Raw genomic sequence first — 286,268 nt, forward strand, 5'->3', positions numbered from 1 at the left:
TGAAGTGACTTGTCCAAGATCCCAAAGCTTGTCCATGTCTGAATCATGATAAACAACTCCGGGGATGTTCTCTCTATGATATTTAAAACAGTGCGTGTTGTCTTCTGCTTTTCCTTTGATTTGGAGCCTGCTGCTATAACACTGTCTTGTTGGACTGCCACGTGTCCACTGGGAATTGCTCCCAGAGCAGAACTGGACTCAGCAGGGCTGCAGCAGAGTGTGGAGGAAGGACGGCTGAACAGGGTGGGGAGCCGAGGTCTGAGGGCCAGTCTCCCTCTCCACTGCTGACTTTCCTTGGGTATTTCAGGTTTTCTAAGGTTTAAATTAGTTGAATAAAATAGTGTTTTCAGGCCTTTTGGTTGTTTGATGCTCTGGAATTGGAGCCCTTGGGACAAAAGAAATTTACATGTCACCTTAAAACCTGTATAAAAAAGTGCAAAGCTGCTCCGGTTGAAGTTAGAAAAGGAAGGCAAGAACCTCTTTCCCTGGGCACCCCTGAAGCACATTGAGGAACCCAGGGGCTCCTCGGAGCACAGTCTGGAAACTGCCAGACCTGAGGCCTCTAAGATGTTGTGGTTGAATGGTAAGTGTGAGATGCCTCCAGAGGTACTACCAAAGATCTTCACTTCTCCAAGGTCCTCCTAGGAATATACATTCTCAGACGCCAGCAAACTCCCTTGTCCTCCCTTCACTTCCTGCCCATGTGCCAAGGCGGTAGGTTTCAGAGTTAGTGGAAGGCTGGGACTTGACCCTGTCCCTCAAGGAGCTTATTTTTAAACTTTCACGGCAGATGCCCCACTAATGTTTGAAAAATAGATGAAAACAACTCTTTTGAGGGATACAGAAGCCAAAAAGTGTGCCTAGCACCCAGTCCTCAGTGAGAAGCACGTTTGACATGGCACCCAGAGCATAGATCCTTATCCAAATGAACGCCATAAAAAACCTAGAGAGAGTCCATTCTCTTTGTTTCATTAAAAAGATGCTGGTGGTGAGCCACTGATGTGCTTTTGTAATCCCTTAATGGGTTATGCTCTAGAGAACGCTGGCATGGGTGTGCTCACTGGTCACTCCCCTCAACCACACTGGGGTCACGTTTAGGTCTCTTTTGCTACATCTACGGTCAGCAAACTATGACCCATGGACAAACTGTGGGTGGTCTCCTGCTTCTGTATGGCTCAGGGACACCCTGCAAGTGCCGTGAGCTGCAGGACCCAAGCTGAGGTGGTTTCATTTGTCCCTGTCCCCTACTTGGCTTCCAGCACCTGCCTCCCCTGCCAGAGGACTCACCTTCCTGCCACACAGGGCCCATGCTGGTCACCCCTACAGCATGGTGGCTCTGCTCTTGCAATGTCGGGCACCAAGCTGCAGAATCTAAGCTTGAGAATTGGTGATGTGTTAGCTTCACTTCTGTTCAGCTGTCCAGAGGGAAGGGGCCCAGATCTCCAGGAGGAGCTGGTTCAGGTGTCCCTGGGGCAAAGAGAGAAAATGACCATGGTGGCCAAGTCCCCTTCAACTCCCCATGCCCACTGAGCCAGCTTGCCAGGCCCCTCCCTCCATCAGGCTGCCCTTCTTCCCAGGACCATCTCCAGCAGGTGCAGGGTACACTGTGCCCGCCCCCAGGAAGCCCACCCCAGGCAGACAGGGCCAGGCACGCAGAGGTTTCTCTCTCGTTATAGACGTATCTACATTATATAAATACACACACACCCACATATATTATATATATATATAACATATCAAATATGCTTCTTGGCCTACAGTGTCTAAAATATTTACTATTTTAGAAATGTTCGTCTCTCCCAGTGCTACCTGATTATGGCCGTGCATTACATGACCTCATAAAGATTTAACCGCTTTTAATAACAATAAACAATCATATTAGCTACCATTTATTGAGGTTCAGAAAGGTTGAGTAACTTGCCTAAGGTCACACAGTTAGGAACTGGCAGAGCGGGATCTTGCAGTGACAGTTTCGAGGGAGAGGAGAATCACTGATAGACTTGGTTCATGCCACGCGGATGCAGGCGTCCCCTGGGACTTCAGCTTCTCCAGGGCTGCCCTCACTACAGAACTGCTGGTCAGCTCTGTGACCCGTCTCTCCTCATGAACTTGCTCTGGGGTGGCTGCCAAAACTTCTTTTTAATTATTATAGTCCTGCGTGAGCACACTGGGCCAGAAGCTTCTATTTTTCCAGCGTTTTGTTTCCTGTGGGGCCTCCCAGTTTCAGCGATTCCTTTGTAACTTGGCTGACACCCCTCCGGTTTCCACTTCACCTTGTGGGTTCAGAGGGGAGACCACAGTGGCTAAGCCCTGCTGAGTGTCATTTCTGGTGTGTCAGAGTTGACAGTTCCCCTGCTTCTTGACTACTCCTGACTCATCTTTACGGAGCAGACACATCTCACTTCTTGAGCATCACCGAAGAATGTTCTGTAAATTAAAATTTCCAGGAATCAGAGCTTACTGCTTGGAACACTCAACTTTAGAAACTTTTGCACATTAATCTCTACAGAATCAATTTCACCATGGCTTGCCCTCTTAAGCAGAGCTCATGGCACACATTTAACCTTTTCTGAAAACTTAGCACACCCACACATTCTTAAGCAGAGCTCATTGTATACATTTAATCTTTTCCTGGTAACTTAACAAGTTCACTGAAAACATTAGTGATTGTGTATGCCGCAGCAGACAGACAGCATGAAATTTATGAGATCTTGAGGGCCGGGCGCGGTGGCTCACGCCTGTAATCCCAGCACTTTGGGAGGCTGAGGCGGGCGGATCACAAGGTCAGGAGATCGAGACCATCCTGGCTAACTCGGTGAAATCCCGTCTCTACTAAAAATACAAAAAATTAGCCAGGCGTGGTGGCGGGCGCCTGTAGTCCCAGCTACTCGGGAGGCTGAGGCAGGAGAATGGCGGGAACCCGGGAGGCGGAGCTTGCAGTGAGCCGAGATCGCACCACTGCACTCAAGTCTGGGCGACAGAGTGAGACTCCGTCTCAAAAAAAAAAAAAAACAAAATCTTGAGGTTTCCGATTCTTCATCTGTGAATGGGGATAAGAGTAGTCCTGAGCCTGTAGGATTCAGGGAGGGGGAAATGAAATGATTTACGGAAAGCCCTTGGCATGAGGCTTGGCACATAGTGCCCTAGGATCCCTTGGCAGGAGCGTCTTAAACGTGATGCTGGGGTCCCATCCAAGACCAGCCAGATCAGTATCTCCAGGGCTGCTGCTGCTCCAGCATTGACGTTTCTGTTTTGATTTGTTTTCAGCTGAGCTCAGATGGCAACCAGCTCAAGGTGGCAACCAGAGTTCTAGGTGTGTCCAGGTGTTTGCCCCAACTCTAAATGGCCCATCCTGCTGAAGTTGTTGAGAGTTTATATTTTCTTTTTGGAGTTCTTTTCTGCCTCCTCCGTTTCCTAATGCTCTTACAAGCAGCTGATACTTAACTGAGGGCCAGTCTCCTAGGCACTGCACTGAGCACTTTACCTGCTTTGATCAAGCACTTTTGTGACTCTTCCATCTTCACCCCAACCTGGTCCCAGGTGGCTACGGTGTTGTTCTGGGGGCCGTGCAGTTGCCCATAGCGTGCATGCCCCTTAAATTTGGGGCCTTAGGCACCTGCTTGCCTTCCCCTAGTTCCAGCCCCAGCCCACCAAACCCCTGCTCTATTTACCTCGCTTTGTTCTCCACCAGGGTCAGAATCCACGTGGTTTTGCTCACTGATGTGCCAGCCCCTAGAACTGTGCTTGCACACGGTGGGTACTCATGAGTGCATGAGCAAGCGAGTGGGCCCCACAGGGACCCTGTGCATTGGGTTCCATCATTATGCATCATTCCTCTTTTCAGATGAGGAAACTGAGGCACTGACAGGCTAAATAGTTTGCCCAAGGTCCTTAGTAAGTAGAGGCTCCACCCTGGCTCTGAGGTCTTGGCCCTGGCAGACTGCTTCCTGATTCTGTCACTTTGGCTGCACTGAGAAGCTCTGGCATGCAAAGGGCTCCTCAGTCCGGGAAACCCGTCAACATATTTCTAAAAGGAATTGTGTGATAAGTAAGACGCCCTGAGTCTTACTGACTGTTTTCTCCCTCCCTTTTCCTGACAAGATAAGCCCCGCTATTTTCCAACAGATAAAACTGTGAGCTCAGAAAATTTGAAATTTTCTTAATTCTCAGCCCAGTTCTTGACCCAGTTCCTGTCACCCACCACCCAGCAAAGGTGTTTGTCCCTGGGCTGCGGGTTGCCTCTGATGGCTCATTTAGCCTCAGGGAAGGGAGGAAGAAAATGAAAACATTCCAGAGGGAGAGTTAGGCTTCCCAAGAGCGAGTGGCTGCCCCCTCCAGCTCACAGGTATCTGGCCAGGGTGGGGGCACTGCTGTGTTGCAGACACGCTCCTTAAAGAGTGCTCTGTTCCTGCTTGGAGTAGGAGACCCTCCCTCGTAGGGCTGTGGCCTCTCTGCCAGCCAGGCGGGGCCTCAAGTCTGATGGAGGACGGCATCTGAGGACAGGGTCTGAGAGTACACGGTGTGCTGCCCTGCTCTGTGGCTAGGGTCCCTGGGTGACTGCAGGCTGAGGCTGCTTAGAAGTGAGGAATGCTGAGTCAAGGGGATGAACCGGCCTCTTCTTTCTGAGAAGCCAGGGTGATCGCTGAGTCATGCCACGCTTGGCTAACACATGTGCAACCTACTTTTTATCTTCTCTTTCCCAACCCCATCTCTTCTTCGGGAATCATTTACCAGATGTGTGGCTTGAGTGTCCATTCCCGCAACAAAAACGCTCTACAGTAAGACTCCGAGAAGGCTGTGTTTGTGTTGGACTGCTCTAGACCGTAACTTTGAACTCTGTCTTTCGGCTACTGCCTAGCTGCCTCCTTGCTCTCAGGGAAAGAGCTTCATTTTATTGCAGACGTATGATTAAAGTCACACATGGTCAATATTCCGAACTTTCTGTCAATTCTTAGCAACCCCACGAGGAAGCCTGGCTAATAATGGTGTAGACACAGCGTTGGGGCTGTGTGGACTCTGAACTCGCTTCCAGGAATCTCTGAGCTGGGAGAGTCTGGTGATATGATTTCCATGTGCCGTGTTTTATTCATACCACCCTGAAGCAAGAGCCATGGAGCTGAACCCCCTACAGAGCGGCTTGTTTCTAATGGATAGGGCCCATTGCCCATCATGAGGGTGGACCTTTTTATTGGACTTATTTAGAGACATAGGCTATGTACATGCAGCCCAGAGTGCATAGAGAAATTTTGAGCCAGTCATGGACATGGAGAGTGGAGGGGAAGGGATAATGGGGCCATGAGAGGCTCTCCTGCGCTAGGGTACCTCTCTTCCCTGCTATCATGCCCTCATTTCATGGTTGAGGAGAGGAGGAAATAATGGGGGCAGGAAGAGGGTGCACTTGGGAAGAAGAGGGTATATTTCTGGGAAACCTCATGTAACATGAATGTGTGGTGTAGAGGGCCCGGAGGAAAGTCACAGTGACTTTGGTAAGGGGCAGGGAAGATCATGAACATGGGCACTGCTGATAGTGGGTTGATGTGATGCCACCCGCTCCCACCGCCCTCCCTGTTCTCCGGCTTGTTTGAGGGGTGGTCTGAGCCCTCACCGTGTCAATGCTTCACAGCTTCTCCCAACTTCTCAGTGCTGTTGCATCTGCTTTCTGAAGCATGTTAAATGTGCATTTTCCCTCCGTCTCCACTGCCTTAGCCTAGATCCCCTTCATCAAGCCCCGGGGATGGTTGTTCCAGCTACTAACTGGTCTCCCTGCCTCTACTTTCCGCTACTCCAACTCTCTCCCAGCTTTCTAGAGAGAGTATCTTTCTGAAGCACAGGTCCCTCCCAACAGAGTCTTCTGTGGGAGAAAAAATTAACAACCTGTTATCAAGCATAGTCCCTGAGCCTTTGTCCCCCTGCGGTGTGGGGCAGATCTCACTCAGAGGGCAGCACCCTTCCCGGAGTGCTCATGGCCCCTAATCCCTGCTTAAGGGGACTAGGGGACTGCATGGGCCGGGTAGGGGCACTGCAGGGAGCAGCTGGAGGAGTCCTAACCAGCAGCACCTCACTTGTGCCACACTGCCCAGCTGCTCTCAGTGAGTCAGCACACTGCGGTCGAGCAATGCGAGCCCAGAGGCAGAGTCCAGCGTGCTTTGCAGGACATAGAGGCATTTCCCAAACTCGCTGAGACCTACCTTTCTATTCTCTCTCCTTTTTTTTTTTTTTTTTTTTTTTTTTTTTTATAACAGTGGCCACCACCCTACCCTAACCTTGTGCCTTTCCTGGAGCCTCGTCTGCTTTTTTCCCTGCGTGTTTTGCACATGCTATTGGCCTCTGCCATGCGCTTTGTCCTCTTCTCTGTCCAGGGCAGCCCCTTCTGACTTTTCAGTCCCTGCCCAGCTGCGAAGGCTTCCTTTACCCCTCGGGTACTTTGTGCGCTTGTGTGTTGTAGTGCTTCTCAGGTCTTGTTTTATTTTCTCAATCTGATTTAAAAAAATCAACTTATTTTGTTCTAATTCACAAACAAGAAAATGCACCCATTTTAAGTGTGCAGTTTGATGTATTTTGAAAAATGTGTATACCTGTGTAATAACCACAACAGGCAAGATATAGGATATTTCCAACCCCTCAGAAGATTCCCTTGTGCCCCTTCCTGGTCAATCCCCCTTAGCCCAGTCCTATAAAATTATTGGTTTGATTTCTATCATTATAGATTTGATGGTCATTCCTGGAGCTTCATATACATGGAGCACAGAGTACGTGCTTGTGTGTGTCTAGCTGCTTGCACTCAGAATGATGTTCTGGGATCCATTCATGTTGTGTGCGTCAGTAGATCATCCCTTTTCTTGATGAGCACTATTCCACTATGTGACTATGCCACAGTTGGTTTACCAGTTCTCCTGCAGCTTGGGCACTTTCTAGTTTGGGCTATTATTCGTAAGCCTACTGTACAGTACAGCTGTTTCATGGGCAGATATTTTTATTTCTCTTGAGTAGACACCTAGGAATGGAACTACTGAGTCAAAGACAGGTGTGTATGTTTAGTTTTATATGAAAGTGCCAGCATTTTCCCCTGAGTAGCTGCAGCACTGAGCATTCTCCCCAGCAATGCAGAGAGCTCCAGTTGCTCCACATCTTTGCCAACATTTGTTCTTGCCCATCTTCTGAATTTTAGCCATTCTGGTAGGTGTGCAGTGCTCGCTTGTTGCATTAATTTACATTCCCCCTTATCACAGTGTATTTTAATTATCTGCTTAAGAGTCAGTCTCGCCCATCAGAATTCAGTACAGGGAAACTGCAATCACTTTTGCTGGTTGAATGAACAGTCTGAACATCACATGGTCCCTTTCCTCACTTCACTTAAAATCAAATAGGGATGGCCGGGTACGGCAGCTCATACCTGTAATCTCAGCACTTTGGGAGGCTGAAGTGGGTGGATCACCTGAGGTCAGGAGTTCAAGACCCGACTGGCCAATATGGGGAAACCCTGTCTCTACTAAAAATACAAGAAATGAGCCAGGCCTGGTTTTGGGCACCTGTAATCTCAGCTACTCGGGAGGCTGAGACAGGAGAATTCCTTGAACCCAGGAGGTGGAGGTTGTAGTGAGCCAAGATCAAGTCACTGCAGTCCAGCCTGGGCAACACAGCAGGACTCCATCTCAAAACAAAACAAAACAAAACAAAACAAAACCAAACAACCGCAGGACATCCTGGACAGATGATGCATTGGTGCCAGGTGAAGGTGGGGTGACTGACCATCCCAGTGTCCCCAGGCCTGTGGGATCTCTTGGGCTGCAGGGCATTCAATCCTAAAACCAGGACAGTCTTGGGCAAACTAGGGTGGTTGGTCATCCAGGAAGGTAAGGGGCCAGCGTGAAGATAGCAGTGTGACATTTAGTCATAATTACACTAAAATGGGACTTTCTTTCTCTATAATTGATCTTAACTTAGCTCATGAATCCCTACTTCTGCTTATGGTGGAAAAATTCAGTTTTTTCCAGCTGGTATGGTTTGGCTGTGTCCTCACCCAACTCTCACCTTGAGTTTTAATAATCTCCATGTGTCAAGGGTGAGGCCAGGTGGAGGTAACTGAATCATGGGGGCAGTCTCCCCGATACTGTTCTCAAGGTAGTGAATAAGCCTCACGAGATCTGATGGTTTTATAAAGGGCAATTCCCCTGCACACACTCTCTTGCCCACAGCCATGGCAGCCATGTAAGACATGACATTGCTCCTCATTTGCCTTCTGCCATGATTGTGAGGCCTCCCCAGTCATGTGGAACTGTGAGTCCATTAAACCTCTTTCCTTTATAAATTACCTAGTCTTGGGTATGTCTTTATTAGCAGCATGAGAACAGACTAATACACCATCTCAGGGTCACTAAGGTCCTCTCAGTCCTACAGATGGCTCCTTGAAGGAGCTCAAGATTCTCTGCCTTGCCCCTTCTCCTCTCTTCTCTCATTGCTGCCCACAATGGGAGCTGCTCAGTGATATGGACCTGGTCACTACACCTTGTGCTGTTGATTTCTATGTGTCCTGCCTTGTTCCCGGGCCCATGAGGCATGTGCTTTGTAGGAATAGCCCGGGAACTTTCCAAAACCCTTCTGTAGCTTGCTGGGGTGATTTGAACCGTGAGACTTCCCTCAGGTATCCCTCCCTCCCCCACCCGCCGCCAACCCCCTTGTTGCCCATCCACATGCTCCATTGTGTAGGTGGGTTTCAATCTTTCAATCCAAGGTTTGCAGTCTCCTTGGCTTGAGGCTGGAAATCAACACAGTTTCCTCCTTTCCTCATGCCCCCTGCTCCCTAACTTCCATTTCTGGCCCAACCCTAGTCATCTGCCCTCAGTATTCATTGTGTTATGTGCTGGTTCAAACATGTACCTCCCTTGAACAGGAACTCTCTGGTTTATGGCATAACCTTATGCTCCAGGCTCTTGATATATAAGGATATGTTCTAAAGTTCCAACAAGTAAAAGCAAAAATAAAACCAAAACTCTTCTCTCTCAAGTGGCAGACTTAAAAGTCAAGGTTTTTAGGATTTACATTTTGAAAAATCAGCTTGGTGGCTATGCTGGTTTCTAGACTCCAGCCTGCACCTGCCCTCCTGTCAGGGCAATGCCCGGGGAATGCAGCCTGCTGCCTTAGTGTGGGGGCAGCAGGCATAGGGGAGGATGGAGGAGGGAGGCGGCTCTGGAGTGAGGTTTGAAGGCTTCCTGGAGATGTGTGACCGGAGATTGACTTTAAAGGGCAAACTTTGGCTAAGGAGGTGCAGGGGCTGGAAACGCCTTCCACAGATGAAATCTGGCAGGAATCAAAGCACAATGTTGGCTGTGCCTGGTGTCAGCCCCCGATAAGCAGCCTGACTGCAGGGGAGGACGTGGCTACAGGGCAGATAAGATGGAAGGGCGGTTGGGGAGGTCCCTGGGCAGTTTATCTTATACCTCCCGTTGGCTTCTGCGAGCCCAGGTGGGTGCCAAGGTTGGCCACCTCCCCCAGATCTGCTCTCCTATTTGCAGCACACCTCTCCTGGACAAAGAGTTTTTCCTCAGCCTTCACCACCCATGGAAGAGGTGTGATAACCTCTATTCTCAGAAAGGAGACTGGGACCCAACCAAGGCAAGTCATTTGCTCGAGACCACAGAGCAAAGATTGACAATTCTGTCATTCCAGAAATATTTGTCGAGTGCCCCTGATGTGTCAGGTAGGTGCACCCTGAACATTTGTTTCGTTTGTACTTAATAACATTTTCAAGAGGACATTACCCGTTTAAGTGAAAAATCTGTAAGGAGTTTCCTATCTTTCCTAAGTCTCTGTGGCACACTGATCACAATCATAGTACTGTTTCTCAGGTTACCTAGACACACACAGATGTACGGCTTCCTGAAAGTTACTCAGGCACACACAGATATATGGCTTTCAGGAAGCCGTACATCTGTATAGCTTCGAGGCCCAGCCTTGTTCAACATTTCACTTGGAAGAATTGCTGGCCTGATGACCAACACTGATTGTCAACAACTTAAAACTTCATTGAAGGCTCCTAAAAAAAATCAGTGCCTCTGTGTGTGTGTGTGTGTGTGTGTGTGTATGTGTGTGTGTTGGTGTGTGTGCATAACATTCATTACTGCAAACTGGAATGGAGTGGGACTGGAAGGCAGCCCAGAAGCAAGGCTCAGAGCCTGGAGCGGCTGACCTCTTGGGGACACTGCAGCCCTGGCCTGGCCTACTTTTCTCTTCTCCCATATCTGGAAAATGAAAGTAGCCCGACGTATCCGGGGACCTGGCCCAAGACTCCACCCACTGGCAGCTCTTCGCTTATATCTTTTCTTATCGAAAATGGGAGGTGACACCCAGTTTAAGGAAAATTCCAAGGCATTTGTCTCGACTAATGTGAAAGATGATTACATTGGCCAGAGGACTGCCAAGGTTCCCTCTCAGCTGCTGGAGTCAAGGAGTGTAAGGTTTCAAAGGGCCCTCCCTGGCTTCCCTCGGGCCTGTAGTTTGTGACTGTGTCATTTCCAGAGTCAGAAGGCCCAGAGATGGCCCCAGGCAATTGTTTCTGCTTCTAGGGTGTTAGAAGAGACATAAAGCCAGGGTAAGGTTCACTGAACCTCCAAGCAAAAATAAATGTCCATAAGGGGCCGCTTTACTCTGAGGACATTGAATAACAACAAAAACTGCCACTGATGAGCCATTTGTGCCGGGCCCTGTGCTGGAGACTTTGAACACCTGTGTTCACCCCTCCCTTATGACACTCATGAAGATATACCATGGTTGTCTTTATTTTCTGGGTGGGAATCTCAGGCATGAGGGTTGGGGTGGCTTGGGGAAGGTGTATATCTAAGAGGTAGCTCTTATTTATTTTATTCTAGAGCTTAAGACACATTCTTTTTCAAGATAGACATGGAACTGGCAAAAAGGATTAAAAGTTAAATAGGGATAACATTATGTAAATTGATCTTATGTTAAAAAAAAGAAAAACCACAAAGATATTTGAAGACTAGGCATCAATATATATTATATCATTATTTTTAAAATCATGCTACCAAGAGTACTTCAGAGCTCCAAAGCTGAAATATATCTGTATACTTATATATCTAAATTAAGGAATACTTACTGCTAAAACCTCAAAAATCAGAAGTATGTAAAGGAAGAAATAAAAGCTCCCTCTTCCCCTCTGATTCTAATTTGTATCAAATTTATATCTCTATGTGTATCTCAATTTGCCTTTTTAACTAAATGCGGTTATATCAGACATATCATTCCCTAACATTTTCCTCTATTAATGACAACTGATGGACATCTATGCATGGCGCTGTATATAGAGCATACTTCCTTGAAAAATCCCTTGCATGGCATTTTATTCTTAAATAAATCACTTGCGTGGCATTTTATTGTAAGGTTGTGTCATAATTTATGTATTCAGTTCCCTGGTGATGGCTTTATCATGTGGCTTTTGGCTGAAAGTATCAGAAAGTGGCCCAAACTGGCTTAAACAAATTTACCATCTCATGTAACTGAAGTTCAAAGAAAGAGTGGCTTCTGAGTGGGTTCCATACTACTGGCATAGCATTTGGCATTTCCTTCTACGTCTCCTCCTCTGTGTGTTGGTTTTGTTTGAAGATTATTCCCGTTTATGGTGGCAAAATGGTTTTTGTAGTGGCACCAGGCTTTACAACCTCTTGCGAGGGAAGAGGGAGAAATGCCATGCCTTAATGTGCCAAGAAGGAGGCGTGAGATTCACCCTGGTTGAACCCCAGGGTGCCGGTGTCCTCTCCTAGATCAGTGGCTGCCAAGAGCCATTTTCCAAGGAAGCACCTGGACTATACATCCTCCACAATGGGCCCTTAGAATTGGTCCATATTTTTCAAAATTGCAAATAATGTTTAAAATCCTTGTACTTGGCCGGGTGTGGTGGCTCATGCTTGTAATCCCAGCACTTTGGGAGGCTGAGGTGAGTGGATCACCTGAGGCCAGGAGTTTGAGACCAGCCTGGCCAGCATGGCGAAACCCCATCTCTAATAAAAATACAAAAAAATTAGCCAGATATGGTGGCCTGTGCCTGTAATCCCAGCTACTAGGGAGGCTGAAGCAGGAGAACTGCTTGAACCCTGGAGATGGAGGTTGCAGTGAGCTGAGATTGCGCCATTGCACTGCAGCCTGGGTGACAGAGCAAGACTCTGTCTCAAAAAAAAAAAAAAAAAAAAAAAAAAAAGAAAGAAAAAATTCTTACACTTTACATATAGCACTGTTTACTTGGGCAATTATCTGTTTAGGATAAACTAGAAATAATATTGCTAGGCCAAATAGAATATGGGTTTTAAAAGTTTAACACTCTATCCGCCAAAACAGATTTTAATAGTTTACACTTATAATAGATGTGCCCGGTTTCTTATGCCTCACTTACTGGAATATTAGAAATCTTTTAGTCTCTCCCAAAACATGGCATTTTTCTATTATCTTAATTCACATTTCTTTGGTTATTACTGATCTTGAACATATTTTTCACATTTATTGGCTGTGCTTTTTTCTTTTTTCTTTTTTCTTCTGTGGACTGTTTATTCATGTCTTTTGCAGTATTTTCTCTTGGATTTGTGAGAATCGTTTATTTATTGTAAACATTAAACCTTGATCGGTAATATATGTTGCAAATATTTTTCCCTAAGTTTTCATTTATTTGCCAAACTTAGTTTTTTTTTTTTTCCAAGTTGTCTTTTCCATGCAGAAGTTTTCACTTTTATGTAGCTGAAACTATGAGAAATTTTCCTTTACCATCTCTGAGTTTAACGTCATGCTGAGAAGTCCTTCCTGTCTAGGGAAGATGTGTTCACAGCCTACTGACTGCAGGCACTTCCGACCAGTTCTGAGCTTGAGCTGAGTCAAATGTAAACAGTTCCTGGGGCTGTGGGTATAGAAACTCCCTTTCTCCTTGGGTCTGGAATGCTACGACGCCTTTTCCCTGTTCTCATTTTTCTTAAATGTTTTCATTTAATCCAGGCATTATGAGCCAGGGGATCAACTATTTGCAAAACTCAGTAAAAGGCAGATTCCCAAGGCTCTACTTCTGCTGCAGTAGGTCTGGGGCCAAAACTTGTGAGAAAGAAAGTGTCAGCATTTATTCATTCCACAGATATTTCATGAGGTTATTCATTCCACAGATATTTCATGAGGGTTCAAGGCATCATTCTAGGGAGCATGGATACAATACGGTGAACGTCATAGACAAGATTCTTATTCTCATGTAGCCTGCATTCTACTGGGGGAGATGGATGATAGGCAAACAAATAAACAAACAAACTCATCTGAGCACCAAAAAGTCCAGTAGGCAAAGTGCTGACTGTGGAAAAAAAGCTGGGGGTGGAAAGAGAGGCTATGGCCCCTACAAAATGGAATAGGAGCAAGGATTTAATCATTTGTCTCTGAAAAATCTCAGTGATGAGTTACTTCCCTCCCTTCCCTCAACCTCCAGTTTAGAGGAGACTGATGATTATTGACAGGGATGCACTGGTGGCTTCTCAGAAGCCCATGTACCTTCTCCACTGCCTTAGTCACCCCTTACTCTGCATTTTCACAGAACCTCAATGAAATTGCTTAAACCTCAGAATACACGAGAGCCACCCTCATGGCTCTTTCTTGGATGCCAAATAGATAAAATATTGCCTCTTATACCTATGTCTGAATTCTTCTTGCCTTTCCAAGGTAGGAGACAATACCATACTCATTTGACAGCCACCATTTATGGTCAACAAATCTCTAAGCTCAAAGAAGAGAAGAGGCAAAAAGCAACCCTACCTTATGCAGTTAAAAAAAACCCCAAAAAACTCCTTTTATAGAGTTTCATTCACCCTTTCTTAAAACCCCCTAAAATTGACGTCAACAATGCCCCTCTTTTATGATGAGAGGATGGAGGAGCAAACAGGTCAAGGGACTTATTCCAGTCGAACGTCTTGGTAGCTCAGTCCCAAGGAGCTCTGCCCCAGTAGTGCCACTTCGAATCCCATGTTCTTTTCATCTTGTCAGTGATGACCAGCACATGGTTTCTAGCTTTGCAATATAATTTAGGATTTACTCCTTGGGTTTAGTTTTGATACCTCTCGAAGAAGTTCAAATATTAAGAATTTTGCTAGCTGTCTTGGTGATTTGTTGCTGTGTAACAACCTCTTCCCCTACCCTCAATCCAGTAAAACAACAACTATCTTCTCTTTCCTCATGGTTCTGTGGGCAGTTCTGCTCCACATGATGTGGTCTGGGGCTGCAGTCCTGTGGATGCTTCTTTGGGCTGGTGAGTTTCCATATGGTGCCTTCACATGTCTGGTGCTTTGTTGAGACAGTTGGGAGGCTGGGCTCAGATGTCATGCTGCGATGACTGGGCCTCTCTGCCCATGTTGTCTCCAGGCCTCTCCATGTGGTCTTTCTGCATTCTCTCCAGTCGGGTGGCCTATTCCTTACACAGTAGTTTGGGGCTCCTAAAAACGTAGACATGGAAGCTGCTCAACCTTTGTGAGGTGCTGGCCCAGAGCTAGTCTAACATCCCTTCCTCTGCCCTCTGTGGGTAAAGCAGAAACACCAAATTCAAGCTGGGAGGAAAACAAAGTCCCTCTTTCAAAGGCGAAAGTGACAATGAATTTGCAGCCCCTTTAAATCCACCACAATATCCAATCAGGAGCACCCATTTTCTCATTGACCTTCTGCTAAGTGAAGAGGTAGAAGGAATTTTCACAATGGTTTTTAGAAAAGTAAAGCAATACAGGAAAGGATTTTGCTGTCATTTAAAACATGGCCTGCTCTAGATGGAGGACCTTTTGGTGATTTTTATTTTCTTCTTTACTAAACATTTCTGCATTTCATGAAGTTTTTCAGTGCATCATTTTATAATCAGAAAAACGATGCCATTTCATTAAATAGATATATATTTAACTCATTAAATATCTACCTATATATAACTCATTAAATATCTAGCTCATTGAATATGTATTTTCATTATATATGTATATGTATGTGTGTTTATATATAAATGTGTGTTGTGTGTATTCTTTATACACTTTTCTCTTTTTTTTGAGTTGGACCTTGGCAAAGTCAGTGGTGACACCTGGATTACCGTGTGTTAACTTTAATCAGTTATGTGACATCCATGGGATTGGCAAGTAAAACATGTTACTGGTGGTGGGAGTTTGACTAGATGGCTTCCAGATACCTTCCCAGACACCGTATCTTCAACTCTCTGACCTCATCCAATCCAGACCAACACTTCTTTACTAAGTTTCTCTGTTAAGCAGTTTGCACAGGAAAATGTTTTCATTCAACACATATGCATGATGAGCGTGTTGTGACACTGGCTCTGTGTAGACATAGAGGGCACTGAGGAAATCCGGGGATCCTACCATTAGGAGCTTGTGAGCTGGCAGGGAGCTATGATGATGCACAAAATTATAACAAATACTGAAAGAACACAGTTAAAAGAGAAATAAAAATTCAAATTTAAATAACTGGTGATTACCAGTTATTTGAAAAAAAAAATTCACCTCTTTCCAAGGAGATTAGATTTCCACTTTTAGAGTTCTTTATACAAATACACATATTCTGAGTTCTTGATCTCAGAACCCCATTGCATACATTGCATGCAACTGGTTTGCAAGTTTTTGGTGCACACCCATCCCACACGTTCCTGATTGTCTGCTATAGTTCCTAGAAATGTCCAGGAAGCCTAGATGACAGAAGTTAATTTCTTCCCAGGGAATGTAAAGCGTATCTTGGCAGATAGGAATGAAAATACAGGTTAAAGACCGAAGATTTCACTGGGAGTGGCTATGAGGAGCCATTTTAATTTCTAGCATCGAATGGGTGGCACACTTGGCTTTAAGATGATCAATCTATTGGCCATGTATCATAGAGCTTCCCAATTGATCTGTGCCAGGGAGGGATCAACAGTCACATCTGAAGCTTATTACAGACTAATTTCAAGTGATACTGTACTGCTTCATGTATGATATAAGAACTTTACAATGCTTTTATTTCTCCCTTCTTGGTCTTGTGTTATTATTGCTGCACATTTTTCTTCTACATATGTTATAAGACCCACAATACATTTTTAATTTTGCTGTTTTGAAATATTTTAAATAATAAAAATATCTTACATATGTACCCATGTAGTTACCATTTCTATTGTTTTGTATTTCTTTTTTTTTTTGAGACGGAGTCTCGCTCTATTGCCCAGGCTGGAATGCAGTGGCACTATCTCCACTCACTGCAAGCTCCGCCTCCTGGGTTCACGCCATTCTTCTGCCTCAGCCTCCCAAGTAGCTGGGACTTCAGGCGTCTGCCACCACGCCTGGCTAATTTTTTGTATTTTTAGTAGAGACGGGGTTTCACTGTGTTAGCCAGGATGGTCTCGATCTCCTGACCTTGCGATTCGCCCACCTCATGTTTCCATTTGGTATAATTTTCTTTTTATCTAGAGGGCTTCCTTCAACATTTCTTACAGGGCAGGTCTGCCGGTAACATTTCAGTTTATAGATGTCTGAAAATGACTTCATTTTATCTTCGTTTCTGAAAGATATTTTTGCTGCATCAATTTTTATAGGTCTAGAATTATTTATTTTAACACTTTAAAGATATTGATCTAGGGTCTTTTGGCTTGCATTGTTTCTAATGAGAAATCTACTGTCATTCTTTTTTCTTTTTTTTGCTGTTCTTTGGCAACTGTTAAGATTTTCTCTTTAGCATGTATTGTAAGTGTTTGATTGTTATGTACCTTAGTATAGTCTTCATAGTTTTTGCATTAGGGCTTGTTGCCCTTCTTGGATCTGTGGGCTTGCAGTTACTGTATTTGGGGGGTTTGTAGCCATTATTTATTCAAATTTTCTTTTTTCTATTAATTCCTCTCTCCCAATCCCCCCTTGGGGGACTTCCATTACACATATATTTGGATGTTTTACATTGTTCTACAATTCATTAACGTTCTGCTCATTTTTTCAATCTTCTTTTCTCACTGCTTAATTTTGGGTACTTTCTATTGCCATGTCTTGAAGTTTAATAATGCTCGCTCACTCCTTCCTTCCTTCCTTCCTTCCTTCCTTCCTTCCTTCCTTCCTTCCTTCCTTCGTTCTTTCCTTCTTTCCTTCCTTCCTTCCTTCATCTTGCTCTGTTGCCCAGGCTGGAGTACAGTGGTGCAATCTCAGCTCACTGCAACCTCCACCTCCTGGATTCCAGCAATTCTTGTGTCTCAGCCTCCCGAGTAGCTGGGATTACAGGTGCCTGCTGCCATGCTGGTCTAATTTTTGTATTTTTAGTAGAGATGGGGTTTTGCCATTTTGGCCAGGCTGGTCTTGAACTCCTGACCTCAGGTGATCCACCAAGCTTGGCCTCCCAAAGTGCTGGGATTATAGGTGTGAACCATGGTGCCTGGCTGAAGTTTACTAATCTTTTCTTTTGTAATGTGAATTTGCCATAATACAATCTAATGTGTTTTCTTAAATCCAAGATATAGATGATTTTATCTCAATTAGTTATTTTACCTTAAAAAATCTCTTTTATGTCTCTATTCCACATGCTTGATCTTTCCTCTAGCATCTTGACCTTATAGAATAGTCATAATAAATGTTTTCATGTCCTTGCTTGTTAATTCTTGTTCTGTGTTAGTTCTGGATCTGTTTTGATTGATTCATTTTTCTCCTCCTGTTGGTTATATTTTCCTGCTTCTTTGCATGCTTGGTGATTTTTTACTGGATTGTAGGAATTGTGAGTTTGACATGCGGGTTAGACCTAACATATACAGAACACTCCACACAAGAACAGTGAAATACACATTTTTATCAACTGCACATGGAATATTCTCCAGGGTTGACTCTATGTGAAGACATAAAACAATGCTTAATACACTAAAAAAGAGAGAAATCATACAAATATGTTCTCTGATCATAATGAAATGAAATTAGAAATCAATAAAAGAATAAAATTTAGGAAATGATGAATATGTGAAAATTAAGCAATATACTCTTAAATATCAAATGGGTCAAGGAAGAAATTAAATTAGAAATTAAAGTACTGTAAGATTAAAGAAAATGAAAGCACACTATATCAAGCTTATGGGGTGCAGCTAAAGCTATACATAGAGAAAAAATTAGAGAAATAAATGAGTGTATTACAGAAAAAGATCTTAAATGACTTATCATTCCACTCTAATAGACTAAAAAAGAAGAGAATACTAAATGCCAAATATCAGAAGGAAGTACATAATTAAGATCAGAGTAGAAATAGATAAAATGGGGAACAGAAAAAAATAGAGAAAATCAACAGACCAAATATAGGTTCTCTTCTCTGAAAAGATAAACAAAACTGGCAAAGCAGTCACTAGACTGATAAAAAATTGAAAGATGACTCAAATAACTAAAATCAGGAATTAAAGAGGGAATCTTACAGAAATAAGAAGGATTATAAGGGTACACTATGAAAAAATTGTATGCCAACTAATTAAATAGCCTAGCTGAAAGGGACAGATTCCTAGAAAGACAACCAAAACTGGATGAAGAAGAAATAGATAATCTGAATGGGACTGTAATAAAGAAAGACACTGAAATAGTAGTCGAAAAACTTCCCACACACACAAAAAAAGCCCATGCCCAGCTGGTTTTGCTGGTGAATTGCACCAAACATTTAAAAAAGATGAGCAGCAATCCTTCAAAAAACTATTTCAAAAGTAGCAAAGGAAGGGACGGACACTTGCCAATTCATCCTAAGAAGCCAGTATTATTACCCTGGTACCAACACCAGATGAAAACATCATATGTAAAGTAAAATAAAGACCAATATCCCTGATGAATATAGACATACAAATCCTCAGCAAAACACTGGACATGAAATAGAGCAGCTTTAAAATAATTATACACCATGACCAAGTGGGAATTATCCTAAGAATGCAACATTATATCAACATCCAAAAATCAATCAATGTAATGCAACATATTAATAGAGTAAAGGATCAAATTGCATCATCATCTCAATAGATGCAGACAAAATGTCTGATAAAATCTGACACCCTTTCAAGATTAAAAAAAAAAAAAACCAACAACAATCAACAGAGTAGGAATAGAAGAGGACTTTCTTAACCTGATAATGGGCATCCAAAAAACCCCACAGTTAACATTAATGATCAAAGACCAATAGCTTTCCCTCTATGATCAGGAAGAAGAGAAGAATGTTTACTCCCACCACTTCTATTCAACATTGTACTGGGAATGCAAGCTAGGGAAATTTGGCCAGAAGAAATAAAAGGGATTCACATTGGAAAAAACTAGCTCTTTTCTTAAATGACCTGGTCTTGTATATAGAAAATTCTAAGGAATCCACTTAAAACTTAGACTACTAAACAAGTTTAGTAAGTTTGCAAGATACAAGATCCATATATGAAAATTAATTGTATTTTTGTACATTAGCAATGAAAAATTTGAAAAGGAAATTAAGAAAACAATTCTACTTACAATAGCTTCAAAAAGAATAAAATAGTATAAACTTAAGAAAAGAAGCGCAAGACTTGTACACTAAAAGTATGAAATATTATTGAAAATAATTTTAAAATTGCTAAGTTAATTGAAAGACATCCCATATTCATGAATCAGAGGACTTAATATTTTTAAAGATGGCAGTACTCCCCAAATGTATCCCAGATCTATCACAATCCTGATGAATTTCCAAATTGTCTTTATTGCAGAAATTGAAAAGCTACTCATAATATCCACAAGGAAATGCCGAGGATGGAGAATATCTAAAACAATCTTGAAAAAGAACAAAGTTCAATGACTTACACTCCCACTTTAAAACTTACTACAAAGCAACAGTGTTCAAGACAGTAGGATGTTCTCAGAGTAGAAATATAAAAATCAATAAAAATAGAATTGTGAGTTCAGAAACATCCCCTTACATTTATGATCAATTGATTTCAGCAATTCAGTGGGGGAAAGAATAGTCTTCTTAATGAAAGGTGCTGGGACATCTGGATATCCACATGTGAAGAAAAAATTTGCATCTCTATCTTGTACTATACACAAAAAATAACTCAAAAAAGCGATCATAGAACTAAATGCATGATCTAGAACTGCAAAACTCTTAGAAGGAAATATAAACATAAATCTTTGTGACCTTGAATTGGACACTGATTCCTTAACTATACAGCGCCAGAGCACAAGCAACAACAAAATAGACAATTGCACTTCACCAAAATTTAATCCTTTCATGTTTTAAAGTACTCTCTTAAGAAAGTGAAAATATAGCTCATGGAATGGTATAAAATATTCGCAAATTATCTGATAATGAACTTCTATCCGTAATATACACACAGCTCTTATAAATTAACAATAAAAAGACAACACAATTAAAAAGTGGGCAAAAGATTTGAATGGACATTTCTCCAAAGAGGATAGGTAAGTGGCTGCTAAGCACATTAAAAGATGCTTCACATTACTGGTCATTAGGAAATGCAAAGCAAAACATACTAAGATACCTTCCACTAGAATGATGGAATGAAAGAGGCCAGAAATAATAAATGTTAGTGAGGACACAGAGAAATTGGTACACTCATTTATTACTGGAAGGAATGTAAGATGGTACAGCTACTTTTAAAATAGTTTGTGGTTCTTTGAAATGTTCATCATAGAGTTGCTGTATGACTCAGCAATTCCACTCCTAGGTATCTATGTGACATAATTAACACAAAAATTTGTACACCAATTTTCATAGCAACATTATTCAAAATAACCAAAACATAGAAACAACCCAAATGTCCATTAATGGATGAATGGACTAACAATATGTGGTATATCCACACAACGGAATATTATTCAGCCGTAGAAAGGAGTGAAGTACTACCTATGCATAGTACGACGCAGATGAACCTTGAAATCATTATGCTAAGTGAGACGAGCTAGTTACAGAAGCCCACACAGTGTATAATTCCATTTATATGGAATGTTTAGAATAAGCAAATTTATAGAACCAGAAAGTAGTATAGAGATTGCCAGGGGCTGGAAGAAAGGAGAAGGAAGAGTGATTGCTAATGGGTGTGAAGTTTCTTTTGGGGGTGATGAAAATGCTCTGAAATTGGATAGTGGTGATGGGTGCACAACTCTACGAATACACTGAAACCTTTTGAATTGTACACTTTTAAAAGGGTAATTTTATGGTGTGTGAATGACATCTCAGTAAAATTCTCATTAAAATAAGAATATATGAGAATATCTGTCTCTGAGTGTAGAGATTTTTGCAAATCCTGCAGAAATATGCTGAATTAGTTGAAACCAGCCAAGGGAGCCTGGGGTGGGAGAGTTTGAACCACACCCAATGGCCTGCATCTGGTGCTCTCCCAAGATCCGTGGAAATAATCTTCCAACCTGCAATGTACCAGGGCATCTACCGGCCTGGCTCCACAGTGGCTTCAGGCATTGCTCTACAAATTATCAAGTTTTCATTCTAGAGTACGAATGAGGATTGAGTTACACTAACTGTACAAGGGACAGGAAATAACAGCTCCTTCCCTGTCCTGGGGTCAGGGGTTTGAAAAGCACCTCATCTATCAGTGAATATCCAGCTTCCTGACAAAGGAAAGGGCTAGGGGATTTGCTCACCGCCACCCCTCCGCCGCCTCCGTTTAGAAGCCCAATGCAAATTAGGCCTGAATGGCAACTTGATTCTCATGTGAATATCAGAGAAACACATGTGTTGCAGCCTACACTGGAAGTCATAATGGCTTCAGTCTGATAGTGGATTTGGGCTTAATGGTTGAGCAGCTCCAGTGGCTTCCTCTCTTGATTACATTGGTGGCTGTGAGATGAACTAGTCAGTGTCATCAGTCATCATTATCAATGGCCCATTTGCCTGGCATGCTTTGGAAGAATGAAAAAGAGTAAAGGCAGTTCTACTTTAAAAAAAGTTAAAACATGGGTTACAGAGCATTTTCGTGTATTTATCAAATGTTATCCTGCCTCAGAATACCTGGAGGGCACAGATTCCTAGGTCCCATCTCTGGAGCTGCTAAGTCAGTCGATGTGGGCAAATAACCTGACACCTTGTCATTCACTTCCAGCTTTTCTTCATTTTGTCCTCTTCCCTTTCCTTCTTCAAATGTTCTCCTGTTTCTCCTTGGCTTTATAACTATCTTTGTCGCTGCTTCCCTTCCTATACATTGCCTTAACTACATTTTAAAATCGAATCCTTTTATTTAAACATGATTTCTGGAGACATGTTTGCCATGTGGTCCATTTCGTTAGAAAAACACAAGAGAAAAAAATTGCTGATAATCTTCTCAAAAGGGATTATCTTGTTTGTTCTAAAGCCAAGGATGTATAGTGCATCTTGGAATGTTTTGGATTGAGGTGGGACATTTGCTTTCTTTTTGTTTTCAAACGTCTTTCATTTACTTGGTATAATAACTTCAGAATCAGCATAAAGTAAACGTAGTTTCTTAGGAATAGTGTCATGATAATTCCATGCGCTCAACATGAGTTAGGGGATAACAAAAGTGGTGGTTTTCCTGATTTTTCTTATTCAGCCTCCATTACCCAAAACAAAACGAAACAGACACCCTGGAGACGGAGAGTCCTATTGTGCCCTAGTATTTCTCTCTCTCTCTTTTTTAAATACTTCAAGTGAGCATGCCATCAGCACGGCTGTCTTCACTGAGCTATTTGGTGCTGGGAGAGGTTGTAGACAGTTGTTTGGTCAGTGCGAATGAGAGCTGATAGCCTCACTGTAAGGCCATCTGGCTGGGTACTCTCAGAGATGGTTCAGAGTTTTAAAAAGTTTTCTAATCACTAACCATGTTAGGAAACCGGAGCTTTGTGTATGAAGAACAACTTCCTCTCAGGGACTGTACTCAAGGCTGAGGTTTGGACCTCAGCCAGTTCTATGAGCGAACAGGAGCAATGTCAAAAACATCAGGATTCCTGGTTATGAGGACCAGAGGGGGCCACTCCCAGGGATGGTAAGCGTCTGTAGGGCCGTCACGTGACTTTGCACCCCTGATGGTCTGCGGAAAGGGATTTTCTGTACCCAGCAAGTGCTGACTGATTTCCTGAGGACACCTAGTCCTTCTCTAAACTCTAAGAAGTTCTAGGGCCACATCAGGAAAGTGAGATTCATGCCCTGACTCATTTCCACACTTCAGAGGACACTTTCTTTGAGTGGGTGTTTGGGAAAAAAAATGCAAGGTAGATGTAATTCTGCTACCCATCAGCTGATGACTTCTACTGACAGTGTCTAGAATAGAACTTTTTTTTTCCTTTTGGGTTCTCCCCAGATGGATGCTGTGTTCCCCAAAGCGCGGAGGCATTTCTGGGTGAAATAATATTATTCCCTTGTGTGTAATCCTACTAACTCCCTTTCATAAAGTAGCTGGAAGGTCTGAGTGGTCAAGAGTAATCCTGAGCTGGTCTTGACACAAGCAGATACGGGCTCTTCCATCCTTGGGTCCCTCTGGTCTGACACCTGATGACACACTTAGGCGTTTTCCTCAAGTACCTAAAACTATAGTTAGTAGGTACTTAGAAGCAATTACAAGCTGTGCTAATGCTTTTTAAAAGTGGAAATATTGGCCAGGCGCGGTGACTCACACCTGTAATCCCAGCACTTTTGGAGGCCGAGGCAGGCAGATCAAGAGGTCAGGAGTTCAAGACCAGCCTGACCAACGTGGTGAAACCCTGTCTCTACTAAAAATGCAAGAAATTAGCCAGGCGTGGTGGCAGGTGCCTGTAGTCCCAGCTACTCAGGAGGCTGAGGCAGGAGAATGGCATGAACCTGGGAGGCGGAGCTTGCAGTGAGCCGAGATCACACCACTGCACTCCAGCCTGGGCGACAGAGCAAGACTCCATCTCAAAAAAGAAAAAAAAAAAAAATTAGCTGGGTGTGGTGGCTGCGCCTGTAATCCCAGCTACTCGGGAGGCTGAGGCAGGAGAATTGCTTGAACCTGGGAGGCAGAGGTTGCAGTGAGCCGAAGTCATGCCGCTGCACTCCAGGTTAAGTGACAGAGTGAGACTCCATCTCAAAACAAAAAATAAAAAAAAGGTGGAAATAGCAATATGTGCTTTAGCTAAATATTAATTTTGTTGTTTTTGCCCTACCATTTAGCTCTGTGATCTTGATCAAGGTCTCATCGCGAATCTGAATCTCTTACAACTCTGAATCTCAATTTTCTGGTTTGCAGAACTAAGACATAGCAGTTACAATGTGAGGAGGAAATGAGAAAGGTCATACAAAAACCCTAACTGAAAAATCAATTAATATGAAGCTCAGTTAAACTAAAGAGCCTGTTGACATCTTTCATGCATTTCCTCCTTGGTTCCCAGGAACTCTGGAAAAAGAGGCATTTGTTCTAAACATGGAAATACAGCAAAATGATGATTCTCTCGGTACCATGCTAGAGCATTTTCTAATAAGCTGGCCTGGTGGTCTGGTTTGACACAATCAATAACTTAAATAAATACACACAGTGTACAGCCCTGCAATATTAGAAGTTACTCAGAATCAACTGACAGTAGTAAAAATTCTGGTTGAGAAATTATCCCCAAAGATGATATGATTTTATCGCCCTGTACAAAGTTAACCAGTCTTACACATAATATGGATCCTTTACAAACTTTTAAATGAAGTATAATGTACATACAGAACAATGAACTCAGCATGGGCCACTAAATTAATTTTCACAAAGTCACATTTTGTGAATATGCTATGATTTATTAATACATTGTACTGCTGATGAACATTTGGGTAGTTTCTAGTTTTTGGCTAATAAATATAGGGCTGCTATGAGTATTATTGCATACATACTTTGGTTGACATTTCGACTATTTTCTGTTGGTCTTGTACCTGTGAGTGAAATTACTGAATCATAAGATATGTATTTGTTCCTCAGCAGTAGTTACTGCCACACAGCATGGTTCTACTCATATATACTTCCAGTGGGATTGTTTGACAGTTCCAGCTGATGGAAATCTTTACCAACATTGAATATTTTCTCTTTTTCATTTTCACCATTCTGGTAAGAGTGTCCTGAAATTTCATTCTGGCTTTAATTGAATTTCCTCAATGGCTAATGAAGTTGAACACTTTTTCAAAACTTTTTTGGCCATTTAAATATTTTCTTTCATTAAGGATTGGTTCAGTCTTTTGTTTACATTTCTATTGGATGACCTAGATTTTTCTTACTGATTTGCAGCGGTTTTTAATGCATTCTGGGTAAGAACACTTTGTCAGCAATATCTATTGCAAATACCTACTTCAACTCTGTGGACTGCATTTCATTTCCTTAATGGTATCTTTGGATGAACACACCTTGAGTTATCAATAGTCTTTCTCTGATTATTAGAATATTTTGTGTGTGTTTTACAACTATTTGCCTACTCCAAAGTCACAAAAATTTTCTCCTGTGCGTTTCTTTAAAGGCTTTATTGTTTTACTTTTCACATTCAGATCTGCAGACCAACAATTAAGATTTGGATATGGTATTAAGTAGTGGCTCAAGGTTCAATTTTCATTTCTCCATTTGACCATCCAGATGATTCAGTGCCATTTAGAGAAATGAATACTCTTTTCTCTCTTCACTTCAGTGTTGTGTTGGGTGTAAATCAGGTAACTATGTATGTGTGTGTGAGTCCTTTTCTGGACTATTTATTCTATTGTATTAGTCAGTTGGTATAAATTTTCACTGAAATGCTGTCCTAATTACTATAGCCCTAATATAACATGATATCTGGTAGGGTAAATCTTTACTATTCCTCAAGATTGCCATAGCAATTCTTTGCATTTAATATTTTCACATGAATTTTAAAATCACCTGTCAACTCCCACCAAATACCAACAGAGATTTTGATTGGGATTGCAGTTAATTTATAAATCAATTTGGGAAGAACTGACATCTTTACAACATCAAATCTTTCAATTATTGAACATGCTACAGTATATATCTACATTTATAAGATATTTTTAAACTTCTCTTGGCCATTTTTATAATTTTTCAGTGTAGAGAACTTACATGTTTTTCATATTTTCAGAAGAATCACTGTTTGTGGCAGCGATAGCTTTATTTTTAGGTGGTTACTATTTTTAGTGAGATTGTATACAATGTAATTTTTGAAACATTTCATTTATGACCTGTTTGTTGTTAGAAGTAAAGGTGATTTTCATATTGACCTTTTATCCACTGACACTGCTAAACTCGTTTACTGATTTTAATAATCTGTACATGCTTGTGAATATTCCAGAAAAACAATCATGCCATCTGCAAATAATGGCATTAATTTTTGAAGGGTGGTTTCACTGGGTAAGAGTTCTTAATTGACAGGTTAGTTTTCTTTAGGTGCTCAGAGTATGTCGTTCCAATGCCTTTTGGCCTCCATACTTTCTCATGAGAATTCGGTTGCTAATCACATCATTGTATTTCCTGTATGTGATGGGTCATTTTTCTCTAGCTGCTGTCAGGATATTTTCTTTATCATTGGCTTTTAACACTTTGATTATGATGTGCTTTCTTTGTGATTATTCTTTGTTAGGTTGTGTTGAGTTTGTTGAATATGCAAATTAATATTTTTCACTGTTTGAAAAGTTGTCAGTCATTATTCCTTTAAATATTTTCTACCCCCTTCTCCCCCCTCCTTTCTGGGATTTTAATTACATATATTTTGGTAGCTTAATATTATTTCACAAGTCTCCAGGGGCTCTGTTTATTTTTCTACAGTCTTTTTTTCTTTGTGATCTTTCAACTGTGTAAAAAACTCACTAGTTCTTTTTCTATCACTAATCTGCTCTGGGAACTACCTCGTAAATTTAAAAATTCCAGCTACTGTTCTTTCCAGCTGTTTTTAAACATCATAGAGTCTTCCTTTCTCTGTCAAAGATTTTATATTTGTTCACTCACCAATATCTTATTTAAAAATTGTTTGAACATGTTTCTCTTTACTTTTTGAGCATATTGATGTACAACATCTGGACCTACTCAGAGTCACGTACATTTTTGAAGCCCATATTTTTTAAGACGTAGAATTCTAGTTTTGCAATTATTTTCCACTCACACATTAAATATATTGTAGGTGTATCTCAGAGATATTGTGGATTTGCTTCCAAACCACAGAAAAGTGAATATTGCAATAAAGCAAGTCACAATTTTTTTTTTTTGGTTACCCATGGCATGTAAATTATTGTAGTCTATTAAATGTACAGTAGCTTTATGGCTAAAAAACAATGTACATATCTTAATTAAAAATACTTTTTCACTTAAAAATGCTAACAATTATCTGGGGTTCAGTAAGTTGTAATCTTTTTGCTAGTGGGAGATCTACACTTGATGCTGATGGCTGCTGACTGACCAGAGTGGTGATTGCAGAAGGTTGGGGTAGCTGTAGAAATTTCTTAAAATAAGACAGCAATTAATCATGCCACAGTGATAAACTCTTCTCTTCTTGAAAGATTTCTCTGTAGCATGTGATGCTGTTTGATAGCATTTTACCCAAATTAGAACTTCTTTCAAGATTGGAGTCAGTCCTCTCAAACACTGACATTGCTTTGTCAATTCAGTTGAGGTAATATTCAGAATCCTTTTGATATGGTTTGGCTCTGTGCCACCACCCAAATCTAATGTCAGATTGTAATTCTCATACATCAGGGGAGGGACCGGGTGGGTGGTGATCGGATCATGGGAGCTGTTCTTATGATAGTGAGTGTGAGTTCTCATGAGTTTTGATGGTGTAAAAGTGTGGCATGTTCCCCCTTGCTCTCTCACCTTCTCTCCTGCCACCATGTAAGATGTGCCTTGCTTCCTCTTCACCTTCTTCCATGATTGCAAGCTTCCTGAGGCCGCTCCAGCCATGTAGAACTGTGGGTCAATTAAACCTCTTTTCTTCATAAATTACTCAGTTATTTATAGCAGAGTGAAAATGAACTAATGTACCTGTGTTGTCATTTCAACAATGTTCACAGCATCTTCACCAGGAGTAGATTCCGTGTCAAGAAATCACTTTCTTTGCTCAATCATAAGAAACAACTCCTCATTCATCCAAATTTAGTCATGAGACTGCAGCAATTGATTCCACCTTCAAGCTCCACTTTAAATTCTAGTTCTCTTGCTATTTTCACCACATCTGCGGTGACTTCCTCTACTGAAGTCTTGAACCCCTTAAAGTCATCCATGAGGGTTGGAGTCAACTTCTCCCAAACTCCTGTTAATGTTGATATGTTGTCCTCCTCTCATTAACCATGAATGTTCTTGATGGCATGTAGAATAGTGAATCCTTTCCAGAAAGTTTTCCATTTACTTTGCCAGTTCCATCAGATAAATGACTATCTATGTCAGCTATAGCCTTACAAAATGTATTTCCTAAATAATAAGAATTGAAAGTCAAAATTACCTCTGGATCCAATGGAAATTGTGTTACCAGGCATGAAAAAACATTAATCTCTTTTTACATCTTCATCAGAGCCCTTGGATGACGAGTTCCATTGCCAATGAGCAGTAATATATTTACAGGAATTCTTTTTTTTTTTTTTCTCCTGAGCACTAGCTCTCAACAGTGGGCTTAAAATATTCAGTAAACCATGCTGTAAACAGATGTGCTGTCATTCAGGCTTTGTTGTTAAGTTTGTAGCACATAGGTAGAGTAGATTTAGCATAAGTTTTGAAATGAGAAATGGACGTTGGCTTCAACTTAAAGTCATCAGCTGTATTAGCTCCTAATAAGAAAGTCAGCTTGTCCTTTGAAGCTTTGAAACCAGACATTGACTTCTTTTCTCCACTATAAAAGTCCTAGATGACATATTCTTCCAACAGAAGGCTGTTTTGTCTACATTGCAGGTCTGTTGTTTAGTGTAGCCTCCTTCATCAATGATCTTACCTAGATCTGTGTAATTTGCTACAGCTTCTCCATTAACACTCACTGCTTCATCTTGCACTTTTATGTTATGGAGATGGCGTCTTTCCTTCATCCTCATGAACCAACTTCTGTTAGCTTCTAACATTTCTTTTGCAGCTTCCTCACCTCTCTCAGCCTTCCTAAAATTGAAGAGAGTTAGGGCCTTGCTCTGTGTTAGGCTTTGGTTTAAGAGAATGTTGGGTCTGTTTTGATCCATTATTGACACTACCAAAACTTTCTCCATATCAACAGTAAGGCTGTTTTGCTTTCTGGTCATTTGTGTGTTCACTGGAGTAGCACTTTTAATGTCCTTCAAGTATTTTTACTTTGCAGTGACAACTTTTCTAACCATTTGGTGCAAGAGGCCTAGCTTTCATCCCATGTTGGCTTTCAACATGCCTAACTAAGCTTCATCATTTCTTGTTTTTTATTTAAAGTGAGAGAACTGTGACTCTTCTTTGGACACTTAGAGGTCATTGTAGGGCTATTAATTGACTTAATTTCAATACTGTTGCATCTCAGAGAATAGGACGGAGGAGAGAGATGGGGGAGTAGCTGGTCCGTGGGACAGCCAGAACACATACAACATTTATTAAGTTTGTTGTCTTATGAGTGTGGTTTGTGTCACCTCAAAACAATTACGATAGTAACATCAGAGATTGCTGATTGCAGATCACCATAACATAGAATAATAATAAAGTTTGAAATAGTGTGGGAATTACCAAAATGTGACACAGAGATATGAAGTTAGCACATGCTGTTGGAAAAATGGAGCTGATAGACCTGCCAGGTGCAGGGTTGCCACAAACCTTCAATTTGTAAAACAAAACCAAACTCCCATAATATCTGTGAGGCACAATAAAGCAAAATGAAATAAAATGAGGTCTGTTTGTACCTCATTGTCTTCTAGTTTTTACTGTTTCTATCAAGGAGAGAGCTGTAAGTCTTCCCCTGAATGACATATGCCTTTGTTCCTCTGACTGTTCTTAAATTGTTGTTATATTGTCTTTGGTTTTCAAGAGTTTTATTAAGATGGGTCAAGGTATAGTTATCTTTGGTTTATCCTTTTTTTTTTTTTTTGAGACGGAGTCTCGCTCTGCCCCCCAGGCTGGAGTGCAGTGGCGCGATCTTGGCTCCCTGCAAGCTCTGCCTCCCGGGTTCATGCCATTCTCCTGCCTCAGCCTCCCGAGTAGCTGGGACTACAGGCACCCACCATCACGCCTGGCTAATTTTTTTTTTTTTATTTCTAGTAGAGACAGGGTTTCACCGTGTTAGCCAGGATGGTCTCGATCTCCTGACTTCGTGACCCGCCCGCCTTGGCCTGCCAAAGTGCTGGGATTACAGGCGTGAACCACTGTGTCCGGCCTACACTTTTTTTTTTTTTTAGTAATTTGGTCTTCTAGTCCTTTGTTCCCTCCGTCATCACCACCACCACCTACCATGGGGAGTTTTGGGCACAGGAACCTAAATCCCCACAAAGGTTCTGTGTTGGGGGTATGTAATAACAAATAAGTCCATCAGATCAAATATTATTTTCCAACCAACTTGGAATTTGCTAAGTTCCATGAAAATGTGGTTCACCAGTTTTGAAAAATGTTTGGCCACTATCTCTTCAACCGTTGCTTCTGATTTGCTCTTTCTGTCTTCTTCTAAGATTAATTATACATATATTAGACTTCTTGGGTATATCACACATATCTCTTATGCTCTTTTTATTATTTTTCTCTCTATGCATTGGTTTAGATATTGTCTGTTAATCTACTTCCACATTCACTACCCCTGTGGTCTGCTGTGTTTAATCAGCTGTTAACCCATCAGCTGAATTTTCACTTCAGCTATTATATTTTTCAGTTCTAGATTGTCTGTTAGATTCCTTTTTATAGATTTCAATTCGTTGCTGGTATTTTTTGTCCTTTTACCTATTTAGTTCCCCATCTTTTTGAGGGTATTGATCACAGTTATTTTACAGTCTTAATTTGCTAACTATAATTTCTTGATTATATGTGAGTTGTTTCCATATTCTGCTTTTTTCCCCTTAATTATTAGCCATATTCTCTTCTCTCTTTGGTAAGTTTTTAATTTTGCCAGACAATGTGTATGAGAGGACAATAGAGGCTTCAGCTAATGTTATTATTGATCAGGGAGTTTCTTCTTTTCTGTTCAGCAGATGGAATGAGGTATTGGTAAACTCAATCTGACCAGAATTTTCCATTTTACAAAAACAGATTAGATCTTGGTTTACTTGTGTTTCTCAGTCGAGGCTTTTCTGGGCTTTTCATAGAGAGCCTTGTGAATCTCTCTTGCCTTAGTTCCAAGAAATTTTGGGAGAACCAGATATGCCCTCCAGAGAGTCACAGTCCAGATCTCAAGTGATCGGTCTCATAGAGATGAAAAATCTGGCAAATGTTTTGATGGAAAACAGGTTATGTGCTTGAGGCAGAGCTGCTGCTTCTAGTAGATTTTTTTTTGTTTTTTAATTATCAATCTTTAACAGCATCTTGGATAGCCTATGAGTGTATGAACTTGACAAGCATTGCCTCTATGGTTCACAGTAATTTCTAAAATACATTCACTTTATTGGCCATTATCCTATGAAAACTGATTTTGTAATCTCAATAAAGTGGAAGTGGATTTTATAATCTTGATAAAGTGGAAATTAACAAGGCAGTTTCATGAATAATGTGTCCTTTTTTCTCTTTTTGAAAATTATACATACTATCTTGCATATTTATGGGGTACATGTGATACTTTGTTGCATTCATAGAATGTATAATAATCAAGTCAGAGTATGTGGAGTATCTATCACCCTGAGTATTTACCATTTTTATGTGTTTGGAATGTTTCAATTTCTCTCTTGTAACTACTTTGAAATAGACAATACACTGTTGCTAACTATAGTCACCCTATCTTACTATCGAATAGAATTTATGCTATCTAACTGTAGGTTTGTACCCATTGACCAAGCTCTCTTTCTCACCGCCTTTTACCCACACAGCCTTCCCAGCCTCTAGTATCTATTATTCTACTCTCTACCTTCATGGGATTAACTTTTTAAGCTCCTACATATGAAGAAGAACGTGCAAAATTTGTCTTTCTGTGTCTGCCTTATTCCACTAAATGTAATGACTTCCAGTTCCACTCATGTAGCTGCAAATGACATAAAACCATTACTTTTTAATGGCCGAATAGAAGGTTTTTGATTTGTAATAGCTTAAAGCTTCATGAGATTTTACTCTGCCGTTTCCAAAGCTTCCATGTCCTTCTCCAGCTACCTACACTACCCCAGAGCTCAGGAAATCCCTATTTCGCAAACTCATCATTTGTTTGAAATCCCTCGAGTTTTTGATTGTCAGAGTAGCCCCACATAACCATTAAAAGCTTTCCTGGTTTCTCTTTTTCCAGCAGAGGTCCTCTGTCTGGGTTAAGCCAAGTCTTCAGCTTGCAGCCCAAATTGGTAATGTTGGCAGGGGGGCGGGAGGCTGGCAATCATCAGTTCTTATCTTAATCAGTGTCATTGTCTCTTCTCTGAAAATTTTTTTCCCACTCCTAGTAGTTTCTTAGCTCTTTGATTCTTAAAAAAATATACCTTCTTCAATGTATCCATGTACTTATCAATGAAATCCTCCCAAGAAGCAGAAGCTCTTAAAAATCTTATTTTGATATTCATTTCCTGGCTATATAATCTATGTTTCTTAAGTGCTCTTTAAACTAACTCTTTTTGGGATTTTTCCCTATTCATTTCCTCATTAATGAGCTAAATAACACTTTGGCCTGTTCTAAACATAACATTGAAAATTCTATTTTGCACACCTCATATAAACTCCGAGAACAGGGCAAAGGGAATCACGTTTATGACACTAATTCTTCTAGCAGTGAACTCTTGCTGAATAGGTTTGGAATTTACTGGCAAAACAGTGGTGGTAGGAGGGCAGCGAGAGAAGAAAGGATGGGGCTGGAGCCGTGTCCAAAGGAAGATGCTTTTCCATTCTCTAGTTCCATGACTATGATTTTTTTTTTTTCAGCCAGAGGAAGTACATCTTGTCTATAGAGGTTTACTCAAGATTGAGTGAAATTTTACCACTCACACAGTGTCCTTTCTCATTGCCACATCATAAACCAGTCTTTCCCCTGAGTCACACACATACAACCCTTGCACAGCAAGTCATGATGGTGCCATGTGTGTATGTGATAGTGATGGGAAAAGCATAAAACAGAACACTCAACTTGTGTTATGGCAAAAAGAGATTGCAGCGATGATAAAGAATGCAGGAAAGGAAGCCAATTTATCTGTTAGGAAAAAACTTCCACTTGCTTATAAATTCTGTTTCCTCTGATGAAGTTTCACTATAAAATGTTTTCTTTTTCTTTAAAAACAAGAAGATGAGAGGACATTGATTAATTAAAAATCTTTACGTTAAAGGATACTGGAAACTTACGAAGAATAAATGTAATGTATAAGACCCGTATAAGGCCTTAGGTTGAAAACAACATGCACCCATGAGCTTGCTAAGTAATTTGAGAAATAGAACATAATCGGCATCTTTGCAGTTTTCTGTATACTTCTCATTCTACCTCCCTGCTTCCCCCCAGAGATAGCTACTCCCCTGAACGTTAGTGTTTTTATAGTGTTAGCATTTATGTTTGCATGCAAAACATATATTATTTTGCTTCATTTAAAAATTTTTATAAAAATAATGCGCTATTCTTCCTTTTTTCATTTTATGTTTTGTTTTTAAGCTACATTCATGCTGATATATGTAGCACAACTTAGTTTTCACACTGTGTCCTATTCAGTGGTGTAATATATACTGTAACTGGTGCATTCATTTTACAGTCAATGGATTTGGGCACTTTCACTGGATTTTTGCTTTTATGAAAAATGTTTCTCTGAGTGTTCTTGTACTGGCTTTATAGGGTGTGTACTCGTGGTATTCTTTAGACAAAGTATAAGCTGAATCTTGAGACAGGCACATGTTCATATTGTTTTCCAAAGTGGTTGCAACGGTTTCTATCACATCAAACAGAGTTTCTACTTGTTGCCAACATCTGGTTTGTTAGACTTGAAAGTTTTTTGCCTACCTAGGAAATGTAAAATAGTTTCTCATTTGTGTTTCTAATTTCCTTGGATTTTTAAGTTAAGTATCTTTTCATTTAGTTAATTGGCCTTTCAGGTTTTCTCTTCTGTGAAATGCCTGTTTTTATCTTTTTTGTCTATTTAATAGTTATTTTTTCTCTTCTTAACTGATTCTAGGCGTTCTACATTTTTGTGTTACTAATTCTCTGTGAGTTATTTGTGTTATAAATATTTTTCTCTTCTGGCTTGTCTTTTATTTTTTTAAACGATGTCTTTTGGTGAGTAGAAGTTTTTAATAAGAATGTAGGCAAATTTATTACTTTTTGTATATTTTTAAAACCTTTGAGTCTTTTAAAAGCTTTCAATTTTTACCATCCTGATATTCCCTTATTTTAGATAAGTATATTCTTTTGTATTTTATTTTTAAAGATGGGAAGTTTTGCCTTAGTATGTGATTCATATGAAGTGGATCTTTTTTTTTTTTTTTTTTTTTTTTTTTTTCTGCAAGGGATGAAATAAGGAACTAATTCTGTTTCCTCAGCATATGCTTTGCCAGTTGTCCCCAAAATTGTTATTGAACAATGTGCATTGCCACCTCTGTCATGTGCTAACTTTCCATACGTATTTGTCAGGATAGGAAACATTACAATGAAGTAGCAAAGCTTGAAATCTCAGTGACTTTGCGCAACACAAGTTTATTTCTCACGCTTGTTAAGTCTGAAGTTGGTCATTGGCTCTTTTTGGTGGTTCTCTTAGAATGGTGACTTTATCGGGGATCCGGGCTGTTTCCTTCCTGCAACCCTATAAGCTGGGAATTGTTTCCTTCCATAGCTTCACATATAAGAGAAAGATTGGGATGATGGAAAGTCACATGGGCTCTTAACTGCCCTGGGGCTTATGGCTGGCCCCAACCATAAGCAAGGGAGGCTGTCAAATTTGGGGAGCACGTATACATATTTAATGACCATTTATTGTCTCTGCCATATAAGTGTGGGCCTCTTTCTGGTTTCTTTATTCTGTTCCTGGTCTATTTGTATATCCTTGCAACAATTCCTTAATTGTTAAAGCTTTGTAATAAGTTTCGATATCTGCTTGTACAAGTCCCTCATCTAGAAATATTGGTGAAAGAAAAAAGACTATAAAATGTTAGGAATGAACAGGGATGTATAACTATGGACATGGCAATATTTAAAGATAAGAGAATACCAAGAGTGACTTTAAGCCAAAACATTTGAAATTTTAGATCAAAGAACAAATAAAACATAATGTATCAAAATTGACTAAAGAAAAAATAAAATATCTGAATAGTCTCATATAATATTAAATATTTGATTCATATTATAACTATCCTACAAAGAATAGTTTGTATAAAGAAAATAGAATAGATTCTACAAAGAAAGTATTTTACCGAAATGATATTTGAGTGAGTTCTACCAAATATTCAAGCAACAGGTAACATCAATCTTATACAAAATTTTTAGAGGATAAAAATTTAAAAGAAACACAGTCTAATATATTACATGAAGCTGGAATACCATTAACACCAAAACTAGAAAATCCCAGTATAAGAAAATAATATTGTATTTCAACCAAGAGGTACAAATCTTAAAATAAAATATAATTATCAGTGTATAACCCATGGTGATTTTAAAAAGATGAGGATCCATGACCATGTTATGATTATCCCAGAAATATAAGGATGGTTTAATCTCAGGCAATTTATTAATATTGTATATCATATATAGAGTAAGGGAAAAACTGATATTAATAGATGCAAAAATAGTTTTATCATAGTATCCAATATCTATTCTTGATACTCTCTTGGGAAACCAGGAAGAGAGGAGGTCATTCTTAACCCGATAAATGATGTCTACTGAAAACCTAGAAGTAAGTCTCGTACTCTTTAAAACACTGGTTCTCTTTAAATCAGGAGCAATACAAGAATTACTATTATCAATTATTTTATTTAATGTTTTACTGGAGTTGCTGGCCAATGCAGCAAGATAAGAAAATAACAAAAGTAAAAAACACTGTAATAAAATGAACAGAGCTATTATTATTTGAAGATAATATGACCTGTCTACATGGTAAACCCACCAAAAAATGCTTGTTTTTTACTGTTGAGAAGCTGGATCATATTTGACAGTCAAGAATTCTGGAATAAGTTTTCATCAAATCCCTATTGAACTGCATAGTATACACTGCACTGAAAAGTATGATTATGAGAGCCAGGTAATAGCATAAAAACTATTTGTTAAGTCAAAAGAGATTACAAAGATATATGTGCATAGAAAAAAAGAGTAGATGGGAATATTGCTTAGTGCTACAGGGGGTTAGGTGGCAAGATCATGAATTAATTTTCCATGTATTCTTTATGTCCCATATCTTCTGTGTTGTGGCTATATTTTTTATAACAAAAGTATTTTTAAAATTTGTACTAATGAGAACCTTTGGAATCTTCCTGCAGAGTTAGTGATGCTTGTTGACTTGTGTCAGAGAGTCGTTGTAGACAATACAGTTTCACCTAACCTTTAACGGCACAGTAAGTCAGACACATTTATTGGGTTATGACTCATATTTAGAACCTGACATATAATGAATACTGGTAAGACATCATCTTACCTTATGAAACACAATAACTTCCTTATTCACTAAAATAACTGAAAATGGCACTGCACCCAAACTTCACAGAAATGTACATTGAGGCATGGTGATAGAGTAAAACAGAAGAAAAAGGAGTTAAACAAAGTCTGTAGATCCAAATCCTAGTCTTGGCTTTCCCATACTAGGCTTGGTTTCCTATTTCAAAATGTGAATAGTGAGAAAGTGCCCTGTTTATAACATTGATTTGTCATGAGGGCAAAACAAAGAACCCCAAAACTGAACCCCAAATTAGAGGGCCTAGAAGAGATGGTAGAAGCAGTTTCCACTGGCTGTTCATACTCGTCCAAGTGGCCTTTGTTTGAGTTCTTCCAGGGATGGGGCAAACACTGTCTCTGCATTGCTGAGTGCTCAATGTATTGTTACAAAGACCTTTTTCACATTGGCCTCCTGGACATCTACCCCATTGCCTTCGTTCTGTCTCTGGATTAGGGTACCATGATTCCTGGCATGGCCTGGTGGCTTCCAGGTGTACGGATATCAATCTTCTTAGCCTAAGGGCCCATGGGAGAGCCTAGCTGGTCTTCTTTGGCCATGAACAGCCTTTGTTATTGTTTTCTCTGCATGCCATGACAGGAGCATGTCTGAGGGCTTTCTCCAGTGTGACCCTCCTTCGTATCAGAAGGTACACTCCCACTGGGGCAGCTAAGCACACAGCCTCCTACCACACATGATTCACTGTGGACGTCTTGGTCAGCAGACTCTGGCATTTGTTTGGTTTTGTTTTCCACCAGTGCTTTGCTTTTTCATATGCCTTGTCCTGTACTTAACAATATGAGGTTAGGGAAATAAGAATGGGATTTTAGATTTGTCTGTGATAAATCTCACGATGTTAGATTTAGCCTATGGTTCTATCTTAATGGCATCTTTTGGGATCCTGGTTTGCTCTCTCAGTGAATTCACAGTCCATTTTAACTCCAGGACTCCCAGAATGTGGTAAGCTTGCCTGCTCTGCCCTTCTGCTGTGGAAACCTGTTCTGTACCTCGTAGCTCCCTCCCCAGCCCCTGGCTTGGCCTCCAGGCATTCTCCTTTCCTGCATTCATGGCCTCCAGGAATATTACCACACACCATCTGCACATCATCTGGTTCTTTTGGCCAATGCTCACTTGATAATGTTTTTTTGGCTTCAGTTTCCAGTTCTGCTTTCTAAATTTGTATTTGCTTTCTTTGGAAAATGTATTCCTTCTTCCCTACCCTCCCTCCTTTCCTGCATTCCTCTGCTCTGTACTCTCCACAACTGAAGAGTGCCATGGCCATGTCCATGCCCAGCCTGGCTGCCTCTTTTCTGGGAGGAGAGGTCAGCTCCACACCTGAGAGCTAGGATGGAACCGAATACCTGGAACTGAGCCTGAGGCTTTCCAGTAGAGCACACTCTTCAGATGGACTCGTTTACCATTGAGTATGGGTGTTTATACATGTATCCAACTCTACTAACCATATTCTTCATTTTACTCACAAGACAGATGTTTGCAGATACTTACATGAAATTCTGATTCACTAAGTTTACAGCATTTAACTGTGGTAATCTCACCATCTAACAACCCCATCAAACAAAAGATTGCATGAGCTTCACCAGACCTGGCTTGTTTTCAGTCAGTTCATGCTTTCCCTTGGCGATGGTGGCTTCATTAAGTGCTGAAAGACTATCCCTGTAATCATTCATCTAGAATATTTCCCATTCCCTCATCTGTGCTTGCAAAATCCCTTAAACTCGGTAATGGATGTGGAAGCTGTCTGTCTGGAGGTATGAAGAATTAAGGAATGGCATTCTCCCCAGAGGTTTGATAGAAAGCTGAAGACACTGTGCGGCCTGGAAGAGTCATGGGGATGATATGAATTGTTCATGTATCATTGCCTGCAACAGGAGTATGATAAGCAGCCAGGCACTCAAGCCAGATCCTTAGGGCCTGACCACAAAGGTTGCCAGTGGCCATCGGGGATGGCATGGTTACTTTTCTAGTGTAAAGAGACAACGGTTAAACTAACAGAATGTGTCACACTGGAAAGCATTTTGAAGATCAGGTCAATTAGTGCTCCCCATGTTAATGTGCACACAGGTCACCCAGGAAGCTTAGTCAAATATAGATTTGAATTCAGTGGTTCTGGGGTGGGTCCTAATGGTCTGCATTTCCATTGTGCTCCTTGGTGATGCTTTTGGCTCATGGGCCACACTTTGGGTCCCAAGAGTTTAGACTATACTGTTTTATTTTGTTCTGTTTTATTTAGTTTTTTTGTCAGATGTAGAAACTGAGATCCAGTGAGGTGAAGTGATTTTCCCAAAGATAAATAGATGAAGTTAAAGCTAACTCTTTAACCCAGGTCTGCTGGCGTCCGGGTTGGTGTCTCTCTAATTACAGAATTGCTGGACTTAGGAAAGCAATCTCCTGCGCTCTCTTAATGACCTGTAGCATGTTGAGGGGGAGCCAAGGTTAGATTCTAAGGATGCACATACTTGCACACACATGCACACACATACACACATGCTCATGCACACGCGTGCACACATATACTGAACGTGCTTCTTCCTATTCTCCTTTTTCAATTGGGAGGTATAAGAAGCACATGGATTACAGCCACGTTAGAGACATTTATAAATACAAATCAATTCGGAATGTGTAAACTTTTCCATAAGAATATTATGGAAAAATACTGAGTTATTTCTGACCTTTTATGTATAAACACAGACATTCTAGAGTTTGGCAAAGACCACGTTACTGATAAAATTGTATTAGAATGACGCCTTCTGATACTTTAAATGTTAAAAGCTCTGGGCTTGGCTCAGGGAATTCTAGACTCTAGCATTCATAAAGGACCCTAGAGTTTGGGAGATTATCCATTAACTTCTGGTATTGAAATTTTGTTGCCAACTATGACTATTTGTTTTCCCTGAACTCTGTAGGGGAATAATACAGCTGAGAAAACCCAGGCAAAAGCGCGTGTGTGGGTGCATGTGTGTGGCGTGTGTGTTCACACATGTTAGCTAAACAGTGCAGATTCTTCCAATTTTTCTCCTTTTTGAGAATTGGGAAGGAGGAAGACAGAAGAAATTGTCTGGAGTGGAAAAGAGGGCCGGAAAAATCCTTGAACTAATAATTTGCCAATTAATCCAGCTGCTTGGTAATAGCCTGGAATTGGAAGGTCTTTGGGGTGCTCTCCGGAAAGGGTGCCAAGAAGTATGAGACAATGGCTGCTAGGAACTTGCACTGTTCCTGAGGAGATAAGACCTGTTGTCAAGTAAATTGTGGTGGATCCCTGGTAACACTTGAAGAGCAATGCAAGCCTGGGTTCCACCTGGGCTCTACCCCTGCCTGACTAAGGGAGCTTGGGGAAAGTACTTACATAATCTCAATCAGTTTCCTCACCTGTAAAATGGGCCTAAAGAATTTAAATTTCCATGCAAGTCAAAACCATAACGAGATACCATCTCACACCAGTCAAAATGGCTATCACTAAAAAGTCAAAAAATAAGAGATGCCAACAAGGTTGCAGAGAAAAGGGAATGCTTACATTCTGCTTGTGGGAGTGTAAATTAGTTCAGCCACTGTGAAAAGCAGTTTGGTGATTTCTCAAAGAACTTAAAACACAACTACCATTTGACTCAGCCATCCCATTATTGGGTATATTCCCACAGGAATATAAATCATTCTACCATAAGAACATGATGTTCATTACATCACTATTCTCAATAGCAGAGACATGGAATCAACCTAAATGTTCATCAGTGGTAGACTGGATAAAGAAAATGTGGTACATATACACTATAGAATATTATGCAGCCATGAAAAAGGACGAGATCATGTATTTTGCAGCAACATGGATACAACTGGAGGTCATTATTCTGAGAACTAACACAGAAACAGAAAATCAAATACTGAATGGTGTCACTTATAAGTGAGAGGTAAATACTGAGTTCATATGGACACACAGAAAGGAACAACAGACACCAGGACCTAATTGAGGGTGGAGTGTGGGAGGAGGGTGAGGATTGAAACTACCTATAGGGTACCATACTTATTACCTGGGTTACAAAACAATCTGTAGACCAAGCCCCCTGAATACACAATTTCCCTATATAACAAACCTGCACAAGTACCCCTGAACCTAAAATAAAATTAAAAATAAATAAGTAAATGAATACATAATTTAAATTTCCTTGAAGAATGCCTGGCACCTGTAAGTGCTCACTTTTGCTATCTCCGTTATCATCACAGAGAGAAGGCACAGGTTCAGAGTCGGGAAAATCACACCAGGATGCTTGAGTAGGGGTCTGCTTGAGCAAATGGTGGTGAAAACTGGAAAGAAGGAGAAGGAGCAAAGAGGAGGTGGGCTGTGTCGTGCTGGGTGGTGTCACATTGACTAGGGTAAGGAGCGGCAGTGGCAGAATTGAGGCTGCAGAGCATTGAAGCAGAGGTTTGAGCAGTGCCTCTCAGGGTCAGCAGGCGGCCCATCCAGGTGAGCACAAAGGGTTCTTGGAAAGGGTAATGGAACAATGACAGGAAAGCGTGTGAGACCAGATGTCTGCGGGCCTTGAATGCTAGAATTGGAGGCTTGACTCTTCCTCCCTACACTGCAGATTTTTGAGTAGCATTGTGATAGGCTGGACGCTGTATCATGTTGAGAATGTTCATCTGAGTGCAGGGCACAGGAAGGGGTATGAGAGAAATAAAAGAAGAGGCAGGCCAGGTGCAGTGGCTCATGCCTGTAACCCCAGCACTTTGGGAGGCCAAGGGAAGTGGATCATCTGAGGTCAGGAGTTTGAGACCAGCCTGACCAACATGGTGAAACCCAATCTCTACTAAAAATACAAAAATTAGCCAGACATGATGGCAGGCGTTTGTAGTCCCAGCTACTCGGGAGGCTGAGGCAGGAGAATCACTTGAACCTGGGAGGCAGAGGTTGCAGTGTGCCAAGGTTGTGACATTACACTCCATCCTGGGAGACAGAGCAAGACTCAGTCTCAGGAAAAAAAAAAAAAAGGAGGAAGCTTGGCAGCACCAGCTCTCCTAGGTGGATCTGGTTGCGTTTGTGGAAGCCGGAGGCTCCGGCTTTCATCTCCAATGAGCTGAGGGGTGATCAGTGGTCACCCTACCTCCAGGGTGTGGTGAAAGGAGACTTCCAGAGTTCTCAGTACACATGGCAGGGCTGGTGGGCACCATGAGAAGTGGCCGGGATCTAGGACATGAGCAGACCTGAATAAAGAGTCCTGCAGCATGGCCTGGGCTGCCTCTAGGGAGACTGCTCTCAGGATTGGGAGGTAGGCAGAAAGGAAAAGCTTATACCACCACAAGCCTGGGACTGACCGGTCAATACTCTGATGATGGGAACATGATAATGAGCTGGATTCAGCCAGCAGACCTTGTCCAGGTTCAACACAAAGTCATGAGAGGAAAGCACCAGCTTCGGGAAGCATTAGAGGTTACCGTGCAGTAGAGGGTGTTTGTGCAGTAGTGGGTGTTGGTGCAGTAGAGGGTGTTGGTGCAGTAGAGGGTGTTGGTGCAGTAGAGGGTATTGGTGCAGTAGAGGGTGTTTGTGCAGTAGTGGGTGTTGGTGCAGTAGAGGGTGTTTGTGCAGTAGTGGGTGTTGGTGCAGTAGTGGGTGTTGGTGTTTCTTAAGGATCTGGCACGTTTGCTGAGTGATTTTGGCTGTCTGCCTGGCTCTGAGCTTTCTGTTCATCATTCCCCAGATGTGTCATGGCCGAGGGATTAAAGGCCTCAGAGGCTGTGACACAGCCATCTCCAAAACCCCACTTTCTCCTTCCTTTGAGCCTCCGCACCAGCTGGGGCGTCTGGCAAGATGTGAGCTGTCAGTCTGCTGCGGCACAGACCTGAATGAACAACTCTAGCCAGGGCTGACTTCAAAACGCACTTTCGTTTTTAATAACCAACATCAGCTCAGCAGGCTTCATTTGGGAAAAGAGACCTTGTCCGATTACCCCGACATTCTCCACCTCCTGAGAGGCCAGCCATTCCCAAACGCCCCAAGGATGAACGGAGATGGTAAGATGATTAATTGCACTGCAGGTTTTTTGCTTCTGCATTTTTTTTCCCTCCTTTTTTGGGGTTTACTCACACGTTAATGAGGTATTTAGGAAAGACAAACGGAATCTGATAAAAGGTAATGTTATGTTGTGTTATGTTATATTGTTTGTTGAAATAACATTTTAAGGATTTCTTGAAGTTATATGTGTATGTTATACAGAGCGTATGTGTTATCTGTATGTGTTATACAGAGCGTAGATGTGTTTAAGATGTGTTAATGAGCCATATTAAGAGATCAACTGTGATTACCTATGGAAGACTTAACTATGAAATATATGGGAAATATGCTTTATAACTGTATATTACTTATAAACCACAAATAGTTACCTGACTTTTGGTATGTGGTAAGAGATGTGAAGTGAAAGGCATTGTAAATGAAGTCGTTTTATAAGACTGTTATTACTGTAAGAATTGAGACTTGTTTTATCACTTTCCATTAAGCTTCTACAATGTTAGAGAGGCGTAATCTCACCCAATGTTTGACTGAAGGTGCTATTTTTTATTTATTTATTTTTTATTTTTTTTTGAGATGGAGTCTTGCTCTGTCACCCAGGCTGGAGTACAATGGCATGATCTTGGCTCACTGCAACCTCCACCTCCCGGGTTCAGGCGATTCTCCTGCCTCAGCCTCCTGAGTAGGTGGGACTACAGGCACGTGCCACCATGCCCAGCTAACTTTTTGTATTTTTAGTAGAGACGGGGTTTCACCATGTTAGCCAGGATGGTCTCAATCTCCTGACCTTGTGATCCACCTGCCTCGGCCTCCCAAAGTGCTGGGATTACAGGCGTGAGCCACCGCGCCCGGCCTGAAGGTGTTATATTATTAACAGCAGGCTCTATTGGTTTCATTTAAAGGTATAATGCATTGTATTGGCAAAACTTGTATACACTTTCTTCAATAAGGACTTCAAAGGTAATCTTAAAAGCCTGATCATGTTTTTTTACCCCCACTCAGAAGCTTTGCCAGTGTTGCACCTACAGCTATAGAGAAGACCGTGCACTCTCAGAGGGGATTATAAACATTGTCTTGCATTTTTGTCCTTGATCTCCATAATTTATCCTTGATCTCCATTTATCCTTGATCCCCATAATTCCTACTGATAGTGTTGTTGTGCATCAGAATGAGAAAATGGGACTGAACCTGAAGGATTAAGGAAAGAAAATAACAAAACAAAAAGAACCAAATGAAGCTTATTCAATTCAATTTATAACTCCTTATTGCTTATGTAAAATGTGAATTTTTTGTTGTGTTGGTGAGGGTGTGAGGAGTGGATGGTGGGGAAGGATGCTTCAAAAAATACAGCTAAGGATCAACTGGTTTGGTGAGTCATGGCATTCACCTGTGAGACAGCTGGAGAACAGTGACGTGTGTGTGTGTGTGTGTCTGTGTGTGTATCTGTGTGTGTGTGCATTCAATGCAGGAGATTGGTGTTTACTGTAAATGTGTTGATCCGTTAGGAAAAGGAAGAAGACAAAGTTGTCCAGAAAGAACCAAGAAAACTGCTTGAGATGAATTTGATCTGCCTAGTGGCAGTGATGAATTTAAGAAGATTCTTATGACCTTTACTAATGCTACATGCTGTTGTTAATCATTGAACTGACAAACCCAACTGGGCACAAGACTGTTAGTTTACTTAGGAGGGGAACTTGACATGAGTGCTCAAAGAATAGTGAGGGTATACTTCTAAAATACGTCCTTGAAACATTTACACAAACAGCACAAGCTCATTGTCAAGAATAAAATTTAAAAAAATACATAGAGATAATAGTAAAAGACAAGAAGTAAAAACACACCACTGTGAGATAAACACTGTTAACGTTTTGGTAGGTACATTTGTCTCTGAGTCCATTTATGGTTTGAAGAAATATACTTGTACTCTACATGCTATGTGGTTATCTGCTTTTACCTCACAGCAATGTATTACGAGCATCTTGTCATGAGAATGAATTTTCTTTTACAAAAGCTTTTCCATTTCATTGCATAGATAGTTTATTAAATCCTGTTGGCAGGTGGTTGATTGTTTTTCTCTTATTAACAGTACTAAAACTAACACCCTTGCAGCTAAACCTTTGCATCTCCTCATGAGTTTTCCGTGAGATAAATCCCCAGAGGTAGAATTGTAGGGGTCAAAGAGCATGGGCATTTTAGAAACTCTAGATCCCTGCTGCTAAATTAATCCTAGGAAAGTTTTATTAATTTACATGCCCACCAGCACTGTGTGAACATTTTCTAACACTCTCATCGGCATCGGGTTTTATAATTTTTTAAAAAGTGTACTACTCTAATAATAGGCAAAGGTATATTTTGTTGTCTTAATTTACCTTAAGGAAACCCTTTGCAAAATCTGCTGGCTTCCAGTTCTGCCCCTTTGGGTTCAGCCTCTCATCTTTTTTGGTTACTCATTGCCAAGGCAGTCACCTCTAACAGTAACTTCTGCCAACCTAATTTCTGAGGACTTTGACCTCATTTGATGTCTCTCAGAAAGTCTGCTGAGAGAGAGAGAGAACTGGATGCTTTTGCTCTGAATTTTTACTGATTGAGTAACCTGGGGCAAACCTCAGTCTTTGTGATTTTGTCTCCTTTTTAGCTATAAAATGTAGAGAGAAGGCCTGTGCTAGCCACCTCACAAGATTGTACTGGGATTATAAAGAGGCAAGATAGAGGCAAGCTTTTTGAATAGTAGAAAAGTAAAAATGCAAAATGGCATTATTATTATTGTTGTTACTGTAAAGTTTAGTGATAAGTCTTGCCTTCTAAAATATATAGTTTCTGGAGAGCTGCATGCCGAAATTTTGACGTCTTCTAATTCTAAAGTTGGGAAGTGTGTGTGTGTGTGTGTGTGTGTGTGTGTGTGTGTGTATGTGGTGTGTATAACATATTTCTATGTTTCTTGGTTCTTAGATTCAGTAGCAGTGTTTGGTGGGTTCCAGCAGTGCATGGATACATTTTAGATTAAAAAGGTTTCTATTTTGTTGCTTATCTATTTCATTCGCTTGGAGGAAAACCAGCCATCCCCCTCCTGTAGAATTCTCATCATCCATGGGCTTTGCTCAACTCCCCAGTGGTGAGAGCTCCTCAAAGACAGGGGCTGGTTTCATGTGTATACCTCTCTCCAGGGCCTGCTTTGGGGTCTGACACCCACAGGGGGGATCAATCAATGTTTCTCAAATGAGTCAATGTAAGGGAGGTAGAAACATATTTACCCAGTTCTGTGGAGAAAGGAATATTCCAAAAAGGAATCCCAGAAGATTAAAAAAAACAACCTAAATGGAGCTTTTCTAGGGGCAACTCGTTATTTATTTAGTTTAGTTTGGGTGAGTCTCAGTTTCTACTGAGTAAATCTTTAACGCTCTGAAAGGATATTAAACAAATGAATGCAAGCCAAGGATAGGACCAGGAAAATGGAGAACACTGTCTTTATAGGTACAAGTGTCATGGACTTGGCATGAATGTCAAAAACTTTAAGGAGGCATCGATTTTCACTCTGACTCCCAGCTCAGTGCTGGGCTGCAGAGATCAGGACCAAACTGACATTTAGTCATGGTTTGAACTTGGCACTGAATAATAATAATAAAAACTAATATGTAATACAGCACTTACTAGGTAGGAGACCTGGTTTTAAGTACTTCTCGTATGAAATAATCAGTACTATTATTTTATTTTACAGATTAAGAAACAGGCACAGAGAAGTGATTTGCTAGGGTTATACCAGTAGTTAGTGCAGAGCTGGAATTACAATGCAGACAGGCTCACTCTGGAGCCCGTGGGTCAGTGAAGGTAGGTCGGACCGAACTTTAGAGACAATGTCACATGGTTTTAGGCCACTGGTGATGTTTGTGCTGTTTATTTGCACATATGACTACCATTTATTGAGTCACCTACTAAAGGAACATGCACTCTTTTGGGTTCTTTAAGTATATTATCTTGAATCTTTCTCACAACCTTGAAACATTATTCCAACTCTAGGTCCAGACAAGCTGAGACCCTGAGAAGTTCAGTAAGTTTCCCAAAGCTGCGGGCTAGTGAGGAGAGATCCATCAGCCTGCGCCAAGTCTATGTGCCTTCTGAGCCCCTGAGCCACGCTGGCCTGGACAATTGAGTGCCGATTTACTCGGTTCTTCCATCCCAAGGTGCTGAGAGTCCAGTTCTACTGCATTTGGAGGTGTTGAACCTGAAAACTCAGCCCCAACAACCCCTCAACTTGGGGATCAGGCAGGGCTCAGCCTCAGCTTCTCTGAACCCACATGGGCCAATGTGAAATGGATTTGATTTTTCAGACCAGATCCTCCCTGGAAGGACCATCCAATTTATCACGCCAACCCAGACATGATGGGCGTTTAAAATATTGAGAGATATTTCTTTATATTTCCTGTCTATTGACCCTCCATATCTGCAGCAAGGAACTCCAGAGAATGTCTCCAAGGAGGCTGGGATGGAGTATGGTGAGTGCTAGCTTGGGATCCAAGGGCAGCTTCATTTCTCCTGGGCAACTTATCTCCCTTTCCTTTGCTTAGTGTTTCCAGTTATAAAACGGGGGAAAAGACTATAAAATGGAATTTTACTTTTTTTGGTTAAACTTTTCCATATGATTTTGAAACTCTTTAATTTTTTTGAGCAGATGACACGTGGTTTATTTGCTTTTGAAGGGGTAACACAATTTAAAAGGTTCCTCAGGGAAGTGTCCTTCTCCTCCCTTTCTGCAGACTCTTCTTTCCCTCTTCGTCACCAATAGGTGAGTCTGGTTAATAGTTTCTAGTTTTTTCTTCCACCTCTTTCATACTTATAGTGTGCACCTTCTGTACCTTGATCCATGGCTGTATCAAAGGAGGTGCATTTTCAGCCTCTCAGTGGACATTTAGGTTGTTTGTAATCTTTTGTTATTTCAGCCAATGTTGCAACCAGTAACAGCCTGCCCTTGTAATTTTGCGGAAGTGTTTACAAGTTGTTGGTTAAATTCCTGGAAGCAGAATTGCGGGGTCAGAGGCTGTGTACTCTTGTGATTTCGATATATATTTCAGAATTGCCCACCCCCACCCTACCAGGTCACACCAATTAACACCACCACCAGGAATGTTTGAAAGAATGCTTCTCCATGTGCTTGTCAACAGTGCCTGCTAACAAACTGGTTTTTATTAGACTTTGGCAGTCTCAAAGGAAAAAGCTGCAAACTTAGTAAGTTTTCTGAATTTTCCTATCTCATATCATGACCCACGCAGTGTCAGCCCCATTGTGATCTCTTGTGGCAAATACAACCACGTTTGACATGTACTTTGTTGACTCAGGTTGGGCATCTATTCAATTGGTTTAAAACCATTTGCAATCACAACTTTTTTCATTTGATGATTGTGTTTTGAGACCTTGCTGTGTGTCCAGTCATGGGATGGCACAAGGGTGAGTGGACCCCACCAGGGTTGCACGAAACAGCTAGGCAGCCGCAGGAGTTGGCACCCGTGGGCTGAGCACTGTGAAACACAGAGACAAAAGGCTGCAGAGACAGCGACTAGGGAGCCATGATCCACATTAGCCTGGTGATTGGGACTGTTCGAGGTGAAGCGATAAGGTCTGAGGCATGAGAAGGAACCAGCCAGACAGAGGGCAGAAGAAGCAGATCATAGAAGCCCAGCATGAGGAGCAGAAAGCAGCTCTATGTATGGCCAGTGAAGAGAGTGGAAGGGAGACCAAGGTGAGCCGGAGACACAGGCAGAGGCCAGAGGATGGGGGGCATTTAGGGCCATGGTAAGAGTTTGGCTTTTATTGTGAGTTTCAGGTTGACTTTAGTCATGGGCTGGGAAGATGGTGCCAAGGTCTGTAAACTCTTACCTTGTAGATGTAAATGCCCACCTGAATGACACCAGGGAGGTGTGGTTCTATACACAAGCATCTGTCAGACTGTGTTGTATTTGCCACAAGAGATCACGATGGGGCTGACATTGCATATAGGGCTGGCGACCAGAACACTGTTTCTCTTGGCCAGCCTTGTCCTCCGTGTGAGACAAGTGGAGACAGTTTACGAAAATACATTCTACGTCTCTCTGAAATAAAACTCAGTTTATAAAGGGCTTTCTCATTCATTATCTCATGCATTAATAAACTGACTGATAATTTTGACAGATTGTTATTCCATGTCCAACCTGTGCTAAGCCCTGTGCTAAGTGCTGGGGATGGTGAGAGGAAGAAGGAATGGAAGGGGAAATAGAAAGATGAAGAAAATTCAGAGCAGCTTATAGTCCATTTGCGAGATAGAATCAAATGTCAGCAATGAGAAGGAACGCAGGAAGGGGACGGTGAAGAGGACCTAGCCACCTCTAGGTTCTGGACCAGAGCACGGGTAAATCTGCCCCCAGGGCCTGCTTGGTGCCAGGGAGTCCTTCAGGGATGGGGTCTCAGGAGAGAGCCGCAAGTAGGGCTTCTCTGACATCCTTTTCTCCAGGTGTAGGTAGGGTTATCTTTCTAACTTTAGAGGTGACCAACTAAGAGCTTTCCTCAGGACCACTGAGTGGGCAAAGAGAACTGGAACTTTTCCTCCCACCCCTGAAATCTGAGGCCATGGCTCTCTGTGCTCAGAATAGAACAAAATTCCTGAAGCCCAACCACCTGGGGAAGGCATTGAGGAGAGTGTCTCTACTATGCATCGTCTTTCATGCTGGCCACCCCGGTTCCATGATGATGAGGCTGCTTTGCTTATGAGTCTGTAGTGTTGTCACGGCTCTGGGGAAGGGGTGTGTACTCTACCAGTCTTAGGGTCTTGGTGACTCTAAGCCCAGAGGTGCTTCCATTGTGTGAAGAAACATAGGAGACTGAGACAAAATATTGTTGATAAGACACTCAGGCCCATTTTGGAAGCAAAACTGTCATAAACCATCATTTGTGGCCAGCACAGGGTGGGGATTAATGTGTGTGTGTGTGTGTGTGTGTGTGTGTGCAAGTGTGAGTGTGTGTGTTGTGGGAGGTGTTTGGGGGAGGTCTCAGGAACTGCTGGCCCTGAGGAGGTACTGATGGATCAGGTTTCCACGGACACAGGAACATCTGGGCAGGAAGTGGGACGATTGCAAAGTCAGCTCACCCCCTTCAGTGAGCTTCACCTCCCAGTCCAGGGAAAGGAGGGCAGGGCTTGCTTCTGAGAAGGGACTTCTGGTGAATTCCAGGTACTCAACGCAGACAGAATTGCCCCAATCAGATGCAACATGGGATGGGGGTTGTCAAGTGCTAATGCCAGGTGAAAGAGGCAGCAAAAGGTGTGTTTACCATAGAAAAGTCTAGAAATGTAGTTATAAAAGTTGAAATGTGTCTGTGTTAATTGTAATGGAAATAAATACTTTAAGATTAATAGATTTTCTTTTTAGGCTTTGGGTTTTCCTTTATCTGTGTACAATAGATTGAATATCTGTGTGTCCCCCAAGCCACCACTAAATTCCTATGTCGAAACCCTAATCCCAGTGATGGAGTTAGGAGGTGGGATGCTTGGGAGATGATTAGGTCATGAGGGTGGAGCCCTCATAAATGGGATTAGTGCCCCTATAAGAAGAGGTCAGAGAACTAGCTAGCTCTATTTCTACCATGTGTGGATACAATGAGAAGTCAGCTGTCTGCAAACCAGAAAGTGGGCCCTCACCAGACACTGGATCTGTCAGAACCTTGATCTTACACTTCCAGTGTCCAGAACTGTAAGACACAAATATTTGTTGCTTAAGTTATCCAATCTGTGATCATTTGTTACAGCAGCCCAGGCTAAGACACTGTGTTCAAGCAGCCGGTGACAATGGTATGACTAAGGATTTTACTAAGTTTCAGGTCTGTTTCCTGAATCAATGAACAAGGGAATGAGCCATTGCTATAGAATAGGCTCAAAGCACATTTATGTCTTTTGTGGAAGTTTGCCTTCTTTTATCCTTTGGGGAGAAATTATTAGCAGTGAATGTGCTTATAAGTTACCCATCTTTTCTCCAAAAATGCTGAACGTCTTAACCATGAGTCTCTTCTTGTCTGAGGGAGGCGGTGTTGCTTTTGGTGACCAGAGCCATTTGGTCATGTACACCAATAACATATTCCAACATGGGCCACAAAACCAAAACATTCCAAAGCCACAATTATGCCCCCTGAATATTGATGTGGCTTCCCTCATTCTATTCCTGGAGTTAGTGAGAGGGTAGAACTTGACTGGAAATCCTGGAACAATTTTTCTAGACTTTTCATTGCCTGCGATTTTATTTGCTGTCTCCTTAGTCTCACTTGCCCTGCTCTAGGCTGATTAGTAGCCAATCTTGGAGGCTGCACCAATGACGCTCAGCCTCCTCGTCCTGGAGCCCGGGTACCCACCTCATCTGCTATTCTAGAACCAGCCAGGATCAGCAGCCATCCGTCTCCTCCCCACGATGACTGGGAGCTTTACACATTGTCTGTGTTCCTTACGCAGGCTTTATGATTTTGATTTGTCTCTAAGGAAACTGAGGCTTAAAAATAGCAGGTGAGTTTCTTCAGGTTGCGGCAGATCAAAAACAAGAGTCAGAATTTGAACATGGGTCTGTTGGACTCTCTCAGCTCTGTACACATCATTATGCTGAAATAGTAAGGAACATGAGGAAGGGAAACACCAGTTTATGGAAGAGCTCTTTCTCAGATGTCCTTCAAGCAGTCATATTTGTTCGGGCACTGGCTTTTGAGTCCATTCATATCGAGCATGCCATTCACGCTCTCTTCTGCCACTTCTATGAGTTATCCAAATTGGTGCACGGTACCCATAAACTAGTTTTTAAAAGAGATATGATTACTGAAATGATCAGTATATAAGATTGAAGCCCAAATTAATACAAATGAAATGCATATCACAATAAAGTACAACTTCAAATAAAGTAGGGACTTTGTAGGTGTTTCTCTGGAATGGTTAAACACACCGCGTGGAGTCCATGGGGAAACTTGGTTTCACAAATAGTGTCAGCTGTCTGCTAAAGAATCTGTAAAACCACACGCGAGGTTCACTTCACAGGGGTTCTTTCCTGGAGGGAAAATATGTGATGATTGTCAACAGTGAGGGAAATGTGTACTGGAACTTACTTGATTTAAAAAGTCTCATGTGAAGCTGCCATGACAACCTCTTTGAATAAGTTTCCCTCAAGGTTTAAGCATTTCTCAAGATTAACACAGTGGGTTTCTGGACTGACTCACAGGGAGAAGGGGGGGGGTTACATTTTTGCTATTTTGATAATGTGGGAAATTACACTCGGTATCACTCACTGTGCTTGAATCTTTATCATCAACCTCAAACTCTGGGATTTATGTAACTGCAAGATCAGAACTCTAAGCTTCTTTTTTTCTCCAGCTGAAATTTATTTTAAGTTGGTAAGGAAATGTGATATATATATTTATATATGTATAATATATATGTGTATATGTCTAATATATATATGTGTGTGTGTGTATATATATAAAATTTATGTGTGTGTGTGTGTGTGTGTATATATAGAACCTAGGCTCATAGGAAGGTAAAAAATGCTTTGGATTGGAGGTAGAGGCAGACATTGACTTTAGTCTGGAACTGATGTCCAGATTGTAAACTATTGTTCTAGGGAAACCTAGTGTGTGTGAACATAAGCCTCTAGAGTTGAACTCTCTTTCTTGGCTGGGCCCCAGTCCGCCACATCAGTGTTGAAAGTGGACATTGCTGTTGCCTCAGTGACATACAAATAGGGGAAATGTCTGCTGTGTGGAATTACTCTTTGTCATCTAGGCCAGTAGTTGTCAACCTCGGCTGCATATTGTAATCACCTGGGAGCCTTTTAAACACTGGTGCCTGGAGCGTTTTAAACACTGGTGCCTGGATCCTAACCCCAGAGGTTCTAATGTGATGGGACTGCATGCAGCCTGGCTTTTTAAACTCCTTAGGTAATCATACTGTGCAGTTAGTATAATGTGGATTGAGAACCACTGACCCGAGAAGTAGACAGTCACCGAGTCAGTACATTACCCAAGTAAACAAGAAGCTGGTTAGACCAAACCTGTCCATAGTGATTGCCAAATCTGACCTGGTGGGGGAATTTAGGACTATTTCCCCAGAAAACTTTGTACTGGAAGTTATCAAGGGCTCTCCACCTAGTAAGTGTGCTTTCAATTTTTTAAGGCACTGTAGATATAAGTTGTATAAACGTAGCCACTTTCATTTATTTGGCAAATATTTAAACATCTTCTCTGTTCAAGCTGTACTCAATCTCAGCCTACTTTTAAGCATATTAACCGTGCAGCAGGGGAGAGAACTCAAGCAATACAGAGTAGGGGCTGCAGAGTGCCATCGGAGACGGGGAGATGAAAAACCTCAAGGTTTCAGAGCAGGGAGAGATAGTTGCCTGTTTCTCTTCATTGGAGGGGTGGGAAAACCCTAAAGAAGTGGTGCAGTATTTAGGATAGGTGTTGGAGGGGAAGAAGGAGGAAGAAGAGGACTTGAGCTGGAGGAGAAAGAAGGATTGTATTCTGGGCAGAGGAAACTGCATGAGCAAGAAAAGAGGTAGAGATGAGGGAAACTTGCAAGGAAACTGGTACATAGTAAACATAGGCCCATCAAGGGCAAGGAGAGGGACATGTTCCAAAAGGTAGGATCAAGGGAGATTGAGGAGCATCTGGAATGCTAGACTGAGTGGTCTGGGCTTTGTTTGGGAGAGAGTGGAGTCCTGCATGGCAGGTTTTGACATCCAAGCTTACAGCAAACAGCAAGTAGGAGCTTGCTCAGGAGTATTTATATGGTGAATCTGGATTATTTAGAAGGAAATTGTGTTTTTGTCTCACTGTGTGGCCCATGTAGGTTGCATAGTTGCAGTATCCTCAACTTTGCATTGACGAGGTGGGTGAGTTGCCCTGGGTTGGGATGGTTCAGACGTCCCCCAATGCATTGCTGCCTTCGACATCTCTCCGTTTCTCTAGCTTCCAACACTTTCTTTGTCTCTCTTCAACCACCATGCTGAGAAAAAAGTTTAAGAGCTTTTCTTGTTCCCCCACATAATCTTGGCAAGTAATAACAGTGAACCCTGGAGATAGAAAGAAGTGTTGATGTTCGGAGACTGGATTGCTTAGCATGGCATTAAAAATTTTTGGCTGTGTTGACTCTCAAGTAAATATGGTAACTGCTTTTGCTTTTCCTTTTCAAAATACGAAGATAAAATTTAAGGGAAGCCAGATTTTGGCATAAATGGCTGACTCTTCTACAAATAGCATTTCTGGATTAATTTTATTACATCTAATTGCTCTTGCATGTATTCTGATAATTTTATTTGTAATAAAGTTCATAAGTGCTGTTAGTGATTAGCCAAAAAGAAGAGTAGAGGGAGGTCAACTTTCGCAAAGTTGAGATCACTTTTTCCAAGTCTGATTTTAAATTGGGTGGTTTTTACTGTGTTAGCAACATTAGAGGATACAAACAACCATAACAACAAAACAACAGCAGCAGCAGAAAGGTCACCCTCCCGTGCCGAAAACCTCCTTCCTCTTGGGTTCACTTTTCCTTCTAGCGGGGGAAATGGTGAAATTACATTAGCACTTTCTGCTCTTGTCCTACTGTCTTCTTTATGACCTGGTAACATTTTCCTAGATAAAATTTGCATGTCTCTAATTTCTCAGTTCCACTTCTTACTGTTCTCATGTTCATTCATAATTCCATTGTGACGTGTTTGGCTGAGTTTGAAAGACTCTCATGATAAGTGGGGAAGGAAAAAATGACTTTTATAATAAAAGGTAATGCTTAATGACATGAATCTGAGACACATGACTAAGTAAGAAAATAAAATATTGACGTCTTGGTTTTAAATATTGGGTAACACCATCTCAAGTTTATCCCTTTTCTCATCAAACCGCATGTCCAATTTTGGATTAGGAAGACATTCTTACTGTACTTAATGGTACGCCTGCAATCATGGTGCCTCTCTGTTTTTGGCTTGACCAAACAACACCACAAAGCCCTGAGTGCCAACAACCACAACAAGGACTCGGTCTGTATTCATCCATATGCTTGTGCTTCCCCCAAGGTGGACATTGTCATCCCCATGAACGGATGAGGGAAGAGAAGCTGATGAAACAGCTGGAAAGAGAGGGGCGGGGGGTCACCGTGGGCCTCTCCTGTCAGTGATTTGGTGCTGTTTGTGGCCTCTGCAGGCGTGGACATGTCCTGTTGACATTACAAAATAAAATGGATGCAAATATTATTGTTTAGTGTCTTCCAACTTCTTGGACCCTTAAATAGCTACCAACATTTCCCTTCAGTTATTTCTGTACACAAAGAGCTATTTCTGAATATCCATCCTAACTTTCTTCTGGCCTGTTCCCTGCATATTTATTTATTCTAGTGAATCTCACCCACTCCAAAGAGAACTGGAGCAAGGCTGTGGCTTGTTTAGATGTGGTCTGAGTCTGTGCGGTCCCCTCGGGGAGGTGTACTAAGGATTTCTCAGAAATGGTGTTTGCGTGTGAGGGAACCCTGCCGAGCAGAGAGCGTTTACATTGCCCAGTGTTCCGAGTGCTTGAGTTTCCATAGTTACCTTCGTTTATTAGGACCTTGGAAGAGTACCAAAACTGTGACTTCCTGGGAGTTTTCCGTCAAAATCAGTCCTCTGGCATGGTGAAGAATACGTTTGTAAAGGAATAAGAAAAAATATATATAATTTTTCTAAATATATATATATATAGGAAAAATATATAGGAAATATACATATATATATAATATATAGAGAGACATAATCAAAATATATATTTGATTTCTGGCCCTGGTTCCCAGCACAGAGCTCCTAACTTCTTGGAATTTCCTGGGTGATAGGCATCTTTTGTTCTAATGAGGCTCCTGGGTGGAGACTGGTTACTAGAAAGAACAGATTAGAAGCTTGGGAATTTCAGTCCTACCCCCATCCTCTGGGAAGGCCTGGAGGCTGGAGATTGAGTTAATGATCAGTGATGCTCAAGTAACAAAGTCTTGTAAGAATCCTTGGACTCTGGGGTTTGGGGAGCTCCAGGGCTGCTGAACATGTGAAGGGTAGCCCACCGGAGAGGGCAAGGAAGCGCACATCCTCCCCCATACACCCCACCCTGCGTATCTTTTCATCTGGCTGTCTTCTGTATCCTTGATCATATTCTTTAGCACATAATAAGCTGGGAAATGTGTTTCCCTGAGGTCTGTGAGCCATCCCAGCAAATTATCAAACCCAAGGAGGGCATTGTAGGAATCCTGGTTTACAGCCAGTCAGTCAGACATATAGGTGACAACCTGGCACTTGTATTTGGTGTCTGAAATAGGGGGCAGTCTTGGGGGACTGAACCCTCAACCTGAGGTCTGTGCTAACTCTGGTTAGTATCAGAATTGAATTGAATTTTAGGACACTCAGCTGGTGCCATTCAGCTGGTGGCAGAGTATTCGTTGACATCCCTTCAATCCCTGGTCACAGAAGTGTGTGGAGTGCAGGTATAGAAAAGGAAACATAGTTGGTTTTTATCCATCTCACATTTATTTTAGATTACTCAAAATAAGCATATCTGAGGTTATATCTGCTGTGTAGAGCAATGAAAACATTTATGGGAGGGTAATGGTGGTAAACACTGTAACTTCATGCTGATGTTGGGTGGTAACTTCTCTTCGATAATTCAAGCATATCTAGTGATACTGTAAGTTCTTTATTGCACTTCAGAAATATTCCTTTGTCCATGGAGGGCATTTCTTCTCAAAACACTTTGTGCTTCCTCATGAAGTTGGAACATTTGCTATGGAAACAAAATTGTATTTCCTTTGGTCTGCTGAAAATTAGAAAAGAAATGTTGTATAGTCAGTAGGTTATTGTTTTAAACTTAACTACATGAGATTAAGTTCTGGAACTGTGATGCCAATGATGCAATTTCAGAATGCAATTGTTGCACTCATTAAACACCATGGCTTGGGAAGGATCCCTGATCCACTTGGGGCTCAGTGGCTTTCTCAGCCTAACAGGGACATAGTTTGAAGAGTCTTAAACAAAAGTTACATAAGAACCCCAGACTGTTAGCTGTGGTTCCATAGGTAGATTTTCTTTTATTATCTTAGTTTTCAGCTTTATTGAGGTACAATTGACCAACAATAATTGTGTATATTTAAGGTATACAACATGAGGAGTTGTTGTATGTATACATTATGGAATGATCACCACAATCAGGCTAACACATTCATCACCTTACATAGTTGCCTGTTTTGTGTGTGCATGGTGAGAACAGCTAAAATCAACTCTCTTAGCAAACTTCAAGTGTACAATACAGTATTACTCACTATAGTCACCACGTTGTCCATTAGGCCCTCAGAAGTTATTCATCTCATGATGAAAAATGTATACCTTTTGATACCATTTCCCCCTTCCCTCCTTGGCAGCCACCACTCTAGTTTCTGTAAATCATTCTTGTGGTCATTAGTCCCCTCTCAGAACTCTGTCATGGCCCCTTTGGGAGCTCAGGTGGACAAGTGGTGATCTCCTGAAATGGCTCAGTCTGCAAACCTCCCCCTGAGGCATCAAAGCTTTCATTTACTGCCTCAGTATTATTAACTTTCAGTGCTTCTTTGGCCAGATCGACCTACAGCCCTCAGTGGTCTTTAAAGTGAAAAAAGTGAAAAGTCTTTAGCATGAAACCTTTGATGTGTGTGTTGTGTAAGTGTACGTGTTTGAGTGTGTGGGTGTTCATGTGTAGTTTTATGAATGTGTGTGTGGGTTTTCATGTGTGTTGAGTCAGTGTATATCATATGTTGTATATGAGTGTTGTATGTATGGTGTGAATGTACGTGTCTGTTGTGTGTGTTTTGTGTGTGTTTCATGTGCTATGTGGGTGTGGGTTGCATGAATGTGTGTCATGTGTGCATTGTGTGCATCTGCCAAGTACCTGGCATGTATTTTACTAGGTGCTTAGTAAACATTTGTGACATGTAGGAAAGGCGGAATTCCTGCCTCCATGAAGCTCACTGTGTAAACTCACTGGTGAACTGTCAATTCCTTAGGCACAGGGCCTGTGTTGCGTTCATTTTTCTGTCCTTCAGTGTCACACAGACGCAGGCAACTCCAGCATAAAATGTGGGGCTTAGATAGGAAACATGTATTGTATAACTAAACACGAATTTGCTCTCAATTCAGGTTTCCTGAAGCAGAAGCTTGTTTTCTTCAATTCACCTTTGCACACACTACACAATCCCCTTTGCTGTTATGTTTGCCATGTATTATCCCTCCACGCTCTGCAGGTGGGTAGGGATTTGTCGGATTTGTTCCCAGGTACACCTCAAGTACCTGGAACCCTGCCTGGTACATGGTGTGCACACAATAAAATTGGTTTAATGATCAAATGCAAGAGTAAATGAGCTCTGGCACATTTGGTCCACATCCAGGTTTTTAGCGGAACATAGGAACATATGACGTCTGTCACAATTTACTTTAAATCTCAGCAGGTCTTGGTAAGCAGCTTCCTGGGGACTCTTCCTCTTGCTCCTGTCGGGCCCTAGTGTCAATCTGCGTCCTGAAGGGTTTGCCTCTTAGGCTGTCATCATGGAGCTGGCCCCAGGGAGATGGTTCATTCTGCTTGGTCAATGGCCATGCTGTGCCCTTGGGTCCTTGCTGCAGGCTGTGCCCTGTATGTCATTGACCCAGGGGTCTGGGACATCCAGCCACCCGGTGCTGACCACCGTGGACTTTGCTGTTGCCTGCAGATGTGCCTCCGCCAACCCCTTGGTTTCTTTCCAGGCCTCTTCCGTTCCTCTGGTTTCTCTAGCAACTTCTATTCCCCTCCTCGGCACCTAGGAATTCTTGTCAGCTTCCTCCACTTTGCCAGAGGCAGCCCCTGCAGCCGTGGAGCCAGGTGTCACTGAGCACTGCTTTCTGGAAGGGGACTGCCGTTTCCAGGCTGCTCCTCTGCCAGCCCGGTGACTCAGCTTCTACTCCATCTTCCAGAGTTGACCATCAGAGCTGAGCTCTTGCCTTCCTTCTTTCTCCTTCTGCAGATCTTCCCTCTAGCTCTACAGGAAGGGCCTCCCTGGCTGTGTGGTCAAAAGGTCTCCACTGTCCAAGTCCAGCCTGGCTCACTCTAGGGTTTATGGGTCCAGTCTTCCTCCATGACTCTTGAGATGTCAAGCCCAGTTTGGGGATTTCAAAAAAATACCCTTTTTTCTCTCTCAACAAAGCCTACCACATTTTTTAAAACCACATTTTAATATTTCTGAAATTAGGATGCATCTTGCAGTGGATAGTAGGTCCTAGTTATTTGGCAGCATTTTTTTTCTTATTGTACATATTACAGCTAATGATATTTTTGCTTAGGCTATTGTCTTACTATGGACTTAAACTCTATACTGGAGTTTAAAGCCACGCAACACCTTTTTTGTTCTCAGCCTTCATCTTCTTCACCTCAAGGTAATAGATGCCCCTCCTTTAAAGTTGTCAAGCTGCCAGGCAACCAGAATCAAGAAAAGGGCAGCCCTGGAAGATATACGTTTGTTTCAGACATTCAAAAATAGGATTCCCGGTATCTAAGATCACCCTTTGAATCAATACACACGGGGTTGGGCCACCTTAAGGCCATGGACTGGTTTCCATGCTATACTTTGTTTGTTTGTTTGTTTGTTTATTTATTTATTTATTTATTTATTTATTTTGAGACGGAGTCTCGCTCTGTCGCCAAGGCTGGAGTGCAGTGGCCGGATCTCGGCTCACTGCAAGCTCCGCCTCCCGGGTTCCGGCCATTCTCCCGCCTCAGCCTCCCGAGTAGCTGGGACTCCATGCTATACTTTGAAATGAGGCCAAAGAAAAGATGTGTCCATCTCATAGGGGCCTGGCCTTCCTGGAAGAAGAAAACATATTGGTCAGTAAATAAGAATAGCTTGGCCCTTTGGCAGTTATAGATGTAATTTTCCACGAATAAGGCAGAATTCCATTCCATGCCTCTGTCTCATGAGAACATTATGAGTGTGAGACATGGAGGGCCTGCATTTCTGGGTCAGGCTTGCTGAGATCCAGGCCTAAAACTTTTAGAATGAAGTCAGTTTTCTGTGTCAATTCTCTCTCTCTCCCTCTCTCCTGTGCGCACACGTGCACAGACAATCATGAACGAGTGGACATGAAATAGAGAAGTGCTGTAACTGGCAATAGCAACTGAATCTAAAAAAACAGTTTACTAACAGGCATGAGTGAGGGGCGCTCAGTTATGAGTTGGTGATTTTAAGCACCAGGATCAGGTATGGGCCAGGTTTGTTCAAGTGAAAAATTATAGTTAATATTCAGAAGGGCCTCGCGAAACCCAAGAGCAAGGACATAGCCACGTTTCTGGAAGAACTGGGACCAGCCCGGGAGGTTGTCTGCCAGGGTCTGAAGGAATCATTCTTCATTTCTTGTCGGCATTCCTTGCTTTTCTCTCTCTCTCTCTGAAAACCAGCTTTCCTTGTTTTCAGAAAACAGCCACTCTGCATCTCCCAAGTGATGTCCAATGCTAAACACTTTGGTTTGACTCCATCTATAACACATAGGCATTAACTCCACGTATTTCAGTTTCAGTGTGAAATTCTTGGGGAGAGCATGTGAATTCTCATGGCCCCATCCGTCATGGCCAGGGTGTCTTTTAGGCCCATGCCTGTAGACTGAAGGCAGGGATCAGGGAAACTGGTTTACTTTACTACGAAATACAGGCATGCTGAGCAGATATCAACTGAGTAAACATCAACCCAAAGACATGGAAATCATGAAAGATCGAATGCAGGATACTCACTCTATTTCCTTAAGGTACTTCTGCATTCCGATGTAATGTTTATTGCATTGTATTACATCAGATGATGTAGTATAATGCCAAAGTTTTATCAATCAGAGACATATTACTGCACATGTAATAATACCATGCTATCTTTATTATCTGTGAAGTTGTGTTTGTATCTTATGGAAAAAGTGTCATGAAACTCATTTTGAGAAGCAAGCTGAGATTTTTTAATAAATACATTTAACTTTTTTATGGAATGAGGTATACCCAGAGGTCCGTGGTTAAAACAAATCAGAGTAAATCAAAGCAGAATTTAGCATAAATATTAATGGTAAATGAAAAGGCTAGGGGAAATCTTTTTAAATTGTATCAAAATAATACTTTGTATATACATTTGCCAGTCAGTGGCTCACGGTTGTAATCCCAGCACTTTGGGAGACCAAGGCAGGCAGATCACCTGAGGTCAGGAGTTCCAGACCAGCCTGGCCAACATGGCGAAACCCCATCCCTACTAAAAATACAAAAAAATTTAGCTGTGCGTGGTGGTGTGCACCTATAATCCCAGCTACTTGGGAGGCTGAGGCAGGAGAACCACTTGAGCCCTAGAGGTGGAGTTTACAGTTAGCTGAGATCACGCCACTGCACTCCAGCCTGGGTGACAGAGTGAGACTCTGTCTCAACAAAAAAATAAAATAAAATAAAATAATAAATAAATAAATAAACAAAATAAATAAAATAATGTAACATGAATTCAATTGTAAAAAAATATAGAAATATGCCTACAGCACCTCATGTGGGTCTTTCTTGGTTGATAGAAAGGAATGAGGCTTGGCAGAGATTAGGAAGGAGATGGTGAACAAGAGAGAGAAGGAGAGAGGTGAAAGGGATGGAAAGGGGAAGAGGGAAAGAAAAGGGTTTATCTGGTGAGATCACCTAAGTAAAGTACTCACACACTACCTCCTCTATTCTTGAGGCAGGGAAAGGTTAGGCAAGCGTAGTGTGGGAGCTGGCAAGGTAGCCATCTGTATTCGTCTGTTTTTGCACTGCTGTAAAGAAATACCCGAGACTGGGCGAGGTGGCTTATGCCTGTGGTCCCAGCATTTTGGGAGGCTGAGGTGGGCAGATTGCCTGAGGTCAGGAGTTCAAGACCAGCCTGGGCAACATGGTGAAACTCCAGCTCTACTAAAAAGAGAAAAATTAGCCGGGCATGGTGGCGCACCTGTAATTCCATCTACTCAGGAGGCTGAGGCAGGAGAGTTGCTTGAACCCAGGAGGTGGAGGATGCAGTGAGCTGAGATTGCGCCACTGCACTCCAGCCTGGGTGACAGAGCAAGACTCCATCTCAAAAAAAAAAAAAAAAAGAAAAAAAAAAAAAGAAGAAATACCCGAGACTGGGTAATTTATAAGGAAAAGAGGTATAATTGGCTCACAGTTCCACATGGCTGGGGAGGACTCAGGAAACTTATAATCATTTTGGAAGGGGAAGCAAGTGCATCTAACATGGTGGCAGGTGGGAGAAGTGAAGTGAGAGCACAGGAAAAACTGCCACATTTAAAACCATCAGATCTGGCTGCGTGCGGTAGCTCATGCCTGTAATCCCGGTACTTTGAGGGCGGAGGCAGGTGGATCACTTAAGATCAGGAGTTTGAGACCAGCCTGGCCAACATGGCGAAACCCTGTCTCTACTATATACAAAAATTAACTGGGTATGGTGGCTGGCGCCTGTAATCCCAGCTACTCGGGAGGCTGAGGTGGGAGAATCGCTTGAACCCGGGAAGCAGAGGTTGCAGTGAGCCAAGATTGTGCCATTGCACTCCAGCCTGGGTGACAGAGCAAGACCCTATCTCAAAAAAAAAAAAAAAAAAAAAAAAATCAGATCTCCTGAGACTCACCCACTATCACGAGAACAGCATGGAGGAAACCACCCCCATAATTTAATCACCTCCCATCAGGTTCCTCTGTTGACACATGGAGATTACAATCCAAGATGAGATTTGGGTGGGGACACAGAGCCAAACCATATCTTCACCCTTGTGGCTTGCCAGGCTGATTGCTGGGAGCCTCTCATGGTGGCTCTTCCTCAGTTACCACACAACTGTCTGGAACTCATTGATTGTTTAACACGTGCTGCCTTTACTCTGTAGAGTGTCTTGCTAGGAAAACCACGGGAGAGAACATATTCTTGCAACTCCCTTTATCGTCTTTGCATCAAGAATAATTCTTGTCTCAACAACAAACATACAAACAAAAGAAACCAACAAAGAAAATTCTTCATATTTGCATCAAGAATAATTCTAGCTTGGATTTAGACTGGCACAAACAATGTCTCCTGTTCTTCTTGGTCTCCTGTTCTTCTTGATAAACTTCTTATTGTTTCATGGACTGGGAGCTTCCTGAGGAAGTGAAGGGGAGAGTTTCTGGCATGGGTTGAGGACAGTCATGAAGGTATGTTCAGAATGAAGTCACATGTAGCAGTCAGGATAGACAGGGTGGCACCCAGGCAAGATACAAGGAAGAAGTGGGGTATCTAAAAGGGAGAAAGAAACACAGAATGTTAGGCCTTGTTAGGCCCTTCCAGCCCCATTGTGGCACTCACTGCTGGGGTGTCAGCTGACATGGTCAGGTGCAGTACTCCTGGTGGTCTTGGGTGTAATATTTCAAATCAGGGCTCACATGAATAAAAACAAGGTCTAATTAGTCATCTGTGCTTCTAAAGGAAAACTGAGGAATGTGAAGAGGGTCTGTAATGCACAGTTTCCCAGGGATCCATCCATGAACAAAACTCTTTTGTGATGCCTGGGATGCAATAAGGCACGGAATTGGAAATGGTTCTCCCCAGAAGACGTATTGCTGAATAGGTCACAAACCGTGGATGAGGAGTGGAATACAGTCAAGAGTGAATGAGTAGACAGTCAGGAAAAATCAAAGAAAATAGTGTCTTCAGCTCCAACCATTAGCTTTTTTGAGGGACCAATTAGAAGGTTTAGATCAGTGGTTCTTCAGACTTACAATGTTATTTTTCTTAACAACTATTTCGTAATATCCTCTAAGTGAAATTCATTGACAACATAACCTACTTATGCATGATATTAAAAATTTAAATGTATTACCTTAGCTATAATGTAAAGATATAAAAGCTAGTCCATATTCAGTTCCGTACATACACGTGTAGACATGACTGAGCTAGAAGACAGAAAGAAGTTGTCAGATGCTTGAGCTATGCACAGAGAAGTCTTTAATGCAGCAGCGGCAAATGCAGACTGAAACAGCCTGCGCCTCGCTGGAGAGCCAAATAGAATGAGTGGCATTCCTGTTGGGGATGTGATTTTTTTCCCCCCATCGTGAAAGATCTTTTATAAACTTTCAGAAGAAAATCAAGTTCAGCTTGTCCTCAATTGACACGGTAGCTGCTTTTCTAGAAAATTTAATGCATATTAAAACTGTGCAAAAAATACTTTGTGTTTATATGACAAACAGAGCTAGGCTTCAAACTCAGATTTTACCTCCATTGAGGTCTGGTGAGATGTTTGAAAGGTTTTATTTTTTTTAGGATAGAGGACAATTTGTTGTGCTGCGCTGTCCTAGGTATTGCAAAATGTCTGGTAGCCCCAACTTCTGCCTGGTAGATGTGCACCCAACCAAAAATACTCCTGCTTGTATTTAAAACTCCCTTAGGTTATAGCTAATTCCCAGGCACTGTCTGTAGAGATTCTGCTCAGGTAGGGCTCTAGAATGTCCAAGAGGCTGCACAGCTAGGCATGGGAACCACTGATTCAAGCCATGCCTCTCTCTGACTCACCGGATCCCTCTGACATATCTTGGGCCAATGGCTGTCCAGTCTGGGTTTGAAGGTGCTGGGTTTCAGTGAAGAATGTTAGTAGGTTCAGTTCTCTTCCCGGCCCTTTTAATGCAGAGGCCCCCTTGTCAGCCTAGAAGGTTGTTCTAAGCTCCTGTGCAAACTCCTCTTGTGAGCCCTTGGGTATGGCCGTCCTGGAGATGGTTGACTGGTGATCCAGATTTCAGCCTCTCCCTTCTCTGCTTTGCCCAGTGTCATGTTCAGGCCCCCTGCTTTGTCAAAAGTGAGGAACAGTTTGCCCTGGGTCTCAATCCTTTGAAGTCCCATTGGGTGAGTCAGCTTCCCACTTAGCTTCAGAAGGATCCAGGACAGGATGTCCTAAAATTAATACCTGCACATTCATGGACAGTGCATGGTGAGAGGAGGCAAAGGTGGCAGAGACAGCTATAATGGGTTGTGGAAAAGAGTTGAGGGAGAGAAGAGAAAATATTATTAAATGGAAGAGATTGAAAAATATTGAAATCAAGTGCAAGAACCTTTAATGGGCAGAGTTAAATGACACATTTATTCATCCAATAAATATATAAAATGCATCTACCACCTACTAGGCTTCATTCAAGACAATGATAATACAACAGTGTATAAAACAGACCAAAACCTACCCTCATGGAGCTTACATTCTAGAGGGGATAGACAGTTAATTAACAAGATCAAGAAGTAATATATACAGTAAGTCAGATGGTGACACATGATAGGAAGCCCCAGTAGGGACTTCAGGTAAGACAGAGATGTGTGTGTGTGTGTGTGTGTGTGTGTGTGTGTCCATGCAACATCCAATGATCTGGGATACCTATTTGGCAACAAGAGAGGAAAATCTCTTTGGCAATAGCGATTTGGATATTAGTAGTGTAGGAGGAATGAGAAAGCCATACTGCAATTATCAGGACAGGAAATGATTCAAGTTTGGATAGAACTTTTTAACAATGAAAATGAAGAGAAAACCACTTTGACATGGCAATAATTAGATTTCTGAGTTTACGTAAAGAATATTGTGAAACTTCTCATTGCAAGCCAACTTTTTGTTTCCTTTAAGTTCTTTATTATCTTTGAGTGTTTAGATTTCAATTCTCAATAGTTCTTCACATATTGACAGAGTTTGCTGTCCTATCACGCACAGATCAAGTTATTTATGCATTTTACACTTGGTTACTTTAGACTTGAGTATTTGTGTCGAAATACCCTCCTTTTTAAATGTGGTTTCGGTTGGTGCTTTTGGAATGAGGAACTTATCGGCTGTGGTGACTCGTATATACTCTGTTAGCCAGAAATATTAGCTTGCTCTTAACCCGAAAACTCCCTATTCCAAAATGACATCACACTATGAGTTTATGCCTAATGAAGCTCCAGTAACATTTGCTTATTTGCATAGTACAAATACTGTCAGATACACAAATTTTCTGTAATTTTCTCAATACCTCTATGGTATTACTAAATAGGTATATTATGCTCATTGTAAAAGTTCAAAGAGGCTGAGTATATAAGTACCCAAATATAATGAATGTTTGGCAGGTAATGATCATCTCTATCATTGACTATGTTTAAATACTTTTTTATGTGTTAACTTATTTGGTTCTCCCAACAACCCAATAAGGTGGAGACTACTGATAACATTATTTTGCCGTCAAGGGAATTGAGGCATAAGAGAAGTTAAGTGACTTGCTTAGTGCCACACAGACAGTATATAGTAGAGCTGGGATACATTTGGGGCAGTTGGGCTCCATTGCCTATACTAGTAACCATCATTCTGCACTTCCTCTAGTTCTAGAGAGCAAATCTCAAACTCCTATGTATTTTAGGGTCATTTTTAACTTTAAAAACAATGGCAGTGGTCAATGGTAGAACAGTAAAAGGCAGCAATGTGAAGGGGGAAAACCATCAGTTTTGGAGAGTGTGTTGGATCCTGGTTCAGTTATTTTACTCATTGGGTAATCTTGGGCAAGTTCTTTAACTTCTCTCTAGGATGTCCGTTGCTGTCTACAAAACAAGAGTAGTATCCAGTGTGTTGGCTCACTCTTGTAATCCCAGAGTTTTGGGAGGCTGATACAGGAAGATCACTGGAGGCTGGGAGTTTGTGACCAGCTTGGGCGACATAGCAAGACCCTGTCTCTACAAAAATAAAAAAGTAAACAATAAATAAGCTGGGCGTGGTGGTCCAGGCCTGTAGTCCCAGCTACTTGGGAGGCTGAGGTGGGAGGAACACTTGAGCCCAGGAGATTGAGGCTGCAGTGAGCCAAGATGGTGCCACTGCACTCCAGCCTGGGTAACAGAGTGAGACCTTGTCTCAACAACAAACAAACGAACAAACAAACAAACAAACAAAAGAAACCAAAAATGAAAACCCCAAAAGCCTACAAAAAAAACTCCCTCCCAAACAAAAGTAGTAATACCATTCATACTTATGAGCATTAAATGTGATGTCCTATTGAAGTGTCTAAATCATGGTCAGGAACCCGATAGGTGCTTGAAATCTAGATATTTCATTCCTGCATAAGGGCCAATTATTGAGCATAGGTCAGATGAACAGTTAAGAAAGCTGTGGTGCAGTTCATTGGAAAGGGAATTGGTGATTTTGGGGAATTCAGGGCAGGATTTGGGCCCCCTAAAGAGCAGTTCACATCTCAGTGATGACTTAGGACGTAGGTCCTTATGGTGAACCTGACAGGGGCTGCTGTGCTGCGAAGTATTGCTTTGAAATCAGGGTCAGGGATGAAGCAGCTGTTGATGAGGGTGCCCCTCTCTTCTGACCTCTTGGTCTGTCCTTTCTTCTTGCTCCTAGGTAGACACTTTCATGAACTACGCAGTGGTCTCAGAGGGCTGCAGAAGCTTTATGTACAGCAGACGTTCTCCAACTTTTGGTCTAAAGACCCCTTCATACTCTTAAAAACTCTCCAGAACTTTAAAGAGCTTCCGTCTACCTAGTTAATTCTATTGCTATTAAGCACATTCGATATTAAAACTGAGAAATTAAAAAATAAATTTTTTTTAATTTATAAAAATACATTTATTATTCATTAAGTGGAAGTGGAGTATCATAAAGATCTTCATCCTTGTTGCCTTTGCATCGAGTAAGCTGAGGAGGAGGAAGACAAGGCGTTGGTCTTGTTGTCTCGGGGTGATAGAGGTGGAAGATAGGGAGGAGGTGGAAGAGTAGTCAGAAGAAGCAGGCACGCTTGGTGTAACTTTACAGAAATACGCCATAATTTCTATCTGAATTCCTGTCTTCTCATTTCTCTAAAAATGTTTTTATACAGTATGAATATTTCTTTATCATTTGCTTTAATCTTATTGCCTGTATCATAGAAGGGCCCATGTCATAAAAGAAGTCAAAAGCATTCTTGAATAACTGGAACCCTCCCCGCAGAGTTTCTAAAGTCAACTTGTTTCCTGGTCCTGCATCCTCTATGACTTCTTCCTCATCATCTGGCACTGGTTCGAAAGCACTCATCTCCATCAGGTCACCTACTGTGAATTTCTCTGGTGTAGCGTTTATTAGGTCCTGAATTAATCCAAGACCCATATCTTGAAACCCTTTACCCCTACTTTTTTTGTTTTTTTGCCATACGCACAACCTCTTTTACGATTTCATTGATTGGCTCAGTCATAAATTCTGTGAAGCCATGCACTTCTAGACACAGCATTCTCCAGCAGGAATTTGTTGTTTCAGGCTTGATGGCTTTCATGGCTTTTCTGTAACAATGATGGCATTGCCAATAATGTAGTCATTCCAAGCTCTCCTGGTGTTCTCTCTATCGGGGTTGTTTTCCATAGCATTGACACTTCCTTCCATAGAGTACCACGTGTAATGAGCTTTAAGTATCCTTATAGACCTTGCCTCCTGGTCACCTGGTGGTCCTGAGGTTCACTGGAGTTTCACTTTGGATCCTCACTTTTAACACCAGATCTGGGCGGCACAGGCCAGGGACACCCATGGACAGCGCGCCCTCCCATTCCACACACGCACCCATGCCCAAAGTCAAAAAAATAAAATTTTAGCAATTATTTAAAAACGCTGATACATTCATTGCCTGTTAACATAAATCTCTTTTATAAAAACAATTATTTTTAAAAAACAAAAGTATCAAAAAGAATTACTTTTTTTTACTTTGTTTACATTGTTCTGTGAATCTCTTTAATGCTTAGCTCAATAGAATACAGATAAGTTCTCACATCTGCTTCTGCATTCAATGTTGGAGAAGTTATACATTATGCAGTCTCTGGAAAAGTCCCCTGTACATGTGTATGAAAAAGACACATACCGTGTTTGAATTATTATGAAAGTAGTTTTGACCTTGAGGACTCTGAAAGGATCTCAGGAACCTTTGAGAACCAATAATATCACATCATTTTCTTTGTAATAATGTTTTTGAACATTCTCAATATTCCCTCTCAGCTTCCTCCTGGTGCCTGTGTTCACGCAGTCACAATTGTTAATGATTCTTCTTTCAAAATTCTTAGATTTGGCAACCCTGGAGACAGTAGATTTGACCTTTAGATGTCTTCCTCACTCTCACCTTTCCTCTTTCCTTGACAGCTGTTCTTTCCTTTTCACTCTTGGTGGCACAACCTTGGGGGTTTTCCATCCAGGCCGGTGCGTCTTCTCTCTCTCTGCCTCTAGGGCCTGACAGCTGCCAGGCTGTTCTTTATCTGACATCGTTTACAGTTTACTTCCTTCCCCGAAAGTCTTGGTTTTGACTAAAATGTATTAATTCTTGGTTATGTTTTATAAAGATATCAAAAACCTTTTCAACCAAAGTTTAAAAAAGAACTTGCAGGGTGGGGATGGGCATGTGTAAAGAATCTCAGGCATCTTCACTGATGAACTTCAGAAACTATGTCAGTTGATTTCTGATGCCAGCCAGGATTGAGTAATAGGCCCTAGAGTTACTTTCTCATAAGAAACAACTAAATTACTGGACAAAATATACAAAACCAGGGTTTTTAAGAACCGCACATCAGCTAAGGAAGGACAGTGATCCCTGAGATGCAGAAAACAAAGCCCTATGACTTCTCTGGCTTACTGATGTGAGGGAGTTTCCAGGCCATGGCACAGGGAAGGGTGACCCAGGCAGAGTCCAGTGAACTTCCTGACTTGATGAGACAGAGCTGAGAACCAAGGGAGATCAAGGAAGCTACAGTTCACAGGAAAGGAGAAAGCTATAGAGAGGAAGAGCTTCAAAGCTCTTCAGTTCAGAGGGTCCCACTCAAGAATTTGGCACACCAGTGCATGTGAGAAGACTACCCAAAGTCAGAAAAAGCACCTCCCTAAAACATTAGATGAAATAGTGGACAAGAGGAGGAATAATTCCTATTCTCACCAGCCAGACTAGAAAGTCTCATAAGTCACAGGCATTTGTTAGAGGACTCATAAGGGTCAAGCTTCAGAAGTGGGATAAAATGAGTCCTAGAGTGAATGGTGCTGTGGTCCTGTCTGCCGAGTCTTAAAGGTAAGATCCAAAAGAATCAAACTATTTTCAATAACTCAAATGCATCCCAAGACACAAAAATATTCAGCAGCTAACAAATTAAAATCCACAATGTTTGGCATTCAACCAAAAAATTACCAGGTCTGCAAGTAAGGGTGATAATAATGGAGAGGAAAATGAGTTAAAACCAACCTAGAGATGTTAGAATTAGCAGACAAGGACATGGAAACAGTTGTTATAACTGTATTCCATAAACACAAAGAGGTAAGTAGAGAAGTAAAAGATGTGAAAATGCCTGTATCTAACTTCTAGAGATAGCAACTACAATTTCTGAGGTAAAAAAAAAAATGACTGGATGAGATTAATAGCAGAATAGATATTGCAGAAGAATAGATTAGTGAATCTAAAGACATAACAATAGAAACTATATAAAAAAAAACACAGAGGAGGAAAAACTAACAAGTAGAGAACAGAGCATCATGAAACAGTGGGAAAATTTCAAGTCATGAAAACACACATGTAATTGAAGTCACTCAAGGGAAAAAGGGAGTGACAGAAAAAAATATTTGAAGAAATAATGGCGAGGGCTTTTCCAAGCTGAACTGAAAATTACAAACCCACATACCCAAGAAGTTCAGTGAACCTTAAGAAACTTGAGGACAAACACATCATTTCACCATAATTAAATTTCTTAAAATCAGCAATAAAGAAAAAATCTTAGAAGCCTGAGGAAAAAAATATGCCTACCAAGAAACAGCAGTGACACAGGTGATAGCAGATTCCTCACAGAAACAATGCAAGCTAGAAGAGTTTGGAGCATGATCTCTAACACACTAAAGGAAAAAACAACTGTCAACCAAGAATTTTATACACAGTGAAAATATCTTTCAAAAACAAAGACACAATAAAACCATTTCAGATATATAAAAGCTGAATTCATCACCAACAGACCTGCACTACAAAAATGTTAGAGGAAATCCTTCAGACAGAAGGAAAAGGATACTAGATGGAGATCTGGATCTATCCAAAGGATAGAGCACTAGAAATGCCAAATTATTATTTAAATGTCTTTAAATGAAAATTATTTAAACAGAAGTAATAATGATGTAGTGTGAGGTTTATAGGATACGTAAAAGTAAAATGAATGACAAAATAGCACAAAGATGAGGCAAGGGAAAATGAAACTATACTACTGTAGGGTTCTTATATGTAGGGTGATACAGTATCATTTATAGGAACATTTTTAGCACTAAATACCTATTTAAAAAAGAAGAAAATTGTGAAATTGGTGACCATAGCCTCCACCTTAAGCAACTAGAAAAAGGAATAAATTACACACCAAACAAGCAAAAGACAAGACATAATAAAGATCAAAGCAGAAAGCAACTAAATAGAAAACAGAAATACAATCAAGAATATCAAGGACACCAAAGGGATGACACCTTTGAGAAAATCAATAAAATTGATAAACCTTTAGCTGGATTGATTGTGGATTAAAAAGAGAAGACAGAACAATCAATGGTAGGAACTAGGTGATATCACTACACTATACTACAAATAGTAAAAGAATAATAAGAGAATACTAGGAACAAAATTACGCATAAAACATATACACTTAGATGAAATAGATTAATTATTTGAAGGACCCAAGCTACCAGCTTCATTCAAAAAGAAATAGATGACTTGACTAGCCCTCTATCTATTAAAGAAATGGAATTTGTAGTTAAAAGTCTTCCCACAAGGTGCGGTGGCTCACACCTGTAATCCTAGCACTTTGGAAGGCCAAGGTGGGTGGATCTTGAGGAGATCGAGACCATCCTGGCTAACACGGTGAAACCCAATCTCTACTAAAAATACAAAAAATTAGCTGGGCATGGTGGTGGGCACCTGTAGTCCCAGCTACTCGGGAGGCTGAGGCAGGAGAATGGTGTGAACCTGGGAAGCAGAGCTTGCAGTGAGCCGAGGTCACGCCACTGCACTCCAGCCTGGGCGAGAGACCAAGACTCTGTCTCAAAAAAAAAAAAAAAAAAAAATTCTTCCTGCAAGGCAAATTCCAGACCCAGACAACACATCTTGTGAATTCTACCAAACATTTAAGAACAACATAATAGTAATTCTACTCAAACTCTTCCAGAAAATTGAATAGGAATAAATGCTTTTCAACTCATGAGTTCTCCCCAACTCTGTGAGGCTAATGTTACCCAGCTATCAAAACCAAACAGGACATTACAAGAAAAGTACAGACCAGTATTCCTCATGAGCATAGATATAAAATTCTAACAAAATACTAGTAAATCAAATCCAACAGTATATAAAAAAGCTAATGCATCATGACCAGGTAGGTATTATCGCAAGAATGTAAGGTTGGCTTAGCATTGGAAAAATCCATAAATGTAATTCACTATAGTAATGAAACTAAAAAAAGAAAAACAATCATATAATTGTCTCAACAGATGCAGAAAAAGCACTGGACAAAGTCCAAAATCTGTTCCTGGTGAAAACTCTCAGCAAACTAGTCATAGAAGGAAACTTCTTCAACCCAACAAGGGATGTGTACGAAAGGTCTACAGCTAACATCATGCTTAATGAAAGCTATCCTCCCAGGATCAGGAACAAGGCAAGAACGTCCACTTTCCCCACTTCTATTTAACATTGTGTTAAGGGATCTAGCTGGTGCAAAAAAAAAAAAAGTCAATCTATGAAATAAAAGGTATCCAGATTAGAAAAGAAAAGAAATTCTATTTGTAGACAACATGGTAATCTATGTAGGAAACCCTATGGAAGCTACTAAAAATCTACTAGAACTAATAAGTGAGTTTTGTAGGTTATAAGATCAATATACAAAAATCAGTTGTATACTTATATGCTAGCAATGAGCATTCAGGAATTGAAATTTAAAAACAATAGCCTTCACAATAGCATCCAGTACTATGAAAAACAGGAATACATCTGGCCAAAGATATGCAAGATCTGTATGTGAAGTGGTGGTGATGGCAGAGACTATTCTGCCCCCAAGTCCACGATGTGCCTGACACTGTTCTTGTCGGTGTTCACTGCACCCTACCCTTCCTGGCTTAGGCTGCTCTCTCTGCAGTCTATTTCAGGGTCTTTCCAAATTACCAGCTTTTTCTGGGTCCTTCAAATACCTGCATCACTACTTTCTTTCTTTCTTCTTCTTCTTCTTTTTTTTTTTTTTTTTGAGACAGAATTTCGCTCTTGTTGCCCAGGCTAGAGTACAATGGCACAGATTTCGGCTCACTGCAACCTCCGCCTCCTGGGTTCAAGCGATTCTTCTGCCCTCCCGGGTAGCTGGGATTACGGGCATGAGCCACCATGCCCGGCTGGCATCACTACTTTCAAGAAGATAGCAGAGAAAACAGAAAAAGCAATCAATACTTTCTCAATCACCGTGTTCTTCCTGAGGGTCTCTCCTTCTCTTGACACTGCAGAAGGAAGAAATTCTCATTCTAGTAAACTTGTGACTTTCTTCTTCATTTAAACTTTTACATGCTGGGACTCATTCTTCATGCGCTTAGGAAAACCTGGGTTCTGGGTGCATACCTACACCTCTTTTTCATGGGCATCTTCTAATTTAGAGACTGTTTCCCTGTGTCATTATTTTCATGCCCGGATTTAGCTGGGATATTGCTAGGTTATTTACAAGCACACAGTTAATATGTTAAAGGAACAGGGTAGAGGACTGTAACTCATTTTTTTTCCTTGTAGAATAAACAAAAAGGAATGACAACAATGTAGAATGTGGTAAGATTTTACAATTTGATTGGCTAATGCAATACTATTTAAAATCTGTTTTGTTTTAAATCAAAACGTAATAAACACTCTGTTACTGATTTTATGACCCCATGCCTGGGAACCACAGTGTTGCCTCTGCTGGATATCACTGTGGGGGCAGCACACAGTTAATATGTCAAAGGAACAGGGCAGAGGACCATAACTCATTTGTTTTTCTTGGAGAATAAACAAAAAGGAATGACAAAATGAGGAACATGGTAAGATTTTACAATTTTATTGGCTAATGTAATGCTATTAAAATCTGTTTTTTTTTTTAATCAAAAGGTAATAAACACTCTTGTTGATTTGGGGCGATACCTACAATAAAAAATGCTTTACATTCTTTTTAGCTGACTGCCTCTGACATTCTGAGCATTGATCGAGTTGCCCATGAGTGTTTTGGGATAGGGGATGAAGAAATTCCTCACCCCTACAAAGTACATGCATTCCTGTCTCTGAAGATTTTACATTTATTTTTACTAGAAAAATTAGAATATTGGCACGAATCCTTGTATTTACAAAGTATTATGTTAATGAATATAACAATTATAATATTATTCAAACTGAGAACCTAATATCCAGAGGACATGTGAGAGCAAGTAGGATTTGATCAAGCAATGAAATACAAAATGAATGATCACCTGGTTGATCAAAAGGAAAGAGGAAGAGTGTGAAGAAGATTCTTGCTCGAGTATGGATTTAAAACGACCAGATTGTCCATTTTGGATGAAGACTGGCTTTCCAGAGAAGGACCTTTGTTCTAGAGTCCCTGAATTATCTAAACCTTAAGCAGTTATGTCCAATGAACATTTTGCAGTGAAGTAATGTCCTATATCTGTTCTGTCTAATATGATAGCCTTTAGCAATGTGTGGGTGTTGAGCTCTTGAAATGTGGCTAGTGCAACTGAGGGATTACATTTTAAAATTTCATTTAATTTAAAATAATTTAAATAGTCACATGTTTCCAGAGGCTACATGAATTGCATAGCACAGATCTAGAGGAAAAAAGGGGAATCCTGTAGCCACCTTCTGAGACCCCATGCCTAAGTCACACTCAGGGAACCTCTGCCCCAAATCTTTTCCAGTTCTGGGTCCTAAGACTTTCATGCCATTACTGGGGAATTCAGATGATAGGCTTCTATTATTCTCTCTCTCAGGAGGACTCAAGATCCAGTGGCTTTGGCTTCTGAGGACAAACAAGCTTATATTCTAGATGGTATGCTGAGCTCATCAGCAGGTCTAACCATCCCAGAGTAGGAACAACTCAGCACTGCCATCCAGGCTCTTAAGATAGTAATTTATTCATCATAGTGCAAGAAGCAAAGAAGGAATCAGTGGTCCCATCACCTCTTCTCCCAACCCCTGGGGCCAAGGCAGGGAACTTTTCTAGCTCCCATTCTCCCTCAGGGCAGTCATGGACAACAGTATTTTTTTTTTTTTTTTTTTTTTGAGTTGGAGTCTCACTCTGTCGCCCAGGCTAGAGTGCAGTGGTGCGATCTTGGCTCACTGCAACCTTTGCCTCCCGGGTTCAAGCGATTCTCCTGCTCCAGCCTCCCAAGTAGGTGGGATTACAGGCGTGCACCACCATGCCCAGCTAATTTTTTGTATCTTTAGTAGAGACGGGGTTTCACCATGTTGGCCAGGCTGGTTTCGAACTCCTGACCTCATGATCCAGCCCCCTCGGCCTCCCAAAGTGCTGGGATTACATGTGTGAGCCACTGTGCCCAGCTGGATAACAGTAATTCTTGATGGAAAGTCATTCACCTATTGCTGAGCTGTTGCCAAGTTGTTTGTTCTGAAGAAATATAAGAGGAATGGTTGGATGTGAATGTAATATTTGGACATTAGGGAAATGATTAAATAAATATGGCACTCCTGCATCTGACCAGATTTTTATTCTTCCTTTGCTGATAGTGGCCTGCTGTTCACTCTTCCAAGTGTCTTTACTAGTGGAGACTTACTTCTCATGGGCTGTGTTAGTAGTTCTTAGAAAATCTTTGAATAACAACACTAGAAACAAAATCATTCTAGTTAGCATCTCCTTGAAAGTACATAGTTATAGCTAATTCTTTTACTCAAAATAGTATATTCAAAACTAAACCTATTTGACCGTCTCATAGTTCTCAGTTTTTATTTGTTTGCTGGTCATAATAATAATAATCTTAAGGAAGCCCTTGGTAATTGGACATTGCTCAGAGGTGATGCTGGAGAAGGGAGGATAGGTGTTATTTTAATTCTGAGACACCTTGCATGCTAGACTGAAGTTATACAGTACAAGATAAGCTATGGAGAACTATGACAGTTATTGTTTTGATTGTCTATTATTGTGCTACAATCTACCCTGAAACTCGATGACTCAAAACAACAGTGTATTATTCTCTCTCATGATTTTGTGGGTTGATAAGGCTTAGCTAGGTGGTTCTCATTTTGGGGCCTGTCATGCAGATGTAGCCAGCCAGCCACTAACTAGAGTTGACTGGCCTAACATCCAAGATGGTGCACCCCATGGCTGGAATGTACTGTGGCTGACTGTTGGGGCTGTGGATTGGAGCACCTGTACATGGTCTACATGTGGCTCAAGCTTCCTAACACTATGGTGGTCTCGGGACAGTCATGGTCTTTACCTGGCAGCTCAGGGTATCAAGACTGAGTGTTCTAAGAGGCCCAGGAAGAACCTGAAAGGCTTTTTATGATTGAGGTCAGAAATCCCAAAAAGTCAATTCCACCACATTCTATTGGTTGAAATTGTTTGAACAAGTCACTAAGCCAGTCCAGATTCAAGAGGAGGAAAATTAGACTTTATCTCTAAATTAGATGAGGAGCAAAGAATTTGCAGTTATCTCTAGTTTACTACATTGATCTTATTAAAAGGAAGCCACCTAGAGAAAATACATTGACAGTTATATTCAGAAAGATTAAAAGGTTGAAAGACTCCAACATGAAAATCTAGATTTTGGAAATTGATTGTGTAAAAGGAAAAGTGACAAAACTTAGAGATCAGTTACAAAAAACTGCAGAAAACCAAAGATTGGTGGGACTGTGTGGAATTACAAGGGAAAGAGTATTAAATTTAAGAATAAGTTTAAAAAGGGTTGTATTCTTGTCACATGTCTGGCATATGATGAAGCACAGAGGTTAGAATAGCCACTTCTTGGATGATGGGAAGGGCTGCCTCTTGGGTGGCCATGGACAGTTCATTTCCTGGTGCTTCAAATTCTATGTGTTAAAGCAATCAGAAGCCAGTGGCATGAGAGACAGAGGCCACCAATCTGGTTCTGTTAGGTGCAATAGTACTTGGATGTCGTCAAGTCTATTGGCCTCTGGAACTTACTGTGCTATATCTGTTAACATGAGAAAAACCAGGTGCAAGAAGCCTCTTTCAGTCATTTGCCTTCATTGAGCAAGATTCAAGCTGCAATTAGAACAAACAGTTGGCTGGTCTGCCTGTCACTTATGTCTTATCTTCCTTCTCTTATTAAAGAGGTTAAGAAATGGTTTATTGCCTGTGACCGCCTTATGAAATATGTCACACTTTCTCATCAGCTCTTATTTCCTGTTCACATGTGGCTTTCTGGTTGGTAAAGGTCTTATTAAATCAGAGGAATTTGAATGGAAAGATGATCATAGTAGCCCACCACCAATTGCCTAGGGAAAGGGAGAGTGTTCAGTAGATTGAAACTGAGAAGTTGTAGTGAGAAAGAGTAAAGCGAAATGTAGATAAGAAAATAGTTACTTGAAAGTCAGCAGATGGAAAATGTATGAGAGGTGGGAAAACAAACCTAGGCTGTAGAAGGAAGTCCATCTAGGACAGTGGTTTCCAATCTGTGTTGTGGTTCTGTGAGAGATTACCGGCAGTGCCATAAATAACAAAAATATGTGTAGCAAATTAAGAATCACAGAGGCCCTCTGTGCAAAAATGTAATTTTCTTTATTTCTTTACAATTGAAGTCAACTTGACTTAGGAATTCTCATTTCCACCTGATGGTAGAAAAAGATCTCGCTAATTTAGAGTTGTTTTGTCTCCACTGGTTCAAGACTCAGTCTCTCTGGGAGTAGGAACACAATCTCTTCAGAATTCTTTCCTTCCAAACCCTGCATTTGTTTTTTCTGAAGGATCAATGGAGTTCTTTGCGGGTGGTGGGGCTGAAGTGGACAGAGCTGAAGAACAGTTGTCCTGGTGTCCCAGGAGGGGTTCTGGTCCGTGAGTTATCCTCCGTTCTTGAAAACTTCAGCTAGGACCATGCTTGTCCCATCAGACTAAGTCCAAGGGCTCTTTGGTCTTCTTAGCTTCTTCACTGCCCCCTTTGAGTGTCTGGGGACTCTCAGCTGCTTTACCTGAACACTCTGGGATGCACTGGACTTTTCTCGAGGCAGCCTGTCCCGAGGCCCAGGCATATCTGCTGCCAGGCCTGCTCTTTGGCTCAGGCCATGTTGGACACAGGGCTTTGCTATGACCCTGGTGAAGTCCAGAACTAGGCCTGGGAAACCAAGTGGCATTCCTCTCTTCCAGTCTTCTCCATCAACCTCTTCCCTCAGGAGGAGTCTAGGTGATGCAGTCCGGATATTTGTCCCTGACCAAATCTCACGTTAAAACGTAATCCCGAATGTTGGAGGTTGGGGCTGGTGGGAGTTGGTTGGATCATGGGGCTAGATCCCTCACGAATGGCTTGGGCCATCCCTTTGGTGATAAGCGAGCTTTTGCTTTGAGTTCACATGAGATCTGGTCATTTAGAAGTGAGTGGCACCTCCCACACCTCTCTCTCACTTCCTCCTGCTCTGGCCATGTGACGTACCTGCACCTCCTTCACCTTCTGTCATGATGTTAGTTTCCTGAGGCCTCCTCAGAAGCCCAGCAGATGCCAGTGCCATGCTTCCTGTATAGCCTGCAGAACCATGAGAGAATTAAAACTCTTTTCTTATAAGTTACTCGGTTTCAGGTTTTTTTGTTTGTTTGTTTTAACAGCAACGTAGGAATGGCCTAATACACCAGGATTTCTCTTGTTAGGTGGTGCTGAAGAGTGGAAGCTTTGAGTCACCCCTCAGAGACCTTTCAGGGTCTAGTAAACAGCAGCCTCCTCCCTCTGCTTCTCCCCTTCCCACCTGCTGATCAAGTCCTTGGAGTGGGAACAAAAACAAATAGCTTGACATTATCACACATTCTTCTGTACTCCATGGTTTATGATGTAAACGTTATGGTCTAAGTTGTCCAATACTTTGGCTTTGGAGGTTCAATGAAGAAAAGCATAAAATACTTCTTCTTTCAAGCCTAGCCTTAATGTTTATAATGGACAGTCTTTCAGAATGTCCTGCCACATGTGCCATAGGAGATGTTTTATTTTTCAGGCATTGGATTATGTTGTGTCGGTCAATATGATTTTGTTTCATGTGCATTATCAGAGACTCTTCCCAAAGAGGGTCCTGGGATCTGATCAGCTAGACCAGTGGAGGAGAAACTGAAAACCAATGGGGGGACAGGGTCTCAGTCAAGTCTCCTGAATGATAAGCATTTCAGAGGTGGGAGGGAGACACCCCGGAAGGTGTCCAGAGGCTAAGAATGCTATTTCTGTGTCTTGTAAGTTTTTGTCCAAGAGGTGGACCATTGGATTGCGTCACTAGTATACAATGTCAGTGTAAGCGGTAGGCTTTGCAGTGAAGCATGTTGATGTGCTCTCAGAGCATTTTTGTGGTGCTGAGATAGGGATACAGGGATTATAGTCTCCACCTTATGGGAACCTCCTATCCAGGGGATGGAGTGAGGCAGGCAGGCACACCAGTTATCCAAGGAAAGGAAATAAAGGGAAGGAGAGAGTCAGTGAAAGTGGTCAGGACAACTGAGTGAGGGAGAAAGTGACTTCAGGTCCCAGATAGAACAGTGGTTATCAGGTGAGAAAGAGGAGGTCTTCCAATTCCATTTCTGTGTTGCGCGGGTGTTTGAGAGTCCCACCGGGGTCTAGAGGCCTGCATGTCTAACAGGACACCGGGCAGGAGTGGCTGAAAGGGGACAACACTTACAAAAGAGAAAAATTATAGATTTTATTTCTACATGGTTGCCCAAATCAATTTCACTTCCTACTTGTAAACTGCTTAAAACCCTTTGCTATGTAAATGGAAAGACGAATTTGTGTTCACCATCATAGTGCTTCTGGGCTGGTTCCACAGCATCCAGCCAGGCCCACCTGCTGTAGCTTTCAGAACTGCCATTTGAACCTGTGGTTAAAGCGGCCTTCAGTTGGAGGATTCACAGTAATGGCATCACTGTGGGAGCTTAGAGGAACAACTGCTTGCAACCCTAGCTGCGCACTGGAATCACCTGGGAGCTTTACCAACACTGCCTTTGGGCCTCAGCCCCAGAGACTCTGATGTAACTGATCTGAATACAGGAGTGTCATGTCCTTCTGTGATTCTGAGTGGAGTCAAGGCTGTGAGACCCTCTGCTGTGTAAAGGAATATTGAGAGCTGGGATTGTTAAGGAATTCTCATCATGCTACGTCACTGGCCTCTGATGAAAGCCTGCTTTCTCAAGAAAAAGGAACTATAAAAGCTTCTGGAACCAGATTGTTTAAGAATGAGAAATTGTCATCATGCCAGGTTGTAAGACAGCTTTTAGGGCAGATGAGCTTCTTTCTGCTGCTCATTCCTTCATCTTTTCCTCCAGCCTGGAGTTGTTCCGGGACAGCTGAGGCTCAGGTTACCTCAATTCTTGAGTTTTTAAAGGGGCATATCCAGGGGTGGGTTAGGCGAGCAAGAGCCTGCCCAGTCTGAAAGGGATGCAGGAAGGGGCGGTGTGTACTAGAAGGAAGGAAGCTATCATCATTTATTAAAAGTCTTCTTGGAGGATGGCCCATGAAGACCTCTAAACAAGCTGGAGGGGCCAGTCACTTGCTGAAGACTAGCGAAGTGGAGGGGAAAAGCCTGAGGGAGCTGCAGACTTGACCACAGCGCCCTCCCCTCCCCTCCCTGCAAGGAACCCAAGGTGTGATCCTGCCAGGCGTTCGCTGCATGACCTTGGCCATCCTTCCATTCCCCTGGGTGTGAATTCTCATTGACAAAGTGAGCTGGTGGGCATAAATGGGTTTGAAGTTTAAAATTTTAAAAACCCTGTCTGCCCCCAAGTGTGGTATCAAGATTTTATGGTATGACACTTAAATTGCTTTTTTCATCCGGGCGCGTAACAGCAACAATGAAACCAGCAGATGACGCGTGAGTAGTATCAACTCTGGGCCTGGCACTATTTTATATATATTAGCTCATTTTTCTTTTACTGTTCTCAACTACTCCGGAGATGAGATGAGTGCTGTTATGATCCCTTTTCACAGAAGAGGAAACGGAGGTATAAAGAAATTAATGCACAAAGCCAGTCGGAGAGAGCCCGGGGCCAGGTACCAAGCTCCAGAGGTCGCTCTGGCGAGCGTTTGCTTCGGGATCTGATGCCCTGCAGTCGCCAACTCAATTCGCGGGTCGCCGCCAGGCTCCATGGGGGTAGTAGAGCCAGGTCGTGGTGGCTAGGTGAGTTGTCTCAACTAACTCTAGTGGAGCCGCCGCAGCCCTGGAGGAGCCGGGCTGCGACTCGGGAGCGCGCGGCAGCTCTCCAAAGTTTTGGAGCCGGCGGGACCCCTGCGGGCTGCCTGAGGCAGGGCGGCGTCCGGAGGGGTCTGTCCAGCTGCCCCTACTCCTCCGGGTGGCGAGCTGGGGACACCCGGCCAGCTCGCTCGCCGCCAGCGGACTGGCCCAGCCGAGCCGTCTCCGCCCGCTCCCCGCCCCCGCAGCGGCGGGGCTGGAGCCAGAGCCGCGCCCGGCAGTTCCCGGCCGCGAGGGCGGGCGCAGCTACTGCCCGCCGCCCGGAGCCGACTCGGAGCGCGCGGCGCCGGCCGGGAGGAGCCGGAGGGCGGCCGGGCCGGGCAGTGGGGGCGCCGGCCTGCCCCGCGCGCCCCAGGGAGCGGCAGGAATGTGACAGTCGCGCGCCCGCGCTGCGAAGCACTCCTCGCTCGGCTCTTAAGGCTCTCGCCCCTCCGAGCTGAGCCGGGTTCCGCCGGGGGCTGGGATCCCATCACCCTCCAAGGCCGCCCGTCCAGGTACGAGGAAGCTGGAGCATCCGGGGACTAGGTAGGGGTGAGACGGACCCGGCCTTGACACCTAGGAGTGCCCCGCTCTGCAGGGCGCCGTGAGCGTCCTCCGTGAGTGGTACTTGGCTGTCAGAGTGTGTTGTGTAAGAAGGGCTGGCAGTGAGGTCTGCTTGTGCTTCCTGTGTGGAGCAGGAGTTAACGTTGTTCAGGTCGTTGGAAGGAACTTGCAGATTGTTCTGGAGGTGGGTTCTAGTAGGTGTGTGACTTCCCGTGTGAATGGCTGTCAGGTTTTCTATCTGGCTACGTTCTACAGGTTCGGGAGGGTCCCTCTTAGAGGTTAGGCTCAGGACCGTCAGTCTCCTTAACAAGGTAAGGGCCGAGGCCTTAACCGTACTGGGGAGGGTAACTTGTTGCGCCTCCAGATAAAGAATGGTGCTAGGGAATGTAGCTACAAGCAAGTAGGCACTGAGAAGACACTCATTATTTACCACAGGCATGCCCAGCACTTTACAGTTTATAAGACTCTTTACAGCGACTGGTCTTTTATCCTCCCTACAGTCTTGTGAGGAGGGTGCTGTCATCACCTTTGTTTTTCAGAGGAGGAAGCAGAAGCTTAGGTGACTAACTTGTTGGAGGATGATGTCTTGAAGGAGGGTAAGACCTCTGCATCCAAGCTCCTCTGTCTTCCCTCCCACTCGTCCCTGCCTGCCAGGGCTTTCTCCTCTGCACTGCCAGGAGGAAGGAAGGCCGCTGGGAAGCCATGCAGATGCTGGCTCCAGGGTGGGGTGGCTGTCCACTGCGCTATCTTTGGGGCAGGGTATCTCCTCAGATGGGCACATTCCTGTGATTTAGCTCTGCATTCTAGGAACTGAAGCAAGGGACACCATGAACTTGGGCTCCTGATACCAAGGAGCAAGGGTCCACTTGTCACAGGAATGTGATGGATGTCTCAGTCACTGCGGTTTGGTGCCAGGCTTCTGGAAATGGAATGTGTGAAACAGAATTCCATGACTATTGATGATCTGAGGAAAGCCAGAGGTGGCATGGGGACGTTCACTGTCCTTTTTGCCATTCAGTTTACCAAGCGGCTATTGGCGTTGTTTTCTTTCTCAATCCCTTCTAATTTATTGTGTGATATCTCACTTGATATTTCATTTAATATTCTGTATTCATATCCGACGTTAACGTTTATGCTAGACAGAAAGGTAGAACCTTTGGGAATGGGGTTTGCTGGGGCAGGGATGTGGAACTCTGATTTATTTTCAGTCTCTGGCTAGCTGCCAAGCTGCTGTGTGTGACACTTCTCCTGCACCCGTCCGCCCTCATGTGGCCTCCATTGCTGTTCAGGAAAGGGTATTTGATCTGAATTCTTACATGACCTTGGCAGGCCCAGAGCAGCACCCCCGCCCCCCTCGTTTCTAATAGTCCCTGCTTGTATGTCATAATGTGACATCAAGTTTTTTTTTTTTTTTTTTTTTAATGGTTCTGAAACCTGTGACATGTTTTGAGTCAACCTCTCACCATTGGTGAAACACTGCTTAATATTAGATTCACTAATTTATTAAAGATTTATTGACTATCTACTATGTGCCAGGCACTGTGGTGAGTGGTGGGGAGACAGCAGTGAGTACAACAAAGGAAAACCTCTGTCCCCTCATGGATGTGAGTCTTCTTGGTAAGACATAGGATGTCAGCAGTCTCTCTTCAAAAGGGGGGTCTTTGAAATTTGCCCCTTTGTACAAGGCTGTGGATGCACTGGCTGCCTAGAGGACACCACTCAGCAGCTCCAGTGGAGAGGACCAGGAGATGATGGGCATAGATGCAGCTCTGCCGTTCCTTAGAGAATTGCAGGGCTGCTATTCTCCAAGTTCATGGTGTCCCTTGCCTCAGTTCCTAGGATGTGGAGCTCTAGGATGTGGAGCTACACTCTGTGGCTTGGCCATGCACAGGGACCAGGGCGGATGGAAATCCTGTGGCCGGGATGTATCAGTGCGAGTTGAGTGTCCACCTGCCAGCTGGGACATTACAGAAAAGACATCTCAGTAATAAGAGAGGCAAAGCTGGACAATTGTGGTGCAACTACCACAGCATAGTGGGTGGAGAAGTGCAGAGATCCTCATATTCTTATGCTACATAATGGATATGCTAGGTACTTGCCATTTGAAAAGAAGTTGTCAGGGGCACCTGTGGTTCACCTGCCATGGCACAGCTCCAGGATGCTGCCCATCTGTTGCTGTGAGTGGGTGCTTGGTTTGCATTTTCATCTCCTTGAGGTTGTGAGGTGGGCTGGTGGCACAAGACGAGGATCAGAACTGTCAGCAGCCTCTTTTTCCTCTGGTTGTCTGCTGTGTTTCCAGGAAATGCTGCCGGAGCCTCCTGGCCATGTCTAGCGCAGGGAGCACGTGGAAAGCCCTGGTACCGAGTTATCTTACCAAGTACTGAAAGGGGCTGGAGCTCTTTGAGGCCCCAGTCACCTGCATATTGGATTGTGTGCTGTCTCCTCTTCGTGCACATCCAGGAGCTCACACATAGTGGTGGCCTGATGGAGACACCTATCACTTCCCAAGAGGACTCATGCTCACGAGAGGACAGGGGTCCCATAAATTAAAAGTAGGGGAAAAGGAAAACAAGAGTGGAGATGGAGTGGAGCCTGAAATGAGGCTTGACGTGTGCAGTGTAAACCTGGATGACGTAGATGCTGGTAAAGTTACCCAAGTAGGGCCGTGAATGTGGAGGGAAGCCTGGGTCTTAGCTCTGCCTGCACCTTAGCACTGCCTGAAGCACTCAGGGAAATGCCAGGACTGGATGCAGAGCAAACAAACTAGCATCTCTGGGGGCGTGCTGGGCAGGGGTGTTTTCCAAGCCCCCCAGGTAGTTCTAGCGCATAGCCGAGGCTGACAACATAAATGCTTTTTCCTGTAGGCAATGGGAAAGAGGAAACCCTGCAGGGCACAGCTAGCAGTGTCTTCAAGATGAAAGCAAAGTGCTCAGGAGCAAAAGCATTCTTGGCACAAAGAGAAGTGGGAACTTTCTTTTAAAGATCCCTGAAAAAGAGGTGAGAATAGTGAGTTTTCGGTGGTCTCTTGAAATGACCCTCCCTGTAAGTGCAGTTCGGTAATCATGGTTTAGCGAGCTGTGAACAGGAAGAGTCTAGCCATGCGGATCTCTGCACATTTGGCATCCCAAACATGAGAACTCATAGATCCCTGAAAATACAGCCAATGACTGATGACCAAGAGTTAAATGAAAAGTTAGATGGTGTCACTTCCCATCAGTGGGTCTCACTTCATTAAAACCCAGCACCCCCCTTAATGCAAATATTTTAAAACACCCCTTTTATAATTTTGAAACAATATAATAAAACTTATCTACATGATAACTTTAAAAAATCAATGTAATGCTTAGATGTTAAGGAGAAATAAAAGCAATTTGTATTAAAATGATGCATTTCAGTGTGCAGACGCTTGAGCTAAGCTGAACTACAACCTAGTGAGGTGAGCCGGTGCTTTCTGTAGACTGCAGGACAGCTGGCATGGGGTGGGTACAGGTGAGTCTCAGTGGCCATCCAAATGCCACTGAAGGATGAGTGACTCTTGGTCAAGGTCTCGATGGTAGCCAAAGGCCATTCTTCTCTCAATTTTCACAGTGATTGCATTCCTGAAAAATTTAGTGTGTATAAACTTGTGCCAACAATGTATGTATTTTATATAAATGTGGAAGGGAGTTGGGGGGCTAGTTTCAAACACTGTAAATATGTTTCCATCAGTAGGAACGTCTGTGAGACCCCTGGAGGTCATGCAGGACAAGTCTTTACTGAGCAGAACTGCCTGTGTTGTTCCAGATGTCAAGCTTCGATGGCCTCCAATGCTAAATGCATCCTGATCACCCAGGGTCCCCTTCCCCACAGGTTCCGAAATGTTCCCTCAAGGGTCATACCCACCCCAGTGAGAACCATTGCTTTCCCTGCATTGCTGGGTAGTGAGTGATTAAAGTGCCATTGCAGGCGTGGGTGCTGAGATAGCAGGGCACCGGACATGTCTAAGTCAGCCATCAGGAATGCACTTCCGTTACTTGCTATAGGATCGTAGAGGTCAAATTAGAAATCAGAAATGTTGGTGCTTTGTACGTGGGGGCGAACGGCCACAAGGGAACTTTGAGGGGTAGCAGGTCTACATCCTGATGAAGTATTCCTGGTACACTCAGTTGTGGCAATTTATGGAACTGTTCACTTAAGTTTTGTGTGTTTCACCATGTGCAATATGGTGAAAAATATTTACCCCAATAAAAAAATTATAGAAGTGAAAACAATGTAACACTTCTTGTAGCGAAGGCTTAGTCCTCTAAAACTGTCTGTGGATCCCAATCTGAGAAACAGCTGTTCTTGCCTGACTGGGAGGCAGTGCCCCAGGGAGAAAGGTCTCTGGTTCTGAGTCAACTTTTTGACAAGTCCAGTGCAACAGTGGCCTTGGCATCGTAGCCCCTGGTGGCTGGAGAGGAGGTGTGTTGGAGGTACAGGGGAGGCTGGGAAACCCAAGGCAGGGCATTTAGAAAGGGGACAAGGGACAGGAGACGAGGCCCATCCCTGTGTCTGGATTCTGGTTCTGTTGTCCAGGAGCCCTAGGAGGTTTGTAGGGGTGAGGTGGAAAAGTCAGACTTCAACCTAGAACCTAGTGGTCAAGAGGCTTCGGGTAGGTCCATCCCCATCTGTGGCATCTGGTGACAGTGATCCTGTCTCACTGTGTCTCATTGCCCCTTTTGCCCTTAAAATCCACATGCCTTAGTTGAAACCACCAATCTTGTGGCTTTTCGCCTTGTATTAGCTGAATAATTGAGATTTCGTAGCAACACCTGAAACCTCTTGGGAAATTTTTACTTTGTCTTCATATCCTTGTGTATCCTCAATGAAAAATAAAACTTTCCTTCTCCCATTTATATGGGTAAATAAGCCATTGATAACTATGAGCGAGGCTTTAGAATTCCTCTAGTGATAGGAATGTTGCCAGGCTTGGTGTTTCCTGGGCTTTCTGAGAGGGTGAGTGAGCTTCTGTTTCCCTGCCGTGGGAGTGTTTGCTCATAGTTTGGTAGAGCTGTTTCTCTGGGGGAAAAGCAGAGGTGACCACATCGAACACACAGTTGGGTTTTTGGGTTGTGTGCATGTGATAGCGTGAGGGTGACTAATCTCCACAGTGTGGAAACCATTGTGTCACGTTTGGAACGTAACACAGTGGTCCCCAGCACGCTCTGTGGTTACTTCCACATTTTCCTGCTCTAGCTTGGGTATGGAAGTTCCTGGGTGGGCTCTGTGATCATTAGGGGTAGGTTACTTTACCCCTATTGGTTACTCTAATTAGAGGTGTGAGTGTGTGGGGCCCTGATGCTTCCATTTCTCATCAGAATTGCATAGAGATTATTATGAACATTTACTTAGGACAGTGCCTCTCGGATTTTACCTCCCAGGGATTCCTTCTGGGAAATAAAAAGCAAAGGCTCAACCTAGCCCTCCAAAGCAGCTCACTGTAAGTGATGCCTCTTTGAAGCCTCATGTTTTATCTTAGATCGTGGAGATTTTTCTTTCTGCTTCATAATATAGCCATGTTTGCTCTAATAGAAAAATAACTCCCCCGAGAAAATCTATGGGTGAAATTAGTAACCCAGGGAGATAGACTTCAGGCTCTCCGGCTGTCTGTAGCTTCTCCCTGGGAATTTGTGGATTCTAAACCAGGGCTTGGGTAAGTATGGATGTCTAAATCAACAATGAACATATTGGTCCCCAACAGAAGCCCCCCTTCCAGGAAATACTGTCTTTTCCATAAGTGTGTGGTTCTATGGCTTTGTAAGTTCCTTTTATCTTCTCTTTCAAACTGACATTTTTGTTTTTAACAATGATGGGGACTTTTTAAGGACTGTCTGAATTCTTATAACAAAGGAATAACACAGGAGGTCAAGACTGCAGTGAGCTGTCATCACACCACTGCACTCCAGCCTGGGCAACAGAGCAAGACCCTGTCTCAAAAAACAAACAGACAAACAAAGGATAACAGGAGAACATCATAATTATGGGCTTGGTTTCAGTACTATAACACATTCCCCGTACAAGTTTCCACCGATTTTCAGTAGAACACATGGGCTCTGACATTTGATGAGCTAACGAACCTGCTTTAGCTCTTGTTTTTTCAGGACTCATCCATGGCCACTTCTCAGTTATGGCAAATAAGTTGGAGCCTAATTTTCTGAGTATTTCTCCATTACATCAGATCTACACATATGCACATATTGGTTAATATTAGGGATGAGAGGCTGTATTAAATGATGCTGTAAATGCATTTACTCATCACTGCATGGGAAGGTAGAAGAGTGTGTTGCTATCAGGTGGAAATGTAGAAAGTGCAGTGAGGATTTTCTTGTAAATCTCAGATTTGGGGCTTGGCTATGTCAGGTCCCTGGAAGAAGGAGGAGTCACCTACTGCTGTCTCTTCTCTCCTCTTGGGCCTCTGTAGAGGTTTGGCCCTGTGCCTTGGAGGGCTCTGCTCTTGCAGCTTGGACAGACACATCCCTCAGCATGGCAAGAAGTGTGGAAGGTCAAGAGGATGTGCCCACTTGGCCTAATCCTAATCCACCAGCACCCCTGTTCTTAATCATGTCCCTCATGTACCTGGGGCCCCTGAATTCCCTCCCCAAACACCCTGGGCCCTAATTCCAGGGCCTGTGTGGTCATTCCCATGGACTCTACTGCCTGGTTCATAGACCGGCCAGGGCTGTACAGAGCGGGATAGACACAGGTAGACTTTGGCGTGTACATGCTCAGGGCCCCTCCCAATAGGAAAGGCTGGAGACAGAGGAATGGAGATTAACGTAGCTCGACACAGCAGGAGCCGCGCGGTGGGACTGCTGTGTGCAGGTCTCATGGTGAGGACAGCGCAGCCTGTGTTTGGACAGACATGGAATGCCAGGTGCCAGTATGAGCTTCCCCCAGCTCTGGGCACCTCTGCTGTCGCTGTTCCCAGAAGTGGACCTCCAGGAGATTCTGATACGATCGGGGGTGCCTCTGCTGTGTGCCATCTTGCCTGTGCCGAGCTTCTATCCTAGAAGGCAGGGCTCACAATGTGGGGGAATTACTCAGAATAAGAATGGAATTCCTCAACATTGTGGGAAATTCCTCAAGAAAAAGAAGCTGTTTAATAAATGCACTGTGGCTACAGAGCAGGAAAAATGCCTCCTTCCCCTGCACTAGGCCTAGGCCTTGAGGAAGAAACCTGGGTTCCTGTGACAGCCCCTCTCTCCCCAGCTGCCACTTTTCCCGTGCGTGCCCTGGGTATGAAATTCCTTGCAGAGGGACAGGAAGGCGTTGTTGGATGAAGTCAGTATTTCCTGGAAGGGGGGCTTCTGTTGGGGGCCAATATGTTCATTGTTAATTCTTGTACTTAATTTCTACTTTTGTAATTTGTTTCACATTACAGTTTCTCCTTCTGGGACTAGTGGGAAATTACTTTATGCCACAAATATGCATTTTCATTTTATCTTTAATCAACAAATAACTTTTTGTGTGTGTTGCACGTGCTGCTGTAGTCATGTTGTGATACGCCAGTGTTTCCAAATACGTCACGATCACCAAACAGCCATGGGGGCCGTATTCGGGAAGATCTTCACAATCACAAGCTTTTGGATGTGATTGTCACATAAAGCCGTGGTGTGCTGCAGTGAATGGACGAGGCCTCCGGAAGTGGGGATGACCAGCCTAGGCCTCGGGTCACCCTAGGATCTGGCTGACTCCCTGGGTCTGGACATCAGCATCTGAGCACTCCCTGCTGTCGTTCTTGGAAGTTGCTATGGAGAGGATGTTAGCCAGTCCGGGGATTTCACACATAACACAGGCATCCTTGCTTGAAGGCTAAACAGGGGGAACCGTATGCTGTGGCTTATTAATGTATTCAGTAAGTTAACCCTTTTCTCTTTCTTGTTTTATTTTATGTGGAAAATTCAATCTGAAAAATAACACAGTGGCATACACACATCTGTGACTTTTTATTGTTACTGGTATTTTCTAAAGATACGTTTTGAATGTTACTATAAGTCATTTAAAAAAAATTACAATGGACTTTGATTAACTAGTTCTGAATAAGGGAGGTTTCTTTACCTAGTATGCCTTCTGGCAGTAACATTTCTTAGTCTGTAGTCCTATTCCTGTAGTTCCCTCTCCTTGGGGTCATCCCCACCCCTCAACTCTTTCGATAACCATCTGGGTGTGAACTCTTTATCTAACTCCTTATGTAGGATTCTACCCTCTCTTATATGATTCTGGCCATCTCCAGACCCCAGTGACGGTTCCCCTTGCAATCCTATTCTCTGACCCACATCCAGTACCCTTATTCCATCCTTTCTCTTCTTTGATTCTAGGCTGGGTTTTCATCCCTGTATGTCTCATGCAAAAATGGTGGGTGGGTAGGTAGGTAGGTGGATTCCTTCCCTCCTTCCCTCTCTCCCTCCTTCCTTTCTTCTACAAGTATTTATTGAGCTCTTACGACAGATGTGCAAGATGTGTAGGATGGGCCTCCTCATGGGTGTGGGAGTCGGGAGGGTCTGCTCTGCACTGCTTTCTTCCCTATGTTTAATCAGAATAGCTTGTGGTTGTCAAGCTCTTGGTATTCTTTTCTCCCTGTGATTTGATTTCCTGAAAGTATCTTGTCCCCAAGGATTATGGAACATACACTGGTTAAACGTTGGACTCATTTTCATGATCATTTCATGATCATTTAAATGTCATGACCTTTCTGACACCTTGATATGGTTTAGCTCTGTATCTCCACCCAGATCTCCTCTCAAATTATAATCCCCACGTGTCCAGGAGGGACCTGGTGGGAGGTGATTAGATCATGGGGGCTGTTTCCCCTATGCTGTTCTCATGATAGTGAGTGAATTCTCATGAGATCTGATGGTTTTAAAGTGTTTGGCATTTCCCCCGTTGCTCTCTCTCCTGCTGCCATGTAAGATGTGCCTGCTTCCACTTCCACCATGATTGTAAGTTTCCTGAGGCTTCCCCAGCCATGTGGAACTGTGAGTCAATTAAATCCTCTTTCCTTTATAAATTACCCAGTCTCAGGTTTCTTTATAGCAGTGTGAAAACGGACTAATACACACCTCTTGAGATTCTCACAGCAGTTGGTGCCTTTGGACCTCTTCATTCACACTTCACTCATGTGTTTTTCCTTCCCCAGGTAGACGCACCCTCTGAAGATGGTGACTCCCTCCTGAGAAGCTGGACCCCTTGGTAAAAGACAAGGCCTTCTCCAAGGTAACAGGGCTGTGTCACCCCAGGGTCCCACGGACGGCGTTTTCTCACACATAGCTGAAATCCTCCACGCTCAGATCCAGGGGCCCTGGACTATCTCCCATTGTATGCAAAAATATTTTATTTCTGTTGACACATTACTCTTTGGGGCAGCTTGATGGTTTTATTAAATTTTGGAAAGAGGCTTCAGCCCCAGTAAGAGTCAATGCCTGTCCACTTTCCCAGGTCACCTTGGCTGTGCTACAGTAAAATGGTGGGTTCCAGTGCTGTGTCCAAGCTCTCCCAATTTCAGCCCCTTCCAGGCCTTGCTGTCCATTTTCACTCCACTGTCACTGCATGTTCAAATTCTTGCTTTCTGCTTGAGTCAGTACTGCTCACCTCGTCCCAGGAGACCTGGGTCTATGATGCTGTGGGTGACACCCTCTGAGCATCTTTTCTGAGCTATCTGTGGGTACCTAAACCTGCCCCCCAACCTGGCCCTTGCCCTCCCTGCCCCAACCTCAGTGAGTCTGGCCCAGTCCATCCCTGATTCTCCCCTTTGGCCCCGGGCGTTCTCAAATATGCCCCCGCCTGCCTGTCTGTCACTGCAGCTGGCCCAGCCCTCATCCTCTCTCCCATGAACCTCTGTGGTGGCCTGCTCTCCCTGGCTCCCCTGTCTCCACACAGGTGCCAAAATGTCTGCAAAAAATGGAGATCTAACATACATTGGCCCATGGCTTAAAACCTGTACACGCTTCTCTGCCACCTGCAAATGACAGTCCCAGTTTCTCATCAAACCTCCGCATGTTGTGGGAACCTGGGGCTTCTCAGTCTCCCCCTCAGAACCCACCTCTGGTTTATGCTCCAGAACATGATGTTGTTGGACCCTCCCCTCTGCCTCCTCCAGGCTGAGTTAGCCTCTGTCTCCCCTCCTGCCCTGGGCATGGCTTTTCTGGTAGACACCCCCACATCACAGTCTAACGCTGTGTCCATATTTCCTGTGACTGCTGAGCTCCTGGAGCCAGGCTGTGGGACCCTTGTTCCTATTTTTGTCCCCAGAGCCAAATAGATATTTGATGTATGATTGTTGAATGCAGCAGTAAGTGAATAAAGACATGAATGGTTAACTGAAAACATTCTATCAAAACTGTTATTTGTCATCAGAGCATGGGCCGATTTCCAATAGCTAAGATTTGGGAGTGACCATTTGCCAGGCACTGTTCTAAGCTCTTTGCATGCGGCCATTGATTTCACCCACATAGCGCCATCAGTGACATGCTGTCACTGCATTGCTTGTCAAAAGGGGGAACTGGGGCATGGAGGCTGAGCTTTTACTCAATGTGCCATCTATGTTGAGGGACTTCTGACTTGTATGGCCATTCAACTGTGAGCACTATGGAGGCCAGTCAGCCTGGCCCTGCCTTGGAATTTCTGTTATTCAGGGGCATAATGGGGTTTGCGTTGATTTTTGTTGGGAGTGTGTGGGTTAATCTAGGTACAACCCTCATCTCCTTCCCTTCTGATGTCCTCGCTCCCTTTGGTCATGTGACCCTTAATGCCCATTCCCAAGCTCAGTGCTGACTCCTTGCCCCAGGGTCCTGGGGATCAACATGGATCCCACAAGCCTGCTCCTGAGAGGACAGGGCCACTCCCACCCCCCCTGACTGTTTCCCAGAGCAGCTCTGGGGCAGAAGTAAACTTGGACCCGGGGTCATGGCCCTTTGTCCTTTTATCGTCTATTAGAGGAGGATGAGGTCCAACTTCAGCTGGTTCATTACCCCTTGTGCAAATGAGCACACTGGGGCCCAGGGAGAGTCGCGTCCAATATCACCCTGCCTTGTGGTACAGGTCACCCACCTCGGACCTGTGATTAAACATTGTCCACAATTAATTTGGAATTATTATCTCATGATACACTCCATAAAGTTCAGTCACACGCCTTCTTTTTCTTCTCCCTTGCCTAATGATCAGACAAACCAGATCTTGTAACTAAATGAACCGACAGCTGGCAGTGTTCAGCTGATTTTGCAATGCCCTTATTTTGTTGTTGATAAACTAATGCAAATAGCTGGTTGGCCTGGAACTGGTGATTGGGAAACATTTTAACCCTTCTTTCCTTCCTCTCTATCATAAAGACTTAAAACACACTTCATGCAGTCACAGAAAGAGCTCATAGACCAGGCTGCAGGGCTTCAAAGGCTTCTATCTTATTTAGTCATCTGAAAATAGTTTAAAGGTAAATATGGTAATAATACTGGTATTCTAGACTATTTTGGGAAGCCAGTAATGTAAATAAAGGGTCAGAGTTAAAAGATAATGAAGGAATGCAGTTTTGCTGCTCTGAGGTAGGTTTCAAGGCTTGAACCAGGCTTAGGGATCATCATCCTGATACTGAGGGTAAAGTGAAGAGAATATGAATGGGTATGTCTTGCATGGTTAGATAATCTTTTTTTTTTTTTTTTTTTTCCACCTGTATTTGTTTTAAAAAGCATGTTGTAACTTAAAAAAATACCTATACACCTTCTTTTTTTTTTTTTTTGAGATGGAGTCTCACTCTGGCACCCAGGCTGGAGTGCAGTGGCATGATCTTGGCTCACTGCAACCCCCGCCTCCTGGGTTCAAGCAATTCTCCTACCTCAGCCTCCCAAGTGGCTGGAATTACAGGCATGCACCACCACACCGAGCTAATTTTTGTACTTTTGGTAGAGATGGAGTTTCACAATGTTGGCCAGGCTTGTCTTGAAGTCCTGGCCTCAAGTGATCTGCCTGCCTTGGGCTCCCAAAGTACTGGGATTACAGAGGTGAGCCACCATGCCCAGCCACAATACATCATCTTAAATAGGACATTTTCCAGCTAATATTTAAATGACTGCATGTCATTAGAATCTGAATGAGTGTTGTGTTAAAATATTTTGTGTTTTCATATTTATTTACTTACTTATAGCTACAGATAAGAATATAGGCAAATTTAATCTCCCGTAAAAATTAAGAGGCAGATGTTTTCAAAGCACAGAATTACATGGTCTACTGTAGACATTGCTCCTAAGATTGAGCAGAGGGGATAAGAGTTTTTTTCTCTTTTGTCCTTTCCTCTTTTTTTCATACAAAGTTCATTGTAGATATTTTAGAAAGTATAGAAAGCCCCGACAAGGGGAAACCCACCCAACCCAATTTTAATTGTTGTTATCATTTCTTTTAGGTTTTTTGGGTGAATTTCTATGTAGCTATATCCTATTGTACAAGCAATTCAGTATCTTGCAATATAAAATGAAGGCATGACCTTTGAACTGGCCAAAAGTGTGGGTTGATTTTTGCAAATGGGTCCTGATGGCAGGGGACATAAGTGGGGAACAAATCCTCACACAAACGGAGGTGAACTGGTTTAGGGGCGAGTGCATAGCTGACTTTGGATGTAAACTAGATTTGGGGAAATTTAAATGGGATGTAAGACTGGAAATGTATAATGGGACAGAAGGTAGAAATGTTTAAAATCTTAAGTTGTTGAGTTTGTTCTCAATTTTGTGAAAACTCTTTATCCCTTTTCGTTCCCCATCCCATTTTTTAACCAAAAGTCAAACATGATAACATTCATGATGTAGAAAAACCAATTCATCAGTTTGCCTTGGCGGTGAGGGTGGGGACAGGGATGGTGTCGGTATATTTAGTTTTAGAGATTTGCTGGAAAAGTAACATTTTTGCTTTTGTCTTTCTTCCATTCCTCCATTTCTCCAGGAGAATATGAAAGTGTTACTCCGACTTATTTGTTTCATTGCTCTACTGATTTCTTTTCTGGAGGCTGGTAAGTTAAGTATTTCTTTGTGTTCTTGTCTGCTAAGAAAATCTGTTATTTAGAATACATGAAGTGCCTTCCCTAACAGTCATTTCTCATACTCATTTCTGTTGAATCCCTGGGCACAGAGCCTCCTGGTCATAGACCTGTATCGCTGGAAGTTCCTTTCAGCATCTTCCTCTCATTCTCTCACATAGAGAGTGGGAAACTGAGGCCCAGTGAGGTTAAGAGCCCAAGGTCATGTGGCTAGTTTTGGAACATAAAGCTAAAATCTAGGTCTCCCATCTAGGTTCAGGCCTCTTTCTACTTGACTGCTGGTTGAAAGTGTGATACAGGAAATTCTGACTTTCATTTGGAGGAGATATTATGTATAGTCTTTATGAACCCACAGCTGGAAGTCATCAAGATACAGTTCTTTTTCTTCTTCTTTCCATTTCTTCATTTTCTCTAATCTGTTCTCTGTGTGCCAGGTGCTAGCTACTGGGGATACAGCAGGGAATAGTGCAGACAGAAATACCTGCCTGCATAGGGTTTATATTCTTGTAGAAGAGACAGATAACAGATAAGTAGATATATATTGTGTCATATGATGGCAAGTATAGGGAGGAAAAAAGCAGGAAAAAGGAGTATAAGGTTTTGTCATTAGAGTGGGCAGAAGGTTAATTTTTTGAATGTGGCCAGAAAAAACCTCCCTGAGAAGTTGACTTTTGAGTTGACCTTAAGGAAGGGGAAAAGAGAGCTATTTGGATATCAGATTGGGGTGTGGAAATATTCCAGGCAGCATGTGCAAAGGCCCAGAGGCCAAGAGTATTTGGCGTGCTTTCAGAATAAAAATATCAGCGAGGCTGGAGCATAGTGAGAGATGAGGGAAGTCATAAGGGGCCAGGCTATCTGGGTAATGGCAAGATGGCGGAGGGTTGATTATATAGAATGTTGCGCCCTTTCTTAGGGTCTTGGCTTGTAGTCTGGCTGAGATGGGAAAACTGCAGGGTTCTTTGTTCAGAACCAGAGAGGTGATCTGACTTATGTTTTGATTCCTGTTTTGAGAATAGAACCGAGGGAGCCAAAGAGAGAAATAGAGAAGCCAGTTAAGAGGTAAGCCATGATGATGGCTTTATCTAGGCAAGAAATGTTGATGGCTTGTCAAAGCATAGCAAGGAGAAGTGTGAAGCAGACAAATTTTGAAATATTTTGGGAACAGAACCAAGAGGGATTTGGAGTTGGGTCATATGTGAGGTGTGAGGGAAACAGAATAATCAAGAATTATCTTAGGAAATTTTGGCCTTAGCAAACACAAGGTGAAATTGCCATTGATGGGATAGGGAAGATCAGGTTTTCAGACTGGACGTGTTAAGTTTAGCTGTCCGTTAGATGTTTAAATGGTGGCTTTGACTAGGCAGTCTGCAGCCTGAGGGAAAGGTCTGGGTTGAATATATAAAATTGGAGACCTCAGCAAGCGGCTGGTATGAGAACCATGAGACTGAATGGGATCATGGAGTGTAGTTAGGAAAGGTAAGAACTTTAAGGACTGAGCCAGAGATTGACTTAAATTCCTTGGTTCAGTAAGTTTTCTCCCCTTTGCTGAGGGGCTCCATGTGTGTTGGAGCATGCCTTCAACATTAAGGCTGTTTACAACTCTGCCTTAGCCTTCACTTCCTGCTTGTGTATGACCTCAGAGTCATCCAGAAATGAGAGTCTGGTGCCTTCTATGCAATTTCCTGGGCATGCACACAGCCCTGCATACATGGGCACCCTTCTAGGTTCCCCAGGAATGTGTCAGAGCTTTTCAAGGCCCTCTGGAGGTTATGGCTCTGGTATTGCAGCTTTTGGTAGTTGTAAAAAGCAATTAACACTGAGTTTTTCCAGCAAACACCTTGGGGCTAGTGCTTTTTCTGTGGAGCTCTTGGTGAGGTCAATAACAACGCCACCCTATGAATGTGACTTTGAGGGCCTACTGGTCAAGTCAAAGAGTGGCAATGCTCTGGAAATGGGACTTTTTGAGGTGCTCCAAACCCTCTCTGTTCTTGCAAGCCCGCTGGTTTTCAAAGCCTTTGTGTCTGCGGAGCTCCTGCTATTCATGGCTGTCGTAGAGCTGGGAAGAGTAGGATGGGAGTCATTTAGGTTATAAAGCTACAAACCCTGCTGATCTGTGATTTGGCGTGTTTCTGTTTGTTTCCTTATTTTCTAATAAATGCTCTTCTGGTTATTGCAAGCCGTTGATTTTTGAAATTTTTTGCCAGTCTTTTTGTTGCTTTTTTGGAGGAATGATTTATGAGACCACCCCCGCCCCCCGCCTTATCGGAAATCCTGCAAATTCAATTTCTTTGAATAGAAGATAGTATTAATAGATATAGGGCAATTCAGGCTATGTACTTCTTCTCGAGGGAGCTTTAGTAGTCTGGAAATTTTGCTCATTTCATTTATGTTATTACATTTATTGGCATAACATTGTTTATAATATTTCCTCATGACCCTTTACAAATTATTTAAAAAAGAGATGTCATCTCTTTTTTTCCCTGATTAGTCTAGCTAAAGATTTATCAATTTTATTGTTTTTATGAAAGAACTGGCTTTTGGTATCTTTGATTTTTCTTCATTGTTCTTCTGTTTTCTATTTCATTGATTTCCTCTCTGATCTATATTACTATTTTCTTCTTACTTCTTCTGCTATATTAATTGTGTTTTTTATTTTCTGTGTCTTACATATTTTGACATTCTGGAAGGTGTTTCATATCTAGGGAGAGACTGCCCACCAAGGGCTAAGCAGTTCCTAGGTGTGTTGTGGACAGCTCACAGCTTGCCCTTCATGTGAGACTGCCTGACCCAAGACTGTACCCCACTCGCCTCCTTATCCAACTCTCACACACCCAAACCAATATTACCCCAGCCTCAATCAACACAGGGCCAGGTACCAGAGAACTAGGGACAGCCTCTATGCCCAAAGCCTGCAAAAATGGTTCAAACAGCCCAGTCTGAAGCTGTTTATGCTGTCCTGCCTTGCCTTTCCCATGGGAACCCCAGTAAAGACTCTGGCCTAGGCTTTCTTTTTGTTTCTGCTTCTGCCTCCTAACCCAATCTGGTGATTCTCTTTGTGGTTTTGCGTGGTATGGCATACCCCTTCTGTCCAAACCACTAAGTAATACAAATCTTTCAATGGCATTAGTCTCTGTTTTGTCACTCAGTCAGCTCCATAAATGAAGACTCAGGCGTAAAATCTCTGCTTGCTGCTTACTTTGGAATTACTTTGTTGTTTTTCTAGTTTCTTAAGGTAGAAGCTCAAGTCATCAATTTGAAATTTTTAAAAAATATATAGGATTTAATGCTAGCAATTTCCCTCTAAGTACCGCTTTCACTGAATGCCACAAGTTTTGATATGTTATGTTTTCCTTATCATTCAGATAAAATACTTTATATTCTTTTTTATTTCTTTGACTCATGAGTTACTTGGAGTATGTTAGTTTTCAAATATATGGGGATTCTTTAGATATCTTTCTGTTATTGATTTCTAATCTAATTCCATTGTCACCAGAGAATAAGTTTTGTTTAATTTGAATCCTTTTAAATTTACTGAGTCTTGGGTTATGGGGAAGAATATGGAAAATTTGCTCAGTTTTATGTGTGCACTTATAAAAGAGTGTAATGTTCTACTGTTGTTGATTGGAATTTTCTGCAAATATCAATTATGTAAAATTGGTTGATAGTGTTGTTCAAATCTTCTATGTTGTTACTGATTGTTTAATTTTACTGCTTGTTCTATCACTCCTTGTGAGTGGGGTTTCTCTAGTTTCTTGCAGAACTAGTTTCTGTAGTTCTTGCAGTTCTATCGGTTTTGGCTTCATGTATTTTGAAGCACTGTTAGCAACTACCTAAACATTTGGTATTATTGTGTTCCTGTTGATTAATGACTTCTTTACTTTTTTAAAATTTATTTATTTATTCATTTTTGAGACAAAGTCTCACTGTGTCGCCCAGGCTGGAGTGCAGTGGCACGATCTCAGCTCACAGCAACCTCTACCTCCTGGGTTCAAGTGATTCTTGTGCCTCAGCCTCCCAAGCAGCTAGGATTACAGGTGCCCACCACCACACCTGGCTAATTTTTTTGTATTTTAGTAGAGACAGAGTTTCACCATATTGGCCAGGCTGATCTCAAACTCCTGACCTCAGATGATTCACCTGCCTCAGCCTCCCAAAGTGCTGGGATTACAGGCATAAGCCACCATGCCCGACCGACTTCTTTATTTTTATGAAATGCCCCTTTTTTGCTTGTAATTTTTTTACTGTAAAATCTACTTTGATAATAATAGTCACTCAAGCTTTAATTAATTTTTATTAAGGTATAGTTGACAAAATTGTATATATTTACAATGTACAATGTGATGTTTTGGTATATGTATACAATTGTGATATGGTTAACCCTAGCTAATTAATCAAACTTTCTTTTCATGAGTGTTAGCATGGCAAATATTTTTCTTTTCTTTTTAATCTATTTTTACCTTTATTTATAAAATCTGTGTATGTAGGTGTATGTGTTTATGTTAGGCACCACATAGTTGGGCCTTTCTTTAGCCCATCTGATCATTTCTGCCTTTCAATGAGAGTGTTTAGACTATTTGAAATTTTAGTGTGATTATTCATATATTAGGGCTTAGTTCTGGGATCTTGCTATTTGTTTTTCTATTAGTCCCATCAATTCTGTTATTTTTTTCTCTCTTTTTGCTGCCTTTTAGATTAATTGGCATTTTTAGGATTCATTTTATTTCGCTTTTTGGCTTTTTAGTCATAACTGTTTGTTGTGTATGTGTTTTTTAATGACTGCTCTGGGGCTTAAATAGCCATATCTAAGTTATCTCTGTCTGCCTTCAAGTGACACTATACAGTTTCACATATAGTATACAAAGTTAAGACAGTATATTCCCATTTCTCCTTTCTTGAACTTTGCCCTATTCTTTCCATACATGTTACTTCTTTGCTATAAACTTTATAGCATTTTGTTATTTTTTATTTAAACACTCAGTTTTCTTTAAAGAGATTTAAATAATAAGAAAGATGGTCTTATAATTACCCATTTTTGTTGCTATTCATTCTTTTGTGTAGATTCATTTTCATCTTAGAATATTGTCTTTTTTGAAGGACTTACATATTTCTTGTAATGCAGGTCTACTGGTGATGACATTTTACAGCTTTGGCAAATCTGAAAAAGTCAATATTTTTTCCTAAATTTTAAATATATTTTCACTGGATATGGAATTCTAAGTAGACTTTTTCTTTCAGTACTTTAACAATATTGTTTTACTCTCTTCTGGCTTGTATTGTTTTTGGAGAGAAGGCTGCATCATTTTTTGTCTTTGTCCTCTGCAATAATTGTGTCATTTCTCCCTGGCTACATAGAAGATTTTATCTTTGTCACTGGTTTTAAACAATTTGATTATTAGGCGTTTGTAGTTTGCTTTATGTTTCTTTTGCTTGGGGTTCATTGTGATTTGGGAGCCTATACATCAGTTTTGTCACATCTTGGAAAACTTCAAATATGTTTTCTGTTTTCCACATTTTTCTTCTTCAGCGATTCATACTACATGTATTGAAGTTGTCCTAAGTAAAATAATTCCCTGCCCATTTTATTCTGTTATTTTCTTCTCTGTGCTTAACTTTGGATAATTTCTAATGCTGTGTCTTCAAGTTCACTCATCTTTTTTTTCCCTGCAATGTCAAATCTGCCGTTAATCCCATCCATTGTTTTTTTATAACTCAACATTATTGTTTTCATCTCTAAAAGTTTTTAAAAATCTCTTTCATGTCTTCACCAATCATGTTTGATCTTTCCTGTAGCATCTTGAATAAATGGAATACAATAGTAATAAACTATTTTAATTTTTAAATTTATTAAGCCTATTGTCTGTGTCATTTCTGGGTCAGTTTTGACTGATCAATTTTTTTCCTCCTTATCATTGGTTGTATGTTACGGCTTCTCTGCATGCCTAATGATTTTTTTGAATGTTAGACATTGTGGATTTTACCATGTTGGGTGCTGGATATTTTCATATTCCCCAAAATGTTCTTGAGCTTTGTTCTGCCACATGATTGTTACTTGGAAATGGTTTAATCCTTTCGGGTCTTGCTTTTAAGCTTTATTAGGATCAGGAAAAAGTTTATTCTAGGCCTAATTTTCCCGAATGCCTGAGTCAGAAGCCTTCTGGGTACTGCGCCTGATGCCTTGTCATTCATGAGGCTTTCCACTCTGGCTGTTGGGAACAGCAACTGTTTCCAGCATTGGCTGTGCTCCACGTGTTACTCCCTCCAGTTCTTTTGACAATACTCCCTCTGGCCTTGGGTAATTTTCTTATATGCTTACGCTGACTGATAGATACTCAGCTGAAAACTTGGGGGAGACTCTCAGTTATCATGAGACTCTTTCTCCCTGTCATCATGCAGCTCTAAGTACTTGGGGACTCTGCCCTGCAAACTTTTCTACCCAGGTTCTCAGCTCCATCTCTTCAACTCACTGGGCTTTGCCTGTGTTTCTTCTCGGCAATGTCATGGCCTGGCTGTAATTTTGGACAACAGTAGAGCTCACCTCCTTTCTTCCCCATCTTTCTGGGATTTCTGTCCTTTGTTTTCTGATGTTCAATGTCTTGAATACCGTTGTTTCATATATTTTGTCCATTTTTTAGTTGTTCATCTGAGAAGGTAAATCCAGTTTCTGTTACTCCATCTTGTACTGAAAGGCATGACTCTCCTACATTATCCCCACTTTTTAGATGAGTGAAAAGTGGGTGAAGGAGGTTAAATAACTTGCCAAAGGCATAGCACACAGGCAGTAAGTGACACAGCTGGACTTGAATACGCTTCTCAGACTCCCAGGATAATGCCCTTATCACAAGGCTCTGAAGCTTTTATATGTAATGTGAATTGATATATTTAATAATCGATGTATTTCTTCGTAGATATTAAATCAAGAGACACTGACAGATTTTTTATATAAATTGCTTCCCCCCTTCTTCCTTTTAAAGATAAATGCAATGAACGTGAAGAAAAAATAATTTTAGTGTCATCTGCAAATGAAATTGATGTTCGTCCCTGTCCTCTTAACCCAAATGAATACAAAGGCACTATAACATGGTATAAAAATGACAGCAAGACACCTGTATCTACAGAACAAGCTTCCAGGATTCATCAGCACAAAAAGAAACTTTGGTTTGTTCCTGCTAAGGTAGAAGATTCAGGACATTACTACTGTGTGGTAAGGTGAGAGAGGAATTAGTATGTTACAAACGTGTTCTAGTTTCCTGCAGTTGTTAAGGACAGAAATACTTTTAATAATGCTTAACTTACCTATTTTATTTTATTTTAGAAATTCATCTTACTGCCTCAGAATTAAAATAACTGCAAAATTTGTGGAGAATGAGCCTAACTTGTGTTATAATGCAGAAGCCATATTTAAGCAGAGACTACCCGTTGCAGGAGATGGAGGACTTGTGTGCCCTTATATGGAGTTTTTTAAAGACGAAAATAATGAGTTACCTAAATTACTGTGGTATAAGGTAATTTTATTTTAAATATGACATTTCACTTTTCCGGAAAATAAAATAGTTCCCTGGACAATAGAATGAATCTGCAAGGTACCTTTTTATTTTGCATATTGTTTTCTCTTTAATGGTGACACTTGATAGGGAACCTAAAAAGAATAATAAGACTGCATTCACTTAATTTGAAGGTTAACTAGAAACTTACTTGCTATTGTTTTTATTTAATTTAATAAGATGTAATTGAGAAAAGTACTATAAATAGATATTTAAAGAGAAGGCTGATTATAAGCTTAAGGTATTTAAGATATAACTATTTATTATAAAATATACTATGTGTGTTTTATTAAAGCTATGGTCTTCAAATAACCTGCTAGTTTCCATAACTGTCTTAAAAGTGAGTCGACTAGCTTTCCATGTAACACCCCATGTTGTGGTATCTTTAATCTGCCTAGTCTGGTGGAACTCAAATGGGGAATCTTCTCGTAGAGCGTAAGACATACTAAATAAATAATATCAATGAAGAAATGAAGTGCAGTATTGTTAAGAAACTATATAGTGTTAACTTTTTTTCAAACATGTTTTTCCTGCAAAATAAATTGGCATTCACTTCTTGTACTATGAAGTCTCATAGACTTGAAAACTTAATGTCATAGGAATATAGTTAACTGTTTCCAAAAAACCAATATTAAAACTTACTCTATGTAAGGAAGTTTTCCAGTCTCTTTCTAAAAATATAACGTTTGCTAAGGTGAAAAAAATGGAGTTCCTTTGACTGGTAGATTGGGGAAAGTTATTGGTTATTGGTTTTCAATGCTTCTCTCTCCCTTTATCTAGGATTGCAAACCTCTACTTCTTGACAATATACACTTTAGTGGAGTCAAAGATAGGCTCATCGTGATGAATGTGGCTGAAAAGCATAGAGGGAACTATACTTGTCATGCATCCTACACATACTTGGGCAAGCAATATCCTATTACCCGGGTAATAGAATTTATTACTCTAGGTGAGTCATAGCTCCAGCCCTAGAAGGTTTAGATCTGGGAAGGCCCAGAGACTATGATTGTAATATTACTTTCATTGTCCATGAAGAAACAAAATCCAAGATGACCTCAGTGATACCACAAAAGTCACATGGCTTTAGTTTTGTTTTTTTTGTTACTAAACACTATGTAATGTTTTCCATTCCTGCTTCAGATATAGTTTTAATTAAATAGAGACATTATGAGCTGTGTTTTCCAACTGATCTAAGAGGGTTGTTCTTTGGCATGGCTAAAAATGGTTCTTACTGAAAGCTCTGGGGCTCCCTCTGGCTGGAATATGGGAATGTTCTGAGAGCTTGCACTTGGGGAATCTCAGTGAGTCTCAGTGTCTAGCAGCAAGCATGGGTGTGGACACTAATGAGCTTTGGAATAAGTCACATTTCCAGCATCTACCTCCTGTTTGTTCTGTGTTAGGTGTTAACCTCTCTAAGCCTGTTTCCTCTTCTGTAACAAGATGATGCAATCTCCCAAGATTATTGGGAAGATTAGAGATATGGGGTCCACTAAACTCGTGTGCCTGGTGCAAAGAAATGCTTGGTGCAAAACAGCTATGCAATTAATAGGTGTACGGTGATTGTTCTTGTTCATTTTCTTGTGTCTTTCAATTCTGCATTAACCATGTTTCATATTGAAAACTATATCACAACAAAATTAAACAAAATGCGCAAATTACCAGGGGATAGTCAGAATGCTCAAACTTTTTGTAAATAATGAGATGTTGTAAGCTTTATGTAATATAAGAAGTGTTATTCCAACCAGAACTTTTTTGTAGGTTAGAGGCGTATCTATTAGTAGTTATGCTGGGACAACAGGTATAAATTGGGACTATCCCAAGCAATCTCAGAATATGATCACCCTATAAATGGCTTCACTTTTCTAGTTATATAATACTTTATTTTCCTAAAAATATTTTTATTAAACAAAAGTTAATTCCTTGCCATGGTCCTTGCCATTCACAAGCATCAGTGAATCCTAATTTTCAGTGGTCTTTGTATCAAACCATGTTCTTGAGTCTTTAGCAGCCTATCATTGGGTAGCTCTGGTCTGTCTTTCCTGAAACATAGCAACCAAACCAGCAAGTAGAACCTGAGAAAGAACTGGGCACTGGGGAATATTTAAGCTAGGTTGAGTGTGTTTTAGATACTCTCTGTTCCCTTTTCTGATCCCATTTGTAGAAACAATATACTCTACTCCGGGTGGGGTAATATTTTGTTTTCTTCCCAAGGCCCACCCCAATGATGCTTAGTGCTTTTTGTTCACTCAAGGATTCAAAAATATTTATTAAGCATTTACTATGTTTCAGGAACTGTTATAGGTATACGTTAGGGAACAAAAGAGAGAATATCCTACCTTCATGGTGTTCACTTTTTTTTTTTTTTTGACTGGGGGAATACCGAGTACTCAATTTTATAGTTTCTCATAGTTTCTTCATGGCCACAGGTCAACCCCTGAAGCCAATCTTTTCATAAATAAGTCAGATTAATTTCTGGGGCTCCTTGATACTTCTTTTTGCCTATTTTAATAAATTACAGCATTATTCCATAACCCTGTAGTTCTCACTACTGGGTCATTACCACAGTCATTAAATGCAAGCAGGTCTAGTACTGATTAGCCCTGCTGGTCAATAACACCCAATTCAAGGAACTAACTTCCCACTACTCTTGCCTTTCCTGATGTGCTTTCACTTATGAGAGGCACTTGTCTGGGGACCCAGGGACCTGGTGATGTGTTTTTTTTCAGTTGCACCCCACTCTATGGGTTCACAAGGTCTAGCTCTGCCCCAGGGTTCACAGGGTGCTGTGACCTCTGCCTCAGCTTTCTTCCTTCACTTTCTGCCTCCTGTCTCCTGGCATATGTGCTTTGAACACTTGATGGAGTATCTGGCCAGAAGTAATTTAGTGTATTTTGCTAAGTGTTGTCGTCACTTGAGATTCTGATCTATAAGAGACTGACAAACCTTATGAATGTTTTTCTTTCAGAGGAAAACAAACCCACAAGGCCTGTGATTGTGAGCCCAGCTAATGAGACAATAGAAGTAGACTTGGGTAAGTGGGCTCCAGTCAGGATATGTTGGAATCAGTTTTTTTTTAAACGTGAGAGTACGATAAATTGTATCTTTACTATATATAATCCAAGCCATTTACTGCATATATCTATAATTAGAGGGAAAGTGACACAAATTATATCTTAATTTTTTTCTATTTCTTGCCTCTATGGCAAACATCTTGCCATGTCTGATATCTCCAGCCCTACTTTTCTGTGGACACTTACTACCATGAAAACACCAACCAGACACCAAGGTTAAAAGGCCTAAGAACCAGCAATGCTGTTGACTGGTACAGAGTTAAAATATTTAATGACAAAATTAGGGTTTGCTGTAATAGTGAATCAATAGAGCAGGTGTTACTTATCTCTGAATTAAACAAAAATTATATTTGACATCTTAGAGAACTTCTGAAGAATTAATTATTGTACGATAGACATCAGCAGTGTTACAATTTCAGGACTGGATTTCTTATGACCAGATCCAAGCTTTGAGTCAGAAGAGTAAGACTACAGGCCCCAAAGATGGTAGTCATTCTAGAAAAGTACTTTTCCAAGTTAGTGAACATTTTTTATTCAAGAATAAAGAACCCCACAAGCGTCTAGTTCTGCACTGTTGAGTGCAGTAGTTACTAGCCGCCACATGGGGTTACAGACGTGTAAAATTAAATTAAGTCAGTCGATTCATTTAGTTAAATTAAAAATTAGTTCATCTGTCACATTAGCCATATCTCAAGGGCTTAACAGCCACATATGACAAGTGACTACTGTAGAGATAAGCACGAATATAGAACATTTCCATCATCACTGAAAGTTCTACTGGAAACCACTGATCCAGAGAGAAAAAGTGATTCTTTGTATCAGAGGACCCAAAATAGGCTGGCCTTGGAATTGCCTTCTGTAACAGTAACTACACGACAGCAGTCAAGAACCATACAGAGGTTCAAAGGTTCATGTTTGTGATCTGCGAATTCTGTACTTGGCCAGTTCTGTACTTGTTATTTATGGTAGAAGGTGGTAGAAAGACATTTTTAGATAGAAACAAAAATGTCAAAACTCAAAATTAAATATGGGCCAATAGGCTCTAGAATAATGTTTCTCAATCATCTTTTTTGTTTTAGATTGTTCCCCTTTAGAGTCTAAAAAGTCTTCCTCCACCTAATTCTCTTTCCTGTCTTCAAATTTCAATACCACAGTGATTTTTATATCTGCTGATATACTGTGGCCCTTTGGAGTACCACAAACCATGTAATATCTAAGGTTTTGTTGCCTCTTCCCCAAGAACCAGGTTTTGCCCTGCTGGCCACAGCCCCTGTTGGAAGTGCCTGCCCCAGAAGTGTGTAATTGAGGGCTCTGATGCCTAGGCTGCATTGATCTCTCAATCTAAAAAAAAAAGCTTCAAATTAGGAAATAATTATTTTAATGTATTGTATTGACAGTGGATCAGAAGCATATAGTACCATGTCGTAAGATTATCCTGAAGGGTGTTAAATAGGCAATACGATCCCATACCATTACTCCTAAGATGACTTAGAAAAATAGGAATTGAGAGATACTTCCTTAACTTAATAAATAACATCAGTGCAAGCCAATAGTCACTAACATTCTTAATGGTGAAATACTATAGACCTTCTCACTAAAGCCAAGAGCAAGACAAAGATGCCCATGTAACCACTATTACTGAACACAGTCTAGAAGTGCCTACTAATGCAATTGAAGGAAAAAAACAAGGTATGCTTACCACAAGGGAAAAAAGACATTTTTATTAGTGTTTCCAGATCATACAAATCCCAAGAAAATCGCTGGGAAATACTAGAATTAATTCTATATAAATTGGTCAGATAACAAATTAACATTTAGAATTAATGTTCTAAAATATAAGACTTTTTTAGCAATAACCAGCTAGAAAGCATAATAGGAAAACAAATGCCATTTGCACCAGTAAATGTCTTAGAAGTGTCCATAAAATATCTTAGAAAAACTTTGAAAATATGTGGAATTTATAAGAGAGGAAAAAAACTAAAAAAAAACCAAAACCCTGAATATTAATCTCAGGAAAACTGAAATTTAAAGCATGCATCCAGCCGGGTGTAGTGGCTCAGGCCTGTAATCCCAGCACTTTGGGAGGCCAAGGTGGACAGATCACTTGAGGCCAGGTGTTTGAGACTAGCCTGGCCAAGATGTTGAAACACCGTCTCTACTAAAAATACAAAAATTAGCTGGGTGTGGGGGTGCATGCCTGTAGTTCCAGCTGCTCAAGAGGCTGAGGCATGAGAGTTGCTTGAACTCAGGAGGAGGTTATATTGAGCTGAGATTGCGCCGCTGCACTTCCAGCCTGGGTGACAGCGAGACTCTGTCTCATTTAAAAAAATGCAATTAAATAATGGATAGAGGGATAACAGTTTTTAAAAGCAAGGTCAATGAGCACCAAGCTAACAAAAAGCATGTTGACTTACCGTGAATTCAAGAAATGTAGATGAAAACTTAAGTGACATTTTCTTCTCTCAAAAGGCAATGTCTAACCAAAAACACTTGTTATCTGGTGGTTTGGGGGAAAATCGTGCTCACATACTCTACTGCAGAGAATGTAGACTGATACAGCCTCACTAAAGAGAGGAGGTTAGCTTTTAAAATATGTTTCTTTAATTCAATCCTACTTCCAGATTTTAATTCTTCAGGATGTGTACAAACAAGGATATTCATTAAAATATTAATCTTAATAATGAAAAATTAGGAAATTGTGTTCATCAATAGGAAATAGTTAATCATAGTGTATATGTATTATGGAGTGCTAAGCAGCCATGACACAGTCCATTTTGGAAGACAAATCATGTGGGCCCAAATTCCCAATCCACAGTAATTTCAAAATAGTAGGCAATAAGACCCCATTTCAAAAATTGCATGTGTTCACAGAGAAGATAAGGAATGAGATACATAAGGTTACTAATGGTGGTTTTCTCTGGGTGGTGGGTTTAGGGTAATTTTCCTTTTTCTTTGTGCATTTCTATATTTAAAATTTTAATTCAATAGCCATTTATTAATCTAGATAGATCAGAAAAGATCAATTAATGTTACGATTAAAAATACATTCTTTGCAGGATCCCAGATACAATTGATCTGTAATGTCACTGGCCAGTTGAGTGATACTGCCTACTGGAAGTGGAATGGGTCCTTCATTGATGAAGATGACCCAGTGCTAGGGGAAGACTATTACAGGTATGTATGCTCAGAGTCATTCACAGTTTGATATTAAATCCCACATGGTATTTTCTATAACCTTGTTGGTTTAGTTTAAAAGCAAGTGTTAGTTGCCCCTCACCCTTTGCTGCCCTTTTTATTTTGCTAAGTAGAATTTATAAGATCTTGTACATTTAAGATAAAAAGTACATGCCATTGTGGTGCAAATTACAGGCCACTTAGAAGCCTTTCTCTTAAGTTATACATATTGCAACATTTCAACGAAGCAATTATCTTTCATTATTCTTCATATTCCTCAAGTAGCTTAGAAGAGACTCATTAATGAGCTCAAGAATCAGGCAATCCACACTGCTGTCAAAAGCCTCTACTGGTTTCCTACTGCTCATCTATGGGACAAGGATCTCCTGTCCTATGACTTCTCCTTCACATCACCTGCGAAGCACTTTGTCATCTGCCCCAATCTCCTCTGTTTAGTATATTGTATATTATTCTCTGTGCCCCATGGAGACCACAATGCATTTGTCTACATTTTTCTTCTTGGAAGTGGTAATTTTTTGCTTTCTCTTCTCCTGAGCCTGTTACTGACAGTGGTCTTGGGGTTGTAAAATCTCAGATTAGTGTTGCCAGCAGTCTGAATATTGTGACTATGATTGGGCAGGGTGATTATTTCAGCTGCAATTTTGTCACCAATAAGGAAATACACAGGGTATACATGTCGTATTTGTAATCGATGCAATTTACTTACACAAGTTTATTTACTCTCTCTCGTGAATAGTGTGGAAAATCCTGCAAACAAAAGAAGGAGTACCCTCATCACAGTGCTTAATATATCAGAAACTGAAAGTAGATTTTATAAACATCCATTTACCTGTTTAGCCAGGAATACACATGGTATGGATGCAGCATATGTCCAGTTAATATATCCAGGTAAACAACAAGCTAATTGAAACACAATTTTGTTTTACCGTAGTAAGATTCCATGACCTTGAAGTTTGAAATGCCATTTCCTCTGCTTAGAACACTCTTCACTTCCTCATTACCTAGGTAACTTCTATTTCTCTTTTACTCTGTCTTCTTGGAAGCTTTTCTGTCCTGCTGCCTGCCCTTAACCCAGCTCTCAGCCCAAAGAGAGGAGGTTAGGGCCTCTGTATTTACTTCTGTAGCACCATATGTCACAGGATCTCTGGTACTTAGTTTTCTATACTTAACTGTCAATTCTGTGATGGTGGCAACCATTTATCTTAGTAATCATTCTATTTCCACAGCTAATGGCAAGTTAGGTCTGGTACATTGTAAGTACCTAATGAATATTTTGAAGTAAGTGACTACATTGATGGATACATAGAGTAAGATTAAATAAATATCCACTTTCAAAGAGGACATCAAAAGTCACTGGGTTTCATGAATTGGTATAATAAAACATAATATTGAAAGTATTTGTGAAACATTTTAAGGTAATTTGTGGTTTAATTAAAAATAGGATATTGTAATTGTGTGCATGGAAGAATATCTGAAAGACCCTAAAAATTAACTTCTATCTATGTTTAAATACTAGCAGCATACAAATAGAAATTACATTTAAAAGATAACATTTATGGTAGCATAAAAAATCATCAAATACTTAAAAATAAATCTAGCAGAAGCTGTTCAAGACCTCTGTAATACAAACCAAAAAATATTGAGATAAATTAGAGAAGAACTAAATGGAGGGATATACAATGTTCATAGATTGAAAGACTCAATATTATGAAGATGTCAGTTCTCCCCGACATGAATGTATGGATTCCAAAAAATTTTAATCAAAATCTCAGCAGCATTTGTGCAAGTGAGAGTCAGTGTTTGTATGGGTGTGTTTTTGTGGACACCTGTAAAAGTCACAGGGAACTGTAAAGGACCAAGTATAGTCCTGGTGGTCTTAAATAGGAAAAATAAATCTGGAGGATTATTACTACAGGCATCATGATCTTGTATGAAGAGACAGTACTTAAGATCGTAAATGTGAACTATCATTTGGGCCAGCTGGTTATTTGTCTGGAAAATGGTATAACTTGATTTCTATTTTGTATCCAAATCATCTAAATTGGAAAAGTAAATAAAGCTTTTAGATTCCCTTTTCTGGATGCTTACATGGTTCCTGATATTTAGAAGGTACTTTCTTTTTCTTTCCTGTTTCTTCTTCTCTAGCTCCTTCCCCATCACCTACTCCATCTGCTCCCCGACTTCCTCTGTAATTATTGAATAACTAAGTAGAGAAGGAGGCCAGGAGAATGTGGAAATGTGAAACTTCCCTAAGCCTCTACCTTTTTCCCTTTCCACCAGTCTTTACCCAATGGACTCTCTGACCTCAGGGAACTTTTGTAGGCTTTTGAGTGATTTTAACTTTTCCCTGTTTTACTGTGGAATGCTGTATCCTGTGGTCTTTGGTATTTTTTTTCCGTGTTATTGTATATTATACTATTTAGGTAGAAACTTCATAGAATGCACCTTAGTTTTATATAATCCATGCTAGATTGCTTTGTACGTTAGTATCCATTCCAAAGTGATAATCATGAATGAGTTAATACTGTCTGAATACAGGCCAGTCCCAAATATGGTCTTTCTGAGATGAAGATATTTAATTTGCTGTGCTCAAAGTTTTAATTCTTTTTGGTTCTAATATTTTTTCTCCTCTTTTTTTTCCTATAGTCACTAAATTCCAGAAGCACATGATTGGTATATGTGTCACATTGACAGTCATAATTATGTGTTCTGTTTTCATCTATAAAATCTTCAAGGTTGACATTGTGCTTTGGTACAGGGATTCCTGCTATGATTTTCTCCCAATAAAAGGTATAATTTTGTATTCCATGCAGTATTTCTTATTGGAGATAGGGGATAGTTAGGAAATGTAGAAGATGACTAAGAGGGTTTTTACTTAAGTTCTAAAATGAAAAGTGGCATATATAAGAATATTAGTTATATTTACACAGAATTATAGTTTTATAACTCATTAGGCTGAATATCATTGTTTTCTAAGTTCCTGCCTCAACATTCATATTGGTAGAATAAACAGGTATTTAGAGCATCTGTTTATAAATTCTGTTATGCACAAGCCATTGGGAGGCCTTGCTCTGTGATGAGTAGAACAGACATAGATCTTACCTTAATGAAAGAAATTAAATGACTAGATCCTCGTGCATCGGGGAGGTTCTCTCTCTCTTCTTTGTTTAAACTTTGCAAAAAAAAAAAAAAAAAAAAAAAGGAATACCACAATGTCTAAAAAAAATGGATAGAATTCAGGGCTGAGACCTTTGGGGAAGAAGATGAGAACAGTGAGACTTTAAGGATGGCTCTATACTAAGAGTATACGAGGCAGCCTCCAAATAGAAGAGGAAATTTGCTGTAAAACACAAGAAATAGAAACCTTGTAAGAGATGAACACTTTTTAAAGGGATTATATTTTTGGTATTGCTGCTTCAGTCATGCCATTGTACAAAAAAAGATGAATAGTTCATTATGAAATGAATGTTTGTGATATTAACTTTATCAAATCTCTTATTTTTGCCTTGTGGTTCTAAATACATTATGTTTTTCCTTTAGCTTCAGATGGAAAGACCTATGACGCATATATACTGTATCCAAAGACAGTTGGGGAAGGGTCTACCTCTGACTGTGATATTTTTGTGTTTAAAGTCTTGCCTGAGGTCTTGGAAAAACAGTGTGGATATAAGCTGTTCATTTTTGGAAGGGATGACTACGTTGGGGAAGGTATGTGTGTCATGGAACAAAGTAAAGGCTTATTGTTATAAAACTACTTAGTAAAATGTGGATTCCATCTTTCCAGAAGATTGTGGCATAGGGCTATATGTTTCACAATTTAAAGAACCTCTTCAGAAGTGTATGATGATTTTTACATTAAATGCAAAGTATTTACTTCTCACATATTTTGTCAGAGAAATAATTAAGTGATTTTCATTTCGTTTTGAAAAACTTAATGACTAGTTAAACCCAACAGTTGCTTTACAACTGATACAATAAAACAGGAGTGGTAGAGATCAAATGATTGAATAGTAAGTTTTTAAAATTCCAACAAAGTTTTCTGAGTTCTAAATGACATATTTGTCTTTTGAGGGCCAATTTTTGAATTCGTCTATAAAATGGGAGGTTTGCAGTTGCTCACGCCTGTTATCTCAGCACTCCGGGAGGCCAGGGTGAGAGGGTTGCTTGAGCTGAGGAGTTTGAGGCTGCAGTGATCCAAGATCATGCCACCTCATTCCAGTGTGAGCAACAGAACAAGAGCCTGTCTCTTAAAATTAATTAATTAACTAATTAATTTTAAAAATGGGAAACTCCTTTAATTTTACATAAGGCAAGAAAGAGGCGTTAGGAGCCATAGGGTTGAAGAAAGCCGTGTGTGACTTTGGTTCAGGAGAGAATGATGATAAATAGAAATTTACTTACTATATTGTGCTTCCTGTTTTTCAGACATTGTTGAGGTCATTAATGAAAACGTAAAGAAAAGCAGAAGACTGATTATCATTTTAGTCAGAGAAATATCAGGCTTCAGCTGGCTGGGTGGTTCATCTGAAGAGCAAATAGCCATGTATAATGCTCTTGTTCAGGATGGAATTAAAGTTGTCCTGCTTGAGCTGGAGAAAATCCAAGACTATGAGAAAATGCCAGAATCAATTAAATTCATTAAGCGGAAACATGGGGTTATCCGCTGGTCAGGGGACTTTACACAGGGGCCACAGTCTGCAAAGACAAGGTTCTGGAAGAATGTCAGGTACCACATGCCAGTCCAGCGACGGTCACCTTCATCTAAACACCAGTTACCGTCACCGGCCACTAAGGAAAAACTGCAAAGAGAAGCTCATGTGCCTCTCGGGTAGCATGGAGAAATTGCCAAGAGTTCTTTGGGTGCCTCCTATCTTATGGCGTTGCAGGCCAGGCTGTGCCTCATGCTGACTTGTAGAGTTCATGGAATGTAACTGTATCATCCTTTATCCCTGAGGTCACCTGGAATCAGGAATCAGATTGTTAAGGGAATAAGCCATGATGTCAACAGCAGCCCAGGGCACTTCGGAGGAGAGGGCTTGGGAAGATCTTTTAGAAAGGCAGTAGGCTGGGTGTGGTGGCTCACGACTATAATCCCAGCACTTTGGGAGGCTGAAGTGGGTGGATCACCAAAGGTCAGGAGTTTGAGACCAGCCCGGCCAACATGGCAAAACCTCATCTCTACTAAAACTAAAAAATTAGCTGGGCATGGTGGTGCACGCCTGTAATCCCAGCTACATGGGAGGCTGAGGCAGGAGAATTGCTTGAACCCGGGAGACGGAGGTTGCAGTGACCTGAGTTGGGGCCACTGCTCTCTAGCCTGGCAACAGAGTGAGACTCCATCTCAAAAAATAAAAAAAAAAAAAGAGGCAATAAATGCCCTCTCTGAATGTTTGAACTGCCAAGAAAAGGCATGGAGACAGCAAACTAGAGGAAAGGGCATGCAGGAAATGGCCACCATCTATAGATGGCTTTGTTAAGTCATCCACAGCCCAAGGGCGGGGCTGTGCCTTGTCTGGGGATCCCGTGGAGTCACTGGCCCTGGAGCGGCTCTCCTGAGAGGTGCTGCAGGTGAAGTGAGACTGACACCTCACTGAGGAAGGGAGATGTATTCTTGGAGAACTTTCCATCTGCTTGCATTTTCCATACACATCCCCAGGCAGAAGTTAGTTTCCAAAGACCGAATTTTATTTTACATATGTTGAAAGCTCACTTCACTGAACAAAGGCATTCTCTGGTATTCCAAGGTTTTGAAGTCATCTTAGCTTTCCACAGGAGAGACAGAACTTAAAAAGCAACAGTAGCAGGGAATTGATCCACTTCTTAATGCTTTCCTCCCTGGCATGACCATCCTGTCCTTTGTTATTATTCTGCATTTTACATCTTCGGAAGGACAGCTCCCTAACGGCTTCGTCCCTCCGCAACGTCCCTTGCATAGCCCACACATGAACCGTCCTTTCTGTGATGCTGCTCTTCTGTCATCCCGCTCCTGCTCAAACACCTCCCGCAGGCTCCACCTGTTGGAGCTGAAGCCCATGCTCTCCCACCAGCACGTCACTCCCAGCCCGCCTCCCTGCCCTGTCCTCCAGCCTCCCCTTGCTGTCCCGCTGTGTGAATTCCCAGGTTGGCCTGGTGGCCATGGCGCCTGCCCCCAGCACTCCTCTGTCTGTGCTCTTGCCTGCCCCCCTTCCTCCTCCTTTGCCTAAAAGGCCTTCTCTTACTTTCTCCAGCTGATCAGAATTTTACCAAAATTCAGAACATCCTCCAATTCCACAGTCTCCAGGAGACTTTCTTTCCCTAAGAGGCGACTCCCTCTCCAGCCCTCTCTCTCCGGTCAGGCCCACGGCAGTGACGGCAGTGAGCACGTCAGGGAGGCTGGTCTCCCTCCAGCTGGAATCGCTGCTGTCTGAGGAAGAGGCTGTGGGTGGCTGTCTCTGTCCCTCACTGCCTTCCAGGAGCAATTTGCACATGTAACATAGATTTATATAGTGCTTTATGTTTAAAAACATTCCCCAGTTATCTTATTTAATTTTTGCAATTATTTTAATTTTATACATAGAGAAAGTGACCTATTTTTTTAAAAAATCACACTCTAAGTTCTATTGAACCCAGGACTTGAGCCTCATTTCTGGCTTTAGTCTGGTGTTCTGAGTACTTGATTTCAGGTCAATCATGGTCCCCCCTCACTCCACACTGGCACATTTGTGAGAAGAAATGACATTTTGCTAGGAAGCGACCGAGTCTAGCAATGCTTTTATTCAAGACACCAAATTCCGAACTTCTGAATGTTGGAATTTTCAAAAATTATATTTAGATTTTATGAAAAACTCTTCTACTTTCATATATTCTTTCCCTAGAGGCAAACATTTCTTAATATGTTTCATTTTCATTAAAAATGAAAGCACATTTTTTTGGTATAGAAAAAATATTTTTAAAAATGGGATGACAGGCCTCAGAATAATTGGAGAAACCCTGCAAAACCAGAAAGCCAAATTTATATGCCACCAATTGCAGGACACAAGCACAGTTTTATGAGTTGTATGAACATGGGCGGGTCTTCTGGTGTTTATATTTCTCGTATTTAATATGGGTGAACACAAACTTTTATTTGGAATAATAATATTCCTCCTAAACAAAAACACATTGAGTTGAAGTCTCTGACTCTTGCCTTTCCACCTGCTTTCTCCTGGGTCCACTTTGCCTGTTTTAAGGACCAGTGCTGTTCTGGAACTGCTGTTCCAACAGACAGGGCCTAGCTTTCATTTGGCACACAGACTGCAGCCAGAAGCCCATGGGTCAGGGATGTCACGTCCCGAAAAGCCTATTAGAAGTTTTACAAATTTAATTTTGCAGATTATTTTAGTCTGTCATCTAGAAAATGTGTGAGCACCCATAGTGCCAAGAAAGCAAGCCAATTTGGAAACTCAGGTTAGTGACAAAATTGGCCAGAGAGTGGGGGTGACGAGGACCAAGAATTACAAGTAGCATGGCAGCTGGAATTTGAGGAAGGACAAGAATCAGTGGATAAGCCTGGGTGGAGGAGGATCCAAACAGAAAAGTGCAGAGTTATTCCCTATCTTCCAAGGGTTGGATTCTGGAGGAAGAAGACACATTCCTAGTTCCCTGTGAACTTCCTTTGACTTATTGTCCCCCCACTAAAACAAAACAAAAAACGTTTAATACCTTCCACTTTAATTAGATTTTCTTGCAGTTTTTAATGGTATTATTAAAAAGATGCCCTAAGTGTTGAAGAAGAGTTTGCAAATGCAACAAAATATTTAATTACCGGTTGTTAAAACTGGTTTAGCACAATTTATATTTTCCCTCTCTTGCCTTTCTTATTTGCAATAAAAGAAAAGGTATTGAGCCATTTTTTTAACTGACATTTTTGATAAATTATGTTTGTACTAGCTTATGATGAAGGAGTTTTTAAAACCTGTTTATATAATTTTGCAGCAGAAGCCAAATTTTTGTATATTAAAACACCAAATTCGTGTACAGCATGCATCACGGATCAATAGACTGTACTTATTTTCCAATAAAAGTTTCAGACTTTGTACTGAGTGTTATCCTTGAGAATCTGTTCTTTGTCTGGTCCACAGCTTACCTGCGCATCTTCACATTCCCAGGCCTGAACAAGGTGAGGAGACCTGCTGCAGAGAGTTCTTCCTGTTGCGCGGAGGGGGTGGGGAGGGGCTGGAGGAGGGGAGGGGAGTGGAGGTCAGAGGCTATTGGCCTAACAGTGAGCCCTAACTCCCTTCTTCTAGCTAAACTCTACTCCCTCTGCTCACCTGCTTCTAAAATGGATTAAAATGTGAGCCTTATCATTAACTTGTTTATTGGCTTCTTATGAATTTACTATTCACTTACCATTTACCTGTCCAAAAATGATGAAGGGGATATTTGTATAGACTTTTACATTTTACAAAGGGCTTTTATTTTTTCCTTTGACCCAGAAGGTGGGTAAAATTGGTGAACTTGCTCTCCAAAATGCATGCTCTAAAGCTTGTTAACTCTGATGGTCAGAGATGACACCCAGTCAGTGCCTCCTTACCTCATAGCAATGCTAAAGGGCAGGTGACTCTGTCAGTACCTGGGGAGAAGGGGCAGATTGGCTTAGAGTCTGAGTCCACTATGAATGAACACTGCCTCCACCATCTACCTGGGGTGAAACTTTAGGCAAAGTACTTGAGCCTCAATTTACTCATTATATAGGTATAATATGTAACTCACAGAATTAGGATTAAAAAGATTAAATATATTATGACAAGTCTAGTGCTTAGCCTAAAGCTGGTTCTCAGAAAATGGTTGCTTTGTTAGTAGCAGTTCTATGAATTGCTTATCTGAAGTCCTATTAGAATGTGCAAATGGAAGGGATAGAGAGGAGTTATAAATTAGAAATGACAACTGACACTACGGACAAAGTACACAATGTCAAATTGAAGTTGTATAACCACAGAGGCCAGGAGGCCTGTCCAGCCCACAGCCCCTCCACCAGCCCCCAGCCTGAAAGAATGTTTCTCACTGGAGGAGTTCAGGGAGCTTTGCACCACATTTTGGTTATGATACCAGTTAATGTGTAAACCATTAGGAAAATCAGTGCTAACCACCATTTAAAAGTCATCCTTTTTCCTCTCTTCATCAGGTAACTTTTCCCCAGTAAAAGCAAAATAGGTTTTTAGGGAGTCTGTGGAATTATTTTACAACAAGAATGCCATCTGGTAGAAAAAGACCCGGGACTAAATTCCTGCACTGTCACAGCTTTGAAACCAGAACACAGCACCTGGTTGTATGGAACCTCCATTTTCTCATGTGTAAAACAGGACTTCCTATATTACAAGATGTTTATATGTAGAAAGCCTCTGTCCAGTATATGGGATAGAATCTCAAAATATATTTTCTTAGTTTTATCACTTGATGAGTACAGATAAAACAAAAAAACTTATTCATCCAAAATATATATTTTTCAAATGCTAGGGTTTTAGGTGTGTGTGTGGGTTGAGGGGCGATATAATGTTGGTGTTAACTTTTAAGTGATCACAGCTGCTACCTAATCCCATTTTAGCAAGTCAGGATCTGGTTTAGCATTTTTCATATAGTACATTCCCCAAGTAGTAATTGAAGGACTTCTAAGCATAAATACCATGCAATTATGAAATCAGAGATTTCCTCCAGCTTATTTGTCAAAAGAAAATCTTTTCGCCTTTGACGTGAGACTCTGGGAGTGTGGTGAGGTTGGCTTAGCGTGCAGGGCATAGGGAGCATAGCAGTTGGAGAAGAAAGCAGGTTGGGCTAGAAGGGAAAAATTGTTCCTCTTTTACTAAAATAAAATACATAAATGAATTACCACAGTGGCAATAATTCATAAAATGGAGTACACATGGAAAAATGTGTGTGGGAAGACAGAGGAAAGGGATAATTTTTGATGTGATAACATTCATTTTACAACCAAAGTGTGTGTGGGGGGAGGTGGGGTGGGGGGGCAGGGTGTTTAAGTTTTAAGGAGAGGGAGAGTTACAGGAATAGGTGATACTATTTAAAATGAGTATTAATCATTCAAAACAAAAACATGCTCATCTTACCACACACCGCTCAGGTTTCTTCTGAAGAAGCCTTGGCTATTAAAATACGTAAATCCTACCTGTGCCTTAAATCTGAGCCCCAAACGTTAGCATGGCAGTCTCTCAAAATTTGTAGCTGTTAGACCAGTTAAACCTGTATCACCTGACTCTAGACTCATAGGAGGCTGTTGACTTCTCTAAAGCTGTGCTCAACCAGTTGAGAGATTAATTTACCTACAGGGTGAAGTCGATGAAGCTTGTTTTTCTTAAAACCTTTGACCTGGCAGTGATCCCAAGTGTCATTTGGTTTCTGCTTCCGGAAGGGAAGGGCTACAATGATACCATTCTACAGTGTTCATTGGTTTTCCTGTCAATCTACACGTCCTCAGAATGAGATTCCTTAGGCTTCTGTAGTGAAAGGGTATTGCATGTTTCACAGCCTGTGTGGGGACCCACTCCTGCTTTGGTTCATGTAGTTAATCCTTCCCTGGCTAACACTGCATTTTCCCTCCTCAGCCATGTTATGTCACTTACCCTGCTTAGCCAGGGACAGACTGCAGCTTCTCATTTGCTTTCAAGGCTGTGGACAGCCGCCACCTGTCTCAACACTTTTTATCATCAGATGCTATTCTGTAGTCCCGCCTTCCACACTATACTTGATTGCTTCTGAGTGCTTGTCTTTCCTAAAACTGGACCCATGTCCTCTCTCAAATGCAAAAACACAGGGGAAATATTTGTGTTCTGAAGCCTACTTTTAGATTTTTAAAAGGTGCTAATCATGTGGATAACATTATGCTAGACACGGAGAAAATTACAAAGTAAGAAAAAACAGAAATCTAGCCAGAGAAGAAGAGTGTGAAGAGAAAGTTGTTCAGGAAACAATCTCATATGATAGAGGGTCTTAAATCCATGACTGAAATATTTGAACTTTACCACTGGGAGTAGGTATATGGGAGATACTGGAGGCAACAGGTTGGAAGAACAAAGAAACACACTGATACAGCACTATTGTGCAGCAGATTGGGAAGAGGTAAAAGGTTACATAGGGAGGTTGTTAGGAAGGTGGTATAGTAATCCCCTTGGGAGTCAATTACATTTAAGACATTTTATAAAATAAATTAGGAGAAATTGTTTTTATTATGAAAGCAATAACGGTTTGAGAGAATGTGGAAATTTCTAAAACATATAAGGAAGAAAAATGTCACCCATAACCTCACAATCTAAAGATAATTATTGATATTTTATTACTTTTCTATGGACATAACTGAGACCATATACATGGAGTTTAATACTCTTTTTAAAACTTAGCATAAATATTTGCCTGCATTACTATTATATGAAATACAATCTATAAGTAGTCACTAAGTCTACCAAATGGATGGTCCATAATCTGATAGCATTGCTGCCTTTGTTGGATATCCAGATTATTTCTAGTTTTAGCTATCAGTAGTCAAAGTGCAATAGTTATCCTTTCTCTAATATCTTTACTTCCCTAATCATTTGCTTAGCATATATTCAGAGGGCAAGTTCCTTTTCAGGTTCTTGATGTTCCATAGAGACATTTGCTCCTCTTACACAAGCAGTGTGTGGCACTGAGAATACTCATTATTAAATAATTGTGAATTTGATAGACAAAAAAGGTTATCCTTTGCGATAAGCACTACTTTGCCAGTTAACTATTAACATGGTTGAACGTTTCACTTAACAATTACAGTTTGAGGTGGGCGGATCACTTGAAGCCAGGAGTTTGAGACCAGCCTGGCCAACATGGTGAAACCCCATGTCTACCAAAAACACACAAAAAGCAAAAAACAAAAATTAACTGGGCATGGTGGCACATGTCTGTAATCCCAGCCACGTGGGAGGCTGAGGCAGCCGAGGCTATTGGCTTCATCTGTGTTATTTTGGAATTTACAAACTGTTTCCTCCTTTGTGATTCTGTACTAGCTGTTTCCTACTTTGGGGAGAGCCCTTCTCCCAGACCTCCACGTGCTGGACTCCTTGCCTTGACACGGGCCTCTGCTGCACCATAGACCCTTCTGAAGGGAGGACTTCCCCAACACCATCTCCATCACTTCATCATAATTGCTTTCAGGGTTCTCACCAACCTGAAATCATCCTTCAAAAGTTTCTATTTATTTGACACTAGAATGACTGTAAACTCTAAGAGGGTCTGTCTTCTGTACAGCTGTATTTCCAGCACTTAGAATGTCACCTGGAACATAGTGGGAACTGTATAAATATTTGATGAGGGACTGAGCGAACTAATGAACGGAGCTCAAGGGAGAGATTAAGCCCAGTACTGCAGGAAACCAAGTGCTTTAAGGACCTCTCTCTAGTCTCCCTGGCTGCTTCTTCCATTTCTGGAAGTTCATTTTATCCCAACAATAGCAGTCTACTACAGAAATGCTGCTATATATTCCCAAGCCTCACGGAGCGGAAATATGAGAACTTAAGGGCCTGAAAAGTATAAAGATCTTGGTGGAGCCCGAAACCCCCACCCCAACCTAATACTGAGTTTTGCAAAGTTTAATTGTTGCTTGTGAATATATTTCTGTTTCATTCTCATTGGGAAACCTTATCTGTGGGTTATGGCCAATGGGAAATCATCAGACATTTAGACATCAGACATCAGGCATCATGTAAAATACACATTTGTATATGAAATCTTTAATCCAAATTGTTGCCCTGCTACCCTTCTGAGTAGCCGTCATATCCTAGTCTGAGGGCCAAATAGATTGAAGGTAAAATTCAACCAAGCAGAATTCTGTAATGCCTTCTTCACACACAGATTTGTTGCTTTTTGTCTGCTCTCAGAATGAAGTAATGAATCTCTAGAGGAAGTTGATTTACTTCATTAAAAAAAACCAACTGAAAATATATCTCCTATGGCCACTGACTAATGCTAGAAAACATTAAGAATATTCCCCATTGCAAAAATATCTGCAAGTGGGAGAGAATTAGACAAGCAGGGGGATGGTGATAAGCATCTATTACATATTATACACCCTGTTATGGAGGCTTTACCACTGCCATCTCTGAAAAATGGGCTTTACCTCCCTATCTAAACATATATATAATAAAATCACAGGATAGCTTTTACATCAGAGCAGCACAACTGGCAAAATTTAAAAGTCTGACATTACCAAATATTGGTAAGAACATGAAGCAATGAAATTATTTTCCTCTAAAGGATATAGTTATGGCAAAAAATTGGGGCTTTTCTAATACAATTGAGGATGTACCTACCCAATGATTCTGTAATTCCATTCACTAAACGACCCCTGAAATACTCGCAGAGAAGGACATTACCAGGAATCTTAGGAGCAGCAATGTTTATAAGAGCAAAACATACATTTGGTAAAACTTAAATGTTCGAAGGAGATGAATACATTTAAGGTTTTTTTTTCCAGGTAATTGAGAATCTGCAGTAAATGTTATGGTTTCCTGTTATTTTTAATTGCTAAGTTTACAATGCCTGGAATCAGTTCTGCCTTCAAAGCCAAGTGTTCATTTTCCATGTATCAGGAAACCCATTTGGCACAGAGACCATCCCAGGAAGTTAAGTTTCAGATTCACAGAATCAGTAGCAAAGTGCAATGTCAGAAGTGTCCAGTGAGAGGGACTGCAGGGGACTGGGATGACCTGTCTTAACTTCATACATTCTACGGCAACTATACCCATTAGACTTGGCATATAGTCCTCAGGCTAAGAAAGAAGATAGGACACAAATGCATCTATTCATAAAGTGAAAATGAAAAAAGATAGCGTAAAAAAAGATTTAGAAATAACTTTATAACTTTAGAAACACTGCTTATAGCAATAGTTCTGAATGCAAATCATATGACTTTTATAAAAATAGTAACACCTTTGTTTTGTTTTGGATGAGGACATAAACCCTGAAGAATATACATATATAGAGGAACCTCATTTACTGCTGATGGTAGGGGAAATAAATAATAATCTCTATTTATAGCTTAAGAAAGAGGTCCTCAAAGAGTGGGAGCCGTATGGGTCCCTGACAGATCCTTCAAAAAGATCTGTGAAATCAAAACTATGTTCATCATGATATTAAGACCTATTCCTTTTTTATTCTCATTCTCTCATTAGTGTATGGTAGACCTTTTCAGAAACTATATGACATATTCTATCATGAGACTGATTGCAGAAGCAAATATGAGAATCCAGTCATCTTCTAGTAAGCCAGACATCAAAGAGATCTGCATCTATGTAGAACAATGTCATTTTTCTCAATAAGCCTGTTTTAGAAAGTAGTTACTTTTCATAAATTGTATGATATTTGTGTTAACACGTAATGGGTTTATTGTTACTTAAATAAGAAAGTAAAAGTTTAAAAATTCTCACTTTAATTTCTAACATAGTAATATTGACAGGCATAACCTACATAGACAAAAGCACGTTGGAATCCTCAATACTTTTTAAGAGTGTAGAAATCTGCAAACCACTGACCTTCAGCCCATCACAGGAAGTTTTGCTATTAGCACAATTATTGCATCTTTGCTCCTTCGGTTGCTTTTGTCTCACTGTCTCTGATCTTTCAAAGACCATCTGGAAGAGCTTGGCCAGTCATCTATTGAATGGAGATTACATTTTGAATCTTTTCCTACATCTCAGTGCCCTGTGGGACGACTCTGGGGTGTCTCCAGATGGCTAGGGCAACAGGTCCCTGTTGACATCACCTTATGGGGAAGTTTTAGACAGGAACAGTCTTCAGGCTCTGAAGTACTTGAAGAGCACCATGGGATGCCTGCCTTACAGAAGTTAATGAGCATGATTCAGGCAGATTCATAATTCTCCGTAGAAGCCATTTGGGATGCCTTCCACTTCGGGGTCACTCCACATAGACCAATGCAGAGCATGCAGTAACTGCTCAAATGGGATTTGGAAAGGAACGAACAGTTCATTTAGACGTTCAACTTGGAATAGACTTAAGCAGACACTCCTGGTGATGAAGGCCTTAGATGCCAGAAAATCAGGCTCAGAGGCTTTCAAGCCACTTCCTAGAGTGATGTCACATTCCTTTCTACGCTCCACTGGGGAAGGCAGGTCTGTCCCGCCCACGGTGGCGGGGAAATACCTAGGCATGGAAGTGGCATGACAGGGCTTAGGTCCCTGTCATATTTTCCAGTCTCCACGAGGTCCTGCACGCTTCAATCCTGCAGGCAGGTAGACACCGGGCCGGCAGTCTGGCTGAGCCAGGCATGGGTGGGGCCCCGACAGTAGGAGAGGTGTGCAGGAAAAGACGTGGCAACAATGTGTGCCACCGCAGGCCAGGGATCAGGTCCCCCAGGCGGGCCTCCGACCGCCTAGGTGACCATGGGGGAGACGACTCCCTCTCTGGGTCGAGGTGTGGAGCTCGCGGCTACTCTCAGCTCCAGCGGCTCCCTGCCTTCCTTTCTGCTTTCCCGCCGGGCCCTGCCAGGTAGGCCTGCTCTGGTTGCTCCCAAGTAAGCCGGTGTTTGGGGTTTCCGTTTAGACCGCGGATCCCGAGGACAAGGGCGCGCAGGAGAGGAGGCTCCGTGCGACGCGGGTAGGGATGGGGTCCCACATCCGGGACCCATGCCGCGGGCTGCGCTGGGGGGCGCCCTGGCCCTCGCGGGAGCTCTGGACGCGAGCCTCCTTCGCTGTCAGGGGGCGGAAGCGGCTCCCACGCGGGCCGCAGCGCCGCCGCCGCCCACTCTTCGCCCATCCTCCTCCGCGGCGGGGCGAGGTCCCTGCCTTGGATCCTAAAGGTCGGGCGCGCAGACGAAGGAGACAGGGGACAGGCAGTCTTTGGGGAAACGTGGGGCCAAAGTCAGAGGGCTCCCCAGGAAGAAGGGAAGGTCAGCGGCCTGGGCGGTTGTCTTTGAGATTCCGAGGTCGCCCACGCTGGCGCCTCGGGCCCGCCCCACAGCGCCCTCTCTTCCCACCCTCTTCTCCCTTCCTTGCAGCCCGGTTTGGGGATGTGGTCCTTGCTGCTCTGCGGGTTGTCCATCGCCCTTCCACTGTCTGTCACAGCAGGTACGTCCGTCCCGTGTGTCCTCAGTTCCCAGAGGCCGCCCTAGTCCACAGGCTCCTGGCCCCTCACTGGGAGCCCCAGGGGATCGCGCCAGCCGGAGCGCGGCTGCTTATGCTACCAAGACCGCGAAGAGGAAACAGAGCCAGCTCCACGTGCTGGGATGCTCAGCCCCATGCTGGGATGCTCAGCCCTGAATGTCACCTTTGAGCTTGGAGGTGACTTCGGGGAGGGGAAGGAGTTAGGCAAATTGCAAGTGAAGACTTGAGTAAAAATGCTCAAATGGAGTTACTACTGCCTATTTTATATGATAAAGGGTTATTTTATGACAAGATGAAAGCAAGGACGCCATCAATAGAACACATTTCTTCTAAGAAATTTGGTAGAAATGAGCTTTAAGAATGAACCAACTTTTTTTTTTTTTTAACGTTTTGGGATGAAATAGCTTTTACTCAAGGCAGAGTAACTGGGTGGCAGAGCAGAAACAGAAAAGACAAGAAGGGCTTCTTTACTCTGTAGATGAATGAGTGCAGAGTAAAGAACTCTGTGGATGAAAAGAACTAGGGGTCGTAGAATAGAAAGGAAAGAGGGAAATCACTCGCAATGGGGAAGAGGTTTGTGAGGAGGGAACGGAGTAAATTATGTCTTATGGATACATTTGAAGAACTTGGAATATACTTTATAATGAGCATTCTATTTTTAGGAAACTTTCAGACTCAGGAAACTCCCAAATAAAATTTCAAATTGACTGGAAAATTGAAGAGGCATTTAAAAAAAACTAACAGTAAATAGAACTAAAGTTTTCTTTCACAGATAATTGTTTTGTTTTTCTTTCCCTAGATGGATGCAACGACATTTTTATGAAAAATGAGATGCTTTCAGCAAGCCAGCCTTTTGCTTTTAATTGTACATTCCCTCCCATAACATCTGGGGAAGTCAGTGTAACATGGTATAAAAATTCTAGCAAAATCCCAGTGTCCAAAATCATACAGTCTAGAATTCACCAGGACGAGACTTGGATTTTGTTTCTCCCTATGGAATGGGGGGACTCAGGAGTCTACCAATGTGTTATAAAGTAAGTTCCTCATTTAAAATAGAACTAACTCATGTGTGTGTATGTATAAATTCTTTAAGGAAAATTCTTAATGAACATAGAGAACTCATTGAGAAGAATTACTTTGTTGTATGTTTTTATAATTGTTACAAGACAGTTTCCAGTGAACACATTTTTAAACAGAACAGATTTGTAAATCATTTTTGGAATCTGATATGCATGTTTCCCCATGGAAATGGCACCTCAGACCAGACCCACTCACAAAGTGTGTCTGTCCCAATATTATTGCTGCCATCTTTCTTTCTTGTTTTCTTTTTCTTTTCTTTTTTTTTTTTAGTTTCTGAGACGAAGTCTCACTCCGTCACCAGGCTGGAATGCAGTGGCGCAATCTCGGCTCATTGCAACCTCTGCCTCCTGGGTTCAAGCGATTCTTTTGCCTCAGCCTCCCAAGTAGCTGGGACTATGGTGTGTGCCACCACACCTGGCTAAATTTTTGTATTTTTAGTAGAGACGAGGTTTCACCGTGTTAGCTAGGATGATCTCGATCTACTGAACTCCTGATCCACCCGTCTTGGGCCTCCCAAAGTTTTGGGATTACAGGCCTAAGCCACCTAGCCTGGCCACTGCCGTCTTTCTTGAAATGCCAAAAGCTTTTGTGGGAAATGGCACATCCAGATAGGAATAAGCCTCCTATGAGCCCTTTTCACAAGGAATTTGCTTAAGGCAGGGAGTAAGCATCGAGCATGTTCCAGACCTCACTGGAGAACCCGTGCTAAGAAACATGAATGAGTAACACAGGCCTGGTGGTGACTGCCCCTCAAAGGTAGCTGTCTATTAGGATCAAGCCCATCCTCTCACTTTTCAAGGGAATCTGGAAATTGGAATTTGTGTGTGCGACTTTTTATAATTTGTAAAGCTTTGTTGGGCCTGAATAAAACACATCTGTAGACCAAATTTAGTTTGAGGGTCACAATTTTGTGACTCTCCCACACTGGCTTGCATGACCTTAACAAATTACTTGATCTCTCTGAGCCTTGGTTTTTTCTGTAAAATGGAATTAATACTGGCCCGATAGGGTTCAGGTGCAAATTAACTGAGACCAGGTGTGAAGTAGGTACTCCATTCTCTCTCTCTTGTTTTGATTCCATGATATTTGCCGGCCCCTTTCTGTGTCCCAGCATGGCCCATGTCCCACTCTGATTTCTGCCAGATTCCTCGTTTCTATCCACCAGACAGACAAAATGCACAAAATCGAGTGGTTCACATGTGGAAGTGGTCGTTAGCTCTGCCTGGCTCCTTTCCACAGATTTAGTCGCTAATAAACCACTCAGAGCATGTGGAGGTCTGCTTTCTTATTTTAGCCTAGGCTGTGAATTATTAACTAGACTTGAAGATCATACATCACATAAATGAATCTGGATGTCGAAGCTAGATTTAAACTATTTAAATCTGGGAGCTGTGAAATGAGGAAAAATAATCTTTAATATAAATTAGACAAGGATATCTGCCATGAAAGAAAATGAACGTGAATTCTCCAAGACTTTTACTACTAACATCCAGATAGGATACGTATTTAGGAAACTGTATATTTTTACTTTTTGCTTTGAAATAATTTTAAATTTAAATAAATTTTGCAGGAATAGTATCAATAACTTCCTTCTACCCTTTATCTAGATTATCTAGATTCCTCATTTTTAAGAATATATTTTTACATTTATCTTATAATTTTCTCTTTCACCATATATATGATATAAATTATAAACAGTATTTTTCTCCTAAGCCATTTTTAAACCATTTCAGTTGTATGCATCATATCCTCTTAGCTCTTAATATTTCCATGTATATTTCCTATCAACAGTGTATATTTCCTATTTCCTTTCAATGTGTATCTGTTTATTTCTTACGTAATGACAGTATAGTTATCAAATTCAGGAAACGTAACCATCATATAATACCTTAATCTATAATCTATATTCCAATCTTATCAGTGGTCTCATTGAAGACCTTTTATAATTTTTTTCTTTCTTTTCCAGTACAGTTACCAATCTAGGATCATGCATCACATTTGGTTGCCATGAATATGTAACTTATTTTAATCTGGAACGGTTCCTCAGTCTTTGTTTTTCATGATACTGTCATTTTTAAGGACTATAGGCAATTATTTTGTATTATCTCCTTCATTGGTGTTTGTCAGGTATTTCTTCATGATTAGGTTCAGCCGTTTTGGCTGGAATGCTAGGTGAGTGCTTTGTGTCCTCTTCAGAAAATTACTCAGAGGCACATGGCGTCCACTTGCCCCCAGTTGGTGATGTCCATTTTGATCACTCAGTTAAGGTGTTGTCCAGTTTCTCCACTGTATGAATACCATTTGTCCTTTCGTGATGAATGATTTGGGGGGTGCTTACTGCTTTGTTAGAGGCAGAGGGTTTTCGTGGTGCTGTGAAAATGATTTGAAAACATTTGAAAATGAGCTGAATTATTTGATTTTGTGATTTTTTAGAAGAGTTTATGAGGTCTCAATCTGTCTTACAGGGGTAGAGACAGCTGTCATAGAATACATGTAAACCTAACTGTTTTTGAAAAACAATGGTGTGACACTTCCGTAAAAGGTTTACCGAATTTATCAGATGAGTACAAGCAAATACTACATCTTGGAAAAGATGATAGTCTCACATGTCATCTGCACTTCCCGAAGAGTTGTATTTTGGGTCCAATAAAGTGGTATAAGGTAAAAAAAAAAAATTTCTTATTGATATTTTTCCTCCTTTTCTTTAAAACCCACTGTTTTTTATAGGTTAAGTTGTATTTTTAAAGGCAGAATTGGTAAAGAAATTTGTGTTCCTAAGATAGATTAGTTAGCTAGCAGTCATTGATAATGTTACCTTCCTAATTACTGTTTTAAAAAATATTTTGGTTATTGTATCTTTGTAATATTTTATTATTTGGATCCATCACCTTCCTCCAGTCATTCTTGTTTTTCAGGCTGTTCTTTATTTTCTAACATTAATTATGTTTGTTTAAATACATACTACGTGCGCATGGTTCAATAATCACAAATCGTAAGAGGTCACTCTCTGGAAAACCTCTTTCCTGTTACCATTCCATATTTGCTCTGGGGTCATCACACCTTCCTCGACATGTGGCTACCATGATTAGTGCCCTGTGATTATTCTTGTATAATGCTATACTAGCAAATAAAAATATATAGTCTAACTCTTCCTAGCCCTTCTTTTTCAAGCTCATCTTTCTGCACTTCATGTTTTCATCTTCGAAATTTCTCTTTTCTTGATGATCCTGGCATATGTTGACATAGAAAGTAGCCCTTAGCATGGAGGAGCACAGGCTAGTTATTTGAGATTGGAATTAGTTTTTCCTGCTTGTTAACTCTTGCCAGCACACCCCTCCGGGTCATGAGTTTTCTTTATGGGAAGGTTTTCATCTATTGATTCAATTTCTTTAATGGTGAAAGGATTACACAAATTTCTTACTTTCTCTTGTGTGAGTTTGGTAAGATTTTGTGTCTTAGGAAGTTTCTCGTTTCATTAAAGGTCTCGTATATTCTGGAAAATTGTTTATCAGCTCTTCTCTTTTAATGTCTGCAGACATTAAAACCTTCAAAGTAAGGTTCACCTTTAGTCATTATTCATTCTCTCTTTCTTACACACACATGCGCGCACACACACGCATGCTTACTTGATTAGTTTCATCAGAGACTTGTCAGTTCTAGTACTCTTTTCAAAAACTAACTTTCGGTTTTGTCGATCCTTTCTGTTACATATTTCATGTTCATTTAGTTTGTTTAGTTGCCCTCTTTCACAAGAAATGTGGAAATGAATGTCCTTATACCTGTCCTTTAAGCATATCTGCTAGTGCGTGCAGTTCTCTAAGATACATGATTGCTAGCCCTAGTATTGTTCATTTGTAGGGCATGCAGATGAATAAAGTATTCAACTTTGTTGATGTTGCAAAAATTGCTTTACAGAATTTTGTATCCGTTTATACTTTTGCCAGGAGTATTTTATTTTATTTTATGACAGAGTCTCACTCTGTTGCCCAGGCTGGAGCGCAGTGGTGTGATCATGGCTCACTGCAGCCTAACTCCTGGGCTCATGTGGAAGCCCAGGTAATTTTTAAAATTTTTTTGTGGTGACAGAATCTTGCTGTGATGCCCAGACTGGTCTCGAACTCTGGGCCTCAAGTGATCCTCCTGCCTTGGCCTCCCAAAGTGGTGAGATTATAGGCATGAACCACCATGCCTGGCTCACCATGAGTATTCTAGATTTCCTACAACCTTGTGTTGAACTTTGTGTTATAAGACTGATTTTTAAAATCAATCTGGTGAGTATAAAATGTACCTTTTTGCTATTTTATTTTGCTTTTCCTTAATTATTAGTGAGATTAACCACTTTTTTTCATATGTTTATTAGCCATTTCTGGATCCTCTTCTGAACTGCCCACTCATATCTTTTGGTATATTTCTTATTTTACTTTTCATGCCATTTTCTTGTGACTTATAGGAGATTTTATATATTTATATATCCTGGGTATGTTTGTTTGCAATGCATTAAAAAAAACCTTTCCATTGAAGTTTGACATATACATATAAAATGCAGAAATCATAAGTGAACAAGCTTGTTGGATTATCAGAAAGTGAACATACCTTTTAATTACCCTTTCCCACGAAGGTTAAGAAAACATTACTAGCACCTCTGAAGGCCCACCTCTTCCATCTTGCAAAACCTATGCCTCCCTAGTCCCCAAATAACCACTTCCCTGATTTATACTATCATAGATTAGATTTACCAATTTTTGAATTTTATTAATTTGAATAAAATCGTATGTAGTATCTATGTCTAGCTTCCTTGGCTCAATAGCGAACCAGTGAGAATCATCCATGCTATTGCATGTGGCTATATTTCATCCATTTTCATTGCTTATACTATTTCACTGTTATTATTGTTAGACTCTTGAGTCATTTCCAATTTCTGGGTCTTAGAAACAAAGCTGGTATGAACACTTTTCTCACTTATGAATGCAATTTTGTGGGACATATTACACGAGAGTGAAATAGTTGGGTCATAAGGGTATGTAGAAAATGCCAAACCATTTTCCAAATTGGTGCCAATTTACAGTTCCAGCAGCAGTGTATAAGAGTTATTTATGCCCCTATATCTGACAACACATGGTACTGTTAGCCTTTTTAATTTGCTGTTTGGATAAGTGAGTAATTGTGTCTCATTTCAGCCTTAATTAACACTTCCCTGATTATAACTGATAATGTTGATCTTCTTTAAATTTTCTTCTTGGCACTTGGATGTGTGTGTGTGTGTGTAATTTTTTTTTCTTTGAGTGCTTGCTTGTGAAATTTTTTTTTTGAGATAAGCTCTTGCTCTGTTGCCCAGGCTGGAGTGCAGTAGTGCAATCATAGCTCACTGTAACCTTGAACCCCTGAGCTCAAGTGACCCTTCCGCCTCAGCCTCCTGAGTGGCTGCGGGTTACCTTGTCCAGGAGGGATCTCTATTTTTTTTTTTCTGTAAAAAACCAAATAATAAATATTTTAGGCATTGTAGGCCAGATGATCTCTGTTTCAACCACTCAACTCTGTTTTGGAAGCACAAAAACAGTTGTAGACAATATAGAAAAGAAGGAGTGTGGTTGCGTTTCAACAACATTTTATTTACAAAAACAGGTGGTTAGCCACATTTGGCCAGTGTGTGGTTTGCTAGCCTCTTGTCTATTTCTCATTGATTTGTAGTAGCTCTTTATAGATCTGGATATGAGTAATTGTTACACTGTGCCCTTCTAAGCAATGGCTAGCTTTTCAACTCTGGCAATGAGGTCTCAGACTTCCTAGTGTTAATGCAGTCTAATGTACTGATTTCCCTTTGTGATTAGTACTTTCTGTGACTTAAGAATCTTTTTCCCACCCCAAGGTAAAAGGACCTTTTCCTATATTTTCTTCTTGAAGTTTCATTGTTTTTCTTTTTCCACTGATTTTTAAGTGCGTAGTGTTGGTAGGGTCAAATGTAATTATTTTCTGTGTGGACTTATGGTTTACCTGTTCTTTTCACGTTGCTTTGCATGCCACCTCTGACTTAAATCATATTGGTCTTTGTGTGTAGATCTGTTTCAGAGCCCTCTGTAGCATTCCCTTATTCTATTTCTTTCTTTTTCCCTCCCTCCCTCCCTCCCTCCCTCCCTCCCTCCCTCCCTCCCTCCCTCCCTCCCTCCCTCCCTTCCTTCCTTCCTTCCTTCCTTCCTTCCTTCCCTCCTTTCAGACAGAGTCTCACTATGTCTCCTAGGCTAGAGGGCAGTGGCGTAGTCTTGACTCACTGCAACCTCTGCCTCCTGGGTTCAAGCAATTCTCCTGCCTCAGCCTCCAGAGTAGTTGGGATTACAGGCACACGCCACCACGCCTGGCTAATTTTTGGTATTTTTACCAGAGACGGGGTTTCACCATGTTGGCCAGGCTGGTCTCGAACTCCTGACCTCAGATGATCCACTTGTCTCAGCCTCCCAAAGTACTGGGATTACAGGTGTGAGCCACCACACCGAGTCTTTATCCTTATTAATTATTATGGCATTAGATAAGTCTTGTAAGTTTTGTATAAGTCCTCTGCTTTTCCTTTATCTGAAATGTTGCCTTGGTTATTCTAACTTCTGTTTCTGCAGCACTTGGAGATGGCCTCAGAGCTGTGACTAGCAATCCTAAGTAAATATCAGATTTGATCCTCTGGACCTTTTAAAAATCCAGATATTCAGCCTCACCCTCTACTAACTGAAGCAGGTCACCCATGGGTGGGGCTTAGATGCCTTTATTTTAAAAACAATCCCTGGGCTTGCAAAAGTAGGCAAAAGCTGGGGGCCAGCAGTGTAAGCGGGAGGGGCCACCTGATACTATACCACCTGCTCAGTTTTGGTGACCCAGGTGTGGCTGTTTTTGCCACTACCAGGTGCTCAGACCTGGACTCACTCTTTGGGCCTCAGTGTTGTCATCTGTAAAACCGGAGGGTTGGAATCAATTCTTCAAGTATTTGGAATCTGTGATCTTCTTGGTGCTGTGCCAAGGGATGTCATATGTCTTCAAAGAAGTTACAATTTATCAGAGGAAGCAGACAAGTAAACTATGAATTTTATTACAGCATGAGGTGAACATACAGAAAGCGAAATCAGAGCAGACCCTGGGAATGTCCGTGGCTATGCTTCCCGGAAAAGGTGACTTTGAACTGTGCTTGAAGAGTGACCACAGTTAGCCTGGTGGGTACGGCAAGGAAGGTCAGTAATTAGAGGGAAGCAGCAGGTACAAAGGTGTTGGGTGAGAAAGAGAATGGTGTTTAGGGGCCCTGGTTAGAGTTTAGGGCACATGTAGAAAGATGGTGCTAGAAAATAAACACTGTTTATGCCAACCTAAAGCATTTCAACAGTGAATCCTACCATCTGGAGAATGGCATGAGCAAATTCGCATTTGAGAAAAGTCCTTCCGTAGGGGCTGTAGTGAATCCACTGGAAGGCCTTGAGAATGGTGGCATGCTGATCATTTGGACTATCCTAGAAATCAAGTTAAGAAGTGTGGTTCATTTCAGAAAGTTCTAAAGTAGAACTGATACAATGAGGGAAAAGGAGGAGGAGAGGAAGTGGGGGAACTCATGTCTGAGGGCTCCTAATTTTTATAATTGTAAGGATATGTTATGGGGAGAATTTGAAAGAGTAATGTAGGTAAATAGATGGAGATGCAAAGAATTGCTAAGGTGAAGACCATGAATTTGTAGTGGTACCAAGACGCCTGTATATGTGATTAGCTCCTATAGTGCTCTGCTCTCTGGTTGGAGGTGTGTAGGAGAGGGATGAAGGGATTCATCAGAATGGGGGCTTTGCAGGTGAAGATGCTGGAAGGATGGAGGGCTACAGAGTTGAGGTATTGGAAAGGAAATGATTGAAGTGATTGAAGTGATGGATAATGGTTCTGGATAATGGCAAATCCCTATGATAATCCTGGCTTATGTCTGGGAGAATTGAAAACTGAGAGAAGTCCCCAGGAAGTCTTTGAAATTGAAGAGCTTACAGAGGACAAGGTTAGGGTATTAAGACATCTGTCTACACCTGGAAAAGTGGTAATGTCTCCAGTTTTGTTTTCGTTTCAATCCCAAATTACTCCTCAGCACAGTGGTTTGGGGCCCCCATCATTGTGCTCAATCTGAACTTGCTAAAGTTACTTCGGGCTCTCCAGTTGCTAAACTGACATTGATTTTCAACCTGATTGTGGTATTCAACATTGCTGGGCACTCCCATCAGCTGGAAACTCCTTTCTCATTTTCTTCTAAGACTTACTCATTCTTTGTCTCTGTTTATCTTTTTTTTTAATTATTATTTTTATTTTTTCTGGCACTTCGTCTGTAATCATCACTGAGTTTTTTTCCTCTATAGTTGGGTCTTAGGATTTGAGGTTCCCCATAGTTTCAGCTGTGGTCACCTTCTGTGCTTGCTTTTGCTTACATTCAAGTGGATGATTTATAGAACCATCCATTTCACTCTATATTCTCCGTATGGCTCCAAGTTCTCTTCCACTTGGATCTTTCTTCCACCCTCTGGATTCCTTTGTCCAACTGTCTAATATAGATTCTTCTTAGACCCTCCCATCCCCACCACTCGCCTCATGCACCGTGGTTAGAGCTATTTTTTAATCTTACCCCAGATAGGACCATTTTTTCCATTTCTTTGCATTCTTTCTTCTTTCTAGTAACACCTTTGCATACCCAAGCTAGGACTGTGGAAGTCCCGCTCCCTCTGCGTAGCCCAAATCTGTCACTACATTCAGTGGACTGGAACTGCTTAAAATCATTGTTTTTGTTTTTTACTTGTTATCCTTACTTCCCTGCTTTAGTTTAGGTTCCATTTGGCCTCAGTTTATGGAAATAAGATCTAAATGGTCTTTAGCATTGCATTATTTTAATCCTTTAAACTACACAGCAACTAAAGGATGTTTCTCAAAAGAAAATCTGATTGTCTTATTCTCTTGCTCTGAAGGCTTCTGAAGCTCGTCTCCTTTTCATGGTTTTCTGTGACAGGGCTCCTGACTACCTCACCAGTTTTATCTCCATCACTCTTCATACTCATTGCATCTTAGTAAGAATTCTCAGGTTATTTTGTGTTTCTGAAATATTGTACGTCCCGGGTCAGGAGTTTTCTTCACGATGCCTGGAATATATAAGGTATTCAAAAGTGGACACTATTGTTCTTAATATTTTAATTTTAAATCTTGTTAGTGAGACATTACCCTAAAGATTTTAAATTTAAATCCAAGCTTGTTGAAAGTTTAACCTTTGAAATAATGCTCCAGTGGATCAGAATAGAGGCAGTTCAAGTTACAGCAAAGCGGCAGAATGGCCTTCAGCTGCAAGGCTGAACTTTAAGATGATTAAAATATGTATATCTTGAAAGAAAAAATGCATCCTTCAGAAAGAGGACTGCTCAACTGTGAAAGCACAGAAAGGGAGGCCCAGAGATTATACCTAGCCAGAGACTATCCAGGGAAGACTGTCCAGGGAAGAGGTTTATGAAGTGCAAGGACTAGACTTTGTGCTTTGTTCGGGCTGAGTGCAGTGGTTTACGCCTGTAATCCTACACTTTGGAAGGCTGAGGTGGGCAGACTCCTTGAGCCCAGGTGTTTGAGACCGGCCTAGGCTTCATGGTGAAACCTTGTCTGTATTAAAATAACAAAAAATTAGGGTGTGGTGATGCATACCTATAGTCTCAGCTATTCAGGAGACTGGAGTGGGAGGATCCCCTGAGCTCAGGAAGTGGGCGGCAGAGCTAAGACTCTGTCTCACAAAAAACAAAAACAAACAAAAAAAAAAACAAAAAAAAGGGCTTGTCTGTATCCTAAAGAAGGAGACACCACAGTATCAGGGTCTGATGCCTTTATACATCTAACTCTGATTAGTAACTCCCATTTTGTTTGATAAGCAGTTGTCAGATTATGAGTTGGTTTCCCCTATCAGGTATTTACAGGGAAATAATGTAAGCCTTCTAGGAAGTAGCATTTCACATTGTAAATAAACCAGTGCTTGTTTGGCATTAATTATTTACTGCATCCTGCTGGGCGGCTCTATTCATGCTGTTCCAGGGGTGGAGAGTGAAGTGTGACTCTGAACCGTGCCTAAGTGAGGAGAGAGCTTAACGCTTGGGCAGGTGAATATTTATTTAATTAGGGGTTTCCATGTTGGTTTTATCTTTTAGATTGTGTACTTCCTGAAGAGAGGGATTGAATGTTAGTCCTGCATGGCCAGGCCTGTCACAGTGCAAGCAAACTGCAGGAACTCAAATGTTTGAATGAACAAATGGACCACTTAGCTAAGCAGTCACTCTGTGGAGTGCAGCTTCTTGAAGGACAGGGAACAGGTTTGGGAGAATTCAGAAGTGGGCCCAAGGTATAAAAGAAGTGGTGATTAGCATGAGAATGTGAGCCTAGGACAGGACAGAGGAATGGTGAGGCTTGCCCTCTGGGTGGTTGCTGGGAGAGAAAGCATTCCTGAAACTCACTGGTCTTCTGGTTGGTTGGGTGTGAGGTTGTTGCCTTGTCCATGGAGGAGGCGGGGGGAGCAGGAGAAGTGATGTGACATCTGCCCTCCATAAACCTGGTCAGCTTCCTTTGCTCACTGTTCAGACCTTCAAATTGGATGTTGGCGAAGAATTATTTTGGATTTCTATAAAGTCCAATGCTTGATAAGTGCAGAAATTGGGCCCGCAGTGGGAGCAGTCATTATGAACTCGGGTTTCCAGTCTTGGCAGAGGGACTTGGGCCATTAAGTGGGAGTCCACTGGCAGACGTGGGCCCCTGAAGGTGGAGGACGTTCCTGCCTGTTCATGTCCTCCTGTGAAAAACTGACCCAGGCTCAGTTTTCCTCAATGAAGTCTTCCTTCCATCTCACATAGGCCACTCTCCTCTCAACTCCTGCTAGACTTAATGTTTGTATCATTCACTTCAGCCTGTAAAATATCCTTTGTCAAGTCTGTGTATATCTATATACACATACACATATATATACACATTATATACAGACTGGGCAAGGAATTCTGCTGTGTCTGTCTATCTATCACCAATCTGTCATCTACCTGTTTTTCTATTTACCTAGCTAGCTAGCTATCTGTTGTCTTTCAGTTAGATTGTAAATTACCTGAATTCTAGGGATCACATAGGTTTCTAAGTATTCATTGAATTGAATTTTGTTTTTATTTGTATTAGGACTGTAACGAGATTACAGGGGAGCGGTTCACTGTTTTGGAAACCAGGCTTTTGGTGAGCAATGTCTCAGCAGAGGACAGAGGGAACTACGCGTGTCAAGTCATACTGACACACTCAGGAAAGCAGTACGAAGTTTTAAATGGCATCACTGTGAGCATCAGTAAGTATGTTCATGTATGTCTGTTGCCTTGTCTTCTTTTGGCTTTGTGGGAACTGGCTTCTGGCTTTGGGCTTTGGGATTTGAGCAGGAGTGATTCTAGGTCTTGGTTTCCCTGAAGGCTAGTAGGCTCTCAGATGTGCCACTCTTAGAATCAGAAGGTGGGAAGACTGAGGCAAAAGGGCATGAGCAGCTTAGTTCCCTCTTCTGAACAACAGAACACTCAAAACTCTTGATTGATTTTTGGTGTCCTCTTCAATTTCTTTCATCAGTGCTTTATGGTTTTCATTATAGAGATCTTTCACTTCTTTGGCTAATTCCCAGGTATTTAATTTTGGTTAATTCCTGTGCATTTTAATATTTTTGAAATGATCATATGGTTTTATGTGTGGCTATTGTAAATGGGATTACTTGTAAAATTTCTTTTCACATTGTTCACTGTTGGCATATAGAAATGTTACTGATTTTTGTATGCTGATTTTGTATCCAGCAACTTCACTGAATTTATTAGTTCTAATAGTTTTCTTGTGTAGTCTTCAGGTTTTCCCAAATATAAGATCATATCATTTGCCAACAATGATAATTTGAATTCTTCTTTCCTAATTTGGATGCTGTTTATATCTTTCTCTTGTCTGATTTCTCTAGCTAGGACTTATAGTACTATGTTGAATAACAGTGGTGACAGTGGGCATCCTCGTTGTGTTCCAGAACTTAGAGGAAAGGCTTTCAGCTTTTCCCCATTCAGTATGATTCTAGTTGTGAGTCTGTCACATATGGCTTTTATTATGTTAAGGCATGTTCTTTCTACTTCAGTTTTTTGAGGGTTTTTATCATGAAGGCCTGTTGAATTTTATCAAATGCTTTTTCAGCATCAATTGCAATGATCATATAGTTTTTATCCTTTATTTTGTTGATGTGATGTATTACATTGATTGATTTGCATATGTCAAACCATCCTTGCATCCCAGGGATAAATCCCATTAGCTCATGATGAATGATCTTTCCAATGTATTGTTGAATTCTGTTTGCTAGTACTTTGTTGAGGATTTTTGCATCAATATTCATCAGAGATACTTGCCTATAGTTTTCTCTCTCTCTCTCTTTTTTTTTTTTTTTTTGATGTGTCTTTGTCTGGTTTTGGTATCAGGGTAACAACTGGCCTCATAGAATGAATTTGGAGGTATCTTCTCCTCCTCTATTGTTTTGAACAGCTTGAGTAGGATTGGTATTAGTTCTTCTTTAAATGTTTGGTAGAATTTGGTGGTGAAGCCATTGAGTCCCAGGCTTTTCTTTAATAAAGAGACTTCTTTCTCTTTAATAAAGAGACTTTATTAAAATTTTTATATTGTTACTTGTTATTGATCTGTTTAGGTTTTGGATTTCTTCCCGGTTCAATCTTGATAGATTGTATTTGTCTAGAGATTTGTCCATTTCTTCTAGATTTTCCAATTCATTGGCATGTAGTTGCTCATAGTAGCCATTAATAATCTTTTGGATTTCTGCAATAACAGTTGTCATGTCTCCTTATTCATTTCTGATTTTTTTTATTTGTATCTCTTCTCTTTTTTTCTTAGTCTGGCTAAAGGTTTGTCAATTTTGTTTCCCTTTTCAGAGAACCAACTTTTTGTTTCATTGATCTTCTGTGTTTTTTTCATTTTGATTTAATTTATTTCTTCTACTGATTTTGGGCCTGGTTTGCTCTTGCTTTTCTAGTTCTTTAAGATACACCATTAGACTGTTTATTTGAAGTAGTTCCTCTTTTTTTGATGTAGGCACTTATAGCTATAAACTTTTCTCTGAGTACTGCTTTTGCTGTATCCCATATGTTTTAGTATGTTGTGTTTCCATTATTTGTTTCAAGAAATTTTTCAATTTCCTTCTTAATTTCTTCATTGACCCACTGGTCATTCAGAAGCATACTGTTTAATTTCCATATGTTTGTATAGTTTCCAAAATTCTTCTTGTTATTAATTTCTAGTTTTATTCCATTGTGGTCAGAGAAGATGCTTGATATTTTTCCAATTTTTTCAGTGTCTTAAGACTTGTTTTATGACCTAACATATAGTCTGTCCTTGAGAATGATCCATGTGCTAAGGAAAAGAATATGTATTCTACAGCCATTGGATGAAATGTTCCGTAAATGGATCTATTAGATCCATTTGGTCTATAGTGCAGATTAAGTCCAATGTTTCTTTGTTGATTTTCTGTCTAGAAGATCTGTCCAATGCTGAAAGTGGGATATTGAAGTCTCTAGCTGTTACTGTATTGGAGCCTATCTCTTTCTTTAGCTCCAATAATATTTGTTTTTATATCTGGGTGATTCAGTGTTGGGTGTTGACCTTTTTATCATTACATAGTGACCTTCTTTGTCTTTTTTTATAGTTTTTGTCTTGAAATCTATTTTCCCTAAGTATAACTACTCCTGCTCTTTTTTTGTTTTCAATTGGCATGGAATATCTTTTTCCATCTCTTTATTTTCGGTCTATGTGTGTCTTTATTGGTGAAGTGTGGAAGCAATCAATGGGTCTTGTTTTTTCATTCATTCAGCCATTCTCTGCCTCTTTATTGGAGAGTTTAGTCCATTTACACTTAATGTTATTATTAATAGGTAAGAACTTACTCCTGTCATTTTGCTATTTGTTTTCTGCTTGTTTTGTGATCTTCTCTTCCTCCTTTCTTTCCTTCCTGTCTTCTTTTAGTGAAGGTAATTTTGTCTGATGATATGATTTGGTTTCTTGCTTTTTATTTTTTTATGTCTCTATTGTATGTTTTCTGGTTTGAGGTTTCCACGAGGCTTGAAAATACTATTTTATAACCCATTATTTTAACCTGATAACAACTTAATATTGTTTGCATAAACAAAAAAGAAAAAGAAAACTAATAAAAATTCTACACCTGAACTTTATTCCCCTGCTTTTTAACTTCTTGTTGCTTCTATTTATATCTTATTGTACTGACTACACCTTGAAAAGTTGTTGTAGTTATTATTTTTGATTGGTTCATTATTCAGTCTTTCAAGGATAAGAACAGTTTCATACCACAGTTACAGTGTTAAAATATTCTGTGTTTTTCTGTGTACTTATTATAACCAGTGAGTTTTGTACTTTCTGGTGATTACTTATTGCTCATTAATGTCCTTTTCTTTCTGATTGGAGTAGTCCCTTTAACATTTCTTGTAGGACAGGTCAGCGAATGAAATCCTTCAGCTTTTGTTTGTCTGGGAAAGTCTATTTCTTCTTCATGTTTGAAGGTTATTTTTGTGGATATATTATTGTAGGGTAAACGTTTTTATAATGTGTCATGCCACTCCCTCCTGGCGTATAAGGTTTCCACTGAAAAGTCTGCTGCTAGATGTGTTAGAGCTCTATTGTATATTATTTGTTCCTTTTCTCTTGCTGCTTTTAGAACCCTTTCTTTGTCCTTGACCTTTGGGGGTATGATTATTAAATGCCTTTAGGTAGTCTCCTTTGGATTAAATCTGCTGGGTGTTCTATAATCTTCTTGTATTTGGGGACTGATATATTTCTCTAGGTTTGGGAAGTTCTCTGTTATCCCTTAGAATAAACTTTCTGCTCTTTTCTGTTTCTCTACCTCCTCTTTAAGGCCAATAACTCTTAGATTTGCCCTTTTGAGGCTATTTTCTAGATCCTGTATGCATGCTTCATTGTTTTTTATTCTGTTTTCTTTTGTCTCCTTTGATTGTTTATTTTCAGATAGCCTGTCTTCCAGCCTGCTAATTCTTTCTTCTGCCTGATACATTCTGCTATTAAAGGACTCTGATGCATTCTTCAATATGGCAATTGCATTTTTTTCATTTCCAGAATTTTTGCTTGATTAAAAAAACATTATTTCAGTCTCCTTGTTAAATTTATCTGATAGAATTCTGAATTTCTTTTCTGTGTTATCTTGAATTTCTTTGCATTTCCTCAACACAGCTATTTTGAATTCTCTGACTAAAAGATCACATGTCTCTGTTTCTCCAGGATTGGCCCCTGGTGCCTTATTTAATTCATTTGAGGAGGTCATGTTTTCCTGGATGGTGTTGATGCTAGTAGATGTTCTTCAGTGTCTGGGCATTGAAAAGTTAGGTATTTACTGTAGTCTTCACTGTCTGGGCTTATTTGTACTTGTCCTTCTTGGGAAGGCCTTCAAAAGGATTTGAGTGTTTTGATCTAAGCTGTATCTGCTTTAGGGGGCACCCTAAGCCCAGTAATGTTGTGGTTCTTGCAGACTTGTAGAGGTACCACCTTGATGATCTTGGACAATATCTGGGATAATTCTCTGGATATCAGGCAGAGACTTGTTCTCTTCCCTTACTTTCTCCCAAACAGAGTCTGTCTGTCTGTTCTGAGCCACCTAAAGCTGAGGGTGGAGTGACATAAGCACCCCTGTGGCCATGACCACTATGACTGCTGGGTCAGACCTGAAGCCAGCACAGCACTGGGTCTTGCCCAAGGCCTGCTTTACCCACTCCCTGGCTGCTGCTCATGTTTGCTTTAGGCCCTGGTGCTCTACAATCAGCTGGTGGCAAAGCCAGCCGGGCCTGTGTCCCTTCCATCAGGGCTGATTGCCATTGGTGAGGTCTCTCAGGCCCTGGGAGGATCCAGAGGTGCCGTCTAGGAGTCAGGGATTAGAGTAAACCTTAGAAGTCTACCAAGTGTTTTTTTTGTGCTGCAGCTGAGCTGGCAGTCAAACCACAAGACGTAGTTCTTCCCACTCTTCCCTCCCCTTTCCAAAGGCAGAGGAGCCTCACCATCCATAGCCACCGCCACAACCGGCCACAAGGAGTCCTGCCAGACTACCGCAGATGTTCTCTTAAGGTCCAAGAGCTCTTAAGTCAGCTTGTGGCCAATGCTGCCTTCCTGGGACTCACTCTTCAGGGCATTGGGCTCCCATTTGGCCCAGAGCACGTGCAGAAGTGCCAACCAAGATTCAAGTCCTAGAATCGGGGACCTCAAGAGCCTGTTTCATGATCTACCCTCCCCTGTGGCTATGCTAGTACCTAAAGTGCAAGACCAACTTTTCCCTCTGCTTTTCTCAAGCAAAAGGAGTTTTGCCCTATAATCACTGCAGCTGGTCATGTGCTGAGTCTCACCTGAAGCCAGCAAGTTTCAGACGCTCACCCAAGGCATTCACCGTAGTACCTGGATAATTGCTACTGATTGCTCATGGCACAAGGGCTCTTCAGTGAGCAGGTGATGAGTGCTGCAAGGACTGAATCCTTTCCTTCAAGGCAGCGGGTCCCCTTCTGGCCCATGGTATGTCTGTAAATGTTGTCTGGGAGGCCTGGAACAGGGGCCTCATGACTCTGATCATTGTCCTCTCTTGCTGTGGCTGAGCTGGTATCCAAGATGCAAGATGAAGTCCTCTCTACTCTTCCCTCTCCTGTCCTTAAGCAGAAGGAAAGCATCTCTTTTAGAGCTATAAGCTGTGCAGTGTGGGATGATAAAGAGGGGTGATGCCCACACTCCCTTGGCTGTCCTAGATGGGATTACTGAGGTATATTGCATGCCCCACTCCAGTACACGGTCTCTGGGCAGCACTAGGATTTCACCTAAGAGTTGCAGTCCAGACTGCCTCTCAAGTTTAGTTAGAGACCCAGAGCACTTTAGCCTTTGGTGGTAAGATTTATGGGAAGTCAAGTTCTGATCACTGGGATCGGCAATTCTCTTCTGTCTCGGGCCAGTTTAAATGCTCCCTCCATGGGCCGGTGGCAGCTGAGTTTGGTCCGGTTTTCTATTCTGTTCTAATAAGACGGCACTGCGTTCAGAGCCTCACAATTGCTGTGTTCTTTCTTCCCCAGCAAACAGAGACACTCTCAGTACCATGCCGCCACTGTGGGGGGTTGGCGAGGGTGGCATTGGCAATTGAGGACTGTTTTTTCTATCTCATTAGTGTCCTTTTCTGTGATACCGAGTTAAAACCAGATACTATGAGTGATTTCTGGTTCTTGTGAAGGTGTTTCTTCTGTGTAGATAGTTGTTAACTTGGTGTCCTTGTAGGGGAGACAATTGGCGGATTCTTCTATTCTGCCATCTTGGTCCACATTCTCTTCCCAAGCTATACATTTTACAGAGTTGCAGGAGAGAAGCAACTTACCGAAGGTCACAAAGCTGGTTATTGTCAGAAACAGAGCCAGAGTGCTGGCATTCAGTGCCCAGGCCAGCATTGGTTTTTCCAAACACATTGGACAAGGAGTTCCTGCTGTAGCGGCTTTTGCTCTTTCTTTAGTAGAAAGTTGTTTTCTATATTTACTCATCTAGATGAGAAGAACCAAAGGCTGGATACTTCTTTGATGTAGAGCTTCCTATCTGTCACTAGTTTCCAACACACTTCAGAGTACTGGGGGAGACAGAGCTATTTCCGGATGCTGTGGATCCCTAGGGGGTCTGTTCAGCATGGATGAGAGCCAGCATGGTTGGGTGCTGCCTTTGCAGGACAGGGCTCTTTATTCTGTACAGTCCAGTGACTCCCTGCATTCCAGCTGTTCTTCTAGAGAGCCCGTTCTAGTCCTTCCATGTTCTTTGCTGCAACTGCTCCTTTGATTTAAATATTTTTGGGTGGTTTTCAATTTTAATTGTTCTTGTTAAAAGCACAGTAATTAAGAAAATTAATTGTACAAGGTTTTTTTTTTTTTTATTTTAATGCTCTTGGGTTTTCTGCTGACCATTATCTCTCTGAAAGAAAGCACCTTCCTCATCTTGTTCACAGTGGAATCCCTGGCACTGAGCCCAGTGCCTGGCCTAGATTAAACACAGATCTATTTATTAAGCGAATGATTGACTTCTATAACGCATTAACTGTACATTGGTAACTGAAGGGAAATTTCGAAAGGTAGAAATTGCTCAGGTAAAATGAAGAATCCCTTAAGAAGTAACTGGGTTCAGTAGTCACTACTTCGTGTTCAATAAACATACATTTATGATCTGTTATATGCCAGTATTATGGTAGGTCCTGATAATTGAAAAATGAAAAAAGTGTTGTTTCTTCTGCTATGAAACTATCAGCCTGGTTGTGGTGAATCTAGGGGTTAAATGGATCATTTTAACATCATGTGCTAAGGGTAGAGTCACAGACAGTGTTTGCGGAGCAGGAAAGGAATAAGAAGGGTCCATGGGTGGCAAGCAAATGGTCTGGGAAGGCTTCCAAGAGGAAAGGAGTTCTCAGCTGAATTTCGAAGAATGAGTAGGATTCACAAAAGTAGAGGAGGGTGAGGAGGGGGTCTCTAGGCAGAGAGAACAGAGGGAACAGTATAGGACAAAGCATGGAAGTATTAAGCATTATGTTTATGTTGGATCTAAAATGACTTTCGTTAGAGCCTATGTGAATACGGGGTGGGGAGGGTGGGAGCTGAGGCCATGGAGTTAAACGGGGGCAAGGTACAGGTGGCTGCATATGCATAGGCTTTACCACGCAGCCATTGAAGGGCCCTGGGACGGTGCAAATGCAGAGTCATTGGGCTGCATTTGTGATGGGAGATGTCAGTTTTGAGATGGTTTGAAGCCGGAGTTGGCGAGGGCCTTGCAGCTTGGGAGGCTGATAAAATATCCAAAAGAGCACTGATAGTCTCAACTTGGGAAGAGGCCATGGGAGAGCTCTTCTTCAAGCAATCATTTAAGGACTCTTTGCTGAGTACTGAACAAAGCTATGTTCTGTGCCAGGCAGAGAGAACATTGTGGTGAAGAAAACAGCCACCACCACTGCTCTGATGAAGCTTGAAGGCTGAGAGGAAGGAAGGCAGAGATTAATCAGATAATTCACTAATAAGATGTGTAATTATAGGGAAGATGAAAGCAATGAAGGAAAGGAAAAATCTGAGATCAAACAGACCAGGGCCTGGTGAGAAAGCAGTGGCTCAGGGAAAGCTTTCTAATAGTGATGCTGATGGTCAGGAAGCATTATGTGGATGACGGAGTTGGGGAGATTTTTTCTAGACTGAGGAAGTAGCAAATGTGAAAACCCTAGCACAACAGGGAACTCGGAATATCTGAGGAGTGGAAAGCAGGGCTAGAGTGATCCTGAATGAGAGAAATTATGGTAGGTGATGAGGCTGGGTAAGTAGTCAGGAGCCGAGATCATGTAGGAACCAGCAATTCAGAGTAAGTAGCATGAATTTTATTCTAAGAACAATGACAAGCAGCCAGACAGATTGAAAGCAGGAGAGTAGCGTGGGTTGATTTTCACTTCTGAAACAGCAGACTGGCTGCTGTGCACAGAATGATCTATTCTAGGGTGGATCCGAAGTGCAGGTGTAGAAGTTCAGGTAAGGCATGAAGGCACAGGTAACATGGTGTCATTGAAGATGGAGAGATGTGGATGGGTTCAAGGCATTTTAAGAGGCAAAACCTACAGGGTTTAGTGTTGGACTGAATATGGGGAGAAATATGGCAAGGTCAAAAAAGTTAACCAGGCTTTTTGACATGCACTATTGACTGGATGGTGATGCTATTCGGTGAAGTAAAATGGCTCTGGAGGAAAACCAGATTTAGGAGTGAGACCATGAGTTTGGTCATTGCTATGTTGAGGATGAGGTGCCTTTGGATTGTGGAGGTGCAGAGTAGGTCATGGCCTGTATGGGTGTGGAGCTTAGAGGAAGGACTGGAGACATGACTTTCAAAGTCATTGGCCTTGAAATGATATTTGAAGAAGTAGGTGTGAATGAGATTGCTTAAGAAAAGAATGGAAAATAGAAGGCTTAGGAGTAAAGAAAAAGCCAGACTGAGAAATGAGGAGGTAAAAGTAGTTGAATTTGGTGATTGATAGATTGAAGAAGGTGAAAGAAAAGCTGTTGCCCAGAATGGCTTCTGGATTTTACATGTGTGCAATCTAGTGGGTGATGGTACATTAACTAGCTGGGGATAACTTTTGTTTGGGACATGCTGCATTTAAACAGTGTGTGGAATGCACAATTATTATTGCCATCATAAAATGTATGTGTTCTTGCATTTTTCTTAGCTTCTCTCTTGCAACTTTTCCATATCCCACTCCAAATATATAGGAGGAATAATGGAACTAAGTAGGTGATTGCTAAATTTTGGTAGACAAATGGGAGAGGGAAGAAGTACAGAAAGACTCAGGGGCAGGGAGTCCAGGGAGTCAATACAGGGAGACAATGCTAAAGCTTAGTGGTAGGATGAAAAGTTGGAAGAATAATAGAAGAGGATGGGATATAAAAGAATATGGAAATGCAGAGTTGGAGGAGGAAGAGCAAAACTGAAGATGTGATGAACCTTCACAGATCCCTCACCCAACTTTGACAATTATCAACTTCTGGTTAGATTTTTTTCATCTTTACCTCTACTCACTCCCACCAGTTCCCAAGGTTATTTTAAAGTAATTCAAAAACATGATATTATGTGTTTTTCCATCTCTATAACATTCTTAAAAGGACAAAACTATAGAAATAGAAAACAGAGTAATGGTTGCCATGGAACAGGAATTGCATGAGGGAATTTTCTGAAGGTGAAATAAGAGGGTTACTATTTCTCTCAAGCTAGCACCTAAGCCAGGCCTTTGCTTATTATAGCCACTGCCTGAAAAGTGTCTTTGGATTACTAAGTAATGAGATTTTATTATACAAGCTTATTAGTTTACATTACAAACAATATAGTTTATGGTTTATATCAAAATATAATGGCCAAAGTGGACTCTTTTTATAGCTCAGCTTCTAGCTTATTGTTTTTTCTTTTTTGGCAATTCAGTTACTTCTGGTTAAAAATGTGTATTTATGGAGTGAGATTTTGACCAGAGCTTATTGATGGTCTGCTGTGTTGGGCTTCATGCTATTGCATCAAAGTACTTGGGAATGTATCATATGTGATTCTAATTAATTTCCTGTGGTATGATTTCTTAGCAGAAAGAGCTGGATATGGAGGAAGTGTCCCTAAAATCATTTATCCAAAAAATAATTCAATTGAAGTACAGCTTGGTGAGTAAAATCATTGAAGCCATTGAAATCACCAGGGGAAGAGCTCATTATGTTTGCGTATTCTGGTGAATATTTGAATGTTAAGGATGAAGATAAATCCCAAACACACCCAGTTTCCAACTTTTGATATACGTGAACTCATGGGAAGAGGAATCAAAATAAAACACCAGAGAGCTGAAGCTTGGAAAAGTTGTGGTGGCAGAGAAGTCTGTCAGTGAGAACTCTGGGCCCAAAATGATTATTATAAATCTGTTTATGCAAAGGCAATGAAGATGCAAATAATTCTTCAGACAATATGTAGTATAATATAAAACTACTATTAAATAATGTTGACCAAGAGTTCTGGATTGTATTATCTCACAATGCAAGGTATATGAAAGGAGTGAAAAAAATATGTTACATTCCTTAATCTGCATGGAAAAGCATCAATAAGCATTGCCTCAGTTTGTGATCTAAGTAGATAAAAAGGGGTCAAATTATTTTTTTAAATTAAAAAATAATCACTAGTGGCCGGGTGTGGTGGCTCAAGCCTGTAATCCTAACACTTTGGGAGGCCAAAGCGGGCAGATCACGAGGTCAGGAGATCGAGATCATCCTGCCTAACACGGTGAAACCCCGTCTCTACTAAAAAATACAAAAAATTGGCCAGGCGTGGTGGCGGGCACCTGTAGTCCCAGCTACTCGGGAGGCTGAGGCAGGAGAATGGCGTGAACCCGGGAGGCGGAGCTTGCAGGGAGCCGAGATTGTGCCACTGCACTCCAGGCTGGGCGAGAGAGCAAGACTCTGACTCCAAAAAAAAAAAAAAAATCGCTAGTAAAATAAATATGCTGTATTACATCTGAAGAAAAAGCAAATTAGACAAAAATCTCAACACCTCCCAAAATAGAAACTTTTAAGTGTCAAATAGTAGTGTATCAAAATATATAATGCTAAAAGTCTCAGAAATACAATACAATAAAACAACACAATTGTTTCAGTTGTAGGGGGAGGTTTTAACATACTCTTGCTTTGAGAAATTTGCTAGAAAAGTAAGAGTCTACATGGTTCGAGTAATCTAGCAAAAGTAATGTGTCTAATACATAGATCACTCTCAGAAACATCTATGAAAAACCCAGAGTCCAAAAGAGGAAATTGTACAGATCATGGGGTATAATCATGATGCAGTAAGTGTAAAAATTTGTATCTAAACAAAAACAATAAAATAATCACATTCATTAAGTATGTGAAGTGAATTTGTTAATTAGCTTGATTTAATTATTCTACAATATAAACATGTATCAGAACATCACATTGTACCCATAAATATATGTAATTATTATTTGTCAATTAAAACTAAAAAAAAATTTAAAAACGTAAACAAAAAATCCATCTCAATTATTTGCATTTTTTTTTTAGAGAACCAAAGCCATAGTTAAAGAATATTTAGAAAATAATGATAGTGAGAATACTTCATATCAAATTTCATGGCATATGACCAATGCTGTACTCTAAACGAGTTTATATCTTTAAATAACGTTATTATTAGTAAGTGTGGAAATAATTAAAATATGCAACTAACCATTTGACTCTATAAGAAGACCAATTGAACAACTAGAATAAAAGTAGAAAATAATGAATTTATTAAAGGAAAATAAACTAACTGAATCTGTCCCAAAGTTGGTTAAGGGCAGAAGAGTTGAGGTGGGAGTTGGGGAGAAAGATAAACTTCCAGCAAATCTAATCCCCTAAATGCAGAGACACCCAAATATAAAATAATTAGAAACGTGGGAAAGTTTATATAAAAGAACAAATGGTAAAAGATAAAATCTGTTTAAATGCCTCTAGTCCCATATGTTTTTAGGAGAATTCTTTTAAACTTTCAAGGAAATAATAATACCCATAAAAAGGATAATTGTCTACACATTACTCATTATGTGACTAGTCTTAAAAGACACATTTGGCTGTTTTATCTCTCTTAGTTGACTTTCTTCCCCTACTCCTGTCTTTGGAAATTCTAGCCAACGTATTGAGACAATTAAAAGGCAAGAGAAGGAGTTTTGGAAGTCTTGGAGGGAGGAAGACAAACATAATTTTTAAAACATGATCTATTGGTTTCTACTTAGAAATTTTAAGAAAATTAAGTTAAAAAATGACTAGCATTTGCTTATTAATGTTATTTTAATACAAGATAAACATTCAAAGCTCATAGCATTTTTACATGCCTGAAATAGCACATATTATGTAACCAGGGAAGACAGCATTCACAATTGCAATACAAGAAACAAAATAGTAAGGAACAACTGAATAAGAAATTAGAAAGAGTTGCCTACATGATTAGAAATGCAACATTTTATCATTTTATAGGTGGAACATAAAATAATATGTGTTTTAGTGAAATTTCAAAAGATGTTCCTAAATAGAAACACTCAGTATTAAAAATGTTATTTCTCCTAGATTTATATACAAGTTTAATATAACACCAATTAAATTACTGAATATCCTAAAACTTGTCAAAACATTTCTAAAATTTCTGTCAAAAATGCTGGAAAGAGCCAAGAAAAAAATTGAATAGAAGAAAAAAGAGAGAGTCATTTCCTTGTAAGTATTAAAATATATTATAAAGATCGAGATTATTAGTATGTCAACAAAATTGCTGACTAGGGGTTCCTAGCACTAATTCCCCTACAAAAGGGCCAAAATATTAAATTAATAGCTACATTTTGACTAGTGTGTCTGAAGGAGGGCGCTAGAGTACAGCATAGAAATGATGGAATCTCTGCGGAGCACGGAAACCCAGGATGGCAGCATAGAGAGGGGAGGAAATCACCCTTTCTCTGTCACTCTGTTTTCCCCACCAAGATTGACTTGGCGCCAAGAGAAACTTCTCCTTGAGGGAAAAGGTAAGCAGAAGGCCCCTGCAACCTTCATTATTACCACAGACACCTGCAGTTCTTGCTACAGAAGAAACCTGCAGTCCTCACAGGCCCTGAGCCCAATTTGGGGAGCAGCCTGGGGTTCTCATGACTACATTGCTCCAGTGCGGGAAACTACCTATTGCACACCCTTATCCCCTATGACCTACGAGCTATGTCATGGCACTATCTTGGAATTATAGCTACTGCTAGAGTGAGTCCTGTTCTGGGGGCCAGTAGCCCCTGCATCTCTTCATCCCCAAGGCTTTCCCATTATTCCACCATGTTCATACAGGTGGCTACAACTTCACAATCCTGGTTACTTAGAGTATGGGCCCTGTGAAATTACTGTGCCCAAAGGCACATGGTGCCCTGCTTCCTGAATGGACAGGCAGTCCTGCACAACCGGGGAAGCTTCCCCTAGCCAGCAGATCTACTCTGCTCACCCTCGTACGCATGAGGGTGTATGTACTCACCCTCAGCCTGAGAACCAGCTCAGTAGCCCTGCCCCTGGCAAGACCACACCCCTTTTCGATTGGACCTAGTGTGTGTGCACACACACCCTTGGCCTGAGAACCAACCTGGTAGCCCAGCATCCTGCAAAGCCATGCCACTGCCAGTACAAACTCTTGCAGCCTAGGCCAGTGAAACACTCAAAGATATTGCAGGTGTGGATTGTAGCTGAAGACACTGCATGAAGACTACACTTCTCTCTCTATCTAGAACCAAAGCCAACATACCCTATCCAACTGACATGCTAGGATGCATCTACAGAAAAAGTCTTTCTCTAAGAAAGCTACTTCATAAAATTAGAAGAGGTGACTGTTGCATCAGATGTGCAGCTATCAACATAGGGACACAAGAAACATTTAAAAACAGGAAACATGACACCTCAAAGGAGCACAATAATTCTCCAGTAACAAACCTCAAAGAAAATAAGATGTACTAAATGCCTGAAATGGAATCCAAAATAATGATCTTAAAGAAACCCAACTAGATACAAGAGAATACAAGCAAATAATGTAATGAAATCAGAAAAACAATTTATGAAAAAAAATTCCTTAGGGATTTCTTGTAAGGCCGGTCTAGTAGCAATGAATTCCCTTAGTTTTTGCTTGTCTGGAAGGGACTTTATTTTTCTTACATTTCTGTATAAGAAATTCAACAGAGATATACATTATAAAGAAGAACCCAAGAGAAGTCTGAGTTTAAGAATTCAATGAATGAAATAAATGCAATTGAGAATTCAACAACGGAATTCAACAATCTAGTGATCATTATATAATGACCTTCTTTGTCTCTTCTTATAACTTTTAACTTAAAGTCTATTTTTTCTGATGTAAGTGCAACCATTCCTGCTTGCTTTTGTTTTCCATTTGCATGGAATATCTTTTTTTCATCTCTTCACTTTCCATGTATATGTATCCTTACTGGACCTACTGTGAGTCTGTGAGTAAAGTGAGTCTCTTTTAGGCAGCACATAGTAGGTTCTTGTTTTTTCTTTTAATCCAGTTTGCCACTATATGTCTTTGAAATAGATAATTTAATCCATTTACATTCAAGGTTATTATTGATCAGTAAGAACATGACTCCTGATATTTTGTTAATTGTATTCTGGTTGTTTTCCAGATCCTTTGTTTCTTTCTTTCTGTCTTGTTTACTTTTGTGGTTTGGTGGTTTTCTGTAGTCCTAAGTTTGGATTCCTTTTTCTTTTTATTTGTGTATCTGCTGCAATTTCTATCATTGTGGCTACCATGAGGCTAACATAAAGACTTTTATAGTTATAATAGACTATTTTAAGCTGATTACAATTTAACTTTGGTCACATAAAAATACTCTAGACTTTTATCCTCCTCCTAACAGTTTATACTTTTGTTGCCTTAATTCACATCATTATACGTTGTGTGTTCTTTAATAACCAATTGTGTCTGTAGTTATTTTTGACCATTTTGACCTTTAAACTTATTACTAGAGGCTTGAAAGATTTACATAGCACCATTACAGAATTGAGATATTCTGAATTCAATTTTGAATTTACCTCTACTAGTTAGTTTTCACATGTTTTTATGATGGTAATTATCACCCTTTCACTTTCAGTTGCAGCATTTCGTTAGGGATTTCTTGTAAGGCTGGTCTAGTAGCAGTGAATTCCCTTAGTTTTTGCTTGTCTGGAATGGACTTTATTTTTCTTACATTTCTGAAGGATAGCTTTGCTGGGTATAGTATTCTTGGACAGCAGTTTTTATTTTCATTCAGCACTGAATATATCATCCTATGCTCATGAATTGGAAGAATTAATATGGTTCAAATGTCCATCCTACTGAACGCAACTTACAGATTCAGTGCAATCCCTATTAAAATACCAATGATGTTATTTTGACAGAAAGAGAAGGAACCGTCCTAAAATTCATATAGGACCACAAAGCACCCTGAATAGCCAAAGCAATCTTGAGGAAAAGACCAAAAGGCCCCAAACCAAAGACAAAGCTGGAGGTATCACATTATCTGACTTCAAAATATACTAAAAAGCTATAGTAATCAAAACAGCATGATATTAGCGTGAAAACAGACACATAGATCGATGGAACAGAATAGAGAGTCCAGAAATAAATCCACAAATCAACAGACAACTGATATTTGACAAAAGTGCCAGGAACACACATTGAACAAGTAAGAGTCTCTTCAATAAATGGTGATAGGAAAATTGGATATCCACATGCAGAAGAATGAAACTAGACCCCTATCTTTTAACATATTCAAAACTCAACTTGAAATGGATTAAAGACTTAAATATAAGACCTGAAACTATGAAGCTACCAGAAGAAAACATAAAGGAAGTGCTCATGACATTGGACTGGACAGGGATGTTTTGGATAAGACCTCAGAAGCACAGACGAGAGTAAAAATAGACAAATGGGATTACATCAAATCAAAAAGCTTCTGCACAATAAAATAAACAATCAACAGAGTGAAAACACAATCTACAGAATGGGAGAAAATATTTGTAAACTATGCATCTGACAAGGGGCTAATATCCAGAATATATAAGTAACTCAAATAGCTGAACAACAAACAAAAAAACCTAAAAAACAAAACAACAAATAATTTGATTAAAAAAAGGACAAAAGACATTACTTCTGGGATTTGGACAATATCCTGTTTTCTTGATGAGGTGAAAGTGTTATAGATATTTGCTTTATGATAATTCATTAACTGCATTTCTATTCTATACTCTTTGGTATATGTGTGTTATATTTCACACACATATATTTTTAAAACATATCATTTAGAATAAAGAACACTCCTTGAATGTTAGAATTTGCTAGGCTCATGGAACAAAATCCACTGAGACTATAAATTATGAAATTTGTGAATGTGTGTAGAGGCAAGATAAAGGAAAGAGAGGGAAAGGGTGGGGGTTACATTTGTTGAAGTAGAAATATCACTGGATTTGATGTTAGAAATCTAGAGTTCATCTCTCATTTCTTCCTCTAATTAATTTGGGCAAGTCACTCCATCTGTCTGAACTTCAGTTTTTGCATCCTTAACATGAGGATAATCGCACCTCCCCTTTTCCTGCCTTGTAAGATTGTTTTGAAGATACAAAGAATGAAGGAGAAAATGCATAAAATACTTTGTGAACTGTCAAGTTCTTTGCTAGTGTTACTAGGAGTAGAAATAACATTTGTGTACCTGATGATGTTTGGTAATGTATATGTATCCCTTTACAATGGATGTCCTGGAAGGCCACTTGCCCCTCATGGTCTCTCTCCAGGGAAAGAAAAAAATAGATTAACATTAGCCTATGGGGGTATTTCTGGTAATCAAAAGGTATTTGAGGCTTGAGAGTAAGATGCACTCATTATCCAGGTGTTAACAAATTTGAAAGTTTGTAGAATTTTCATTGAATATTGATAATATTGATTTTTTAGGTACCACCCTGATAGTGGACTGTAATATAACAGACACGAAGGATAATACAAATCTACGATGCTGGAGAGTCAATAACACTTTGGTGGATGATTACTATAATGAATCCAAACGAATCAGAGAAGGGGTGGAGTAGGTATTTTGCTTTTTTGACTTCTGTAAAAGCTAGCAAGGATTTCTCCATCTGAGTGAATCTGGTATCACTATTGCCTTCTCCTCTTGTTTTTGCCTCTCAGTGATTCATGTTATCAATCCCACCTACCACATAGTTAGGGAGATATGGTAAAATACCAAGTATCCCTGAGAGCAGTAAGATCCATTTCTCTCGGCTATTACTTAAAATTAGTACCATCTCCATTCAATTATATCATGATCCATAGGCCTTCAAAGCTTAACGCCCTGGGCATACTAGGGAAACACTGGAAGTGACACAAATGTGTATACTGCAACAGTAGAAGGAAGAAATAGTAGTATAGTTCTTTACTATACTAAACAAGCACCAACAAGGACTCTGAGGGAAGACAGTGCATAATCATTAGCTAATTAAATGGGTATAAACTCAAGTTATGGTGGTATAAATGGAGTGGTGTAAATAAAACTAATGAAGTCAGAGGGCAGGAGAGCTTGCGTTGGGCCTTGCAGGGTGGACAAGTTAGGATACGTGGAAAGGAATAGGGGAAGGGCCTTTGGGGCTGAGAATGGTGTCTGTAGCTTACAGAACCATACTTCCTTGTCACCATGCAGAAGAAAATGCAAATTTGGAAATACACAATCTACATACCTCACTGGGCCAGTCAGCAAAGTATTCTTAGGATAACATGATGGTCCAAAGTGTTCTCCAAGAAAACACTTAATCTCCAGAAAACAGACCTTAAAACATGTTAGGTAAATACGACTCATGTATTAATGGCTGGCTTTTTTCTTTTATAGAACCCATGCCTCTTTTCGGGAACATAATTTGTACACAGTAAACATCACCTTCTTGGAAGTGAAAATGGAAGATTATGGCCTTCCTTTCATGTGCCATGCTGGAGTGTCTGCAGCATACATTATGTTACAGCTCCCAGGTAATACTCCAGTGGGTTACACACTGTTCAGAGTGTTCAAAACGATGGCCAGGAAACACATCTGAAGGAGGAGTGACTCTAAATGCTCAGAGTGAGGCATGAGGATGGTATTAAAGGGACAAACTCAGTATGAAATCTAGGGGAAAGTTCATGCAACGGCTCATAGTGTTGTTGGAATGAGGCTGTGATTTTATTGCAGTATATTTTGAAAGTGCCATATTTTCAATACATCAAGATTTATACATCAAAACAGAAAGAAAACAAAAGCTTTTCTTTATTAAGTGTGATTGCCAAATGTTTATAATTTGATATAAAGCCAAAATGCCTATGTATATTTTTACTATGTAACTTTGTAAAATTATCTGTAGAGGCTGAATTCTGGTATTTAAGCAGGAGGGCTTCCAACTCAATGTGCGTATACAAATTGCACTCTGAGCACCGTACAGAACTAATTGATTATCCACTGGAAGTTTTAAAGCCAGTGTACAGATAGTGGAGGGTGAAGCCAGAATCTTGAGAACAACTTTAAATTCGTAACATATCAGAAGTGTATGAAATACCTTGCAAAATTCTGTGTGGTTTATCAAGACAGTGGTTCTTCTTGATTCTATTAATATCATTAGCGTATGTGTGTGTGTGTGTGTGTGTGTGCACGCGCACGCGTTTGTGTGTTTGTGGCTAGCTACATGCAAGAAAGAGGACTTGAATTTGCTGGTGTCCTTCAATGATCAGTTAAACCTACGCTTGCATACATCACACTGAAGCCCCACCTAACAGAAAACACCTAACAGAAAACACAGTGTTTGCTGTATGGAGTTGGCAATTGTGCCTTTGCCCCTGCCAAGATCCTGGCCTCCTAAGTGCCCGTGACCTCTCTTAGAATTGTGATGAATAGAGATCTGTGCACAGCAGCTTGCAGCTCTGGGTGCGCATGTTCTCTGCCTCACTTCTGTGTCCTGAAGGCCAGTGTCATTCTGGCCTCAGCTGCCTTAACTGAATGAACACAGCACCCTCTCCTCACCCTCATGGCATGGGGAATCCTTCTTGCGTTGCGTCATGTGGAAGGACCCTTGGGCTCATCTGTCACCACTGCCCATTTTTTCTCTTCTTACTGACTTTTCCTTGTCATAAAGCATCCTTTTCCATCACTTTCCCCTAGTCAATCTTACATTTGCCATCTCTCTCTCTCTGGTACCTCTATGAGGTTCATCATCTGTGCTGCTTTTCTTTCTGTGTCCTCATCCCTGAAATCTTTTTCCCCTTTATGGCATCAACTGTCATTCCTGGGCAGGTGCAAACATGTTCCATATATCCAGCTGTATACTGTTTTCCCCCGTGACAGCTCTGCATTTCCAACTGCGTAAGGGACTGCAGATACACTGGCTGATGTCAGAAAGCATGTTTAAACTGGCTGATGTCAGAAAGCATGTTTAAACTCTCCCCTCCTGGTTCTCTTCTTCTTACGTTTGTAAATGGAACCCCTGTATCTTCCACGTTGTTCAGGCTCAAAATCTGGGGTCATTTTGATGTTTTCCCTTATCCTCCCTCATGCCAGCACCCAATGACTTGCCAAGTTCTGTGGATTCTTACCCTCCTGCCCATTCCCACTAACAAGCTGGATGGTAGGGTGAGTCCTGCCCTGGACTTAAAGGTCAGGTTTTCAGGCTCAGATCCTATCTTGTTCACTTGGGAGCTCTGTGAGGACAGCACTGTCACTCAACCTCTCTGTGCCCGCGTCTCCTCATCTGGGAAATGAGGAGGATAGCGACTTCCTTCCACGGCTGTTGTAAGAATCAGCTGGGATTTTCTTTTATACTTTTTTATTGTGGAATATAACGTATATATTATACATGCTATAACACATGCGCATATATGGTAAAGGAACACTGAATATCTGCATCACATAACAAGTCATTGTATAGCAAATACTCATGAAACTACCACCTGGATTAAGAAAAATGCATTGCCTGAAAAACCCCTGGATGTTCTTCTTGATCCTTCCCTCTTGATAATCATCCTCCCAACTTTTAGGAAAGTCATTTCTTTGATTTTCTATCTATGCTGACAGTCCTAATAATACAATTTATTTTTGCCTAGTTTTGAGTTTTATATTAAGAGAGTTATATAGTATGTTTTATTTTCTTAGGTGTGGGGGGCTTATCAGTGTATTGCTGATATAGCATGTAGCATAGTTCATTAATTTACATTGCCATATCCTAGTCCATTGAATAACTAGGTCACAATTTATCCACTGGGCTATAAGTATGTGGTTTGCATTGTTTTGAGTTTGGAGCTATTAACAAATGATACTGCTATGGAAATTCCTGTTTGTGTGTCTGTGTACCCATGTAGAGGCATCCCTCCAGGATATATGATGAAGAGTAGCTTTGCCAGGTGAGAGTCTGTCGTTAACATTTCCATAGAATGCCACACTTTTTTGCAATGTGATTCACTAATATTTGCTGCCAGGTGATGAAATGGAAACTCCTGGCTTGGCATTCAGGGCCTCCCTGATCTACTTGTTCCCACTCATTTCCCAGTTGTCACCTTCATCTACCCCACAGAACAGAGAGCCAGATCACAGACAAAGGTGGGTCTTTTGTGAGCTCATATTGTGATGAAGGAGGTGACTTTGAGACAAGTGCAGAAATGTGTGGTAGGTCAGTGAGGACAGGTTGAAAACCTGTTTTCACTGAAGCGGAGCCTGCTGGCGTTTCCTCCCTCTGACTCTCCATTAGCTTACAGCAGAGATGCAGCCTGGCTTAGGTCAGAGAGAGAGAGAGACTCAGGGTCCACCCCGGAGAACAGAGGTGAAGCTGTTGTAAGAAGTCTTGGAGAGTCCACGACACCTGAAGTGGTTACAACTTAAATCTGTCCCAACCTAGAAGTTTGAGTTCTTTATTGGATAATATAGACTGAAGTTGGCCAATAGAGATTTCCACGCCAATACTGACTTGTTGGACTATTTGAAAGCACTGTGTTCCGAAGGATTCTGAGGCCAAGTCCAAGCTCAGAGGAGCTAATGCTGTGACCAGTTAACACTTGTCAAGCTTGTGGAGGGACGGAGTCCTTTACCTCCTTTGTTTTAAGCTCTTGCTTCTTAAATCCCTTAGTTCCTGGCAATGCTCATTTTATCTCAAATGTAGAGTATTTTGGTTCTTTTGACTTAGTTTTGTTTGTCCTGAGTTCCTGGAACTTCACCCTCTTAAATGTAAACCTCTTGTTGGTTTACTTGGGGACAGAGCTAAGGTTATAGCTTCTCCATTTGACTTCCTTGTGTTTGTTGAAGACACCTCCAGATTTGAATCTTATCTGGTTTTTCTGAAGCAGGGTCTCTAGAAAGTTGTTTAAATTGAGTGTGCTCTTCTGTGAATTCGCTTGTTACTTATGCTCACCCACCATCTCAGTAGAAGGCTGGTAGTAGTCAAATGACTCAGATGGTGAATACCACCATTAACCTTTCCCATGACATCTAGTACATCAAGAATGGACTCCCCATTTATTTCTATTTCGAAGCCCCGAGTCCTTCTGAATGTATTCATTAATGACCTGTTTCCAATTTCATTCTCTTTTAGCTCGTTTATAGAGCAGAGGGCATCAATACTCCTGAAGGCAGTGAGTGAAAAGCCCGAGAATTTTAGAGCATCACTCCTGTCTATGTGCCAGAGGCTTTCTGAGCCTCATTAGTACTATGGGCATGGTCTTCTTATTAGGACAGTTAACAACACCAAGATCTCTGAAACAGACACTAAATATTCCCAGACACAAGTCATCCCAAAGAGAGAGGTGGCAATATTGCCCCTAGAAGGAATTCTAATGAGAGCTGGGAAAGGGCAAAGAGGGGTAGAAGATGGGGAAGCAGGAAGGATCTGTCTCATGATTGAAGTGAGAGGTTCTCGCAGGTGTCCAGGATTAGCTCGGGCACCGGTGTGTAGTGCCGTGCGTCTATTCTGACTGCACTGGGACTTACTCAATGAATTCATTTTGTTTTGGCACAAATTTGTTCTTAGTTATTGTGCCATGTATTTAAAGATGTGCAATAGTAAATGGGAAATCTTGGGCCTCAAGATGTTTACGACATGGTGTGGCCTAAGGCAGGTGGCAATAAGCTCTTTAATGTGTATTTTATAGTCACTGTGGAAAACATAGTGGTTCCTCAAAAAACTAACAATACAGCTACCATATGATCCAGCAATCCCACTGCTGGTTATATACCCCAAAGAAAGGGCATTAACATGTTAAAGAGATATGTGCACTCCCGTGTTTATTGCAGCACTGTTTACAATAGCCAACATGTAGAATCAACCTAAGTGTCCATCAATGGATGAATGGATAAAGAAATTCTGTCACAGATGCACAATGGAATATTATTCAGCCATAAAAGAGAATGAAATTCTGTTATTTGCAGCAAAGTGGATGGAACTGGAGGCCATTATGTTAAGTGAAGTAAACCAGGCACAGAAAGACACATATTGCATATTTTTACTCATATGTGAGAACTAAAAAAATTAATCTCATGAAGGTAGAGAGAAGAATGGCGGTTACCAGAGGCTGGGAAGAGTAGTGGTGAAGGGGGAATAAAGAGAGGTTGGTGAATGGGTAAAAAAAAAAAAAAAAAAAAAAAAACATTTTGATAGTAGGAATGAGATCTAGTGTTTGGTAGCACAACAAAATGACTATAGATAACAAGAATTTATTGTATAATTCAATATAACTAGAGGAATAGATTTGGAATATTCCCAGCACAAAGAAATGATGATTGTTTGAGGAGACGGTTATCCCAATTACCCTGATTTGGTCATTACACATTGTATGCTTGTGTCAAAATATTACACATACCCTATAAATATGTGCAACTCTTATGTACCTATAAACTTTTTTAAAGATTAAAGTGCTCTAGGGGCTCAGTAAAAAAGAACCTCCCTCTTCTGCCCACCCCACCATCCAGTGAGGACTGCAGGATGAGGAAGGGGCTGAAGAAGGAAGTGGTGTGTGAGGTGGGTTTTAAGAATGGGGAGGACTTTTCTTCCTGTCTCCCTCTTCCCCTTTTCTAATTCTTTCCTTCCCAGAGGGTCTTCTTTGGTGGTATGGGTTTGGGCTGTGGTGAGACAGAAGTCATGCTGTTCCTTTTCTTGGATGTGTAGGAGCATGTTTTCGGGGACTTGAGGTTCCAGAGGAGCTGGTTCTGCTCCTTGGCCATCTCCTGCCCACCACTTAGGCTCATAATTGCTCTGCAATGGACGCATGAAGCAGGGTAGAGTGTAAACATTCTTTCTGAGACTGTCTCTTGCACAGGCACCCAGCCTGGAAATCGATGGCACAGAGAGGATGAGGTAAAGGTTTGGCTCTTGGCCTGTCTTGTGGAGCCAGCCACGCAGGTTCCAGAGGGGACAACTGTTGGCTCTTTAAGGATGATGGGTGTCCGTCCAGCTGTTCAACTTTGAATGGCTGGGAAAGCAGTTACAATAGGATTGTAATCAAGAACGGGCAGCAGAACCAGCTGGAGAAAGTGCCCCATGAACATACTCAGGCGCCACCTCTGGACAGTCTCAGCAGAACCTGGACATGGGTGTTTTGAAAGCAGCCTTCGTGCAGTTGGGTCCATCCTGCGTCTACCACTGGAAACTAGGGCTCTGCAGACTTTTACTCTCATAGGTTCCCAGGAGCTGAGTTGTTTCCTAGCAATCGTGGTCCAGATCAGATTATTCCGCTCCCACACCACTCTTTTGACTTTAAAGAAATGTTTAAACAGTGCCCTCACTGATGTCCAGAACCTTTCCATTTGGCATTCATAGTGTAATCTGTATTAGTAAAGTATATAATGGACTCTTTGTATCATTATTATAATTATAATTATTTTATTTTTTTGCTGTCATTTGTAGCACCAGATTTTCGAGCTTACTTGATAGGAGGGCTTATCGCCTTTTTGGCTGTGGCTGTGTCTGTTGTGTACATATACAACATTTTTAAGATCGACATTGTTCTTTGGTATCGAAGTACCTTCCAATCTAGAGAGACCCTAGAAGGTAAGTGTGTGTAATCCCTGAAAAATGCCTCAAAATTGGCATCCTCTTATACGTATACAACGATTTCAAATATACTTTGTCATATTTTACTGTGTTGCTGGCAAATTTCCGGTGAAGGAATCTCCTTGGAACTGCCTATGCTTTAGAGAAATGATTTGTCCCTAATCACCAGCATCATTCGGTCAGATAAGGTTTGCAGGCTTGTAGTGATTGAGGAAATATTTGCTAAGCTGCGGGAGGAGACCATCTTCTGAGTCCCGCTGCCACCATGCTACAAAGGTCTCCACGTCCATCCTCTGCCCGCTGCAGGAAAGTTTCTCCAAGGGCAAAGCGCTCTCAATCCGTGACGTGTACTCAGCAGAGTGGGTGAGCACACGTTGCAGAATAGGTGTCATGGAGAGGGATGAGCTGCCTGCAGTTGGAGCTTTCTCTAGGCCCCGTACTTGGTGCCTGAAGGGATTTAAGTCTTCAACTCTCAGATACGGAGAGAGATCGAACCAAGTTTGAATGTAACTTCTCCACTTACTCCCTATGTAAACTTGGATTTTCAACTTTCTTCTATTTCTCAGCTATAGAAAGGAATGGAGGAAGGAAGGAAGGAGACAGGGAGGGAGGGAGGAAAGAGAGAGAAGGAGGAAGGAAAGGAGAGAGAGAGGGAGGGAGGGAAAACGGAAGGAAGAAGGGAGGTTCGTAGAAAAGAAACTAAAGAAAGCAGGGGAGAGAGAGGGAGGAGAAGGGAGGAAGGGAAGTAAGAAGGAAGAAGGAAAAAAGAAAGAAACAAAGAAAGGGAAAGTGATTACATCCTGCTTTTTGACAGTGGGGATAGCTGAGCCGAAGCACACGGAAGCATTCAGCAGGGGCCTGGGGCACAGGGCGGCCTCTGTTGCTTGTCTGGAGGTCAAGACAAATCCCCAACACCACGGCTGTGGGTTTTGGTCTGTGGGCCTATGTCCTGCCAGTGCTGTTTGGTACAGAAACGCTTCAGTGTGATCCTGACTCTCTGAGAGCCTGGCATTTCCCACCGTGGTGCTTGTGACTCTTTACGCTACTTTTTGTTTGTTTTGTCTCAGAACAGATACAATCTATTAAGTCCTTGAAAAAGTAATAAATCTGCTCTAGTGTCCCCTAATTAGATGAAAAAATTAATATAAGCCCAAAGAAGCCGGTGCAGCTGACCTGTGTGGAGATGCACGAATTTATACCTTTGAAGTCCAGAGGCCTGAGTGACAAGAGCAGGAAAGGGAGGGAAACTGGGTGTCCGAGAATGTTGTATGGGCAGCTAAAACATAAAAGAGGTCACTGCCATCAAGCACCTGCTTTGCACACAAAATACACAGCGCAGTTGTTGTCCACATGTCTGATAAAACATAGGTGTCCTAACTTGGATTTTTTCCAAATTAAATTTCAGCATTCAAAATTAGCAACCCCGAGCAATGGAGAAAGCAATAAACTCCTTTTAATGACACAAGTCATCTGGACCTTAAGTGTCCAGTGCAACCTGAAGTACTCCTAGCCCTGTGGATAGTCCGACTGGGCATGGCGGGGTTTGGCTCTGGCATCTGGTTTTGGCTCTGGCATCTGCAGAGGCTGCCCTGTCTAAGCACACCCATGACTGCTCTCCTGCTTGCATCTTTGAGAAGAAGACAGTTCAGTCCCCCACCACTTACTGTTTTCTGACACAGATGTGAGTGCTGCAGCTGCTTTCTACTTTTTGACTCACAGAAGCCTGCGTCACTTGACGTATTCTTCCTGGCAGCTCAGGCCCTGTGGCGTGTCTCTCTCGCTGTCTCTCTCTCTCTCTCAGTGACTCTCTCACTGACTCCCTCACTGAGTCATTGCGACTCCCAGGAGCGTGATTACAGCTGTGACTTACGAGTGTTGTGTAGAGTGTGTGGGGAAGCGGCTCGTGAGGTCGAGTTTAGCAGGAAGAGAAAACAGGAACAGTGACTCACACCGAGTAGCGGGGGCTGGGCAGATGGCAGAGTTAGGCAGCCCTACCCTCTGCCGAGACTGGGACGCAGCCCAGATTTTCCACCAGTGGGCAGAGGATTTGGCGATGGAGGCCCACAGGCCGCCGGGGTCCTTTTTTTTCTTTATTTTTATTTTGCTTAATTCAGAAAACTATGTGTGCATTTTGTCATGAAATTCTCTACAGTTCCATCTACGAGAGCTGCCTGTAGTTGGCTTTAAGCTACTGATGACATTCTGAGATGAGTCCCAGATCCTGTTTATGTCCTTGTTCCCCTTGAGGATATTTTCTGAGTTCAATCAGGAAACGCCAATTAATGGATGAAAATAAGGAAGAGAGAAATAATGTCCTTCGTAGGATAAGTCATCTACCCCGACTGGGTTAGCTAAGCTGTATCGCTTAATTAATAATTAGGTGTGCATGACTCACCATTTTAGGAGAAGCCATTGACAGCCCTGGCTGAAGTCAGCAAGTTCTGTATCTTCTCCGGCAAGCCACTGGGGCTTTAAAAATTCTCCTGGCAGGGCTGCGTGTGTGTACGAGGACGGAAGGGTCTGTGTACAGATCTCTTAGAGAGATTTGAAAATGCCTCGCCTTCCTCCAGATAGGTCTTTGGAGAATGTGCATGTAGGATAGAATGGTTAAAACGAAGACAAGGCAAACAGTTGGAGTGATCAAAGGGAAACCAAAGAGACGAGGAAAACCAGTCGCGGTAGAGTTAATGATACCTTTGACAATTATTAAAGATGAATTTGCTTTTCAAGCCAAAGTAAAGGCAGCGACAAGATCTATTGTGTGCTGTTCACAACAACCTTTCCAATTTTCATGAGAGAACATGGCTTTTTCTGAGACTAATTTCCAAAGGCAGATTTTTTTTTTTTTTTTTTTCCAACAGAGAGTCCTCATTTCAAAAGGGCGTGGTGTAGGGAAGCTTGACTGCAACAACTTTCCCATGTCATAGCATGTTTTGTGTGACTTTTCTTCTAGTGTTTTCTATGCGTATTGGGGCTAAACCCACCAAACGTCCTGCGGTTCAGTAAAAGCATTTGCGTGGAGGCCAGATTGAATCTGAGTTTTCCACTGTTCTGGTTTGATCCGGCCTAAAATTTAGCAATATCATATTAAGAGAAAGTAGGGAATTGAATAATCTTGAGGCAATATTTCATAAATATTAATTTATGTGAATGAACTTTTATATATTTTTTGCCAAGAGCCAAGAAGGACGTAACGATTTTAAGGGAGTGGAAAGAGACTCTGCGTCTTTGCGAAGGTGTGGCAAAGTTCTGGAAGAACACGTGGGACTGGAAATATTGCTGGGGCTACTTTTGGAAAACTCAGACTGACACAGCTGCACAGGACTAATCAGGGATAAGTTTTGTGAAATTTCCTGCTCCCGTTTCTCATTTTAGTCACAGCAAAAGGAACGGCGGACCTGGGTTTACATCAAGGCCACGCACTCACCAGCTGGGAGACTTTGGAGAGAGCACGCTGTCTTGCTGGTGTCAGCTTCCTTACTCATAATTTGAGATAAGAACCACGTCCCACACGGTTGGTCATGAGAAGCGCGGCCAGGAAGTGTTGAGGTGCTGTTGCCCGGCAAGGCGCTTCGAAACCAGTGGCCTGATGCAAAAAGCAAAAGACTACAACTTGATCTTTTGCTCTTAATATATTGGTCAGTAAATTAGGAATTAGTCATTTGAAAGTGATGAAAACTCACTACATTTTGAGAACATCAGCATGTTCTATTTCTACTCAAAAGCTTAGACAGAAAGAAAAAAAAGATGACCAAAAAATTGGGCACGTTCGTACATTTTGAATTTTTAAAAGGTGTGAGACTTTCTTGCTACTCAAATGTCTTCTGATCCTGAAGTTGCAGAGCATCAAGTACCTATATCCTCAGACACCTCATTTAGAAACAGGGAACAGGGAACATTGGCAAAAGACAGAATACACTTAGCACACATGGTTGTTGGTTTTTTTTTTTTTTTTTTTTTTTTTTTTATCAGAAACAGTAGGAAAAAAAGAGAAACAGATTGAGAGAAGCGAGATACTAGTGGCAGGGTCTGGGACAAGTGGCAATAAGCCTGCATGTCTGCTGTAGTTTAGAACAGACCAGGAAATACTGTATTCTGTGGTGAACCGAGCATCAACTCAGCCAGCCCTTCATCAGAAACCAAAGGATAAATATGATCACATTTTTAAATGGGAAAATTTAATTCCTTCTCCAAAAGTTCAGAAACATAAGAACCTTATGAAATGTTTCTTTTTGGATTTTCTATCTACAGAAAAAAAAAATCCTCTGGTTTTGGAAAGTCAAATGTGTGCTATGAAATTTTACACAGAAAAGTATCTACTTATGTGAGCGGTGGTCTCGATCAGTGACCTTCAGGATTCCACAAGGAGTTTCAGCTTTGTTGGGTTTTTGCCAATTCAAGACACAAATCAGTTATCCCTTTTGTACCTGCCCTGTGATCCCACCTTAAAAAGCTGAATCTGACCTCAGCTTTGTCCCCAACATAGATAGAAGCTCTTTGAGGCTCTGTAGAATCAAGCTTCATTTGGACATTCGGTGAGCACTGATGAAGGCCTCCTCTGCACCCAGTCCTGCTCCACGGGCTGAGGGTAGGGCAGGGAGCCAACAAAGTCTCCACTCTCACACAGCTTCCTTTCATGATGGGGTGGGAGGCAGAGAAGGAGTATGTACCTGTGTGTGTGCATGCATGTGTATGACTATATGTGCACACACGGGTGTGCATGCATGTGCATGCATGCGTGTGTGTGTTACCATTCTCCGTAAGAGATGGTCAAGAATGGTGAGCAGAGACCCAAAGGTCAGCAGTGGTTGGTGTGAGAACTGATGGAATGAGAAATGGTGATATGCAAACTGTCAAGATCTGTGCACGTTTTCATTACTCTTATTTGGACGAAAACTAGAAGACTACAAGGTTTTCCTTTCCCTTATTAATCTTAAAATCACCTGTTTCTGCAAGTCTGCTCATCCAATAAGCTCTCATGAAAAGGGAATAGAGAAGGACACCACTCCTCTCTAGTACCTTCTAGGTTGTCTGAGTTTCTCAACAGCCCAAAGCTCGAAATCGCATTTTCCCACGAGACGCCCACACTTACCTCTTCTTCCACTCAAGCCCTCTGGCCCTGCTGAAGTTCCTTATTGATTTACATGATTCCTGAGTAGGAAATGATTCCTCCTTCCATGCCCTCCTGAAGCTGCTCCCTTGCAAGCCTGTTTACCATCCACTCTTAGACCCTCACTTTTTTTCCTCTAAACTCTCCCACCCTTTAAAATCCAGGAGCTCCAGCCTGGCCAACATGGTGAAACCCCGTCTCTATCAAAAGTACAAAAATTAGCCGGGCATGGTGGCGGGTGCCTATAATCCCAGCTACTCAGGAGGCTGAGGCAGGAGAATCGCTTGAACCTGGGAGGCAGAGGTTGCAGTGAGCCGAGATAGCGCCACTGCACTCCAGCCTGGTAGATATGAGCGAGACTCCATCTAAAAATAATAATAACAAAAAAATTTAAAAATCCAGGAGCTGTCCCATGTTCATTGTGATTTTTTTTTTTTTCCCCAAGGACTCCAGACTATGGAGATTTTTGTTTCTTGCTGTCTTTTCTGTTCGTTTGGCTCTCGTCGCCGTGTTGTGTCTTGTGGTGTTTCATTCCTGTGCATGTGAATGGTCTGCCCAGTGAGGTCTGTGTCTTGCTCATCTCTGCACTGGCCAATGCAGAGGCTGCTTTTGAGGCCGCTCAATAAATACTGATGACGATGATGACGATGACATGCGCCATTGTGTTTGACTTCTCTCAACGGCACTGCAGATTACTAGAGTCTGCTTAATTGCTTGTTCTCTCGTTTCACAGATGTGAGTCTGTGGGCTTGTAGTGATGGAATTCTTAGACTGGTGGGTCTGAATCAGGAGGGAGTCATCCAGTTTGGCCTGGTGCAGTTAGGACAGTGCTCCGTCACACAGAACACGCTGAGGGTAACCTGGGTAAATGGGTAGTTTCCTGCTTTTTTGTTTGTTTATTTTAGAGATCCTTTTCTTGTTTGTTTTAGAGATATGGTCTTATTCTGTCCACCAGGCTGCAGTGCAGTGGCGTGATCATAGCTCATTGCATCCTTGAACTCCTTTTTTTTTTTTTCCCCAAGACAGAGTTTTGCTCTTGTCCCTTAGGCTGGAGTGCAGTGGTGTGATCTCGGCTCACTGCAACCTCCGCCTCCCAGGTTCACGCAATTCTCCTGCCTCAGACTCCTGAGTAGCTGGGATTACAGGTGTCCACCACCATGTCTGGCTAACTTTTTGTATTTTTAGTAGAGACAGGGTTTCACCATGTTGGCCAGGCCGGTCTTGAACTCCTGACCTCAGGTGATCCACCCGCTGTGGCCTCCCAAAATGCTGGGATTACAGGCATGAGCCACCATGCCTGGCCACAACCTTGAACTCCTAAGCTCGCATTTCAGCGTCCTGAGTAGCTGAGACTTCAGGCATGAGCCATCATGCCTGGCTAACTTTTTAACAATTATTTTCTTTGGAGAGTCTTGTTACATTGCCAAGGGTAGTCTTGAATTCCTGGCCTCAAGCTATCCTGCCTCAGCCCATTTATTACAGCCATGCGCTACTGTGTCGGACGAGTCCCCTGCCTTTAATTCTCATTTCTGGCTGCATCACAGGGAGTGGTGGACTTAGAATCAAAAGACGTGGGGTAAGGTTAGGGATTGCAGATGTGATGCAGCCTACCCAGTCTCAGCTTCACTCTTGTGCGTTGGGGATAAGACCACCTCCCTCAGGCGTCCATTTGTGAGAGGAGATGATGTCACTTGGCAGCCCCTGGCACCGTCAGCCAGCTGGGCACTTGGAAGTCATGGATCCCAGGCCAAAGGACACCATGGTAGCCGCTCAGGCTTCCGGTTTGTTAACATGAGAGAATTCGGTAGCAACAATTCCACGAGCGTGTCCATTTCCTTTTCAGACGGGAAGCTGTATGACGCCTACGTCTTATACCCCAAGCCCCGCAGGGAAAGCCAGAGGCATGCCGTGGATACCCTGGTGTTGAAGATCCTGCCCGAGGTGCTGGAGAGGCAATGTGGATATAAGTTGTTTATATTCGGCAGAGATGAATTCCCTGGACAAGGTGTGTTTTAAGTGAGGTATAAAAATAACAAATAAAAGAAGGAAAGTGACCCTTCTGTTCCTCCACTTTACTAATGGTGATGACTCTGCCTGCCTTCCCCATGGAACCACAGGAAGTCTATGACCAGCGCCCCCCGCCTGCCATCCCCTAGTCCCCAGCCAAGGAGGTTAGGCGCAAGCTCGCTGCCCACTCTAGGCTCCTCCCTGCCCCGCAGTGTCTGGGATTCATGCTTGCAGCAGCGTGCATCTCACTTTGAGTGAGGATATGGTTAAGCCGTTCACAGAAACAGGTGGCCAGTGATGTAACTACATTGTTACAACTGTACAACTACGTTGTGGCTAAAGGACTGAAAGGTGGCGAGTGGTCATTTGCCCTCACGTCCCTGAGACGAACTGCTGGGTGTTTTCCATGGGTTTGAACAATGTAAATCAGGTCGTGCTTAAAGCTGATTTTATAAACCTCAACCCTACTTGCCTCTCCCCTCCCTAAATACAATGGAAGTTTTAGTGCACTTTTCCCATTTGATAGGAAGGTGGCTTTGGACAGTTCAGTTAACATCTCTGAACCTCAGTTGTCTCATCTGTAAAATGGGGATGGGGTGCTCCCCTGACTCAGATGAGAGAACTGAATGAGAAAACCTGAGAAGGGGCCCCCGGCATGGAGCTCAGCACACTTTAGACACTCACAAAATGGTGCCTTCCTGTCCCTTTATTCTCCTTCTTGGAAGGCTATACAGCAAAATGACTGAAATCTGGAATAAGTGTTCTTTTCTAGTCACCAGTAAATGCCAGTTCTCTCACTTATTCAACAAATATTTACTGAAAACCCCTCTATGTGATGAACAGTATTCTAGGCGCTAGAAATACGAAAATCAGCCAAGCAGAAGGGCCTGTCCTCAGGGAGCTTCCAGTCTATTCTTATTTCCTGTGAGAGGCAACTGTAGACTGAATAGCATCTGCAGAGCTGGGTATTTAAAGAGCCCTCCCTTTCCCAAGCAATCATCAGGGCATGTTATTTGGTTTCTAAATTAGTCACATAAATCCTGGTCCTTTAAATAACTATAAAGAAAAAAGGAAAACACAAATTCAAGATTAACGCAACATTTCAGCTAACTACATGTTTCCTATCCTTTTAAAATCTATTTTTAAAAATGTGTTCATCTGCTAATATACACCAGACCTTCAGGTAGTCTGGGGATACAAAGTTAGGCACCATCAGATACTTGTTGGCCAGGGAAAGTGACATACAAAGAAACCACATGCAAAACATGATTCATGACTATAGAGGACCAAGGCTTCAGGGAAAGTCACGGAGGCTTCACAGAAGAGGTGACAAATGTTAAAAAAAAAGAAAAAACCCCAAAACTTGTATTAATCCATTCCTGACTAAGTCATGTTTATTCTGAAGTCCATTTTTGGCCAGGCACGGCGGCTCACACCTGTAACCCCAGCACCTTGCGAGGCCAAGGTGGGCAAATCACTTGAGGTCAGGAGTTTGACACCAACTTGTGGTAAAACCCTGTTTCTACTAAAAATGCAAAAATTAGCTGGGCGTGGTGGTACGTGTCTATAATCCCAGCTACTCAGGAGGCTGAGGCAGGAGAATCGCTTGAACCTGGGAGGTGGAGGTTGCAGTGAGCTGAGATTGCATCCCTGCACTCCAACCTGGGCAACAGAGCGAGACTTCATTAAAAAAAAAAAAAAAAAGTCAGTTTTCTCCTCTCAGAGCCTGTTTCAAATATTCTCACTAGCATGAAGACCCGGGCTGTTTTAATTGTGAGCTCTTCTGAGCCTTCTTTCTTTATTTCCAGCTGTGGCCAATGTCATCGATGAAAATGTTAAGCTGTGCAGGAGACTGATTGTCATTGTGGTCCCTGAATCGCTGGGCTTTGGCCTGTTGAAGAACCTGTCAGAAGAACAAATCGCGGTCTACAATGCCCTCATCCAGGACGGGATGAAGGTTATTCTCATTGAGCTGGAGAAAATTGAGGACTACACAGCCATGCCGCAGTCCATTCAGTACATCAGACAGAAGCACGGGGTCATCCGGTGGCATGGGGACTTCACGGAGCAGTCACAGTGTGTGAAGACCAAGTTTTGGAAGACAGTGAGATATCACATGCCGCCCAGAAGGTGTCGGCCGTCCCCTCCGGTCCAGCTGCCGCAGCACACGCCTTGCTACCGCACGACAGGTGAGCGGGTGGGAGGACACAAGGTTCGTCACGCTCTGATGGAGGGTCTGTCGTTACGCGGTGGCTCACAGCTGGAGGAGGACACATTTCATCGGGGCCGTCCGCTCTGAAGCTGGCAGTTGCGTGCTAGTGAGAGGGTCTGTTGTATTTGTTGGCATTTGTTTGCTTCGATCAGAGCTGCTTCTTCAGGGAAAGACACGGCTTCTGCAGAAGGCCCTCTTTAGCCTGTGGGCTTGTTGACACGCATGCACGCTCACTGCGGCCTGGGTGGATACAGCACTTGCGCCCCCTGGGAACAGGACAGGGAGGGTGTTAGAGATGGCAGTGGACATGCCCGGAAGTTTGCCCATGCTGTGGCACCCATGGAGTCTGAAATGGCAGCCTGTGCTGTCGGGGGATGACAGGAGGGCAGTCTAGCACCAGGAGAGGGTTGGCAAGGATAGCAGTATTTGTCCACGTCTGTTCAGTTGTCCGCAGGGCCTCGTGCTCAGGGGTCATTTGCTGTGTCCGTGTCTCTCTCACTCTGCCAGTGCAAAGAGCTGTGACCACAGCCTTAGCACTGTGCTTCCAGAAGCGAGTTAAAAGTCACCTAGACCAGTCGGGACCCACGGGTGTGGCCATGACTGCCTCTTGGTCACCCTTCCATGCTTTGAGAGGCTTTATCTGTCAAACTAAAGCAAGCAAGAATTCCTTTCCTTTCCCTTTTAGACACGTCAGCCAGAATTCTGAGCAGCCTGTTAGCACACAGATGATAGAATTCTAATCCGAGCAAGGCAAAGTCAGTTTCCAGTGAGCCAGTGTGCCCTTGTCACAGGCCAATTTGTAATTTAATGATTCACAAAGTTTTTTAATACAAAAAATTAGCTGTCAACCCTCATCGCTTTTTTCCAAGACCCTGGCCTGAGGGAATTAGACATAGCTCAACCCTCTGAAGCTGTGGTTGTTGACACTGAGACTTAGCAAGCAGTCAGTGTGGGCTGGAGGGGAATCAGCCTTGAGAACCAGCTGGTGGGGTCGGGAGTGGGAGCGGGAGCCAGATGGAATGGGGAGTGGGGTGGGTTGGGAGGCGCTGTGCCTTCATTCACAGGCGGTGGGTTGTGCCCAGTGTGGGGTGAACTTTCAGGTGCTAAGGAGCCCACTCCTGTGTTTGAAGGATTTCTGTTCCAAGGTAACCTCACATTACACATTTGTTTAGCATCCTACAGAGGCCTCGACTTGACATTGGTCCACTTTTTATTTAACATTTGCTTTTTAAATTTTTTATTTCGGTAAACTATATGAACATAAAATTTACCATTTTAACAATTTTTAAGTGTATAGTTCTGTGGCACTGTTGTTTGGCCATCGCCACCATCCATTCCAGAATTGTTTCATCCTCTCAAGCTGAAATTCTGTACCATTAAGCTGTGCCTCCCCATTGCCTTCCCATTGCCTCCCCACTGCTCTGAGGTAGGACATAAAATACATTTTAAGAATAACAGCACTAAAAAATGGCTACTATAATTCATTACTACTATTACATTTTTGATACTTTTCAATAAAAAGAAAGTAGAGACACATATTGGAAAGAGGGAAGCTTTTTCACTTATAAAACTCCAGTTAAAGAATTCACCAACAGTGCTGGTCTCCTGTAAGTCAGAGGTTTCCAGAAAATACCTTTTCTTCCGACGGGTCGGCTTTCTATTTTGCTGACAGCCTCGACTGATGTCCTGTGAGTGTGATCATTCTCTTATAAATAATTAATTGCTAGAGAATCCGTTTTGTAAAATTCACAGGCACGCCCTTCAGAGAGGACACATCCCGGCATCTCTCCCGTCTCCCCACACTGTGGCTGCCTCTGGCTCCCTCCATCCTGCGGAGGGAAGTGGCTGGGAAGGGAGGAGGAACGGTGCTGAGATGCCCTCAAATCGGAATGGGGTGAGGGTATTCCCCAAATCCTCACCAAACCACAAACCAGTGACCACTCACCCATTGCGGTCCAGATCTTACTGCACCAGGGCTAGTCAAGCGGCCAGAGGTGGGGTCCACTACCCTCAGGGGGTTTCCTGGCCTGGTCTCATACGCACTCCACAGAAGGAAGGGCGAGGCGTCCTCAGCCAGCCCGCAGCCACCCTGCCCGCTCCAGCACTGCAGGCAGCTCCAGAGACCAGCCCAGAGAAGAGAACAGCAGCGAGTGAGGGGACAGAGTGCGGAACAGATCCAGCAACGCCCATTTTCCTCTTGGATGCATCAGGAGAAAGAGCCTGTTTTAATTAAACTAGCAAATCCTCCATGAGGAATGACGACTCCCATGTTGGAGAGAGAAATCGAGATGCAAAGAAACTTTTTAAAGTTCTACTAATTCCTAATGAAATAATAGGGATGCAGTGCAGCAAGAATACGAATAATTAAAGTAGCCTGGCGTCACCGCTGACAAGTAAGCAGGTTGGCAGGTAACAGCTCTGCTGATGGTGTCAAGTCCAAATTTGCATAAGAAAGGAGGTTTAAGAGTTCAATGGCTAAGGGACAAAAAGGCAGTTTATAGGAAAGCTGAAGGCCACCCTCAATTCTCTCCCGTTTCTCCAACTGGGCTTGGAGCAAATATGAGGTCAATGGGGTCCTATCCCTACTCCTTGGGGGTGGGCTCCAGAATTCTAGTCCAAGCAAAGCGAAGTCCGTTTCCAATGAGCCAGTGTGCCTTCGTCACAGGCCAATTTATAATTTAATGATTCACAAAGTTTTTTAATAGTATAAATTAGCTGTAAACCCTCATCATTCCTTTCCAAGATCCTGGCTTGAGGGAATTAGAGGCGCCCCTGGGAATCCCCAGGGACTGACCTGGAGGTAGGGCTGAGAGAGGAGATTGGACCCGAGAGGTGAAATATAGGTGTTGAATTGCTGGGTTACCTTTACATTCACCTTCCTATAATGACTGAGTCAGCCACAAAACCCACTTCCTTTGGTATCTCCCCTCAAATACCCTGAGTCGGCTCGTGAGAAAGGCCCTGGGAGAGACCCAGTCACGTGAAATAAAGGGCCCGGGAAGGTGCAGTCTTTCCCTGGAGGACCAGGCGAGATGAAGTGCTTGGCACACCATGGGATGCCGTGAGGGGCTGGCCTGCCAAAATATGGAATGTGCTCAGGGAGCCTCAGCCCCCAGGGCCCCCCACACCCATCAGCACCCCATAGTGACGCAGACCACTTCCTGCCACGTCACAGTCGGTTGACCTTTCCTTGGCCCTTGGTCCTGTTTTTTATTTATAAACTTCTCTCCAACACATGCTTGTCTGGTTATTGATCTGGGGCTGTGTAAAGTGGAAAATTCCTTCCTAGTTTCCTTGAAGAACAGAGGCTGTTCCAGATGAGGTCTGGAGTGAGCTACAGAGGGTGACGCTGGCTCTAGGAGCGGTGGCTGCTGAGTCTGAATGTTAGAGGCCACACATCTCCAGTAATATTATTCTGGGAGATGGAAACTCTGTGTGTGGATGTCCCCGCCCATACACCCAGGGACTTCTGAGAAACGCTGCTGTTCACAATATAATTCCACCCGCATCTCCCAGGCTGTCCCTGGAGAGGGGCTCTCCACTTGAGAAGGACCTCAGAGCCCTGGCTCTTGTCATCCAAATTCACCTTTCCTCTGGGGCTCTCATAGGAAAGGCGACAGTTGCCACTGCTCACCTGTGATGCTCTGGCATAACCACCTTGCAAAGATAACCCAAGAGAAATGGAAGCCTCAGGGATATACCACCAGATGAACTGACTGCAAGGTAGAGATTTTCGCATTCCCATGGCAGGTTTCCTCCTCGGCCCCCATCTCCCTCCACATCAGAAAAGGGGGAAATAGATCTTTCCTGATTTCAAGCCCAAAACTAGGCTCAAGAAGAAAGAAGTGTACTCTCAAGACTGGCTAAGACTTGCTGGACTGACACCTATGGCTGGAAGATGACATGTTTTGCTCCACACCTCCTCATTCCTACACCTATTTTCTGCTGCAGGATGAGGCTAGGGTTGGCATTCTACACACCTGGTTGAGCTCAGGCTTAGAGAAGAGGATGGGATAAGAGCTGGGGCATCAACATGGTCATGGTGGGTGAGAGCTGGGGGCCATCCCCATGGTCGTGGAGGGTATTCCCGTGTCATGGTGGGTGAGAGCTGGGGGCCATCCCCATGTCATAGTGGGTGAGAGCTGGGGGGGGTATCCCCATGTCATGGTGGGTGAGAGCTGGGGGGGTATCCCCATGTCATAGTGGGTGAGAGCTGGGGGGGGGGTATCCCCATGTCATAGTGGGTGGAAGCTGGGGGGTGGTATTCCTATGTCACAGTGGGTGAGAACTGGGGGGTATCCCCATGTCATGGTGGGTGAGAGCTGGGGGGTATCCCCATGTCATGGTGGGTGAGGTCTGGGGGGGATCCTCATGTCATAGTGGGTGAGAGCTGGGGGTATCCCCATGTCATGGTAGATGAGAACTGGGGGGTATCCTCATGTCATGGTGGATGAGAACTGGTGGGGTATCCCCGTGTCATGGTGGATGAGAACTGGTGGGGTATCCCCATGTCATGGTGGGTGAGGGCTGGGGGGTATCCCTATGTCATGGTGGGGGGTATCCCTATGTCATGGTGGGTGAGAGCTGAGGGGTATCCCCATGTCATGGTGGATGAGAACTGGGGGGTGTATCTCCATGTCATAGTGGGTGAGAGCTGGGGGGTATCCCCATGTCATGGTGGATGAGAACTGGGGGGTATCCTCATGTCATGGTGGATGAGAACTGGTGGGGTATCCCCGTGTCATGGTGGGTGAGAGCTGAGGGGTATCCCCATGTCATGGTGGATGAGAACTGGTGGGGGATCCCCATGTCATGGTGGATGAGAACTGGTGGGGTATCCCCATGTCATGGTGGGTGAGGGCTGGGGGGTATCCCTATGTCATGGTGGGGGGTATCCCTATGTCATGGTGGGTGAGAGCTGAGGGGTATCCCCATGTCATGGTGGATGAGAACTGGGGGGTGTATCTCCATGTCATAGTGGGTGAGAGCTGGGGGGTATCCCCATGTCATGGTGGATGAGAACGGGGGGGTATCCCCATGTCATAGTGGGTGAGAGCTGGGGAGGTTATCCCCATGTCATGGTGGGTGAGAGCTGGGGCGCATCACCGTGTCATGGTGGGTGAGAGCTGGGGGGATCCCCATGTCATGGTGGGCTGAGCTTTACATGGAAGCCTGTGCTTGGATAGCGTATGCCCTTTCCCCTGTTTTTCCAGAATGAACAATTAAACTGTATATGTTAGAAATATCAGTAATTTGTGAAATAAATTTTATTCTCATTTGAGCAACATAAATCACCATTTTGTTTGTTTACCACGCTTGTCAAAATCACAAACATGTTCTTATCAGTTTAAAAAATGAAAACCAAGTTCTGCTGTAATCATCTGACAATTAGCTTGTCAGCATTCAAATATTTTTCACCTTAAATCAACCGAAACTGTGATTGTGGCTGTAGAGAAACATGAGGATCATGTGCAATAGCTTTTTTCCCCCACACTTAGTAGATGAACTGTTTCTCAGTCTGATGGCCACTAAGACGGTGGTGGATTAATTGATATCCCCCACCTTTGGCCTGGGGAAGCCTGGAGACCAAAGCTTTATGTTCTGATGAGTATTTTCATCCTCTTATCCTCTCTGATGGCCTCATTTCTCCAAATTTCTTCTTCTTATCTCCTGTTTTTTTTTTTTTCTTTCTGAGACAGAGTTTCGCTCTTGTCACCGAGGCTGGGATTATAAGCATGAGCCACCGAGCCCGGCCAAGGCTTTCATATTTTTAAAACTTTGAAGTACAATGAGAAACATAATTCAGTAAGCAACTCAGTATGCACACACGGAATGGAAAAAGCTCTGTTCTAGGTTATTTGTTCTGTTCTATTTTGTTCAAGACTAGTTCAGTTTTTCAAAATACTGGTCACAGCTCGCCAACTTGTTTTAATAACCAACTTATGCCTTTCCACTGCAATCTGGAGAGCTCAGCCTCTCCGGCTGCTGGTCCCCCCGTCAATCACGATACTTTGGCTACTTTGCTTTCCTCAGTCAACAAAGCTTTATCAAGAACTTAAGGCTCTTTTAATTATCTGACTTCCTGGTCAATCAGCTTTGTTTGTGGTTTTAAATGACCACAGGGTAGTAGAAGTGAACATAATTTCCTGCCTGTGTAAAAGGATGACATCAAGAGGAAAAGAAAACAGCCCATTGGGTGAAGAACCTTGAGAAAGAGACGAACATTTCCTCTCTCGAGACACAGGACAAGCAAGTTCACGCCTGAGCTGGGCAAACAAGGACTTCAGTGCCTGCCCACAGCGCCATTGCGCCCTCTAGTGGCTGCTGAGGAACCGCTGTCCAGCCTGAAGCTCACAGAGCCCCGCTCAGGCTGTCGCAACCTACCTAGGCGGCCAGAATGGAGTGGACAGACATCCCGGGGTGCACACATTAGCCTCTCGGGGCTCTCCAATTTAAGGCCAAGGATATCTTTCTTCTTTTTCGGCTGTGGAGAAGGTGGAGATAGTGCCGTTTTTCGAATGTGTTCCTAACTCTTGGGCTTCTGAGACTGCCGCAGTCTGTCCAAGGGTGGTGAGTGGGGACCAGCAGGCTCTACTTGCTATGTACTCGCAAGAGGGGACTACAGTTGTAGTGATTTCAGAGAGGTGGCCCTGGCGTCGGGCTGCCTGGACTCCAATCACAGCTCCACCACTTGCTAATGGAGTATGCTAGCTCAGTCCCTTGTGCAAGTCACAAACCCTGTGCCCCAGTTTCTTCCTCTGTAAAAAAGGGATAATACAATGTTGGTATCCTTACTGCCCACTCCAAAAAGGGCCAGAGACTATGAACAGGACATTTACAAAGTAAGGGTTAATTCATACAAAACCTAGTGAACGGAAAATGTGTGTAACATCGCAAATGATCTGATGCCACCATGTGCCAGACCCCAAGCTAAGCTCTTTAAGTACCGTATCTCACTAACAGTCAATTATCCTATATCCTTTCCATTTTAACATGAAGAAAGTAAGTGTGTAAGAGATTAGGTAACCCACCCAGGGGTAACACAGTTGTTACACGTGGCCCCAGAGAAATATATCACTGGCTGGGTATTTCATGATGTTACAGCATTCCAGTTAAGTTGTTAGGTATGATAATGGTCGCATTGTTATGTTTCTAAAAGCATCTTATGTTTTAGAGGTGACATCCTGAAACATTTGTGAATGAAATACTGTGATGTCTCAGATTTACTTCAAAATAATCCAGTGCAGGGAGTGGTGGAGGACATGAGTTTGTGAATAAGACTAGCCATGAGTGAAGTTCATTCAGTAAAAAATAGAGCAGTTAAAAAGATCTTAAAAAACAAACTAACTCTCAACCCTCTGACACTTACGCAAGTCTGCTGTGAAATAAGACATCCTGGCTATTCTGAAGAGCCGGATGAAACTAAGGACGGAGATACTTTGTTTTGCTTTCAAAATATAAACAGCTTTTTCCTCCCTGATTATTTGCTTATTGGGTAAATTGATAAAAACAGGAAGTTATAAAACTATTCATTATCCTTTTGGTGTATATATGAATATTCACATAGATTTGATCTTGCAGTACCAATCTTAGATTTATGAATTGCATTATTCAGGGTTTTCTAGAGAAACAGAACCAATATGACTTTTATATACATACAAAATTAAGAACTGTCTCCATGATCATGGAGACTGAAAAGACCCACAATCCGTTGTCTACGGGCTGGAGACCCAGGAAGGCCAGTGAAGTATTTCTTCAGTTGGAGTCCAACACCCTGAGAACCAGTGGCGCTGATGATGTAAATCCCAGTCTGAAGGCAGAAGATGAGATGGTTCAGTTCAGTTCAAGCAGTGAGTGAGGCAGATTTTAAAAAGGGGTGGGGAAGGATTCCTCCTTCTTCTGCTTTTTGTTCTATTCAGGCCTTCAAGGGATTTGGATGATGCTGGCCTGCTCTGGGGAAGGCTCTCTGTCTTACTGAGTCCACTGATTCCAGTGCTAATCTCCCCTGGAAACACCCTTACAGACACATCCATAAATAATGTTTAATCTGGGCATCTTTCGGCCCAGTCAAGTTGCCATATAACATGAACCGTCACATGGGTGTTTAGATGTGTTCCAATTGTTACTTTTACAAACAAAGTGCATTCATCTGACCATTTGCCTTAGACAAATTACTGGAAATAGAAGAATTATCTATTAAATAGATAGATTCATAGCTGATCATCTGATGCATTCTTCCCAATTTCCCTCCAGAAAGCTTGTACCAGTTGTGGCTTCCACCAGTGTTGGCTGAAGACGTCAGAAAGCCAAACGTATTCTAAGGTGTCCCAGGCTCAAGCCTGAGTTCCTAGTTTGGTAATGACACTGGGGACCTTCTTGTTTTATATATATTTTTTGTGCGTTTCAAAAGAAATGATCAACAAGTTGTGATGGGATGTTTTTGGTCTTGAAGGACCTAGTAATACACTTCTCTGTTTCAGGGTGTGGCTGTGCAATTCCCAGCCCCACTAGTCCCCTGCCCTGTATGTTTATCCATCGCACCTACTCTGCTGCTGGTGATTCTCAGTAGGGCACATTCTCAAGCAGGCCTCCCCAGGGGTGGCACAGGCACTCCTGCAGAGTCAGGGTCTGTCCTTGCTTCCATCCAGTTGGGTGGATCCTAAAAACTTAAGAGGCCATAACACAGGGGTGGAGTAAGTTCAGAGCTCCAAACAAAAGGGGAGAACCATCTGGCCTTTCCCAGTAACCACTCTGGTAGAGTAGGTTACTTAAAAACAGTAGCAACCCTAAAACCTGACTGGTATTATCTCTTTTCCCAGCCCCAACCAAGGCAAAACAAACAAACAAAAGCCCATACTGAGTCTCAGGGTCTTTTGTGTTTGTGATTCCCATGTGTGTGGTCCCAGAGAGAAAGAGGATGGAGGAGGCAGGGGCTTGAGGTCAGCAGGTTGCAGTAGAGAGCTGCTCTCCTGTGAGGAGGCTGAAGTCCCCTAAAATGAAGAGAAAGTTTGGGATGTTGGGCTATTCCCGACCCTGCTGTCATGTCACTCTCTCTGATTTCATTTCACATATCACAGTTGACAGGGCACAGATACTCTGGAGACATTTCTTTTCTTTTTTTTTTTGAGACAAGAGTCTCACTTTGTCACTTAGGCTGGAGTGCTGTGGCATAATCTTGGCTAGCTGCAACCTCCACCTCCTGGGTTCAAGTGATTCTCCTGCCTCAGCCTCCCAAGTAGCTGTGACTACAGGTGCGTGCCACCACACCCGGCTAATCTTTGTATTTTTAGTAGAGACGGGTTTCACCATGTTTGCCAGGCTGGTCTCAAACTCCTGACCTCAGGTGGTCTGCCCACCTCGGCCTCCCAAAGTGCTAGGATTATAGTCATGAGCCACCATGCCCGGCTCTAGAGACATTTCTAATGGGTACTCTTGGAGTCTTGAGAATCTTTTTGTAGGCACTCAATTATCTGTTCATTGAAATAAGAAAGCCAAGTACTTGATTGGGGGCAGGTGGGTGGGCGATGGTAGGACATTTACTCCCAGCCCCCATGCTTGAAAATAATTCCCTTTCCAGTTTTCCAATTTTTCTGTTTCAAGCAACATCAGTCAGGTGTCAGAATGCCCACAAAGCTTTTCTGATTGAATAATAGGTAGGCTCTGTTTTATTCTGTGTGAAAATTAAGGGTCTTTTTCTCTCAGCTCTTACAACGGCCAATAAATGCTTTGGAAGGTACAGCCATAGCCTTCTCTGGAGTTATGGACCCCCAGCACGCTGCTGGCACCCTAGACCTTCCACAGAGCTTGGCCCAATGAAATGAATGATGGGAACTTGGACGCAAGAGCAATGGTGAGATTTGCTTGGGTCTCTCCTGCCCAAGTTAATTTGCATATCTGTAGTACGGCTTCCAAGCAAGGTAAGGACCATCTGGCCTAATTTTATTTGTATCTGTAATCCGACCTGGGGGTTTGAAGGACAAATATCAAATGGTGGCGGATTTCCATTTCAGGATTGAGCACCGGGTCTCCCTTCAGGCCTTGTTCAAGGCAGCTCCCAAGAGTCCGGTGGGCAACCTGGTGTTAGGAGGGTGCCTGGCCCGCCTCTCTATGGTGTGAGACCAAAAGGTGGGCTTTGCTTGGGTTCTTGGAAACCTCGCCTGTGTGAAAGAGCATTCAGGGATCTCAAAGGACCAATCTTGTACTTCCCTCCACCCCACCTGTCTAGCTTCCAAGCCAAAGGTGCATGGTAGCCACTTTAGGGGGAAATGAGAGAACTTGGGTGGTCATTTAGCCATGCTATGACCAAAGTTCCAAACGGGCTTTTTGTAGTTTTATTGGCGACTTCTGCCATTCATTGAACACATGGGCCTCCTACATGGATACAGAAGTGAGCACAGAGGCATGTCTCTGCCCTGATGGCATGCATGACCTAATGGATGGGGGAGACAGTCACAAGGAAGGGGCAGGAAGATGGCTGGGGGTAGGGGAGTGAGGAGGTGCAGAGAGAGAAGGGGAAGAAAATCATGGAAGAAAGTTATTTGATGACAGAGTCTTTCTCTTTCTTTGTAAAAATGCAACATTAGTCACAAGGGGTTGTGGCTGACCTGACTGCGACACCCCCGCCCGCAACCCAAGGAAGAGGCAACAGCTCCGGCACCTGTTTCAGACCCAGGGACCAGGTGATGGCCCGGCTCCACACCACATCAGGCCTGAGTGTGGGAAAGCATTGTGGCCAGGAGCCATCTAGGAGCTTGGAACAGAGCCGTGCTCTCCTCCGAGCTGTCTGGCTTCAATTAAACCCTCCACCAGGCGTGTCCATTTGGGACGTTGTTTTGGCTTATTTAGAATAAATAACCTAGAGTGGTTTTCCCTCGGTGCTCGGGGAAATTGTCATCCGGTGAAACCAGCCTGAAATCAGTACTGAGATCATGCTTGGAGGTCCCGCTGGCCCGTGGGGAGGGGTGGCGGTGGCGGTGGCGGTGGCGCGAGGTGGAAGGAGGGCCTGTCCTCAGGGCTCATTCTCGCCTCGCTCTGTCTGCCCCTGAGGGTCTGTCCGCCACACCACGAACCTTGCGGACGTGGTATCTGGTAGTCTGACCTCAGTGACAAAGAAGGGACCGTAAGACCCAGGCAAGTGAGCAACGTTAAGTCCAAAACCCAAGTGAGGGCGCCCGCGATTGCTCCACGCGTCCCGCAGGGGGCGCCCTGGGGTTTTTCCTCCACTTCCTAAAGGGATTCTAAAAAGAACATGCAACCTTGATTTGACAGGAAGCAATAAAAACGCATGCAGATTGCTGACTGGAGCCCGGATTCTACATGCCTCCTCCTTGCCTCAGAAACACAGAGGAATGAATGAATTAAAGACACAACACTCAGCCCTAGGCTTCAGGATTGGATGGGTGAACATTTTGGGGTAAGCTTTTCTAGAGAAGTGCAATCAAGGTAGGAAGAGTGTCAAATGAAATCTCACTTTATCATCACAACAGCCTCATAGACTGTTGCGGCAGGTGGAAGACAGGTGTAGCCAGGTAATTGAGTTCAAAGCAGCGTGGTAGAAACATGATTTTTTCCCCCAATGTCAAGCCCTTTTTTTTTCCATGAGGTAGAAGCTCCCTTCAGTTATTTCTGCTAGGTTTCACAGTTTTGCGGTCACTTCTGGTGCTTTGAAGAGTCATTTGGGGTTTATCAGATTCAACTCTGGTTCATGTTAAAACTTTAATCATTTGATTCAAAGCCTTTCTTTTCCTCTACTCTGCTCAGGGGAGATGGGAGCTGAGACTGTAATGGGTGGGATAAAGGTGGTGACGGACTTCTATCACACACCTGTCCTCTTCCTCCGTCTCTCCCACCTCATTTGGAGCAGTGAGAGATGGGGAAAAACCATGTCTACGTGTTTGACTACATATGATGGATCTCCCTGGGGTGCCGCAACTGCCATCCCTGCTCATTGCCCAAGGGCATCAAGTGGCTGGATGGTGACACCTTCATGTCCTACAAGGGGCTCACATCTGAGGAGAGACCCTGGCAATGGTGGGTTTTGGAGGGACCCAGCTGTGCTTTCAGGCTGCCATGCAGTGGGTGGCCTCACACACACACCTGTGGGGCCTGTGCTGCTTTGTGCCTGGAGCTCCTAGCTCAGCTTCCTGCCACAGTCTACCTTCAGGTCAGCAGGTGCGCTGGGACTCCATCTCCCTACTTCTTAGGAATCAGAATCTCTCATGGCATGTGCCCAGCTTTGAGGGGAGCATGCCTTCATGCCCCACTCCATTGGGCAGGGCCTCACCAAGCCACCTCTTCTCAAGTCTACTTTTCTCTAGTTCTGGGGCTCAGCGACAGTATAGTGAATCTACCAGCTAATCAGGTGCACAGCAGGAATCAAAATCCAGTCCCGCTTTTTTGATGGCACTCAAAGTTTTGGAATAATTCTCTTGGGGATCTTCCCTCACCCTGGTAGAGTGAGGAAGAAATAAGCTCTTTTCATGAACCAAACACAAAGGCCCAAGGACGACCCATGAGCTCTCCTCATATGTGGAGTTGTTGCTCACTGGGGTGGGGGTGTGGGTGGGGCCAGTTCCTAGGGAACGTCCCTCTCTGTGGGCTTGTGGCTGGTGCTCAGCATGTTCTGCCTTCAGCCTCAGCCTCTGCTAAAGATCTTGAACAAGAGGGAAGATACTGAGTGGTATCTGACACCATGTTTTCTAAAAGAACTTCTGAAAACCAAAGAAAAAAGACAATAGAAAAATGGACAAACAATATAAACAGGAAATTCAAAGCCTCAGGACACCAAATAGTCAAGACTCATAGGAGAGCCCATCCTCATTAACAATAAGGGACATGGCATTCCACAGTAGTTACTGCTTTATATCTTGCAGATTAGCAAAATTTAAAGAGCCTGGCAATGTTGGTGAGGTCATGGGGCAGTAGGGATGCTTCTCTGTTAAACTGACAGCACATTGGTAAAATCACCGTGGAGAGCATTTAGCTATAGCTCATAGCTGTCCTAGGTACATAGCCTGAAGAAGCTCTTATTCATGCAAACAAGGGCATGTGCATTAGAATGTTTATTGGTGTGTTATTTATAACTGTGGAAATTTGGAAGCAGACTAAATATGTCCATGAACAGGAGTACAGAGAAGCTGTGTACCTACCCCAAATCCACTATTATCTGCAGCTTAAAAAGAATGAACTTCAGCTGCATGTATGAACATGGGTAAACTTCAAAGCCATGTTGATAAAAAAGTTTCAGAATAATATGCACAATATTTATATTAGTTATATATAGCAAAATATAACACACAAAACAGAATCTAAGATTGTCTCACAAGGTTACTTGTGAGTTTATCATAATCTTATTCACTTCCAGCTTTAATATAGGATGCTTTTGTTACCTTATTCTGGGCTCAAGCTTTTGGGGACAGCTTGTGTCTGAAACACCAAAGGCCATTGATTCTATGTTCCGAATAAAAGCCTGCTATTGGCTTAAATGACAATAACAGACTTTTGTTATTGATAAAAAATAATAAGATCAATGCCTATTACTTGACACTGTGTCTCAGTTAGACCTGGCTTTCTATATAGGCAGTTACCTACCCACTAACATTTTAGAGATGCTGGAAAACTGTGCTGCTCCAAAACATCTCTGGTGGAGACCAGTCTACTACTACATACATTTCTAGAATTAAATTTTTAAAATAGTTAACATATGCAATCAGGAAGAGTGTTTTATTAATGTCTCCAACAGCTTCATTCACACACTTTCTTTGATTGCATTTCAATTTGATGGCTGAGATGGAAAGGAGACAAAATGGAAGCTTTGTTATAGGAAAGGAGTACAGAATTGACATTTAGTGTGGGCTGCTGTGGGGAGAAGGCATAAGTGGGTACCACTCTGGGGATGGTGTTACAATGTTCTTTGGACAAAAGGACAAGGCAGGACAATGTTGAATGAATGCAGGTGTTTTGTCTAAACATACAAACAAGTCACAGCAAACTACACTCGGCATCATGAAATGGTGCTGCTGACCACTATAGGGATTCATGTTTTGTTGAGCATTTAGTATGTGCCAGGCACTGGCTGTACAAGCCTTTACACGAATCTTCTGAGGTGCATTTTGCACATGCATATATCAGGCTTCAGAGACTTTTGGTTGCTTTCCCTAATACCCCACAGTATTTGAACCCGGGCTGGCTAACTCCAAAATTCAATCAGCCATAATGCCGCTGACAGTTTCCCTCCTACCCTATAGTTTATTCCTGGAGAATGTCTAAGTTTGTAATAGACTACACTTCGGGTATGAGCAGTACATTTTCTCACCCTTCCTTTGATTCCACTAGAAAGCTTCTTGTGTGCATTTGACTCCTGTGAGTCCATGCCCAGGCTTGGTCAACCCTGACATGGTATGGCTTGCACAGTTTGCAGGCAGCTTTGTAACACAGGATAGATGAACCTAAATCCTCTGACATTCTTTATGGCTGGATTAGGTGGGAAAATTTGTCTCTCTCGCTCCCTCTCCTACTCTTGTCTCTGAAATGTGGGTATAGCTTTGCTGGTAGCAGTCTTTCCTTCCACAAGGATAGAATTTGTCAGCGTTAAGAATGAATCATGTCAAAAGTGAAGAGTCAGAGATAAGCAGAATCAGAGAAGAGAGACCAAGAGAGATCTGTGACAATGTTTGAGTCCCTGGATCCTGTCATGCCTGAATTCCTTGGAACTCTGAAGTTCAGGAGTTAAATATTTCTCATTTCTGCTTAAATTTGGTTTCTGTTTTTCACAATGGAAAGAATCCTAACAAATACAAGCCTCAATATGTTAGTCTTTTCCTGCAGACTTCTTTCTGATTGATATCCCCATAGCAACGTGAATTTTTCTATGAAATCATGTAAGTTTTTCTCCTTGGAAAAGAGAGAAAAAAAGTCATACTAGGTTTGGGGTTCCTACCATGAGTGCGTTTTGGTATAAATAATACAATGGCTCAAAAGTAACTTCAAAAAAATTTATTTCTCGGGGCAGTGCACACTTTGGGCATGAAATTCGGGGCCTCCGTCCACCGCTGGGATGTCACTGGTGGCAATCATCTTCTCCCAGCCCCCACATCTGAGCCTTGCACAGAGCGATGTCATTGCAGACCCTGCAGTGGTTCAGCCTGCGATCCGGGCATTCTGGGTTGAGCGAGGGCTCTGAGTCCCATGCAGTTTCCTAATTTTCAGTCTGTGTCTGGGTCCTTCTTCCTTGGTCCCTGGGCAGCGTGGTGAATGAGATTCTGAAACCTGGCGTCTCCAGGCTCCTCCAGGTTACCATGCCAAGACACGGGCTTCCTGGTGATCTGTGGACCTCGTGGAGGGGTTCACGTGATGCCGGGCATAGACGTTCCGGGCTGGTAGCTCTTTAAGGTACAGCTCCTGCAAGATCTGGTTCTGACAGACCTCATCCTGGGTCACCTTCTCCCTGGGGTGTCCCGCCATGGCCTTGGCGTTGCTCCATCGGGCTCCATGCGCTCTCTGCTCCCTCGTGCCTCTCTCCCTGGCCCCGGGCTTCTGCCGTCTCCAGGCAACGGCGTCCCACGCGGTCTCCAGGCAACAGCGCTCCCACAGCCCCAGGTTCCTGCGATCCAGCCTTTACCCCTCCAGGAAAGGGCTTCCCGTCACGGGACAGACCCGGGGGTCATGGGCATGTGGTTAGGCCTCACCTTGGCCAGTCGTTTCCCTCGCAGCGAGCAGAGGCGCCGCTTCCTCGTGCTCTCCCTTCTCCGTCTCGGGCCAGCAGTTTGCTGGGGGTTCCACACCAAGGCCCACGGGGAAGCCAGTTCCAAATGCAGAGGCGGGCCCGGCCGCCTGAGCAGGCAGCGGAGGCCGAGGGTGGGTGTCCGTGGTCCTGCGTCCCCGTGTCCACAGCCAGGCCGTGGGGACCCCGGGGTCCGCTCCTTCGCTGCCCGAGCACGGTCCCTGCAGGGGCCTCTCCGTGGGGTCGTGGATCGTCAGGCCGCGTGGGTGGCTGGGGGCGGGGGGCGGGCTGCAGGCAGGCTCTAGAAGCAGGGGCTGGGCGGGGGCGTGGGGGGATAGGGAGGGATGTAGTGGAAGTTGGGGCCCCAGCGGACGTGCGGGCGGCAGATGCAGCCCTTCTGAAGATGCACGCACGAAGAGGTCGGCAGGGCGATGCCCACGACGGGGTAGTGGACGGGCACGAACTGGTTCAGAGACGGGTAGCAGATGGGGCAGAAGGACGAGTAGGTGGGATGGAACAGGAGCGTGGTGTGCGGGTCCAGAAACGTAGGACGGATGGGAGGAAAGAAGAGCCGACGGCCAGGGCGCTGCGGGGTGGCGCCGAGCGGGCGCCGGGGCTGGGGAGCGGAGATGCGGGGCAGCTTTCGAGTCATTTTCACGCGTGCAGCGCTCTCTCGTCGGAACGGCCGGAGTGCGCGGCGAGTGCGGGGCCTGCGCGGCTTTTATCTCCTCCGGGCGTTCCAGGGCGGAACGCGCTTTGTGACCCGCGCCGCGTCCGAACCCGGGAGCGCCCCGCCAGTCGGCACAGGGCCCCGTCTCCGGGTTTAGGACCAAGCAGGGGAAATGGAAGACAGAGGCAATGGGGCGACGTAGCAGTCCCTGTGCTTGTACCCCGTAGTTTTGCCCTCAGTAGGCAAAGGCTGATCGGAGGACTAGGATACGGTTAGGGGCCGGGGGCCTGGGAGAGCGGCTCTGAGCAGGAACTGGGAAAAGGGGACGAAGTCAGTGCTCCAGGCGCGTTCCCTTACACAAGCCCTTCAGTCCTTCACATCACTGCGGGAACATGCGCAATTAGACACGCTACGTCCATTTTACCCATGGGACATGGAGGACCAGAGCGGGAACCTCCATAGGCTGGTGGTGGGTGACAAAGCAGGTGGGGCTTGAACTTGGGGCAGGAGGGGGCAGGTAGGAGGGAGCGCAAAACTGCCCCAAGCGCGCACCAGCGGCCTTGCCTCTCCTGCACGTCTGGACGAGATCCTGCAGGGGGCGCGTCAGAGCAGACCTGGGCGTTTCCTAGCTTACCATTGACCCGTGTTCCTTGGTTTGGTGCTTTACTCTTTAAAATATATTTTTAAAATCTTTAAATATTGATTTCATTTTAGATTCGTGGGTACATGTGCATGTTTGTTACATAGATATATTGCATAATGGTGAGGATTTGGCTTCTAGTGTACCCATCACCAAAACATGAACATTGTACCCAACAGGTATTTTTTATTCCTCACTACCATCCCACCCTCCTCCATTTTGGAGTCTCCAATGTCTGTTACTTCCAACTTTATGTCCATATGTACTCATTGTGTAGCTCCCACTTGTAAGTGAGAACATGCAGTATTCTACTTTCTGTTTCTTAGTTATTTTACTTAGTATAATGGCCTCCAGATCCATCCATGTTGCTTCAAAGGACATGATTTCATTCTTTTTTTATGGCTATATAGTATTCCTTGCCATATTTTCTTTATCCAATCAACTGGATGGACATTTAGGTTGGTTCCATGATTTTGTTATTGTGAATGGTGCTGCGATAAACATCCGAGTACAAATGTCTTTTTTAATGTAATGATTTCATTTCCTTTGGGTAAATTCCCAATAGTGGGATTGCTGAGTCAAATGGTAGTTCTATTTTTAGTTATTTGAGAAATCTCCACACTGTTTTCCGTAGAGGCTGAACTAATTTACATTCCCACCAACAGTGTGTAAGCATTCCTTTTTCTCTATGTCCTTGATAACACTGGTTTTTTTTTTGTTTTTTTGTTTTTTTTTTACTTTTTATTAACAGCCATTCTGATTGGTGTAAGATGATATCATTGTGGTTTTAATTGGCATTTCTCTGATGGTGAGTGATGCTGAGCAATTTTTTCATGTGTTTGTTGGCCGAGAAACAACTTTTAATGGATCTACTTGGCATAACCTAGCCAGACAAATGCTTTCTGTAGTTGTGAAAGCAGAATTAAATTTGAACCAATAAATGTCATAATCCTCTACTACTCCGTCACTTTTCCCCACTCCTAGACACACAAGCTTTAGGAATAAATGAATGAGTGAGGGCTGATCCCTAATGAGGCAGTGTGGAGCAGATGGGCTATGGGTAAGTCTCTTCGGGGGACTGGCTGCTGCTAGGGAGGAAGGGCACACCCGGCAAGGGACCGGGGCTGTCACTGGTACACTTGGGTTGTTCCGATGGTGCTTCAAAACACAAGAACAAGCCAAGCAACCACACAAAAGAGGGCTGAGCACAGCCATGCTCTGGGTTAAGTGGGCATATTGTCATCAAAGACCTCTCCACCTTTCTCTGTCCTGAAGAAGATTGCCCAGATTGTGAGAACAGCCCATCCTGGTTCCACTTGTGTTTGGGATGCTTAGAGAATTTCCTTTTCAAACCTGACATGCCCCAATGAAGGGATATCTCTTTCTTTTTCTCTTTTTAAAAGGACTGATTTAAAGACTGCATAATCAACATAGATGAATTAGATAAGTCATTATGCAACAATGCCTTTTCCATTATGACTCAATTTCTGACTATGGTGTGACTTGGTGGGTTGTGTTTTGCTCTGGTTGTTCTAAGGAGGGGAGCTTAGGGCAATGACCTGGGACAGCTCTAAGATTTTGCCTTTTCTTTTAGCTGGAACCATGTGCTAGAACTATCAGAGTATGATGACTTTTTCCTTTTTTGCTTGGTTTGACATTGCTGCCTAAGATAAGGCATACAGTACAGGCTGCAGAAACACACAGAAATTCTGCTGATAATACACACTTGTTTCTATGGCCAGGAAGTCCTGATTTGCTCACCTCCTCACCACCATGACCAGGTGTGAATTCACAGGTAAAAGGGCAAGTTTGTTTACTCCTAGTTGCTCTTGAATAGAGAGTTGACTTTTTCACCCCTTTGGCTTGTGACTGCTGAGTTCACTAATAAACCCCTCCCTTTAAAAGTGGGGAAAATAGGCCGGGCGCGGTGGCTCATGCTTGTAATTCCAGCACTTTGGGTGGCCGATCCGGGCAGATCACGAGGTCAGGAGATCGAGACCATCCTGGTTAACATGGTGAAACCCCGTCTCTACTAAAAATACAAAAAATTGACTGGGTGTGGTGGCGGGCGCCTGTAGTCCCAGCTACTCAGGAGGCTGAGGCAGGAGAATGGTGTGAACCCAGGAGGCGGAGCTTGCAGTGAGCTGAGATTGCACCACTGCACTCTGCCTGGGCAACAGAGCGAGACTCCATCTCAAAAAAATAAAATAAAATAAAATAAAATAAAATAAAGTGGGGGGAGGGGGATAAAACTAACAAGAAAATATCGTAGGAGATAAAGAAGAATCATAAGAACCCATTGTGGGAGTTCAAAAAGAAACCGTTGAAGGTCTAAAGGCTCAGAAAAATATTTAAATCACTGATGCTATAATAGATATAAGCAAAACAGACAGGGGCCACAAAGGGTGGCATTCTAGAATATTTTGAAAAATAAAACAAAATTTAGTGTAAGTCACTTGAGGGCACCCATTCTGCTCTGGATATCTCAATAGAGGCTCTACTTATAAACGCTTTTTTAAATCTCTGGGCTTTAAATTTCTTTATGCCAATTTTCAAACAAATTATTGAAATCTGACTGAAGAATAGGATTATAAACATCCCTAGTAAAATATCCAACTTGTGTTTTAAAAGTATTTTTGAGTTGAGATCAATAAACTGGTTTGAAGTCTAAGGTTTCAAACATGACTAAGACATGAATCTTGAAAATAACCCAATTAAGAAATAAGTAGATTTCAACATAAGACAATAAAAGACACCCCCCTTCCATAGTGAAATATCACCTTCGACCAAAGTTTCTTTTTCTTGAATCAATTTTCTTACATTTAATTTTCATATTGTGTAGGAAGGACAAGAGAAATGGGGCATGGGAGATCAGAGAGAACTTTCTGGAGAATGTGACCCCCACATAAGGGAGCGTTAGCTGGAAATGGTGGATGTAGTGGAGGTGGATGTGGCCGAAGACCTGGTGGGGCTCTGAACATTTCCTATGATTTTGTGCTTCTTTCTTTGTGTGATGGCCTCTCACACAAGGAAAGAAGCATAAAATCATGAGAAATGTTCAGAGCCCCACAAGGACTTCAATTTCTCAAAGCATGAAGTCTGGAATGAAGGGGGGACTAGGAGGTAGAGACTGGGGTGAAGAACTCAAGAATGAAGAGAGGGAGGAGAGTGTGGGAACCTTGAACAGGCACAGCTGGAGAAAGACTTAGTGATATTACATTTTTAAAGATTTCTCTGCTCATAAATACTTGAATAAAAGCTTGAAAATGCAAAAAACACAAAGAAGTCATCCCCAGTCCTGGAATATAGGCATAAACACAGACTCTTTTTACTTTATAATGTATTTTAAAATCTGGCAGTACCAGCCACCTTTGTCGTTATACTTTTGTCTATACTTTCTTGACTCTTCTTGTTCATTCATTAGTGTCTTAAGTTTCAACAAGTTTCTATTGGTATTTTGATTTTAATTGTTTTGAACTTATGCTAATTTACAATTTTATGCCTCTCTAGAAGCAGGTACTATCTCTTAATACAGTATTTCTCTAACATCTCTTAGTAGAACAGTACTTTTTCACGTAGATCCTGGCTTAAGTTTCTTAAGGAGTTTCTTCTCAGAAATTGTTTTGCTGTTGCTATCGGGAATTTGTTTTCCTTTTTTTTTTCTCATAGTTAATTCCTGGCTGATGAAATCCTGGTTTTTCTATTTTTATTTTAACTTGTGAACTGCTATTTATTTTATGTTTTTGGCAGATTTATTTTGTTTATATAGACAATCACAACTGATAATAATAATCAGCTTGTCTTTTTCTTTCCATTATTTGTGGCGTTTGTTTCTTTTTGCTGTCTAATTGTTAGACTGTCTAACATTTTGCTTAATAGGAATGAGAGGGGACATGTCTCTATGGTTTTACTCTTAGCTATAATGTTGGCTGTTTTTATTTTCTTTGAAATTTTTAATTATTTTAAATTTAAATTGTTTTAAATTAAATGATCTCTTCTAGGCTTAGTTGACTAAAAGCTTTAATCAGGGTTTTGAAAATTTGTATTGAATTTTGTCATAGGAGTCTTTGGCATATATTAAGACGATTATATGATTTTTCTTCTTTGACTTTTTGGTATGATGAAGCGTATTGATACATTTCCTGATATTAAGCCATCTTTGAATTCCTGAGTATACGGTGTACTTATATTTGTTAATGTGCTTCGTTTATCTAATTTTATTTGGAATTTTCATTTATATTTGCAAGTGAAATTACGAATGAATCTTTACATTTACTAACTCTGTCCTGTAGAAATTATGCTGGTTTGCTGGGCATGGCGAGTCACACCTGTAATCCCAGCACTTTGGGAAGCTGAGGTGGGTGGATCACCTGGGGTTAGGAGTTCGAGACTAGCCTTGCCAACATGGTGAAACCCCATCTCTACAAAACAAAACAAAAACAACAACAAAGAAACAACAACAACAACAAACTAGCCACGCTTGGTGGCAGGCATCTGTAAATCCTAGCTACTTGGGAGGCTGAGACAGGAGAATCGCTTGAATCCAGGAGGTGGAGGTTGCAGTGAGCTGAGAAAGCACCATTGCACTCCAGCCTGGGTGACAAGAGTGAAACTGTGTCTCAAAAAAAAAAAAAAAAAAAAAAAAAAGGAAAGAAATTATGTTGGCTTTATAAAGCAAATTATAAATCTTTTCATCTTTTAATAAGCTCTGGCAGTGTTAATATAGGCTGGTAACTATTTCTTCTTTACAAATTTGAAGGCAACTATCTGAGTCAGGTACTACTTTGGTGATTATTCTTAAATTTGTTATTTTGAACACGTTTATTGATTTGATTCTTTTTTCTTTATTTTGGTAATTTACACTTATCTAGAAATAATGCACATATAATTTTCTAATTAATTACTATATGGAGATATAAAGTAATCTTTCTAAAAGCAGTTAATGTTCTGAATGTATAAAGTATTGTTCTTTGTTTCATCTCTAACTTTGTTTACTTTCACTTTCACTTCTCCCTCCTGTGGCTTAACTATGTAGAGATGCCTATTTTACCTTCTACTCTCTATTACACTTGAATTTATCAATGCAAATTTTTTCTCTTAACCAATTAATTTTATCTTTAAGTCCTTCTCCCTCTTTTTTTTTTTAAGTTTATTTGTGACTCTCATGATTGTTTTCTAAATTTGCAGGATAAGTACTTAGTAACTTCATTCAAAACTTTATTTTTTTAAGAATTAAAGAATTGCCCTCCCAGTACAGCTTTGGCTATATTCTAGAAGTTTGCTATGCAGCATTCTTCTGGGTATTTTATTAAGATTGAGACACTTGGCCGGGCGCGGTGGCTCAAGCCTGTAATCCCAGCACTTTGGGAGGCCGAGACGGGTGGATCACGAGGTCAGGAGATTGAGACCATCCTGGATAACACGGTGAAACCCCGTCTCTACTAAGAAATACAAAAAACTAGCTGGGCGAGGTGGCGGGCGCCTGTAGTCCCAGCTACTCGGGAGGCTGAGGCCGGAGAATGGCGTGAACCCGGGAGGCGGAGCTTGCAGTGAGCTGAGATCCGGCCACTGCACTCCAGCCTGGGCAACACAGCGAGACTCCGTCTCAAAAAAAAAAAAAAAAAAAAAAAGATTGAGACACTTAAGTTTTGATTTTTGATTTTTGAGTTTCATTTTAAATAATGTTGTCGCCTTTTCTTTTTCCTAGTGGTTCAGTTCGTTTGCATGTAACTGTTCATTATTTCTAGCTTTATTTCATCATGATCAGAAAACAGTCTTTACCAATCATAATACAATGTTAAGTAAATTCTTGGCATAACTACTGTACTTCTGGCATTAGAAGCAAGATGATAATTTCCCTATTATAACTTTAGTGTCCAATTTTCACATTCTCACATTGCTTTGCTCACCAACTGTTAACTGTACAGGACAATGTTGAGCCAAGCATGACGGGGACATAATTCAGAACTGCAGTTAATGTGCCGTTGCCAGAGAGCAAATGTGAAAGGGACCTTCACCATGAACCTGTCTCACCCTTTGCCTCTCCCTGCTTAGGGACTGGCAAGGGCACTGTCACCTCAGGGGCAAGAGATGATGAGGATTTGGGCTATAGGGATAAGGATTTGGGGCTCTGTTGTAAGTAGAAGCTGGCTAGGATGGCTGAGGTTTGAATCTCTTTGGTGGAAGACCCAGGGAGACTGTAGCAGTGAGGGGCGAGCCTCAGGGAGGTGAGTTGCTACCTTTACAAGCAAAGCTGCCTCTGGAGGGCACACTCAGGATATCACAGAGGAGGCCGGGGTGCCCGTCTTGGCGTCTGGAATGAGCACTGGGTCAGGACCCGTTCTAGTGCATGCCTCTGTCTGCCCTGATCTCGCTGGCCATTAGCAATGCCCTTATGTGGAGTCACTCTCTTTCCTCAGGGCAATCAACGTTTTTTCCCTTTTTCCCCCAAACCTGCCCTTCTAAGGAAGACACTGTCGGTGCTCCAGAGGTGGTGTGACTTTCTAAATGAGGATGGCCTCTCAAGAAAACCCATGTGATTTGTTATCCTAACTTATGTTACATCATAGTGGAAACTTCTCTCATTTTAAAGGACTGCTGGTAACACACAAACTCAAGTTCAGTTTCTAGGTAGGTGTCCTTCTGGTAGGGTCACTCATTACAAAAGAATAAAGAAATATTTCCTGCATCTTTATTTTCTCTTACATTAGGTCCACAACAAAATAATCACATTTATGCCTTTAAGCTTCTAACTGCACCCTAATTAGTTGATTTGCTATTTGTATATTCTTCTCTAATACTGTCTGTGTGTGTTTAACCATCTCTGAGCACTCTTTTCCTAAAATTTACATTCCTACACAAAGCTAATATCCCATTGCCTATTAAAAAGCATCCAAGGCAATCTAAGACCCTTCTACCTTACCTTGCTCATAAGTCTACTGTCTATCATTAGTTCTTTTGAGCTAGTCATGCCCCCAAGGGACATGCTGACATTTGGCAACTGGAGATCAGTTTCATGAGGTCCGGGGTCCTGTTACACATCCCACAATGTGCAGAACAGCTGCCGCCCACAACAAAGAAGTGCCAGGCCCCAATGTCAATACTTCTGAGGCTGAGAAAACCTGCTCTAGGCAATGAGGGAAAGGGATGCCCTGAGAACCACTTGGGGGGTTCCCACCAAATGATTCTGATGTGCCCCATTCCTGGTTTAGCAGAACTGTCCTGGAACAGGGTAAGATCATCTTCTGAATGAAGTTACTCTCATTTCTCCAAACACCGTTAAGTGCTCTTTCCTTTGGCTTAATTATATCACTGTAGAATGGTTTCCAGGAATGGCGATTTTCTTTGATTATCTCTTACATGCACGCTCTTCCCATCGGAGGGTCTCCTTTGGGAAGATTAAGTGATGTGAGAAGCGTGCAGAGCTTCTGCCTCATCACCCGGAGGCAGGAGATCCTCCATGAAAGGGAGCCTACTCTCTTTCCTTTTTCTGTAGTCTAAGCACTTTGGAATCTGAGGCCATGCCTCATACAGCTCACAGCAATGCAGGGATGCACTCATCTACAGAGTCACCCACTGAGCCATTAATACTAAAGTAATATCTCTTTTCATTTCACCATCAGGAGTAGTAAGGTGGATTCAGTAACAGGCAAGTAACACTCTCAAAACCACAAGTATCTCCTGAGACCAGCAAATAACAAAGTAAAAAGCTTCTCTTTCCTTTCTGAGAACATTGCCTTTCTCAGAAAAGAAGGTGCTAAAATCACTTTTTCTTGTAAAGTGGTAATTGGAAGTAAGCATTGATCACAACTGCTAATTCAGCTGCTCTAAAAGACATGTCGTCTTAGGGTTTCTAGGCTATTGTACCCTTCCTCTCACCAAACACACATGCAGCCATTCCTCTCCATGTGCTCAAGTCTGGAGAAATGACATATCACACAAGTTTACACCTTTTCTTTAACCTGAAATAAAATGTAACCTGAAAACACAAAATCCAATCATGTCTTACTGTTACTCACTAAAGATTCTTAAAGCCACAAGATTACAGTATTTTGTGGCTGCTGGGAGGTATTTTCATTTCTTTTTCACAAAAAACTAGTTATTTGGTACCATCAGGGTTTTTTGTGTAAAATTGTGTTTTTGTGTCTCTTACACCCCACACATACATAGTTAATTTATCAGGGTCCATGTTATTATCCCCTTTTCTTTGTAAAGTTAGACTTAAAAATACGTAAGTTTTGAAATGAACAAATGGCTGTGAATTGATTGGCTGAGAATGGTTTCTTCATGGAATAGAAGAAAGACAAGTGTTCTTTTCACTCCATGTTCTTAAACAGTCTGCATGCTTAGAATATGATTTTAAATATAAATGCCTAGTTCTCTTATCCATAATTAACTTGAAATGATTGCTACTTAATTTTCTACCTGAATACATCATTTTCTTTTCCTTTATCTTTTGGATACATTTTTATTTGTGTACCTTCCATGGGTCAACTTAGTAGAGTTACGTACCTTCTTTGGCCCTTAGTTCCCTCAAATCTAGAGTGAGGGGTTTTGACTGCATTAGTGGTTCTCAAACCTGGCTGCACAGAATAATTAACTGAGGAGTTTAAGAAAACACATAACGCCCCGTTGATTCTGGGTATGACCCATGGGACAGATGAACTCCTAGATTATTTCCAACCTTAAAATTCTGTGCTCTGACAATACCCATTTTGGCAAGACTGGTGAAATTGGCGAGCCATTGATCTCAAATGGAATGGTTAGCTTGGTATGGTGGTGGTTCCAAGGGCCCGTTTCATTACAGGCATCAAAAATCTTTAAAAAGTACCTAACTTTGGGCCAGGCATGGTGGCTCACACCTGTAATCCCAGCACTTCGGGAGGCTAAGGCAGGAGGATTGCTCGAGCCCAGGAGTTCGAGACCAGCCTGGGCAATATAATGGGACCCTGTCTCTACAAAAAGTTTAAAAATTAACCAGGTGTGATGGAGCCCGGGGGATCAAGGCTATAGTGAGCCATGATTGCACCATTGTACTCCAACCTGGGTGATAGAGTGACACCCTGTCTCCAAAAAAAGAAAGAAAAAGAAAAGAAAAGAAAACAACACCTAATGTTTGACCCTGCAGTTCTACTGCTAGGCATTTATTCTTAAGAGATTATTAATGGTGTGCCAGATATCTAGTTATATTGATGTTGACTCCAGTGTTATATAAAACAAAGAAAAAATGAAATTCAGGGAATATTTAAATAAATTATGGTACAAGCATACAATAAAATATGATGCAGACATTAAAATAATGTTAATCAAAAGTATTTATGTCATGGGAAATTATTTACAGTGTAACACATGAAAAAGTTGGTAATTTATTTTAAAAATTAAATAATATGGCCGGGCACAGTGGCTCATGCCTGTAATCCCTGCACTTTAGGAGGCCAAGGTGGGCGGATCACCTGAGGTCAAGAGTTTGAGATCAGCTTGGCCAACATGACGAGACCCCATCTCTACCAAAAATATAAAAAATTAGCCAGCTGTGTGGTAGGCGCCTGTAATCCCAACTACTCAGGAGGCTGAGGTGGAAGAATCTCTTGAACCTGGGAGGCAGAGGTTGCAGTGAGCCAAGATTATGCCATTGCACTTCAACTGGGGCAACAAGAGTGAAACTCCATCTCAAAAAAAAAAAAGTAAATAATATATATAGAATAACATTTGTAAGCTTATAGAGCAAAATGATGACAATGGTTTGAGTGGTGGGATTATAAGTAATTTTGATTTCTCTCTTTTTTAGTTTACATTTTCTATGACTACTATTATTGCTTTAATTAGGGTTATTTTATTTTATTTTATTGTATTTTTTTTTTTTGAGACGGAGTCTCGCTCTGTCGCCCAGGCTGGAGTGCAGTGGCCGGATCTCAGCTCACTGCAAGCTCCGCCTCCCGGGTTCCCGCCATTCTCCTGCCTCAGCCTCCCGAGTAGCTGGGACTACAGGCGCCCACCACCTCGCCTGGCTAGTTTTTTGTATTTTTTAGTAGAGACGGGGTTTCACCGTGTTAGCCAGGATGGTCTCGATCTCCTGACCTCATGATCCGCCCGTCTCGGCCTCCCAAAGTGCTGGGATTACAGGCTTGAGCCACCACACCCGGCCTTAATTAGGGTTATTTTAAAATCATTCTCTAATCTAGCTCCTTCTAGATATGCATGTTTAAGCCTTAAACTCTTCTCTATACCTTTGTGTCCCAAACTGCACCCTTATAATGCTTAGCTACAATCCCGGGTTTACAAGAAGTACTGAATTCAAACCAGCAAATATGGGTGGGCTCCACTCAGGGTCCTGACCTAAGGCCATTCAACGCAAATGGAGGAGACAGATTCCTTATCAAGAGTACAATGCAAGACGAAGTGACATAACTGCTGTATAAGTGTGTAACCAGGATGCAGGACTCAAAGGGAAGTCCCAAACTAGAAGGAATGCACAGAGCTCTCCCAAACCAAGTGACACTGGAGAATGAGAAGGTTTCCCCAGCAGAGAATGGGAGGACAAAGTGCTGTAGAGATAATGGGAACATAAACACTGATTTCTTAATGCATACAGCATATTTGGGAAAAATAGAAGATTTGGGCCTGAGTGTCAAGTATGAGGATAAAATGCATGTGTTGAAGAAGAAATCTGGGGAAGTCCCAGCCCTTACTGTACCTTTGTGTGAAAAGAAAGGTACCTCCTTTGCAGAGAAGAGTACCTCCTTCTGTGAGCAGACTTAAACTCAGCCCAGGGCGTGGAACTGACTTAGTGATTGGAGGATGGGTTGGGTTTTAGTTGCCACTTGCTCCATCAGTTGGACACACTCCTGCAGTGTACAACCTGAACAACGGTTCCTACCACAATGCTGTGAGGTAAGGATACAGAGCTCAAAGAAGGTAAATAATTTGTCCATATTTTGAGCAACTCGTAAGCAATGAATGTCGACATGATTCCATGGGCTGGTTATAGAGGAGGAAATGAAATTGAGTGTGCTAAGACTAGGGTACACATGGAGAATAAATAGGAAGCTATTGTAACACTCCTGCTGAGAGATGACGAGGCTTGAGTTTGGACAGTGGTAGTAAGTAACGAAAGAAGTGAAGAAGTGTAATGGATATTTTGTAGGTAGCATGAGTGAATTTGCAGGTGAGGTGAAGTGAGGAGGGGTGAGAAGGAAGACTGGCTTGATATGGATCTTGAAGCCATCAGCATTTGCTGATAGTTGAAATTAGGAGAATTTATGAGAGTCCGTAGAAAGAGAAGGAAAGACAGATCTTTAGAAAATGGCTACATTTAAGAGGAATCAGTGAATGAACCCCAAAATAGCAATCAGAGTGATGGGAGGGACACAAAGAAGAAAGTAGGGTATCATGGAGGCCAAGAGTAGAGTGTCAAAGAGGAAGTGGTCAAAGTGTCAAATGGCACCAGTATAGAACAGATGAGAGCTGAGAAGATTTCATTAGCAAGTCGGTCAGAAGGCAATCTATTACCTTCAATGAGCAGTTCAAACCCTAAGGCGCCAAGTAGTAGGTGTGTGGTGGGGGTGGCGAAGGCTGGAGTAGAGCTCTTTTGTAAGAATTTGGGCAGAGAAAGGAAGGAGAGAGGTAGGGCAGCAGTTTCATAGGAAAGTGAAAATCAGGGAACGCTTTAGTTATAGGGGCATGTGTGTCTAGAACATGCTTAGAGAGCGAGTGATACAGACACCACTATCTGAAGCTGATAGATACAGACGTCAGAACTGAGACATAGAAGAACCCTTTGAAAGGTGAGACTGCACTGGGAGCTGGGAGGATTGAGAGATCAAACCTAGAACACAAGTGGAGGGGCTGAGCTTGGGAAAGAGGCATGCTTTTCTTAGGGAGGAGGAATGGGGATGAGGGAGGAAATGGGTGAAGGTCCTGGGAAATGTTGAGTTGTGCAAGAGAGGTGGTGATGGTGCACTAGCAAGAGTCCTTTTTCTCAATGGTTAGGAGATGAAAGCAGTGGCTTATAGCAATGGACAAGATGATGAATTTTCACTTCTGAGTCAAATAGAACATCTGAAAAGATGCTGTTGGAATGGAAAAGAAAGAAGCTTTGGGTGAGTAGAAGGGTCAATCAGAAGTATGGCAGGCACTCTGACTGTAGTTGGATAACTTGAGGTGGTTAGATTTGTGAGGAGAAAAGCCATGTTTATCTTGTTCACCATTCCATTCCTGTGATATATAATACAGTGCCTGGCAAGAGCAGATGTTCAGTAAATAATTTGTTTAATGGATGCCTTCTATACTTGTGCTAATCAGTAAAATGAGGTAAATTTCACCAGCACATATTTAGTAGCCAATGGAGAAAACAAAATTAGGGAAAGAGAAGACAGGGGCCACCACAAAGCCAGGGCCATTTTGCTGTTGATGCTGGTTAATTTCCCTACTTGACACTTTCAAGTGATAAAAGAGGTAGATATGTCACTCTGGGTTCAAAGACATTTTCCACTTTAGTCCTTGTGTCAGTTTCCTGTTCTCAAACCTGTCCACCAAGCTCAGTGGAATCCATCATATGCACAGACAATTTCTGTTACTTGGTTGTGGGGGTGCATGACCAGCACAGGTTACCCTGGACTGGGATGAAGCATGGGCAGGGGACCTCCCACCAGCTTCGCAGATCTGTGAGGCCCATCCATAGCCCCAGTCCTGGGACTGCTCCTCATTAGGGGCTGCAGTTCCTTGCCCTTGACTATCCTCTTTGCAAATAAGATTTTTCCCTTTTAGTTTTCAGTTCACCTTTAATTCCTATCCTGTAATTCTATACTTATCTATTCTCTTTGGCATCATCACTGCTCTTTCACTCAACCCCTATTTCTCTTCTGGTCTTTGAAGCATGAAGACTTTTCCCCTGCCTGGGGTCTATGTTGGCTTGTGGTCGAAACATTTGCCCCCGGGACCCACAGCGTCACCAAGGTAGCTGATGTTCCCTTGAGCTCATCTTACGTGAAAATGTGTGAATCTTATTTCCATAATGGGTATTCTCATCCTTGTTCAGTTTTCCTGTGCTGAGTTACACATTTCCAAAATGACTTTTAGGGCATGATCCTCCTGACTGAATTTCCTGGGAGGCCCCAATGATACTCTTCTAGCAAGTGAGTGATTCTCCCAGCCCCTTGTCTTGATAATGTCAGGCTGGTTGTCTCTCCAGCGTTCTCTGGACTCACACCTCCACCCCCAGCCCTCTGCATACTTTTGAACTCCTTTCAGGCCATCAGCTTTTCTGGCCCATCTGGAAGGCTACATTTTAGAATTTCTGATGTGTCTTAGAATGGAAAAAAAAGGCTGATTTTTCTACTTGTTTTTCTGAAAAGCAATCGTTATATGTAGATTATGGCACCCAGTAATGACAATGTTCAACACAAAGACATGTGGGAGAATTCCTCTGTATTTGAGGTCAGAGTGCCTTGCAATTTTAATAAGGAGGCTGGTGACTTCCAGGTGGGGGAAGCTCATTTATTGGGTCATGTCACTCACTCTGTGAGTCTTTTTCCTCTCCTAGTTCCATAAAGCAGCAGGCTAGAGAAAAGTTATTTGTGTAGTTGGTGAAGACATTACATTTTTATGGTGCTGCTGGGTATGAAGAGTTTGTGTAGCTTGGTTAGAATAAGGTGAGGATGGGTGCGGTGGCTCATGCCTGTAATCCCAGCACTTTGGGAGGCTGAGGTGGGTGGATTACAAGGTCAAGAGATCGAGACCATCCTGGCTAACGTGGTGAAATCCCGTCTCTACTAAAAATACAAAAAATCAGCCAGGTGTGATGGCGCATGCCCGTAGTCCCAGCTACTTGGAAGGCTGAGGCAGGACAATCGCTTGAACCCAGGAGGCGGATGCTGCAGTGAGCTGAGATCACACCACTGCATTCCAGTCTGGTGACAGCGAGACTCTGTCTCAAAAAAAAAAAAAAAAAGGTAAATTTGGCCAAGGAAATCACAGACATGCCAGTTGTAGTGTTGTATTAGTGGAAACTCAAAATGTTGAAAGAACATCCATTGCCTGTCCTCATGGTGGACTTAAAACCCACACCTCTCTCTGTATGGTACATAAATGTAGACCGCCAGTGACCACTGTCCTCCTTGCCGCAAATAAGACTGAAGAGGCATTACTGCCAGTGGGAGAGGCCTGTATGTGACAGTTCATCCTATCTTGTGACATAGAGACCCCTGTCTGTATTAATCCACTCAGGCTGCCATAACAATATACCACAGTCTTTGCTGTGTAAATAACAGTTTGGTTTCTCCTGAGGCCTTTCTCCTTGGCTTGCAGACAGCTTCCTCCTTGCTGTGTCCTTGTGTGGCCTTTCCTCTGTGTGTTCCCATCCCTAGTTGTCTTGCCCTCTTATGAGGACACAAGTCCTATTGGGTTAGGATTCATCCACATAAGCTTATTTTACCTCACTTACGTCTTGAAAGGCACTATCTCCAAATACTTTCATATCCATATATACTGGGGGTTAGGATTCCAACATGTGAATTTGGGGGGGACACAGTTCAGTCTGCACACTGCGCTCAGTGGAATCAAGAGTGTGGGCCTAAGTAGCAGAGTGGTACAGAGGAAAAACAACAGCCCCCCAACTCAGTGGTCATGGCGTTGAAAACATCCTCTCCCATGACTCTGCCGTACCTTGAGGACATTCTGTTAAGTGAAATAAGCCGGTCACAAAAAGACAAATACCATATGATTCCACTTGCGTGAGGTCCCTGGAGTAGTCAGATTCAGAGATAGGAAATAGAATGGTGGGTGCCTGGGCCAGTGGGATGTGTAAGGAATGGAAGTTACTGTTCAATGGGGGCAGAGTTTCAGTTTAGGAAAATGAAAAAGTTCTGGACATGGATGGTGGTGATGATTGCACAACAGTGTTAATGTACTTAATGCTACTGAGCTGTACACTTACAAATGGTTAAGGGGGTCAACTGTATATTATGTGTATTTGTCCTCACAAATTTTAAAAGGGGTTATGAGCTGCAGAATCAGACGTGAGTTTTAGCTCCTTGTCCTCCCTCAAGAATATGCACAACTCTTTATTTTTCCCTATTAAGCCTCAGGTTTTTCAACTACAAAATGGGAAGAATGTTTCCTCCCTGGGGACTAAAGGAGATTGTGAAGCTAAGGTGTTTGGTAAAGTCTTTTGTCGTATAACTAGCATTCGGCCAATGATAGCTAATAAGAGTAACAATGATAGAAGAAGAGAAAACGCAATGTTCAAGCAGATGATGGCATTCGCTTTTGAGTGATTTGTCTCTTCATGGGGTCAAAGTAAACAGGAACCTTGCCTGGGCTCATAGAACTAGGATCAGCCTCCTTGTCACCTCAGTAGCCCCTGGTCTAAGACTGAGAGTCTCCAACAAAGCTTCAAGGGAGGCTTTTCAGCACTCTCAAAAGCGTATGTTGCTTAATCATGCAGGCAGTAAATCCAAGAAGATGAGGGAAGAGTTTGCCAGTCACGGATGACACTCTAGCTGCAGTCTGGTCTCTCTGCTTCTGGCTTCCACAGCTGCCCGCTGGATCCTCTGTTGGCTCCAAGGCCAGTCCTGCCAGGCCACAGTACATGAAGAACTTGGCCTCCTGCTGCGACATGCTGCATGCCAGTACAGTGGGTTTTGAGGCCCCACATCTGAGTCCATGGAAGCTTCAAAGTCCTGGCTCTCCCCACAACTTCCTGTTGCCTCTTCCCTTGCCATGGTGGGCCACCTTCTGAGCCCTGAGCTGCCTCACCATCCCAGGTCTTGGCTGGGGCCTGTTACTGCCACCCTGCTCACAGTTTCTAAGAGCTAGCCCAGAGTCTGACACAATGCACTCAGTAAGGAGTTTATTGGCTTATTAAGAAATGCAAATGTTCTTGATAAGAATGCAACCCAGAACTTCCACTGGATACTACAGGAGTGGCTTTCAAATGCTGGTGCAGAGCAGAATTAAGCATCTGTGGGTCTTTTTCCTCCTTCCCATACTTAGGTCCTGATAGAGGGGATTTGGTGGATCCTGAGAGGAAACTGTCCTAGGGGAGGCAAGGTGGGAGAAGGGCTGGATCGCTGGGCTGGGCTGGGCTGTTCCTGAGAACATATTGCCGTGGGGTTCCTTCTTTATTGTGGGCACCACCCTTTAATGCCATACTGCTCCTCCGGGGCTCCAGCCATGCCATGCCTCCTGAGAAGTCCAGGTGGGCCCTGGTCCCTGCCCTGGGGCCAGGCGTCCTTCCCCTACCCCCATCCCTGCAGGCCCAGCTCAGTTTTGCAGAGGTCACAGCTCCAGTGAGCCTTACTCATCACTCCCCAGTGTTCCTGGTCACCCCAACCTCCTGTCTTCAGGGGTATGCTGCACCCAGCCCTCCAGTTACAGATTGGTCCATCCAGGGCAACCTCCACTTTTCTCCTCTGCACTTGCTCACCTCACCGTTTCTCATATATCAGCTCCTTAGGCTTCCTGATGCTGCTGATTTCACAACCCAACTCCTGTTTTCCAATTGGCCTTTTGGGGTGGGAAACCAGTGCAGGACTGTTAATGGTGCAACTGCCTTGGGGACACCATGGGAGGCTGCATTTGGGAATGATCCCTGAATGCCTCCCCCGTGGCCCTGACAGTTCCTTGCACCATGTGTGGGGCAACCTTTATAGGCCCTCCAGCCTCCTGAGCTCCTTGGCTCAAGAGCAACCGAGCCCAGCACAGTCAGAAGAAAAGCCTCCTCCCAGGCCTGCTGATCTCCATTCACAGGGGCACGGAGGGTCCCTTGGGCTTGGAGTAAGATGGTTGCTCCTGCTTCCAAGCCTTCTATGAGGGGTCTGACTCCTACTCTACTTCCCCTGTTCTCACCACCATGGTCTTCCTTGAGACCTCAAGTCTAAGCTTATGGTGCCTTTTATCCCTGGAATGCCACACACATCCCCCCCCGCCCCCGCAGATCACCCCTCATCTCCCATTCGCTACATTACCCTGCTCTCAAAATCTCCATAACACTCTGGAAATACCCAATTCCATTTCTGTCTTCCTTCCCTCTCTCATTCTCAGAAACCTTCTCCAGTTTCTCAAGAACTCACCCGGCATCCTGGCAAAATCCCCTGCATCTCGCACTCTTCTGCGCACAGTTTCCCTTTTGCTGGATCTTCCCTGGGTGCTGTGCCCTGCTGCCCTCTCAGAAGGGCTTTTCTCCACAGTTCTCCCATCACGGGGGCTGGAGGTGCTGCTCGTGTTGTCCCTGCTGCTTCTGGTCACAGATGAGTCTCCTGGCATCGGGCAGCAGCACCCCAGCCCCACTCTGCCTCACATCGCTCCTCTTCAGCTCTCAAAGGCTCTGGCCCTGGGTCACGGCCACTCCACTTGACATTCACCCTGCTTGTCCACTTCGAAAGCTACATAGATGATCCCCTTCATGTGACCTGTGTCCTGTGTTCTCTGCCAGCGATCTCACTTGCCATCCGGTCTCCGGCAGGCCCTGGATCTCCACAACATCCATGACCACAACCCCTGCCATCATCTCAGCTTCCAGCCTTGCCCTCTTCTACCTCTGCTCTTTCCCTCCTGGCCCTTTCCTCTGCTGCCGCAACTCCAACAGTCAACAGAAAATCCTCTGACCCACACATCTCTTCATTGTCCTCCCCCACTTCATGTTTTCAAGAGAAATTCCATCCTCCTAAACCCCCTTGAATAAACCCAACTCCGTCACCCGTCTCTTGCTTTCTGCTGCCCCTGGCTGGGATCTCACCTGGTGATACCCAACTCCCACTTCTGTGTCTGCAGCTTTGTGGCTAATGGGCCTGGAGGGAACCATGCATTCACGCTGAGGGTTGTAACTTCAAGTTCATGCCCGCAGACCTCCAGGGCATCCCTGCTGTGGCCTGACTGACCTCCTGCATTGGACTGAGTTCTTTCTCGCTCCCACCATCCTAGAGAATGATTTCACTACCATTCTTTCTCTCTTTTCAAACTGCCAGCACCTCCTCCCATCCTCACCCTCAGCCGATGACCTTCTGAGAAAGCAGAAGCCACTGGAAAAGCGCTTCTGCAAACTCCCACCAGCATCTGCACCAGCTCCCAGCATCTGCACGCCCTTGCTCTGCCTTCTCATCACTTAGCAAGGATGGAGATTTCTGCCCAGGCTCAGCTCTTCCCTTATGCACTAGATCGAGGCCCTGTTCACCTGCCCCAGGAGGCTGCTCCAGCACTTCTCCCTTGCCTCTGGGCCATCCTTTTGAGTGAACACATTGATGGCTATTTCTTCCATTAAAAACAAACATTGCCTCCTGTTCCTATTCCCTTCCAGATTTTCCTTCATTTCTTTCTTCTCCTTTACAACAAAATTCCCTGAAATAGTTCTATTTACTCATTATCTTTAATTCCTCTCCCCCTACATTTTCTTGAAACCACTCTAAACAGGCTTTCATTCTTACCATTCCAGAAACACTAGCTTCTCAAGTTTCCCGTGATATGGTGTTGCTAAATCCAGTGATTTATTCCCAGTCCTCGTCCTACTGGCTGATAGCATTGAACATGACTGGTTATTCCTTCCTCTTTAAAAGATTCCTTACTTTGTTTTCAGATTCTGCAAACCTCCTGGGTTTCCTTCTATCTAACTGATCTCTCTCTGTCTCCATTGCTAGTTCCTTTTTTTCCTACCTAACTTCTAAGTGTCGGAGGGTCCCAGGGCTCATTTGTTGTTGTTTCTCTACCTTGGTGATCTCATCTAGTTTCATGACTTTAAATAAAATCAATATGCTTATGATGTCCATTTGTTTTTTTTTTTGTTTGTTTGTTTTTTGACACAGAGTCTCACTCTGTCACCCAGGCTGGAGTGCAGTGGTGCAATCTCAGCTCACTGCAGCCTCCACCTCCTGGATTCCAGCGATTCCCCTGCCTCAGCCTCCTAGGTAGTCGGGATTACAGGCACACACCACCATGCCCAGCTAATTTTTGTATTTTTAGTAGAGATGGGGTTTCACTGTGTTGGCCAGGCTGGTCTCAAACTCCTGACCTCAGGTGATCCACCCACCTCGGCCTCTCAAAGTGCTGGGATTACAGGCGTGAGCCACCACACCAGGCCATGATGTCCAAATTTATATCTCTTGCCCGTACCTGTCCCCTGAGCTCTAAATAGCTCATTTAACCCGCCACTTGGATATTTTAAAAACTCCTCAGACTTAATATATTCCAAATAGAGCCCTATGCCAAATCTCCTCTACCTACAACCTTTCTTTTCTCAGTAAATGCCAGTTCCATCCTTTCAGGTGTTCAAGACTGAGATCTTTCTTTCCTCCTCCTTTCTCACCCAAACCCAATTCAATGACAAATTTCATCAGCTTTACTTTCAAATTATATTCAGAATGTTACCACTTCTTAGGACCGTACCTCTGTCACCCTGGTCCCAATCTGTCATTCGGATGATGCAGTAGTTCCCAAATGCCCCACTTCCATTTTTGACACCCTCCCCAAACTTATCAGCCAGAGGAGCCTTTTAAAGACGTGTCTCGGGTTTTAGGTCACACTCCTCAAGCCTCCAAAGTCTCCCCTCTCTGCTAGAGGAAAAGCTATATCAAATCCTTACAACAACCAATGAAGCTCTCCCATTGTGTCCCCTTCAGCTTCTGACACAGATCCTACTTGACTCTCCCTCCTTCTCTCTGCTCCTGCCTCACCTGATTCCTGCCTGCATCCTAAACATGCCAGGGACTCGAACATTCAATACCTCTGCATCAGCCGTTCCTTCTGCCTGGCATGCTCACCTCTAACCAGTTTTTATGGTGTGCTTCCTTACATTCTTTGTCTTGCTCAAATGTCACCTTCTCAGTGAGCTTTTCTCTGGCTCTTTCATCTCAAGCTTGTCATCCACCCTCCCCAGGTTCAACACACACACACTCCTTACACTTCTTCACTGTTTGACTCATCTCAGCACTCATCATCTTCCATTATTCCGTTTTATCTTATTTATTGCCTCTCCACCAATCCATGAGGGCAGAGGTTTTGTCTCTTTTGAGCCCTAGAGTATCATTAATACTTAGAAAAATGTCTGGCCCTCAATAGGATTTGAAGAATGGACACTTAGATAGATGACTGGATGAATGGATGGATGGGTGGATGAATGGACAAGTGGATGCATGTACAGATGGATGGGTGGATGAAGGGACAGGTGGGTGGATGTACAGATAGATGGGTGGATGAAAGGACAGGTGGGTGTCTCTACAGATGGATTGGTGGATGAAGGGACAGGAGGGTAGATGTACAGATGGATGGGTGGATGAAGGGACAGGTGGGTGGCTGTACAGATGGATTGGTGGTTGAAGGGACAGGAGGGTAGATGTACAGATGGATGGGTGGATGAAGGGACAGGTGGGTGGATGTACAGATGGATGGGTGGATGAAGGGACAGATGAATGAATGGACAGATACATGGATGGATGGGTGGATGGATAGACAGATGGGCCTTAACTTGCTACCCTTTAGCAAGGTCTGAACTTAATTACCAATATTCTGTTTGAAAATCTGGGCAAAGACCCTGTGACACCGTTTGTACCATGATTAGTGAACATCATCCAACCCTGGATACTATTTGAAATCTTTGAAAGTATCAACACAGAACTTTCTTCAGACTGGAATTACAGGTAGAGTGCTGAAACTAGTTAATACTTTTCTGTCTCTCATCCATGTTCTTCTTCATCCCAAACTAAATTCCATGTCCCTCTGAGTCACCTACTTTGTCCTACTTTCATTCCAATACCTTGTTTTGCCCGCCCATCCCCTCATTCTCCCACTGGTGCCCTCTGGACCAACCACGTGCACTGTGCTCTCTGGAATCCCTATGTATTGATTCATTCATGTATTCATTCCATAAATCATTTACTGAGTTACCATTATGTAGGGATACAATAATGAATGCAGTAAATGCATTTCCTGGTCTCACAGGACTCACAGCCTAGAAGAAAACAGATACTGGACAAATATATGCGTGAAGAGTGGCACAATAGGAGACTATCCTGGGTTATTGGAACATACAAAAAAGGAAATGCTTTGAGCCCAGGGAGTTCCTGAGAAAGTCCTTTAAGCAGAACCTTGAAGGATCAGTAGGAATTAACTAGCATGGGGTACATAGGAAGATGGGCTAGGCAGAAGGAACACTTACTATTCCACTTTTAATGGGCTTCCTTCACCCCTACATTCTTCGGAGAGAACACTCTTGACTTCACTGAGATCTGCATCTCCTCTGAGGACTTGGTGCCTGCTGTAGGGGTTGCTACTTCTGCCCCTTTTTATACCTCTGAGGCATGATTGGAGAGGCCAGCAGTCTTTCTCATTTCATTGTCATTTTCCAAACAGCGTGGAACCTTCTGTTTTCACTTTTTCTAAAATTCATTTCCAATCCTTGTGTCCTGCCCACACCACCCTCCATATCTCTGAAATAACTTTGAAAATTCATTAGTGACTGTATTTATGGCTGATGGAAACTTCCTTGTCCTTTTCAACCTTAACCACTTGGAGGCATTACCATTACTGTACTTACCACCGCCTCTTATACAAGCTCTCTCTGCCCTCTCTCTGTGCTCCTTCCTGTCACATCGGCAATGTTTTTACTTTCCTTTGTGGGTACGTTTTCTCCTCTGGCCTCTGAAAAGTTTCTGATCCCAGGGCTCCATTCTTGTCCCTCGTGTTTTTTGCTCTGTTCTCTCTGCCTGAGTGACCTCAACTTTAACTGTAGTTTTTGTATATTGACAAAATGTATATATTAGCAAATTACTAATGAATAGGTCTAGCCTAGAATTTAGCTGACATGTATTTCTAAGAGTATAATGTCAAGACAGCCCCCTAACATCATCACATTCAAGGCTGAACTCACCATGCCTTTTCCCTTTCCTACCAGGTGTTCTTCCTCTCCTCCAATATTTGGTATAGTATCTCTGGGAATGAATTTTTTTTTTTTTTTTTTTTTAGACAGAGTCTTACTCTGTTGCCCAGGCAGGAGTGCAATGGTACAATCTCGGCTCACTGCAACCTTCACCTCCCAGGCTCTAACAATTTTCCTGCCTCAGCCTCCCGAGTAGCTGGGACTACAGGTGCACACCTCCATGCCAGGCTGATTTTTTGTATTTTGGTAGAGACGTGGTTTCACTGTGTTGTCCAGGCTGGTCTCGAACTCCTGAACTCAGGCAATCCGCCTACCTCGGCCTCCCAAAATGCTAGGATTACAGGATTACAGGCGTGAGCCACCGTGTCTGGCCGGGAATGATTCTTTACCACCCCAATTTCAGAGCTGTCCTAAACTCCTGCTCTTTCCATTCCAATGCAAAATAAGTTAATGCATCCAACTGATTCTCCTTTTAAGCATAGAAATACAATTTGTTCTTCTTTCCTTTTTTTTTTTTTTTTTGAGACGGAGTCTCGCTCTGTTGCCCAGGCTAGAATGCAGTGGCGTGATCTCGGCTCACTGCAAGCTTCGCCTCTCGGGTTCACGCTATTCTCCTGCCTCAGCCTACCGAGTAGCTGGGACTACAGGCGCCCGCCACCACGCCTGGCTAATTTTTTGTATTTTTAGTAGAGACAGGGTTTCACAGTGTTAGCCAGGATGGTCTCAATCTCCTGACCTTGTGATCTGCATGCCTTGGCCTCCCAAAGTGCTGGGATTAGAGGAGTGAGCCACCGTGCCCGGCCCCTTCCTTCCTTATTCTAACATTAGTTTTCTAAATTCTAGCCCTTATTACCTATTGATAGGGTTACTGCGGAAGCCTCCTAACTGGTATCCCAACTTCTTGTTGGTCACCTCTGATCATCTATGCTATTAACATAAGAATCTAGGACCTAAACTGACTCTTGCATTTAATTAGAATGAAGATTGGGTTGCACAGGGTTGTGGGGTAAAAGGAAAACTTGCCTCCATTTCTCTTCCTTCATCTTCATCTCTTTTCTCTATACAAATTCCTATCAGCCGCAGTTCCTTGGATCACTATTAATCCTCAAATATTCTTCTGAGTTCTTCCATAGACAAGAAACAATGCCATGGATATGATTTCTGTGAAATATACTTAAGATCAAATGAAAATAAAAAGGTTAAACCTCATTTATATATTTCTCTTTGTTTTAGAAAATCTACCTTTAAAGAATGGTGAGCCATACCTGAACCTGCTGGGATTTTCAATGGGGATCCCTTCCTGCACAAATGTTCAGATGTCCATCATCCCATTCCCCAACATATTGTTTCCTTCATGTAGCTCTTTGCTTGAAGATCCACAGATTGTGTCACACTTTTTGTCATATAAGATCAACATGTAGTACGATATTTTGTTCTTTTAACAAAACTATGATTTAATTCATCTATTTTTAAAATGTTCTTTTACTGGAAAAACTTTATACATTAATTTTTAACTTTTTTCTTATAATAATTCATCTGTAAGATAATCTTTGCTTTATACTTGATTCTAAATGTAAAACATCTCATAATCTCTTGTAGTATTAAGTCAATGTGTTATTATTTTAAAGTGTTCTGTGTTCAACGAGGCTCAGAAAATGCTGACCTCAAGACCTCTGAGGACCTCTGTCATTTCCAGAAACATGTGGACTTTTTGCTTCAAAAAGCATTTCGTGAGTAGTCTGTTCTGTGGGGTACATGACATTTATACTTCTCTAAGAATATGTGTTTATTTTGAAATGCCTTATCTGTCTCTGCAATGCTGTCAATACATCTGTGTTAGCACAGGACGTTCTAGAAAGCAGGAAGCTTACACGTGATCTGTTCTTGTAATATGTCTAGGTCTATGATGTATTCTGTACTAGTGGACCTCAGTTACAGCACAAGGAGACAAGGTGTAGCAATAGCATTTCGTTACTAGGAACTAACCTACACCTACTTCCTTATGCACAACCAGAAGCATCCACCTAAAGAATGATGCAAAATAGACAATAAACACAGAGATTAGGCAGACACTATCACTCTAAGAGCAGGTGTTGGAGTCGCCTTGATTAGACTTTGGATCCTGGCTTTCCCACTTACCATGTGACCCTCATATCTCTGTGCCTCAATTTCCTATCTACTAAGAATAATAATGCCATAATCTCAGGTTGTTTATATCATCCAAATGGCTAATATAGGAGCTTAGTTCAGGACCAGACACAAAGAAAGATCTCAGTAAATGGCAACTACTGTGATTAGAACCACGGTACTCTGTTAACCAAAAATAAGAGACTGAGGCAAGAGTGTTAGTTAATCGAGACTTATTGAGCCAGAGCTTTAAGATGCACCCAGGAAAAACACAAGTGTAAACCAAAAATAAAATTTGGAAGTCCCTCACCCCCCAGCCTCAACCATCTGAATGGACTCCCTCCTTGGCCAGGGCACTCCAAATTTAACCTGAAAGACTGGTTAAGGCCATGACAGAAAGAAGGGTGGTCAGACATGCCTCATTATGTCCTCCTCCCTTTTGGAATTCAGGAAAAGCTGACCAGCATTAACGTCAACACAGACCTCAAGTCTGATAAGAAACATTTACGGTCTATTTTCTCTGAAGCCTGCCAACTGGAGACTTCATCTGCATGATAAAACTTTGGTCTCCACAACCTCTTATTGTCACCCATGATATAAAGTTAAGAAGAGATTATTTAAGCAGATAGTCAGGGTACGGAAGTCCTTGAAAAGGTTTTGCTTTTAATGAAAAGTGGCCCTCAAATAAAAAACAATTTTCTTTTTTTTAACAAAGAGCAGCCTGTAAAATTGAGCTGCAAACATAGACGAGCAAACCAGAAGTTTGCATGGGTGAATACCAGCAGTTGTGCTAACAGGAAAAGGTTACCCGGGACTAGGCATGTTCAAAATGGAAACTCCAACTTCCTTTCTCTTTGTCAGCCACGTGTGCAGCAGACAACATGGTGCTGGCCAAGTGGAAAGCCTATTGCATAATAAGATTAGGGTGGGGTGACCAGCCTTCCCCGCACATTATGTAAATGTCATACCTGGTCCAACCAATCTGTGAGCCCTACGTAAATCAGATACCACCTCTTCAAGTCTGCCTGTAAAATCCAGTGCACTCCCATTCCAGGCTGGAATTCCCATTTGGGAGCCCCTCTCTCTCACAAGAGAGAGAGCTGTTCTCCTTTCTCTTTTTTTTCTCTATTAACCCTCCACTCCTAAGCTCACTCCTTGTATGTGTCTGTGTCCTTAATTTTCTTGGCATGAGACAACAAACCCCAGGCATTTACCTTAGACAGTGACGCTGCTTCACCCAGACATTCCTTTCCATTGATAACTCTTTCAACCAATTGCCAATCAGAAAATTTTAAGATCTACCAATAACCTGGAAGCCCTCCTACTTCAAGTTGTCCTGCCTTTCTGGACTGAACCAATGTATATCTTAAATGTGTTTGATGTCTCAAGTCTCCCTAAAATGTATAAAACCAACCACCACCCCAACCACCTTGGGTACATGTTCTCAGGGTCTCCTGAGGGCTGTGTTATGGGCCATGGCTTGTCTCAGAATAAATATTTTCAAATATTTTACAGAGTTTGACTCCTTTCATCAACACAAGTCACAGAAAACATCCGTGGCTTGATCTCTCTAAAGAGGTTTTCAGGAGCTTAGTATTCATACATTTCCCTAAAGGAGAGAAGGCTATAGGAAGAGGGGAGGGCAAGTGTGAAGCAAATGGTAACATTTTTGCAAGACTTCAGTTAGTGCTCAGTAAATCTACATTTTATATAAGATAAGGTGAATGCTTGAAGAAAAAGGGAGTAAATAAAGACTCAATCATGCAGATGTCTCAGGGTAGTGGAGGAATGATTGATCTCATCTTGTCTTTGTTCTGTACCTGGAACAGAAAATCTTGTACCTGGAACAGAACAAAGACAAGATGATGTTCTGGTATCTGGAAGATAAATTTGTAATCCACATTGTCAGTGTGAAATCTAACAGACTTCAGTTTCAGGAGCTGGACTTAGACCTAAAGTTACAATATTGACATGTCCTTGTTTTATGAGAGGATATACATCTTGAAAAGTTTCAAGGCCAGCAAAGAACAATTTATGAGGGCAGCCATCTGGCCATGCTTGAGGCCTTTTGCCTTTCTATGGCGGGAGCGGGGGGGATCTGGCTATATACAATGTTTTGATGCCAGTTTGTGCAATAATAGCTACTAACCTGGGAAAAAGGATGGAGGTGCTTGGTGACTCATTGTGCAGGCTTAACTCTCCCTTTGGCATAATAAGTTTGGGGATCTTGAGACTTTTAATTTTTTTTTTTTTTTTACAGCTCCTTGTCAAATATAACATTCTCCTTCACTGCCCTGACTTATTTTTATATAAAGTGGTGGAACACCGAATGTGGTGGCTCATGCATGTAATCCCAGCACTTTGAGAGGTCAAGGCAGGAGGATCGCTTGAGCCCAGGAGTCCAAGTCCAGCCTGGGCAACACAGCAAGACCCTGCCTCTACAAAAAATAAAAAAATTAGCCGGTCATGGTGGCGCGCGCCTGTGGTTCCAGCTACTCAGGAGTCTGAGGTGGGAGGATTGCTTGAGCCCAGGAGGTTGAAGGCAGCAGTGAGTGGTGTTTGTGTCATTGCATTCCAGCTTGCATGGCAGAACAAGAAATTGTCTCAAAAAAAAAAAAAAAAAAAAGCAGAACTGTCTTTTTGTTACACTAATACATGTAGAAATGTTGAGTATCTTGAATTAAGCAGGTGCTGTGATCATAAAAGAAATGTTAGTTTTTTGGATCTCTGTTGAGATACTGTCTGGTTCTAGAGGAGATGCTGCCTGTCGTTATGGTTCTTCTCAACTTTTCCTGTAAGGTACACAACATGGTTGTCAATGTCGATGCACATCAGCTGAACACCTGTCCTTTTATGTCAGGGTTTCTCACCCCAAAGAGGGTGTCAGGAAACCACTGGTCCAATTCTCCAATTCCTAGAAAGACCATTTCCTAGGGTGTAATGACGAAAACATGGGTATAGAAAAAAACAAAAACAAAAACAAAAAACTGCACTCACCTTTTACCTTTTTAAATTTTCAGCTGAGTTTGAATCAATATAGTTGATTTGAATTTCTGACCCATTAATAAGTCTCTGCAACTGACCTCTCTTGTTGAACGCCAGGGTTTCCTCTCATGTCAAAACATATGAAGTGGGGACGGTCTTGTTGTCTGTTTGCTAGCAGCTGTCCACTCAGAGATGCTGCAGTCGTTTTCCCAATGCTTTCAGCTGGATGGGTCTCTCTGGGGCTGGTGAGGTAGAGTAAGAAGTTGAATGTTGGTCTGCACATGCTACATGCAAATGAGGGGCCACTGTCAACAGGGATTGCTCCAGTAATCTGACAATAAGTGCAAGACTATGACTGCTGCAGTAGATATGAAATGAGCCTGGGAGCACAACGAGCCACTGTAAGAGGGAATTCTCCTCAATGGCAATCCCGTTGAATGGCCCTGTAAAGTAAATACGGATTTTTGCCTTTAGGTCAAAATTAGGTCCTTAGATAATAGTACGTGTTTCTCCATTAAAGAAATCTTTCACAGTTATTACAGATACTACCTGCTTCATCAGCTCAGGGAGCTCAGGAGCGTCACCACTGTGCTTCCCCACCACATGGGTTGTAATGAGAAATGGCCATTGCTGCCGCGAGGTACTCATAGCCTTGGAGGTTCTCTCCTTTTGGTTTGCACTTCCAGATGAGGTGTCCGTTATCTTTCAATGGATCACAACTGTGCTGGGGACTCTGGTGACCAGTCCACACTCATAACTGAGGATCTTGGGTGGGGTCACCCTCCTGCCTTGTAATATGCCCTGTCTAACGTGGAATCCCTGGGAACAGTCTCTCTCTACCAAGAAAGCCTTAGGCTGTACAGCACACAAGCAGCTTTCACTAAGCCCATCAAAACAAAATGTTCAGTTGTATTCTTCTCCAGGGCAAGGGATGCCAACTCACCTAAGAAGGCTCCTGCTGTTGTTTCACAAACCTCAGGGTAGTTGTTTCACATATGCAGAGCAAGCCTTCTTTTAGCGCTCTCTTTTTACCTTTTCTTATCTTTTGTTTTAAATGAACACCTTTTCTTCTTTAGTGTCTAATCTAACAACATTCTTAGAAACAGTGTATCTGTTCGCCGGGAATGGTGACGCATGCCTGTAGTCCCAGCTACTCGGGAGGCTGAGGCTGGAGAATCTCTTGAACCCGGGAAGTGGAGGTTGCAGTGAGCTTAGATTGTGTCACTGCACTCCACACTGGGCAAAAGAGTGAGACTCCATCTCAAAAAAAAAAAAAAAAAAAAAAGAAACGTAAAACAGTGCGTATCTTTTGACATTTCCTTTAGGTTTCTTTTGAGTTTTTTGTTGTTGTTGTTGTTCTCTACCCAAAAGAATTGCTGACTTACTATGTGATAAGGTCATCCATTCTCTCTATCTGTTCTGTTCTGTGATAAAAATCAACCACCCCTAGTGGTTGAACCCACAGGTTGAGTACTTGAGATCCACAATCTTAATCAGAAGTTATGCAATTAGTGATCATAATTAACATAAAACCGCTAAGCAGAGAATGAGCCTCTGCTGGAGGGATTGTGTACAGGCCTCCTGAACCCAAGAGGGACTTCCTCCAACAATACAGACTCTCCTTCATATTATAAAGAGGAACAGAATGTGGGCAGCTAACCTCCTGTTGCCAGCCCTCACCCCTGCCCCACCCTGCAGCTTAAGAATCCTAGAACAAAAAGTCTGAAGCACACACGCCCTGCAGCTTTTACAATTCACACTCCTAGAAGAGACACAGAATAAGGAGATAAATAGTTGAATTTCTGCCTAAAATCTCACACACTAGTGACTCCCAGCCTTGTTTTCCAATGGGGGTGGAAGACTATAGCCTTTAAGGCACTTAAAGGCCAACCTAGTGTTTTGAAGCCTGCAGACGCACATGCTGAAATTCGGAGGTGAAACCTCTAAGAGACGATTTCCGGTGAACCACTCGCCCAGAGAGTAGGAATCCCGCTCAGCTGAGAGCACAGAAGCCCAGCTGCTACTGCTCGCATGAGTCAGGGGGTTTGGTTTCTCCTTGTAGGACTCTGCCTCTCAGATGTCACTATTGTCACTTGCCTGGCAGTCTCCCAGCTGAGGCAGTGCGTGTTGGACATTTGGAAATGTTATTTGCGTCCCTCCTCCCTAAAAAACGTCCCTGAGTAGGAAAGAGGGTATAGAAGGGGATACGTTTCTTCCAGGACATGACAAGCATAGAACCACAATTACCCCTAAGAGGAAATATTTCATCCAAATGTGACAATCAGAGGCTGAAGACATTGTGCAAGGGTCACAGACTAGTTGGGGTCTTGGCAAGGCTAGTGTGAGATGTTCTTTTCTTTGCGTTTTCTGTCTGTGCTCCCTCCTCTAGGCAAATTAGACTCTTTCTGTGATCTTCGGATGGCAACACAACATGGGTCTGGAATGTGCTATGTCCTGGGCCTTGAGAAAATATATTCGACCCTCTTTATTCACAGATTCCATCTGCAAATTTGTAAAATTTATTTACAATTCTAAAATCAATCGAGAGAAAGTTTTCTGGTCATGTATGGACATGCACAGAATGGCCAAAAAAAAAATTTACTTGATCAACATGCAACTCCTCAGCTGAGGTGGAACAAGGCTGGAATTGGGATATTATTCTATTGTCATTTGGGTTTATTGTTCAACTTCTGCTGGTCTATTTGGATATTGTAATTGAGCATAACAAGATGAGAATATTAGGCCAGGAATTTTTGCCCCAGTTGCAGAAATGTATTTAACATCCTTTGGCGACCCATTGCAGAGTTATTTGGGAGCCAAAGCAGGACTCTCCCTTCCAAACAGAGGAGTAGTGGGTACTTTTTAAAGGAACAGCCTCAAAATGTGGGAGCAGGGCTTTGCCAACCAGCTACTGCTCTCTTCTCTCAAAGGAGACAGTCAAGTTCAATCTGCACACAATTTAATTCACAAAGACTCCAGCTTGCAGGGTAGGTGGGGCAGCTTCAAAACTTCCGGCCTCCTGCTTTATCTTCTTCAAGTGGGCACCTAGTTTAGTGCTTCGTGATACCTGAGAATTAGGACCCGATGCTGGAGAACTGGGCAGATGGTATGAGGCGCATCTCAGACTCTGTGGCCTGCAGTGAGTTGAGAATGAGGCTTCATCTGCAGGGGGCACCTGAGGCAGGCACGCACCTGGTCGGAAAGTGCCGTGAAGGGGTGCGGTGCTGTAGGAACTTCAGCCTGATGCTCACATGCACACCCAAGGAGTTGCTTCCAACCAGCTTACTGTGCATGAGAGCAGAGGTAATTTCTAGATTCTCCCTGTTAGAGAAGAAGGGCCTCTTCACAGCCAAGGGTCTCACCATTCCACTTCCTCTTCCGTAAATTGACAAACTCCTGCCTCTTAGAAGAGGCTGAGCTGGGGCAAATAGACTGATTCCATGATCAAGCTCTTCTCAGACATGCGTTAACACGTGGCAGGATGAGAAGTGATTTTTATTTCTTCTTTGCATTTTTCATTTGTGTATATGATATATTAGTGATTACAGATACTATTTTATATTAAAATATATATGTGTTATAAATTATATTACATATTTTAACATGATTTTTATTCATTAAAAATAATGCATTATATGTGCCATTTTGTATTCAGGAAAAACACATTTAATTTAAAAATAAAGAGTACAGCATCTGCGATTCTGCAAAAGGTAGAGTTGGCATGAAGCAGGGATTGCAATCCTAGTCTCTGATAAAACAGACTTTAAACCATCAAAGATCAAAAGAGACAAAGAAGGCCATTACATAATGGCAAAGGGATCAATTCGACAGGAAGAGCTAACCCTTCCTGTTTATTAAAAGTATCTATATCAGAGAAATCAGCAGAAGAGAGAGATCAGAAAAATCAGTCACTGGATTTGGCCAAGTTGAGATTGTTGGTGGTCATAGAATGAAAGACTTGGGTTGCTTTCCATCTTCTTTTCAGACAAGCTGCCTCCATGTTCCCATTTTTCCTGATGTACCTGTTAACTCCATAGAAACCTTCTCATGGCAGGCAATAATCACCTCCCTGCATTAGATCCTTAGGCCTCTTCTCATCTAGCCTTTCATCAGCATTTGACACTGTTGACACTCTTTTTAACTTCTTTCTTTCTTGGCCTCTGAGCTGCAAAATCTTGTTTTCCTATTCACTGCCTGGCTGCTCTTTCAAGCACCTTTGGCCTCTCCGTGGCAGTTCTGTGTTAAAGCTGTCCAAAGCTTTCGATGCATACTTCTTCTCACCTTAGATTCTCTCTCCGACACCATCTGCATCTGGGGTTAATATCACCATTTAAATACTAATAACTCCTATATTTATATCTCCAGTTCTAATTTCTCTTTGAGTCCATTCGGCTGCCTACTTACCTCTTTGCTTGGATGCTTCAAAGTGTCTCTCAATTCAACATTCCTAAAGGCAAATTTACGTTATCCTTTCCACAAAGCACAGGGAGCAAATTGGTTCACTTCCTCTGTCTTGTAGCTTAGTAAGTGGCACTGGCATCCATTCTGTTGCACAAGCCAAGAACCCAGTAGTCATCCTCACCATCTCTTCTTTTCTCTCATGTCAATTTTATCAGGAGGTCTCACTAATTTTATCTCTTACCTATCTTTCTTCCACCTCTACTACTACCACCTTCATTCAAGCTATCCTTATCTCTCACCATGGTTACTACAATAACCTTATTACTGATTTTGCTATTTCAAACATTGTTCTCAAATTCTTTGATACATTTCTCATTGATCTGTGAAGTCTATGCTCTGTTCCCATGAATCTGCATGCACTTGGGACTGCACTGATCAAAAGAGTATCATTAAAGTAGCATCATGTGACTTGGTAGCTTGGTCATAAAAAGCAATGCAGCTTTATCTTGCTAGGTGGAACATTCATGTTAGGAGCCCTGAGATCACCATGCCATCAGAAAACCAAGTCATATGGAGAGATCAAGTGTAGGCATTCTGGTTGGCAGTTCTAGTCTTTGTGTTATCTTAGCCAAGGCCCAGACAAGTGAGTAAGCTAGCTTTTTGATGATTCCAGTCCCTGGCCTTCAAATCACTCCCCAGTTTTGATTTTTCCCATCTCAAAGCCCCAGACATTATAGAGCAGCTATCCACTTTCTCCTTCTACTTTCCACCCTCATGGCCTGTCCAAATTCCAGAAGCATAGAGTCACTTTGCATAATAACAAAGTTGCTCTAAGCTGATGTATTTTGAAGTAATTAGTTGTGCAGCAACAGTAACTGAAACACTGAGTTATCTTATTTATCTTTGTACATTTCTATTCCTCTCAATAACCTCCCTACTTAACACTCTCCAATTATGTCCCACTGCTCTTAGGCTAAATATCAAAATTCTGAATCTAGCCTAGAGGACTCCACAAGGCTTCTCCATCCTCATCTTGCAGCACATACTGTTTTCCAGCCACACTGGCGTGCTTTGAGTTTTCTGAATTTGCCTTACTCCTTCAGTGATTTGTACCGTTCAATGCTCTTTGCTTATCTCTTATGCTATTAATGGAAATTGATCTTCAGCTCATGGATTAATTTGGCTTATTTGGGGAGACTTCCCTTCACCACACAGTCTAGGTCAACAGAATCTAAAATGAATTGACATGAGAAGCATGAATACATTTTACATTTTGGTTTTGTTGTTGTTGTTGTTGTTGTTGTTGTTTTGGTTTGTGTATCTTTCTCATGCGAAACTGCCGTACTCTACTAGGGCAGATATCATGTCTGCTTTTGCTTCCAGTAATATTCTTGCTGCATTGCATGGAGCTAAATACATAACACGTGACACAAACTCAGTTTATATGTATTTGGAGAATGAAGGAACAAACCTTTGTGGTCTGTTTACAAGGCCAACATCTTTAACCATTGAACTCTATTTAATAGATAGAGGTTGTGGGAAATATAGAGAGATGAATCAGTTACAAATCCACTCTTGAGGAAATTGCCGGCCAGTGGGAGAATTAGAAAAGGTACATAAATACCTCTGATGGTTAAGCTCCTATTATATAACAGAGCCTATGCTAGGTGCTTTATATAAACTATTTTATTTGTGCTTTAAAACCGCTACAAGGTAGGTATTGATGTAACTCTTATTTTACAGATTAGAGAACCAAAGCTCAGAGAGACGAAATAACTAGTCCAAGGTTACGTAGCTAGTAAGTGACTCAGGTAGGATTCAAACCAAATCTCTAATAACTGGGCTGAAAACATTAGCTTTTTTAATAGAGGATACTCTGAAAGAGCAGAAGTAGGAGATAAAGTAGATTGGATCAGATTGTCAAGCTAAGGAATTTTGATTTTATTCTGCAAACAGTAGTAATCTATTAAATGATTTTGAGCAGGACACAGTCGTAATCAAAACTGATTCTTCAGCACCATGATAGATATCTGCTGTTAGACTAGACTTCTCACCATAAACAACTGGGAAACTGAACAGCACACATGAAAAATCTACCAGATTTTGGACAACAGGCACTGTATTCCTTGAAAGGAAGGAAGTAGGTAACTCCCACATTACCCCAGCTTTTTGCCTGGAAGCACTTTCTGAATTGTGCAGGGCAAGGAGCACAAACATTACAGTGGTCGTGCTTATCAGAGAGGACAGCGATCTGAGTTTGAGATTATGGAGGTAGCTTATATTGTGGGGACAGGATACCAGAGAAAAGAAAACTAAGAAAAGTACCAGGTAAATACCAGAAATCTGCATACGAGTCCTTTTGGGGATTTGGACAAATATTAAGCTGTATATGCACAGGGTGAGACTCCACAATGCTAGGCAAAATCCCACTATCAAGCAAAGAACAATGACAAGGAAGCGGTGAGCTGAAAATAGAGTCTAGCTCTCTCCCAGAGGTAGAATACATTCAAGTTCTAGCAAACCAGAGTGGAGAGACATTATTGAAATTTTGAGTATTCAGAGGAGACCCTGAAAGGGGCATACATTAAAAGAACACTTAATGTACCATGAGTAAAGCTTGCTCCAGACTCATCTTAGTAAAGCTATATAAAAAGCTTTCAAAGGATCAAATTGATCCACAAGTAAATTACTCCTTACTAGAATAAGATTCAAAATTCAAGGAAAACAACAAACTTCAAACACGCAGTAACATAACATCTAAAATGTCCAGCATACAATTAAAATGTACTAAACACTCAAAAAAGCAGGAAAATATAACCCAAAACCAAGAGAAAAATCAGTAAATAGGAATAGACACAAATAGCAGTGATGAAAGTAGCAGACAAAGATTTTTAAAACAGTTATTTTAATCATGTTCAAAGATTTAAGGAAAATGCAATCACAGTAGGGGATCACATAAGGCATCTAAACAGAGAAATGGAAAGACCAAACTAAAAGAAACAGATGAAAATTTTATAACCAAAAAATTACAATATCTGCAATGAAAAAGTTGCTGAATGTGCTTAACAGCAGAATAAACCACATAGAATTAAAAAAAAAATCAGTGGACTTGAAGATAGGGTAATTGAAAATAAGAGACTGTAGTGTACAGAGCGGGAGGAAGGGCTGGAAAACAAAATAAAAGAGACTCAGGGACTTGTAGGACAATATTAAGGTGTTTAACACACCTGCAATGAGAGTCTCAGAAGGAATAACGAAAGATTAAGGCACAAACAATTTCTTTTGGAGAAATGATCAAGGAAAAGTTTCAAAATTTAGGCTAGACATGATGGCTCAAGCTTGTAATTCCAGCAGCTTGGGAGGCCAAGGTGGGTGAATCACCAGAGGTCAGGAGTTCCAGACCAGCTTGGCCAACATGGTGAAACCCCATCTCTACTAAAAATACAAAAGTTAGCTGAGCATGGCAGTGCATGCCTGTAGTCACAGCTACTTGGGAGGCTGAGGAAGGAGAATCACTTGAACCCAGGAGATGGAGCTTGCAGTGAGCTGAGATTACGCCACTGCACTCCAGCCTGGGCAACAGAGCGAGACTCCATCTCAAAAAAAAAAAAAAATTGATTAAAAAATCCTCCACAGTTTCAAGAAGCTCAACAATCATACGCAGATTAAAAACAAAAAAAGTTGCAGCATAATCAAATTGTTGAAAACCAGTGATACACAGAAAATTTAGGCCCGAAAGGAGGAAAGTACATTACATGCAACAGAAGAATGATAAGATTGATTACCGCATTGTTGCCAGAAACGATACCAGCCAGAAAACAATGGAACAACATCTTTAATATACTAAAAAACAAAGAAACGAAAACATCAGTAAACATATAATTTTATATCCAGAGAAAAAATATTTTAAAAATTATGGTAAAATAAAAACATTTGTGCAAATCAATTATGAGAAAATTTATTACTAGCTAAGCTTCAGATAAGAGAAGTTAAAGGAATTTCTTCAGGGTAAAGTGAAATGATACCAAGTAAAAATTCAAGCCTCCATGAAGAAATAAAGAGTACAGGAAATGTCAAGTAAGTAAGAAAATATAAAACAAATATTTTCTGTTTATAGTTGATTTAAAACATAAGCGACTATTTAAAGTAAAAAACAACCAGCCATGCACTGTGAAATTTTAACATGTGTAGAGGTAAAATGTGTGATAATAGCACAATGAGGAGGATAAAATATATTGTTTTAATGTTCATTCAGTTTATTTATGTGGCATAATACTTACATGGTATAATACTATGTGAAGGAACATATGTTGATTTACGAATGCATACTGTAAACCCTAGCAACCAGTCAGAATAATACAAATAAAGCAATGGAGTTGAGATAATAAGCTCAATAGAGGAGAAAAACAGAATATAAAAATAATTAATCCAAAAGAAGCTAGGAACTGATGAATAAAAAAACAAAAACAGAAGAAAAATGGGAAACAACAGCAAGATGGCAGACAAAAGCCACCAATATCAATATTTACATTACAAGTAAATGGACTAAATAGCCCAATTAAAGGCAGAAAGTTCTAGACTGTATAATAAAAACAAGTTCCAACTGTATAATGTTTATGAGACATACATTCAATAAAAAGACATAATTAAAATAGAAAGATGGTAAAAATATACAATGTGTACCACATAAACTCTATTTGTTAGAAAGCTGGGGAGGCTATATTAGTACAGACAGTGTGGATTTTAGGACAAGGAGTACTGTCCTGTCAGAGAAAGAGAAAGACATTTTATAATGTTAAATCAGGACGATTTGTTAAAACAGGAACAATTCTGTGGAGTACATGTGCTTAATAACAGCTTCAAAACACAATAAGTAAAAATTGCAAGACATGAATTGAGAAATAGGCAAATTGCAATTGTAATTAGATATCATTTAAATTTTCTTTCAGTAATAATACCCAAAAAACTCTGCCTAATATAGAAAACTTAATAGACATGGATAATTGACTCAAACTAATTGACATTTACAGAACACTTTACCCAACAACCATATAATACATATTCAAGTGCATATAGGTCTTCTGTCTTCCCCCATCTCTCTCTCATCACCCACTTTGGGGGAAGCCATGCCATGAGCATCTATACTGAAGCCCAACATGGGCATCAAGCAAATGAGCTTGGGAGTATATCCTCCAGTTCCAACTAAGTCCTTTGAGACTGTGGTTCTCGCCACCAGCTTGACTAACAGCTTACAAGACAACCAGATCCAGAACCACCCACCTTGGCTACTCTCAGATTCCTGACCCTCAGGAGCCATGTGAGATAATGAAGCAAATGCTCATTGTTTCAAATATCTAAGTTTTGGAAGATACTTTGCCATTCAGCAAAATATAACTAATATAGGTAGTCACAGGCGAGCTTTTGGGAATAATGGAAATGCTGCATATTTTAACAGAGGCATTGGTTATACAGGTTTATGTCTTTGTCAAAAAATCATAGATCTGTGAATTTCACTTCAGATCTGTGAATTTCACTGTATGTAAATTGTAACTCAATACCATAAACTCTGTATATTAAAATATTTAGATTTGGAAAATTTCATAGAGTGGAAAAGTTCATGAAAAGGTGAGCATTGGGTTTTTAGAGATGAATTTGTGGAAAGTTTGGCATATTTCAGAAATTTCCCAGAATTATGCATGAGTGCATAGTCAAAATTTGTGAGATTTGTATGCAAGTGTCCAACAGGCAACACCTGGGGTGATCCCGTTAATGTAGAGGAAGACACGATCTTAAATGGACCAGGGAAGTAAGACCTTAGCATGTACCAGGCACCTGAATGGCAGGTACTATTGATTCTCATGTTCCACCCCATGTTTGGTCACTTGTGAGCAGACTCTTCAGTTCAATTCTCTGGCTAGTTAATTTGGTCTGGGAGTCACACCAGAAAATGTTTCTGAAAATAGGTACCTATCGTGAAAGTATAATCCTCAAATTGTTAACATCATGATTCTCATGAAGTAAATAGTGTCTGTCGAAGTTTAATTAATGAAGGAAGCAACAGGATGTCAGGACTGAGTCCATAAGGATCTGAGAAACTGGTATTTACATAAGATGTTAAGATAATACTAATAACTTGGATACAAAACTGCTTAATGTCCTATGGTGTAATAAAACAATTTCTGTTGTGTTTTGTACGAGATAGAAGCAAAAATACCTCCCATTTGTCAGTTTTCTACAAGATAATCTTTAACTTTACAGGGTTGTAAAATAGCTGTGCCTGAATTGTTAGTTAAAACCCCATTTTTTTAAAAGAGAAAACAATGATCCTTATACTTGCTTACTAGAAACATGTTCTAGTATTTTTTTGCCTTATTTTAAATATTTTTTCAAGCATCAGTATACTTTATGCTTATTCAACTTGGGGAATAGCCTTATTCAGATTGGGAATCCTCAGCTCATCTTTGTCTTTGGCATTCCAGAGAATGAATGTGTTTGGGAAATTGTGTCAACTGAGCAGGGTATACAGGAAGGGAGAGGAGACCACTGAAATGGTCCAGGGTATAGTTAGATAGTTCCTGCCACTGGTTAGATCAGGAGAGTTAGACAGTGATAGTTAGATAGTTCTTCATGCTGGCAGTGGGAAACAAGAGAAGAGGACATGGGAGGGAGATGCTCGTGTTATTGGGAACAATATTTGGCTCCTGGTAGAATGTGAGGGGCAAAGGAGAAGATTCTAATGTGTTGAGTTAGGGAGCCACTACACCATTAATAAAACCAGAAACTTTCTACAGTGCTCCAGGTGGGAGCCATTAGCAGCAAAGTCGATTCTAAAATCTGTCCTGAAACCTATTCTATCCCTTGTTCTGCATGCAGAACAGCTCCTGAGGGCCTGTTGAAGGCCCACAGAAACCTTGGCCCAGGGCCAAGGAAGAACTGGTGTTCCCTTTTGGTTTAGCTCTGCTCACGGAGAACTGCCCAGAGGGTTCAGGATTCCAAGTCACTGTGCAAGCTGACACATGTGAGACATAGGAAGCTGTTGGGACTACGGAATCCAGGGACTCCAAACCCTGTTTAACTACCACACTTGAGGGGAAGAAGAACCTGCTTCCCAATTAGTCAGCTGGGTAGAAGGCTGAGGATTTTTGAAAAGAGGTAGTTGGTTTAGCCTCGCTTTCTTTAGAACAATATTGTGGTTTGAAAGTGTGTGCAACCTCCTAGCGTCATGATTTCCTTTTGTCCCTGACAGAACTGTCTTCACGCTGGAAATAAAAGTATGGGACAGGCTTGAAGCAGAGTTGTGAAGTAGAAGTTTGCTAGGAATCAATTTTTTACTGAAAGCCCCAGGCAACTCTGATTAATTTGGTCTGAATTTGGTCTGGGAGTCACACATAGAGAAATACTGTTCAGGAGCTCATTCAGCTAACACCTCTCTTACCTAGAGGTCATGCAGGGAAAGAAATGTGTATTGCATTATGATTCATAGTGTACTGTGAATGACTAACAGGAAAAGATTCCTTTCAGCCTCTCATGTCTAGTTAAGTTTCAGCAGGGACGAACCTTTAGCTCAAAGGAATGCATTTTAGTGGTAGTGGTGGTGGTAGTGGTGGCGGTGGTGGTGTGTCTTCCCAGGTCCTCTCAAATCACATCACATGGTGGAGGGATAAAAAGAGGCAGGTAAAGAACAGCATTTGTTCTACAATTAATGAATCACTAAATGTCCTCTTGAACGTAGTTTATATTGGTAAAAGCCTCTCTGCTATGTGCATTAGTAAAAACAACAACATCGTTTGCTGATTTAGAACTCTTCTTTTTTTTTTTTTTGAGACAGAGTCTCACTCTGTCTCCCAGGCTGGAGTGCAGTGGCACGATCTTGGCTCACTGCAAGCTCTGCCTCCCGGGTTCACACCATTCTGCTACCTCAGCCTTCCGAGTAGCTGGGACTACAGGCACCCGCCACCACGTCCAGCTAATTTTTTGTATTTTTAGTAGGGACGGGGTTTCACTGTGTTAGCCAGGATGGTCTCGATTTCCTGACCTTGTGATCCGCCCTTAAAGAGCTTCCAGATGTTTAAAGAGCCATGCCTTATGACTGTATGAGTATAATTTTATAAAGTGCTTTCCCTACAGTATCTTGCTAAATCCTTTCAGCAATCCTGGAAGTACCATCGTTATCTTTATTTTGCATATTCAAGTTCTGAAAGCCTGGTTTGCTCCAGTAAGTAGTAGAGCTAGGACCAAAATCCAAGTTTTAGTTGGGTTTTCAGCCCTGAGTCTTTCAGCCCTGAACCTTTTCATAGCTGCCTCTGACTTCATAGCTCACTGCATAAAGCCTTCTCCAGATCCACCCTCTGACAGCATGGTCTAGTCTAGCCTGTCAGGTATTTTGCTCTCCACAGGAGATCCTATTTCAATGTTTGTAAATATTTAGCTAACTCTGTAGCAGACATCTGGTTTCATAATGAGAAAGAGCATTTTTGTTTTCATTAGGGAAAAAGATCATGACTGGGATCAATAACAGCAGTTTTCATCATGGAGGAAAAGAGAGTGAGACTTGAACTTGAAAAAGTGAAGCAAAGCAGTGCATTTGGCAGTGGAGGATGGGGAGGAAGGAGAATAAAGACAAGTCAGGAGGAGAGAGAGGAAAATGATGCACAGAGAAAGAGGGAAGAGGCAAAGAGAAAGGAAAGGAGCCTGGACAGTGGAGGGGTCTCCTTCAGGAAACAGAGTTGAAGTGAAGTAGTGTAATCCCCAGATGGCAGATACAACATTTCTCAGCACAATGACTTTGAACAACTTAATTCATTCTCAGGGGAGGTGGTTACATGGGAAGTGTAATGTGTGCTGCACATTTGCAGTTGTGATACCATCAGAAAGAGGTACTTACTGTGGAAAGAACTTTTCAACCCCTCTATGTAATGATCCTTGGAAAATGCATTATCAAAGCAGAGTCCTGCAGCCTGAAAGTAAACAGCATGTACTTAGAAATACAGTGGCATGCAAACTTTCCCCAGATCAACAGTGAAAACAGTAGCCATTACCTTAATAAAACAAAGGGGCATTGCTGAGCTGTCAGGACGCAACAGAGCACAACAGAACAGCCCCAGGTAAGTATCAGTAAATTAGGTTTATCTGTGTATTCTTAGTGATGGGCAGTTGGGGCAGATAACCAAACCTTGTACATGTCCTTTATAGCTCTGTCTGATGAATTTGGGAGACGGTGTGTTGCTCTGTCACCCAGGCTGGAGTGCAATGGTGTTATCTCAACTCACTGCAACCTCTGCCTCCCTGGTTCAAGTGATTCTCCTGCTTCAGCCTCCTGAGTAGCTGGGATTACAGGCACGTGCTGCCACGCCAGGCTAATTTTTGTATTTTTAGTAGAGACAGGGTTTCACCATGTTGGTCAGGCTGGTCTTGAACTCCTGAACTCGTTATCCGCCCACCTTAGCCTCCTGAAGTGCTGGGATTACAGGTGTGAGCCACCGCGCCCAGCCTTTTTTAAAAAGTGATTTTGGGGCCAGTTTTATGGGCAGAAAAGACTCTTCGTGAATTTATTTTGATTTTAAAATTACTATTCAATTTTTCAAAGTTAGAAATGTAAAAAATCTAGTTTATTACAAATTGAAGACCACCTTAAAATCATATTACACCATTTATATGTCTAGCACATTTTAACAAACTTCAACACTAGGTTATTCCACTTACAAATTTAGCTAACTAAATATTTTCAGATATTTTAAACTGCATTTATAGATTTACTGTACTTGATTTTTCTTAAGAACTTTGACTAAAACCTTCCCAAGTAATGAATTAATTCTTATAAATTTAAGTTCTCTTAGAAATTTTGATGTTACATACAAGCTTAAATATTGGATATATACTTAGTAAGGATTTCACTTAAAATCGCAAATCTAAACAATTTCCAATTATACCTATTTAAAAAAGAGTTGTAGGACTATTATTCTAATGGGTCAATATTTTAGGCATTACAAATACATAATTGCAAATATATAGATTCCTTAAATTATACCATGGTCTTGATTCTTATTACATAGATGTGTACATATCTTTCTACCCAGGTCTAAATACTACTGAATTCAATATGAGTCTTGCATTCTAAATACTTCAAAATTCTTAATGGGTATTAAAAAGTGACCCAGTTGCTTATGGGTAAACCTCACATTTGTCTTGATATTTGGTCACAAATTAAAGGTCATTCTACTGACAAATTACTTGTATACAATCTACAAAACAAATAGCATGCAATTCTCATTACAGCACACGTGTTCAGACTTCAACAAAGCTGTTTGAAGTCTACGTCGTGTCCTGAGTCAGAGAAGCCCCCAGTTGCCACATACAGATACTTAGTACTGTCATACAGAGAGTCACATATCTACTGTATTCCATCTGGATCTTAGGATCAAGATGCTTGTACTCAGACAGACAAATTAGGAAAGTAGCATCCTTTGCAGAGTGGTCTGGGGGTATTACAAGCCGAAAAGTCATTCAAGGTTTTATGGTTAAGAAGTGAGATGATCTGTAACGACCCCTCACAGAGATTCTGTTAAATAACAAGTGCCCAAAAGCTACTGGGAAAAGGAGTAGACTGAAGAGAAAATGATAGAATCAAAAATAGTTTCACCGTGTTAGCCAGGATGGTCTCGATCTGCTGATCTCGTGACCTGCCCGCCTCGCAAAAAATTAGCCGGGCGTGGTGGCGGGCACCTGTAGTCCAAGCTACTTGGGAGGCTGAGGCAGGAGAATGGCGTGAACCCAGGAGGCGGAGCTTGCAGTGAGCCGAGATGGCGCCACTGCACTCCAGCCTGGGGGACAGAGCAAGACTCCATCTCAAAACAAAACAGAACAAACAAACAAACAAAAGTTGTAATTTCCTGTTAGAATCATCTCCTTTACTTTACTCTTGCACGTGTAACTGTGGAGGAGGTTGCAAACATTCCCTTAGCTAACTGTACTTAATATTGTTACTCTTGATCGACATACCTTAGTAACTGTGTATACATGATGCTTCACGCATTAGTCAGAGTTGAGAACAAAAATAGAGTAGCTCAAACAAAACATAGGTTTATCTCTCTCTCATATAACAACACATGGGTATCCAGGTGTTCTAGGGATGGTAGATGGATCTGCTTCATGAAGTCACTCAGAATCCCCAATGCCTCCTATCTTGCTGCTCTGCCCTGTGTGGTCCTCGTCTGGCTCACCATTTATGCCACCTTGCAGTTCACGTGGAAGAGAATCTGTTTCTGCCAAAACTGTGCTATTGATACTAGATGCTTTTAATGGAGAGGTTAGCCAAGAACCTTGACATTTCTCTTATAGGTAATATAATACTTCTCTCTATAGAAATATTTAGTTTAAAATTTTATTCTGCTATAGTTTTAGCAGTAGGATAAAAGCTTAGTTTGCAGAAGCAGAAGTTATCCTGTATTTAGGCGAAGCGAGCTATCTGTGTGCTATGATTAGAGAGGATAACAAGAAGTGATTTCCTTCCTTAAAATAACTTCTCTATATAAATTTCCACCATTAACTACCCATTCTTCAGCTCTCTCAATTTTTCTTATTCCTCCCATGGAGGGATTGCACGTATTTAATTACTAACTTTACTAGTATTACATAATCTATGCTCCAAAATGGTTAGTCTACAATTAGTAAAGGGATAAGTCTTTAGGGTTGGAAAGAAAACCAACAGTTATTAAGGATCTACTATTGCTGGACCTCATACTAACTCTTCTTACTTATTATGTTATGTATACCACCTAACAGTTTGATATTATTACCTAATATTACCACCCCCACCCCTGCTTTTTTTTTTCTTTTTCTTTTTTTAAACAGATAAGACATCTATGACTTATGCAGAGTTTAGGGGATTTTCCTCAAGATTACACAGTTAGAAATCTCTTGGGTGGGACAGTAGTTCTAGGGGAAAAGGAAAGATCAGAAAGACAAGTCAACCACTTTGAGTAAAGACCTCTGGCTGAGCAGGTCATTGTGTATTCCCAGAATTTGTCACCAGCTAGTTGTGTGGTTTTGGACATACCCCTTCACATCACCTCAGTGTCACCTTTGGTAAAGTTAAAGAATTGGTTGTAGATATTCTTTGAATTATCTTTTATTCAGGCTTTCTACAGCCCAAGTCTCTCAATTGCTGACTTTTACTTAGAATTTTGGGCAAACACTAGCTGATACAATCCATTTACCAAGAAGTTTATCTGATGACATTTTCATCAAGTTTCTAAAGATGCCATGTTGTCTTTTTGGCAGGGTTTTGGAAAGTGTTCAAGATCTCCTGTTTTATTTTCATAGTTGGCCCTCGAACCTCAAGTGTAAAACAGAGCCGTGCTGAGAGGCTCAGGCCCTCTGGCTGATGTCACTAGGCTGAGGGGCGTTGGGGAAGACAACAAGTTTCTCCCAGATTCAACCGTGCAACCAACTGCAGGTCCTGAAACAGGGAGTAACTCCTTTACTCAGAAGCTAAACGTTAAAAGTCTTTTCTCATCCTTACCAATTTGGCACATAAGAAATATATAGTCATTTCCTTAAATACATTTTTATTATGAGGGTACTGAACATTGTGTTTATTGGCCATTTGCATTTTTTGTAACTTGTAGATTTTTAAAAACCTCTTTAGCTGGGTGCAGCGGCTCACTCCTCTAATCCCAGCACTTTGGGAGGCCGAAACAGGTGAATCATCTGAAGTCAGGAGTTCGAGACCAGCCTGACCAACATGATGAAACCCCATCTCTACTAAAAATACAAAAATTATCTGGGTGTGGTGGCATGTGCCTGTAATCCCAGTTACTCCAGAGGCTGATGCAGGAGAATAGCTTGAACCTGGGAGGCAGAGGTTGCAGTGAGCCAAGACTGCCCCACTGCACTCCAGCCTGGGCAACAAGAGGGAAACTCCGTCTCAAAAAAACAAAAAAACAAAAACACACAAACAAAAACATTTTTGTATTAACTGGTAAAGTCTCCTGACATATTAAGAATGTTAAAGACTGGCATATAATGAGGTTTTTTGGTTTGTTTGTTTGTTTCCATATGCCTTTTAATCTGTTTAAGGCTATAGTCATTTACTTAGACTATAGAATACATAAAGAATAGTTACATCTTTTGTTCCAGAAATTTTCAGATTTTGGGGGAATATTACTATTCCTAGGGTTTTGTTGACATATAAATTTTAAAAATATTGTATAATGAGAGCTATATATTTTCTTTTTTGGGGCATTTTATCATGGTTACTAGGTTAAGTGTCTGTTTCTATGAACATAGAACTTACTTAACGTATGACTTGGAATACAGAACATGCATATTAAGTGTTTCTCAAGTAAATAAGTAAAAGTGTATGAGAAAGAAATGTGCTATTTACATGTTGTCATAGGAGTCACCACCTTAGCACTAAATGGATAATTAGCATCCAGGTTCATCCCTGGGCTTGGCACAAATGGGCTTGAACAACCTGGAATACGGATGGTTGATAATAGGTAATTAGGTTTAAATCATACCAGGAAACTGAAGACCATTTAGAAAATGGTTACAGATAATTAGAGAAGGTTGCATTACAGAGGAAAAATTTCCTACAGTGAGAGACAACTGGCCTCACATGCCTTTACTGAGACATACAATATCTCATAATTTCCTTTTATTGCACCTTCAATATTTTGAAGGGTATTCATTGTCTGAATTAGGCTAAGATGTCATTTTTTTTTTTTCCTGGAATTAGAAGAAAGATTGAATAACCCCTTTTGTTTATCTGGAACATGTCTTTCTGTGCGCTTAAAAATCTCAGAGTCCTTCAGAACCTTGCCCATGACCCCTCATTGAGAATATCTTAGAAGTGTGTGTGCGTGTGTGTGTGTGTGTGTGTGTGTGTGTGTGTGTACATAGGAATGAGGGAGCACTCTGATGAACGCAGAAATATCTGAAGCTTATCTTTTGGTTTAGGGCATTTAGTCTTGCATCACCTTTTAAGTCTTATGCTATCCTTGACTTTTGAACAGAACAAACTTCTGGATTTTTATATGTTCAAAGTTCTGCCTTTGCAGTATTAGAGGTCTGTTTTCCCAGACTAGGGACTGGAGTGTTTAATCATCACTGTCATGTAGACCTAATATAGAAATACAAATGCAATAAGACAAATGTTGAGAAATTAAAGTCAGAAACATATTTGTTGTGATACATGTTCAAAAATAATATATTTCATTGCAGGAAATAGCAAATCCAGAGAAATAAAAACAAGGAAAAAAATCATCTGCAATTCTATGCATGCAAATAACCATTGACAAGATTTTGGAGTCCTTGTTCCCTAGACATGTTTTCCTATGTCTGCGTGCACACATGTATGGGATGTTGCATATGTGTATGTGTGCATGTGTTTACACATGTATTTGTAGGTGTGTGTTGATTATTTATTATACATTGAGTCGTAACGTATATTACATTTAAAATTTCCTTTTTTTACGGCTTTATTGAGGTATAATTGACATATGAAAAATTGCATACACTTAAATTGTACAATCTAAGTTTTGTCATATGTATACACACCAGTGAAACCCTTACCACAGTCAAGATAACGAACATACCCATCCCGTGTAAAGCTTCTACACCCCTTTCAAAGTTCATCCTTCAACTTCTCCCACCTAATCCACAAGCATCCACTGACCTGATTTCTGTTACTATAAGTTAGTTTGCATTTTCTAGAAATTGATATAAATGGAATAATACAGCATGTGCTTGTTTCTCTCTGGCTTCTTTCACGCTGCATAATTATTTTGAAATTCATCTATACAATTGCATTTATCAGTGCATCCATACTATTGCATATTATCAATATGTCATTCTTGTTGATTGTTTATCATATTCCCTTATTATCTTCTTAACATCTATAGAAACTTAGTGGTGTCAACTCTCTTTTTCTTGATATTAGTAATTTGTGTCTTTTTTCTTTTTTCCTCAGTCAGTGTGGCTAGAGAGTTATCAAGATTATTAATCTTCTCAACAAAGCAGCTTTTGGCATCATTGATTTTTCTTTATTGTTTATCTGTTCTATTTAATGCATTGATTTGTATTATTTCATTTTCTTCTGTTTTCTGTGCTTTCTTTGCTCTTCTGTTTCTAGTTTTTTAAGGTGGTAACCGATGATACTGATTTATGACTTTTATTATTTTCTAATGTACGCCTTTAGTGTTGTAAATTTCCCTCTTTAGTGGCATATCCCAAATTTTGATATGTAGTGGTTTTGTTTCCATTTAGTTCACAATACTTTCTAATTCCCCTTTTGATTTTTTGTTTGAGCCGTGGGTTATTTAAAAAGTGTATTATGGCCGGGCGCGGTGGCTCAAGCCTGTAATCCCAGCACTTTGGGAGGCCGAGACGGGCGGATCACGAGGCCAGGAGATCGAGAGACGATCCCGGCTAACACGGTGAAACCCCGTCTCTACTAAAAAATACAAAAAAACTAGCCGGGCGAGGTGGCGGGCGCCTGTAGTCCCAGCTACTCGGGAGGCTGAGGCAGGAGAATGGCGGGAACCCGGGAGGCGGAGCTTGCAGTGAGCTGAGATCCGGCCACTGCACTCCAGCCTGGGTGACAGAGCAAGACTCCGTCTCAAAAAAAAAAAAAAAAAAAAAAAAAAAGTGTATTATTTGGTTTTCGCACATTTACACAGTTTCTAGATGTTTCTTTTATTGACTTTGTGTTCTAATTCCATTGCTGTCAGATAACACACTTTGTATGCCGTGATCCATTTAACTTATTGAGACTTGGTTTTGGGACTGGAATATGCTCTCTCATGGTAAATGATCCTTGTATACTTATTCCAGTGCTGTGGGGTGGAGAGTTCTGCAAATGTCAATTAGGTCTAATTGCTTAACAGTGGTTTTCAAATTGTCTATATCTTTACAGATTTTTCTGGTTCTTCCATCAATTACTGAAAGAAGAATATTGATATCTCTGACTGTAACTCAGGATTTCTCCATTTCTCCTTTCATTTTTATCAGTTTTTTCCTCATGTATTTTGAAGCTCAATTATTAGAAGCATAAACAGCTAGTATTGTTATATTCTTCAGATAAATTGACCCCTTTATCATTATGGAATAACACCCTTTATTCCTGGTTATCTATAATATATGGAATAACTCTCTTTATTCCTGGTTATATATAATTTTAGAGCAATATATAATATGCATTTTTTGTCTAATCTTATGATAACCACTCCAGCTATGTTTTGATTGGCATTAATATGGAAAATCTTGTTTCTTTCTTTTGCTTTGAGTCTTTTTGTGTCTTTGTATTTAAAGTTAGATTCTTGTTGGCAGAACGTTGTTGGGTTTTCCTTTTTTAATCCAAACTAAGAATCTCTACCTTTTAGTTGGGGTGTTCAGAGATCATTTACGTTAATATGATTGTTGATATATTTGGGCTTAAAGTTCTTCTCTTGCTATCTGTTTTCTATTTGTCCCATCTGTTCTTTGTTCCTCATTTATCCTTTTTGTGTCTTATTTTGGATTAATTGTATTTTTTTATAATTCCAAATTAATTTTCTCCTTTGTAAGATCATTCTCTATAGCTCTTTGTTGTGCTGTTGTAGTGGTTTCTCTAGGGTGATTCGGAGTTAGTATACATCTTTAAATAGCACAGTTCACCTTCAGGTGATATTGTACCAATTCACTGATAATTTAAGAGCTTTACGACAGTCAACTTCCATTTATCTTCTCTGGCCTTTGTGCTGTTGCTGTCATACATGTTGCTTCTACACATATTATAAAACCCACATTACATTGTCATTACTTTCGCTTCAAACAGACAATTATCTTTTAAATAATTTAATCAATAAGAAATAAAAATCTTTGTATTTACCCCATAGCTACCATTTCCAGTGCTCTGCATCCCTTCCTGTGGATCAGATCTGTGTCTGGTATCAGTTCTTTCTACTTGGAGGACGTTCCTTTAACATGTCTTGTAGTACTTGTCTGTTACTGACAAATTAGTTCAGCTGTTGTACGTCTAAAAAAGTCTTTATTTCGTCTTTACTTTTGAGCAATATTTTTATTGAGTAAAAAGTTCTAAGGTGACTTTTTCTTTCAGTTATTTAAAGATTTCATTCTGCTGTCCTCTTGCTTGCATTGTTTCTGATGAGAAATCTGATGTCACCCTCTCCCTAGTTCTTCTATAGTAACATGTTTTTTTCTTTTCTCACTTTCAAGAGTTTTTCTTTATCACTATTTTTAGTGTTGAGTTTCTGGGACTTCAGAGATTTATGCTTTTCATCAAACTTGTAATATTTTGGTCATTATTTCTTCACATAACTTTTTTTCTGTCCTTCTGTTCACTCCTTTCCTCCTGGAACTTCAATTACACTTACATTAGATGACTCGAAATTTCCCCACAATTCACAGATGCTGTATTTTTTTTCGGATCTTTTTTCTGTCTGTATTTTATTTTGCGTAGTTTCTATCCCATACAATATATTTTTCATCTGAAATGTAGCTTTTATCTGTAGGTGTTTTATTTAGGTCTTTTTTAAATCTGCCATATCTCTGCTTAATACAATATTTCATCTAGTTTTTTTTCACATATAGAATTTAGATATAATAGCTGTTTTTATGTCCTTTCCTGCTAATTCTACTATCTATGTTAATTGTTTGCTAGTTTTGATTGATTGATTCTTCTCTTTATTAAGGGTAGTATTTTTCTGCTCCTTTTTATGCTTGAAAATTTTTGATTGTATGCCAGACAGTGTTAATTTTAACATACTGATGGCTGAATATTTTTGTATTTCTATAAATATTTGAGCTCTGCTCTGAATTACTGTTATGTTGCCCTGAAACAAGTCTGACCTTTTTGGGTCTTACTGTTAAGTTTTTTTATGTGTACCCAAAGTGACATTTAGTCTGTGGTTAATTTATACTACTATTGAGACAAAACTCATGAGTTATGTCATTTTCCATTTTGAATAGTGGGCACAGGTACTATTTCTGACTCTGTAAGAGTTGTGGTGATTGTTCCCTCTAATCTTTTTGGGTGGTTCTTTCTTTGACCACAGATCACTTCCTCAGAAGCATGAGCTCATCAGTACTGAGTTGAGTAATTGAAGAGGACTCTACAGATATCTCTGTAGTGATCTCCTCCTCAGTGCTCTGTGAACTCAAGTTATCTTAGCCTTCCCAGAGTCCCAGCTCTGATTCCTCATCTCAGAGAGACCACTGGACTTCATCTGTCTTCCTCTTCTCTTTGCCACGGATCAGAAACTCTCCAGGCAGTAATCAGGGCAATTGCCGGGCTCTTTTTTTGCTTCTCATCTCTCAAGGTTCACTATCGTCCATTGCCTGATGTTCATATCTTGAGAGCCATAGATTCATACGTTTTGTTCAGTGTTTAGTTGTTTAAGTCAGGAGGGTAGATCTTGTTCCTGTTACTCTATCTTGGCTGGAAGTAGAAATCACAAAACTTGTCCTCTAAACAAAGTATATCACAAACATTTTCTATTTATTTAAATATTATTACTCTACATCATTTTTGATGACTGCAAAGTATTTTACTATTTAAAAGTACCATAGATTAATTAATTTTTTATTTTGTATATTTAGTTTTTTCCTACTATTATTACAACATGGTGAATGAGTGGCTAAATGTTTTTGAACGTCCATGATTATCTCAACTGTATTAACAGAAGAGAAATTGCTGAGTACAGGGGTATTTTGATGCAGATTTCCAAATTATCATCTAAAAAGGTTGCACCAGTTTGTATGCTTATTATCTCTCCAAATATCTAGGTATCATTATTATAAATTTTTAAACCTCCAAGCTTCGTGAGTAAAAATGGCACATTTATTGGTTTTAATTAGTATTTTTATTTATTTTGATGTATAATATTTTAATTAGTTAATTGAAAATCTCTGTACTTTCTTTTTGAATTTAGTTTATATCTTTTGCATATTTTAAAGTTTAGATTGTTGTCTTTTCTGCTATTAATTTATAAAATATTTCTGTAGAGTGTGTGTGCGCATGTGCACGCATGTGTATGCATATGTGTGTGTTTGTAACATTTTCATCGGTTTTTTGCTTGCCCTCTATTTATGGTATTTTCAGATGTGATCAGATTTATTTGGTCTTGCACATTATGATTCCTATCTCTATCATTGAGTTTAGAAGGCCAATATTATTTATACCTCATTACCAAATAAATACTTAATTCTATCTGCTTACAGATTTAACTTTTTTCTTTTTCCTTTTAGATCTCTAATCCACTTGGAATTTAATTTTCTTACTGATTAAATTTTCTTACTGATTATTTTTACATGTTTATATTTTATAATGATAATATTAAACCATTTGTAATGCTTAAATTAAATATAAAATGGTCATAACACCATTTATTTAAAACCTATTCTTTCAGGTTTGATATACTGATTTTTTCATCATGTTGATAATCTTGTGATAAATTCCTATTAATGCTCCATTGGTTTCTAGATTTTTTATTCTGTTCTTGTAAGTCGTCTGTCTCCTTCTGTGGCTGTTCTATATTATTTTAATTACTGAAACTTTATTGGACAACAGTAGGCTCAAAAGAGAGTATCTGTAGGAATATCCACAGAGGAATATCTGTAGGACAACAGTAGGCTTAAGGAGAAATCATCCGTTCTCCTAACCTTTTACTATTTTTCATATTTTCCTGACTGATCTTATGTATTTCTGGAAAATTGAGAAGCAATGCAGATTTTGGATAATAGTGCAAGCTTCACTTTCATTGTGCCTGGGTTCAAATCTCAGCTTCTTAGCTGCCTGGCAATGTGACCCAGCAAATTTATTCACTTCAACATGGCTCAGTTTTCTTATCTGTAAAGTAAGGGTAATAGTAGTCCCTATATTATAAGTTTATTATGATGATTTTGTGGGTGGAACCCGTGTGTAGCACACACAGGCACTTACTGAGAAGTTAGCTTTGCCATTTGCCCTTATTCTTCACTTTAATTTTAGAATTATTTTGTCAACTTCCAAAAAAGTTCATTATGAATCTTATTACTGAGTCTTCTCTAGAAGTGTGACATGACTCTTCATTCACTTGTTTTCTTTTGTGTCTCTTGGGAAGTTTTGCATTTTCTGTTGTGTATATATAATATTTGTACATAGTTATATATATATATATCTTGCACAATTGTATCCACATACTCTCTAAGAAATAAGGCCAGCAGAAAATATGTGGGTATGTTAGACTATAATTATCTCTGAGTATTAGGGTATGAGAATTTTTTCATTTGTAGTATTCTATACATTTTAAAACTCATTAACTGTGCATTACTGATATAAATCAATAATTTTTAAGTGACTTTTGTGCCCCATAACTCTGGTGCTGAGTGCTTCAGACCAAAGGGCAGTGCCTGTTAGATGTTATGTGTTACATATTACACAAGTACATTGGCAAATAAGCTGTTGTTTTAAAAAATGTGTCATCAATTTCTAGAGAACTGTACATAACTTTGAAGCAAAACAATTTTAAGTGGATGACTAAAATCCTTCCTGAAAATGCATGCCTGTGGTCCCTGTGAAATCACCTTTTTTCCCCCTTTCCTAATCTCCTTTCCCTCCTAAATCTAAATTTTCTTGTAATGTTTCAAAATATCTGGACTTGACCTCAGAGGGTATTCTGTGATGCATATTGACAGGACTGGGTAATTTCAGCAAAACAAAGGACATCTTTAATTTTTTGCCAGCCCCAGATAGCAGTTTCTAGAGTTCTAGGTTTTAGAAGAAATACAGCCATGAAGGAAAATATTGACATTTATTTCAACATTTCAACAGGAGGAAAGAGTGAGAACACGATCTATAGATCAGCCTTTCCTCTCACATTCTTACAATGGGAGAAGCAGAGAGGGTATTTGAGACACTAAAGCATGAAAGCCACGACACAGGGAAAATACTGAGAACGTAACCTACAGATCAGATTTTCCTTTTATGCTCTTACCATGTCATAAGGCAAAGTGCTTGTTTGAGATTTCAGGGCACAAGAGCTACTATGGCAGGAAGGCACTGCATCATCGGAACATTTCTGATCGAAGAGAAGACTGTCTGCACAAAGCATGGGCAGCTGCCCAAGGGGTCCTTCACCCACTGTTCTCACAAATGCTTGCCTTTGCTATCGCAACTGCTATTGCCTGAAGGACGCTGAGTGTCCCCTCAGGGTTCATAGAGATCTGTCTCCCTGAGGTCTCTCAGACACCACTGCTGACCAGTAGTAACTTGGGGAGGACCCCCGATTGTGAGGGCATTATGGTGAAATGTTGCTTTCTTGACAAAACAAATGTGTTTCCTTCTGATCCATGAATAAAATCTGTTGAATAAATAGAATGAGCATGTAGAAGGGAGAGACTTTATGTGATCAGACTAGGGAAAAGGTGCTTTTAATATCCGTGGAACAATCTGTAAGACCGGATGTTTCCTCTGATAACAGAAACTCCAGAGTTATAAGAAAAATGGCTTCCTGACATCACAGACACTAAAAGGCCTTCTGAGTAGGAGTAGCAGTTGAATTTTTGACTACTTTGTAAGGGAAATACAGTACAAAAACAACAACAACAACAACAACAAAAAAAACCCATGGAGATCAAGTCATTTCTTACTAGCAAGTACCCCTGACTTCTACGTATTTGTTGTTAGATCCACAAAGAATATAGTATAAGTTCATTTTCTATCAGCTATTGGGGATCTATTGTGCCATAACAAATTACTCTAAAATTTAGCAGCTTAAACAGTAAACCTTTATTATCTCACATGGTTCCTGAGGGTCAGAAATCTGACAGTGACCTAGCTTGGTGGTTCTGCCTTGGGGTTGCTCATGAAATTGTGGTCAAGCTGTTGACTACACTTTGTCATCTCTGAAGACTCGACTGCAACTGAAGGACTTGCTGCTAGGCTCACTCATGTGGCTGTTGGCAGGAGGCTTCAGGACCTGTCCATGTGGAGCACTCTCTGGGGCTGCCCTCGAGATGGCTTCTCTCAGAGGGGGTGATTCAAGAGAGAGCGTCCCAGATGACCACAGGATGCCTTTTATAACCTAATCTTGGAAATGGCACGTGATCACTTGTTCCATATTATATTGATGACAAAGACCTGACCTGGTACAGTGAGAGAAAAGACTACACAAGGATGTAAACACCAGGATGTAGAGATCATGGGGCCATCTTGGAGGCTGCCTGCCACAGCTATTAAAGGTGCTTTTTGTTGACAACTCACAATTTCTAGCTACCCAGTTGCTCATTCTTTTGCTTAAACTATTCAAGGCTGGTGGGGGACACGTGAACCCTGTTAAAATGTGACTAAATGTGTTTTATAGAAACCGTTGAGTAAATCTTTTTTTTTTTTTTTTGCTTAGTGAGCAAAAGACGGATGAGGAAGGAAGGGGCAAGTGTGTGTGTGTGTGTGTTTGTGTGTGTGTGTGTGTGTGAGAGAGAGAGAGAGAGAGAGAGAGACAGAGAGAGAATATAAAAATCTAATTTTTTACCAAAATTAATTTTTTCTTCCAGGTGAACATATAGTTTTAACATAACTTCTATTCCACAAACCCAAAATCAAGCACCTCTGTTAACTCTCAACTAAACATAGACTTTTTCTGAACTTTGGAATAGGAGTAAGGGGGAAGAGTGAAACACACTAGCTTTTGTGCCTTGTTGTAATTTTTAATTTCTCAAAGAGTGGACAAGAAAGAGAATGAATACAGCAAAGTCTTTGATCCTACAGTTCATATTCAGACAAATAGGAGCCAATCATTAAGGCTAACTGCCTCAGGAAAATAAAAAACAGCCAATTTAATTTCTGAACACAGGAAGATTTTTTACCCATTATCAAATCATGAAAGATCTGAATGCACATATTATGGTGTAACCATAAAATAAGGTTGAGTTTTTGCTTCCTGTTAAATCTCATGAAAACAAGCATTTTGAGCGAGGGGTGTGGTAAAGACACACAGGGCTAATCTTAAGAGAGGGTAAAGTTTCTGGCTGTGTATTAGGTTTGATTAGAATTTTCTGGGTTAAAACGAATTCTACTTCAGTTTTGTTTCTTTCATAGATGCTGGAATTCCTGTATAAGCCATTCAAATATTTGTATTTATGACTTATCTACTTTTTGAAAAAGTCTGTACTCCTCAAGAGAGTAAAGGAGTAGGTTTTACTAGACAACATATTTAATGGGTTAAAGCAACCAACTAAGAAGAGGGAATGTTTTAGAAGTGAGGGAAAGGGTACTCATGCAGACATGAAGGTGAAGCAAAGGTAAATGTGACAGAGAAAAATGGATTTGCCATCTATATCTTCCTTCTTTCTTTCTTTTTCTTTTTCTTTTCTTTTCTTTCTTTTTTTTTTTAAACTTTTTTTGAGACAGAGTTTCGCTCTTGTCATCTAGGCTGGAGTGCAATGGCAGGATTTTGGCTCATTGCAACCTTCATCTCCCAGGTTCAAGCGATTCTCCTGCCTCAGCCTCCTGAGTAGCTGGGATTACAGGCATTTGCCACCACTCCTGGCTCATTTTTGTATTTTTAGTAAAGACGGGATTTTACCATGTTGGTCAGGCTGGTCTTGAACTCCTGACCTCAGGTGATCCATGCACCTTAGCTTCCCAAAGTGCTGGGATTACAGGCATAAGCCACCGCACCCAGCCAATCTGCCTTCTTTCTAAAAGAGATAAAGCTTTCTAGCTGCCTAGTACCTTGGTGAATTTGGGCTGAGCCCATTCAGCGACAAGCACTGGAAAGAAGGGAAGAGGGGTGATGAGCAGGGGAGAGGAGAGGAGAGGAGGAAGAGGACCTGGTGGATGGTAGGAGGCCATAAGGTCTTCCGTGTGATGTGTGAATCTTTAGGTACACCATATTTTAGAAATGTTTGGTGTAAATGGATTTCTTTTGCAAACTGGAGAGGGTTTTGGGCTGATGCTGAGCGGAACAAAGATGATATTCCTGCAGCTAGAGACACAGGATCTCGGAGAAAATGAGCCCCAGAAATCAGCAAATGCCATGAGGGGACTCTGGGTTATTGGAATTGGTAGCTGTGGAATTGGTATTGGATCTGAACCTGTTTCTTCAAAGTGCAAGGAAGACCAGCTAACCTCTTGTTTTTGCCAATTTAGGACAATTTTCAACATTATGAAAACTCATTTGGTTTAGGTGCAGAGCTCAGATGTCCTCTCCATGTGGACACAACCCTGCATGTGCACACACAAACAAGCACTTGATCACACATGTATGTGCCCAAACTCCACTTTTCTGCTTCTCCAGGAGCACTGTATGTTATTCTCATTTCAGACAAATAAGTTTGGCCAACTTTGATCTTTCCTTTCAGGTCACTGATTGGTGAATTGTCACAGATGTTGTTCTGCCTCTCCTTAGAGAGCTGCCTTTGTTGGTTCTGGGGCACTTTCATTAAGGAGAGTTACCTCCAAGAGGTGTCATGGCCTGCGAGCAAACCATGCTTGGGGTGCACCATTAAAGATCTCCACCCCTGGGAAGCGATCCTCACAGCGGGGCAGGACTTGGCCCCTTACGGGCTTGCCTAGTCTCTCCCTGCCAGGTGGGTACAGCAGCAGGAGTCCGAATTCCACATTTTGCAGAGTCCTGGCATAGAGGGATCATTCAAGAGAAACTTCCTCAAGCTGCCCACGGCTGCTCAGTCCCTCATATCTGCATTCAGATGTGGCCTTCTTTATCACTAACTCAGGAGGACCTTGATGGATGTTGGTCTCCCTGAATTTGATAGCTATTTATGGAAGCACTGAAAATGGCATTATTCATTTTGATGACAATCAAGTATGTAAATGCCAATGATAGAAACTGAAGGGTAAGTTCCACAGCGGATGTGGTGCAAGTTTCTAAATACTGCTGCCATGATTCTCATGTGATGTGAAGGATATTAAGAGATCTAGAACTAGGATAGAACTGCAGCTCAACCATGCTAGAAAAATTTTTTTGAGTTCCACTCTGTTTAAACATTTTTGTGTAGAGACAAAATCTCACTGTGTTGCCCAGGCTGGTCTCAAACTCCTGGCCTCAAGAAATCCTCCTGCCTTGGCCTCCCAAAGTGACAGGAGCCACTGTGCCAGGCCAAAAAGTTATACTCCTGAGTAAAGACTACTTTATAGTCTCTTGATAACACACCATAATTTTAAAAATATTCTAACTGCTGTAAATTTCTGTATAATTTAAATCTTGAGGCCGAGGGCAGTGGCTCATGCCTGTAATCCCGGCACTTTGGGAGGCTGAGGTGGGGGGATCATCTGAAGTCGGGAGTTTGAGACCAACCTGATCAATATGGAGAAACTCCATCTCTACTAAAAATACAAAATTAGCCAGGTATGGTGGCAGGTGCCTGTAATACCAGGTACTAGGGAGGCTGACGCAGAAGAATCACTTGAACCCGGGAGGCAGAGGTTGCGGTAAGCTGAGATCGTGCCATGGCACTCCAGCCTGGGCAACAAGAGTGAAACGCCATCTCAAAAGAAAAAAAAAAAGAAATCTTAAATTTGCAGATTTGTAAAATCCTACATCCCTGTCCCCACCCCTCTTTTCCCATGGTCTTTATTTTAGTTCCTTGTGGTCAGCAATGAGTCTCATCTTCTCTTGCACCTCTCACAGTGCCTGACACAATGTTGGGGACATCAATAAGTATTGTTTTGTGTATTATTTAGGTATATTTTCTCCAGTTATCTAGCAGTGGAGAATAAATGATTGATGACCTTATGAAGTCATAATCCACCTAAAGACTGCATAGTATGCAAATAAGTCTACCATTATCTCCTTGATGTAGATTTTCATCTTTTATGTATGGCAACCCTAAGTAAGGAGAAGAGGTGATCTAGCTCACTTGGTGGGATGAGGGTCTTGACACAAATCCACAAAAATTGGAGAGTATACACAGCTGTTCATTTGTCTGTGTGTTGAGGTGGGGATTGGGGGTGAGGTTGTATTCACATAGAGAAGACGTCTTAGCTCTGCACCCAAACCAAAATGAGCTTCAGATGCTGAAGATTGAAGGTCAGGTGCTACCCAGGTTTTGTTAGTCTCTTGACATAAACATGATCTTTAGATATGGTACATATTATGAATCATTCCATCTTTTCAAATACATTTTGAAGGTTTTTTTTTTTTCTTCTTTTGAGACAGAGTCTCACTCTGTCATCCAGGCTGGAGTGCAGTGGTGCAATCTTGGCTCACTGCAATCTTTTTCTCCTGGGTTCAAGCAATTCTAGTGCCTTAGCCTCCTGAGTAACTGGGATTACAGGCGTGCGTCATCACACCCAGCTATGTTTTGTATTTTAGTAGAGACAGGGTTTCACCATGTTGGCCAGGCTGTTGGGATTACAGTGTCAGCTACCACGCCTGGCCGGAAGGTTTTTTATTTTAAACACAATTGTGCTGGGTGTGATAGGATGGGTATATGATAGAGCAGAAAATCACCAGTGTTCATTAATATGGATGACACCCTCCATAGGTTATTGATTTAGTATTGACAACAATACCCTTCACACAAGACAGAGGTTAGAAAATTTGCCCAAAGACAAGCAGCTGTGAAGAGGAAAACTAGGCTGTTCTCTCCCTAAATCTCATGCTCTACTATATTAGGGAGGACTCTGGCAGATGGCACATCCTGATTATTTGAAAGTCACCAATATTTTTTAAAATTGCATAGATAATGAAGGTTAGTTTATCCGGAATTCTAATAATTGCATCTCATGTCCATAAATCTCTATTACAACCACCTGAGATAGGCCGTCTGGGGCACATGGAAAAAGCCCAGGTATAGACACTTTGGATCCCGGATATCCCTTGTACTGGCTGCTACCTTGGGTAATGTAATTCGCCTCTCTGAGGCTCCTGTTAGCTTCTGAGGATTGCATGGGATAGCATGTACCAAATTACCGCACACAGAGTCTGGTGTACACTTAAGCACACAACATGTGTCAAAGTTTTCAAAAACATTGCCAGTGACGCATCAGTTATAAAACTTGCTGCAGAGTGAGCTGATATTGCACCACTGCACTCCAGCCTGGGTGACGTAGAGAGGCTCTGCGCCCCCCGCCAAAAAAAACAGAAACAAACAAAAAAACACCAAATAAACAACTTGCAGCAGAAATGGACATTGTTGTTCTTAGAAATGTGACCATAGGGAAGTTACAACTACACAGCTCGCTTTAAGGGAAATGAGTGACCTGCCACCTACATGCAGTTGGGGAGGTTTTGCTGAGAAAGTCACTCGCGAGGAAGGCAAAATATAGTTAAGACAAAATGTAACCATCTATAGAGATAAGGTAAAAATTGGAAATAGAACTTCATCAAAGATCTTTCAAGTAGAGGAGAATGTGGTGAAAACTGCAGTTAACATTTGTTAACAGTGTGATCTTCGGGTTCAGCTTATCAGTAACCTGGTTCCTGTCGTTTAACTGATAAAGAAAATGGGAGGTTTTTAAATAGAGGGTGGCTGTTGCACTTAGTAAAGCTCTAAAGTTGTTAGAGAAATTGGCTTCCCGAGTTATGAGACTGTGCGCAGACAGTTGAGGAAGAAAGAACTCAAGTACAACCCAATGAGGGTAAGTGCCTTTGGGGTGTTTTTCAAAAGTACTTTTATCTCAAAGGGAACAAAATTGAGGTTAATAATAATCACTGTTATCAATTTTGCTTGTGAGAAAAGTAGTATTACCAGTGGGAAAATCATGGTACAGATTGATGAAATCCCTTGAAATCTTATTTGTGTAATACGGGACTTTGGTCTCATGTGTTGGAAAAGACGTGGTTGAGGGTAAGAAAGGATGGGGGCTTTGCAGTATACACATAGAGTACTCTTATTCCGGAGTTATTCTTTCTGAAATCCACAAAGTCCAGCAGTGTAATCTACTCAGATGGAGATGAAGGAAAAAAACGAAACTAATGAAGCAAGAAGTTGCTGACCAAAGGGGTGAGGAAGCAGGATCGTAGCCTTCTGCAAGAAGGAAATAGAGAAGGGACATGAGGGGGGTGGATATGCAGATATGAGAAGGCCCTCCTGAATGAGGGCCATTGTTTCCGGAGGGGCGGGGAGTGAATGACTGATGTAAGATCAAGTTTGTTGCGGCTGCCTGCTTTGATCCTCTGCTTGGTGGCTCCGTTCTTCTTTTCTCTGAAGGCTACTCAACAGAGGGTTGCAGAGGTCGACATGGCAGAACTGGCCCCCAAAGCCTTATCCACTGAATGTCAGTTTTTCCTTATAATTTCTTCCAGGCATAAGAAAGTGGGAGGCATATTTCTGTCTGGCTATAACCATTCTCCTGCCAGATTCTGAGGCCAAACTCTTCATGTGCCATCGTTTCTGAATACCATTATGGACATGATTATCTCATTTTGGCTATTCCATGCATAGTGTTGGAGACAGAAGGCTCTGGACTAATGCAGATCTTCATTTAATCTCTGCTCTTACACTGACTTGTTACATAACATTAGGCAACTCATCTACGTCTTTAAATCTTGGATTCCTTGCTTACAAAGAGGTAACTAGCATATTAGTACTAACATCATGATCAGAGTTTCTGAAGGTTAACCGGGTATAAGGGTTTAGTGCATTACTCAGACAACACTCAGCACTTAATGTTGTCAGACCTCATCATTGTCCTTAATTTTTTCCTTCCCCGCTTGGGGAACTTTGATCTCTGTGCCCTGTAGATAGGCTGCTGGCACTGCTGATGTGAATGTTACAGGATCCCCAGCAGGACCTGGGGTTCTCTCTGTTCTTGAATGCATTGTTTAGATGAGGAGATTGATTCCAAGTTACTTTTCTACTTGGGTGCCTCTGTGTTTGGAGATGTGGCCGCATAGCTCAAGTGTATCTGGAATGTCTTCGGTTTTCAGATACCTGTTTTTCCTCTAGGAGAACTCTCTTCATCTATGTCCTTTAAAATATTTGTCCTATAATCACAAGGGTTTATATTTCTCTGCCCATCCCTCCATACTTCCTGGTTTTCTGAGAGTGCAGAGGCAGACAGCTGCAAAGGAGAGCCCCCCAGGGATTCTGGTGATGACTTTGAGCCAGGCTGACATCCAGGCTGTCTAAGGGGCAAATGAAGTCTGGTTGGGGGGATACAGTGCAAGAGTCTTCTGACACTGGCGATGCCACCATTGTGGGAGTATGCATGTGCGTCCGCATGAGTGTGTGTGTGTGCGCGCATGTGCGTGCATGTGCAGTAGGTTCCTACCACAGGTTGGTGGAAAAGATCCCTCTGGTCCTAGAACAAAAATCTAACAGGAACCAAGAGTCCAGTTCCAAGAGAAAAGGGAAAGGGCTAGCTAGGCAGGGCGTCTGGATTCTGAATAGAGGCTGAGGCCTTGGCTCAGACACAGAGGAGAATGGAGAAATAGGGTGATGACAGAAACATCTTTAAAATATTGTGAGCCAAGGGTAGGATGGCTCCAACTTGTCTGGGTTGTATTTGTCCTTAGTACACTTGAAATAACATAGCGGCAGCAGCAATCAACATTTACTGAGACTATGTGCTAGACCCTGAGCCAACCACTTTCCACACACCATATCCTGCCATTCTTATGATAGTGCTGTGAAGTAGGGATGAAACCAAGTCCTTGCTGACTCTAATCCTGTACTTCCAACCAGCGCTGATGAGGACCCCAGGCTCCCTACAGCAAGACTAAACCTGGGCATGTGTGTGGCTGGGCTGAGTCTGTGGCATTGGCTCTGGAGTTGGGTGTGACTGAGCCCTGGGTAGAAGGGGATGCTGTCCTAATGGAAAAACACAGAATAAAGATGGTGTCCACCAAGATGTAACTGAGATTTAGAGAAGACTTGATAACTTATCAGGTGGGTAGTCTTTAATTTCAACAATTGCAGATCCTATCTAAGACCACTTTTGTCTGTGACAACTTAGTTAAACATGACTTAAGTGTGGATATGAGGGGCCAATTTTGAGCTCATTCTATGATTGGAATGAATACTTCCCTGTCATAGGTGAGCGACAACTATCTGGGCTGGTGGTACAGGGGTAAAATAATTTACTAAGACAGTTGTAGATAAAGAAAGGCAGATTTATTAGAGAAAGTATGAAAATACATTACAAGGTTGCAACGGGCAGCACAGCCAGAGAGGAGCTGACTGCAAAGAAACAAAGGCTTGCTGGATATTTATAGGATAGTTCCTGGGCTCCAGGGTGCTATGTACAGTACTGATAATGCCAAAGTTGTAGTGAGCTAACTTGCAGGTGTTTGGTGACAGTTGGGTGCAAGAAGACTGTGAGTTATTTGCTCAGAAGAGCTATGTGTCCTGGGCCATGAAGAAAGGCAGACTTACAGTTTACCTGCTTTCTCTCTTTGCTTTCCCTTGGTACTGCCAGTCTGACATTTTTCCCTTAATGAGGATTCCACACATCCTATGCCTTCCTCTCGGGAGCCTTGCAGTCAAAGTGTGATGGAGTGTCTGAGGTCAGAGTCATTGAGTAATGGGGCCTCTGCCCTCTCAGCCCCACTGCCACCCAACTGAGGCTCCCTGAATGGGGGTGTATGCCATGGGGAAAAGGAATGGGATGATGTCGATGCCCCTGGGGTTGCTGGTCATCCTCCCCAATCTCCACTCTCCCTGTCCACCCACAGGACCAGTCACCATTTCTGTAATTCCTCTTCACTCTGGGGTGTTACGATCAGAAAATATCATGTACCTTTTGCTGCAAGCTTGGCTAAAAGAACCCCACACTATAGCTGAATGTCTTTGATTCACCATCTGAGCAGAGACCTCAAACTATAAAGAAAATCAGAGTCTCTTGATGCCCATGTTGAGGACAAGTTTTCTTGGATTTCATGACTCTTTAGGAACAGTGAACTTATGGGTAAAGACTGAGACTTTAGTGAGGAATTCCCTCATCATTTTTTTCTTCTTGAGCAAAACCTTGTTTGATTTGGGGTTGTAATGTTCAAAATTACTTTCTTTTCATTTTGCCTTTTTTTCTTGAGTAGTGGTTTCTGGAAATCTGAGCTGCTTTATGCTCCCTGAGTAGTCTGTGCCAGATCACAAACGTACACACAAACCCTGAAGACACCGGAAAAATCACCCTTTAGAGGAATTATCTAGAAAACTAGCCCCCATGCAAAGTGAACAACCTTTTCAAAAATAATCTACATTAAGATTTTTGAAACTAACACATTCCTCAAACATAGCAACCAAATGAATTACTTAAAGTGGGTTTGGCTCCTGCTTTCATTAGGGGAGTATTTTTAGGAAATTAGAGGTCTAATGTAAACGTGGCTCCTTTTGGTTTTTCCATTTTCTTTGTCTTCAGGCTGTTTGCTGCCACTTTCATCCTCCCCTTATCTCAATCTGCCAGTGATGGTTTGTGCCTCTGGTCGCTGGGTCAGATCCAGGGCTAATTCACTCACCTCTGATTTCTAGTTTCACCCTTATGAGGAAAGCATTCTTAAATCTGATATTCACATAAAAAAGGATTTGATTGTCTTTGGCATGTCTCTACAGTTAGCTAAACATGTCTTGAGCACAGAAAAATGGAAAGAAAATGGAAATAAGATTTGTTTGATAAGAGGAGAGCTGCTAAGACTTGTCTGTCCCTGAGTTGAGATATGCTTATTTACCTTAAGACTTTCCATCAACCACATCCCGAATTCCAGTTTATAAGTCTTTATCCTATTTCCCAAACCTCATCTCATGCTTTTTATGTAATCTGGTGGGCATAAATATTCTCTCACTGAACCTGAGAAAATCTAGAATGACCAAGGATCTAAAATAAGTAACACAGTTGCTCAGGTTCCTGGGCTCTATGATAGAATTTCCTTCTTCAGAGAAGGGGAGAACAAGGTAGATAAAGAAAGGAGCATTTCATCTTGCAGCAACTTGGAAGAGAAGTGGGAGTTTAATTTTTTTTTAAAGCAATCAAACCTTTCAATATAGCCCATTTTCAACCACAATGGTATTTCAGAATTACCAGGAGATTTATCTAAAATTATGTAAAAATTTCCCAGAATTACCTAAAAAAATGTACAATTTCATTTCCCTTCTGTTACATAATATGGATACCCAGCTACTATTTATTAGTAGTAGATACAGACTATTTAAGAGACAAACTATTATATTGCAAAAAGTGTGACCCTTAGAAACCAAAATTCCAAAGAAGAGTTCTTTGTAATTGGCAAAGTTGATTCTGATTGAGTGTCAAACTTCCAGTATAATGATGGATCAACTTAGAAATTTGATTGATTCAAAGCATTCTGAAATTGTACAACTCTCTCAGTACTTGTATTATTTCCATGTCTTCTTTTATTATTTTCCATTGAATGATGTTTTCATGTACACTTAGCTGCTTATAAGGTCAATATTTTAAAATCAGAGCAGTTTCTTTAAAATTAAAATGTTTCAGCAAAATACATTTTAAAATGCACTGTAATTACCCAAACAATATTACACTCTTACAGGTAGTTTAAGAATAATAAAAAATGTAATTCATCAACTCACTTCTTTAATACAACAAAGCTGATTAATGTTCTATGTTCCCTATTAGACTTTCTCCCATGTATAGCTTTACAAAGTGGTAGTTGATGAGTAAATATAATTTTGTGATTTTTTTTCCACATAAAATGAGAACAAACTCAGTATGTAAATTACTTCGTAGATTTTTAACTTATAAAAATTTTCTCATATCTATTATAAAAATTTAAAAAAGGATTTGATTTCAGTAAACATACATTTAGAGAGAAACTTGATCCTCATATAAACTCAACCATAGACCATTCATTTATTTTTAATTCAATATGTATTTATTGAGGATCTCCTAGGGGAAACATAAATGAACAAAACGGGAAATATACATGATGTTTAAGTCAGGTGTTCAGTGTGTTGCAAGTTATAAATGCCATGGAGGAAAAAAAATCAAGCAGAGTTAGGAAGATTGGGAGCACAGCATTAGTTAGTCAAAGGGTTGGGGAGAACAGACCTCATTAAGAAAGTGAGGGAGTGAATCACACAGACACCTGGAGGAAGAAAATGCAAGAGAGGGTAAACAGTTGGTGCAACACCCTGAGGTGGGAGCAGGCTCGGGAGGCCAAGCAACAGGAAGGACAAAAGTGCACGTGTTGTGGAGTTAAGATTGAGTTGTAGCAGGATGTAAATTAGAGAGGTGAGGGGGGGCAGACCCCTAGAGGGTCTTCTTGTTCATTGCAAGCAATTTGGCTTTTGTTGGGTAAAGCAGAGGTTTGAGGAGAAGAGTAATTTGAAAGGATCACTCTGGCTTCTGTTTTGAAAATCAATTACAGGGGACAAGGGAAGGACCAGTGCAATGGTGGTGGCTTGGATCAGGAGAGATGGCCATGAGAAGTGCTCACATGGCTGAGTTCTGGCTGTATTTGGAAAGTAGATTCACTGGGACTTACTGGTGACTTGAGAGTGATGTGCCAGAGAAAGAGAGGTATAAGGATGCCTCCAAGGATTTTGATCTGTGCAGCTGAAAAAAGATGACATTGCCATCAACCAAGATGAAAAGGATGGTTGGAAGAGCAGATTTTGGGAGGAAGAAAAGGGAGTCATTCTTGGTTAGGTTAATTTTGTAATGTCTGGAATATAGACAAGTGAAGACGTCGAGTCAGCAGGTGGACATGTGAACCTGAAGTTCAGAGGAAAAGTGTGGATGGCAGGTGTAACTGCAAGAGTGTAATCAGTATAGAGATGGTGTTTCAAACCAGTTAACTGGATGACATAATGTGGGGAGTGAGTGTGGACAGGAAAGAAAAGTGCTTCAAGGACTGAAACTTGAGGTGGTGGAGAGAAGAGGAGATGTGAAGCAGTAGCTTGTGGGTCCTGAGGAAAGATGTTGGAGGAATTGTGCCACTTTGACAGAGGCTGCTTATAGCTCAAGGTAAGGGGAAGATGCAGGACTGGGGATTCCTAAGCAACATGGTGGTAATTGGTGATATTGACAACAGCATAAAGACATCATAATTTAAACTAATTATTAACAAAATTGAAATTTAAAGAAACAATGCAGTGTTTCCAAAGTGGATTCAAATTCTATAATGTTATTGCAAAACAAACAAACAAAGCAAAACAAACAAGAGATTCTAAGATAAAAGAGTTAAAAATTAAGTAAATCAGCTCAGAAAACTCAGCAGGCTATATCTTCCTGGTGGTTAGAAATATCTGCTTATTAAAAGGTTTCAAAGGTCCTTTGGGAATAGAACTTATTTCAATGTGTTTGGCTGTACATTTCTTACACTTTTTTTTTTTTTTAACTGAGAAGTCAATTAAAATATCCTGAAGTGACTGTCCATAGGACACATTTTGAAAACACAAATGCTGTATAATCACAAATATATCTCCCTCCCCTTTGCTAGTGATGAGTAACCAACTGCCTCTGCTAGCTAAGATTCAACTGTTTCTCTTAACAAATATGCTTTGATGGAACAATTTTTTTAGATACAAATATTGTCAATGAGAACAACTGTTATGCAGTACAGTCACAGAAGAGAAACAGAAAAGAAAGGGGGATGCAACAAAATGAAAAGTAAATATTAGCCTTCACACTTAAATACATTTGATCAGGGGATAAAATGTACATGTAGGTGTGGATTTATGAGTTGTGTTTTTCAAACAATTACCAAGTATTTATTAACCACCGACTCAGTGTCAGTTAGTATGCTGGGTGCTTATAGTGATCCAGCAGGCCATAAGGCTGGATTTCTGCCCTTATAGAATTTTGGGGTGCATCATCAGTATCTTTTTTATCTTTATTTATTTTTGAGACAAGATCTCACTCTGTCATCCAGGCTAGAGTGCAGTGACATGATCATGGCTCATTGCATCCTTGACCTCCCAGGCTCAAGTGATCCTCTTGCCTCAGCCTCCCAAGCAGCTGGGACCACAGGCATGTGCCACCATGCCAGACTAATTTTTAAATTTTTTGTAGAGATGGGGACTTACTATGTTGCCCAGGCTAATCTTGAACTCCTGGGCTCCAGCAGTCCTCCCATCTCAGCCTCCCAAAGTGCTGAGATTACTGGTGTGAACCATCATGCCCAGCCCTTTCTTTTGCATTTTAAAAAAAAAACTTTTCTTTATTCTCTTTCTGTTACCTTGTAATAAACTATAAGGAGACCTTCAAAACAAAAATGTCTTAATATCTGTGGGTTAGGTTTTGTCCTGAATTATTTTCTTTTACCCCATGGTGGGGAAAAAAGCAAAAACATGTTTGGTGCCTATACAATGCCTTCTCACACAGCTTTGGTTTGTGTGTACCCCAGTGTCATCTTTAAGCTGATGGGGGCAGTGCAGCTGACCTGGGTCAGAACTCAGGGTCACTTCATGCCAGATGCTCACCACGTCTGCAGTGTTGGATGTAGAGATCCAAATTCGTCCTTCAGGGAAGGATGAACACTTATTCTCTGGGATGTTTTACAGTGAAAATCAGAAGTTGCTCTATTGTGCCCTCATGGCCTAGCTACTTCCACTCTTTTGAAGATCTCACCTGGTCTCATGGGTTTAATTTCATTTATACACTGACATATCCCAAATTTATATCTCTAGCCCGATATGTCTCCTAAATTTCAGAAGCAAATATTCATCCTACCGATGAGTTCACATCTCCAGTTTTGTGTCTAATGCAGTGTCAAGCTGAATATGGCCAAAACTAGTGTAATCCTACTCTAAAACCTACACCACCTACCATTTCCTCATTCATTAACTAGCAACCCTATTTGACCAGTTACTCAGGGCCCCAAACCTCTCTTGACTGCTCTCATATCCTGTCCATCAATGTTGCAGGAAGTCAGGGACCCTAAATGGAGGGACCTGTTGAAACTGTGACAGAAGAAGAACATAAATTGTGAAGATTTCATGGACATTTATCGCTTCCTCAATCATTTCTCTTATAATTTCCTATGCCTGTCTTTAATCTCTTAATCCCATCATCTTCATAAGCTGAGGATGTATGTCGCCTCAGGACCCTGTGATGATTGCGTTCACTGCACAAATTGTTTGTAAAGCATGTGTGTTTGAACAATATGAAATCTGGGCACCTTAAGAATAGGTTAACAGTGATTTTCAGGGAACAAAGGAGATAACCTTAAAATCTGGCTGCCTGTGGGCTGGGCAGAACAGAGCCATATTTCTCTTATTACCAAAAACGGGTAAGAGAAATATTGCTGAATTCTTTCCCCAGTAAGGAATATTAATAATTAACAGTCCCGGGAAATGAATGCATTCCCAGGGCATCCTCTAAAATGGCCGCTCTGGGGGTGTCTGCCTTATGCAGTTGCAGATAAGGGATGAAACATGCCCTGGCCTCCTGCAGTCCCTGCAGGCTTGCTAGGATTAGGAAATTCCAGCCTGGTGAATTCTAGTCAGACCAATTCTCTGCTCTTGAACCCTGCTAAGATGTTTATCAATGACAATGCATGCACAGTGAGACCGGGAACCTCATTAGTAATTCTAGTTTCACCCTGGCCTTGTGACCTTGCCCTGCCCACTTGCCTTGTGATATTTTATTGCCCGTGAAGCATGTGATCTCTGTGACCCACACCCTATTTGTACACTCCTTCCACGTTGAAAATTGCTAATAAAAACTTGCTGGTTTTACAGCTCAGGGGGCATCACCAAACCTGCCGACATGTAATGTCTACCCTGGACATGCAGCTTTAAAATTTCTCTCTTTGTACTCCTCTTTCCCTTTATTTCTCAGACCGGTCAACACTTAGGGAAAATAGAAAAGAAGCTATGTTGAATTATCGGGGGCTGGTTTCCCCCGATATTTTAAGAAGTCCTACTAGTTCTACCCTCAAAATCTATCTGCATCCCAACCACGTCTCACCACCTGCACTTCCCTGCCCTGGTCGTAGCCACCGTCTCTGTCTCACCCGGATACCTCATCCCTTGTCATTCTTAAGAGTATTTTCACACTCACAGTGTTTAATACCTACGTTGAGTTAGAGGTCATGTCACTCCTCAGCTTGAAACACTCCAGTGGTCGTCATCACACTGAATAAAAGCCAAGGTGCTCAGGGTGACTCACTCGCAATCTAGTCTCTACCCCTCTCCAATCAGCTCTCACTGCTGTGGAGTTCTTTATGCCCTTTGGGCCACATGGCTTCCCAGCTGACCCTTGGACACACTGGGCTTGTCTCCATGACAGGGCTTTAATGCTGCCTGCCCCTTCAACCTGGGCTGTTTATTAAATGTCTCCTTCCTAGTTGGCCTTCCCAGGTCATCTGGCCTAAAATTGTTCTCCTTCTGCTGTATTTTTCTCCTTAAGTGGATCACACTTTAAAATCTTTTATAACTATTTTTATTTCTTTATGTTACTTGCTGTCCTTCTCCTGTAGGACATAAATTCCACAAGGGCAGGTGTTTTATTGTTTCCCTTTGTTCTGTGTGGTGCATTGCTGTATCCCTAGCAACAGGAGCAGTGATTGGCATGAACAGAACAACCCTCACTGGTTGTCTAGGTTCAGTATTCTGCTTTTCTAAGCTCAGTTGATGCAGAACAACTGGTTGTCTGGGTTCAGTATTTGCTTTTCTAAGCCCAGTTGATGCAGTGTCAGTATGTGCAGCCATGTTAGATGTTAGAACACTGACATCCTTACCACTGATGAGTCAATAGCCACTGCCCCTGACCCTCCTGATATTTTATGGTCTGAATAATTACTTGATGCATCTACATTTAAGGCTGCAAACATGAATTTACTGGAGGAAGCACAGTGGTGGTAGATGACCCAGTCTCTCTCTCAAACCTATCAAAATCACCAAGGAATCATAAATCTTCCAAGCAAAGGAAATTGTAGAAAACACAAGTGAAATTGTTTCACAGAAATATCAGCAATACATAGTAAATTTGAGATGATGGAGATTAAGAGGAAAATTAAATCTTTCTTAAGTGGTCAAGGTAAAAAATTATTTTGTGGTTCACTATAATTACATTTAAAACAGTCCAAAGTCAAACAACTAGTCTGATTAGTCTTGTCATTGGTACGTGCTGTCTTAGAGTTCTCCAGAGAAACAGAACTAGTAGGAGATTATCTATCTATGTATCTACCTAATCTATCTATACTCTGTCTATTTTAAGGAATTGACTCATGAGATCGTGGGCCTTGGCAATCTAAAGGATACAAGGCAGGCTGGCAGACCGGAAATTCAGATAAGAGTTGGTGTTGTAGTCTTGACTCTGAATTCCATAGGGTAGCCAGTTGGAATTTCAGGCGGGATTTCTGTGTTGCAGTCTTGAGGCAGAATTCCTTCTTCTTTGGGAAACCTCAGTCTTTGCTCTTCAGGCCTTCAGCTGCTCACATTCTACAGTGCTCTCCTTCTGGCTGTCCTTCATGCTTTTGTGTTGCCTGTCCCATTGCCCTTAATCTTACATGGAAAAAGTGGAAATAAATTGAGAGGGGAAACTTAGCTAAAGGTTTTGAGGGAAAAATGATCAAAACCAGAATTATTCACAGGACAACTTGTCCTATGAATAATTTTTGAAAAGGAACCATTTCCTCTACAGCTGGCTTATTATGAGGAGCTTGATGATAAAATATTGGCAAGGCCTCCAGTGGAGATTTATCATGTTGTGACAGACCCCAGAAATGAATCTGGGTCTCCCGACTTCAATACAGGGCTCTTCCTATTACATAATGGGAGGATATGATTTTCTACTCTTTTACTTTGAGAAACAACTAATATTCAATTAAAAGCATCAGTCTTACATATTCAGTTGAATGAGATTCAGCAATCATATCCACCATGTATCATCATCCATATAATTATCCCAACAGCACAGAACAGTATTTCTTCTTCGCAGAGAGTTGCTCTCACCCCTTTCCAATCAAATTTCCACATACTCTCTGGTTTCCAGCATGATAGATTATAATTTCCCTATTGTTGGGCTTCCTGTAGGTATGATATACAATATGTAGTCTTCTGTGTTTAGTTTCTTCTGCTTAACATACTTTGTCGGGAGCAAGACTTTATTATTTTTTGTTTCGAAACAAACTCAGAGTTACAGAACATGCTGTTTTTGAGAGTCATCCTGTGATTATATCACTATTTCCTTCCTTTTCATTGCTGAGTAGTTTACATTAAAAAAATAAGGATCCATTCTCCTGTTGTTAGACATTTGGATTATTTTTAATTTTTGGTATTATGAATATGGCATTTACGAATATTCTTTTACAAGTGTTTTGTGGATATGTTTGTTAATTCTCTTGGGTAAGGGGGGAAGTTATTGAGCCATACAGTAGATGTTCTTTAACTTTTTGTTAGGTTTTATATATATATATATATATATATATATATATATGTAGAGTGTATATAATTTATACACACTAAAATACACACATTTTTAAGTGTAAAGTTCAGTAAGTTTTGATACATGTATACTCTATTGTCTTTGTTTTGTATTGCTATAAAGTAATACCTGAGGCTGGGTAATTTATTAAGGAAAAGTTTATTTGGCTCATGATTTTAATGGCTGCAAAGTTCAAGACTGGGCATCTGCATCTGGTGAGGACCTCAGGTTGCTTCCAATCCTGGTGGAAGGTTAAGGGGAGCTGGCATGTGCAGAGATCACATGGGAGAGAAGCAGCAAGGGGTGGGGGAGTGCCAAGTTCTTTTTAACAGCCAGCTCCCATGGAAATTAATAGAGAGAGTACTCACTTACTACCAAGGGAGGGGATTGAGGAAGGGAATTAATCTATTCATGAGGGATCCACCCTCATGACCCAAACACTCCCCCTTAAGCCCCACATTCAATATTGGGGATCTGTTTCAACATGAGGTGAGGAGGGTACAAATATCCACACATGGCACCTCTGAAACCATCATCTCAATTGACACATTCCACACATCTCTCTCATACTCTTTTGTAAGTAATTGCCACCCTTCGTCTTCCATTCTAAGTACCCACTCACTGGCCTTGCAGTTTGGGAACATTATATAAATGGGACCATATAGCATGCATTCTTTTAAAACTGGTTTCTTTCATTCAGTATGCTTCTAAGATTCATTTATATTTTGTGAATCAGTGTTTTTTTGTTTGTTTGTTTGTTTGTTTGATTTGTTTTGTTTTGTTTTGTTTTGTTTTGCTGAGTAGTGTTCCATTGTATGAATGTAGAATAGTTTAGCCATATATGTGCTGATGGTCATTGGTATTATTTCCAGTATTTGGCTATATGAATCAAACTGGTATGAACATTTGTGTACAAGTCTTTTTGTGTGCATAAGTTTTTACTTCTCTTAGGTAAATCCCCAGGAGGAGAATTTCTGGAGCGTAATGCAAGCATATAATCAGAAACTGCCAAACTATGTCCATTGTATCATTTTACACTCCTATCAGTGATGCATGAGAGTTCTAGGTGCACCACATCCTTGCCAAAATTTTATATTGTCAGACATTTTTATTAGCTATGAAATAGAATCTCATTGTGATTTTAATTGTTTACATTTATCTAATAACTAGTAACTTTGAGCACTTGGTCCTGTGCTTATTGAACATTGATATATTTCCTTTTGTGAAATATCAGTTCAAGTCTTTTCCTTATTTTAAAAATTGGGTTATTTTATCTTTTTCATATGAATTTGTAAGAGTTATTTATGAAGTATAGGTACAAGTCTTTTATCTGATGTGCAAATTATGAATATTTTGTCTGAGTCTGTGGCTTAGTCTATTCAAGTTCTAATGATGTCTTTGAAGAAGAAAAGTTTCTAATTTTAATAAAGTCCAAGCTATGATTTATTTTTCTTTCATGATTAGTGATTTTTGTATCCATTTAAAAAATATGTTCCTACTTCAGGTTTAAGATTTTCTATTATGTAATACAATCCATTTTTATTTTATTTTTGTGTATAATGTAAGGTAGAGCTTTTTCATATAGACAGTCAATTTTTCCATCATTATGTGTTGAAGGCAGTGTTTTTCACCATAAACTTATGTTGGCATTTTAATCAAACATTAATTTACTGTATATTTTTGAGTCTACTTCTGGAATCTCTCTTCTTTGATCAATATGTCTGCCCTTATGCCCATACCACACTGTTTTCACTATGGTAGCTTTTATATTAAGTCTTAAGGTCAGGTTGTGTAAGTTCTCTGACTTTGTTCTTATTCTTTAACCATGTCTTGGGTATTTCCAGTACTTTAATTTTCCATGCAGATTTTAGATTTCCATAGAAGTTTTAGAAGCTGATTCTGCTGCTGGGAGAATAAGGTTACCCTGACCTCAGGACAAAAGAAGATGCACATGAACTAAATAAAGGGTGACAAATGCAGACCACAGCAGTAAGGTCTGTGGAATTAATTTGAAATTACACAGTGGTCGGTTCCCATGGGACCTCCCAAGAGTGACTCAGGTCTCATCTTCCGATAAGATAAAAGGAATAAGACAGATATTCAGGGTAGAGATGTAAAAGCATAGTAAAATTTAGGCTGCTCTTGTTCAGATCCATATATAAAAGCTTTATTTTTTGGATCCCAAATTACATCCCCTGGTCATCTGCACTGGTTCATTCAATAAATATTTCTGAGATTGGGCATGGTGACTCAGGCCTGTAATCCCAACACTGGGAGGTCAAAGTGGGCGGATCTCTTGAGCCCAGATGTTTGAGACCAACCTGGGCAATATGGTGAAACCCTGTCTCTATGAAAAATACAAAAATTAGCTGGGCATGGTGATGCGTGCATGTAGTCCCAGCTACTCTGGAGGCTGAGGTGGGAGGATCACCTGAGCCTGGGAGATGGAGGCTGCAGTAAGCCATGATTGCACCACTGCATTCCAGCCTGGGTGACAGAGTGAGACCTTGCCTCAGAAATAATAATAATAAATAAACATTTCTGAGTACCTACTTTGTGCTCTTCCAGGCACGTGAGCTATATCAATAGACAAAACTCACAAAAATAATCTTGCCTTCTGGAGGTCATATTCCAATGAATAAAACAGAAAATAATAAACATGATGCATAATTAGAATGTTAGACAGTGATGAATGCCTTAGAAAAAGATTGGAGCAGGTTAAGGAGATGGGGAATGGGAGAGGAGACATTGTAATTCAAAATTGATTGGTCAGGAACTCAAACAAATACTTGGACACTAATGGCAGCATTATTCAAAATAGTCAATAGCTAGAAGCAACCCAGATGCCCATCAACGGATGAATGGATAAACAAAGTGTGGTAGGTACACGCAGTGGAATATAATTCAATCATTAGAAGCAATAAAGTACAGACCCATGCTACAATATGAACAAAACTTGGAAAGATTATGCTAAGTGAAATTAGGCAGTCACAAAGGGCACTTATTGCGTGATTCCATTTATAGGAAATATTCAGAATAGATAAATCCATAGAGTCAGAAAGTAGATTGGTGGTGGCTATGGGTTTGTGGTAGAAGAGGAAGAATGGGGACTTCATGTTAATAGGTGTGGGGTTATACTTGGGGATGGTGAAAATGTTTTGAAACTAGATAAAGTTAGTGGTTGTACCACACTGTGAATGTACCAAATGTCACTAAATTGTGCACTTTAAAATAGTTAATTGTATGTTATGTTAATTTCAGCACAATTTTTAAAAATCAGAAGCAAAAAAAAGAACAGAAAATTGAGTAGTCAGGCTAAGTCTCATTGAGAATGTACAGTCTGAGTGCCCACTTGGAGGAGGTAAGTTAGCTCTTGGAGGAGGTGGGTAATGGGAAGAAGCTGTCCAGGCGGAAGGAACAACGTGTGCCTAGTGCCTTCAAGGAACAGCAACGAGGATATGGGATTGGAGGGGAGGGGTCAGAGAGGTGATTGGTGGTGTTCCATCGTGTGGGACCTCCCTACTTCTGTAAAGATGTTGGCTTTTCCTCTGGGTGAGGTGGAAGACTTTGGAGGCCTCCTTGATTTGACCTAGGTTCTAACAGAATCTCCAGAGTATCTGTTTTAGGAATAGACTTAAGAGGGTACAACTGGAAGCAGGGACAGCAATTTAGAAGCAATTATTAAAATCCAAGTGAGAGACCATGGTGGATTGGACAAGGATGGTGGCCATGAGAATGGAGAGATGTAATTGCAGGTAGGATGTGCTTTGAAGATGAAACCATAAGTTGTCCTGATGGATTGCATTTCCAATATGTGAGGAAGAGAAGAGTCAATAATAAATGGAGTCTTGGTCTGAGCCAACATTCAGCATGGAGTTATCATCATTGCGATTAGAAGGCAATGGGAGACAGTGACTTTTCTTTGGGGCAAGGGAGGCAAGGAGGCTGGAGGAGATCAGAAGTTCTGTTCTGGAGACATGAAGCTTTTGTAAATTCCACTTGTTCCTTGAATATATGCTGGTTTCTTCTGATTTTTTCTTTTTGTTGTTGTTTGTTTGTTTTTTTAAATTTTAGATTCTAGGGTATAGGTACTTGTTTGTTACAAAGGTATATTGCATACTATTGGGGATTGGTCTTACCCAATTAGTGAATATTGTACCCAGGAAGTAATTTTTCATTCATCACTCCCTACCCTCCCTACTTTTGGAGTCCTCAGTGTCTCTTATTTCCACCTTATGTCCATGTGTACCCATGGTTTAGCTCCCATATATGAGTAAGAACATGTGGTGTTTGGTTTTCTGTTTCTTAACTGGTTCACTGAAAATAATGGTCTCCAACTCCATCCATGTGGCAAAGGACATAATCTCATTCTTTTTATGGCTGCACAGTAATCCTTGGTGCATAGGTACCACATTTTCTTTAGTCAACCATTGATGGACACTTAAGTTGGTTCCATGACTTTCCTTTTGTGAACAGCGCTGCAGTGAACATACTAGTAGTGGTGGAGAGGGGTCTTTTTTATATAATGATTTCTTTTCCTTAGAAAAGTAGTGAGATTTCTGGGGTGAATGGTAGTTTTATTTTTGGTTCATTGAGAAACCTTCATACAGTTTTCCATAGAGATTGAACTAACTGACATTCTCAGCAACAATGTATAAGCATTCACTTTTCTCCACATCCATCCCAACATCTGCTGTTTTTTGAGTTTTTAATAATAGCCATTCAGACGGGTCTTCTGGTTTTTGGAGGGGAGGATTGGGTGAAGCAGGAAGGAGTTTGGAGGGAAGGAGTGGAGGCTTGAGTGGGCCTCGAGTTTAGAGTGTGGGCAAGAAGGATCCCAGAGGCAAGCACTTTACTCAAGGCACCGCAGCTAATAAAGCTTGGGGGTCCAGCACATTCTCCAGAGGCCCAGGCCAGGTCGTTTAGGGCCATGCTGGTTCTGCCCCATCCGCTGCGGGTCCTGCAAACATTTTCATCAAGAAAAAAATAATTAAAAGAAAAACAGAATAAAAATGGTACCCAGGTGTGCTCTAATGAAATGAAGGGGAAAAATCCATTTCTGGCTTATAGTGAGAGTCACTCAATGAGAGCCTGACTCACTGAAATTCATACAAGATTAATGTAACCAAGTTCTCTGTCTTTTGACACCGGTTTACAGTAAGAGCAGGCCACACATGGCCAGCTCTGGAATGTGTTAGGACATTTGCATGTTACATTTCAGTGTGATATCTGCTAAGTCAAATGAAGAAGTCTTGAAAGATGCCTTCTAAGTTTGGAAGTATTTGAGTGTCACATTCCATAAGCCAGCAGCTAGTTGTTGCCCTCAAAATATAAAGTTTTGTTTGTTCTTTTGTTTTTTGGTTTTTTTTTAGTGGATATGTCAGTGAAGTAGATTATAAACAGACACATATAAGATTTCAAAACTGTAACAAAATTAAGAAAAATCTAGTTCAATGAGGTTAGATTCTATGAAATTAATCTGAAAAGGGATAGTAGTTATGAGAAGTATTTAAAAAGTGGATATTAGCCAGAGAAACAAGCAGATACTGTTTCTGATTAAGTTGGCAGAAATGTATGAGTGCTTAAAATGCCTTGCTTTATTCGTTTATTAGAAGAGCTTGCCTTTTTCCAGTTTGTCTGAAGTTGGTATAAACTACTCTCTGTTATGTTGGGTGGTGCCTGAATAGTGAGAAGCCAAAATGATTTAGTTCTTTTCAAAGAAGAAAGTATAGACTAGCTTATTTTAATAACCCAGTCCCAATTATAAAAAGAAAAGCTTTACCACTCTAATCTCTGGCATAGAGAATGTTCTCTTTTTCAGTTGACGTTAGGGGTAAAGAAAACCTTGGCTTTGAAGTTCAGCAAGTCTTGTTTCAACCCCAGCCGCAACTGGGTGAACTTAGTCAAATTACTTAACCAGTCTTATCCTTGGGTTTTTATTTTTATCTATAAAATTTGAGTGATGTTGATGATAAGTACCACTCAGTATTGCACTTTGAACGAAAAGTCTGAATTGTCAAATGAACAACTGAATTGTTTTACAGGAATAGTTCAACTTTAATAAATACTCCTGCAGAATTTCATCATGATGTTAAAATTGATGGAAGCTTTATTTTCTAAACTGAGAAACCAGTGCTCACGTGGCCTAGTTTAAGAATGAATGCTCAAACTTAATACATGTTTTAAAAAGATGTTTTGGGATATCAAATGTAAAACAATTCCTAGTTTGTGTTATTTTGTTGAACAAACCCTATGCAGCACTTGGGCAATCGCAGGCACCGTTGCAGACTCGCTGGCTCCTGGCTGTGATCTCATGCCCCAATTGCAATAAGATCCTGATGAAATGGACTTCCACAAGTAGGTCAAGAATAACAATGTGCAGACCTAATTCCTCTAATTTACGGTGAACATCTCATGGTTAATCTCCTCTCCCAGCGGTCAAAGGACTCTATATCTCTTCCTCTCAGAGCCACTCCACATGCCAAAAGGCTGACTAAACCCCTGACAGATAAGAGATTCAAGAGTGGCCCCAGCCCCCGTGGGGAGCAAAGACACTGGCTCAAAAAATGTACTGAGAACTCTCCCTTTTGCAGCTCCTCCTTTCTTAACCTTCCACAAGCAGCGGCAGTTGGATTCTGTGATTAGTCTGGTCTTCAGAGCCAGCCTTCTTGGGTTCGGATTCTGACTTCAACTCTTAATGTGAAGTGACGTGGGCAAGTTGCTTAATCTTTCTGTGCCTCAGTGTCCTTGTCTGTAAAATGGGCATCATCATAATAGCGCCTGCCTCATTGGGTGCGTGTGAGAATGAAGGAATTAATACATGGAAATCACTTAGACTGTGTCTGGCATAGAGGACATTCTAAAGAAAGGTTAGTTATTATCATTATATTATTATATTGGTCTGGAATTAGTTCCTGAATCCTTCTGAGATGTGATGACTCATAAACGTAGGTTGAGTTTACTCATGTTAGGGTCATCGCAACTATGCATAGCTAAAATCAAATTTTGCTTTTGAAGTTTGTTTTACCTGGAGCCCAAGAGTTGAGGGTTATGGTTTCCTTTGTCATTCCACTTGAGGGAAGCTTCTTAGTCACAGCTTCCTTCTCTTTCTCTGCACTCTAGAAAAACTTCCTTTTTTTTGTTTTTCTTCATCCAGGCAGAGAGCCCTACTGGGACTTAAATCCAAGGAGCTGAAATCTGTTTTGGGATGGGATGGAGTCACATTCTGGACCCTAGACAGAGAATTTCTAAGTTCCAGAAAGTGCAGCTTACTTTGCATTGCCTCTCCCCAACCTTTGCTTTCGAAACTCCTGGCACCAATGCTGCCAAGGCTGACGGAGCTTTCGTGAGTGGTGTCTCCGGAAATGAGGTGTAAAGGAATATCTGGAAAGGCAGCCTCCAGGCCCCCAGTGTCAAGACGGTTTAGAACTGAAAGTGTCCTAATATCGGGGCACAGGCAATAAGCATTATTTATTATTCAGCCTGAGAAACTGATGCTAAAATAGGAGGAAATCATTCAATTATTTCCTGTCAAGGGATTACTCAATGTTGTTTTTATGTTTAAATATTTATTTGTCAACATCAAGAATTCTTAGGACATGATGCATCAGCATTTTTGAACAAGTCATAGATTTGACCACAAATCAAATTTCAGGATGGGTGGAGTGTCTCTGCTTTAAAATAGAAGAGAGTGAGTAGTCTAGGAGGAGGGAGCTACATAGACTGGAAACTATTCTTAGCTCCGTCACTGACTCCAAGTTCATCCCCTCTGTCTTTCAGTTTGGGTAAGCATCAATTAGTTATCTAAAATTTGTAATAAAAAAGTCTTCATCATTCATGATTGTGTTTATCTTTATGTTTGTAAATTTCTACGTTGCTTCTATTCCTCCCCTTATATTTTAAGAAAAGAAGTAAGAAAGTAAATGATTATTTTTCTGAAAGAAAAAATAAATGTATTTATTATTATTCACAGACCTTCAACTATTCTTAGAAAGCCTTTGGTGACTCCTGGGAACAAGCTGAGTCAGGAACAAAAGTTTGAGGGTTTGGGGTTGAGCATAGGACAATTGCTTGGCTAATGCTTTAGTCTAGTTCTGACTTTGCTACTCCTAAGTTGCTTTGTGATGACTACTTGCACACGTGTCTGTTTGTGAGTTATTTTTGTGAGCATGCTGCCACCAGCCTGTGTGGATGTCTGTGGTTTCACAAGATACAATGTATTTTCTAAATCTACTGAATTTTATGTTTTTTTTGTTTTGTTTTGTTTTGTTTCAAAAATAGAAACTCATATTCTTTCCTTCTTAATTAAGTTTATTTCGGGACATTCTCATGAGACTGGTAAAATATAACTGTGAAGTAGCATGATAATTGTGAAATAGCATGATTATTGTGAGAGCTATATGACCTGAAACTTCTATAGGAATAAGTGCAATACTGCATATCTGAAACCTGCTGTTATATCTCTTTGCACTTAATGAAATATGTGTTGATCGATTCATTCTCCTGGGTAGTGCTGAGAAAGTAAAAATCATGGCTGATAAAAATTCTGTTTATGGTTTTGTCTAATTTATTTTTCAGTTAAGATATAGGCTACTCTTCCCAACTCAGCCTTGGAGAGCATCATCAACTGCCTCACGTGTGGTGACCTTCACTGTCGTATGCCAGTGACTCATCTGGAGTAATCTCAACAGCCAGTTACCAACACTTGCTCTTGATTGATAAACAGAGAATGGGGCTTTGGATCTTAGCAATTCTCACAATTCTCGTGTATTGCACAGCAGCGAAGTTTAGTAAGTATTGCCTTTTAACTATAATTTAAATTTTTATAAATTAATTTCAAGAACATTCACCTTGTTTTAAGCAGCGTGCTTCCAATTGTTCCAGTTGAATTGTAAACTGAAAAATATATTGTTTTTGTATGATCATTATTCATTACAAATCTATCAGAAGAAATTCTTTGTAATGAATATATCATCAGTTTGGCTTCACATATTCAAATGCAGCAGAATTTAACATGGTGCCTGCACATGGGAAGTGTTGCAGATGTTTATTGACTGACACAAAGTTTGTTTAGATAGGTATGACTGCTTTTCCACCGGAGAACTGTGAGGGGTTTAGCTCCAAATTAACTCATTAGCATTTCATTAGAGATCTTAATCAGTTACTTATTCTTTCCCAAAGTATCACAGTATGTGAATGACTTCTAAATTTAATCCTGGAAGCAAATATTGAGAGGCTAGGAATTACGATCTTCTCATTTGATCATTTCAGGATCGTCTTTATATCTTTTATTTGCAGGTAAACAATCGTGGGGCCTGGAAAATGAGGCTTTAATTGTGAGATGTCCTAGACAAGGAAAACCTAGTTACATCGTGGATTGGTATTACTCACAAACAAACAAAAGTATTCCCACCCAGGAAAGAAATCGTGTGTTTGCCTCAGGCCAACTTCTTAAGTTTCTACCAGCTGAAGTTGCTGATTCTGGTATTTATACCTGCATTGTCAGAAGGTATTATGCGGAGAGCTCCCATCTTCTTTCACCCTGCTCCCCTTTCTTGAATGGTTGATTGCCTGAGGTGCCCTTGCTTTCATTCCTTCCCTAGTCTTTTCTGGAACAGTTAAATTTATAAAGTGATTTGAATAAAAGTGATTTGGATAAACTTCTAGGAATACTATCAGACTGAGGTCTAGCTCATTTTGAGCTATTTGGATTTACAGTTGCAGGGATTAATTTGTAGCTGACTTAGAGAAAAACCTAGCTTTCCTAGTGACCAAGATAACTGAGAGCAATTGCTTACATTTGGCTGGAATTAAGAACAAACTAGAGCAGAAAATAGTAATCTGGATGTTTTCCATCTCAGGGGGCCTCTAGTAGGTGAAAAGGGGCAATGACCAATGCTTTGAACCTCCAAGTTAAGCCACAGAAGGCTGATGAGATTGTGTGCCTAAAAATTACTCTTGTTAACAAATTGTTAAATGTTTCGATTTTGTGATTGTATTTGGCACACACAAAATGTCAAATGAACGACATCAAAAGGCAGGATGTATTAGTTAAGGGCCTAAGTCTGAGGCCAGACAACTGTCAAATTCATGCTCTGCCACTAGTTAACTGTGCGATGTCAGCAAGTTACTTCTCTGCCCTTTAGTTTCCTTCTCTGTAAAATGCATATAATGTAATAATAGAATTCATCTCAAAGCATTACTGTGAAAATAAACTAAGGTAATGGGGAAAAGTGCTCAACATTGTTACTGGTACATAATAAACTCTCAATAAATAGTGGTTATCTTTATTACACTGGGATTACAGCGTTACAGCAGATGTAGTATATGAATAAATGGCAAAGAAGTCATTGTTAGGGCTACTATGGGGGCTATGTTTTTAGCTGAAATGTAACAAAAAAGTATTTAAACTCTAGATTTTCATGTTTATTTTTAAATAAGAAAATACCCATTATGTATATTGATGGTTTTTAAGAAGAAAAGCAATATTAAGTAAAGGCTAAATTTAGGTTAAGTTATTTCACAATGCTAAGTGACTCTTAATTTTTGGATTTATTTTAATAGTCCCACATTCAATAGGACTGGATATGCGAATGTCACCATATATAAAAAACAACCAGATTGCAACGTTCCAGATTATTTGATGTATTCAACCGTATCTGGATCAGAAAAAAATTCCAAAATTTACTGTCCTACAATTGACCTCTACAATTGGACAGCACCTCTTGAGTGGTTTAAGGTAAGAGGAAATTTGGAAGGAAATAGATGAAAATTACACAATTAAAATAGACACAAGTGGCCAGGCACAGTGGTTCACGCCTCCAATCCCAGCACTTGGGGAGGCCAAGGCAGGCAGATCACTTGAGGCCAGGAGTTCGAGACCAGCCTGGCCAACATGAAGAAACTCCATCTCTACTAAAAATATAAAAATTAGCTGGGCATGGTGGCACACACCTGTAATCCCAGCTGCTTGGGAGGCTGAGGTACGAAAATCACTTGAACCCAGAGGGCACAGGTTACAGTGAGCCCAGATTGCACCACTCACTCCAGCCTGGGCAACAAAGATTCTGTCAATAAATAAATAAACAAAAGTGAAGAATTACTGAAAAGGAAATGAAATTTCTCATTTCAGAATTGTCAGGCTCTTCAAGGATCAAGGTACAAGGCGCACAAGTCATTTTTGGTCATTGATAATGTGATGACTGATGATGCAGGTGATTATACCTGTAAATTTATACACAATGAAAATGGAGCCAATTATAGTGTGACAGCGACCAGGTCCTTCACGGTCAAGGGTGAGCTACCAACATTAATGAGGTAGAATACTACTGGAAAGAAGTCAAAGTGGGAACAGTTGTGCCCTTCTGGTTGGGTTTCTTGCGCTTCACCCTCCTCCCTCTACTTCCTCCTGCTCCATCTTATCTTACACATTCTGAACTATGACGCAAAGAGATTTTCTGAACGCACTATCAAGATTTAAGAAATTTCAGGGGGAATTACATTACTAATTCAAAGCCACATCTATTCTTGATTCTTTTTTTGTGACTTAATTTTTCAAAGATAAAGCAGTCTGAATTCTAACTTAACTTACTTTTTTTGAATGGCAATACAAAATTTGCCATTCAAATTTTGGAGAGCAAAACCAACTTTTTTTTTTTTCCTAGTTTGGTTTCAGAGTTTCTGCAAATTAAAAAGAGAAGAATTTACTCTTTAGTAATACTCACTGGATTCAAAGTTTAATGAGAGGCTTTATGATGCGATACTATGGTGTACATAAATGTTATTGCGTGGATTTTAATCCATGTTTGCAAAATACTTTCAATATCATCAGTGGCCTTGAGTAGTTCACTTCATTCTAAAAATGTGTTTTCTAAGTTGTCTTAAATTTTATAAAAGCCTATTTAAGGGAAAGACTTCACGATCATAGCTTATCAATCTGTAAATAACTGGGGTCTTCTTAGCACAAGTTGATCTATACACGTTGATGAAATAGCCCCTTAACATATGACAGTTTTTTTAGGGCAAAGCAATGTTGGAGACATTTTTTTGGAGTTTTCCAATACTTCACTGCACTGCTGCAAAATAAGCATCACCAGACCACATTCCTATTAGCATCTCTTTCTGTTTAATATCAACCCTTACAGTGGTCCTTAATCACACTGTCCTTAAATAAATGAGCATGAAGGGATGGAGGATTGCAGCAGCGCTCCACAAGCACTGCCAGTCTTTCAGCCCTGGTGGTCCCAGGAGTCAGAATTCCATACGGGGAAGAGTTCCCTGAGGATGGGCCACCCTAGTGGAGAACTGCGAGCAAATCTGTGGACTCATCCATTTATTGTTTTCAGAGGTCTTTTGAAATCTTCCCTGTAGTCTTATTCTGTAGAAGCGTAGTTTTCTAACAATGACTAGGTCATGTAATTAGTTTTATGGGTTGGACCTGCATTTGTTTTAGTGATGTCAAAGAGAATACAGATATTACAAAGCATCATAGGTAATAAAAGAAAGCTTTATTTAAATGCTTTTCTGTGTTGTGTGTGTGTGTGTGTGTGTGTGTGTGTGTGTGTGTGTGTGTGTGTGTCATTATGGGTTATTGTCAGAAGAATTTGAAAAACATTGCTATGAAATAGAATAGAAACATGAAGATACAAACTTATATTGAGTAGCATTCAATGCTCCCCTAATATTTATATTTCTTTTTGTCTTTAAGATGAGCAAGGCTTCTCTCGGTTTCCTGTAATCAGAGCCCCTGCACACAATGAAACAAAGGAAGTGGAAATTGGTAAGAAAATTTATCAGAATGCTGTAAATATTGCCTGGAAAATCCTTCCATATGACCCCTGTTCTGAATTCCCTTAGCAGGGGTCAGGCAATTAGCATAGGGAACCTTGAGGGGTAAGTGAGGTGACATCCCTGGAAGCACCTGCCCCAAGCATTTGCTAATATTGGGAACCAGGACACAGCAATTGCAGTGTTTACATTTGTTTATTGCATGTTGTAATTCATGGTGCTTTCATGTATGCATCTAATTTCATCTTCATCTCTATCCCAGAGCTTGGGATGGAAACCTGCAGAGTGTCCATTCTGGGCAATGGTAGCCAGGTCTGGTAAAACACATTTATATTCAAAGGTAGCTTATGGAGAGATGAAGAGAGTACTGTAGAAAGACGTGGAAGGGAGCAGTTGGAAAGAAACTCTTCTAATTTCTAGTAAAGGGCAATCCTTTTACTAGAAATCCTTTATAAAGTGGGGTTGGTGAAGCCAGAATCATTGGCCTTGTTAGTTTCCCATGCAGGTGGGTGAATGGGAAACCCAGCTGGGTGAATGAAAGTAATGGGAGCAGGGAGGAGGTAAGAGAGGACATAGAAAGAGGAAGGTGCTAGAGATGAGGGAGGGAGGTCCTGGCGGGGTGCATACTAAGTGTTCAGTAAGTTTTTTTTTACATTAAATGGGATAAAATGCTAGTTGCAGAAGTTAATTTTATTGGTGAATGTCCTTACTCCCCTCTAGGAGAAAACACAAACCTAACTTGCTCTGCTTGTTTTGGAAAAGGCGCTCAGTTCTTGGCTGCCGTCCAGTGGCAGCTTAATGGAAACAAAATTACAGACTTCAGTGAACCAAGAATTCAACAAGAGGAAGGGCAAAATCAAAGGTATTTTTATATCGAAGAGAACCATCCTCTTCCCCTTGCACATCGTTTGCACGTGCGAAGTAGGCATTACAAGTAACAGGTTGCTTTCTTAGTTTCAGCGATGGGCTGGCTTGTGTAAACACGGTTTTAAGAATAGCTGATGTAAAGGAAGAGGATTTATTGCTGCGGTACGACTGTCTGGCCCTGAATTTGCATGGCTTGAGAAGGCACACCATAAGACTAAGTAGGAAAAATCCAAGTAAGGAGTGTTTCTGAGACTGTTTGGTCACCTGAACTTTCTGTAGCAAGGGTAAGCAGAATGGAGTGTGGTTCCGAGAGATCCATCAAGACAATGGGAATGGCTTGTGCCATAAAATGTACTTCTCTTCTTTGGGATGCTGTTTGCTATCTGGTCTTTGTAGACTGTTCCTGTTTGCTGGGAGCTTCTCTGCTGCTTAAGTTCCTCCTCCTTCCCCACTGCCTCCTATGGTTGGTTTCTCTACAACACTCAGCTGCTTCTTTGGTCATCCTTGTTTTCTAACTTTATGAACTCCCTCTGTCTCACTGTATGTGAAAGAAAATGCACCAACAACAGTAAACTGAACGTGTTCTTTTGTGCTCTTTTATAACTTGTGTTACCTGTTGTAAACGTGGTTCCTTCTATACCTTTTTCTGGTCATAATGAACACTCATTTTGTTAGTGAGGGTGGTAAAGTGAACAAAAAGGGGAAGTATCTAACTACTGCCATTTCAGTGAGAAAATCCTAGGTGCTACTTTATAGTAAGACACTTGTTAGGCCATTCTTGCACTGGTATAAAGAAATGCCTGAGACTGGGTGATTTATATGAAAAGAGGTTTAATTGGCTCACGGTTCTGCAGGCTGTGCGGGAAGCATGGCGGCATCTGCTTCTGGGGACACCTCAGGAGCTTTACTCATGGCAGAAGGCAAAACAAAGGCAGGCACTTCAAACGGTGAAAGCAGGAGCGAGAGAGAGAGAGAGTGGTGACACACTTAAACAGCCAGATCTCATGAGAAATCACTCACTATTGCAAAGACAGCATCAAGAGGATGGTGCTAAACCATTCATGATGAGCTTACCCCCATGGTCCAATCACCCCCCATCAGGCTCCACCTTGAATACTGGGGATTACCATTCAGCATGAGATTTGGGCAGGAACACAGACCCAAACCATATCATACACATTATGATTGTTAAACTTTATAAAGTATTTAAGGTATATGGAACACATGGGAAGTCTGGTAGCTCAACCCATTTCTTTATTGCCTCTGTTATTCACCATGCAATTCAGGTACCACCTATTCCGGGGAACTTTTCTTGGCCCTCGGTTTGCGGTATACATGCTTTCTAAGTACTCTTGTAGCATCCTGTTTGTATCGTAGCACTGGTCACATTGCCTTGCCAAAATCTGTTTGACAGTCTGCTCAACATGACTGCAAGCTCCATGAGGGGAGGGACATCATCTCAACCATCTTTGGGTCCTTAGCGCAATACCTGGCAGCTAGCCAGTGCTCAGTTAAATATTTTTTGACCGAATAAACGAATGCACAACCAAGTTATTGATACCAAATGTTTTTTGTGTACATTTCTACTTCTCTAGCTATAAGGCTTAATTATACAACAAAATACTATTTTTATATTTATGCTTGGTAAATTCAATAACTTTCTCTATCAATTGGAAAGTGAAATTGTTTATTGCTTCCCTATAGTTTTTTTCTGAATCTAGCAGGATTTTAATGATATCATCATAATTTGACACAATAAAAGGACAATATGAAACTGATGAGTCTTTATTGGGTTAATTTCAGATGCTATATAATCTTTTAAAATGTAACATTCTTTTTTTATATATAAATAATTGGTGGCTTCCCAAATAGCCAAAGCAGGGTGGAGAGAGTGATCCCTCATGGGTGCACACAAGAAGGGGATATGTTGCCTACAGAGTTTTCAAAACAGTAATAAAGCAGTCTACAAGTCATTGTGCTTCTTATCATCACCATGCCCAGATAATGCGAAACATCAGAGATGAAGTTCTTCCCCCACAGAGGTGGACTGATCCTTCTCCTCTCTCCCTTGGTGTGTCTCCGTTGTGTCCAAGACAATGCAATGTTGTCTTGGAAAATAGCTTTCCAAGCATTTCACTCCTGAGCCCTTGTCAGTTTCCTCACTTGTTCTTCGCATATCCAGGCAAAGGCATCCTGTTCGCTATACGAAGCATTGTATCCCGTATAAAAGGAAGGAGAGAGAAAAATATATTTTTTTACACTCATCACTTCTCAGGGGCTGTACAACCATATAGAAATTGTTTAACGTACTTGTCAAATAGCCAAAGAAAGTGTTAAATCCTGAGTTCCCACCCATATGTGCAGTGTGGTCCAGATTCATCCAGATACACACAGAGAGGCACAACAGGAGGAGAAAGGATTGGGGTGTGGGGACAGCAGACCCCCAATATGGTGTAATCGTGGCAGGTCTCTGCCTGAAGTGGTATGTGGGGTTTTTCTTGTTTTAATTTTGACTTTAACCCCCGATTTGTAGGTTTTTCATAAAATAAACAGAATCATAACTCATGCAGATGGCTGTAAGTGCTATAGTGTTCTGTGGGTCTCTGGTGTCTGCCAGTGATAAATGTGGCACCTCAGGAAGGCTGTGGACCCCGTCAAGGTGCTATGTGACGGCCATGCTTGGGGTGGTGGTGGGCCCAGTGGACCCTGCAGCCATCCATCCAGCCTGCCCACCCACGCTGCCCTTGTGTCCTCTTGCTTTGCTACATTATCATTGATCAATGTCCCTGCTTACCGATGTGTTGGAATTGTTTTCGTGTTACAGGTGTTCAGTGATTTTGCTCCTTCTAGCTTATTTGTATTTTGCCTGTTTTTCTTTAAGTCAACATGGTTACAGTCTGTTTCAGCAACTGTATAAATTAAACACAAATTATTACTACTGCTGTTGAGTTGTCATGATGAATTCTTTTTTATTTCTGAAATTTAAGAGAGCAAAAACTTAAAAGGCCTGTGCCCCCATTTTATTAACTATTACTAAATACTTATTTGATGCTCATAATAATAATAGTACACATTTATTCATTATTTCCTATGTACCAGGACTCATCTACTTATTTTACATTTAACTTTCTCGTTTATTTTCTCAATACTTCAAAGTAAAAGGCAAAGAAAGTTGGATAACTTGCCAGATACCACAGTTATGGAGCAAGGATTCAAACACAGCCAGCATTTTGCTATTTATATGTGTATACAGAAAGTAATGTTTAGTCATCACATACCTGAATTACTTATACTTTTATAAAATGATTCACATTTACAAAGACTCCCTTTGAGGTCTTGGATCAACATCTTTCTTTTGCTTGGAAGTGTCCAGTCACTGGCATGGTTACTCCCCAGCATTCCCCACAGGAAGTACACATTCCTCTGTGCATCCAGCTGGGGTTTTTAGACAGAGTGACCTGGAAAGGAATCCTGTTGAAACAATTTACTTAACAGAGTTTTCATTATTTAACCTGATGACAGTAAGCTCTTTGTCAATTTTCACATTTTTCCCCCAACTTTGAGTCATATCACCTTGATAATTCTTGATTTCATACTGCTGGTCACTGAGAGAGCTGATAAACTATTAGAGGTTGTGGAGGAATTTGTGAATATGGTCCAGTGCTTTTTCTACCTCAGAACTGGGAGCCCATGCATGGAGACTTAAGATGGAAATGAACCATATCAGCAAATCTCATTTGAGATTCTTCTCACATTCGTCAGTGCATATGCGTGTTGCATCTGCATTTTGTGAAGCAAGGAGTACTAGGATAAAGTTCAGTGTTGGCTGAGTAATGTTCACCATGAGAGAAGTATGGGCTATGAGTAGGACCTAGAACTTAGTAATTTGACTTTTGAGTTCTTTATCAAAGATGCTTTAGCCACTTAGGTGACTCTTGCTTCTTCTTCTATCTCCCACACCACCAAGCCCTTAGAGGTAACAAATCTCTCAGACCTGTCGATGCCTTCTCCTTAATGCCCTGACAGCACCTTGTCTATTCCTTTCTCATTATTGCGTGAGTTACAACCCTCTGCATCTTGCATCCCAAGTACCACACTCCATTCTTTTCTGAGTGCCCATAGTTTCTTTCCACAGAAACAAACTTTCTACTACCATCAGATTAATCTCATGGGAAAACCACTCAAGGCTCCAATGCTCCTGTGACCTTCAGAATAAGGCAGTCTGCCTTAGTTGGGGTTTCAAGTCTGGACAGAACCTGGCCCTGACCAACCTTCCTAATCATATCTTCCACCAATTCCCCAAACTAGGTTATTCCAATTCCTCAGAAAACACACTTCCTCTCTGCACTTAGGCTTATGGTATTCTCTTTGCCCAGGTGGGCATTTCCTTTTTTGCATCTCCCTGAATCCTACTCATCTTTCAGAGGCCTCCCCCTCCTCCAGGAAGGCTCCCTTTCCCAGTCCTGCGTGAAGCAAGTTCTCCTTCTAAAATCCTCTGCCAGCAAAAATCATGCTTTTGCCTCCCATCTTAGTTAAGTTGACGAGTGTCTCTGTGACTCTTTTGCCGTTGAGAATTCCCTGTAATGCTTAGCCTGATATGTGGTAGAGGCTCAATAAATGTGAATGTCCTGGTACTTAAAGCAGCCATGAAAATTCTCAGTGGGTATATCTTACATGAAATTCTTATACTCCCAAGGGAAGCCAGCATCCATGTATCTGTTTATTATATCTTGTTTCAGTAGTAATAATCATTTTTCTTTCTTTTGAATAGTTGATCATCAAAGCACCTACTGCATAATTGCAGTATGTAGTGTATTGTTAATGCTAATCAATATCCTGGTTATCATCCTAAAAACGTTCTGGATTGAGGCTACTCTGCTCTGGAGGGACATAGCTAAACCTTACAAGACCAGGAATGGTAAGTGGCAAATACCAAGTTTTTCACCCAAAGAAAAAGTCACATAATAACTGTTGGTTACTTGTCTATTAATTTTTCAATAGCTAGGCTGCTAAACCCAGATTCCATTTTGCTTGCTAATCTGTTATCAGTGAGTTGTGTTTTTGGATTTTCTTAGAGGCCATTTTCCATCCTGCTCTGTAACTCCTCATGGTCCTGAGATTCATCTCAACAGCTCACAGTTCTTCCCTGATAGGATTGCTATTCCTACTCAGTTACCAATGACAGAATCTGCCCCAAGCCCAGAAAGGTGTAAGTTTCATAATGTATTGGTAAGATATTATGAAGTTAAACACAGTAGCAAAATTGTTCCTGTTTTCCAGATGTGAGCAGGTTAGAAAGGTCCGTCAGAACGCATGTGTGTTCTACCTGAAACCCTGATCTGTAAAGTCTAACCTAGGCACACAAACATGCTCATGAAAGGAGTCAGTTCTGCCTGCTAGATGCAAACCTCATGCTTTCGTTTGGAGGCAGATACACGTTGCATTTTTCAATCAGTTGACTCAAGTAGGAGCTAACGGTTTGATTTGTGGAAAATTCAGACCCCTTAAAAAATTCTATGCCCTTGCTACTATTAACTTTACATTTTTTCACTTCCCCAGGGGAGTATGGGGAAACCAAAGCTGAAACCAAGGTCTATCCAGCACAGAAGGCCCCCTTGTTCATAGATTATTAATCAGCATTGATGAAATGGTTTTAACTGCACTGGACAGGCTCCACTTTTTTGTTATTTAGTCTGTGACAGTAAAAAGGAGAAATACTTTGGGATGAAGACTGTTATTTCCTGATCATGTTTTGTGGCAGTGGTTTGGTCGTCAACATCTCTTGAGTCTAGAACATTTTGGAGGATGACACGCATTCACCAACAGCCATAAAACTTGGAGAGCAATGTCTTCTAAGAGTCCAGTAAGAATTTTTAGAATCAAGTAAGAAGTTGTACTTCTTGTTTTCATTTTCAGATGGAAAGCTCTATGATGCTTATGTTATCTACCCACGGAACTACACATCCAGTACAGATGGGGCCAGTCGTGTAGAGTACTTTGTCCACCAGATTCTGCCCGATGTTCTTGAAAATAAATGTGGCTATACCTTATGCATTTATGGGAGAGATATGCTACCTGGAGAAGGTAAAGCTATGGACATACATTAGGGACGGAAATTCATGCTTATTAGAGGCTGTGAACTAGGTGGCCTTATCCCTGCATTGGATAAGGAATTGCATTTACTACCTCAGACCTTAAGACCAAAACTTTAAATATTTATCCAGGAGCAGACACTTATCCTTCACTCTTCCCTCTCCCATCATTGTCCCGGTGATGAGATCTTCACAGTAATGTCGGTGGTATGAATTCAGAGTTAGAAGTCCTGTGCTTCAAGGACTTAGTAAACCATCATCCCTACTTTATTTCCTTGGTCCCCCACCAGGATAACTCTGCCACTTCTTAATTCTGTCCATAAGATTTGAAAGAGGACTTAAACATTGAAGAATTTTGTTCTGGTAGCCATAGGCACTAGCTGAAATACCGTAAAAGGGCTCAGAGAGTCTTCATGACTTTCTTTATGTTGGTGAAACATTTGCAAATTTATATTCTCACCAGAGCACATAGAATTGTAGCTTCTGTTCCTTAATATTCTTACCCAATTTTATATATTTTTGACAGTTTTATCACAACTCCTATGATTTCAGTAGCTATTTTTCCCTTCCCTTCATACATTTATGTCCAGTACCTATGGACCCTCCTTGTGAACTCTTCTCTAATTTCTCACAGATCAGGAAGGGTTTGGAATATAAATGGGGCTCAGATATCAAGGGCCTAAGCCTAATAAAGTAAACATTCAGTTTTACATTTTAAACTCATCTTACTAAGAAGAGGAATTCACATGCCTATAGATGTAAAGGTATGAACAACAGGTGAATTTGGTTTACCCTGGAATATCTGGGAATGCTCATAGCCTCAATAATGGCTCAAGAGACTGGTGAAAGGTACAGTTCAGGAGAATATAATGCACTTCTTCTCTCGAGGCTCTCTTCTTCTCCCATTTTCCCACTGGCCACCCAGGCAGATAGAAGTAATGAGTAATGCTCTCAAACACTCCTTTCGTACTCAAGGACCTGCAGGGACTCCTGTTGTTTGTGAGCTCAACAGTGTGCCACATCTGGCCACAAGCTCTTCACCTCTTCTTTCTCAGTCCATCCACCTAAGTTCTAGTTACACTTCTCCCCAGCTAAACCCAGATGCTAGCTCTCTCACACTCAAGCTTGTGCTGCCTTCAATGTGTGACAACATACTAATCTGGAATGGTTTTCTACTTCCCTCCATCAGTGCATGTCCTCTGACCTTTCCTCAACCAAAATAAAATGAAACCCAATAAAACAACACCAAACTTCACTCTTTGCTTAGGAAAGTTCATGACTGACTAAGGTGCTATCTTTATTCTCATGAGACTTATCTTGCATTTGCCCCACCAAAATCCTCTCTGCATCACCACTCCATCCAGTGGCCCTGGGTGGCTGATCATCATGGAAGCCATTGCACCCTTGTCCTCTGCTCCAGGCTGGGTTTAGCCAATGGGAGACACTGGCAGGAGGTCAGAGGGTGGTCATGTACCTGACCCTCCAGGTGGGGCTTCCGCAGCAGCTGTGCTCCTGCCTCTGGGAGCACCTCTTCTCAGCTGGCCTGCCTCATGCATCTGCAATTCCTCAGACACCAGTCTATCAGAATATCATGGGTTGTTTTATTCATGGTTGTGCTTTCTTCTGTTGCAGTGAGGACTGGGTATTTCATGTTCTTTCTAAGTCTACCCAGAGTGAATTGGAATCACCATGGAGTCTATGCTCTATAAACACCAAAAGGGAAAGGGGATCTATTGTCCCTTAAGATTTTTCTAGTCTGGATCAAATCCATTTCTACAACAGAGATTAATGGGGGGTGAAGTGAAGTCAGGACTTACTTTCCTAGAGACTTGGGTCAATTTTGAGGGGCAGAGCTTCCTGAGTTTGTGCTTTTAAATATGTGAGTTAAATTTTTAAGCCATTTTAAAACATATAAGCAAATATTCTAAGAAGATAATATGTATCTAATGAATCAGAATTCTAAGTCTCTAATGCAACAGTAGACTAAATATCTTTACATTCCCATTTACCTAGAAGGACTCTGTTTTAGTTAAGACTAAGCTACCTGGGAAATAAAAAGAGGACATTGGGGCTGATATTCTCTCAAATGAAAGGAGCACAAAGAAAAAAATGGGTTCTCTATCCACGTATATTTCCACTTCTATGAATAAGTGACTTGATTGATGTCAGAGAATCTCACACCAGATTATAACAATAAGACTTTTACATGTTCAGGATGTTTATGTTTCAAGCATTAGACTGATAGGAAATCTTATCTATTTCTTGTATGACTAGATGTAGTCACTGCAGTGGAAACCAACATACGAAAGAGCAGGCGGCACATTTTCATCCTGACCCCTCAGATCACGCACAGCGAGGAGTTTACCTACGAGCAGGAAGTTGCCCTGCATAGTGCCCTCATCCAGAACGACTCCAAGGTGATTCTTATTGAGATGGAGGCTCTGAGCGAGCTGGACATGCTGCAGGCTGAAGCGCTTCAGGACTCTCTCAGGCATCTCATGGAAGTGCAGGGCACCATCAAGTGGAGGGAGGACCACGTTGCCAATAAACGGTCCCTGAATTCCAAATTCTGGAAGCACGTGAGGTACCAAATGCCTGTGCCAAGCAAAATGCCCAGAAAGGCCTCCAGTTTGACTTCCTTGGCAGCCCAGAAGCAATAGTGCCTGCTGTGATGTGCAAAGGCATCTGAGTTTGAAGCTCTCCTAACTTCTCCTAGCTGGCCCATGCCCCTGCACTGAAGTGTGAGGAGTAGGAATGTCAAAGGGCTCCGGCCTCAGGTTTTATCTGGTAACTTTGCTTCCATTTCCCTGATTCTGGGTGGATGCAAAATGCCCAGAATTTTTTCTCCTCAATCCTCCCCCATTCTCCAGCCACCATTCCCTTCCCTTTCCCTTTTTGCTTGACTCTCTTCACCGTGGTGTGGGATGTTTTCACTACTCTCTTTTCCTCTCTCTCTGTCTTGCTTTGTTGCTCCTGATTCTTTGTCAATAATCTGAAGAGCAAACTAATCATTCGACAGTGGATTTTCACATCATCTTGAAGAACATTCTGATTCCCTCAGGCTGAATGTCAGTCATAAATCTTGTTCCCAACATGCCAGAATTTATATATATATATATATATATATATCTCAAAGGTGCATGCTACCTTTTTTACTCCTGGCTAATTTTTGGGGTATTTCTTTTTTTAAATTTTTTTTTATTTTTAGTAGAGATGGAGCTTCACAATGTTGGTCAGGCTGGTCTGAAACTCCTGACCTCAAGTGATCCACCCGCCTCGGCCTCCCAAAGTGCTGGGATTACAGGCATGAGCCACCGCACCCACCTATTATATTTTATTTGAGTGGATACTCAGTCTCATCATTTCAATATTGTTAATTTTGTTGGAATACCTTATCCCCATTGCCATTATGATCAAGCTTTTTTTCAATTCTAAAATTTCTTTCATATACTTTTATTCTATTTAGAAATATTTTCTCCCTATAAAAGGGCTAGAAGGATATTATGGAAGAAAAGAAAATATAAAAGAAGAAAATAATAAGAATCACTCATAAATCCATCATTTTAAGATTTAAATTTTCTTTTAAAAAAAAAAAAACTTTATGGCTGGTTGCGGTGGCTCATGCCTGTAATCCCAGCAGTTTGGGAGGCCAAGGCAGGTGAATCACCGGAGGTCAGGAGTTGAGACTAGCCTGGCCAATATGGTGAAACCCTGTCTCTACTAAAAAATACAAAAATCAGCCTGGTATTGTGGCACGTGCCTGCAATCCCAGCTACTTGGGAGGTTGAAGTAGGAGAATCAATTGAACCCAGGAAGCGGAGGTTGCAGTGAGCCGAGACCATGCCACTGCACTACAGCCTGGGCAACAGAGTGACAGCCCTCTCAAAAACAAACAAACAAACAAAAATTTGTTTTACACATATCATTTTTATAGCTGAGATGATACCATGTGGAGTTTTGCAAACATCATAATAAAAACGTGGCATGTCACTGAAACGTTTTAAAACATTTAAAAATATTCATAGTGTTCCATCTCCCAGTTGTACTACACAGATGCAACTTAAATATCTACCCTGGTAAATTCTGCAACAATCCTATTTTTAAAATGTTTTTCAAATTTGAGACCATTTTGTTGTAACATTTCTATGAAGGTAATAGGGCATTTTGAGAAAACCGTTTTGGCAAAATAGAGTTAATTTACAGTCAGGGCCACTTTACTCAGAGCACTGAAGGAAAGCACACACCATTGGGGGTTGCAGGACTGGATCCAGAGCTACTGCGAGTGTCCCCTCAGATAGGAATCCTATTGGTACTTCAAATTTTGTAAGTGGATGGAGCGCTTATCTCAGTTGAACTGCTTAATAATGTATATGATTCTGTATTTCACTGGCAAAAGAAAACTGAACTCTGGACTGTTGACAGAGAACATCATCTTGAACTCATTGTCATTCAATACCTTTCAGAATCCGTGCTAAGAGAAATCATATCTCTAGAAGATTCCTTATGGTTACTCATTTGTCTAGGTACCTATACCTTTAATCTGTATCCCCAGATTGAGTTGCCAGATAAAATACAGGAAATCTGTATTAAAATATCAGGACACGCCTGTAATCCCAGCACTTTGGGAGGCCGAGGCGGGCGAATCACGAGGTCAGGAGATCGAGACCATCCTGGCTAACTCGGTGAAACCCCGTCTCTGCTAAAAATACAAAAAAAAAATTAGCCGGGTGTGGTGGCGGGCGCCTGTAGTCCCAGTTACTCGGGAGGCTGAGGCAGGAGAATGGCGTGAACCCGGGAGGTGGAGCTTGCAGTAAGCAGAGATTGCGCCATTGCCCTCCAGCCTGGGCGACAGAGCGAGACTCCGTCCAAAAAAAACAAAAACAAAAACAAACAAACAAACAAACAAATATCAGGACACCTGTTGAGGTTGAATTCAGACAATGAACTTTCATCTGAAGACCTCAAACTCAGTTTTGGCTGGGGATCTTGTAGTTTTATTTGCTAAATCTGGCTACCTTACTTCTGTAGATTACCATTTGGTTTTGTTGAATTACTAAAATATTGGTCAATGAAAAGGGTATTGTATGGCTAACTATCATAGTATTTGGAATCAACAAGCCATCCTCTGTAGGCCTAGCAGCTGTGTGATCTTCAGCAAAGTACTGAACTTCTCCAAAGCTTAGTTTCCATAGGTAAAATAACTATGATAATATAAAACCCTTTGGATTTCTGTGCTAATCAAATGTTTAAAAAATATGTAGGCCAGAGTAAGAATTCAATAAATGGCAATAGTTATTATCACAAAACTTTACTGTATTTCTTTTCACATTAATTCTATTCTCCGACTTCTCTCAATGAGGACCACTAAAGAATAGATTCTCCCCAGTCTCTCTCTGGGGAATGGATGTGTCTTTACTCTCGCATCCACCTAGAATGACAAGTGTGGTTTTGATTTATGGACCCAGGAAATTTTGGAATTGATTTGTTTTCCTCTTCACATTAGCTACTTGAAAACACAGAGTTAAATTTGAGATTTTTCTACAGCAGGCATATAGGACATCATTACACGGATTTTGTAACGATCTCTTTCTTGGCTCCCTAATACCTTTGTTTTTAGTTTGCCCCCATATTTCTTATTTTAAAATATGATTTAACCATCTATATTATAAGCTCCTTTGCAAGTATTCAACGTTTACATTTTCTGAATGTGTGCTGAGTGCCTCTCTGGGAGGGATGAGAAGGAAGGTGTGATGGGAGCCATGTATATAGCCCAGGAAGGCACACTCCTTGCTAACCCTGATGGGGTGTAGAGGAATTGTGAAAATGCGCAGGGAAGAGAGAAGCACTCCAGAGACCTCAGATAGGGCTGGCCTGGGGAAAACTCTGAAGTTGCTGAGTTCTTTTCTCCACTGTCCTTTTCCTGAACTTACACACCACTTCCCAAGTCACCTGAGCTCCCTGGGGCTCAGTTTCTGCAACTGAAAAATAGGAGGATGGAGAAGGTGAACCCCAAGGGTTTTCTCAGCGGCGGTGGCTCATGATTCAGGGTGTGCACTCATAATGAGGTCAGGAAACTGCCAGAAGACCTGGATTCTCACACCAGCACCACCACTGACCTCTCTTATTTCCTCCTCTGTACCGTGACGGTAATACATACTTCTGCCATACAAGCTAGTGTGAATAAAACAAATGTAGCCAAAACTTGTTCAATGTCTGCCACACAATCATGGTGAAAATGACTGTGATTGTAAGAAAAAAAATCTTACAATCTGCCACACAATCATGGTGAAAATGACTGTGATTGTAAGAAAAAAAATCAGTTATTTTGAATTGAATCAAGTTTGCATAGCATACAATAAAACGTTGATCCTAAGTGTTCAGTTTGATGATTTCTGACTGTTGAACATACCTGTGTAATTATCACCCCAGATATATTTCCATCACCCCAGAAAGTTCCACCGTGCTACCAGGCAAGCACTGTTTTGATTTCTAACTCCACGGATTCGTTTTGTCGTATCTTTATATTCGTATCAGCAAAGTCATATTTCTTTGGGTCTGGCTACTTCTACTCAACAATACTTTTAAGAGTCATCCATGTTTTGCATGATTCGGTAGTTTGTTCCTTTGTATTTCCTGTTGATGAATATGTGAATTGTTTCCTGTTTATTGCTATTATGAATATGGCTCCTATGAACATACTTGTGGACTTATGTTTCTATTTCTTTTTGGTTGACCCTTAAGGGTGGTCATTTGGTAGGTGCATATTTAAGTTTCAGGGAAACTTATACATTGTTTTGCAAACTAATTGTACTACTTTACATTCCCACCAGTTGTGTATGAGAGCTCTGTTGCTTCATTGTCTCATCAATAACTGGTGTTGTCAAGTTTCTTTATATTTTAATAATTTTCACAGGTGTTAGATGAATATCACCATGGTCTTAACTTGAAGTTCCCCAACTAATGATGATGAGCCCTTTCCATGTTTTCATTGGCTATTCGTATATCTTTTTTAATGAAGGCAAAATCTTTTGCCTTATTTAAATTGTATTTCTTTTTATATTGTTGATGTGTAGGAATTATTTATGTATTGTTCTTTGCCAGATAGATGTAAAGTGAGAATATTTCCAGGGTTATGTATTCATTTTTAAGTGATGTCATTGCTTAGTAGACATTTTTAATTTTGGTGATATCCAATTAATCAATTTGTCCCAAATGGCTATTGTTTTTTTGTGTCCTAGCTAAGAATTTTTTTTTTTTGCCTGTCCAAGGGTCTTCTCTGTATTTTTATGAAATATTTACGGTTTTAGCTTTTATGTTTAGGTCCATGGTCTATGGTGAATTAATACTTGTATATAGAACAAGGTAAGGATGAGGTTCTTTTTTCTGCTGCTGCTGCTTCTGTAGAGGTACCCAGCTGTTCCAGCAACATTTGTGAAAGACTGTTTTTTCCCATTGAATTGACATGGCGCATTGTTAAAAAATCAATTGACTAGGTATGTGTGGGTCTATTAGTCTACTTTCTATTTTGCATTGTATGTTTCTGCGAATATCACATTGTCATAATTACTATTGCCTAATTATAAACCCTCAAGTCAGTATAAGTCTCTCAATTTGTTTTTGTCAAGATTATCCGGACAGGCCGGGCGCGTGACTCACGCCTGTAATTTCAACACTTTAGGAGGCCGAGACGGGCAGATCACCTGAGGTAGGGAGTTCAAGACCGGCCTGACCAACATGGAGAAACCCCGTCTCTACTAAAAATACGAAAGTAAGCGGACGTGGCGGTGCATGCCTGTAATCCCAGCTCCTTGGGAGGCTGAGGCAGGAGAATCACTTGAACCCGGGAGGTGGAGGTTGCAGTGAGCCAAGATTGTGTCATTGCACTTACTCCAGCCTGGGCAACAAGAGTGAAACTCTGTCTCTGTCCAGACAATCCTGGATTATTTGCATTTTCATATAAATTTTAGAAAGAGCTTCTTAATTTCTTTGAAAAATTTTCCAGGAATTTGGATTGGATTGCATTAAGTATATGGACTCTGTAATATAGAGAGTCTAAAAATATACGGTATGGAGAATAGATGTCTTAAGTCTTCCAATCCATAAACGTGGCATATCCCTCTATTACTTAGATGTTTCATCTCTTTTTTTTTTTTTTTTTTTTTTTTTTTTTTTGAGACGGAGTCTCGCTCTGTTGCCCAGGCTGGAGTGCAGTGGCCGGATCTCAGCTCACTGCAAGCTCCGCCCCCCGGGTTTACGCCATTCTCCTGCCTCAGCCTCCCGAGTAGCTGGGACTACAGGCGCCCACAACCGCGCCCGGCTAATTTTTTGTATTTTTAGTAGAGACGGGGTTTCACCGTGGTCTCGATCTCCTGACCTTGTGATCCGCCCGCCTCGGCCTCCCAAAGTGCTGGGATTACAGGCGTGAGCCACCGCGCCCGGTTAGCAATATTTTGTAGTTTTCACAGAAGATATCTCATACGTTATCCAATGAATTTATACTTTGGTATTTTGATTTTTAAATGTTATGGTAAATGGCATTTTTAACAAACTTCACTTTTCAAGTTTCCATCTCTAATATATAGAATTACTATGATTTTTTTTTATATTCCATGATCTTGATAAACTCAGTATTTCCAGTAGTTTCTTTTGTAAATTTCAAATGTTGGTCTACATATAATTATGCTCTCTGTTAAAACCAGTAGTTTTAATTCTTTCTTCTCAGTCTTTATGCCTT

General features: G+C 41.5%; 3 protein-coding genes, 1 long non-coding RNA gene and 1 pseudogene across 24 annotated transcripts; 3 read left to right on the forward strand and 2 right to left on the reverse strand.

Moving 5' to 3' along the window:
• Positions 1–42,287: 42,287 nt before the first annotated feature.
• Positions 42,288–116,447, forward strand: IL1R1 (interleukin 1 receptor type 1). 13 transcript variants are annotated; one of them, XM_074011162.1, is made up of 13 exons: positions 80,278–80,632; positions 80,749–80,938; positions 90,708–90,784; positions 94,493–94,559; positions 101,558–101,792; positions 101,899–102,088; positions 102,908–103,076; positions 105,093–105,158; positions 108,255–108,372; positions 109,130–109,281; positions 111,040–111,183; positions 111,934–112,101; positions 112,819–116,447. In XM_074011162.1, the coding sequence occupies exons 4-13, from the start codon at positions 94,499–94,501 to the stop codon at positions 113,223–113,225; spliced, it is 1,710 nt and encodes a 569-aa protein (XP_073867263.1). In that variant the 5' UTR covers positions 80,278–80,632; positions 80,749–80,938; positions 90,708–90,784; positions 94,493–94,498; the 3' UTR covers positions 113,226–116,447. The 13 variants fall into 13 exon arrangements, with proteins under 13 accessions (XP_005575210.2, XP_073867264.1, XP_073867263.1 ...); XM_005575153.5 differs by lacking the exons at positions 80,278–80,632; positions 80,749–80,938 and adding an exon at positions 42,288–42,609; XM_074011163.1 differs by lacking the exons at positions 80,278–80,632; positions 80,749–80,938 and adding an exon at positions 80,062–80,119.
• Positions 116,448–123,539: 7,092 nt separating this feature from the next.
• Positions 123,540–171,628, forward strand: IL1RL2 (interleukin 1 receptor like 2). 5 transcript variants are annotated; one of them, XM_015433320.4, is made up of 11 exons: positions 123,540–123,638; positions 124,403–124,472; positions 125,308–125,542; positions 128,054–128,249; positions 136,764–136,923; positions 146,774–146,848; positions 153,672–153,801; positions 154,600–154,736; positions 160,619–160,762; positions 167,719–167,880; positions 169,691–171,628. In XM_015433320.4, exons 1-11 carry the CDS (start codon positions 123,567–123,569, stop codon positions 170,179–170,181), a joined length of 1,872 nt encoding a protein of 623 aa, XP_015288806.3. In that variant the 5' UTR covers positions 123,540–123,566; the 3' UTR covers positions 170,182–171,628. The 5 variants fall into 5 exon arrangements, with proteins under 5 accessions (XP_015288806.3, XP_015288807.3, XP_065382758.1 ...); XM_015433321.4 differs by having other exon boundaries at positions 146,777–146,848; XM_065526686.2 differs by lacking the exon at positions 123,540–123,638 and adding an exon at positions 123,674–123,894.
• A 120-nt stretch (positions 171,629–171,748) lies between these two features.
• LOC141408306 (uncharacterized) lies at positions 171,749–172,246 on the reverse strand. The gene is made up of 2 exons (XR_012421974.1): positions 172,040–172,246; positions 171,749–171,939 (listed from the first exon to the last, which is right to left on the reverse strand). It is a non-coding gene; the product is annotated as an uncharacterized lncRNA (long non-coding RNA).
• Positions 172,247–185,075: 12,829 nt separating this feature from the next.
• On the reverse strand, positions 185,076–185,639 carry LOC102117254 (cilia- and flagella-associated protein 144-like; annotated as a pseudogene).
• A 60,349-nt stretch (positions 185,640–245,988) lies between these two features.
• On the forward strand, positions 245,989–280,331 carry IL1RL1 (interleukin 1 receptor like 1). Of its 5 annotated transcripts, XM_005575157.5 has the most exons (11): positions 265,492–265,573; positions 266,367–266,578; positions 267,087–267,297; positions 268,353–268,527; positions 268,921–269,083; positions 270,496–270,567; positions 271,296–271,437; positions 271,530–271,675; positions 276,214–276,360; positions 277,359–277,526; positions 279,809–280,331. In XM_005575157.5, exons 2-11 carry the CDS (start codon positions 266,518–266,520, stop codon positions 280,192–280,194), a joined length of 1,671 nt encoding a protein of 556 aa, XP_005575214.3. In that variant the 5' UTR covers positions 265,492–265,573; positions 266,367–266,517; the 3' UTR covers positions 280,195–280,331. The 5 variants fall into 5 exon arrangements, with proteins under 5 accessions (XP_005575215.3, XP_005575214.3, XP_073867265.1 ...); XM_005575158.5 differs by lacking the exons at positions 265,492–265,573; positions 276,214–276,360; positions 277,359–277,526; positions 279,809–280,331 and adding an exon at positions 245,989–246,083 and having other exon boundaries at positions 271,530–273,216; XM_074011164.1 differs by lacking the exons at positions 276,214–276,360; positions 277,359–277,526; positions 279,809–280,331 and having other exon boundaries at positions 271,338–271,437; positions 271,530–273,216.
• The last annotated feature ends 5,937 nt before the right edge of the window (positions 280,332–286,268 follow it).

The sequence above is a fragment of the Macaca fascicularis genome, chromosome 13 (assembly GCF_037993035.2).
Source record: "Macaca fascicularis isolate 582-1 chromosome 13, T2T-MFA8v1.1".
NCBI classification, from domain to species: domain Eukaryota; kingdom Metazoa; phylum Chordata; class Mammalia; order Primates; family Cercopithecidae; genus Macaca; species Macaca fascicularis.

Bases quoted from the DNA above. Each gene is read 5' to 3' on its own strand.
- IL1RL2 (XM_015433320.4), top strand. From the start codon at position 123,567: ATGACAGGGCTTAGGTCCCTGTCATATTTTCCAGTCTCCACGAGGTCC. The intron at 124,473-125,307 runs GTACGTCCGTCC...TTCTTTCCCTAG, and splicing joins TCCACTGTCTGTCACAGCAG to ATGGATGCAACGACATTTTT. The intron at 154,737-160,618 runs GTAATACTCCAG...TGTCATTTGTAG, and splicing joins CATTATGTTACAGCTCCCAG to CACCAGATTTTCGAGCTTAC.
- IL1R1 (XM_005575153.5), top strand. From the start codon at position 94,499: ATGAAAGTGTTACTCCGACTTATTTGTTTCATTGCTCTACTGATTTCT. The intron at 102,089-102,907 runs GTAATTTTATTT...CCCTTTATCTAG, and splicing joins CTAAATTACTGTGGTATAAG to GATTGCAAACCTCTACTTCT. The intron at 109,282-111,039 runs GTAAACAACAAG...TTTTTCCTATAG, and splicing joins TGTCCAGTTAATATATCCAG to TCACTAAATTCCAGAAGCAC.
- IL1RL1 (XM_005575157.5), top strand. From the start codon at position 266,518: ATGGGGCTTTGGATCTTAGCAATTCTCACAATTCTCGTGTATTGCACA. The intron at 266,579-267,086 runs GTAAGTATTGCC...TTTTATTTGCAG, and splicing joins TTGCACAGCAGCGAAGTTTA to GTAAACAATCGTGGGGCCTG. The intron at 269,084-270,495 runs GTGAGCTACCAA...TTTGTCTTTAAG, and splicing joins CAGGTCCTTCACGGTCAAGG to ATGAGCAAGGCTTCTCTCGG.